Source organism: Bos javanicus, chromosome 9, assembly GCF_032452875.1.
Source record: "Bos javanicus breed banteng chromosome 9, ARS-OSU_banteng_1.0, whole genome shotgun sequence".
NCBI classification, from domain to species: Eukaryota; Metazoa; Chordata; class Mammalia; order Artiodactyla; family Bovidae; genus Bos; species Bos javanicus.
In genome coordinates, this window is record NC_083876.1 from 59,475,754 (window position 1) to 59,764,111 (window position 288,358).

General features: G+C 39.5%; 1 protein-coding gene and 1 long non-coding RNA gene across 6 annotated transcripts; one reads left to right on the top strand and one right to left on the bottom strand.

Annotated features, from left to right (window-relative positions):
• Positions 1–6,702: 6,702 nt before the first annotated feature.
• On the bottom strand, positions 6,703–165,357 carry LOC133253949 (uncharacterized). Of its 3 annotated transcripts, none has more exons than XR_009738511.1 (4): positions 165,169–165,357; positions 129,781–129,894; positions 103,372–106,665; positions 6,703–7,304 (listed from the first exon to the last, which is right to left on the bottom strand). It is a non-coding gene; the product is annotated as an uncharacterized LOC133253949 (long non-coding RNA). The 3 variants fall into 3 exon arrangements; XR_009738510.1 differs by lacking the exon at positions 6,703–7,304 and adding an exon at positions 72,071–72,644 and having other exon boundaries at positions 106,312–106,665; XR_009738509.1 differs by lacking the exon at positions 6,703–7,304 and having other exon boundaries at positions 100,908–106,665.
• Positions 165,358–165,708: 351 nt separating this feature from the next.
• On the top strand, positions 165,709–230,268 carry MAP3K7 (mitogen-activated protein kinase kinase kinase 7). Of its 3 annotated transcripts, XR_009738508.1 has the most exons (18): positions 165,709–165,828; positions 179,829–179,939; positions 183,497–183,562; positions 184,201–184,246; positions 185,344–185,482; positions 189,254–189,378; positions 193,419–193,547; positions 195,542–195,672; positions 197,247–197,328; positions 200,075–200,205; positions 200,870–200,999; positions 203,538–203,618; positions 212,144–212,208; positions 220,293–220,398; positions 225,050–225,111; positions 225,789–225,904; positions 228,375–229,142; positions 229,935–230,268. XR_009738508.1 is itself a non-coding variant. In XM_061427800.1 (17 exons), exons 1-17 carry the CDS (start codon positions 165,709–165,711, stop codon positions 228,553–228,555), a joined length of 1,821 nt encoding a protein of 606 aa, XP_061283784.1. In that variant the 3' UTR covers positions 228,556–230,268. The 3 variants fall into 3 exon arrangements, 2 of the variants coding, with proteins under 2 accessions (XP_061283784.1, XP_061283785.1); XM_061427800.1 differs by having other exon boundaries at positions 228,375–230,268; XM_061427801.1 differs by lacking the exon at positions 203,538–203,618 and having other exon boundaries at positions 228,375–230,268.
• The last annotated feature ends 58,090 nt before the right edge of the window (positions 230,269–288,358 follow it).

The window sequence follows — 288,358 nt, forward strand, 5'->3', positions numbered from 1 at the left end:
ATTATATACTTTGGATCAGAAATAAATTTTATTATTCTAGAAACATGTTTTATTATTGTAGATTTGTAGAATTATAAAGGGGATTAGTTACAGCAATAGTCATTTAGAGGTAAATAACTTCAAAGGCCACCAGATATCAACAAAAATAAGTTGAAAGTATAATTTACAATATGCATGCATGATTAAGTACCAGCATGATAGCAAAATGTGACAAAGAAAAAAGTGGTAGAAGAACAAAGTCTAAACTAAAAAAAGAAAAGAAAAAGAGTCAAATAGCATACAGTTTTGTTGTTCAGTGGCTAAGTTGTGTCTGACTCTTTGCGACCCCATAGACTGCAGCATGCCAGGCTTCCCTGTCCTTCATCATCTCCCAAAGTGTGCTCAAACTTATGTCCATTGAGTCAGTGATGTGATCTAACCATCTCATCCTCTGTCATCCCCTTCTCCTTCTGCCATCAATCTTTCCCAGCATCGGGGTCTTTTCTAAGGAGTCAGCTCTTCACATCAGGTGGCCAAAGTATTGGAGCTCCGGCAAGTCCTTCCAATGAATATTCAAGGTTGATTTCCTTTAGGATTGACAGGTTGGATCTCTTTGCAGTCCAAAGGACTCTTGAGCGTCTTCTCCAGTACCACAGTTCAAAAGTATCAATTCTTCAGCACTCAGCCTTCTTTATGGTCCAACTCTCACATCCATGGCTATTGGAAAAATCATAGCTTTGACTGTATGGGCGTTTGTTGCCAAAGGGATGTCTCTGCTTCTAAATACCCTGGTTGGTTCTTAGTTGTAGCAAATGGAATCTTTAGTTTCGGTATGTGGCATCAGGTTGCATCCTGAGAACTCTTAGTTGCAGCATGTAGGATCTAGTTCCCTAACCAGGAATTGAATCCAGACCCCTGCACTGGGAGCACAGAGTCTTAGACACTGGACCACCAGGCAAGTCTCTAGCATACAGTAAAATAAATGATAATTTTTCAATAGGCATCTCTAATAATAGAGGAATCCTCCTAATAGAGTGGGCAACAATTACTGAGGACTCACTATGTGGCAAATACTGTTTTAAATGTTTTTCATATAGTAATATTCATGCAAGCCTATGATTTAGGATTACTATCCCCATTTATATAAACACCCAGGTGGTGCTAGTGGTAAAGAACTCACCTGCCAAAGCTGGAGACTTAAGGAACACGGGTTCGATCCCTGGGTTGGGAAGTTCCCTTGGAGGAGGGCATGGCAACCCACTTCAGTATTCTTGCCTGGAGAATCCCATGGACAGAGCCTGGTAGGCTACAGTCTATAGGGTCACAAAGAGTCAGACACCAATGAAGCAACTTAGCATGCATGCATCCCCATTTGTCAAAAGAGAAAACAGGGCAAAAAGAGAATAAGTAACTTACTATGACCAATCTAGACAGCATGGTAAAAAGCAGAGACATTACTTTGCCAACAAAGGTCTGTCTATTCAAAGCTATGGTTTTCCCAGTAGTCATGTATGGATGTGAGAGTTGGACTATAAAGAAAGCTGAGCTCCGAAGAATTGATGCTTTTGAACTGTGATGTTGGAGAAGACTCTTGAGAATCCCTTGGATTGCAAGGAGATCCAACCAGTCCATCCTAAAGGAAATCAGTTCTGAATATTCATTGGAAGGACTGATACTGAAGCTAAAACTCCAATACTTTGGCCACTTGATGCAGAGAACTGACTCATTAGAAAACACCCTGATGCTGGGAAAGATTGAAGGCAGGAGGAGAAGGGGACAAAAGAGGATGAGGTGGTCGGATAGTATCACCGACTCAATGGACATGAGTTTGAGAAGCTCTGGGAGTTGGTGATGGGAGGCCTGGTGTGCTACAGTCCATGGAGTCGCAAAGAGTCAGGCACAACTGAGCTACTGAACTGAACTGAACTGAGCTTACTAAGATGATAAGGTTCATTACAAGTCAAGCTGGGATTTAAACCCGCACATCCAGCCCTAGAGTCTGTGCTAGTAACTACTGAGTTTTGCAATGTTGATACATCAAAGAGTAGCCTTTCAGATAATTTTTTAAATTTTTTAATCATATATTTTCCTCAGGGAGAAATAACCATTGAAAGATCTGAAATTAAAACTAGAAAAGCTTCAAATACAGTCTGTTTATACATGCTAAAAACCTATTTTCTATAATGAAATTATTAATAATAACTGACTTGAAAATCACTATGGCTAAATAAATATGATAATGAATTCAGGAAGCAGTTGAATCTAGTTCTTACCTGGGAAAAGTAAGTTTGAATAAAAACATATCCAACAAGCATTCATACCACCAGAGATTTTCCATTATCTCTATTGCAACACAATTCTAAAACTGTTTCTTTAATAATTTACTTTGCAGCTGTATCAAAAGCAGTATTACTTTTCACTCTATGAAAACAGTATGTGAAAGCTGAGCTAAATTTTACTCAAGTACTTGTATTAAGTTTTCATAAAATATATTGGAGGCTCAAAATTAAATATAAAACATTTCAATTTACAGTGTTTTTCTTACAACTTTAATAAAGTTTAAAACTATTTTAATTCAATTTACAACTTGAAGTAGTCAGAATAGGCTAATGTTATGCCATGGTAACCAAAAAAAAAAAAAATTGGTGACTTTAAATAAGTAAAGTCTTATTTCTGCCTTATGCTACCTGTCTAACTATATCTACATCAGAACCTGTGTAGTGGGAGGAGGAAGGGGGAACTCTGCTCATTTTCCATCATTTATGACTCCATTGAAATTGAGGTTTCAGCTTCTCTGAGTTGGGGAAGAGAACAAAAGGAATCACACATCAGCTCTTTAATATATCCGCTGAGGAGGGACTCTTCATTATCAAAGTAAGTCTCATGGCCATGCCCAACTTCAGTATAGTGTCTACCCAATTGGGAGGAAAACTGCATCTTGGTGAGCACAACTGACATCTTCTAGACATTTTAATTCTCATCAAACTTTTTAAAGTATATACTATGTTACATTAATTTATAGGTTTAAAAAAAGTAAAAAGTCAGATACTTCTGTTTTTAAAGCTTATGTACAAACAAAAAAAAAGGAAAAGCTTAGTAATTTTGTAATCTTCTACATGGAAATGAATAGCTTTAGGGAGAAATTTTTATATTTTTATTTATTCATTTCACAAATGTTTATTGAATTTCTGTTTGTGTGAGATTTCCTTCTAATACTAAAAGCAATTTTAAAAAATTGAGAAATCAGTTGTCTATACCTCCTTGCAGCTTAAAAAACAGGTCAGGTAAGATGCTTTTTGAGAGTCCCTTGGACTGCAAGGAGATCCAACCAGTCCATCCTAAAGGAAATCAGTCCAGAATATTCATTGGAAGGACTGATGCTGAAGCTGAAACTCCAATACTTTGGCCACCTGATGTGAAGAACTGACTCATTTGAAAAGACCCTGATGCTGGGAAAGACTGAAGGCAGGAGGAGAAGGGGATGACAGAGGATGAGATAGTTGGATGGCATCACCGACTCAATGGACATGAGTTTGAGTAAACTCCAGGAGTGGGTGATGGACAGGGAGGCCTGGCATGCTGCAGTCCATGGGGTTGCAAAGAGTCGGACGTGACTGAGTGACTGAACTGAACTGAACTGAAAGATGCCTACATAAAGAAATCAAACAAGATGCTTAATAAATAAATGCTCCCAAAAGGGGTTAAGAAAAATGTCATGTGTGTTCAAAGGTGAGAGATCTTTGAACAACATTTTTAAATGTTATTTATTTGTTTATTGTTGGCTGTGCTGGGCCTTCATGCTGCGTGTGGGCTTTCTCTAGCTGCAGTGAATGAGAGCTAATCTCTAGCTGCAATGTGTGGCTTCTCATTGTGGTGACTGCTCTTGTTGCACAGCATGGACTCTAGGGCACGTGAACCTCAATAGTTGCATCACACAGCCTCAATGTTTGTGGCTCGGGACTCTAGAGCACAGGCTCAGTAGTTGTGGCACACGGGCTTAGTCGTCCCCTGGCATGTGACCAGTGATTGAACCAGTGTCCCCTGCATTGGCCGGCAGATTCTCATCCAGACTGTATCACCAGAGAAGTCCTGAGTGACAATTTTAAAGCTGGAAAGGGCCTTAGATCTTTCACAGATGAAGAAAACGAGACCCAAAAAAGGTTCAATATGATCTGTCCAAAATCACTCAGTTTAGTCAAAATCACTGGGTTAGGTAGTTGCTCAAAAGGTAAAACTTATTTGCTATAAATGAATATTACATGGAAAACAAATGTGAAAAGCAATGCATTCAGAAGTTTAAGTACGAAGATAAGGAATATTTGGGAATCAACTAATTAAAATCGTGATTTCATTTATAATTTAAAAATATTATAGTCATAATCAACTAACACATTTGCACTTTAAAATAAGGACAAGTAAATTCTATTTTTATTAAAAACCACGTACCTTTAAAAAATGATTAAACTGCATTCATACCATTTATTATCCCAGAAAGTACTAGCCAAAATCTTCAAAAATTGGAACAGTAATTTAAATGCTTAGTCTAGTACCTCTTCAAAAAGTCAGAGATGAAGAGAAAATCCAAGATTAAAATTATAGCAACTTTATTAATTGCTGCTCAAAATGTCAAATTTACATATGTTTAAATAAATCTAAATGGCAGAACCAACCACTAAGCATTTTTAGACAAGTTTGGAAAAATTAATTATGTTCTTTGTCTTAATAAAAACTTAATATTCCAAGCATTTGCCTTTTTGTCAAAGATAATAAATTTTATTAAGCTTATATAAATTATAAAGTACACTGTACTGAATAATATAACTAAAAACACATGGAGAATGGGGTTAGCCTTCCTCATTGCATCCCTTCCAAATTTAAACATAATACTAAGCATATATGCTTGACTTAGAGACTTTTCCTCGTCTTCTTTTTAAAGCTGCTATTCATAAAAAGGTCAGTAGGTTGTCTTTTAAAATAAATCTGTAATCACTACAAACTGTCACTGTATCTGACCAAAATCATGATGAAAGACCAGAGGCTAAGGCTTGAGTGCAGTAGCTCAGAGAGTTAGAATGAAACAGTAGATGGAAAAATTCAAAGACAGGGGCCAAGACCTGTCCCAGTCCCTCAACTGAAACAACCTATTTGACTTTTGGTAGTCATAACCTTGGCCATCTGAACATTTCTTAATCCACAGTGACTCTCAACCATGAGCTCACACTTTCCAAAATAGGAGAAAATCACCATGAAGCCATGGGTCTTAGGTTACCTTATGAATCTTGCTGGTAAAGTTTACAGGACGTCACTATTTATTCTCCACAGCAGTGGGTTTGAACTTCCCCCTCCCCCAGCCCATCAAAGCAATGCAATGCTCCAACTGAAAGAATGAAACCGTTTTAGAAACAGTTTTCATATAGGGGAAATAGGAAGATGCAGACCTACAGAATGTATCAAATTCTCAGGTTGCCCCCACATTCAGCATTTGTTTCTATTCCCCAACCATGACCATCAATCCATGAGCACTGCTATAAAGCTTTGCAGCAAACTGTCCTGACTACTCAAGTTTGTATTGTAAGCATGCAATGCTCAATAAAATGGAACAGCTGCTGATAGAAAGCAGAGTCCCTTGGACTGCAAGGAGATCCCACCAGTCCATACTAAAGGCCGATCGGTCCTGAGTGTTCATTGGAAGGACCGAACTTGAAGCTGAAACTCTAATACTTTGGCTACCTGATGTGAAGAGCTGACTCATTTGAAAAGACCCTGATGCTGGGAAAGATTGAAGGCGGGAGAAGGGGAAGACAGAAGATGAGTTGGTTGGCTGGCATCACTGACTCAATGGATGTGAGTTTGAGTAAACTCCGGGAGTTGGTGATGGACAGGGATGCCTGACGTGCTGCAGTCCATGGGTCGCAAAGAGTCGGACACAACTGAGCGACTGAACTGAACTGAGAAAGCTTCAGACACTCTGTTGACTTCTTACGGAGCAGAGTGTGCCCCTATCTTGCCTCTAATCTTCCAGCAGTTCCCTCAGTCTGAGCATCCCCATCACAGCCATCTCTTCCATACCCACACATACGCTTGCACACACAACACGCAGAGGGGCATAGGCAAACTTCCGTGTTCACAAGGCTTTAAAATTCTGATACTTCATCCTCACAATGACACCAAAAGCAAGGTATTATTGGCTCCACTAAAGATCATAAAAGTAAGACACAGAGAAGTCCAAAGTCTGCCCAGGGTCTCAGAACTAGAAAGCAGCAAAATGAGGAATCCAAATCTCCAGTACCCACGTCATATCCCAGAGATGACTTCTACTTCTAAGGAAAGAGAGAATGCGCAGGAGTCCCAGAGTTAGGAGACAAGCACTTCTCATGTGGACCACTGATGCTATTTAAATGATACTCTACCCCCAAAAGTATATTTCATTACATGTGTGTAAGTCATACTGACCTACTTCCTTCCTTTACTGAGAAATATGGTAAAATAGTAAATCTGGATTTCAGCAAGGATTTGACTGCTTCCCTGGTCATAACCTTTTGGAGGAAGAAAATCTTAAGTAGGAGCTATCAGTGTTCCCAGATTTCTGAAGCTTTCTGGGAGATTCTGATCCAGTGAGAAGGGGATGGGAGCAGGGATTTGTACTTATAAAATGTATCCCCTGATAATGCTTGTCATCAGAGAAGTCTGGAGGATATTGGGCTAGGTTGGTTTTTCCCAACCTCAGCTGTATGTTAAAATCACCTGGAAATCTTTTAAAAATGCTAATACCTTAGTTCACCCTAAAGACTCTGACTTAATTGGTTGGGGATAGGGACTGGGTCGGAGAAAGCAATGGCAACCCACTCCAGTACTCTTGCCTGGAAAATCCCATGGGTGGAGGGGCCTGCTGGGCTTCAGTCCATGGGGTCACTAGGAGTCGGACACGACTGAGTGACTTCACTTTCACTTTTCACTTCCATGCATTGGAGAAGGAAATGGCAACCCACTCCAGTGTTCTTGCCTGGAGAATCCCGGGGACAGGGGAGCCTGGTGGGCTGCTGTCTATGGGGTCACACAGAGTCGGACACGACTGAAGTGACTTAGCAGCAGCAGCAGGGACTGGGTAACAGGATTTCTAAAAGTTCTTCAGCTGATGTGAATGCACTGCATAAGTTGAAAACCACTAGGCACAATAACAGCATCATAAGACAGATCTGTGACAGACTGAATAACCATACCAGGACTTCCCTGGAGGCCCAGTGGTTAAGACTCCGAGCTTCAGCTGCAGGGAGCACGGGTTCAATCACAGGTTGGGGAACTAAGATCCCGCATGCCATATGGTGCTGTCAAAAAAGAAAGAAAGGAAGATTGAATAACCATGCCAAAGAAGATACCAGTTAACAGATTATGCCAACCTGTGAGGAAGTTCCTTTTAAAGGTAATTATGGGCTTTGATAGTGGTCCTTTAATGATCAAGGTTTACCAGTGACTTGAATGGAGGCAGGCTTAACAGATTTTTCTATTGCATAAAACCATGAAGAATAGTAAAGAGTTTGGATGACAATTAAAATCTAAAACATTCAAAAGGCTGGAGTGAAAGGAATACAACTGTTTAGAAAACTAAGATCATGGTATCTGGTCCCATCATTTCATGGCAAATAGATGGGGAAACAGTGGAAACAGTGTCAGACTTTATTTTGGGGGGCTCCAAAATCACTGCAGATGGTGATTGCAGCCATGTAATTAAAAGACGCTTACTCCTTGGAAGGAAAGTTATGACCAACCTAGATAGAATATTCAAAAGCAGAGACATTACTTTGCCAACAAAAATTCGTCTAGTCAAGGCTATGGTTTTTCCTGTGGTCATGTATGGATGTGAGAGTTGGACTGTGAAGAAGGCTGAGCGCCGAAGAATTGATGCTTTTGAACTGTGGTGTTGGAGAAGACTCTTGAGAGTCCCTTGGACTGCAAGGAGATCCAACCAGTCCATTCTGAAGGAGATCATGCCTGGGTGTTCTTTGGAAGGAATGATGCTAAAGCTGAAACTCCAGTACTTTGGTCACCTCATGCGAAGAGTTGACTCATTAGAAAAGACTCTGATGCTGGGAGGGATTGGGGGCAGAAGGAGAAGGGGATGACAGAGGATGAGATGGATGGATGGCATCACCGACTTGATGGACGTGAGTTTGAGTGAACTCCGAGAGTTGGTGATGGACAGGGAGGCCTGGCTTGCTGCAATTCATGGGGTCACAGAGTCAGACATGACTGAGCAACTGAACTGAACTGAAACAAGTGACTGCATAAAGGTAGAATGGGGTGACATGACTCAACAACAGAATAATTTGGAAAATCCTTAAAGGTTTTATCTGGCATTGAACTCAATATGTGCCTACTGTGAGGTGTGACTACCAAGAATATTATTTTCCATTAATGGTAAAATCGCATTTAGTATAAAATAAGTGGTCACTCCAATATAAATTCGAATCAGGGGCATCACAGAAAAAGAAGAACATAGATATGACCATGCATTTGCAGAGGGGAGCAAAGAAGGTGGCCTACAGACAAGAACAGAGGGACATGGCTATGAATGTTTGGGGGCTCATGTAGAAGATGAAGAAGATGAATTTAGATTGGTTCTGAAGGTATGAAGAACTTAGTTAGAACTCCCCTGGTAGCTCAGATGGTAAAGAATCTGCCTGCAATTCAGGAGATGTGGGTTTGATCCCTGGGTAGGGAAGATCCCTGGAGAAAGGAATGCCCACCCATTCCAGAATTCTTTTTTTTTTTTTTTTTTTTATTTTTGTTATTTTATTTTATTTTATTTTATTTTTTTATTCTTCCAATTTTATTTTATTTTTAAACTTTACATAATTGTATTAGTTTCTGGAGAAATCCATGGACAGAGGAGCCTGGTAGGCTACAGTCCATGGGCTTGCAGAGTCAGACACAACTGAGCAACAAACTCTTTCACGTTCAAGAACAATAAACAGAAGCTATAAGAAAAGAGAGGTTCCACATGAACAAGTGTTTTCTAACAATAGTGTCTAGAGGTCATGCGAGCTGCTTGAAAAGCAGTGGAGTTTTCATCACTAAGAATATTTGAGAACTAGTGGGAAGAAGCTGCTGCTGCTGCTCCTACAGCTAAGTCACTTCAGTCGTGTCCGACTCTGTGCAACCCCATTAACGGCAGCCCACCAGGCTCCCCCGTCCCCGGGATTCTCCAGGCAAGAACACTGGAGTGGGTTGCCATTTCCTTCTCCGATGCATGAAAGTGGAAGGTGAAAGTGAAGTCGCTCAGTCGTGTCGGACTCTTAGCGACCCCATGGACTGCAGCCCACCAGGCCCCTCCATCCATGGGATTTTCCAGGCAAGAGTACTGGAGTGGTTCACCAATGCTGCAGGTGGTCGCATCTTCCTACCTGAGACTTCTTTCTGATCCACTTGTTGCAAAGATCAGAGTTGATCAGAAAACTTACTAAACATCCACTGGATCCTTGGACTTGCTTGTGTTATAGAAGAATCAAGCTGACCATTCTCCTAAGCAGTCAGTCTCCCTTGTTCTTTCCCTTTTGTTTCATCCTTTTGTTGTTGTTGTTAAACCCAATAATCCCCTATTTCTCTTTCCCTTCTAGTTAGCTGCAGTAGCCCCTAACAGGAAAAGACTCAGTCTTTGAATTCTAACAATACTCAGTAATTTGGTAAGTTATAAATTGACACTTTTTTTCATACTGCTTTTTCTAAAATAGTTTCCTCCTTTTCCCTGAGTTCTAACCAAAAATACTATCAAATTATGCATAAATCTATGCCCCGATGACATAGGAATTGTACATTTGTTCCTGTCTGTCTAAATTCTGCTTAAATTTCAGCCTACCCACCAAGCACTTTGCTCCCTTACCTCTTCTGACAGAGGGAGGTTATTCTGTCAGTTCAGAAATAGTTTCCATTTCAAAAGGGCTTCTCTCTTCTTTTACCTGTATTTCTACCATTGTTCCTCAGTGGGAATGATCCAGTTTTCAAAATCAAACAGGGCTCCGTACTATTCATCCAGATCAACATATTAAGATCTGGAAAGTTTTATTTCTATTCAATGAGACATTTATCATGTGCCCACTTTGTCAAGTGCACTCTGACCTTGAAACATTTCAGAAAAATATGCACAATTCTAGACTCGCTAAGCATTTTCAAACTGTTGGTCGTTCATTCACTTCTACAACAAGCAAGCTCATCGCTGGTGCCTGGATGGAGTGGAGAAAAAAGACTGACCTGATCTTTGTTCTCACAGAACACAGTCTCTGGGGGAGAGCATCAATCAAATGATCACCTCCCCCAAAAAATGTGAAATGCAAACATAATCAGCGCTGTAACGAACAGTGCATGGAGCTTTTAGAGCAAAAGAAGAACTTAACAAAGGGATGGCTTTGGGGAGAAAATGGTCTTGATGGTTAAAGGAAACATTTTCAGTATCTCAGTACGATTTTAACCTAAGTGAGATGCTAAAAATTCAGTCCTTAGAAAAGTCTTCTCCCCACTCTGCTGTCATTCTCAAGCACATAACCAGTTTTATTTTTCATATAGCATTGATCTTTTTTTAATTATCGTTTATCCTCATATCTTACATTTTTATTTTATGTCCCCCACTATAATTAGGTTTGCAAAGAGTCAGACACGACTGAGCAACACACACACACACACACACACACACACAAACACACTATAATTAAGCTCCAGAAGGGCCATTTTTCCATCATCTTCACCACTGTATCTTCAACCCCATACATAATATTTACTCAAAAAATATTTAATGAGAATTGTTGAATATTTTAAACTTGCTTTGGAGCCCACCAGGCTCCTCCACCCATGGGATTTTCCAGGCAAGAGTACTGGAGTGGATTGCCATTGCCTTCTTTATTTGTAAATAAGTTGTCATTACTAACTTATGAGAAAAGTGATGCTTAACAGCTACAGAAAGTCCATTTGTGACCATTTAGAACCAAAAAAAGTATTAATAATTTGAAAAGGAGATTTTCTTTAACATAAATATTAATTTTCTATAATAGATATTAACATTTCCTTAGACAACCCAACTTGAAGCTTGAGTTGGATAAAAGTGGATAAATGTCATCCCCTATGGGTGTCTCCAAAAACTGTGATTGTCATCAAGTTTTGGTTTTTGGTTTTTGTTTGGAATATAGTTGCTTTATAATGTTGCCTTAGTTTCAGGTGTACACTACACAGTGAATCAGTTAATCATATACATGTATCTACTTTTTCTTACACTCTTTTTCCATATAGGTCATTGGTGGTGGTTTAGTCACTAAGTGGTGTCTGACTCTTGAGACCCCATGGACTGTAGCCTGCCAAGCTCCTCTGTCCATGGGATTCTCCAGGCAAGAATACTGGAGTGGGTTGCCATTTCCTTTTCCAAGGGATCGTCCCAACCCAGAAATCGAACCTAGATCTCCTGCTTTACTGACTGAGCTACAAGGGAAGCTTACATAGGTCATTACATAGTATTGAATACAGTTCCCTGTCCTATACAGAAAGCCCTTATTAGTTACCCATTTTATATATAGTAAGAGTCAGACACAACTGAGCAACTTCACTTTCACTTTTCACTTTCATGCATTGGAGGAGGAAATGGCAACCCACTCCAGTGTTCTTGCCTGGAGAATCCCAGGGACGGCGGGGCCTAGTGGGCTGCCGTCTATGGGGTCGCACAGAGTCGGACACGACTGAAGCGACTTAGCAGCAGCAGCAGCAGTGTCATCAAGTTTGCAAAGGTCTCTTCGTTTCCCTGTTCCTAAGAGGTTATTAAAGTCTGTTGGAGGCAGTGTAGGCCGTGTGCTAAGTCATTTCAGTTGTGTTCAGGTCTGTGTGACCCCATGGATTGTAGCCCACCAGGCTCCTCCGTCCAGGGGATGCTCCAGGCAAGAATACTGGAGTGGGTTGCCATGCCCTCCTCCAGGGGATCTTCTCCACCCAAGGATCAAACCTACATCTCTTATGTCTCTTGCATTGGCAGGTGAATTCTTTACCACTAGTGCTACCTGGAAAGCCCCTGTTAGGGGCAGAGTGTCTGCTAAACCTTGCCCACAGAATCTACATGACTCAGGCTCAGCCTCCCAGCCTCAAAGCCATGTGCCTGCCAGGAGATATCACCTGCTGAGACAGGGCCTGTCATCTGTACTGTCCTCAATACCAGCAAAGGGAGCTGGCTCTCTCCTCTGACCAGGACCTGCTTCATAGAGCAAGGAGCCTCTAAGACCCAGGGTACATGGCTACCTGTAGCCTAACGTATCCCTTCCTAAAGCACAGTCTGAGCACCTGGGAACCTGAAGCTCCTTGTCCCAATAGGCCCATGCCTTCTTTAAGGCCCTGCACAAGCCCAAGGGAGCCCCCACACACCCTTGGGTGCTGCAAGGAGACTAGGACACAGTTGTGTGAGGTGTCCACAGTACTGTAGGAGAGAATCTTCATATATGGTAAGAGAGGTAACTACCCGGTGATACGTGGGAGGGTATGGGCCTCCTTCTGCCCATCTCTGACTCTGCCTTGCGATTGCCACCCTTCTCCATGATGCTGTGGTAGCCTTTCTTTGTCTTCTCTTCCCAAAGCAAATGTGACTTAAATTTGAGTTTTCTTAAGGTTAGTGATATGCTTTCAAATAGGTCTCAAGTCGGTCGCCTCTTTGTTCTCAGCACTACTTTTCCATCCCTTTACTCTGGTATGAATGCTTCTAAATGTCTCTACATTGTTTTTTCCATGACCCCTCATCCTTCATCCTACTCTGCAATTGTGAGAAATTTTCCAGATTTGCTAAAAGTCCTCCAGCCCTTTTGAATAGACTTTAAAATCTTTAGAGCATATATGTGGGTCTGACACAGGGAAGCTCCATGCTCTTCCTACCTCCACTCCTTCTCACATGCAGTCAGCTCAGTTTGTGGCACAGTCTCCAGTTACACTCATCTCCCTGGTCTAATGCAAGGGTCACCAACTTGGGATGCCTTCAGAACTTTCATCTGAGGCAGAGACTTCTCCTGAGAGCCTCCATAGGATCACTTCTCTGTCACAATCCTGTACTTTATCCTGAAAGATTAAAACTCTTTGAAAGCAAGGACCAATTATTTTGGCTTTCTACTCCCAAAGCCAGATGATTTTTTTTATATTTATTACAATTATCATAAGTGACTGTATGTAAGATGCTTAGACTTTGAAAATCTTCTGTAATCATTTTGAAAACAGATCACTTTCTACTTTTGGTTTGGAGAGCTGTATTTATTATTCTTAGCTTAACACAAAATAAAGACCCGGAGGATAAAAATACACAATTTACATAAGTGAAAATGCTATTAGTAAACAAATACTGTGAAAAATGCTCATCCATGCTAGTAATCAGGAAATGCAAATTAAAGCAATGTTGAGAAACATGTTGCACATTAAGCTAGCCAAAAATATTTAATGACAAGACTTAAGGTTGATGAGAGTGAAATTGTTACATCTTTTACTGTTGCTAGCATTGCAAATTGGTACAAAATTTTTGGAAAGTAATTAGCAATATTCATTTAGAATCCATGAAGATATTCATACCTTTTGACCCAATACCTGAACTCAAGATTTAGTCTATTCAATACTAGTCTTTAAAGTGGAACAAAATGCTACAAAATTTTCAGTGGTGTATTGTGATAGCAAAACACTGAAAACCATCTAATTGCCCAAATGTGTCCTAATATACATAAATATAAACTAGAATATATATTTACTATTCATATTAACAATAAGGAATTCACACCAAAAACAAGTTTCTAAAAATCCTACAAATTAAGAAGACAAAAAAGTCCGCAGAAAAATATCTGGACAAGCATGAAACAAGTTTTTTATTTTAAAAATGAAAAAATATGGTTATTAGATATTGAAAGATGCTCAATTTTATTAGTATTCAGGAGAATGCGATCAAAATCAAAGAAAACCATCATTTATGCTCATCTAATTGGCAAATACAAAAATATGACAACCAAATGTTGATTGCCCATAACTCATGATCCAGAAATTGAATCTACATAGCTTAAATAATTTATAATTACACAAGGAGATATGTACAAGGTTATAAGACAACCTTTGGTACTAGCAAATACCAGAATAACTCAAACATCTATCAATAGCAAAATAGATAAATTATAGCATATTCCATGATGGAATACTAAAGAGCACTGGAATGAATACATTTTACTGTGCAACAACATAAAAGAATCTAGGAATAAAATGTTAAGTGCATGAAGAAAAGTCACAGAAAAGTAAATAAAGTATGATTCTATCTATAGAATATCTTAATGCACAACTAAATTTATTGGCTAATTATTATTTAACTTGTTAGTTACAAATATACTCATGCAGAAAAACTGCAATTAAAAACAAGGGAAAACAAGCACCAAACTCAAAATGATTCCCTTTGAGGAGAGTAAGGAAAAGAAAAGTGGGACGAGGACTTAAGAGGATTCACAGGTAAATAAATTTGCATTTCTTTAACTAGGTGGTTTGCATATGAGGATTTCTTATGTTATACTTTACATATCACACATATTTTATAATACATTTTTATTATTCAATGTTTAAAAAGAAATTGCATCTGAAAACATAATCGGGTCACAAGATGGCAAATAGAGTATACACTATCTATATAAAATCAGGGCATATGGATGTAAATGGTAATTTGAGATGTAGAGAGAGTGAATCAGTAATCTAGGAAAAATATTCAGGATGAGTTATATTTGATTGGAAAGACTGAAACTTCTGTATGATTATATACAATTTCCATATGGCAGAAGAAAATCACAAACCTCCCATTTTGAAGAAAAAAAGAAGGTAGATCCGTTTGGTGGGATTGAATTTCTGGTATTTCTCCCTGCATTTTCTTTTTGTCCCTTCCCCTTGATAGCCTCGTCAATTCAATACTATTCATTGTCTCAGAGGCCATTTAAAGAAGAGAAAGAGAGAGAAAGCAAGGAAATATACTGGAATTTGAGTTTTAAAATAGGCAGTAGGAACTTCTAACAGAGGAAAAGGTTGAAAGTTAAGGCTATTGATTTGCCAGAACTGGATATTTTAGAAGTCATTGAAGCAAGCTGGGCTTAAAATTTATGCAATTAATAATAGATGGTAACAATAGTCAGTGAAGAGTCTGACTATACTTGAATGAGTATATCCCCAAAAGGGTAAAAAACAGGGCACTTGAAACCTTACAGTTAGCACCAGGAAAGTATAAACTGATCTGCGTGGGCATAACTCATGGCCAAGGCCAACTCCATCCTATCACCAGATGCAGAGCAGGATAGATGAACATCAAAGACACAGTGGATACGTTACCCCTCAGCGGATGCCTGAGGATGCTCTCTGGCCATACACCCTTTCCACCACTGCCTAAACACAGCATAACACCAGGTGAAACTGATATGTTACTGAAAGGTTGTTGCTGAACCATGAAAGACACCGCAATTCTTGGCCGCCGGAGGAGAAGAATTCAATTCCAGGGCCAGAGATGAGGCTTGATCGCTCAGAGCTTTTGTGTAATAAAGTTTTATTAAAGTATAAAAGAGATAGAGAAAGCTTCTGACAGAGACATCAGAAGGGGGCAGAAAGAGTGCCCCCCTGCTAGTCTTTAGCTGGATGTTATATAGCTACTAGCAGTCTGCTAATTAAAGAAAGGAAATGTCTTAAAACTCAGAGAATGGCACCAGGTGAGTCATCCCAGGCCATAAAATGATAGACATGAATCTTGAAGAAAGTCAGATTACCATACAAATATATAGTTTTGTTAACATAGATTAGGAGAACAATGTGTAACACACTGGTCTGTCAAGTCGGTTCTGAGCCTAAATCTGAGTCTTTAGGTGGAACAGACTTGAAGATAGAGTCTAGGGTAAATGCATAGCACATTAACATAGATCAAGACAAACATCTCCATAAGAAAAATGCTTTGGTTAGCTCAAACTTTTCATATGAGAAAAGTTAAGTTCAGGTGGAACCAGGTGTCATTACTGCAACACAGAATTTTAAGAGAAACCTCTTTTTAAATTTGTATTGAGAAGGGGAAAAAATATAACACTAGTTTGTTTCTTCCTGACACTTAAGAGAGAGAGAAAAAATGTCTGACACTTGCAGCCTATTTCCTCTGTTTGGAAACCCCTGGCCTTCCTGCCTGTTACCCTGTCATTACCCTGAGCAGAGAGGAGCGACATAATTCTGAGAGAACTTAAAGATTGGGAGAGGGGTGAATTGACTGAGAAATCACTTCAAAAATCTGCATCAACCTGGAAGTGACTCAGAGGTTTCAACATTAGCAACAGAACTTGGAATGGAAATAAAGCTAGTGATAAAAGATAATAATAAAGGTATGGTTGTTGCATAGCACTTGGGAAATGTCATAATCACTGTCTATGTTTTTTGAGCCCATTAAAGAAAAATGTGTGGTTTTGTATAAAAACATCTTGAAAGGAATGTGTATTTTTTATTCACACTTTATATGTTTCTATATATAGCCTAAAATATTTTGCAATGAACATATGTTTCTTTTGAGACTACAGAAAATTATGAAACTAATTTCATTTTGAGAAATGAAAAAATGTAAGTTCAGTACTGTCACCCATCACTCACTCCCAGCACTGTCTATTCAGAACCTGAATTAATTGTAGTGTATTTTTCATCTACATGGGGATAACATTTTTTTAATTCATTTATTTTTAATTGGGGGAGACGATCAAAAAATTTTAAATGAACTACGTAAGCCAACCATATATCCACCAGTTAGAGAAATATATGATTAATTCTAGTGTAAATCTCTCCCATAAACAGTAATTTTTGAGCATGCATTTCGGGAAACAACAATTTTTTATTTTAGCGTGAATTTCAAAATATTTCCTCATAAAAATTTCAATGTTTCTGAAAATTACATTAGGTTTAAATCTCCAGAAAATCCTTATTGTAAGAAAATAATTTTTTTTGACATGAGTAAGAAAATTATTGCTTGATGTTTTAATAAATGATCCAATTTTGTGGAAACTGATTCCCAAAAATAAAAATCATTGGGAAATTATTTACATGTATGGCTGTGAGAGTTGGACTGTAAAGAAAGCTGAGCACCGAAGAATTGATGCTTTTGAACTGTGGTGTTGGAGAAGACTCTTGAGAGTCCCTTGGACTGCAAGGAGATCCAACCAGTCCATTCTGAAGGAGATCAGCCCTGGGTGTTCTTTGGAAGGAATGATGCTAAAGCTGAAACTCCAATACTTTGGCCACCTGATGCAAAGAGTTGACTCATTAGAAAAGACTCTGATGCTGGGAGGGACTGGGGGCAGGAGGAGAAGGGGACGACAGAGGATGAGATGGCTGGGTGGCATCACCGACTCGATGGACGTGAGTTTGAGTGAACTCTGGGAGTTGGTAATGAACAGGGAGGCCTGGTGTGCTGAGATTCATGGGGTTGCAAAGAGTTGGACACGACTGAGTGACTGAACTGAACTGAACTGAAAGGAGAAGACTTGGTATTAGCATTTATGACCTAAAGTCATTTCTTGAATTATATTTTCTGACTTTTTCCCTAGGTTTTTATTTATTTTAACACTTTATTAAGGAATATTTCAAATACATATTAAAGTAAACAGAATGATATAAAAAAACCTCTGTAAGCCATCACTTAGCTTAAATAGTTACCAATTTGTTAGGTAGTTAGAATAGGAAAAAGGAGTCCAGAATCAGTTCAGTTCAGTTCATTTCAGTCACTCAGACGTGTCCAACTCTTTGGGACCCCATGAATGGAAGCACACCAGGCCTCCCTGTCCATCACCAACTCCCGGAGTTCACTCAAACCCACGTCCATTGAGTTGGTGATGCCACCCAGCCATCTCATCCTCTGTCGTCCCCTTCTCCTCCTGCCCCCAATCCCTCCCAGCATCAGAGTCTTTGCCAATGAGTCAACTCTTCGCATGAGGTGGCCAAAGTACTGGAGTTTCAGCTTTAGCATCATTCCTTCCAAAGAAATCCCAGGGCTGATCTCCTTTAGGATGGACTGGTTGGATCTCCTTGCAGTCCAAGGGACTCTCAAGAGTCTTCTCCAACACCACAGTTCAAAAGCATCAATTCTTCGGCGCTCAGCCTTCTTCACAGTCCAACTCTCACATCCATACATGACCACAGGAAAAACCATAGCCTTGACTAGATGGACCTTTGTGGGCAAAGTCCAGAATGGTGGTGCCTAAAAGACAAGGAAGGGAAAAGCCTGGCAAAATAGAACAAAGGAAGGTCGGAGGACTAGAGTGAGGACTTCTGGTAGAACAAACAGCACTCCTGGCTAGCCCAATTTACATAGGGCAGGCCCAGGGGGAGGAAAAACATATAAAAAGAGGAGCCAAAGGGCCAGGGTCTCTCTCTCTCCCCCATGTGCACACGCGCATGCACTTTCTCTCTCTCTCTCTCTTTCTCTCTCTCTCTCTTCTCTTCATGTCTTTTGGGTCAGCATGCCCTCACGCCTCAAGATGTATTTTCCTTTATTTTCTAAATAAAATTGATCTGTCCAAGAACTATAACACGGTCTGGCTGAGAGCTGTGACACACAGAGGGCTTTAACGTCCGTGGCTTCATATTTTTGTTGAGACGAGACAGAACCGAGGATATTACACTCCCCTGACAAATTCATAGTCAATCTTATCTCATCTATATCCCCAACCACTCCTCCTGCTTATGACTATTTTTAAACATCTCAGACATGATATCATTTCAGATATTCTAACTTTTTGCTAAATAGAACTCATCATTTTAGGTAAAATGTTTAATTTTACTTATTATACTCCTAACATTGAAATATCATATTAGATAAATTATTTTTAAGATTAAAATGTAGAAGATAAGCAAGAAGGCTACCAGTAACTTGAAGCAGGAACAAAAAACTCATAAAAGTGATTATGAGGTGACACTAGAAATTAATAAGAAAATGGTTGGCATTTTAAAGCATAGTGTACATGAGATAAAAGTATATGATTACTGCTGAGGAACAAATTAATGACCTGAAAGATGTATGAAAAACTCTGCCAGAAGGCAGCAGGAAAGCAAAAGTAGATTGAAATAGAAAGAAAGGAAAGATGAGTTTTTGAATATAGAAATACTTCAGAGGGTCTTCTCTGGGAATACAGAAAGCACAGAAGTAGAAGAAAAAATAGGTATTACTATGCCATTCTTATTCTTTACCAGCCATTCCTCTAAGCACTTCATACGCATAAATTTCACTTAACTTTTATTAAAATCCTAAGAAGGAAACATTATTATTCTCATTCTACAAATGAGGAAATTAACACACATGATAGAAGCTGAGTGATTCACAGTTTAATAAGTAATACTGCATTCAAACCTAGATCTCTCTAACTCTAAAACACGTGACCTTATCTACTACAATATACTCTCTTTCATGGAAGAAAGAAAATATTCCTAAAATAGTGACTATATATTTCCAAGAATTAAAGGAAGTTTAAAAACTTCAATTTGAGAAATGGTCATAGAATGCTTGACAGGATTAATCAAGTCTCCACCTGAGAAGATTATAATAAAATTTTAAAATATAAGAGAACAAGAGGAAAGACTAAAATCTTACAAAAAGAAAAAGCAGATCATTTATATAAGAAAGAACATATACAAGAGAATAATGGAATAGTACTTCTAAAAGAAATAAAGAAGAAAAAATTTTGATCTGTTTTATATCTAGCCAGAAAAGAATTTAAATGTGAGCATTTAATAGACATCCTCAGAAGTTTTGTGACATACTGACATACTTTGAAAACACTTTTGAAGGAATATTCACCTCTGATCATTTTCTGAATGTATTGAGATACTCCTGTCCTTAATCAGTAGCAAAATTAAACCCTCTCTGGAGGAAGATAATGCCATACAGAGGCTGAAATTATCCATAAAACTTTTCATACACAATACTTGGCCTGCAATAAAAAACAATTACTAGGCATTGGAGAAGGAAATGGCAACCTACTCCAGTGTTCTTGCCTGGAGAATCCCAAAGACGGGGGAGCCTGATGGGCTGCCATCTATTGGGTCGCACAGAGTCGAACACGACTGAAGTGACTTAGCAGCAGCAGCAGCAGCAGCAGGCATACAAGGAAACAATACCCCATGGCCAAAGAAAAACAAACAATAGAAACAAATCCAGAGAGGACTCAGAGATTGACATTATCATATTTGGACTTGAAAACAACTCTAATTAGTTTTAGGAATTTGAAAACAAGATGAAGTTTCACCAGAGAGTTACCAAATATAAATTTGATAGAATATATCAGTATTACCCATGGACATCCTAGGAGTGAAAAATACAATACCAGAAAATAAGAATTTAATAGTAGAACTTGAAGCAAATTAGTCACAGCTGAAGAAAAGATTAATACACTGGAAAATGTCAGAAGAAATATGCAGACTGGAAAGAAAGAAGTAAAACTATCTGTAGATAACATGATTTTATATATAGAAAATCCTAAAATGCATACACATATACACGCTATTACAAGCAATAAAGAAAAGTTCAGCAAGGTTGCAACATTCAATATAAATACACAAAAAATCTATTGTATTTCTATGCCTCATCAATAAACAATCCAAACTAAAATTAGGAAAGCAATTCCATTTGCAATAGCATCAAAAAGAATGAAATAGGTATAAATTTAGCAAAAGAAATGCAAGACTTGTACATTGAAAACTATCAAATATCAGTGTAAAAACCAAAGAAGAGCTAAATAAATAGGAAGACATTCTACATTCACAAATTAAAAGGCTTAATATGGTTAAGATGGCAATATTCTCCAAACTGATCTACAGATTTGGTGTAATCCCTGTCAAAATCCCAGATGCTATCTTTACACACTAATTCTAAAATTTAGATAGAAATTCAAGCAACCCAGAATGGCCAAAATATCTTGAAAAAGAGGAAAGTTGGAAGACACACCTTTTTTTCAAAATGTTTATTTATTTATTTGGCTGCATGGGATCATAGTTGTGGCATGCACGATCTTTGGTTACAGCACATGGGCTTCTGTCTGTGGTGTGTGGGCCTAGTTGCTCCGTGGCTCGTGGGACCCTAGTTCCCCAACCAGGGCTTGAACCCAAGTCCCCAGCATTGGAGGGTGGACTCTTAACCACTGGATCACCAGGGAAGTCCTGGAAGATTCACACTTGTAATTTCAAAACTTACTACAAAACTTCAAAAATCAAGACAGTGTGAAACTGAGCACATTGAGAATATAGAAATGACATCTTGCATTTACAATCAGTTGATTTCAGCAGTAGTGCCCAGCACAATTCATTTAGTAAAGAATATTCTATCAACAAATGGTGCTACAACTGAATATCCATGCCAGAGAAGGAGGTTGGACTCATAACTCATGCCATATATAAAAATTAACTCAAAATGAGTCATAAACCTAAATGTAAGAGCTAAAACTTAAACTGTAAAATTCTTAGAAGGAAATAAGGAATAAATCTTTGCAATCTTGGGATAAACAATAGGTATCTCAGATATAACACTAAAAGCAAAATCTACAAAAGAAAAATAGATAAATTGGGCTTCATCAATTTATCATCAAAATAGATAAATTGGGCTTCATCAATTTATCATCAAAAATTTACAAACTTTTGTGCTTCAAAGGACATTATGAAGAAAGTGAATAAGGCAGCCCACAAAACAGAAGAAATTTTCACATCTTATATTTGATAAGGAACTTTTTTCCAGACTGTATAAACAACTACTACAATTCATTAATAACCCAATTAAAAATGGGCAAAGGATTTGAATCAATATTTTTCCAAATAAGATAACAGGAACATGAAAAGATCCTCAACATCATTAGTCATTAGGGAAATGCCGGTCAAAACTTCAACATAACATCACCTCATACCCACTGGAATGGCTAAAATAAGACAGACAATAACAAGTGTCAATGAGGATGTGAAGAAATTAGAACACATTACTAATGGGATTGTAAAATGATGCAGCTGCTATAGAAAACAGACATTAAAAAAATTAAACATAGAGTTATCATACAATAAAGCAATTCCACTCCTAGGTCTATACGCAATAAAAATAAAAACATATGTCCACACAAAAACTTGTACATAAAGGTTTATAGCAGCATTATTCACAATAGACAGAAAGTGGAAACAAGCCAAATGTATTTTATACCAATAAACAAAATGTGGTATGACTATATGATGGAGTATTAATTGGCCATAAAAATGAATGAAGTATTGACACAAAGTGCAACATGGAGGAATCTTTAAAAAAGCTTGTTAAGTGAAGATGTTAGCTACAAAAGACCACACATTTATGTGATTCCATTTATATGAAAAGTTCACAATAGGTTAAATCAATGGAAACAGAAAGTACGTTAGAGTTGTTAGGGGCTGAGGGTAGGGAAGGAGAGGAATGGCAAGTCGTTGCATATAGGTACAGGATTTATTTTTGGAGTAATAGAAATATTCTAAAATTTGGAGGTGGTGATAGTTGCACAACTCTGGGAATACATCAAAAATCACTTAACTATACACTTCAAAAGGGAAAGTTTTATGGTATGAGATGATCATATGACTTTTTATTCTTCATCCTGTTAATGTGGCATATGTTGAGCCATTCGTGCATATGTTGAGCCATTCGTGCATCCCAGGGATAAATTCAACTTGACCGTGATTTATGAATCTTTGTGCTATTGAATTCAGCTTACTAGTATTCTATTGAGTATTTTTTGCATTCAAGTTTATCAAAGATGTTGGTCTGTAATTTTTTTCTTGTAGTGCCTTTATTTGGCTTTGATGTGAGGATGATGCTGACCTCATAAAGAGAGTTTAGTGTTTGCTTCTCTTCTGTTTTTTGAAACAATTTGAGAAGGTTTGGTAGTAATTCTTTCTTAAAATATTGAATACAATTCATCAGTAAAGCCACAGGTTCTAGACTTTTCTTTGTTATGAGATATTTGATTATTTATTTAATCTCCTTACCTGTACTGGTCTGTTCAGATTTTCTATTTCTTTATGACTCAGTCTTGGTAAATTATGTTTCTAGGAATTTAGCCATTTCTTCTACATATTCCAAATAGTTGTTGTATAATTCTTCCTAGTACAGTTGACCCTTGAACTGAGAGAGTTCGGATTGTACAGGTCCACTTATTGAGGTGATGAGGGTGGAAGAGGAGAGTGAAAAAACTGACTTAAAACTCAACATTCAAAAAACGAAGATCATGGCGTCTGATTCCATCACTTCATGGCAAATAGAAAGGGAAAAGGTAGAAACTGTAACAGATTTTATTTTCTTGGGCTCCAAAATCACTGTGGACGGTGACTGCAGCCATGAAATTAAAAGACACTCGTTCCTTGGAAGGAAAGCTATGACAAACCTAGACAGCATATTAAAAAGCAGAGACATCACTTTGCTAACAGAAGTCTGTATAGTCAAAGCTATGTTTTTTTCCAGTAGTCATGTATGGGTGTGAGAGTTGGACCATGTAAGAAGGCCGAGTGCCAAAGAACTGATGCTTTCAAATTGTGGTCCTGGAGAAGATTCTTGAGAGTCCCTTGGACAGCAAGGAGATCAAACCAGTCAATCCTAAAAGAAATCAACCCTGAATATTCATTGGAAGGACTGATGCTCAAGTTGAAGCTCCAATACTTTGGCCACTTGATACAAAGAGCTGACTCATTGGAAAAGAACCTGAAGTTGGGAAAGATTGGGAGCAAGTGGCAAAAGGGATGGCAGAGGATGACACGGCCAGATAGCACTGCTGACTCAATGGACACGAGTTTGAACAAACTCCGGGAGATAGTGAAGGACAGGGAAGCCTGGCATGCTGAAGTTCATGGGGTGGCAGAGAGTTGGATATGAATTAATGACTAAACAATGAATTAGTGAGGATTTTTTTTCAATGAACACATATTATAGTACTACATGATCTATGCTTGGTTAAAACTGTAGATACGGAACTTCAGATATAGGGCCATACTGAGTTACATACATGGGTTTTTGACTGCACAGGGTGTTAGCACCCCTCATCTCCACAATAAGGATCAACTATAGTCTCTAATAATCCTTTGTATTTCTCTGGTACCGGTTATAATGTCTCTTTTTTTCTTAGTCTAGCTAAAAGTTTGTCAGTTTTATCTTGTAAAAATCTCTGTTCTTACTTTCATTGATCTTTTTGTTGTTGTTTTTCTGGTCTCTATTTCATTTATTTATATTCTGATCTTGATTTCCTTCCTTCTGCTGACTTTGAGCTTAATTCTTTTTCTAGCTCCTTGAGGTGTAAAGTTAGGTTGTTTATCTGAGATCCTTTTTTTCTTAATGTAAGTATTTATCATTGTAAACCTTCCTCTTTCGAACTGCTTTTATTGAATCTGGTTATATTCGGTATGTTTTGTTTCCATTTGTGTTTATTTCAAGAAACTTTATTTCTCTTTGATTTTTCTTTAACCCATTGGTAGTTCAGGAGTACACTGTTTAATTTCCATACGTTTGTCAATTTTCCAATTTTCCTTTTGCTATTGATTTCTATTTCCATATCCACTGTGGTCAGAAAAGATGTTGGTATGATTTCTTCTTGAATTTGTTAAGATTCATTTTGTGACTTCATATGTTATCTCCTGGAGAATGTTCTCTGTGTGCTTGAGAAGACTGTGTATACTGATGCTGTTGGATAGAACGGTCTGTACAGTTGGCCCTGAACTGTGTAGGTCCATTTACACATGAATCTTTTTCAATACATACGCTAGTCTGTTTACAATCTGTGGTTGGTTGAATCTATCGATGCAGAATCTGTGGCTATGAAGGGCCAACCCTGGGTCTTGAGCTTATATGGATTTTGGTTATCCACAGTGGACCCTGGAACAAATGCCCCAAGATACCCAGGGATGCCTTTTAGATCCATTTGATCTAAAGTATAGTTCAAGTCCAGAGTTTCCTTATTTTCTGTCTGGATTATCTGTCCATTGTTGAAATGGAGTGTTATTGAAATTGCCTACTATTGTTACATGATGCCTATTTCTGTCTTCAGATCTGTTAGTATTTGCTTAACGTATTTAGGTGCTCCAATGTTGAATTCATACATATATTTAAAATTGTTACTTCTCTTGATGAATATTCCTTTATCCCTTTATCATATAATGACCTTTCTTGTCTCCTGTTGCAGCTTTTGACCTAAAGTCTATTTTTCTTTAATACAAAAAAAAGTCTATTTTTCTCTAATACAAAATGTAGATACTCCTGCTCCCTTGTGCTTTCCGTTTACATGGAATATCAAACCCTTCACTTTGAGCCTAAAGCTAAACTGAATCTCTTGTAGGCAGCATATAATCAGGTGTTACTTTTTTATCCATTCAGCCACTGTATGTCTTTGAGAAGTTTAATTCTTTAGATTAAAGTAATTATTGATTTATGAGTACTTACTAATGTCATCTTATTGTTTCCTAGCTATTTTGTAATTCCTTATTCTGCCATCTTAATGACATCACTAAAAACAGCATTATTATTAATAGACTGAAACTAGAGACAACCCAAATGTCCATCAAAGTAGAATAAATACATAGATATTATAATGTAATGAGAAAAAAGCAAACTCTTCCATATGCAACAATAGGTATTACTTTCATAAAAGATACAATGAGCAGAAGTCCATGAAAAAGAACATACTGTGGTGTTAAAAGTTTTAATAGTGACAAAGATGGGACAGAAAAATTCTAAGAAGCTGGTTATACGTTATTTCTTTATGTGGGTATTTATAATTTATGAAAGCTCTCCAAGATGTACACTTAAGATTCAAACATTTTCGTGTATGTATATTCTATTTCAGTGAAAATTTACCTCCAAAAAACAGCATTTCTTTTCTGTACTGATTTTCCAAAGTAACCAACCAGAAAATATAACAAAAAAGAATTATTTAATTATGATTAAATATGATTTAATTATGATTATTTAATCATGTGTGAACATTCCTTTATTCTCTAACTTGGTGGTTCTCAACTGGTGACAATCAAGAGGATCTTTGGCAATGTCTGGAGTCATTTATGATTTCCACAACTGGGGATGTGCTACTAGAAGCCAAGAAGCCTACAAAATATCCTACAATACACAAGACAGCCCCCCCAGCAAAGAATTATCTAGACCAAGACATTAATAGTGCCAAAGTGTCCTCAGACTCCTCCAATGCTGTAGATTCCATAAAGAGAGTAAATGTTTATATCTCTATACCTAAAACCCATCAAAGTGCCTGGCACAAAATAGGCTCTCAGTAAAAAGTTGGGGAATTAATAAACGGATCTCTGTTCCTCCCCCACCTCTCACTCATACATGCGTGTGCATGAGAATACATGCACATTTTACCCTGCATCTTCGAATAGTTTTGCTCTGTTGAGCCTAGGTGTTTTGGAAGACCTTGTCTTAGGAAAGCCAAGCAAATCCCAGGAGGCAGCCCAGAGAAATTTATGCATGGGTCCAACCTCCCACCCACATGTAATCATGGTAGGAGAAGACTTTCAGGACCACGCACTTCAGGACAGTCACTATGAAAAAGAAGTTAAACAAGAATTTGAGATTATAATCTGAGATGACATTTAAAAATATGATTTTTTTCCCAGAGAGTTCTCTGTCCTTTTAATCTTTTACATCTTTCAGGAATTTAGAAGAATTAGTTATCACTCTGATTTCAGGCGGCCTCGGCCTGCAATGACTTGGAGCGGGGCTTGGGTTCCCAGCTCGGGACTGAGGCTGGGTCTCGGGGGTGAAAGCACCAGATCCTAGCCACTAGACCCATGGTCAGTGACAAAGGATCTGGCCTTCAGCTTCGCAGAAGAGAATTTCCACAAAGAAAAAAAGTAGTGAAGCAAGTAAAGTATTTACTAAGAGGAGAAAAAAGTACAGTATGTATAGATAGACCCATGGGCGGACTCAGGGAGAGAGACAGTGAGTCACTGAGTCATGCCCTCACGGCAGTTTGAATTACTTCTATGGGGTATTTCTTCCAGGTTTCCTTTGGCCAGTTATTTTGATTTATATGATTCACAAATCAAACTGCACAAATCCATATTTGGTATATCTCAGGATCCTCGCATGTGTGCACACACACCTCTTAGCCAAGATGGATTCTACCGCAAAGGCATGTGGGTAGGGAACATCCCTTGACATATCTCCCTTTTGGCCTCCAAGGAGCCTTTTCTGCACTTGTTTGGTCAGGAGGGTCTCCAGACTTCGAGAAAAAAATATGTGGTCTAGGCATGGCCCAGCCTTCTCACTTAATTGTCCTGCTATTCTCTTCTTGGAGTTTCGGTCAATAGGGAATGAATCTCCAATTGCTTTATCCTGTGAGGGGATGGGGGGAGCATCTGCCTCCTGCTTCAGCTCCAGTAGGTGAGCAGTTGCCTAAAATATTTAGAATCGTAGTTATTTGTCTTTGACTAACAATCTGCTGCTGCTGCAGCTGCTGCTAAGTCACTTCAGTCATGTCCAACTCTGTGCTACCCCACAGATGGCAGCCAACCAGGCTCCCCCATCCCTGGGATTCTCCAGGCAAGAACACTGCAGTGGGTTGCCATTTCCTTCTCCAATGCATGAAAGTGAAAAGTGAAAGTGAAGTCGCTCAGTCATGTCCGACTACTCTCGACCCCATGGACTGCAGCCTACCAGGCTCCTCCATCCATGGGATTTTCCAGGCAAGAGTACTAGAGTGGGGTGCCATTCCCTTCTCCGAACTAACAGTCTACATCTCCTATTTTGAGAAAAACCTCTCATAAAATGAAACTTGTCTGGGATTAATGTTAAAACTTTTTCTGATATTCTGAATGGAGGTTCTGGCCTCTACCATCCTCTTTCAAACCTAAAATAGCATTTAGAAGACATGAGTAGTTAGCAAAGAAGCTTAATAAAATGCCTCTCAAATCATTTGTATGAATTTGGACAAGTCAGTTAACTACTCCAGACTTTGGTTTTCTCATCTGTAAATTATGTGAATTAGACTAAACAACCTCAAGATCCTTTCACCTAAAACTTGATGACTCAGTGATTTAAAAGGCAGAAATTACAAGCTTTAATGAGGTGATATTTTTGAGCTTTGCCAAATCTCAGGGTTTTTCTAAGTAGTTCCCCTATTACAGCAGAGTGCAACAGCTTCGTTTGATACCACCAACAGGTGTGTAATTAAGCCTGATCTTTCTCCAGCATAGTTCATTTTCCACAGATGGGTCTACAATTAAAACAACTCCCTCCCCAGAGAAGTATACATCCCTGTTATACTTTTCATCATTAATTACATTGGTTGAAGATGAATAAATGCGCCCGAGATCCCAACTGGGAGGGAGCGGATTCATTAGACGGTTATAATATGCCATCCAGTTGACATTTCAGGTTACTGTCTCTGCACAAGGAAGATGGCCTTGGACAATTCTACTCAGATATATCAATGATTAAGTTCACTCGCTACTGCCTACCTTTGCATTGGAAATTGACAGATATTAGAGATCCAGATCTTTCAAAGAGATAATTACAGCATCAAAGCCAAGGCTATTTTCCTACATCAGTGCTTTTTAGTAGAAGGGCCAAAATAGCCTGTTCACAATTTGTAGTAGCAAAGGGAGAGTTTCCAAATTTTCACCTTACCACCCCCTTTCTCAGTCAATCTACATCAGCACCTTCTTTTTTCTCATAATCCTAATATGATCTGACTTCATCTATTCATTTATTTGTTGACTTGATTATTGTCTGGCTCCCTTCATTGGAATTTCAGCTCTAGGTCTGGAGGAGAAGACCATCTGTTTCTTTTAAGAATTATATAACTACTTGGAGCAGAGTGCCTAACCCATGGCATGCATAAATATTTGTTGACTAAACAAATAAATATTGGTTCAGAATATTTCATTTAAACACACTCGCTTGTAGAGGTTTGGGATGGAGGAAACTGAAGTTGAGCCAGTGCATCAAACTTGACATTTCTCTGGCATTATATTTCTCTTAAATCTATGGTAGGTTTTGGTTTTTTGATTCCCAGCCAACTCAATGACTTGGTATTCAACTCTCAGGATTTGGTTAGATCATCGGTTTCAAAATCTAGAACCCACCCTGGGAGTTTTGTCTTTTAGCAAGAGTTTAAATGCTCAGCCCATCCTCTCTGGGCTCAACCTAATCACATCCATCTTAGTTTCTGCCCGGGTGGCAATTTGTCAACAGGGTGCTAATTGCCCTGTGCCCAAAACTGCTTCTCAGATATTATGAGAAAACTGGTCTCTTTTATAAAGTGAAAGAAAAGTGAAGTTGTTCAGTCATGTCCGACTCTTTTCGACTTCATGGACTGTAGCCTACCAGGCTCCTCTGTCCATGGGGTTTTCCAGGCAAGAGTTCTGGAGTGGTTTGCCATTTCCTTCCCAGAGGATCTTCCCATCCCAGGGATCGAACCCAGGTCTCCCATATTGTAGGCAGACGCTTTACTGTTTATAAGGTAGGAAGGCATAAAAGAAGCTGCTGAAAAGCCCTGGGGCATCAGACTTTCCCCAGGCCTCCGTCTTCCTACTGCTTCCCTGATTCCTGCCTGAACACACCATCCTGACTCTGCATATTTTTAATTTGGAGATTAGGTTTAGGATTTTTCAAACCTATAAAACCAGACTCTTAGACGGTCTTGGATTCTGGGCTGTGGGCAAAAAACGGCCTCTCTTAACAAGACATGCTTTTCTCCCTCTCTGACTTCAGACAAGACAGTTTCTATCCAAGGTTATCTTTTTTTTGGTAGGACATTCTTGAGGCTTCAAAATATAGTCCATAAAATTCAGTATCCTGACACTTTGCTATCAAACCTATTAATGACTCAGCCTCAGTAAGCACACGGCATGAGCACCAAGATACCAAAGGTAACGCTTTAATCATCTGCTTCATTATTGCATAACACACCCTTCCATTTCCGCCTCCTGAGATGATATTAAGAGCGACTTTTTATTAAAAGGGTGAAGTGCTATGTCATCACAATTCTTCCAAAGTCAACTGTTTATCAATGGCAATTTTGCCCCTGGAAAACTGCTCCATGATTGTCAGACTGAGCAGCACATCAGCACCTCTACCTGAGTCAGTTCCCCGATTCCTATCCTACTCTAGTGTGTGCTAAGTCGCTTCAGTCGTGTCCAACTCTTTGTGACCCTATGGACTGAGCCCTGCCAGGCTCCTCTGTCCATGGGATTCTCCAGGCAAGAATACTGGAGTGGGTTGCCATTTCCTCCTCCAGGGGATCTTCCTGACCCAGGGATCGAACCCATGTCTCTTATGTCTCTGCCAGTGTAAGAGATATGAGACATGGGTGGGTTTTTTTTACCACTAGTGCCACCCGGGAAGTTCCATTCTACTCTAGTAAAGAGACCTAATTCCAGGCATGGAACCTCTCCTGGACTAACCTGCCCAACTGTAGGTAACTGACTAGGAACTGCGTCAGTTATTCCCAAGACACTGTGCTCTCTAATGTCGCAAAAATAGCCCTTCCTTCAAGCCTAAAAACTAACCCCCACTCTCCTCTCCAATTACTCTCAAGGAAGAAATTGATAGTGCATCCCCAACCTGATCTAATTCCTTCTTTTTGATATTCCAATAATATATATGGCCTATATAATCTATTTGGGAATTAATCATATACTGCCTTTTAACATACTTTCCATTTCCAATAAATATTTGAATCTGAGTTCATATAACTTTTCATATCTTGATTCATCTATTTCCATAGTATAGAAGGCAGTCATTCACAGAGGTTAAGAGCATGGTTTCTGGAGTCAGTGTGATCTCTGGATTGCAGGATTTTTATTTAAAATATGTCATATAAAGCACTTTAAACATTACATTTGTGTTTATTGTAGGACTAGAAAGTCTGCGTTATTTTGTAAATATTGTGAAAGTGCTTTTGTTTCTTTTCACCTCGTCTAGTTTCTGGTACATCTTCAAGGCCTCGGTTCCAACACTGAAGGTGTATAAGCAAACAGCCTGCAATGCAAACAAGCAAGTCAGCAGGATTCTGTGAATAAGCACACAGATGGCATCACTGGGCCCCATATTTTGTGTAAAAGCACTTTGCTCTACTTGTCACTGTCAGCTGGTCATGGAAGGCCTTGGAAAAACCAGTTTTGACCTAGGACAAAGGTAAGGCTGTCCAGTCACAGAGCCATAGGTTTTCAAATCTTGCCCCCCATTTGACTCATGCCTGGAAATGAAAGGATTGCTTTATCGCGTTTAGGTTTTTTGTCTCTGAGCTGCCAAAAACAATTCATACAGGGGCAGTAGTAAAACATCAAAAGGTAAAGTAGCTTCCTTTTTTGATTAATTTTCATGCTTAAAAAAGTTTACTGCGTGCTCTTGTACTGTCCTTCAACATATTCATTTGTGATGGGACGCTGTAAGGCTAGATCAAAAGTGAATATGCACCATGTTTAGAATCATTAAAATTTCTACGAACTTTGTTAATGTTGGTTGCTTGTCACCAGATCGATGATGGTGACTCCAATGCCCCTTCCCCTCCCTCACTGTATTTCAAATAGTCAGGATTTGCTCAAAGTATAAGCTAAGGAAAAAAGCAGCGTGCATTTTCATTTGAGTTTTGAGTATGATGGATGTTATCATTGCAAGACCTCTCAACCTTGGGGGGTATGATACATGGTTTCCCAATTAGTGTGGCCATAAGACCCATCTAAATTGTTTCCCTTTTTAATTTCCCAGTATGTCTTTCAAGAGCAGTGTTCTCTAGGACACCAGCCCAGAAAGCACAAAGTTAAAAACCATTCCTAGGATATATTCAGGACTTACCAGGTGGCACAAGTGGTAAAGAATCCACCTGCCAATGCAGAAGGCTTTAGAGACTCAGGTTCGATCCCTGGGTCAGGAAGATCCCCTGGAGGAGGGCAAGGCAACCCACTCCAGCATTCTTGCCTGGAAAATCCCATGGACAGAGGTGCCTGGAGGGCTACAGTCCATAGGGTCACAAAGAGTCAGGCACAACTGAAGCAACTTAGCATACAGGATGTATTCATGCCTCCAAAACTTATCTTGGAAATATCAAGTAGCCTGATATAAAAAGACCTCAGACAGGTTTGACAGAAAACAACGAAATTCTGTAAAGCATTTATCCTTCAATTAAAAAATAAAGAAAAAATTTTTAAAAAGAACTCAGACAATTTGATCTCAAGCCCTTACTAAGTTTTCAAAGTAGAATTGTATTAAACTTTTTTATTAGATTGAGGAGTTTTATTTTTCAGGCAAGAGAGGCCTTGTCTATATGCTTTCCAAGCAAATATTCTGTGACTTTATACATTCCTTCAGGACCGGGGATTTTCAAAAACTTTCTACCCCAAAGCAAGGGAGAGATATGAACTGTTCACATCATTTTTAGAGTGTGATTGACACAGGGTAAAAAACCCCAAGGCCGTATCACCTGCCAGGAAGGAGGTTGGACCCATCAGGATACCTGAAGAGGGAAGCATGTTTGAAAAAGCTCAGATATTCCTCTACAGTTGCCAACTGTCAAACAGGCCCAGGCAGGGATGGTCCCTCTGCTCCAGTTAATAAGCCCCAATGTCTACTGATTCATGTTCCCTTCTTCAACAAGACCATGACTACTAGAGAGCTTCAGCTCTAACAGAATTTGTATACACAAGTAGAAAGCTGAGAAATAAGAAGTATATCTTCCCTAGTATTACATGAATTCATTTTCAAGCAAATAGGTAACAACCATTAGACAGTCAAGTTTATTTTTTGTTATTATTATAAAGTTGAAGCCTGATAAAAAATTTGTGGTGGCTGGAATTTCAAAAGCTGGGAAGACATAAAATAACTACATTACAAGACAGTAATAGAAATAACCACTCACCTTTTCATCCAAGGTGAGAATCAGTTTATTCAAAAAGGATAAAAATGGATGCTAATTTTGTTCATTTTTATCACCAGTGTAATATATATGTTAGGGGCAAGGCATTTGTTTCATAAGTGAGCTAATAAACTTTTTGTAGTTATTTATCAGGCTATTATAATGTAGTCCTTGCTATGAATTTCAAGTCCCATAACTTCCTTATTTCTTAACTTCAGAAGGTCAGCAGCATAATGGAGTTGAGAGCTTTCCTCTGCTACTAAATCCCCAGAGCTGAGGTCTCAGTCTAGAATACTTTTCTTTTTTCACCTCACTGCAATGTACAAATTACCAGTCAACAGAAAAGAAAATCCCAGCTGTATAATCTCTTCACATTAATTTCTCTGGCTATGTACTGGATTCGATAATCTAAATAACATTTCTCTTAATGCTACATTTTTCTTAGAAATTTACATCAGAAACAACTCCCCAGGCAATGTTTAGGGTAACAGATGAGAGTGTCTAGATGAAGGACTACCTAGAACTTTCCATGCTCCCCTCAATCAAAATGCAGTTAATAATGAACTCCATGTGTGACACAATATATGCAATCTGTCTCAGTGAATAAACACAGTGAAGGCAGGGGTTTCTCATAGAGGAGGTGGTTTGTGCAATAACAATATTCACTACAGCTAGCAACATAATAGCTTGTATTTATTAAAATTCGGTTGTTTGACATATGCTTCACGGTGTGCTCTGTTCATTAATCCAAAGCCCCAGAGCAGCATGTAAAATGATTATTAGAGTTTCTATTTTTATTAAAAGTATTTTAACTCTAAAAGTTATCTAAACAACCTGATGAAAACATGGGCAGAAGACCTAAATAGATATTTCTCCAAAGAAGACATGTGCTATCAGGCACATGAAAATATGATCAATATCGCTAATTATTAGAGAAATACATATCAAAACTGCAATGAGGTATCACTCCATACCAGTCAGAATGGCCATTATCAAAAAGTATACAATCCCACTTCTGGGCATCTATCCAATAAAGATGAAAATTTTAACTCAAAAAGATACATGCACCCCAATTTTCATAGGGGTGAACATGGAAGCAACTGCAGTGTGCATCAACAGATGAATAGATAAAGATTTTATATATATATATAGGCAGATAGATATATACATATATATATATATATATATAATAGAATACTACTCAGCCATGAAAAAGAAATATGGTCATTTGCAGTAGAGATTATCCTTCTAAGTGAAGTTAAGTCACACAAACACAAATATCATGTGCTATTATTTATACGTGGAACCTAAAAAATGATACTAATGAACTGAAATAAACACCAAACTGAAGTAAATGCATCTGAGTCAGTTCTGATGAGGTGGGTGAACCTAGAACCTATTATACAGAGTGAAGTCAGTCAGAAAGAGAAAGATAAATATTGTATTCTAACACATATATGCAGAATCTAGAAAAATGGTACTGAAGACCTTATTTACAGGGCAGCAATGGAGACACAGACATAGAGAATAGACTTATGGACATGGGGAGGCGGGAGGAGAGGGTGAGATGTGTGGAAAGAGTACCACGGAAACTTAATTACCATATGTAAAATAGACAGCAGTGGGAATTTGCTGTGTGGCTCAGGAAACTCAGACAGGGGCTCTGTACCAATCTAGAGGGGTGGGATGGGGGCCGGAGATGGGAGGGAGGTTCAAAAGGAAGGGGATATAGGTATACCTATGGCTGATTCATGTTGAAGTTTGACAGAAACCAACAAAATTCTGTAAAGCAATTATTCTTCAATAAAAAATAAATTTAAAAAACAGATGAATAAAGATTTATATATATATATATATATATATATATATATATCCGGGAGTTGGTGACGGACAGGGAGGCCTGGCGTGCTTCGATTCATGGGGTCGCAAAGAGTCAGACACAACTAAGCAACTGAACTGAACTGAACTGATATATATATATATATATATATATATATATAATGGAATACTTCTCAGCCATGAAAAAGAAATATGGACGTTTGCAGTAACATGGATAGACCTAGAGATTATCCTACTAAGTGAAGTTAAGTCACACAAAGACAAATATCATGTGCTATCACTTATATGCGGAACCTAAAAAATGATACTAATGAACTGATTTACAAAATTGAAATAAACTCGTAGACATAGAAAACAATCTTATGGTTAATGAAGGGGAAGGAAGAGGGATAAACTGGGAGCCTGGAATTCACAGATACATACCACTATGTAAAACAGATAAACAACAAAGACCTACTGTGCAGCACAGGAAAATATAATCAATATGTTATAATCATCTATAAAGGAAATGAATCTGAAAAAGAATGTATGTATACACACGCATATATGAATCACATTGCTATACACCTGAAACTAATACAACATTGTAAATCAATTATACTTCAGTTTAAAAAGGGACAGATCAGCCCCAATTCACATAGCTGGTAAATGCCAGAGCCAGTGTTCAAACCCACTACTTCCTGGAGACTTTTGTGAACATCCTATTTTCAATTTGTTCCTCAAACTAAGTGTTCATTGATTTAAGTAAGAGCTTACGCCTTGACTATAAATCCTCTAAAATAGTTAAATTGCTGTGAGGTTTTTTGTTTTGTTTTTGCTTTTCCCTCCTCTCCAATTTTTGCTTTCATGAGATTTCCACTTTGTAGTAAGAAGCAAAAGCCAAGAAATGTTTCTTTGTGGTTACACTTCTGATAAGGGCTCAAATCTTAATTAAAGAAAAATAAATAATTTTCTTCAAGAGTAATTGTGGACAGCAAGGCAAATTAATAATTTGCTTACTTTTCTGCCTCACAAAGATGTTGGTTGACTCTGAGTTTTTAACAATATTCAAACAACTGTGTAGAGGCTGGCACATCTGCTTTGATTTGTCGTGATTACTGTGTGACATTTTTACTTTTAAATTATAGCAGAGTGCTGCTAATAAGCAACTTTTATCATCTATATAGTCAAATAGATACCTACAAAACCTACCTTGACTAAGTAGTAATTATTTATAGGCAGCATTTTTTCCGTTTATTAATGAAGAACTGTAATAACAAGGAAGACAGGAAATAGGAAGTTTCAGTTTAAATTATGTTCACATTCATAGCATGAGACACTAAAGCCACCTAAGTCTCCTTTCAGTTTAAGTCATACATGCCATATAGTTATCTTCTAAAACCAAACTCATTAGAAATTTTCATTTCTCATAGCACTGAAACTTGAAACACCTTTAAAAATAATTGTATAGGACTTCTCAACAAAATGCTTTTTACTATTTCACTTGCTTATAAAGAAGTGTATAAATATTGACATAAAATAAATTTAAAAGAAATTCTTTGTCAGACCAGGTTTCATCTATGTTTTGCAGTACCCCCAGCAGGAAGATCACACAATAGCAATGGTGTGTGTCTCTGTAAGTTGCTCAGTCGTGTCTGACTCTTTGCGACTCCATGGAGTATAGCCCACCAGGCTCCTCTGTCCATGGAATTCTCCAGGCAAGAATACTGGAGTAGGTTGCCATTCCCTTTTCCAGGGAATCTTCCCTATTGAGGGATTGAACACTGGTCTCCTGCATTGCAGGCAGATTCTTTACTATGTGAACCACCAGGGAAGCCAGCAATGGTAATCATAGCTAGTACTAATAGTAATTGCCCAGTTATTATACAGCCCTAGTCTAGTATCAATAATCTCACAGGTAAGTACTATTATTATATACATTTTACAGACAAGGAAAAATAAGGCTTTGAGACAGTAATTATCTTGCCCATGGTCACATTGCAAGTAAGTGACAGAGCCAGGATTTGACCTGAATTTGTTTAATTCTAACTCATACTACATGAACTCCAAAGCAACATAGGTTTCTTCTTTGCCCTGTAGAAGATCACATTCTTACATACAAAGTTCTGGCCCCTCCACACAAAAGCCTTAAGCTCATTTACCAAGGCAAAACTTATTTGCAAACAAAGAGATGAATTAGATTCAATTTAACCTGTTTGATCCCTGGGTCAGGAAGATCCCCTGGGGTAGGAAATAGCAACCCACTCCTGGAGAAGGCAATGGCAACCCACTCCAGTACTCTTGCCTGGAAAATCCCATGGACGGAGGAGCCTGGTAGGCTGCAGTCCATGGGGTCGCTAAGGGTCGGGCACGACAGAGCGCCTTCACTTTGACTTTTCACTTTCATGCATTGGAGAAGGAAATGGCAACCCACTGCAGTGTTCTTGCCTGGAGAATCCCAGGGATGGGGGAGCCTGGTGGGCTGCCATCTATGGGGTCGCACAGAGTCAAACACGACTGAAGCGACTTAGCAGCAGCAGCACCAGTATCCTTGCCTGAAAAAAATCCCATGGACTGGGGAACCTGGAGGGCTACAGTCCTTGGGGTCATGAAGAGTCGGACACAGCTGAGCATGCACACAAAGCATTTGATTCCTAATTTAATAAATGCTTATTCGAATCCCTACAGCTCATCTAGGCCACATGCTAGGTGCCTGGAGTGACACAACCGAAAAGGACATGAGCTTGTCCTCGGGGCTTTAGAATCCAGTCACAGTGTGTGTTATCTCCACTACTGGAACTGCAAGGCAGCAGCATTTCTGCTCCTGAAGCTCTCCTCTCCTTTCCTCTCTCCCGGGCATCCTGCATCAGCCTGCCTCCCTTGAAAATACTCTTCAGGCCTATTCCCTTACATTTAACACTCCCACCTTCTCTATTTATGGTTATTTGCATACTGCTTGGGACTATATCTGTGGTTTTGTTCTTTTCTCACCATTTCTATCTGTGGCTGTCAGCATGAAGAATCACCACCTGAGGTCAGCAACAGCCACCCCGCCTCCAGATTCACTGAGCCACATGTGACCTCCCCTTACCCCTCCACTCACTGTCAGTGCAGGGAGAGCCTAGGTGTCCCATCTCAGACTACCAGTGCAGAAGTAGGTTGAGATGCACTACTCAGCCAGACGCAGGGGAGTTCATGCCCTCTGAATAGAGTTGAACCAGGGACAGCCGGAGACAGGAAGGCTCAGCACATAAACCCCACATGCTTTCTCCCACTAAGACTGCCCTGAGCTGTACTAGTAACAGAATACCTCCTCAGAGATACAGCGCTACAAAGCTGTGTTTCTCATGAAGCTCAGTAACACCCCACCTCCTTCCCTGCCTCATTTTCCTTGTCCCCACACTCTTGCTGACTTGGTACTGCACCACCCACCCCAGTAAAGCTTCAGCAGCTTCCCCTCAGACGTTCTGTTTTCTGCGAATCATGGATAAGAGTTTCCGACTTCCCAGAAGTTCTATGAAGTTAGTCATCTTTGGACCAGTAACTCTTCTCAAACAATATTTTCCCAGAACATGAGTGCATGTGAGACATAACTGTTTTTTAATATTCCTTCCTTCAGCATCCCTGTGGGCACCTCCAATTCAACGATGAATTTTGGAGTGAAAATTTTATTCACAAATCATTAAAGTAAAAACACTTTTATGTCATCATGTTTAGACTCATTTCTTTGTTTAAGCATTTATTGTTTCAGGCATTTTCTTTACATTTTTAAATTCCCCTGGGCTTTCCGGAGACAGTAAAAGAATCCACCTGCAATGTGGGAGACCTGGGTTTGATCCCTGGGTTGGGAGGATCCCCTGGAGGAGAGCATGGCAACCTACTCCGGTATTCTTGGCTGGAGAATCTCACTGGACAGAGGAGCCTGGCGGGCTATAGTCCATGGGGGTCACAAAGAATGGGACACAACTGAGCAATTAAGCACAGCACAAGAAAAGTGAAGTCGCTCAGTCATGTCCGACACTATGCGACCCCATGGACTGTAGCCTATCAGGCTCCTCCGTCCATGGGATTTTCCAGGCAAGAGTGCTGGAGTGGATTGCCATTTCCTTCTCCAGGGATCTTCCCAACCCAGGAATCGAACCCGGGTCTCCCGCATTGCAGGCAGACGCTTTACCATCTGAGCCACCAGGGAATCCCCAAGAGGATAAACATAAAATTGTTCATCATAATTTGTGTAAATTAAATGATCTGATTGATTAATTGGGATTGATCTAACTATAACATTGTGGTCAACAAAGACAGTATACATGTCTGAATAAAGTTCCCCTACATCCAATATAGGATCTGAAAAACTGAGGTGTCAGAAAACAGGAAAACAGTGTAAAAAGATGAGATGGGTGAACAAGGCAATGAAGCACACTTCAGACTTCACCTAGGGAAGAGACCTACATTTACAAAATAATAAGTAGGTTTCATTGCTTCATTCTCAATCATTAGTTTATCTGAGAGGTTTCTATAAACTATTTTTAAAAGAAATTCTTTACACATAAATAGAGATTTATAAAAGTGAATTCCTTTGCTGTGTTCTCACTGCCATTTGGAATACTTCATTGGCCAAGACCTTCTTGGTCTCTACCGGCTGAAATGGAGGGCAGAATAGAAGACTAGGGAGCATCTCTACAGCAAGAAGGAGAACCTTCTGGAAGACACTGCTGCTGTGAGTGGTCATTAAATACTTTTGCTACTGCACAGTCTATAAATCATCATGTGACTAGAACCAAATTTCAAGTCCCATAAATAATAGCAGGCTTATGTCTAAGGGCCAGGGTAGAAATCTGAGAACATGTAGATGGTGATTCACTTGGCATGACTCAAAAAGCAACTGTGTGAACATAAAATTTTAAAAAGATAAATCAAAAATTGCATTCAATCTGAGATTTCATAGCCACTCACCATAAGCAGTTAGTTAATCTTCACTGATTTATAACTCCCATATTACTCCCAAACTCGTTGTGGTGTCAGGTACACAAATGAAGAAAAAGCTTTGGTGTTAGCAATCAATTTTTCTTTAAAAACTATATGTTGCTTCTTTCTGAAACAGAATTCTCGACCTTTTTTCTCTCTTTTGTGTCTCTTTTTAATTTCCTCATTCACCTCATTTTAGCCAGTTTGTATGTTAGCGTGCTCAGGCATACTCATTTTTCTTGACAAAATGAGTATGCCTATTTAACTTCTTGGTCATGGAATGGTTTTCAAGTGATATAATACTTATTCAAAATTTCTTCATGATCTTTACCTGGAAACTGACCTTCATTAGGTTTAAGGTATACTTACATATATAAGCTGGTTTGACACTTTTGACTAACTTGGCAGCTCACACACTTGATTCATAGCTGCCTTCTGGCATTTCCAGAAAGAATTTTGCTGAGTGTCTTGATTGGATAGAGAAAAGTAACTTCTTTGAGCAGATGTAGAAAGCTTTCTCAGACATAATCATAATATTCTGTTTGATTTGCATCTAATATTTCAAAATATTTTCACATCTATTCTCTCATATAGCGCCTGGTTTGATGTGGGGAAATTAAGGGAGGCCAGAGTAAAAAGAATACAAGAAGAGAAACTTAAGGGACCCAGGAGAAATTTGCTTTACTAGAATATACAGGAAGGAGAAATTAGAGACCACAAGGGAACATAAGTAGAACTGTCATGCTGGGAAACTCACCAGAAATATCAATACTTTAACCTGTTGATGGAGAACAGTGAGGAACTGTTAATACCTCATTATATTGGAAGGTGTAATCATTCTTATTTGATATGGTATGTTTCAACTTAAAAGCTCAAAATTTGTTCTATGGTACACAGACTAGCACAGGGATTTGGAGCATGGTCTGGTCCCAGACAAATCAGGGTTTTTGAGCTTTAACTCTGCCACTTACAAGCTGTTTGACCTCAAAAGAGTTACATGTCTTTTAGACCCAGTTTTCTCATCTGTCAAACTCATCAGTTTTCTCATCTCATACTGTAATGGGATCAATGCCATAAAGTTATTGTGGGATTACATGAATATAAAGTGTTTATACAATGTCTGTTGCATATCAAGTGCTCAATAAATGGCAGCAACTGCTACACAGTATATATATATATACACATATATATATATATATATATTTTTTTTTTGGTATTATCATCTTTTTCAAAAGAGTCTTGGGAAAGAGTGACCAGGTGATAGTCATAGTCAAACAAGAATCTCATCATGGTCAATAAAAAGATTCTCTTTATTGAGTTTCATCAGTTCTCCCTACCTTTGGGCAACTCTTCTTCTTTATGGAAATGAAAATTAAGTGAAGTAATTAAATTAATTAATGAGTATAAGATGTCTATGGCCAATTCCAGATGCACGGATATACCAACTCTACCCCTAACTCCACCACTGTGGAGCTAGAAGCAATGGCCTATGGATGCAGCGGACTCTTCTCTAATCAAAAGTTGGTGGTGAATCCAGAAAGGATCATTTAAGTTCAGCTTAAGGACTTCATTCTAATAGGACCTTTCTGTTCCTTCTCCACTCCACATCATCTCCTCCAAAATATACCTATCCTTTTTATTGGAGGAGGTGATGCTTAACTAGCACTTGCATTTGCTAAGAATTGTTTCCATACATGCTTAAATAACTTGCAAAGGCGTCGCTGATCTCCAGCAGCAGTTACAAGGCTCTGTAGGCTCTCACTTAGTCCATCACGTGGAAATTCATTTTAACATGTAAAATGGAGTACTAAGGAAACCCTTCTTGGATTTAAACTATTATATGGCTAATTATGGTCACTCTTACAAAACCTGAATCCTTGAGCCCTTCTTCCTCTAAAAATATTGCTACTTGGGGTCTGAGTGTGCAACAGAAGACAATTTCTGTGCTTTCTAGCCTGGGGCTCACCTGCTGAGTTCAAAGACTCTTTCTTTCCTTAAACAACTTAGTTACAAATAGAAACACAGCCCTGCATTTATCTCATTAAAAGAATCCAGTCTCCAAAAAAACGTTATGTGTTTCCTCATCCTACAAAGACAGGCATGGTGCCTCTGTCTGGTTTATAATTAACATTGCCCAAGGACTAAATTAGTTTTTTATTTCCAGATAAAGAAATTACAATATAGTGTGTAAAATGAGATCAGGCTCAGTGCATACATTCCTCTCCCTAAAACTGAGTAAAATCATATTAAGTGAAGTGCCAGATGTAGGGTTCGGATTATATTTTCAGTTACTAATTTGAAGTATAACTAAATCTCTTCTGGGTTGGCAGTGAAGAGGAAAGAGTTAAGCAAGCTCAGGAAAAAAAATTTTAATGGCTCCTAAAACAAAATCTTCCTTATAAATTAGCATTTGTTGTTTTAGTAGCCACAATGTCAGAAGCTAGACTATAATTTGGTCTATAATACTATAGATTTTCAAACTTCCTATTTATTCATGTATTTCCCAATGGTCATTTAAAATGCTCTCTGCAGAGCCAGTAGTAAGATGCCTAAGAAAATTACTACTAACTTCATTTTGAGTTAAATAGAATGGAAACAAAGAAATTGATGTGACTGAAAAATGCCAATGTTAGAGGCCAAATCAAGGATCCATATGCCTTAAAGAAAATTCCCTTTAAAAACAGATGGGACCACCCTGGAGAAAGGGTGGCACTGCCTGCATTGTCTGTCTAGGGCCTTATCAACAAAACTTTCCTCCCTGATCATGTGCTTGGTCGCTCAGTCGTGTCCAACTCTTTGTGACCCCATGGACTGTAGCCCAGTCTCCTCTGTCCATGGGGATTCTCCAGGCAAGAATATTGGAGTGGGTTGCCTTGCCCTCCTCCAGGGCGATGGATCCTAAATGGGCAAACACCCTCTCAACCTCCTCAGCTTTTCTAGTTTTCAAGCATGATTTTCTTCCAGACAACACAACCATCAATTCTCTCTGCTGTCTTCCGGGAGCTGCAGAAGACTGCCCCTCTCTTCACTCGTCTGTGTCCCTACACCCGCTACTTGCTGGCTAGCTCCATGAAGGGGCTCTCATCCTGTCCACTTCCATTTCCCTGTGCCTCTGCTGACTCTTCTGACCTTCCCTTTCCCTGTCTTGATTCTAAGAATACTCACAAGCACTCACCTTGATCATCCCTCTTAGCATGAGTTCTCTTCACCACACCATCCCAAATCTGCAATGGAGTCTCACCTATTCTGGCCTTGGTCTGACCCCCCTCCTTGGTGCAATTCGAATGGTGCTTCTGAAATATGCATGTGCACACAGATCCCCAGGATCTTGTTGAAAGGCATATTCTGACTCACTACTTCTGAGATGGAGCACAAGGCTCTGCATTTTAATCAAGCACCCAAACGATGCTTTTGCTGCTGACCCCGGAACCACACCTTGAGTAGCAAGGATATAGCTTCACAGAAGATGTGGGCATGGAAACCCAGCTGCCTCTAGCTTTGTCTGCTTCTTGATCCACATACCTCTGGATTTTTAGGAATCCTTTCCCTTTTATGGCAAGTACAACATTGAGCCTTTACAAATTTTGCTCCAGTTATTTCAGTGTTCAAAAAGCACACTCAAAATAGCTCACTGCATCCACAAACACCCTTCTGTCCCTTCGCTTGTTCCAAGACTTGAGGAATCCATCAGTGCTCTGGGGGAAAGAAGCTTTGAAATGTAATTGAACAGGGGGCGCTGCCTAGCATATCAATGAATCCTGTAAGGGTTTTTTCCCTCTTTTGTTATTCACTGAATTTTTGAAAGATAAAAACAGACTGGAAATAAAATTAAATTTCCAGGTGCTCTTGCCTCAGTCATTTACTTCTTGTGAGTACCTTCAAGTGCCAACTGCCTCTGAGCCTCAGTTTCCCCAAACATAAAGGAGAGGATTTTCTACTCAGCCATATTAGAGTAGAATTTACAGTCTCTAGTGAAACCTGCTATGGAAAGATGCTATAAAAAATGCAGAGTATTACAGATCACATCTGCACCAAGACCAGAAACTTTTTTTTTTTTTTCAATAGAAAAAGGACTTAGTGTTCTCCATTCTCCACATTTTTTTTCCTCTAATGAGGTATGGAACTATGCAGGCCATAATGACTACAGCTTAAAGGGTAGGTTCAGTTACTATGTAATCTCATAAATCTCTCCTAGCTGTAAGTAACAGCTAACCTCTACTTCCTCTGATATTTTATTTACCCTGTAAATCAGCTCTATTCTTTCACTTCACACAAAGGGAGTTGGGAACCCCAACTCTCATAGGAATGCAGAGGCAGACAAGCCGCTTTGTGTGTGCCTCTGATCCAGGAACCCCCACTGCAAAGCAGACCACCCCCGCCCCAGATGCAGGGCGTGGAATCCCATCAATCACTTAAGGAGGGTTATGCCAGCGAAGTCCTGGGAGGTAAGGAAAAGACAGGGCTGAAAACGGCAGCTGCCTGAATTTCTGCAACACAGCCAGACAGAACTGAAAATGGAATCACAGAAGTGAAAACATTAGTGAAAAACAATTGATTGGCATCCAAGTGCGTATCTTACTTTCTTTGACTTTGCTTTCAATTAACTTCAGTCACGCCTGTGCATGTGTGGACACAATGTGAGCAAACCTGTAGTTTCCCTTTAGTGCAGCTTCGCTCTCTCCCTGGAGATCTGTTCCGGCTGGGGTGAGGTGCTGTGGCTTCCTCCATCTCTGGAGGTGCAGGATGCCCAGTGGCTAGGATCACTGCCCCGTTCCATGGAACTGACGAGGAGCTTTGACACCCACCCCCATTTGTCTTTCTCCAACCACCACTATGATCCAAGCAAAAGACAGGGAAAGATATATGGCATAAGTAGAATTCTAATAAAAAAGACTTGATTTTTTTTTAGCTTATTTATTTGTTTTAACTGGAGGATAATCACTTTACAAAAATGTGATGGTTTCTGCCATACATCAGTATGAATCAGCCTTAAGTATACAGTGTGTGCCCTCCATCCTGAACCCTCCTCCCACCTCCTTCCCCACCCTAAGACTTAATGTTAATCTGTTCGTTAGACAACTTTGATTCCAGTCTATTAGTGAAAAGCAAAATTGTCCCTAAAATGCTTACAGGAACATCTTTCCATCACCAGTATAATGAAATCCAGTACCCTTTAATTTTTTTACAGGTCATTTAGTGTCCAATTTCACAGACTTCAAAGGGAGTTTAATCACACTATGAAAAGAAAGGCATATAATAAAGTTCTTTACATGACTCCTTGTTGCAACTATGGGGAGATGAAGAGAGAAGATAAGAAAGCAGGGAAACAAACTAAAGGAGAAAGCCAAGGTGAGAATGAATAGTACTAGAGGTCAAAAGTAACTATGAGGCAAAGACAAGATAGAATAAGTCTGAAGATATATGGAATCTGGTGTTTGGTTTTGAATTAGACCCAGGATAAATTTAGAAGTTAGACAAAGGAGCTCAAAATTGAAGGCCAACAGAAAAAGTAGAAAAGTGATCAATTTTCTTAAATCACTTTTTGATGCTCTAAGTTTTAAATAAACTTTACCTATAGCATTAATGTCTACTGGATGTTTAATGTGTGCAGTGTGTGTGTGTGTGTGTGTGTGTGTGTGTGTGTGTCCATGATGGTTTCAGAGACATAAAACTCTGATTTTCCCATAAGTTTCGATCACTGACTCATGCTATTACTACATGGACAATTTCCAAACTGAGCATTTTCTAAAGACCAAAACAAAACTACAACTGCATTCTGCAAAAAACATCCCAGATCCCTTTCAGCATGGTTGTCTCCTACAAAGATAAGAAAATTCTACGCTGCGTGTCCAACCCACACTGAATCTTGATGCTCTGCCAGCTCACACCCAGCTGCCAGCTCTCTCTGCTTTTAGCTTCTACATCGAATAGTACACTGGAGAACACTGACTATACTCTCATATCTACCAGAATGTATCCTTCAACTACCAAAATATTGAAGAAAACTCATAGTTTTGTATTACTGATCTGAGATTTGAACCATTGTGCCAGTCCCTTCTTTTAAAGGTCATAATTCTGTGTTCACTTTATAAACCCAGTTTCCTTTGCGTACAGTTCAGTTCAGACACTCAGTTCTGTCCAACTCTTTGAGACACCATGGACTGCAGCATACCAGGCCTCCCTCTCCGTCACCAACTCCCGGAGTTCACCCAAACTCAAGTCCATTGAGTCGGTGATGCCATCCAACCATCTCATCCTCTGTCTTCTCCTTCTCCTCCTGCCTTCAATCTTTCCCAGCATCAGGGTCTTTTCCAATGAGTCAGCTGTTCACATCAGGTGGCCAAAGTGTTGGAGTTTCAGCTTCAGCATCAGTCCTTCCAATGAACCCCAAGGACTGATCTCCTTTAGGATGGACTGGTTGGATCTCCTTGCAGTCCAAGGGACTCTCAAGAGTCTTCTCCAACAACACAGTTCAAAAGCATCAATTCTTCAGCACTCAGCTCTCTTTATAGTTCAACTCTCACATCCATACACGACTATTGGAAAAACCATAGCCTTGACTAGACAGACCTCTGTTGGCAAAGTAATGTCTCTGCTTTTTAATATGCTGTCTAGGTTGGAAGGACGGAAAAGGCAATGGTACCCCACTCCAGTACTCTTGCCTGGAAAATCCCATGGATGGAGGAGTCTGGTAGGCTTCAGTCCATAGGGTCGCTAAGAGTCGGACACAACTGAGCAACTTCACTTCCACTTTTCACTTTCATGCATTGGAGAAGGAAATGGCAACCCACTCTAGTGTTCTTGCCTGGAGAATCCCAGGGGCGGGGGAGCCTGGTGGGCTGACATCTATGGGGTCGCACAGAGTCTGACATGACTGAAGTGACTTAGCAGTAGCAGGTTGGAAGGAAAGTTATGACCAACCTAGATAGCATATTCAAAAGCAGAGACATTACTTTGCCAATAAAGGTCCGTCTAGTCAAGGCTATGGTTTTTCTAGTGGTCATGTATGGATGTGACAGTTGGACTATAAAGAAAGCTGAGCACAGAAGAATTGATGCTTTTGAACTGTGATGTTGGAGAAGACTCTTGAGAGTCCCTTGGACTGCAAGAAGATCCAACCAGTCCATCCTAAAAGAGATCAGTCTTGTGTGTTCATTGGAAGGACTGATGCTGAAGCTGAAACTCCAACACTTTGGCCACCTGATGTGAAGAGCTGACTCATTGGAAAAGACCCTGATGCTGGGAAAGATTGACGGAAGGAGGAGAAGGGGACAACAGAGGATGAGATGGTTGGATGGCATCACCGACTCAATGGACATGGGTTTGGGTGGACTCCAGGAGTAGGGGATGGACAGGGGGGCCTGGCGTGCTGTGGTTCATGGAATTGCAAAGAGTTGGACACGACTGAGCAACTAGACTGAACTGAACTGAGGTTGGTCATAACTTTCCTTCCAAGGAGTAAGTGTCTTTTAGTTTCATGGCTGCAGTCACCATCTGCAGTGATTTTGGAGCCCCAAAAAATAAAGTCAGCCACTGTTTCCACTGTTTCCCCATCTATTTGCCATGAAGTGATGGGACCGGATGTCATGATCTTAGTTTTCTGAATGTTGAGCTTTAAGCCAACTTTTTCACTCTCCTCTTTCACTTTCATCAAGAGGCTCTTTAGTTCTTCTTCACTTTCTGCCATAAGCGTGGTGTACATCTGCATATCTGAGGTTATTGATATTTCTCCTGGCAATCTTGATTCCAGCTTGTGCTTCATCCAGCCCAGCATTTCTCATGATGTACTCTGCATAGAAGTTAAATAATCAGGGTGACAATATACAGCCTTGACGGTCTCCTTTTCCTATTTGGAACCAGTCTGTCATTCCATGTCCAGTTCTAACTGTTTCTTCCTGACCTGCATACAGATTTCTCAAGAGGTAGGTCAGGTGGTCTTGTATTCCCATCTCTTGAAGACTTTTCCACAGTTTATTGTGATCCACACAGTCAAAGGCTTTGGCATAGTCAATAAAGCAGAAATAGATGTTTTCTGGAACTCTCTGGCTTTTTCAATGATCCAATGGATGTTGGCAATTTGATCACTGGTTCCTCTGCCTTTTCTAAAACCAGCTTGGACATCTGGAAGTTCACGGTTCACATATTGCTGAAACCTGGCTTGAAGAATTTTGAGCATTATTTTATTAGTGTGTGAGATGAGTGCAATTGTGCAGTAGTTTGAGCATTCTTTGGCATTGCCTTTCTTTGGGATTGGAATGAAAACTGATCTTTTCCAGTCCTGTGGCCACTGTTGAGTTTTCCAAATTTGCCAGCATATTTAGTACAGCAATTTCACAGCATCATCTTTTAGGATTTGAAATATCTCCACTGGAATTCCATCACCTCCACTAGCTTTGTTCATAGTGATGCTTCCTAAGGCCCACTTGACTTTACATTCCAAGATGTCTGGCTCTAGGTATACAGTCCAGTTTAAAGAGGATTTTATGCTTTTTTCACTTTTCCTGTGTATAAGTGCTTTTTATGCATAATTTTTAAACTTTGAGAACATTTGATGTTGTTTCTTTATTGAAAGGAGGTAAAAATGCTCATAAAAATAGATGGAGAACATCTCACCTGACATCAGTATTTATTCACCCATGTATTCATTCACTCAACACACCTTTGCTGGGTTATGTAGGCACTTGACCCTGATGGGGAGACAAAAGTAGAATATGTACTCCGGTAAGGCTATATGAAAAGTCACCACTGGAAAAAGCTGGGGGAAGACTACATAGGACTCTGTACTATTTTTTGAAGCCTCCTGTGAGTTTATAATTATTACAAAATAAATAGTTTTGTTTTGTTTTTTAAATAGAGTGACCAACTGTCCAGGACTCTATCCATTTTGGCACTAAAATTCCCTCATCCTCGAAAACCCCTTAAATTCTGGAAAACCAGGACAACTGATCACTTTATAAAATGAAGTAAGTATTGTCTCTGTCTTCATTGCCTTATATCTATTAAGAACATAATAAATTAGTAGAAGGAAAAATATTAGTAATGCATGGCACTTGTGTGACTGGACCTAAATCTTTCACTGGTGATAGATATCACTAATAGATCACAGATTTGTATCCTGAGTTCAGACAAGCCTCAGAATCCTTCCAGATACCAACTGTTTTTTATTTTAATTTTAAAATCCATAAGTTCTTAAAATAAGAATATAAATTTTTAAATCCGTAAATTCTTTAAAACCCATAAGTTTTTAATTTTAAAATCCATAAAAATAAAAAATCCATTTTATTTTTCTTTCTTTCCTTTGGGCCACATGCCATGTGGGATCTTAGTCCTCTGACCAGAGATTTAACCCATGTCCCTTGGAGTGAAAGTGCAGAGTCCTAACCACTAGCTGCTGCGGCTAAGTCGCTTCAGTTGTGTCCGGCTCTGCGCACCCCATAGACGGCAGCCCACCAGGCTCCTCCATCCCTGGGATTCTCCAAGCAAGAATACTGGAGTGGATCGCCATTTCATTTTCCACCTAACCACTAGACCACCAGGCAATTCTCCCCAGATACCAACTGTCAATGAACTGGAGTTGGCAACAGAATTGAAACCTATATGCTATTCTTGCATTCTTCTACAGTGTCAAAGAATTTTTTAGGCATTTTTACTTTCATAGACAAGCTTAAGAAGAAAGCTCCAACTTCCAGGCCATGCTCTGCTCTTGACTGGAAAAATAAACAATTATTAAGAGTTGCTGGGGATCCCTGATGACTCAGTGGTAAAGAAACCTCCTTCAAAAGCAGGGGACACTGGTTTGATTCCTGGTTTGGGAAGATCCCACGTGCCTCAGGACAACCAAGGCCATGTGCCACAACTACTGAGCCAGTGCTCGAGAGCCCGTGAGCCGCAACAACTGGGCCCACACACCGCAGCTTCTGAAGCTTGCATGCCTAAAGGCCGTGCTCCGAAACACAAGAAGCCACTTCAGTGAGACGCCTGCGCACCTCTACTAGAGAGTAGCCCCCTCTTGCCACAACTGAAGAAGGCCCGCAGGAAACACCGAAGACCAGCTCAGTCAAAAATAAAATAAAAAATAAATCTTTTTTTAAAAAGCAAGTTACTATGCATAGTTTTGTATTTCTTCTTCAATGTCCTCTCAATATTGTACAGGTGATCCAAAAATTAGTCATTTGTTGTCAATATATGGAATTTAGAAAGATGGTAACAACAACCCTGTATGCGAGACAGCAAGAGACACAGATGTATAGAACAGTCTTTTGGACTCTGTGGGAGAGGGAGAGGGTGGGATGATTTGGGAGAATGGCTTTGAAACATGTATAATATCATATAAGAAATGAATCGCCAGTCCAGGTTTGATGCATGATACAGGATGCTTGGGGCTGGTGCACTGGGATGACCCAGAGGGATGGTATGGGGAGGCAGGTGGGAGGGGGGTTCAGGATGGGGAACACGTGTACACCCGTGGCGGATTCATGTTGATGTATGGCAAAACCAATACAATATTGTAAAGTAATTAGCCTCTAATTAAAATAAATAAATTTAAATTTTAAAAAAAATCACAACACTTTTCAGAGATGCTCTTTAAACTCCAACATATTTCTGTGAGAAATATACATATAGGAATAAATCTTTTCTTCAGTGAAAGTGGTGATAGACTTTCACAGCATATGGTTTTTTTTTAATGTACAAAATAAGCACCTCCTTCAGACCCTCCGTATCTGTGTACGAGAATAAAACTACCTACAGATTCACACTCTTACATTGGTTCTGTACTTCCTCTTTCTTTGATCCACCTTTCAGACAAATAAGTAGGCAAACAACACTACTTCAGTCTTATTAAGTACAAGTATACCTGACAACAGTGAAGCCTTTCATTCAGATATACATACCGTGCTCCAGACTGGATCTAATCCTTTAACATCTTTCAACATTTAATGCAGGAGAGCATAAAGAGGCTTTAGAGTCACAGTGAGTTAAGTTCAAAGCCTGGCCCTGCCGTGTCTAACTATGTCATATTACTCTCCTTGAGCTCAGTTTCCTCATCTATAAAATCATAGTCTGGACTGACTGAGTTACTGAAATAGTCAATGAAACAACATGCATAAAGTACATGTAAAATATAATAGTGTTCATTTATTTTGTTATTATTGCTACAGTTAAATTTTTGTTGTTTTCCCAGTAACAGCTGAATCAAAACCTATTTACATCACTAGACCATCAAAACCTTTTAGAATTTTAATTTCTTCTATTTATTTACAATTAGCTTAGTTTTATGGGGAAGGCAATGGCAACCCACTCCAGTACTCTTGCCTGGCAAATCCCATGGACAGAGGAGCCTGGTGGGCTGCAGTCCATGGGGTTGCTAGGAGTCGGACACAACTGAGCAACTTCACTTTCACTTTTCACTTTCATGCACTGGAGAAGGAAATGGCAACCCACTCCAGTGTTCTTGCCTGGAGAATCCCAGGGATGGGGGAGCCTGGTGGGCTGCTGCCTATGGGGTTGCACAGAGTCGGACACGACTGAAGCGACTTAGCAGCAGCAGCAGCTTAGTTTTACAGCATCTCTATAACTAGTACTCATATGCCATACAATATATATCATTGTATTTCAATAAATATTTTTAAATGTCTGCTCAATATTCGGACTGTGTATATGCCACTGAAACACTGCTGAGAGGATGCCCACCAGTTGCCATAATTGGACAAAATTGGAAACAAATTCAAATTTCAAATAAAAGATAACCTATTTTCCTCTTCTAAATGATCAAAGATTGAACTGTCTAGTATCTTAGCAGCACTTAAGTGAATGGGTGATAAGCATTTACTTTCAACTTTTAAATCTTTGTATTAAACTACAAGAATGAGATTTTTAAAGAAATGAAACACTAAAGGATTGAAATGTTCTCTCTTTCTTTTTTACATTTGTCCAGGATATAGGAGATTTTTCCAAAAATGCTGCTGCCAACTGGCTGAAAAGCAAATACCATTGCAATTAAATTCATATATTTTGTAAATGATATAATTTCTAATCAATTCACTCAATTCAGTAGATCTCTAAATATTCAGTAATGTGATGGGAGTGCATATTACAAATAATGTATTGTTTGAACCTGGTTTCCTTTGAACTTATTGAGCATTTGAATTTCATGTCTAACAACATATATTTTTAAACTGAGTTTATATTCCCAGTATGATGTTTGGCCTAATTAAGAAGCTTAAAATGTGAACTATAGAGAGGTTCTAAAAATAAAATTCAGTCATAAGTCTCTATTATTAATTTAGATATTATCTGAAGGAGCACAGATGCAAAGGCTACAAAAATAGTGTACAAATGAACAGACGAGCTAAATCAATCTGATCATGTAGGTGTTAAAGTTTCCTTCCGACTTGCCCTCCGGTTGAAAAGATCAAAGTGAGGCCTGGAATTATCATTGCATTGGTCTCAGTCATCCCAGTTTCACAGCGTTCAGTCATTCTGTGTGTTCTATATTCAGTGCAGCTGTTGTTGTGGCTCTTGAGATGTTAGACTCACTAATAAGTTATTTTCCAGTCTTTTGGCAAGAACGGGGCTATAAGAGAAATGGCTTGTCTTGATGTGTTCCAGCTGGAAGTAAATATGTTCTCCCATTGAAAAACAGGTCATTGCCTGGAGGCTTCCAAATTTTGCCTAACTGAGCACTGGATTAGGAGTTGCCAAGGAATCCAATGGTTATATGTGATTAAGGAAACAGAGGGACATACTGATCCAAGCCCCAGGAAGAGGTTAAGAACTCTTAATTTTAATCCCAGATTTCCTTGCTAACATGTTTTACAACCTTGAAAATGCCACTTAGCCTTTGGCTGTGCTTCCATAGCCATAACCCTAATTATTTAATATTTATTGAACACTCATAAAGCACTGGTTCCTGAAGAGAACATAAAGCAAAAGCAACTAGCTTTGTCACTCCAGTGTTTATTTTATAAGGATCCCATTAGCAGTATTTCACAGCCTACCACTTTGAAAATGCACTCTGTACTACTAAAGATCATTCAAAATTTAGAGAATATTCATTAGTGATTTTTTCATCAGGACGAAAGACAGCATATGGAATTGGCTTACATTTTTGACCCACTGCACAATTCCAAGAAATCCTTGATTCAGAACAAAATAAATGATATTCTGATAACTAGCAACTGCACTATGAAGATGGACCATGAAAACATCCAAAACAGGCGGCACTTGTGAGGTTGTAATTCTTTGTCTTTGATTTAGTTGGGATTTAATGTATTTTCACTTATTTTGTCAAAGACACATTTGTGTTGAAGTCAAGGAAAAACAGTGCTCACCGTCTGCAGTGAGGAGGCTCTCTTATGTTGAAATCACACCCTATTTACCTTGACCCATGTCACCAATTCCCTCTGTCCTAATCTAGCAAACACTATTTGCATAGATAGCACCAAAGTTCCTAAGAACTATTTGGATCTGCCACTGTGAACAGTCACAGGCATTTGCAATATTCAACATGATGCCATGGTGTGGCAGCTTCCTCATGGATGTGTATGACTGATTGGTTTTCCCTGAAGTGAGGAACTGTTTTCAACTGCAAATCATATAGGCCAGGATCTTTAAAATAGTTATGCTGGAGGTTTTTTTCTTTCTGTTTCACTTGAAATCCTTGTTTCAAAATGTTCTGTGATTATTTATCCTAGCTTTGGAAGCCATGGAAAAATGTTACATTGGAGGAAGACGATTAAAGAAGATGACACAAGCTAGAAATCATTTAACCAGCTAGGAGAATCATTTTCATCTATTTTGGATTCAATGTGTAAGTACAATATACAGAAAGTATTTTTTCTTTCATTCCCTTTTCATTTTCTTAAATTTTTATAACAAATGTGCTTATAAATTTTTATAAGAAATGTGCTTTTATAAGAAATGTGCTTATACATTTCTTATAAAAATTTTCTCAAGTTTTTATAAGAAATGTGCTATGTAAAGATGGATGTGAATAAAGGTAAAAAACAGTTAAAATATCTAGTCATCTAACTCCTCTTGCTTTCAAAATTACATCCTTGAAAACCTATCAGTTTAGTCCCTGCTACCTCATACTGTATGATTATTTGCGAAGAGCTATCCTAAAGTTTACTTTAGTGCTATCTGTGAAAAAATAATATTAATAATAGATTGCAAAGTCAGTAAATTTATCTAGTGTCATTAAAGAATAAGAAGTTCCCCATAGAAACATTTACTTCTTTAAGAACCCAAACTTTTATTGGACATCATTTCAAGTTTTCATAATGACAGTTAGCATTATAAAAATAATTATTGCAAATGCTTTAATATAATAGTAGCCTCATGACTATTAAACATGCAAGCTGTTTGCCCCTACACCAAATGGTCCCAGGTTGCTTTCTAATGGGGGACTCAATGGCCTCAGACTTTACCTTTCACTGTGAGCTGTGTCATTTTTCAGTATTTGGACTCTCACAGCCCTGCCTCAAAACTACCTTTGCTTCAAAGGTGAAGTTGGGGAAATAAGTAAAGTCCTTATAAGTTTGGACTCCCTGTTCAGTCTATCCCCACTGCAAGAAGATTTCAGATAGAATACTGAATTACAAAATGAAGGAACAACTGAACAGAAAACAATTAGAAGTGCGCAAATTTTTTCTGCTAGCAATGTATACTAGCCCTTATTTCCCATCTGATCTTTGTACAAAGTGCTTTCTCTGCAGATTTAACACTACGATCTTGTCTTTACCAGACCTCTTCTGCTTTATCTATTTCTCTAGTTTCCCAATAAGATTTCAAATCTTAATCCTATACTCTCAAAGTTCTGCCCACTTTTGTATGGACATCTGATGGCCCCATGGGTTAGATTTTCTGATCCAGTCATACAGGTCTTGGACGAAATTCTAACAGTTTTACTGGATTGAAGCCAAGTTTGTTTTGAACACTAGTTATAACCAGTAGCTATAGCTTCTAATGTTAAAAATGAGCCTTTGAAAACCTCATTAGAGAAAATCTCATGACTTATCTATAAGACCCTGCCAAGGCTGAGAATTTGATTCTTAGCTTCTCATTTAGTTCAATGAGCCAAGACAGGCTGTCCCTGACAAACATTACCATCACCTCAGCACACAGTATAACAAAGCCAAGGAAATTCCAAACTGCCATCTATCACCTATGTGAGAGAAATACTTTATGACCTTTCAAGTGGGCCTTTGTCCATTAATACAGCTCTCTGACAATGCTCAACACATTTATTCATGGTGGATTTGACTCTTGGCTCAATGAGATCTAAGGGAAGTTAAAAACACAGAAAGACCATTTTTATCCCCTATTTCTGTGGGAGCCTAGAGAATTTGTTTAGGAATCTAAGTCCTATGGCCTCAACTACTCAAACTGTCACTAACACACAGCAAGTTCATAGACCGGTGAAGACCGCACAGACCTCTCAGTTTCCCCCTAGGGGAATCAAATCTGTCCTACAGCTGTGCAGAGATATATTTTAATAGCAGCACTATTCTTTAAAATTACTGTCTGTTTCAAGACTAATTTTACAAAGGATTCTGTGTGACCATCAAGTCAATATATTCCTTTGCAGCATACAGGACTCACTTCACTTTCAAAGTTAGGGTTCTTTAAAGCCACATTATTTTTCTCTTGCAGAACAGCCGGTTGGTTAGAACTGTTAGAATCACCCTCAAACAATTATGTTTTATAATGTGTTTTCACATTGAGCAAAGGTAGAAGTGGGGATGTGAGCCAAAACTCTCCATCCATAGGAAATGTAAAGAAGGCTAATTGAAGAGGTCACGTGTCCAGAAGCCAGTGACTTCAGAGGGCTGAGATCAGAGCTCATCCTTTGGTCGACTACAGAGAGGGTTCTGTCTTCACCTGGGGTCAGTGTGAGCCAGGGGTCACACGTGACACTGGAAAGGAGAATAATTATCACGCAGTACCCAACTTTCACATCATGAAAGTCCCACTGAATTATGCCTGGGTGATCAGAAACCATACCTAGGTGCCCCCATCACTCCTCCTGCTGCAGCCCCCTGGCCACCCGCCTCTTCGAAGCCCCGGCCAGGCCATAGAAGGGACGGCATGGCTCCAGCTCTCTGCTTTCTCGTTGGTTGCTTTGTCTCTAAAGAATGGAAAATCTTTCTTTCAACTCTAACACCCACTCCCCATTTCCCCATTTCCCTGCCCCTTTTCTCCCAAGCAATATAACTCGAGCTGAAATACAGAGTCACTCACTATTTTTTTTCCATCCTGTTGCATAAAACCTGAAAGGGGGAGACAAAAGCACCCATGAACTTTGGAGATTAATACTTCTTCTGGTCCCAGCTGTCAGATTTATTTCTTCTTTGTAGCTAAATCAGGTCATTACGCTACAAATCTTTATTTTAGATGAAAGATTTAAATCTCTACAGAACTGGGGGAGCTCGGGGGCGGGGGAGCATAATAAGCCATCCATAGTAATTGGCTGTAGTTTTATCTGGATGTATGTATGCAGGCTGCTATCAAATTCCGATAAACTTTTCCTGACCCTCTTCACTTTCTGGAATCCCTGGGAATCCCAGTAACCAATGCATTTTCTGGGCACTCAGACTGCATGCTCAATTATAAACTGTCTCCACATCTAAGACGTCATGTTTCTACAGAGTACTTTAAACAATCAAAGAAATTAAAAGATCTTTGTGTTGCTTTGGAATAATAATAGTATTTTTTTTAAAGTTTCTGTAACAAGCATTTGTCCTTGACGTGTTCTGAATTATTTCCTCAGAATTTTTTTAAAAAAAGAGAAATAAGAGGCAGACATAATAGAAGGCTTAGAGATTCCATTCAGCCACTTTAAAAGCAAAACCAAAGAACAGCGGTGGCAGCAGAAGTCTGAAAAGGCATTAAGTCATCAGAATCACCATTCAGTGGAACAGCTTTGGAACAGATGTGTCTCCTATCGTCTTTATCCAGAGAACCAGAGAGGGGACATTGAATATATTAATAAAGATAATAAAGCAACTAGCCCTGAGTCAGCGTCACTTTTAGTCAGGTATTCTTCAGGCAGACTTGTTAAATGGCTCCGAAGCACCCACTGTAGTTTTTGCTTCGTGTGGCAATCTCTTATTTGCCCTGTATTTAGGGAGGGGGGTGGTAAACGGATGGAGCCCCAGATCAGGAGACTTGTGTTGTATGTGCAGAGTGGGAAAGTAAAAACTCATCTGTAGCTCTGATTAGGTTGCCAGAGCCCCGTCTGGTTCAGGAGCTCCGAGCACAAATCCAGATTTCTGCAGTTTTTTGTATTCAGATCTCTAGGAGGCAGTAATTACTACGATTCTATGTGGTCAGCACCCCGGAGCCTAGGCAATGCTGAGGCCCTGGACTTAGGGACTTTGGAAAATCTCCACTTGCCACATTTTTACTCATGTTTCCTATTTTCAATTGTTTCAAGAGCAGGATACTCTGAAGGAGGAAAGGTGGAACCTATCAAGGAGCAGGCAAAAATGCTCTAGGGTCAATGTACTTATGTCAAAAGTCCTGTGAGAGCTGTTGGGATCCTGCCATAAATGTTTGAAATCCTGACTGAGAGAATGGCTAGAAACTAGGGCTGCCCCTGCTCGCAACCTCAAGGCCCCATCTGACAAAATTATCTTTGACCTGGTCCTGTCATAATGTCTGAAATTGCTCCCTCTGAAGACCTCGTCCCTGTTAAGTGCATCCCCTCCAGAAGGTCCCAATTTAAATGCTAATGTTTTGCTCACCCAATATCAGTCATTAGTTTATCACATTAGCCTTAGTCACCCTGGGAAAATGGAACTTGGTCGGGTAAGCACTAATGAAAGGCAAGGTGAAAGGGATGTTCCAGAACTTGTGTGGGGAGCAAAGATGTGAAAGCAGGTAGTTAAACAGAGCACACTGGGGTCGGAAGCTAGAGTGACAGGCAATAAACCAGTTCATCCCCCATCCCCTTAGAAGTGGGGTACACAGCACGCCTCCCAGGGGAAGTTGCTAGAGGGAAGATTAGGGGAGACTTGAAGCAAGCTTTATCTTCATCATATTTTTGTCTAGAGCTGGTCCTAGCTGGAGCTAAGTAAATCCACTAAACAAGACATAAAATACTAACCCTAATCCTAACAAAAAGAGGTGATCAAACAGTCCATATGCCTTCAGAAGAAAGAACTCAATTGGGAATTTGAAGCACACACTTGGCCCTTGCCATTCAAGATGATCCACTGCAAACTAGGCCAACTCTATTTGACAGGATGACAGCTATTCCCACAGTGGCTTTGGGATGTTATTTGAAAATCAGATTATTTATTTATTTTTTAAGGCAACATCCATTGTTCAGCTTGTTTTTCTTTCAGTTAATCTAAATGGGAACATCCTTATCTGCAAGGGCACAGATACCTTTTTGCAGAGCTCTCTGCAATATACAAATGTGTTGCCTGGTAATGATCTTTCTAGCTAAATTAAGATGTTCTGTACTACAAATGCCTATGTATACAAACAACACGGGTTAGACAGAGGAAAGAACTATTCATTAGGTGCCTAAAAACGCAAGATGAACAGCACAAGATGGCATATTTGTGCAAACCTATTTTTTGAAATATTTAAAATCCAACTTGTTCTATTAATTTTTTAAAATGATGCTTATTCTTAACATGCTCAAATATCTCCCAGAGGGAAAAGCAATCTGCAGAAAAGCTTTTGATCTTCATTCATTTTCAAGCATCTGCAAATTAAAAGACCTGTTGGGGAGATGTTCCGCTCATTTGTTGGCTGAGAGGCACTTTTGTTTTCAATGGGAAGAGAGATGTTCATTTAAATTTGGAGGAATCTCCTTAAATTTAGGAAATAGCAGCGCCTTCGTGTAAATAGGAATATGCGATTTCACAGATATTTCCCAGCGGCTTTCCACGAGAAGGGAAATTTCAGAATATTCAGCAAATAGGGCAGGAACACATGTCCTTTAAAGCAGCAGTCCCCCACCTTTTTGGCACCAGGGATCCATTTCATGGAAGACAGTTTTTCTACAGACTAGGCAGGCGAGATGGAGAAGGAAATGGCAACCCACTCCAGTATTCTTGCCTGGAGAATCCCAGGGACGGGGGAGCCTCGTGGGCTGCTGTCTATGGGGTCACACAGGGTCAGACACGACTGAAGCAACTTAGCCAGTAGCAGCAGTAGGCAGGGGAGAGGGGAGGATGGCTTCGAGATGATTCAAGTGCATTACATTTATTGTGTAGTTTATTTCTATTATTATTACATCAGCTCCACTTCAGACCATCAACCGATAGATCCCAGACCCCTGCCTTAAAGTATCTCTGTGTTAAAGTTTCTTTGCACTTATGGTGTCACCTGCTGGCAGTGGGGAGTTTGTTCTTGGGCAGAAGGAAGATGACGTGGAGAGACAGAACTGTGTAGTGTTGGTAAAGACAAAGCTTTCTGGTCAAACTGACATGGAGTTGAGTCCTAGTTCTAACATTTTCTAGGTAGGTTGAGGCTGGAGAAGTCACTTAATCCTTCTGAACTTTGGTTACACTATCTGCAAAATGGGCACAAGAATAATCCCTCCTTTAAGAGATTGTTGTTCAACATTAAAATGAGATAATGCCTATAAGTGTTCATGAATATGAATGTACAGTGCCCTGTGTACAAAAAGTATACACTAAATGACAGCAACCTGCCGCATCACGATTCATCACTGAAATTTTAATCGAGGACTATATCAAGTTCATAATATGAACGTTGTTGGTCAAAACATTTTTGTGGAGTGAGGGAGGTTTAAAGTAGGGAATCATTTACATAGAAACAATACAAGCATCCTCAGAGGCTAGTGTGTACTTTTATGGGTGAGTTCTTGAGGCCACACATAAAATGCTCCAGTTCATCATTGCTCTCCACTCTGCTGACACACGCCCTTGGCACCAGATCTAGAAAGGAGCCATCAATGCTCTCTACAATAGTTGCTCCAGCGGCCGCTGAGATACCTGTGAATTAACTGTGCACTTCTATCTTTGTCATCAAGAGGGACAGAGACAATTTGAAAAGGTTACTGTCTCGTGTGGCTAAACCCTGATTTTTAGTTGGCCTGCTGCAAATATCTTAACAAAACAAAAAAATCACTGATTCGGCCATGCCTGATTCCACCAAAATCATTTTCCATCTGTCAAAGAGACATAATCTCAACACCATTTGTTGAGTGTCAGCAAAGACATGAATAATCTTTGGTGTCCCTGTTATTTATTCTCTAAGGAAGCTAAAGATCAAGGCCAAATACCCAGAATTCCACTTGTGTTTCTCGTCAGATCTTAGGGATTTTTAGGCATGCCTAAATCATAAAGAAAGATCATAAAGTTCATCCCTTATACTTGTACATATGAAAAAACAGGCCACAGAGAGGTTAAATAATTCACTTCAGGACAGAAGGCTCATTATAGATGAGGCTGTATTAGAAGGCATGGCTCCAGAGAGTCCATCCAGGCCTCTTGCACTTTCCACACATGACTTAGAAGGAAGACCGTTTCTTTTTAGATTCCACAGAAAGAGACTCACAGACTTGAGGGGAAGGCTGAAGGGAAGGGATAGTTAGGGACTTTGGGATGGATATGTACACACTGTTATATTCAAAATGGGTAACCAACAAAGATCTACTATATAGCACTACTCTGCTCAGTCTTGTGGCAGCCTGGATGGGAGGTAAGTTTGGGGGAGAATGGGTACGTGTATACGTATGGCTGAATCCCTTCATTGTTCATCTGAAACTATCACAACATTGTTAATCGACTATATCCTAATACAAAATAAAAAGAATTTTTTAAAATGTTTTAAATTTAAGAAAAGGGCAGGAAAAAAGAAGAAAGCCCAGAGGTTTGCATCTCTTCTAATTTCAAAGTACATGAGTCATAAGGAAGATTTCCATGGGGAGTTTCAAATCAGATGACTCTAGTAAACCAGCAACATTATCTAATGTTTATTAAACAGATCAAACCATGCTACCCTTTTAACTTTGCCTAGAATCCTCGATATGCTATGGTTGAATAATAAAATAAAAGAGTAGGAAACTACTTAAGCAATGAGACAAGGCAGGCCATGCTGTATCAGTGATTAATGCACAACTTGAGTATTGGGAGAACTGAGTTGAATTCCACTGATGCACTCAATGAAGGCATTAACTGGTACACTACGATGTTAATAACCCTGTTGAAGATGTAAAAGTTTTACTTTCACAAACTGATAGGCCAAAAATGAATCTGATTTTTAACTATAAAGCTCTTCTAGTAACATGTTTTTGTAAAAAAAGAAAATTACTTCTTTGCAGTTTTCTCTAGGTAGCCCAGTTCCTTCCTCAGTCACTTTTGTGAAGTCAACACCACACATGCGCGCGCGCACGCACACACACACACACAACCCTCCCACATCCCTCTCTCACTTCTGCCAAGAATTGAACACTGCAGGAATCTCAATAACACTTCTGCAGAAAGGACAGTTGTGGGTTTCTATTTTTTAAACAATTCTGATTTGTGGTAAAGAAGGGAGAAGTCAGAAGTCTCTTTAGGTAGAATGAAGAACTCCTTGGCTACTTCTCAGAGCCGGGAAGTGTGTCTGTTGGAGGCCAAAGAGAATTGAAACATCAAGTAAGAATTTCCCTGTTGTCTTTCAGTCTGAAAACGAATATAGAATTGGAAACGTTGCTTCACGCTTCCTTACCTCAGTACCTGCAAAGCTCACATAGCACCCTATAATTCACACAGGGAATGAGATGGCCGAGGGCACTGTGTGAATGAGTCAGGAGCCAGGCAAGGCAGACTGAATTCAAGCTTCCCTGGTACAGATATGACAGTGTTAGCTTCCACTATTTCTGACTTTTCCATGCTGGCTATCTAATTATGTTGCATCTTGAAAATGCAGCAAGGGAAAATTCTATTTCAGCTCTAATAATAGAAATGGATAATATTTACCACTTTAACAGATTGTGCTGTGTGGTGAATGAAGGCTGCCTCTTCAGTCACATTATATAGATGAAGTTGATTCGGCAATAGTGGAACATGCGGGAATTAGAGAACTAAGTAGACTATGGGAGCAATGTGATTTTAAGAAAGTAATTTAATCTAAATCGTGGTGTTAAATGAAAATCTCATCCATAAAGAACTGTATGCAGGAGAATCAACTAAATGTCTAAGTAAGGAGTAAAAAGGCAATTTAAAAAATTTTTATTTTAAAGTATATTAGACTAAATCCTACTCTATTGAAAAATCAGATCATTTCCCCAAACAAAAGCAGAGTCTATAAATTTAGTAACAGCAATATGCTGAACTAGCCAAAAATAGAAGGAAATGCCAAGATGTCCTTGAACTGCAAATGGAAACAAAATGACTGAATTGTATTCTGTATAAACCACAACCAATATAGGAGAGCAAGAAGAAAGAACTTGAATGAAGATTAGAATAAGGCTGTGTGAGGAGAAGTATGCATTTTCTCTGCATCAGATCTCTCCTTTTTTAAGTCTACAATAGGCTGCAAGTTTCAGATTTCCACCATGGTCAGTAATGTATTTCTCCATCAGAATTCAACTAGGAATTGGCACATGGACACTCACTTGCAGGAAATTAGAAATGCTCTGAGCATGTTAGAAACAATCCACTATTCCCCAGGTCACAGTTAAGGACAAGCAATGTCAGCTAGTGCAAAGTGCACCAGTCTGCTTGGGAGGAGTAGGGGGAGTGGGCCTACATTGGATACGACGCAGGCAACCTGCAGAAAATAAACTTCTTGAGATACAAATGAAGTTCAAGAATTGAGAGAGAACATTATCTAAGAGGAACAGCAGTGATTAAGTTCTGTGTTAACACTCAACAATGCTTTATTATGCCATGTTGTACCCTAAGAGCTGAGTGGGGCCTAGCCAGGTAGCACCTGCCTTGCCAGGATCCCAGAGTCAATCACATTAAGCTTTAGGTCCCCTCGACATTATTGTTCTCAGCAGGTCCCCTTCAACACATGTGGGGTAAGTGAGATAACAGAAGATGATGGCTCTCCATTAAAAAGTGGCCCCAACTCATCTCAACCTTCATCCATTCACTGAAGCCCTGCTACCTGGATCCCCCTAGCCATTGCAGCTGCTCTGAATCTCTGGTATAATATAGTAAACAAGAGAAGAGAGCCTGATTATGGAATCCTAGGAAAGAATGCCACTGCTGTGATACACAGAAGCATTATAGGAGAAAATTTGTAGATGTCTACATCAAAATCCGTGAATGTGTACATCATTTTTTTTTAATTATGCTACCTTGTATAATTAAGTGCACCACAGTTGAAATTGCAATGGCACCCCACTCCAGTACTCTTGCCTGGAAAATCCCATGGATGGAGGAGCCTGGTAGGCTGCAGTCCATGGGATCGCTAAGAGTCAGACATGACTGAGCGACTGCACTTTCACTTTTCACTTTAATGCATTGGAGAAGAAAATGGCAACCCACTCCAGTGTTCTTGCCTGGAGAATCCCAGGAACGGGGGAGCCTGGTGGGCTGCCGTCTATGGGGTCACACAGAGTCAGACACGACTGAAGTGACTTAGCAGCAGCAATTGAAATTGAGATTCCCAGGTGGCACAGTGGTAAAGAATCCACCTGCCCAAAGCAGGAGACTGGGGTTCAATCCCTGGGTCGGGAAAATCCCCTAGAAGAGAAAATGGCAACCTACTCCAATAGTCTTGCCTGGGAAATCCCATGGACAGAGGAGCCTGGCAGGCTACAGTCTGTGGGGTCACAAAGAGTCAAATATGACTGAGCACATGCATGCACACATGCGGGCACACACACACAAACACAGTTGAAATTGAAATGCAAATGGTCTAGAAATCACATAGAGCCAAATATGCCTTATACAGACAAGGACTGTGCTATATATAACCTGCAGAACACCATGAAAAACCTCATTGTCTAAGTGTAAATTGTGGAAGCTAGGATAAAAGAAAGTGTTTCACTTGATTTATAAGCTTTAAAATATTAAAAATAAGGCACTCCAAGAATTTGTGGATACATAAATTCTTTTTGAAATTTTTTTAGGGGAGTACAAAAGCAAAATATTTGAAGAACATGGAATTTTGCCCTACTGTAAGTACCCTACTGTAAGATCTTTTCCAGAATCAAACCATTCTCTGGGAGTCGGAGATACTGCAAAGGCTCTGACTAAAGTTTTATGAAGAGTAGAGAAGAAGCAACACCTTATAAAGGAAAAGAGATGTGGTAGAGAAAAGAAGGCAAAAAAACATAGATGAGACTGCCTGTTTCATAATTTTGCCCGTGGTTCCTCGTAGCAGCCATGAGAACACATGTTGCAGCCATCCCATTACAGGGAGTGAAATTGATCCAAGGCCTTAGTCGTTTTGCTGTGAAATTCTTCTGTGCCTTTGCCCCAAGGCTGTATCCCTCACAGACAGCTGTCTGCCACTGAGCAGGTGCAGCATACTCAGGTGGATAGGTTCCTGCTTCCGAGGAGACATGAGACTCCTTTATTGTCCAGGCTGGGCTCAAGGCCCAGACAAACCTTCCTGAGACTGCACAGCAGTCTAGGGCGCTTCCTTCCAATCTTCTCTCTCTCTCTCAGCATCAGGCTTGCCTCATGGACTGAATCTCCCAGGCTTATCCGACTCCCTTTCTATTTCCTTTCACAGACATCTCCCCTAATAAAAGTCTTGCACATTAAATTCCATTGCTGTCTGCCAGAAGACAGCTCACAAGTGACCTAGAAGCCAAAAAGGATTTCTTTGTTTCCTACAAACCCTACTTTGCCTCATATACATAGCCTCCAGAGATTTCTCTCCATTTTCTCCAGAAAAACTGCATGGACTTTAAAAATTCATCTGGGTCAATTTCCCCACCTTGTGAACTGTTCACATCTACTTGGAAGACAATTTTCAAGAACACTTTGAAAAAGCATTCTAATCATAATGAGGCAGTTTATTCAGACAGCCAATTCATACAGTCAAGTATTCATTAAATGTTGGAAGCCAGGTCTTGGTTTGCAGTGCTTTATTTTTAATATTTTAAAGTTTATAAATCAAGTGAAACACTCTCTTTCATCCTAGCTTCCACACTTTACACTTAGGAAAATGAAGTTTTTCATGGTGTTCTGTAGGTTATAAATAGCATAGTCCTTGTCTATTTAAGGCATATTTGGCCATATGTGATATCTAGACAATTTGGCATTTAAATTTCAACTATGGTGCATTTAAAATATGCAAGATGACATAAGCCATAAGCTGAGATTCTAAACTTTGGGGGTTTTTATGAATGATATTTAAAATGTAGCAAGAGGTTAATACCCCACTTGAAATTGTCTCTGTGTCTTTCTACACACAATTGGTTTAACTGTTATGACTGTCAAGATAAATTAGAAAAGAGTTGAGCCAATTGTGCCTTTAGACACAGCTTTAAGTATCCCTACAACAGAAAAAAAAAAATGGTTAAACTAGAAAACTTCTAAGGTTTCTCTCAGCTTTAATGACATAGGATTCTGTAATTCTAAGGTTTAATGCAGTCAGATACATTGAGTTTTCCCTCCCCACGAGTTCCCTTTTCATGAAATCTGAGTACTACGGAATTTCCTTCTCTAAACATTTTCAGCAACCATAATGATTTCAGTTCTAATACATGAGAATAGAATGGGCCACTCCTGTAACTAGCCTCAGTCAGATGATCAAGAACCAGCGTTGGCTCTGAAAAGGTCAAGACCCTCTAGCCTCTGTCTTCCTTTTTCCCTGTTGCTGGTTTGGGGAAGAAGAATTCAAAGGGCTTGCAACACAATCTTCCCTAAAGATCATAATTTCTTCAGTCAAAAGTTACTTGCAGAAAGTACCTTCTGAAGAGCCCAAAACACTGAACAGTGGCATTTAACCATGATTAGCCACTAAAGTCCCCTAATGGCAAAATGGACAACTAAACTCAAACTTTCACTTAAGTGATAAGAAATAAAGAACCCTAGGTTTAAGTGTGGGACCCTTGGGACTCAGCTCCCTCCCTTTCCCAACCAACCCCTCCTTCAAAGACCACTCACACACTGCACCTTCAGAAATCACTGGAAATTAAAGATAAATGAGAATAAATTAAATACTTGTTATTATCACTCAAAAGAGTAAGATCACTGATAGTCTTACTAACTAGTGTGATTACTATTTTATGTTTTAATATCTATTTTAATTACACATATACACATTTTATGCATGAATATATACACACTTGCATATTTATATATATAAGATATATATAAGCTTTGACATGTTAACTTTTTAAATCTTGCTCTTCCTATTCTCTTTATCCCAGGCCCTTTGCCGCATAGCCAAAAAATAAGTAAATAAAACTTTAAGAAATTCTCCCACTATGAAGATTTTAGAAACATTTGCAGGTGAAATTGAATTTATAATTTCTAAATACCTGTAAATGTAGGAAAGATTTCTTTAAAGTCCTCAAATTCTGTTCAAGGCTACCACTTTTTCAACTCTATACACATAGTTGTTTTATAAAAATAAAATTCAAACAAATCATTGCTTACTACTTTTCTCTCCACACAAAAATTCCATCTTAGAAATTAGTTGAACTTGATACCAAAATGTTAATAGCGCTCAAATATTTTATAATATGCAGTATTTTTATGTCAAATTGGTTAGCAATGTTAATAGCATCCTGTTACTCTAGGCTCCATAAGCAATTTAAATATTCCTTATCTTAACTGGAGAAGGAAATGGCACCCCACTCCAGTATCCTTGGCTGGAAAATCCCATGGACGGAGGAGCCTGGTAGGCTACAGTCTACAGGGGTCGCAAAGAGTCAGACACGACTGAACTACTTCACTTTCACTATCTTAATTGTGTGACAATGTCCAAACTCACCAAGCAACCAATGCTTTTCATTTGTTTATAAATGTTGTCACGTGTGGACAGTTAGTTGATTAGAGAACAGTACTAATGAAACCAAGGTTAAAAATTCCTTCTTTTATTGTTACTAGCAAGATAACCGCTCTTAATTCTAAGATTAAAGACTCCATCCAGGGACTTTCCTGGTGATCCAGTAGCTAAGACTCCCTGCTCCCAAGGCAGGGGGCCTGGGTTCGATCTCTGGTCAAGGAACTAGATCCCACTTGCCACAGCTAAAGATCCTGCATGCCACAACGGAGACCCAGCGCAGCCAAATAAATAAACATCTAAGACTCCCTCCAAAGTCACAGCTACTATCTCAAACTTATGTTGTGGGTCACAATAGGATTAGATAAAAGACCTTAACATTTTTTACTATTGCCTCCATTTAAAAGGGCTTCCCCCATGAATATTTAAACTTTGACTATGAACTATTTCAAACAGATTTAAAAGTACAGATAAAAATATAACAAAACACAAAGCATCCTCCCCCTTAATTTAACAACTGTTGATTTTTTACAATGTTTGCCTCCTATATTTGTAAAATAAATGTAGCAGATACAAATAAACTCTCAGAGATACCACTCCTTCCTTCCCAGACACTGATATGTACACTTCTAATTCATATTTTTGCTTTTTAGTATTCTACTAAATTCTGTTTAATTTATCCATCTCCTTAAACAATTATGTTGTTTCCAATGTTTGCTAATACAACAATGAGGCACTGGAATTTTTCAGAGTGCCTCCTCATTTGAGCATTCAACCAAGATATATAACTTAAAAGTAAAATTGCTGTCTTGTAGGGTACACATGTTTTCAACTCCAAAGGTATTGTTAAATTATTCTCCAAGGTAGATGTCAGAGAAGGCAATGGCAAGCCACTCCAGTACTCTTGCCTAGAAAATCCCATGGACGGAGGAGCCTGGTAGGCTGCAGTCTATGGGGTCGCAAAGAGTCAGACACGACTGAGCGACTTCACTTTCACTTTTCACACATTGGAGAAGGAAATGGCAACCCACTCCAGTGTTCTTGCCTGGAGAATCCCAGGGACGGGGAGCCTGGTGGGCTGCCGTCTATGGGGTCACACAGAGTCGGACACAACTGAAGCAACTTAGCAGCAGCAGCAGCAAGATAGATGTGTCAATGTATCCTAAGACCAGTAGCTTCTGAAAGTTTCTATGTTCCCATATTATTGCCAACACATCATACAACCAGTTTCTATGTTTTGCCAATCTACTAATTATGAAATATTGTCTCAATTTAACTTTCATCATTCCTAATAAATAATCAGTGAGGTTTTGCAACATTTTATCTATGTATTGACATTAAAGATTTCTTCTTATATTAATTGGCGCTCCATATCCTATGGAGAAGGCAATGGCAACCCACTCCAATATTCTTTCCTGGAGAATCCCAGGGATGGGGGAGCCTGGTAGGCTGCCATCTATGGGGTCACATAGAGTCAGACATGACTGAAGCAACTTAGCAGCAGGAGCCATATCCTATATCCATTCTCTATTGAAATATTTCCTTTTTATTGCTTTTAGGGTTTTATTTAATGTATATTTTCTTTCCTAATCCTTTACTGGTTGCTTGAATTATAAATATTTTCTACCAATATGGGGCTTATCTTTCCATTTTGTGGTCTAAAAGTTATCAATTTGATATTGATAACTAAAGTTATCAATAATTGATAGCTAAAGTTATCAATTTTTTTAAGCCTTGTGCTTCTTTTTCTTCAACTGAAAGTTTGTACCTTTTAATCTCCCTCCCCTATTTCTTTCTTCTCCCACCCCCTCCCTTCTGGCAACCACCTGTCTGTTCTCTGAATCTATAACTCTTTTCCTGTTTTGTTATGCTTGCTTCTTTGTTTTGGTTTGTGATTCGACTTATAAGTGAAGTCACACAGTATTTACCCTTTTCTGCCAGACGTAACTCACTTAGCATAATACCCTCTAGATCCATCCATACTGTCACAAATGGCAAGCTTTCATTCTCTTTTATGAATAATATCCCACTGTGTGTGTGTATAGTCTCATATCTTCTTTATTCATTCATCTATTTGATGGACATTTAGGCTGCTTCCATATCTTGGCTATTGTAAATAATACGCATTGAACATAGAGGGGCATTTATCTTTTCAAGTTAGTGTCTTAATTTTCTTCTGATAAATACCTAGGAGGGGAATTTCTGGATATGGTAGTCTTACTTTTAATTCTGGGGGGATTCACCATACTGTTTTCCATAGTTGATACACCAATTTACCATCCCATCAACAGTGCACCAGGGTTTCCTTTTTTCTACATGAGGATTGTGCTTCTTAAATCTGTGTAAGAGCTTTTTAAACAGCTTCTAACATCATAAACGTTCTTACTTTTCTTAATTTTTACATGTAAATTTCTTAATGTAAATATTTTCTTAATGTAATTTATCTTTACATTTTTAATCCATGTAGGATTTATTTTTATGTATGGTATCAGGTAGGCTCACAAATTTATTTTTCCAATGTAACTAGTCAATTTTAGGATCATCACCTACTATTTGATCTTTCACCACTGACTTGAACCTAGTGCTCTCATATGTTCATTTCTCATATACACACAGCTGTTTGTAGGTCCCCTGTTCTGTTACACTGATATATTTGTGCATTCTTCTGGCAATACAATACAGTTTAATGACTATCCCTTTACAACAACTCTTGATAAATGATAAAGTTCATTCTCTTTAATCTTCATCAAACGTTTTCTTCGGAGAAGGCAATGGCACCCCACTCCAGTACTCTTGCCTGGAAAATCCCATGGACGGAGGACCCTGGTAGGCTGAAGTCCATGGGGTTGTGAAGAGTCGGACACGACTGAGCGACTTCACTTTCAATTTTCACTTTTCACTTTCATGCATTGGAGAAGGAAATGGCAACCCACTCCAGTGTTCTTTGCCTCGAGAATCCCAGGGACGGGGCAGCCTGGTGGGGTCGCACAGAGTTGGACACGACTGAAGCGACTTAGCAGCAGCAGCAGCAGCAAACGTTTTCTTTTAGTTATCCTTGCCCCTTTATTCATCACCCATTTAATGTTTGAAACAATTTGTCAAGTCCTGAGAAAATTTAAGAATTAGATTGAACTAACTTTGGTTTTATGGATTTTTGAGAATCAAAATTTTTAAATACCAAGACTCCCTATCAAAAAAACTTGGCATAATTCTCCATTTAGATCTCTTTATATATTTTCCTCTGGAGAAGGGCATGGCACACTCCAGTATTCTTGCCTGGAGAATCCCATGGACAGAAGAGTGGATTGCAAGGACTTGGACATGACTGAAGTGACTTAGTATAGCACACAACACAGCATAAATTCTTCAATAATATTTTAGGTTTCTATAAAAGTTCCATACATAGTATGTTAAATTTAATCTCACATATTTTATAGTTTTGTGGCTAGAAAACTAGGCTTTTTTAAAAATTCTATTTTTAAAACAATTGTATTTGATGTAAACAAGTACTATTAACTTTGTATATAGTTTTTGTAGACAATAACCTTCAACTGTCTGATTATTTCTACTAATTTGTAAGTAGAGTCTCTTGAATTTTATATGTGCAAAATTGTACTATCTATGACAGTGGTTTCTTTCTTCCTCTTCATTTTTTTTTTTTTTGACTGCTTCACCCAACTTGTGGGATCTTAGTTATCCAACCAGGGCTTGAACCCAAACCCTCAGCAGCAAAAGCACAGAGTCCTAAATATTGGACCACCAGGGATCCCTGTGACAGTGGTTTCTTATTTTTCCATTCCCTATGCCATGTTGAACTGGCTACAGCATCTAGTACAATGCTAAATAGAAGTGGTGATTGCAGGCATCCTAAATTATTCCTGACTTTAAAAGAATGTTTCATGTTTCATCATTAAATGTGAGATTCACATTGTTTTAGGTAGAAATCTTTTCTTTAAGTAAACTTTCCTTTTACTCATGGTTTTCGAAGATTTGTTAACCTGAGATGAGCAAAATTTTTCTCTGTTGATACGTTAACATGGTAAATTCCACTAGACTTTATAAAGTTAAATTATCTCTGTAATCCTCGAATATGGGCTTCCCAGGTGGCACACGGGTAAAGAATCCACCTGCCAGTGCAGGTGGTGCGTAAGACAAGGGTTCAATCCCCGGGTCAGGAAAGTCCCCTGGAGAAGGAAATGGCAACCCATTCCAGTATTCATGCCTGGAAAATTCCATGGACAGAGGAATATAGTGGGTTACCATCCATAGCATCACAAAGAGCTGGATACAACTGAGCGTGCACGCACACACACACACATGCACACACACATACACAATCCTAGAATAAACCCAACTGTATTTATTCAGTTCTGAAAAGTTCTTAATCTCTATCAAAATATTGTCTCTTTCCTCATTCTATTTTATCTTTCTGAAAAGATATAAAATTTATATATCTATAGATATATAGGTGTAGATACGGAGAAGGCAATGGCACCCTACTCCAATACTCTTGCCTGGAAAATCCCATGGATGGAGGACCCTGGTGGGCCGCAGTCCATGGGGTCGCTAAGAGTCAGACATGACTGAGCGACTTCAATTTCACTTTTCACCTTCATGCATTAGAGAAGGAAATGGCAACCCACTCCAGTGTTCTTGCCTGGAGAATCCCAGGGACGGGGGAGCCTGGTGGGCTGCCGTCTATGGGGTTGCACAGAGTCAGACACGACTGAAGCGACTTAGCAGCAACAGCAGGTGTAGATATAGCTGATACAGAGAGAGGAAAAAAGAAGATTCCTATTAGATACATGTTGGATCATCTTATTCAGTTGTACCCATTTGATTTTATTCTATTGTATTTTATTTTATTGTACTTTATTTATTTTATTTTATTTTATTGTACTTCTTTTCTTCTTAATATTTTATTTCTAATTTCTTTGCTACATCCTGGACAATTTCCTCAAGTCTATCCTAAAGTCATCAATTCTTTGTTATTCAGAATCTAACCAAATATTAGTTCTCCCACTTAAATCTTAATTAATGACTACTTTTTTGTAATTTGTAAACATTTTATTTAGTTCTTTTTCAAGTGAAAGTGAAATCTTGTCCAACTCTTGTTGATCAGTCTTGTCCAACTCTTTGCAACCCCATGGACTGCAACCTGCTAGTCTCCTCTGTCCATGGGATTCTCCAGCCAAGAACACTATAGTGGGTAACTGTTCCCTTCTCCAGGGGATCTTCCCAACCCAGGGGTTTAACCCAGGTCTCCCAAGTTGCAGGCAGATTCTTTACCATCTGAGCCATCAGCAAAGCCCAAGAAATTGGAGAGGGTAGCCTATCCCTTCTCCAGGAGATCTTCCTGACCCAGGGATCGAACTGGGGTCTCCTACATCGCAGGTGGATTCTTTACCAGCTGAGTTACCAGGGAAGCCCTCTTTTCAATCTGTATATTATATTCTTTTTTCATAGGGCCCTAATATTTATGGCTTATATTACTTCTTTTAGTACTTCATTCATTTCACATATAATTATTTTGTAATCACTTTCAGATTATTTATGTGTCTCATGTATCTCAAAAGTTTATTTTTCTGCTTACTGTTTTTGCTAATATCTCAGTCAGGGTTCACTCAGAAGACAAAACCATATCAGTATTTTGAATAAGGACAATTTAATATAAACAATTATTAATTAAGGTGGTTAATAATGAAATGAGAAAAAAAGAAGACCAAAGAACACAATAATAGTGAATATAGAGAACAACTAATACTTCTAAGTTGAGGATAACTAAAAAAGAAACAAATTTGGAAAAGGACCTCCACCACCCCAGCTCCCCTTAAGGCTGAGATTCAGACCTCAGTCCTAGAGAGGGTATGATTAGAGCTTACTGGGTGGCAAGGTTTCTGGGATGTTGTAGGCCAGAGCTATTTCACAGGAAGCTGTCCAGTGACGTGCCAGCAACATTTGCTTGGGTACTGTAGGTCAGGGATAGTCTTCTGGAAGTTGCTTACTGGGGTATGGGCAACTCAGAGTGGCATGTAGAAAACTGCCCATTGGAGTGCCAAAGAAACTCACTGGAGGGTGAACTCCACTGGGTCTCCCCGCTACCACTGATAGCCGAGCCTTAGGAGAAAAAAAAAAAAAAAGACACAAGAATTGGTAAGAAAAGTCCTATTATCTGTTTGCCTTGCAGGTTCCCTCCAGAGCCATCTCTTGACAAAGCCTAATATTGCCCCAGCTAGCAAAAGGTCCAGCTCCATTACCAAAAATCAAGGCAACAGAGGTAGATTTGGATCTGATAATCAATAATTTGATGACTAGCTGTCTTAGACAAGTCTGTGTACTCCTTAATTTAGTATAAACCTCATGACAGCTCTGTGAGATCAGTACCATCCCCATTGTACAGGAAAGAAATAGGTTTACAGAGGTGAGGTAATTGTCTACAGCCATCCACCTAGTCAATGGCACCCCACTCCAGTACTCTTGCCTGGAAAATCCCATGGATGGAGGAGCCTGGTAGGCTGCAGTCCATGGGGTCACTGAGGGTCGACACAACTGAGCAACTTCACTTTCACTTTTCACTTTCATGCATTGGAGAAGGAAATGGCAACCCACTCCAGTGTTCTTGTCTGGAGAATCCCAGGGACGGGGGAGCCTGGTGGGCTGCCGTCTATGGGGTCGCACAGAGTCGGACACAACTGAAGTGACTCAGCAGCATCCACCTAGTAAATAGTCAGAAGGCTGGACTCAGATTATTTGATTCCAGAACCTTCTTTCTTAAACACTGCACTCTCTGCATCCAGATTCACCTGAGTAAGGCAAATTAGAGAGCTGGTATGGTGGTCTTGGACTTTCCAGGTGGCACTAGTGGTTAAGAACCTGCCTGCCAATGCAGGAGACATAAGAGATGCAGGTTCAACCCCTGGGTTGGGAAGATCCCCTGGAGGAGGACATGGCAACCCACTCCAGTATTCTTGCCTGGAGAATCCCATGGACAGAGGAGCCTGGCAGGCTACAGTCCATAGCAACACAAAGAGTCGGACATGACTGAAGCAACTTAGCGCACATGCATGGTGGTCCTGGCCTGGCCTGAAAAGGCAGTCATGACAACACTGGTGAAAATAGCTGGGGGAGACATTTCAGAATAAGATCTGATGGGTTTTGGACCAATTATATAAAATAGTAACCCCAGGATAATCTCAACTTCATATGTTTTATCCCATGACCCATATGGATATTTGCATTTTACAAACTCTGGGTTCAGAAAATATGGTCCTCATAAATCTAATTTATATGTAAAAGTCAAAAAATAAACCCTGGGAGCAGCATAGAACAAACTCCGGCATTCATTTTATATGATTTCGTATAAGATTTATAACCAATAAAAATGTTTATATGGAATAATTACACAAACACACAGACACACACACTCACACACATAAGCCCTCCGGCACAATATTCTTAGGGCTGAGTTTGTTTTTACATATACCATAAATATTCTTAAGGTTAATTGAAAGCAGAACATGTGCATGACTTGGTGTAAATGTTGACTCCTGTTCAAGTTCCTCTTTTGCTTAGCTTTTCTTAGCCTTTTTTTTACTTTCAGTGTCAAAAGATCAATATACAATAATAAAACGATAGAGAGGACGTCTAATTAGGCTTTGCTTATACTCTAGACATCCTCTCAATCATTTTTATTGCTGTATATTGACCTTTCAGCACTAAAGGAATGGACAAACTCAAGACATCACCTCCTCCAGTGTATCCACCTCCTAAGTCCCAGAATTTGTGAATATGTTCTAGCACATGGCAGGGGGGAATTAAGGTTCCAGATGGAATTAAGGGTGCTTCAACCAGTTACCCCGAGATGGAGAGGTGAGCCTGGATTATCCAATGTAATTACAAGGGTTATTATAAGTGAGAGAGGGAGGTAGGAGAATCAGAGTCAGAGTGACAACGAGAAAGACAAATTCTTCCCGGGAGCCTCTCTGAAGGAGCACAGCCCTGCCTACACCTGAGACTCATTTCAGACTTCTGACCTCCAGAACTGGAAGATAATAAATTCATGTTGTTGTAAGCCACTAACTTTGTAGTAATTTTTATAGCAGCCATGGGAAACTAACACATCCTGCCCCAACATCTGAACAGGAGAAAATTTTGGATTTAAAGCCTTAAAGTCCCTGTTCAAATCATAATCCTAAGGATGAATGAATAAATCTTACCGGTGGCACTGAACATTCCTTCCTTGCCTGCTCAGGTGCTAAGGCCTCCCTTTTGATTTTTCTCTTGTCCATAGGCAAATTATTCCCTAAGTCCTACAGCTTCACATTCAGAACTACTGTTTTAAGGTAATGTCTCATTCACTCACTCAATTAGTCGGTGAGTCAACAAGCATGTAGACCGCTAGTCAGACCTCTGCCCTGGACCTAAGATACAAAAATCTAACTCATGCCCAAACAATGTTTCAACTTATGTCCAAAACCAAATTCCTGATGTTCCTACCCAATTCAGAACTTTCAGAGGCATCTTCACTTCAGTGGATCCAAATTCCATTCTTCTACTTGTTTAGGCCAGAATACCTGGAGGCTCCCTTCCTCCCCTCTTTCCCCCACATTTCCTGTGTAATCTGTCACTCTATCCTGCCTGCTTCGCATTCAGAATATATACACTTCTTACAGCCCTCGTTGTCCATCCATCAAGCCACTGTTTCCTCTTGCCCAAGAGCCTCTAATGGGTCACCAGCTTTGTGCCCTTCAGTCTGTTCTCAAAGCAGCAACCAGACTGGCCACATGTGAAACCTAAGTCCAACCCCTTCACTTGTCCTGTCAATGACTCCCATCTCTTCTCATCTCACTGGGAGTAAAACCCAAAGGCCCTGCTCCCTCCTCTGCTGTCCACTGCCCTCATTTCTGTGACTCTCTGCAGCACCCATTCAGCTCCAGGAACACCAGCCTTCTTGCTGTTCCTGGAACAAGACAAACACACCTGCTCCAGGGGCACTGGGCTTGCTGTTCCCTCTGCAGGGCTCACCCCCTCAGGGAGGTCGTTCCTGCCCACCTTATATAAAAAAGCAAGCCGCTCACTCCGCACCCCTTCTCCTGCTACTTCCTGAATAACAACCTGTTTTATTTTTCTCCACATCGCCATCTCTTATATTACATATTTACTTGTTGATTTGTTGTTTCTTCAATTCCCCTCAACCATACTAAAATGCCAGTTCCACGAAAGAATTGCACCTGGCACATAATAGGCATATATACAAATATTTTTTTGAGTAAGTAAATGAGTGAATCGATCAATATTGAGCTCCTGCTACATAAATACCTATTCAGGGTGGGGATACAGAGATGAATTGAATACAATATTTGACACTGAGGAATTTATTATTTGGAGCGACACTGTTTGACAGAACTTTCCATGGTGATGGAAATACTCTGTCTGTGCTGTCCAGTACAGTAGCCAGTAGCAGCAAGTGGCTACTGAGCACTTAAAACGTGGCTAGTGTGACTGAGGAATTGAGATTTTATTTTAATAATCTTAAATTTAAACATAAAGGTTGCATGTGGCTAGTGGCTACCATGCTGGAGAACACAGGTTTAGAACAGGAGGTAGATCTATTAACCTGTAATACTGGTAAGAATGCAATATAACCAGTGCACAGGCAATAAAGTGCTGTGGAAACACAGAGGAGAGGGCCACTAATTCTGCCTGAGTGTAATTTCCTCCAAGAGACTTCCCAGGAGCACTCAGTGCTTCTCCCTCTTATCATTTGGCATTCCTGTAATTATTATTTATTTGTAATCATTTACTTGATTCTAGTCTTTGCTACTGACTGGAGAAGGAAATGGCAATGCACTCCAGTATTCTTGCCTGGAGAATCCCTTGGACAGAGGAGCCTGGCAGGCTACAGTCTATGGGGTCACAAGAATCGGACACGACTGAGTGACTAAGCACAGCACAGAACAGTCTTTGTTACTAAGCTATGAGAACTGGAACTGTGACCACCGTGACATACTGGCAGAATGCTTTGCAAGTAATGAAAGTGAAATGAAAGTCACTCACTCATGTCCAGCTCTTTGCGACCCCATGGACTATACAGTCCATGCAATTCTCCAGGCCAGAATACTGGAGTGGGTAGCCTTTCCCTTCTCCAGGGGATATTCCCAACCCAGGGATCGAACCCAGGTCTCCCGCATTGCAGGCAGATTCTTTACCAGCTGAGCCATTAGGGAAGCCCACAAATACTGGAGTGGTAGCCTATCCTTTCTCCAGTGGATCTTCCTGACCCAGGAATCAAACTGGGGTCTCCTACATTGCAGGTGGATTCTTTACCAACTGAGTGTAGGTGAGCAATAAATATTGGTTTGACTGACACCTGGGATGGTTATAGGAAGCTTCCTGAGGATATTACATTTGAGATGGATTTTAGAAGGTGAGTAGGAAATCGGTAGGCCGAGGCCAAGGTGAAGTAAAGAGATAGTAGGCAGGGAAAATGACACATGCAAAGAAAGTCAGACAAGCATGGGTGTTTCAGCTCTTCATTAGTGGACTTGAGAGTACATTGCGGTTGTAATGCATGTATTAGTGTAAACGTACTCACTTTATACACTTGACCATTCAAGCTAGACAACTTTGTAAGAAAACCCAAAAGACAGCATGAAATTAAAAGTTGGGCAGTTGTTTAGTGAATTGTGGTGAAGCAGATGTAGACTTTTGCACATCTTTAGCCCATAAACGCCTTATAATAAGTATAGACTGAAGTTTCACTAGATTTTTCCTGATCTAGAATATTCTTGTATTTCAGCTTGTGGGGACCTTAGAGATTATTTAACTGAAGCTTTCTCTGGTCAGATGACAGAAGACAGAGTTAATTAGTGCAGAGGTGGGACCATAATCCAGATGTTTTAGCTTGCTGTCTGGAGACATTACCAACATACGGCAATTACACGACCACATTTCATCCTCCCACTCTGACACAAAGCAAGTTACAGGTCCCACCATATGTCCATTAATAACCCCTCGTCACCTTACAAAATACACAGGAAGAAGACTCAGTCATAAATTCTCTATGTATGAGACGAAACATCAAGGCTGCTTGATACAAAACAACCATTCTAAGTCTCAGTAAGCAGTAAATGTTGAAAGAATTATTTTAGTAATGCATTCTGAACTGAACTGCTATTTTTGCAAGCAACACAGGGTGCCTGTTCTGTGCAGTATATTAAATGACAATTGGACCACAGATCTGGTTTCCCATCCTGAATAGACCACTCTCTAGCTGGGTTACCTAGCACAACTCAGACACCCTCTCTGAGCCTCCCCATTTCTTAATTTCTAAAAAGCAGAAACTGGATATCCAAGGTCCTCCCCAGTTCTATAGTTTTCATGTGATTTTTCTAAGTAGGAATGAAAGAAAAAGCAGCAGAAAACATTTCCACTTGGACAGAGGATCATTTATGCTACTTCTCTGCAGTCAAACCAGCGGCCCTAATGATATTTCTCTATCAATTTATAAATTTGTCAAACTATACATGTCACACGGTACAATATTGGAACGAACATTACATCCTTTACAGTACTCTGCACTTGATGTGTGCTCCAGAAATGCTATCAACTAACTGTTGTCCCGTGTCTTACCTATCCTATATCAGCTCTCCAAGGTTCAAGACTCATTCTCTGAGATTTCAAACAGTCTTTCTTTGCAAACTGTTTCGTCTTTATCAACAAGTTACAACCAATTTTCTTACACTAAAAATATATTGACTTCCCTCGGTACAGATGTGATACAGACTATGCTTTATCCATCTTCATATTATCGTCTTCTAAAATCTCTTGGGGCCCCGGAGAACAACAAAGCTTACTTCATAACAAACAAGAACAAATAAAAGTAGCTTATTGCTATGGAAGCAATTGTGTCTTACTACATGATATGCATATATATGGATCCCTAAACAGAATCACCATGGTTTACCTTTGACTCGTTCCACCACAGAAATAGAAAATTTATCTCCTTCTTTTCAATGTAGTTCCATCGTTCATGCACAAACAAAGGTAAGATTTTTCCTTTGACTAATTTCTTTTAACATATATGATGTTGATTCCTACTTTCTTGGGATCTCTAGACACATACCTAAGCATTCACAGTACAATCTCTTAGAATATGAGGATAATCTCATGCAAGCGCAATTAAGAACAGATGGTTAAAAACTGCAAGGTAGTATTTGCATAAAAAGATCATCATACTTTGACACTGTAGTTTTATATTACTTTTAATTGTTTTCCTTGAAAGGAGTACTCCCACCTCCCTTAACCAAAAGATAACAAGAAAACGTGCCATATTTTTTTTTTTATCGGAAAGGAAACATTTCATAGCAAATACACTGAGGAGTAAAAAGTATACAAGTTCACAAAGGACTATGATATACTGTGAATAAAACTGACACATCTGGTCAAATGTACAAGAAACATGGAGTCTAATAGACTTTAACCACCTAAGCTGCCCATACACCAGAAGTAATCCACAAAGCCTGTGCACCAACATAATGGACTTATTAAAAAAAAAAAAAAAAGATTGCTTTCAAAGCAGAGTTCATTGACTTATTCTCTTCTGTAAGTCACTGTAAATTAAGTTTACCAACTTGGTTACCTTATGTTCCCACGGCACCTCTGTCTTATTCTGGTTTGTAGATGGAAGGCTGAATAACCATTTAGCAGCTTGTGAACAACGTGATAGAAACAGGGATAAACTATTAAAAGCAGACCTAAAGAACTGAAGGAGGAGTCCGTCAATCTTCAGCTAGAATAAAACCACAATCTGGGCATTACAAAAGTGATTAGTAAAATTTAGAAAATATGAATGGCCCCTTCCACAGGTGGCCCTGGATGCTCCTGTTTGGTTCCACACAGAAATCTGCCACCCAGATCACAGCTGATTGAACTAGGGCTGGTCACGTGATGTAAATACAGCCAAAAGTCAGCTGAACAGTAAGTTCCAGGATGACCTAGTATGAAAAGACATTAGAAAGAAAAAAGATCCAGTAAGATTCTTGACAAAAGCAAGGAAGATTCCAAGCAGATTCCAGTTCTACTTGGAGTTGGATTAATGGAGAAAAACCAGGCTGTTGGCAATGAGAACTGAAGCTAAAAAGATGATGTGCGTAAGATCCCTGAGGGGTCAAGAACAAATCAAAGTTATAAAGAAATCAAAGACATAAGAAGCACAAACCAAAAGTAAGCAGTGATGTTGATAAAATAAAAGAGTGAGGCAGTGATTTATTAGATGAGAAGGAATGAGACACACATTAAAGAGGAGATAAAGGGAGGCTGTACTGTCAAAATCCCTAGAACCACCTTTCACTTCTAATATGTGCTAATTTCCTGTGCTTGGATTTTTCTGAGACTCCATATCTTTTATTTATTTTTCTAAAAGTCCATAATTACTTAAAATAGCCTGGAAATATCTTCATTTCTTAAAATCAGAAATGCCTAAAGTCTTTTGTCTATAAACTGAAGATTTATCACTTTCTCACTGGTTTATTAGAGTTCTTTGCTCATCAGGTCTATAAATCTGTAGTATATGTTCATAATTTGACTTTTAACATAATAGTAGACAGCAGTTATCGGCATTTATTATCTTCCATGCACTATAAAAACCACTTTACAGGAATTATCTCACTGAGTCCTCAAAACAACCATCCATGAAAAAAGTATGGCACCAAGAGTTTAACAAATTTGTCTAAATTCATAGAGATAATAAGAGGAAAGAAAGGCAGGGAAAACCCTGTGTGTCTGACACTGCAGCTGCTCTTAACCACTCAGCATCACCATTTCTCTTATTGCTACTTTTTAAATTGTGTTAAAATATGCATCAAGCTTCCCTGGTGGCTCATATGGTAAAGAATCTGCCCCCAATGCAGGGGACCTGGGTTTGATCCCTGGGTCGAGAAGATCCCCTGGAGAAGGAAATGGCTATCCACTTCAGTATTCTTGCCTGGAGAATTCCATGGACAGAGGCGCCTGGTAGGCTACAGTCCATGGAGTTGCAAAGAGTTGGACATGATGAAAGCGACTGAACACGCACACAAAATACACATAACATAAAATTTGCCATCTTAACTATTTTTAAGTGTACTGTTCAGCGATGTTAAATACATTCACACTGATGTCCAACTGTCATCACCAGTCATCCCCAGAATTCTCTTCATCTTTCAAAACTGAAACTCTGTGCCCTTTAAACAATAATATTCCATCTCTCCCCATGCCAACCCCGCCTCTAGTAACCACCATTCTACATTCTGTCTCTAGGAATTCGACTACTCTGGGTATCTCATAGAGTGAAATCATACAGCATTTGTACTTTTGTGACTGGCTTATTTTACTTAACAGATATAATGCCTTCAATGTTCATCTATATTGCAGCATGTATAAGAATTTCCTTCCTTTTTAAGAGTAATATTCCATTGTATGGATATACCAGATTTTGTTTATCCATTCATCAATCTATGGACACTTGAATTGCTTCCACCCCTTGGCTATTACAAATAATGCTACTATGAGCTTGGATGTACAAAAATCTTCTTCAACATGTTCTTGCTTTGAATTCTTTGAGTATGTACCAGAAGTGGGATTGTTAAATCTTATGGGAGTTTTATTTTTAATTTTTTAAAAAACTGCTATACTGCTTGTCATAGCAGCCTACACTATTTTACGTTTGTTACCAACAGTGTACAAAAGTTCCAGTTTTTCTGCATCCTTAGCAACACTGCTTTTAAAAAAAAAAATGGTAGCCATCTTAATGGATGTGACATCATTCTTCTCTTAATTTACGTATTTGGGAAATTTTAAAGTTTTTATGTAGATAAATTAGCAATTTATATCTTTAAGGTTTTAATATATTATTTCAAAAACTCTTCCTCATTCAAGATTAAAGATTCATTTCTATTACATTTTCTTGTTGTTTAGTGGCTGTATCTGAGTCTTTTGCAACCCCACGGGCTATAGTCTCCCAGGCTCCTCTGTCCATAGGCTTTCCCAGGCAAGATTGCTAGAGTGGGTTGCCATTTTGTTTTCCAGGGGATCTTCCCTACCCAGGGATAGAAACTGTGTCTCTTGCATTGGCAAGCAGAGTCTTTACAACTGAGTCAGCAGGGAATGGGATTAATCATGTGAAGTAAAGACTAACCATTAATTCTTCAGTCATAATAATTGAACTATTGTCCCACTGTCAGTTTTTAATACTCTGTCTTTCTCAAGTAGTCTGAAATTCCATATTCAGCATATGCTAAATATGTATGTGTGTGTGTGTATATATATATACATATATATGAATAAATTTCTGGACTATGTATTCTGTTTCTGTACCACAAACACAGTGTTGATTACAGTACCTTTATAAGGCATTAAAGTATGTGGTAGGACCAGTATCCCTTCATCACTCTTGTTTATCTGAAGTGCTCTAGGCTATTCTCACATATTCAGTTCAGTTCAGTTCAGTTGCTCAGTCGTGTTTGACTCTTTGCGACCCCAGAGGTAAAACATTTCCACATAGTTAATTGCCTCCCAAAGATATTGCCACATTATAAAATAATGCAATATAATTAATGTTCACCAAAATCACTGCAGATGATGACTGCAGCTATGAAATTAAAAGATGCCTGCTCCTTGGAAGAAAAGCTATGACCAACCTAGGCAGCATATCAAAAAGCAGACACATTACTTTGCCAACAAAGGTCTGTCTAGTCAAAGCTATGGTTTTTCCAGTAGTCATGTATGGGTGTGAGAGTTGGGACTATAAAGAAAGCTTAGCTCCAAGGAATTGATGCTTTTGAACTGTAGTGGTATTGGAGAAGACTCTTCAGGGTCCCTTGGACTGCAAGGAGATCCAAACAGTCCATCCTAAAGGAAATCAGTCCTGCATATTCATTGGAATGACTGATGCTAAACCTGAAACTCCAATACTTTGGCCACCTGATGCGAAGAACTGACTCACTGGAAAAGACCCTGATGCTGGGAAAGATTAAAGGCGGGAGGAGAAGGGGACAACAGAGGATGAGATGGTTGGATGGCATAATGCCTCGATGGACATGAGTTTGAGCAGGCTTCAGGAGTTGGTGATGGACAGGGAAGCATGACGTGCTGCAGTCCATGGGATTGCAAAGAGTTGTACAGGACTGAGCGACTGAACTGAATGAATTAATGTTCACAGTGATCACTTTAAAAATCATCACAAAAACTTTAAATCTGCTTAACAGCACTGACAGAAACAAGCAGAAAAGAATACAATGCATTTAATGATATTTATGTAAAATAACTATAAAAAAATAAAATTTTAGCTTCTTCAAAAACTAAGGGACAGAGATCACTAATATTATGCACTCACACTTTTTAAAAAAAATAATCATTTAGGCACAAGGATACACTGGTGGAAACTGGGCCAAAATTCAATTAGCACTTGCTGCTGCTGCTGCTGCTGCTACTGCTGCTAAGTCGTTTCAGTCATGTCCGACTCTGTGTGACCCCAGAGACGGCAGCCCACCAGGCTCCCCCGTCCCTGGGATTCTCCAGGCAAGAACACTGGAGTGGGTTGCCATTTCCTTCTCCAATGCATAAAAGTGAAAGTCAAGTCGCTCAGTCGTGTCTGACTCTTAGCGACCCATGGACTGCAGCCTACCAGGCTCCTCCGTCCATGGGATTTTCCAGGCAAGAGCACTGGAGTGGGGTGCCATAGCCTTCTCCAATTAGCACTTAGGGTGCATTAAAATATCCTTTCCTGAGAGAGGAGGTCCCAGAATTCCCCAGTGACCCAAGGATCATTGCACTTCCTTTCTCATTAAATCATCTGAAATCTTTATATCCTAACTATAGTTTCTCTCTACTCTCTACCAAACAATTATTGGTTAGTCCTCCAAGCTTGCAATGAAAACTATGATGCTTAAATTTCAAAGAATGTCCAGTCATCCTGTTATAGTCTCTTTTTCTTGAATCAACTCCTGAAGATGACTGAACTACCACTATCATTTGCATGATAACACCCAATATGACATTCTTTCTTTTGTCTCTTTGCCACATGTCTAGCCTATCATTGGCACATCATTTGTCAACCATCATGAGTCAAAAATTCCCTCCAGAACACAAAGGGCATAAACACAGCCCTCATAGGAAAGCACATAAGTTGCAGACACATTTATCTCAGGAGACCACGGTAGAAAGCTCATTAACCAAGAATATTTTTAATACAAGGTGCTAACATCTCTTTGTGGTGTATTCCACACAGTGTCCAATATGGTAGAGAAGAAGCAAAGCAACTTGAGCACACAGATATATGTTTTAAGAGCACATTTTGGCCTAAAGAAGGAAAGATCAGCAGCAAGGAAATGGCAACATTTCAGAAAGTAATCCCAAAGTCTGTGGCTGCAGGAATGCAGAGGAAGTCATGATGTATGATTGAATATAGTTGAAGAATAAGACAGAAGATCTCTGAGATGACTCCCAAGATTATTCTTAGCTTATCTCCACATATTCATTTATTAATAGTAAATGTTTATTAAAAGAATGAATAAATGAGTGAATGGTTTGTCTAGAACCACATTTATTTCTGTTCAAAGTGGGGTCTACAAAGTGTTGTTTATTATTAATCCAAAACAAGATAAGGAGCTTGCTCCAGTAGGTAAACTAATTGGATTATGAAGTATACCATTTAGTTCGACAGTTTTATTGTTACTATGAAGCAAATAGTACACTGATTCACTTTGCTGCATAACCTCTTAATTACATCAGGAACCAGCATTTTGATAATACATATGATTTTGGTTGGATCCTGAACAACGGGCCACTAAATCTGATTTATCTGGGGATCCAGAGGTGGTAGACTTCTGACAATGTCTGTGGAGCCAGTGCTAAACAAAGAAGCTCTTAGTGTCAGGAGGAGGTCCAGGACACTTTTGGAACTGGTAATCTGAAGGTTCCAAGGAAAAATGTATTTATTTGATAAATAGGTATACTTAAAGAACAGTTCTTGCCTTGAGCTCAGCGAAATGGCTATGCTGATATTTCTGTGAGTTATGGTTGGATTAATATCTACAAAATTGCACAAAAGCCAAATCGGACCCCATAATCTAATAGCTATTTAAAAGATCTTACTCCTTGAACTGAGAGTATTAAAAATTATATCTAAGGGATAGGTTTGGGCCATCTGCAGAAATTTCCTTGGTGGATTGTGAATTCGAAGTAAATTTGTGAAAGTCATTGTTCAATTAATATACTTCTAACTGCATGCATCTGAAAACCTAAATCAAACTGGTTCTCACAAAGAAGGAATGTATTTGCTCACATAAGTGAATGTCCAGAAGTAAGCTGGAGTTTGGGCTTGAGTGAATACAATGACTCCAGCCCCATTCCCCTGCATTGCTCTATGTTCATTCCCCATGCATGGGTACTTCACACTTAGACTGGCAGAAAAGTAGTTTCAACCATTCTATCCTCACACCCTTACTCTTTCTATGGATCTCTATTAAAAGCAGGTGATTTTTTCCCCCAGAAATGCCCCTCCCCTCAATTCACATCCCTTTGCCCATACTGGAATATATACAAATTCTTTGACCTAACCCTCTAGCTAAGGAAATGGCAGACCAACTTAAGTCTGGCATACTAAAACTGGTGCTGGCTTGGGAGTAAAGCTTTACTGTGATTCCCTTAGCCTAATTAGGGTTCATCCTTCCAGCCAAGGTCAATGCCCCAAACTTCCTGCCTGCTGTGAAATGGATGACTCAACCCCAACATCAAACACAAGGTCCAATCCCAGCTTCATTAAGGAGTAGACAACCTACAGTGTAAACGAGTAAAGGCAACAATAACTTAGCATGTTGTAACGTGAAGGATGCCACAAGCGATGCCTTTGATAATAGATATTTCCAGAAGAGAAATATTGCCTAAACAGAATTGGGAGGTTAGACTGTCAGTGTGTCTGAGCCTAACAGTGACCAAAGAAAATTATGTTGTGAGTCTAGAAGATGGATTCCAGTAATTTAGGAAGAAATAACCATAGGGCAAAGAAGGATTAACTCAAAATTATATTAGCCTGAGGAGACTTCCCTTGGGCAAAACCTAATCTCTTTGCTGTAAATCCTAATGTTCACCAAGCAAACTTCTGAATTATTATTTGTCTTTCTGAGTGGCTGACCCCCCACAGAAATACTCCTTGTTAAAGAAATACACCTGATTTTAAAAATTGATTCTATTCCCCATGGCAAGTGGGCACTGTGGCTTATAAATCATTGGCTTTTGTATTTTGTTAGAAATTTCTGAGTCTATCCTGTGAAGCCTAATCACCCTGACAAAATAGTAAAAGTAAGATCTTGAAAGGGAAAAGCTGAGGCCCAGACACAGGGCCATAACGTCTTGGTCAAGGTGGAATCTGCATGAGGCCTGGCCTAAATCTGCTATTAACATCGCCCTTACAAGGGAACTCTAATATCTGAGAAATCCAGAAGACCCACCATGCAGTACCCTGACCTTTAATTGAGCCCCCTTAGAGAGGGGTTTAAGATTGGGGGTTATGGGTCAAGTCTCTAGAATCAGTGAGATCTGGGAATAAACTCTGGCTCCTCTGACCAGCTGTGTGACCTTAAGCAAGTCATTTAACATCTAAAACTCAAATTATAAAATGGTGAATATTACATAGAGTTGTTACAATGATTAAAGAGATATAGTTCACAAAGTCCTTGGTACGTGATTAATAGATTTCATTCATACTTTTATAATACTGTTAACTAATGTTATATTATGATTTCTGTATTGGACTAAGAAATATATGCTAACCTTTCCAAGTACAACACTCCACAAGAAATGAAGCTCAATAAATGTGGCTAAAAGACACAACTGGAGAACATGGGAGAGAAACACACTGAGACGCCAAGATAATTTGTAACATCCCATCTTGATCTAGATTAAATCAGTGTGAGACCCCAGCATGGGTAAAGTCTGATTATCGTCTGCTTCCTAATCAAAGGAAGTATCTGGCATTAAAGTATCTCCATATAGCTCTTATTTATTTCTGAGTTTTTTAGAAAGCAACTAGAAAATATCATATAATATTAATTTTGAAAAATTAAAAGTCTGTAAGCTGTGTTCTGAGTGATATTTAAAGAAATTAAGACTAAAAAAATAAAAATAAACAAAGCAGTTAGACTATTTGTAATACAGAAACAAAACATCAAGAAAGAAAAAGTGCAAAATATTAGCCTTCCTGAAATATTTGGAGGATTATCACGTAGAAGGATGCATTGAGAAAATCCATGTACGTTTTACTTGTCTGTTTCTCCCATTAGACTATCAGGTGCCCTGAGGGAAGTGAATGCATTCCATCCATCACTGTATTCCCAGACATTGGCTTGGTGCTGGGAACATAGTAAGTACTCAATAAATGTTTGTTGATTGAATGAGAAGATCGATGGGTAGAGATGATGAGATGAATGAATGTTAGGATGAAAAGAGGGACAGATTGATAGATATCATTTAGATCATTATAAGATGTTAATGTTGAAATGAACTTGAGAGAAGAGGAAGCTGACGTTCTAAAATAATGAAGGATTTTCTCAATATCATTCAGCTGGTTTATATAAATGCTGACTAGACCGCAGCAGCCAGGATATTCAATATTCTTCTGATTTCCTTCCTTTTTTTAAATCTGATAGAACCGAGAGTATCATGAGAATATAATCCTGATGTGGGTCACTATCGTTGGTTGAGTTCTGTCCTCCTAAAGTTCATATGTGTAGATATTAACTCCCAGGACCTCAGAGCTTGACTCTTTTGAAGGTAAGGCCTTTAAACAGGTAATTATGTTATATGAAGTTCCCTAGGCCTGACTCTAATTCAGTGTCTGGTATCCTTTTAAGAAGAGGAATTAGGACCCATCCAGACACAAGACCACATGAAGACAACTACAAGCCAATAAGAGAAGGGGTGGGCCAAACGGGTGAAGGTGATCAAAAGATATAAAGTGGCTTCATAACTTCCTTAAGTAAGTTCTGGGGATGTAATGTACAGCATGGTGACTGTAGTTGACAATACTGTATTGTATATCTCAAAGTCACTAAGAAAGTAAATCTTAAAAGTTCTTATCACAAGAAAAAAATTGTAACTGTATGAGGCGATATATGTTGACTACAGCTTTTTGGTAATCATTTCTTAGTATATGCATGCATGTATTCTAAGTTGCTTCAGTCACGTCCGTCTCTTTGTGACCCTATGGACCATAGCTCCTCAGTCCAAGGGATTCTCCAGGTAAGGATCTTGGAGTGGGTTGCCATGTCCTTCTCCAGGGGATCTTCCCAATCCAGGAATCAAACTCACATCTCTTATATCTCCTTTATTGGCAGGCAGGTTATTCACCACTAGCACCACCTGGGAAGCCCTTACACTTTTGTGATCATCTTTTCCTGCATCGCACTGCCTCTCTGAATGAGAACACACACATACGCACACTAAGAAATGGTCAGGCACTTATGATAAATCTTCTGAAAATAAATCAAAAGATGATTAATGATTCTACTTAATCCTCGAGCCATCAGACTCTAGGGAATGTTACTTTTTTAATGTGCACAAGTTTGCTTAGGCTCTCAGTAAGGCTACTACAATGTTTTGCCCCCTAAGAAAAACGAAATTTGAATTATAAGACAGAAGTCAGACCTCTATAATTTATCATCAGCATCTACACCAATGTGGTTCATAAATAAAAAATAATAATAGAGAAAGAGAGAGTCCTCAGAAGAAACAGTCCTCCTGACCCCTTCATCTTGGATTTCTAGACTCCAAAACTGTGAAGAGTCTGTTTTGAAGCTGCCTAGCCTGTGGAACTTAGTTGTGGCAGCCCTAGTAAACTTGAACAGCCTCAGAGCCCTTCCCCATGCAATGCATGTTTAATCTGTGTATTCAGTAGCTCTGTACAAGAGCACTGAAGAAGGCACTTTGCCTGATTTGCATTTAGAGGTCTATAGCCTGCTGCCATGTATATTACAGACACTTTGCTCTGTCCTCATGACAACACTGCATTCCTGTCACTTGAGTCTCAAAATAACCAGGTAATATCAGTAAGATTTTTAGAACATTAAGGCTTAGACCATTTTAGTGACCTAGTCGAAGACAAAAAACTGGTTAGTGGTGGAGCCACACAATTCAAAGTCAAGTCTTCTGAATCCCTCGCTCTCTAAGAATAGCTGCAGATGTTTAACTGAGCACATATTATGTGCCAGACTACTTTCATTACCTTACCCAGTCCCCACAACAAACACATGGACTAGATGCCATCTCAGTCTCCATCTTATAGATAAAGAAGCTGAGAATTCGAAGCCTAAGGAACTTTCTTATGATTATGGAGTAAGTGGTACTTGACCTCCTCAAGTTTTGAATCTAAGCCATCTCCTGCCAAAGTCTGCATGTCTAACCCCTGCACCTCACCATCTCTAATTCATCTCAGTCTTCTCTTCACAAGCCTCCTCCTCCACATGTCAGCCTACAGAATGTTCATTCACTATTTTCATGTAATGTTCCAGCTGTTGCTAAAATACCCATCCTCCATACCTCCTGCTTTGCAGAGCAGGTGCACAGGACCCAGCTCTGGAGTCAGGAACTTCCTGCCCTCTAACTGCAGTGGGTGACCTGGGGCTCGACATTTGTTTGTCGATGACTGACAATCTCTGATGAAACCACTTCGGGGGCAGCAGGGGTTTGATGCGACTGTATTTTTTCACTCAGCCTTCAGTGGCTTTCCTCCTTGATTCAGGATCACAGCCAATTGAAACTGAAACTGAAATCCTCTCTGAAACGTTTGCTGGATTGCCACAGTGTATTAGTCCAGATCCCCATGGACTGTCTTTTTCTTTGTGCCAGCTTGTCACAGTAGCAGCAGCAAGGAAGGTGACCTAGTGCTTTTAGTCTAGACATGTAGTCGTGAGAGGTCCTCGGGTCTCTGGGCAAATTTACAAGCTTTTGAGGCAAGGGCTTGTCTGATAACAAAACCAACACCTGATAATTGACACCCTCAAGATAGAGAGCTCTGCAAAGAAATGTAGGACTGACGGTCTTCTCAGCACGTCACTTTTCCCAGTCTACATCTGCTCAGTTTGATGGTGTCAGCTTCATATTCCAAGCCCTCTTTCTAAAAGGCTAGGTTCTTCTCTTTGGCTCCAGGGGTGCTCTCCCTCCCTCCACTGCCTTTTGGAGTCCAGCGTGGCCCCTGATCTCATCAGCAACCCCCACGGGGCTGGTGGGAAAATCCTGTCGCTCTTACCACCAAAGCCCACCATACTCAGAACAGGCATGTCTAAGGAAAGGCCTGCAAAAGAAACCAGCTATCAGATACAGGTCTTTATCTCTGAAATCTTTATGTCCAGATTTCCATTCAGGGACAGAAGGGGCTGCTACAAAGGGGGAAGTGACTGAATAGGACATGAAGATGCATAAGAACCCTGTTTTAGACCAGGCAGAGTGAAGAGTGTCTCTTCTTGAACTTAAAAAATATTCTCTACCTCCCAAAATAAGCAAATAAAGCTAAATGAAAGTCAAGAATCTCTCTCTCTCTAGCCCTATCTCTCTCTCTCTCTCTCACAAACACACACAGTGTCTCTGAAACCTCCCATTTTATTTATCGGAATGCCGGGCGATGCGGTAAGGTGTGAATTCCTTATAAAACGCAGGCAGCATGTGCGGGAAAGAGCCGCAGACCATTCTACCCAGTCACTCTGGCTGCACTGCAAGCCTGGGCTGGAGAACTAAAAATCTATCTCAGATAATTGACATTTATTTGATTGAAACAGCAGGGTGCCCTCCATCACCGTGGGAGGAGACCATATGGAAGAACAGTGCGAGTGGAGATAATGTTTGTCTACTGAGTGTGCCAATGTGTTTAGAGATTATTCACAGGGCTCTGGGGACTCCAGTATGATAATGTTTCAGCCAAATTAGAATCAGATTAATTGCTCTAATCTAATGAAAAGACAATGTTTATCAAATTATTGCTCTTTTCGCCACATGATATTGCAGTGTCATTATTCTTTGGGTTTAAGAAAGGAAATGAAAAGACTCTTGTAGCACATCTGTTCAAGAGTTCTACGATAGTGCTTTTCCCACTGCACCCAGGACTGTAATACAGTCGGCAATTCTGTGAAGTAACCAATAAATTAAAGTAAAAGATCTGTAGTGGATAAATCTGCTGGAGTCCTATGATATCAGTTTATATTTTGATAAGACAATCTAAAGTCAATTAGCTTGTTCCAGACTTGAGAGAGTTTCTTCTCCATATTATGTAGGGAGTGTTTTCCTCTATAAACAGGGAAGTACTTTTGTAAAAAACCTTAAGTGGCACTTACAACAAAATTCTAAAACTCTTTTTCAAAATATCAAAATCAGCCCACTTTTTTCAACACCCAGAGAGGAAATGGGGCTCTTATCAACTCGCAGCTCATAAGCCTCTGTGGATTCAGGAGAGAGGGTTCAATCATCTTTTCCCCCCAGGGCACGGAGGACTGGGTCAACTCCCAAGCACCAAAGGAACTGCCCTCTGGCTGCTGCCCTCTGGGCCACCGTTTACATTTTTGAAAATTCTCAGAGGCTTCATACAGTGACCAGGGCTCACTTTGGAGAGGTTGGGAGGGTCACATCCAAGCCGGTGGCCTCACAGAAAGGTGCTGGCAATCAGTCTCAGCACCTACTAGGCTGCTCGCCTGTCTCCAACAGGGAATTTTGGAGAGAGTTAGAGGAAGATTTTTCTGCCATCCACCTCTCCATAGGGGGCCTTGTTGGCCCCGCAGAGCAGGGAGGAAGGATCAAGCAGCACAATTTGTATGTTCACTCTTGTGTGCACACCGATTATTTCAAAACAACAGCAGCGCAAAGCCCTCGGATGCTCATGAAGGCTGTGGGCAGGTAACGATCAGGTTTCTTTTGGGCCACGTGGTAAGTCCAATCCATTGCCTTTTCTTCTGGAGCTAGTGCCCTTATACAGGAGGATCTTAGCAAAGGGGGCCCATCAGAGAAAAAGATGAAAGTGATCATCGTCATTATTAATTCTGCTGCTGCTGCTGCTGAGTCACTTCAGTCATGTCCGACTCTGTGTGACCCCATAGACCGAAGCCCACCAGGCTCCCCTGTCCCTGGGATTCTCCAGGCAAGAACACTGGAGTGGGTTGCCATTTCCTTCTCCAATGCATGAAAGTGAAAAGTGAAAGTGAAGTCATGTCCAACTCTCTTAGCGACCCCATGGACTGCAGCCTACCAGGCTCCTCCGTCCATGGGATTTTCCAGGCAAGAGTACTGGACTGGGGTGCCATTGCCTTCTCCGTTATTAATTCTCCATTTATGTAATAATTCTATAGGAGGCAGAAATCTTACCATCTTCTGTCTTTTGTAATTAGCTCTTCAATATTTCAGTTCAGTTCAGTCGCTCAGTCGTGTCCAACTCTTTGCGACCCCTTGAATCGCAGTACACCAGGTCTCCCTGTCCATCACCAACTTCCGGAGTTCACTCAGACTCACGTCCATCAAGTCAGTGATGCCATCCAGCCATCTCATCCTCTGTCGTCCCCTTCTCCTCCTGCCCCTAATCTCTCCCAGCATCAGAGTCTTTGCCAATGAGTCAACTCTTCGCATAAGGTGGCCAAAGTACTGGAGTTTCAGCTTTAGCATCATTCCTTCCAAGAAATCCCAGGGCTGCTCTCCTTCAGAATGGACTGGTTGGATCTCCTTGCAGTCCAAGGGACTTTCAAGAGTCTTCTCCAACACCACAGTTCAAAAGCATCAATTCTTTGGCGCTCAGCCTTCTTCACAGTCCAACTCTCACATCCATACATGACCACTGGAAAAACCATAACCTTGACTAGACGAACCTTTGTTGGCAAAGTAATATCTCTGCTTTTGAATATGCTATCTAGGTTGGTCATAACTTTCCTTCCAAGGAGTGTCTTTTAATTTCATGGCTGCAGTCACCATCTGCTTATAAAATACTGGTATCATTGAAGTTCCATGGACTGTATAGTTCATGGGGTCGCAAAGAGTTGGACGTAACTGAGTGATTTTCACTACCACTTTCACTTTGATCATTAAAGTTGGAGATACTTTTACTTACCTACCTTCTGTCTCTTTCCCCAAAAGTTTGCTATAGCCTTCTATTCAAGATACAAGCACAATAATCATAATCATGGCAAATACATAATCACAAAGGTCAAACTAAGATTCAGGTCCAGAGTGTATAATTTAATTTATGCTGTTGCTAACTTTTCCTCACTTGTATCCTAAAGTCATTCGTAGGGCTTGAAAATTTTTTTTAAAGGCATGATTATACTATCATTACTGAGTTGGTCTAAACAATGCCTCAGATGTCATTATAGCCCACATTTGTGGGGTATCAAGACAAGGTTAGGCCTATGTGAATAGAGTCAATTGCTCTCTGATCCGTCCAAGCTCAAATCTCGCTGTGATTTTCATGTTGCTGCCTCAACAATGGACTCCCCTGTGTGAAAAAAGAGTCATTCTTGAGAAATAAATGAGGAATATCATAGCTATACCAATGCCTATGAAAACAGTGTATGTTTTCCAAGACAAAGCACAGAGCTGTAGATCTTCATTAATTACAATGCACTGGAACAAAAGCAAGTGAAACCACTATAATTAACGATGCAATGCCTCTAACCCCCGTCTAAATGCTTTCACTTCACTATAATTTAACAGTAAGAGCCTGAGAAATTATTTTAATCCTTATTTTTGCAATTCATTTTGGAAGGCTGTGTGACTCAGTCTGAGGCATATTCATACATTCATTTACATTTTTATTTTAAATGCCTTCATTATCAAACTTCTTTAAACCCTACCCTATCATTTAGAACTGAATTCCAAAACTTTCATTGTAAACCAAGTATTTGCAGTAACATCTGTGGAAATCACACTAATATTGTGAATATGACGAGCATGTATTTTACCCCTTCACGTGGGAAAAATAAATCCACTCTTAACTAATTCAAAGGAATAAGTTCAGCAATATATTCAAGTAGTTATCAATTTGGGTCAACTTCTAATAAACATCAAAGAACAAGCTGCCAATCCACACATACTTATCTAATGCTTATAATGTATAAATGAAATGTTTAAAGGAGGGTGAGATGTCACCCTCCTTTGCCCACAAGTTAGGCAAAATGAAAAGTAATGAACAACTTAGAGAGCAGTTAAATGTTGATTTAAGTGATTCTGACTGTCATTACCAGAGCAATTCAAGAGAGAGAGAAATTGGTGTTGGTACAGGGAAAGATTACCTTTCTAGTGAAAGTAAGGTTTAACAGCTAAATATGATTTCAATAAATGAAGAGATGGGTCAGAAAAATAGCAAAATCAGAGCTTAAAAGAAGGGCAAGAATAAAAGGCCCACTTGCTAACTGGGAGAATATGGAGAGATTGAAAACAGTGGAGGAAATGCAGTGAGAGGGTATGGGCCACAGGAAATGCCCAAAACCAGCAGATGTACCAAACTTGGTACAGGAGGCAACGTTGGAAGCAATGAGGGAGATAAGAGCTGTGGGAAGTTGGTAGTTAGATGGACTCGAAAAAGGAGACCCTGGCATCAAAGAGGTAAGACAAAAAGTGGTAAGATTAGGACTTCACCAAAGACAGGGGCACTGGACTTTCATTCAAGTGAAGTAGATACCCACGGTGCTACTCGTGCTAGGTCGCTTCAGTCATGTCTGAAGTGACCCTATGGACTGTAGCCCGCCAGGCTCCTCTGTCCATGGGATTCTCTAGGCAAGAATACTGCAGTGGTTGCCATCTCCTCCCCCAGGGGATCTTCCTGATCCAGCGATAGAACCCATGTCTCTTATGTCTCCTACATTAGCAGGCAGCTGAGGAGCAGGGGTGTGCAGTCTTTACCACTAGTACCACCTGGGAAGCCCAGGTACTCATACAAGCCACTTATTTTCAGAGTTCCCTATTAGTGGTAGATGATATCTAAGATTGAGAGCCTTCATTACTTCAATACAAAGTTTAGTTTAATTTTTAGAAACTTGAGTCGCAGTAATAAGAGTAATCATACTGGGTAATGTGATAAACTGTTGTCAGCTATTCCTACCTCAAGGTAGGCATTTCTCATTTTTGAGAAAGAGAATTTTGATTAGAGGAAGGCAACTGACGTACTCTAAATTTGAGGGAACAGGAAACAGACATCACTAGGGGTGCTCAGGATCTAGAACTGTTTGGTGAGGGTCAAACTTCACAGGCTTCTGGGTTTTTTTCTTTGTTTTTTCTGTCTTAAATTATGAAAGTGTGATATTTATAACACATTTACAGAAGACTTGGAAAATACAGAACAAAGTTACATATAGTTCCACTATTTGTTGTTGTTCAGTCACTAAGTCATGTCTGACTCTTTGCAACCTCATGGACTGCTGCACGGCTGGCCTCCCTGTCCCTCACTCTCTCCTGGAGTTTGCCCAAGTTCATGTCCATTGAGTCAGTGATGCCATCTAACCATATCATCTTCAGCCACCTCCTTCTCCTTTTGCCTTCAATCTTGCCCAGCATCAGGGTCTTTTCCAGTGAGTCAGTTCTTTGCAGCAGGTGGCCAAAGTATTAGAGCTTCAGCTTCAGCATCACTCCTTGCAATGAGTATTCAGGGTTGATTTCCTTTAGGAGGGACTGGTTTGATCTCCTTGCTGTCCAAGGAACCCTCAAGAGTCCTCTCCAGCACCACAATTCGAAAGCATCAATTCTTTGGTGCTCAGCCTCCTTTATGCTCCAACTCTCACACATGTACATGACTACTGGAAAGACCATAGCTTTGACTATATGAGCAATTATTTTTTAAGTAAATAAGATATTTAGTTGGAGTTTCAATATCAAACTCAAAAATTAATAGAATGAATATACAGAAAAGTAGAAAGATATGGTAGACCTGAAAAGCACCATGAAACAATTCAACATAATTAACATTTATACAATTTTCACACTACAGTGGGATACAAATTTTATACAAGTTCCCATAGACTATAAGCTAGGAGACACTGGAACATATCCAGCGACATAAAACAAGGTGTAAAAATTTCATGGTCTAAAGGTATGGAAATCATACAGAGTCCATTCTCCTATCACTGTGAAATTATGTTAGAAATCAGTATGAAATATGTTTGAAAATAACCCACATATTTTCAAGTGCAATGTCATATTTACCAAGGGAGATCTTTGACTTAGCCATTGAAAGTCTCAATAAAGTTAGAGGACTGAAAAACACAGAGGCTGCTTGCAGAGAAGAAAACATTTAAATGAGAAATTAATACCAAAATGAGAAATTAATATCAAAGATACCTTAAAAAACCCATGTATTTGGAAATTAGGCTTCTGTTTTAATCAGGAGAGTCTGTGCAGAAAATGGACATGCATAAAATACAAAAAAAAACATTTTTAAAATAAAAGACAAAGCTAGTGTAGATTGCATGAATGAGAGAGAACGTATAAAATGTAACTTCAAAGTTACATGAAGACTGTAACATTGGTGAGGTCACTAAGAGAAATAAAGTGGTTATAAGAAGGCAATGGCACCCCACTCTAGTACTCTTGCTTGGAAAATCCCATGGATGGAGGAGCCTGGTAGGCTGCAGTCCATGGGTCGCTAAGAGTCAGATACGACTGAGCGACTTGACTTTCACTTTTCACTTTCATGCATTGGAGAAGGAAATGGCAACCCACTCCAGTGTTCTTGCCTGGAGAATCCCAGGGACGGGGGAGCCTGGTGGGCTGCCGTCTATGGGGTCGCACAGAGCTGGACACGACAGAAGTGACTTAGCATAGCATAGCATAGTGTAGATTGCATGAATGAGAGAGAATATATAAAATGTAACTTCAAAGTTACATGAAGACTGTAACATTGGTGAGGTCACTAACAGAAATAAAGTGGTTATAAGAAGGAACCCATTTTAGAGATAAGTGAAAGATTTCAATTTTCCTCCTTCACTTATGCCGGCGACAGTTGGAAATGCATTATTGGACCAAGGGCAGAAGCTATATTAGTAATGCATATTTGGAAGTTATTCAACATAGAAGTGATATCTGAAGTCTAGAGAGGTACCTGTGGGAAGCAGAATAGAGAATATGCCTTTGGCTTTGGAAAACAGGAATAGAGATGAACTGAAAGTAGCATGCTGCTGCTGCTGCTAAGTCGCTTCAGTCGTGTCCAACTCTGTGTGACCCCACAGATGGCAGCCCACCAGGCTCCCCCGTCCCTGGGATTCTCCAGGCAAGAGCACTGGAGTGGGTTGCCATTTCCTTCTCCAATGCATGAAAGTGAAAAGTGAAAGGGAAGTTGCTCAGTCATGTCTGACTCTTCGCGACCCCATGGACTGCAGCCTATCAGGCTCCATGGGATTTTCCAGGCAAGAGTACTGGAGTGGGTTGCCATTGCCTTCTCCAGTGGTTTCTGAGTTCTCTCCAAAACCTTGCTGGAATAGGGTCAGGTTGAAGGAAAGAAAAAAAGAAACTAAGAAAGAAAGAAACTGTCATCTTGCTGTCCAAGATTTTTAGAAGAGGATGCTGTTCAAACTAGTTCAATGTGACAATCATATGAATCCCATGAAAGAATGGGTTCCAAGGTTAGATAACTTTGAGAACTACTGAATTCAGTGAAGTTAAATAGGTTTCTTTCCTGCAGGGTTCCTCAGAGCCTTTAGCACGTTATGATGTATTCAAAATCTCCACAATGAATTCTTTATTTCTAGACCTCTGTGACCATAAAACACTTGTTTTCATTGGGCATCTAGAGGGACAGTGGGGAAGTGTGACACTGAGCCCATGGATAATTCAGTGCCTATAGTCCCCGACCCAGGGCCCTCATCTACCACTGAGGGGTGAAAATCACAGGGCAAAAGTCAAATATAGCCAGTAGGGTATTTTCCTCTCTTTCTGGGATAGATATACAGGGTAATATATAAGGACATGCCAAGATATGTCAGACCCACTGACCACCATACACTCCTATGGAACTGCGAAGGGATGAAGGACTGTGACAGAAAAGACTCAGGCATCATCCTTGGAGCAGGCGGCAACTAGCTACACTCATGGATGAAGTCAGCGTGACCAGAGGCTCACAGGAACCTAACCCTTTATTTCCCCTAGGAACAATGATTCAGCATGTGCTAATTCAGGGTTTGTGGTGACTTTATAGAGCATACTACCTTGAAGGGTGCGAATCTATTCACTGTTCACCTGAAACTATCACAACACTGTTTGCTAATCGACTATACCCCAATACAAAATAAAAACAGTTTCAAAAAAAGAGAAAGAAAACAATAATCTTAGCTGAAAATTACTGCACACTTATCAGGTACCAGGAACAAGCACATGTACTCTATGGGGATAATCTTCTTCAGTTTCTATAGTAATCCCATGAGACCCATACTTTACCCCTTTCACACATGAGAACACAGAGGCTTAGATTTATCTGAGGTTCTAGGATTGAAACTTCAACTGCCTGACTCCAAAATCTGCTCTCTTAATCCCTCTGTTATACAGAGTCTCACTAGTTTTCTCACCCTGAACTGTTCCCTGATCACAAACAACCCACACCTGGGTGCTTGTTACTGTTTCCTCACCTCCTTATGCAAAAAAAAAAAAACAAACACATATTCAATAACACTGTGAGAGTATTATTAACTTTGCACTAAGCTAAGCTAAGTCACTTCAGTCGTGTCCGACTCTGCGCGACCCCATAGATGGCAGCCCACCAGGCTCCCCGTCCCTGGGAATCTCCAGGCAAGAACATTGGAGTGGGTTGCCATTTCCTTCTCCAATGCGTGAAAGTGAAAAGAGAAAGTGAAGTTGCTCAGTCATGTCCGACTCTTAGCGACCCCATGGACTGCAGCCCACCAGGCTCCTCCATCCATGGGATTTTCCAGGCAAGAGTACTGGAGTGGGGTGCCATTGGCTGGGAGAATATTGTGTTGCTTTCCAAATCTCACATGCGCAATGCCCATCAACCTTTTAATAGTTCATTAATGAGACCAACTGATGCTGCAAGCAGTCCTCCTTGCAGACCAAAGAAACAGCACTCACTGCTCATTCTACAACAGTGTCTTCCTCTGCCCCAGTCATTGCAGCCAGTGAGAAAAGGAAAAGAGCTGAAATATTACAAGACAGCCTTTCCTCCAGGTCCCCAGATCACTGAGAACAGAGCTCTCCCTGCGTCCTGTTGCCTCTTTGTTCTCAGGGCTCTGAGTTAATGGATGGCTCTGTGACCAAGATGTTGATGAGGCAGGACTGATGAGATATAATCAGCAAGTATCTTAACTTTTGCCTTCCACTATACTATTATAGGGCTTCCCTGGTGGCTCAGACAGTAAAGAATTTGCCTGTAATGCAGGAAACCCAGGTTCAATCCCCAGGTCTGAAAGATCCTCTAGAGAAGAAAATGGCTACCCACTCTAGTATTGTTGCCTAAAGAATTCCATGGACAGGGGAGCCTGTCAGGCTATAGTATATGGGGTCACAAAGAGTCAGACACAGCTGAACAACTAACACTTTCACTTTCATGCTACTAAAATGTACTCACTGAAGGAAAGTCCTTTCTCTCCCTGAGAAGCAACCCTGGGCAATACTATACTTTTCAGTTCACTGTCAGAGTACAAAACGCTTCCAAGCACATTAGATCACAAACACAGGCTCGATCTGGTAACTACATCATCTTGGCTTAGCTTTATTCTCCTCTCCCTGTCTCATATTTCCAAAACCTCATCTCCATCTTCTTGTCCTGCCTGGATATACTGGAGGAAGGTAAAAGAGGAAAGAAAGGAAGAAAGGCTTTCTCTGATTGGTAACACTGCAAGATAACATCATGCTCTCTGGATCTGTCAAGTATTTAAAGCTCTTATTTTTGAGACACATTTGAGAGCTCCTTGGGTTCTCAAGCATCATCACCTCTGTTGCTACTTCTTTGATTCAAGCAATGCATCTCCAGTCAGGCTGGTGACTTGATTTCTCCTGCAGTTGCTAGGACTCCATCAGTGACCTAAAGCTCACTCTGTCTGCCGGGGTGCCTCCACCCTTCCAATCAGCACTATCAAACAGGACCAAAGACACCACATCCAACTTTCTCTCATGAATAACCCACATTTCCCATGGGAAATACTCACAAATTCTTTACCCAAACAAATTCAGAGGATATAGGCTAATCCTAATATTAATATATCAGAAACAATTCATTCCTCCAGGGCCAAGGCAGTTAGGAAGCCCATCCCTCATGCTCTAGATTCCCCATATATGCTGCTAAGTCGCTTCAGTCGTATCCGACTCTGTGCGACCCCATAGACAGCAGCCCACCAAGCTCCCCCGTCCCTGGGATTCTCCAGGCAAGAACACTGGAGTGGGTTGCCATTTCCTTCTCCAATGCATGAAAGTGAAAAGTGAAAGTAAAGTTGCTCAGTCATATCCGACTCCTAGCGACCCTATGGACTGCAGCCTACCAGGCCCCTCCATCCATGGGATTTTCCAGGCAAGAGTACTGGAGTGGGTTGCCATTGGTGTCTGGCTAAATACAAGCAAACTTTTAAGATCTCCAAGTATAGAAGTCCCCTACATACAAACCTTCAAGTTGTGAACTTTCAAAGATGTAAACAGTCTTTCCATCAAACTTCAGGTGTAAGTAAAACTGCAGTTTGCCCTCCATCTCCTACTGCTGACAATCCTTCAGATCTACCATCTTCCACCTCCTCTCCCCAATCTAGTCAGTAACTCTTCTTGCCTGTGTGTGCAATGCCAGCCTCTGTATGCCAGCTGTTGTACTGTATTCCTGTACTTTTCAAGGTCCTGTACTGTAAGATTAAAAATGCTTTGTGTTTTTGCTTGTTTTTTTTTAATGTACAATTTGTGTGAAAAGTATAATAAACCTATTATATACAGTATCACCTAGCTGACTGTGTTAACTGGGTACCTAGGCTAACTTTGTTGGACTTACAAACAAACTGGACTTACAGACGTACTCTTGTAATGGAACTCATCTGTATGTAGGTAACTTACTGTAGATTTGTTGAAGGCCAGAGGCAGTTGCCTCCTAAACCTTGCCCTTGATGGTAGAGGGGGCAAAACGCATAACTCAACCAGCACCTTCGTCCAAAGAAGCCCTTTACAAAAATTCCCTGTCCATGGATAGGAACCTTCTCAACTCTTCTACACGCAAAGTGAGTAAAAGATTGACGAGTCATAAAACCAGGTTTTAATCGCCTACTTCGAAATTCCAAACAGATGCTCTGTCTCACAACTCATTCTGGTGTCTGATATCGATCATATCTTGGTACCTTGGGTAAGCTTCCAATTTAACATTTTGTCTATCTATATATTCCTTTTCCCAAGACATAAAAAGCATTTTCCAATCACTCAAGAATTTGGAAAGCACAGTCGTATGTGGATGCCATGTTGTAAGCCATTTGCAGTTACACAGAGTAGTCTTCAAGTTTTAAAATTTATTTTGTGTTCTAAACTCACACAATTACAGTAATTGAAAAAATTATAAAATGAAGCAATAGACTTTTCACACAAATTCTTCCTTCAAAAGTAAACCTGTAGGCTTAACAGAAGATGAAGTCCCTCATGTACTGGGTACATGGTTTGCAAAATAAACTAGCACAGCACTTTTATCCAAAATGGTTATTAAATTTTGCCTAGGTAGGTATTGTTTTGACAACTTCTATTTCTCAGGAACCAACTCCATTTTTTTCTCTCCTTGTTTCAAGGTCAGTGGTTGGCTCTTTATCTTCACATGCTTATATTAAAGAAAAACACGAGAATTTTTCATTAAAGCTTAAAAGGGTATAACTCTTCAAGCAACTCTTAACCTAGAGTCATTTCTCATTTCTTTAATTCTTCTCCCTCTTTTTAATATGGAGTCAGAGCTAATAATTCTTCCTCTTAAATCTTTAGTGTTAATAGGGTCACAAAAAGCATTTCCCCTGACTCTTGCAGAACCCAACTATTCTTCTTTCCACACTGAGGTGTTTAAGTCACCCCAGTGGTCTCCTTGTTCCCAAAGCAAGTTATTCTCTAACCTAAAGGGCAAAGCCTATGGACTTATCAGGGAACTTCCAGGGGCCCTGAGCTACTAACAAGGCTAGACCAGCTTTCACAAGGCTCAGAGTGGCTGCCTATTCAAGATATTTAGATAACATTATTTAAAGCCAGCTAGCTTATTTATTTGAATATGTACACAATAAAAACTTTAGGAGAATATTTGAAATGTCTACACACAAAGTCACAAAATATAGTCCCCAAAATAAATTGGACCTGATCATGTCACCCACTTCTAACAACTTGTGGTGTGCTTTCCACTACTCAGGGCAGCAGTCTCCAAAATAAGGTGTGTGCACCAGGGGGTGAACAAGATGAGCCACTGGGAGCAGAAGTAAAACGTCAGCACTCCTAGTCTTAGATACCCAAACTATAAAAAAGGCAGCTAAGGATTTCTAATATTTAAGATGTGCATTGACCTCAAGGATTTGACAGTGGAGCCCTCAGCTGTTCAGTTACTTGAACACGATACAACACAGTTCAGCTCCCATATTCCAGGCCAAGTGGACTTACAAGGTATATGGAATACCTTTAACTAGATCAGCCATCACAAAAGGGATAAATGGCTTAAAGAGATATTTCAAAAAGGCTGTGGATTAAAGAAAATGCAAACGAAGCCAATGAATAACAAGAAAATGCCAAGACAAAGGTTTCCCCCATTTACAGTCTGAACTCTCCAGTCAACCATAAGAGGAAGTGAATTCAGCAATGAAATAATCAGACTTGTCACTGAGTATGGTTATTTTTTAAAAAATAAGCACAAAATATGTTCCTTCTACATAAACATGATGGTGTAAGGAGAGAGGAAATAGTTCATTTCCTGGAGAAACCTCTAAGACAGCATTTCAAAATAGATGTTTAGAATTATTTTCTTTGTTATACAATTTTTGTCACTGATCATGATATGTATCATCTTCAAGAACTGCCAAAATTAGAGACTTAAAGTTCCAATTTCCTAACCTGTTTAAAAATTTCCAGGTGAACCGTTCCAGTGGCTTGAACACATTGTAAACACATCATATAAAATATGAAAACAGAGCACTTTCAAATTCATTTGCATATTGACAAGCAATTGACAGCAGGGAAGGTGTAAACATAGCAGACAAATTAAAACAAAAACTTTGCATAATTGGTGGATAGTTTTGAAAAATACCTATTATAATTTGCAAGTGAAACCAACAATTCATTTCTTTCACTTGCATCCATGTATCTCTGTGAGTTATCATTTTGGCTGTGATGCTATTTAAACCACACATTAAAGAAAATTAATCTTGAAATAATAACTTTAAACAGCTGTACCAGTGTTAAGCCAAGATTTTCAAGTATAATTAAGCATATTCACTAACATCACTCTCATTAAGCATCATCATTATTATAAGGAAGCCAAAAGGTTTTGTAAGCCATTAATACTTAAAAATTTTAAGATATATTTTAGATATTCATTCTACCTTCAGTTTATCTTTTATAGTTTCCCATATTTGTATATTTTATAATGTATACAGTATAGTACTAATATAGTGTTACATGTAGATAATTTATGGAAAATATAGTTAGAACAAATGGTCAAATTATTTAACTGAGAGAGAAGATGGACAAGCAGAAAGCACAATTTGTAAACTTAAGTTCAGGCTCCCCAGTCTGGCACAGTCTCTTTGCATTCTAGAAGCCTCTTTATCTGTCATTTTCTGCCCATTGTTCCCACAACCACTGGCATCATGTTTTAGTCAGTCTGACTAGCTATCTCCTAACGCACCAAGCTCCCTCATACCTCTGTGTCTCAGCCTAGAGTGTTTTGTCCTTTCTTGTCCATGGCAGAATTCCAACTTTTCCTTTAAGATTTAGACCAAAGGAAATTTTCACCTCCTCTGTGGAAATTTGTTGCTCTCTCCTAGACATATGTCAGCAGGGAGATTTGGTTTATGGGGAAAGATGATAAAGGAAGTGTGGTGACTTTAAGTCTCAGCTCTGCCGCTTGAAATCTGGATATGAGATCATTGATCTTCAGTTTCCTCACTTGTGAAATGGAGATTCTGTTACCCCATATATAGTAGGGGTCAGCAGATCTTTTCTTTAAAAGGCTAGAGAGTAATTATTTTTGGCTTTGCAAGCAAATCTCTTTTGTAACTACTCAATTCTGCCTTCCGTAGCCCAAAAGTTGCTGTAGACAATACATTAACAAATTGCTGTTGCTGTGTTCTACTGACTCCTTACCAACAAAAACTGTTGACATGCTGGATTTAGTTCATGGACCACAGATTGCTAATTTCTGCTTACAGAATCGTAATGAAGATTGAAGTAACCCACACTACCTATAAGGACCCTGGCATACAGTGGCTAGTCAGCCTCTTACGTGCTAGGCCTGGGGAAGCATCAGCGCACCCGATTCCTGCAGTCACTCGGTGGGGAGATGGATACGAGCAATCACAAATTAAGTAAACACACCCTCCCGCCCACCTCCACATGCTCAGTGTTAAACTGATCACTATCATGAAAGGCCTGTGAAATCCTCTTATTGTCTTCTTTTGTTTGCCATAGTTCTATGAAGATAATACAGATGGTGTTATGAGTGTGCATAGCAGCTCTGTGGAGATGACACTGCAACCCGAGCCACATAAGGGAAGGGAAGAGACAGGAAGTATGCTTCAGACAGAGACCAACACGTGCAAAGGCCCTGAGGAGGAAAGCAGTTCAGCCACTTGCAAAACAAAATGAAGCAGAGTTTAGGGATCTGGAGAGTCTAAACATCAGGCTATGTAGGTATAGAGGAGTCAGAGGCCTCATAGGATGTGTAAAGACTTTGGAATTTGTTTGCAAGCCTCAAAGGGAAGTCTTGAATAGTCTTTAATGACCTCATTCATATACCCAACATACAGAAGTTAGTGTGATTATTATTATTATAGAAGTTAGTGATTATTATTAATAAGGCAACAAAAAAGTTTGTGAAGCATTAATAACTAACAACACCTGTGAAAAGAATTCCTCCTTCAAACTCTCCCCAAAAGCCCTTTCCATTGGACCCTCTGTTGCCTTCTGGGACTGTCTGATGCAGGCCAGTAAGAAAGTTGCTTCAGTCCTGGAGCGAAAGGTGGCACTGGGACGTTCTCCCCATTTCAGAGGAGGACGAAGTGGGGCATCAGCCACTGGGAATGCGGACAAGAGGGCTCATGGACTTCAGGGCACGAGGAGTCTGATCCCGCACAGGGGTCAGTGTGGCCACCAGGGGCACAGGCAGCTGTGGTGAGTCGTTCTACCCCATGTACAAGCCAAGAGCGAACTCAAAGGGGGCCCAATACTGGTAATCTGGTGATCTAGTGGGTAAAATGTTTCTGATTTATGGGGGTGGCTGGAACCTCTGATCTCTGTGTGGGTCAGAGGCACAAGTGACAGCCTGAGCTTTTGACTGACATCTGAAGCAGAGGGTAGTCTTGCAAGATTGAGCCCTTAACCTGTGGAATCTGATGCTGCCTCTGGGTAGATGGTGTCAGGATGGAGTGGTCGTGGCAGAACAGTCAGCTGGCATCCGATACTGGGGTAGTATGGGAAAACCCCCAGACAGCAGAAATGAATGCAAAAACCCTTCAAAGGGGACCAGATAGCAACATGGAATACCTAGAAACAAGACCCAAAGAGGGGGCAGAAGCAGAAACCGAGAGGGGCCAATGAAGATGGACAGACAGAGCCCGAGGGAGACAGTGTAAGCTCAGTAGATTTCTGAAGTACATTTATCAAGGTAAATTGTTTTTGTCATATCCTGCTGTTTGTGAACATGAGTAAGTTGTTGCCTGTTATCACTGACCTTTACAATGCTGATTAGCTACTCAGCAATTAACTGGTATTCCCCTGACGGTCTTAACTCTGCACTAGAAGAGAGAGCCATAACAGGTCCCTGGGGTGGAGGAAGAGGAGAGAAAGCCAGCCGAGGAGGAAGTTACTGCACCAGCTGCAGAACGGTGAGCCCTAAAGGCTTCTGTCTGTGGTTCTAAAAAGGAATAATCATACCATGCATTTATTAAATTTAAAAACACTTCCTATCTTTGGCAACATAGCAGAGCTCTCCTCCACTTGCTATACCTAAAACCTGAGGCTGAGATGGGTTAGTTACACATCAAACATGGCATACACCACAGGGACCCAGAGCTGGGAGGCACGCGCCCGCCCTGGCCCTGAGCCGCAGGTGCGTTCTCATCTGCCTCACCTCCTCAGTAACCAGGTAGAAGGCTGGATGCTTTGCTGGAAATCAATGTGGAAACGTTTGTTCTTCTTCTGAACCTTCATTTCAGAGCACCTTCTTTGACTCTGGTTTCAGGCAATAAGATTAGTGGACGGTTTCTCCAACACAAAGCTAAGATCTTGGCAACCCTTTCAAGCACTATTTTTAGGTTCTCCCCACACACACAAGAGAAAGAGGAATCTGAGGCAGAGAGTGTAGACTTACACAAAGAGCTTCCACACAGGGCCTAACGTAGAGATCTTCAGTCACTCAGCACACCTCCTCTGGCTCTGCCATACTTAAAATATCCAACACCGAGCCCACAGGCCATTGCACACTCCTCAGCCTTCAGAGCAGAAAGTTCTAATATGATGAGGAAGATGTAGTCCCAGGATAACAATGTATAAATGTACTAAGGATAGAGTCATCACACAATCACCCTAATTGAAAAGTGAGACAAAGTACACATTTATCCTATCGTCACCAAGGGAAACTCACATTTTGGTCTCTATCCACATAGATGCAGCGTAGCGCCGTGGTTTAGAAGTTTCTTTAAGGAAGAAGAGAAGTTAAGGCTATTGTCAATATGTGTTCGTGTCCAACAGTGATGCCACTACGATAGCTCTGAGATCACGACAGCTCCAGGACGAATCTCATGAAACCGCTACAGAAAGTGAATGGACTTAGGGCTCAAGTAAAAGGCATGTGGATGTAAGCCGATAACCAGAGCATCCACCTGGGCCACCGCCTCTCTTCACAGATAACACTCTGAAGCAGCCAGGCCAGTGTGGTTTTATCACTAAGTCCTCATGGCATGCAGCTCTGATCAGCATTAGTCTGGAAGAGAAGAATCTAGAAGAAAAAAAAAAAAACAAAAAACCCATTATTGGTTACTCTCTAACATTCCTGAGAAGTGGTTGAAATCTTCTTCCCACCTTCATTTCCCTAGGAGTGGGGATGCGAATGAGTTCGTGTGGATGAGAACGGGAGTCAGCAAAGACCAACTGAAACAAGAGGCTGAATCGCTGACCCCCAATGGCAGATGCCACCACCCAGCAAACACAAGGCAGCAGGAATACCACCCAGCATTTTCCTAGCCCCCTTAACCAGCTCTCCTGGCAGGGATAGGACAGGTGTCGAAAGGTGGAATTGGAAATGACAACGGAAGGCACAAGATTTTTAAGACAGGACAAGGGAAGAGTGCGGGGAGAGGCAAACTTAGTTCTTATGTGTCTATTAACTTAAACACAGTATGGGGAGACTTTGCCCCAGCTTCTAGAGCAAAACTTGGTCAGTGAGCTCATTCTCTGCTCGGCCTGGTCATAAGCACAAGGGAGATAACAGAAGGAATGATGGCAGGTCTCCTCCCCTCGGCGTTGGAGCCCAGGTACTCCTCACAACAACCACAGGAGGTTAAGCACTACTAATGGCCCCATGGTACAGAACAGAAACCAGCACAGCCAGAGGCTAAGCCCTTACCCAAGTCCTATAGCCAGTAAGCAGCAGGTAGCAGACCAAAATGGGCTTCCCAGGTGGCGCTAATGGTAAAGAACCCACCTGCCAATGCAGGAGACTTGAGACATGGGTTTGATCCCTGGGTCAGGAAGATCCATTGGAGAAGGAAATGGCAACCCACTCCAGCATTCTTTCCTGGGAAATCCCATGGAGAGAGGAGCCTGGAGGGCTACCCTTCATAGGGTCGCAAAGAGCTGGACACAACTAAAGTGACTTAGTGCACACACACACACACACACACAGCACACCAAAATGAAAATGTGTCTGATTCCAGAACCATGTTTCCACTGCCACAAAGCAGCTCTTCTTCAGGGAGGGAGCAGAAATGAGGGTATGGGGATTACTATGTTAATAATCTAACGTAACTATTATTGTTATTCGTAAAATAACAACAATTTGGTGTAGTTAAATGACTTTTCCAGGGTCACATAAAGTATTAAATTTTTCAAATTTCTCCAAACCTGATTTCATCCAGGAATTATGCTAAGGCCAGCAAGGCCAAAATTGGGTTGAATTTAAGCTTATGTCATAATAGTGACAATTGCTTTAAAGAAATAAAGCAATTTCTTTGGATTTGCTTTGAAATCCAAAAAAAAAAAAAAAAATGAGGGTACATTTTGGTCACTGAGAATTGGTGAGTATGAGACCCAGTGTGCCTCCTGATTATAATAAGGCTAGATTTCCTTGCAACAGTGGATTAGTTTTTGTTTCTGAAAGGGAAAACCCTCCTGTTTTCTTCTACTCACCTCACCACTCCCGACATCAATGTGTGGGTTTTCCACACCAAGCAGTTCTGACACTAACTACCTGGAGTTGGCACAGACCCCATAAAGAAAGGGCTGAGTCCCACAAGACTGACCTCCCCAGATTATCACCTGTGCTTCTGACAAACCCACTATAAAGTACTCAGGACCTCTTCCTCAGATTTGATAACTTTCTAAAACTCAGGAAAGAGGGGACGTCCCTGATGGTCCAGTGGTTAAGACTCCGTGCTTCCAATGCAGGGGATGTGGGTTTGATCCCTGGTCCTACATGCCATGTGGTGCCACCAAAAAATAAAAATAAATAAATAAATAAACTCAGGAAAGCACTTTACTTACTATTACATGTTTATTATCAAAGATATAACTCAGAGGGACTTCCCTGATGGTCCAGTGGTTAAGAATCTGACTTCCTATGAAAGACCCAATCCAGCTAAATAAATAAAATCCCAACTCTCCTCTAATCAAACAGTAAATATGTCATTATCTTCTTCCTCCCACCCACACACAAAGAATTAAAGCAAAAATAAATATACAACTGAGAAACAGCCAACCGGAAGCAAAGCATTGAGCATGGTATTGGTGGTGGGGGGTGCACAGGGCTCCACGCTCTCTCACAGCGTTTGCCAACCTCCCAGCACTTCTGTGTGTTCACCAATCCAGAAGGGATCCCTTCTGTTAGGATTTTTATGGAGGTTTCATTACAGAAGCAACGTTGATTAAATCACCGGCCATTTGAGATTAAGTTAACCTCCAGTCCCTCTCCCCTCCCCCAGAGGTCAGGGGGTGGGGCCGGAAGTCCCAACTTTTAATCCCTTGTTTGGTTCTTTTGACAACCAGCCTCCTTTAGAGGTTATCCAGGAATCCCCTAGCCACAAGCATCTTCTTAGCATACAAAACAATACTTGTCACTTCAAAAACTCAGAAGGTTTTAGAAGCTGTAAGCCAGGCAATGGGAGCAGAAATCAAATATATATCTCATTACACGATATTTTCTTTGTTCTTTTTTTTTAATCACAAGAAAATGTTTTAATCTTTTCTTTCCCCCCCCCCCAAAACGTTAAACTTTTTATTTTGTACTGGGGTACAGCTGATAAAAATGTTACGGTAGTTTCAGGTGAACAGCGAAGGGACTCAGCCATGTATAATCACGTGTCCATTCTCCCCACAACTCCCCTCCCATCCAGGCTGGCACATAACATTAGAAAAAAATGTTGAGTAACAGCAACATTTTCCACCCCCATCCATGGTGCTGTGCTAAGTGCTAAGTTAATTCATATTAAATTGTTTTTAAAAACCAAGTCCTTGGTCTGAAAAGGCCTCATGTTTATACACAATGGGTTTAGGCTGGAAGCTCTGTTTAGGATTGAGATTCCCTTTGCAAGAAACTAAGCCAGAAGTTTTTCCTTGCAAAGGGAATCTTTGCAAGAAAAAAAGATTCCTCTTACTCAAAGTCACATTGCCAGCAGTTTTACAAGGCCTCTGAAAATGATCAAGTTAACTGAGAAGATAAAAATTTGCCAGATAGATGTCCTTGGCAATGTACTGCTCCTTGTCTGAAATGAGACACAACAGGAAACCTGAAAATGCAAAGTTTTTGAGAATATAATCTATCTAATGGACAAAACCAACTTACTCTGTATGACAAAATTAAAAGAATGTGTTTTCAGGCAGCAGCTTCTTGTTACATATTTATTCTATTACAGAGCAAATTGCTATAGTGACCAGACAATCTAGAAAAGAAGGAAGAGTCAGTATGTTTGTCCAGAATCATTGACATAACCTTAGCTTTAACGGTCCAAGTATATGGTTTCTATTCGTAATTACAGACTCTCAGAGACACCCATGTACTCCACATCTGTCTCTGGAAGAAAAAAAAAATCCTTTCTTAAATTGATTTGCCCTTTGTCACTGTCACAGATATGTTTTCCCTGTTTTGACAGGTAGTTGTAATTCTATTAGCAGCCCATCGACTTCCCTGTGAAATCGATCTGTGTTGGGCTGGCTGGGTCTTCTTAAACTGGCTGATTTATTGCTTCTGCATGTTTTTAGAAAGAGAGAGCTTGTGCATGCTCACAAGTGATCTAAAGCGTCCAGGGGTGGGAGAGGAAGAGGGAAAGGCAAAGAGACACTCTTCTGTTGCCACAAAGTATAAAGTATCTAAACAATTGTTGAAAACAAATCATCTCCAGACTCACTGTTGGTTGTCTCGATGGCAGGTGAGTTGCGACCTTTTGTCGACAGCCTAGTTGAGATGCCTGCTGAAGCCAGTCAGAATAAATGACTGTCACTCTCCCTTATTAATTTATCTTACTGCCTCATGTATAAACTAGAAGGACTTGCTCACCTCAGATGTCCTCGATGTCAATCTATCATGTTTGCCTAATTCTCCTCCCAGCTCACAGTAACCAGAACACGAGTAGCTGCCTCCAGTGCCCCTGTCTCTGCCTGTAATGTTGCCCATTGAAAGGAAAGCACTCAGCCCAATCACAGGAGATCACAGTTAGCCAGAGGTCAGAAACAGAAATCACCACTGCATTTTGTTTAAAGCCACATCAACAAAGAAAAGACGGGACGGTAAACTTAATAAACACCCTTGTCTTATTAAGGTTCTATCCAAAGATTTATAATGGAATCAAGCAGTGCTAGATGAAAATAATATGTGTGAATATCAGGCAACCTAAAAATAAGTTGATTTTTCTGATATTAAAGAACAAATCATTGCAATTATATACCTTTACAAACTGAACACGATTCTAAATATCCTCATGTTAACTTCATGAACATAAATATGAATAGTAACGTCTCACGAGTACCATTTGTAATTTCACCCTTGAGCAATATAGTGGAGAGCCTAATTCTAAGCAGAATTATTACCAGGAAATACAATTAGGTAGGCAAATTTCAATTTTGCACTCTTTCTTCTCCTTTTATATACGTATAGGTGCTTCTACCAAGATACTCTCATCCTTAACTTCCAGGATAACACTGGAGCTTTCTCTGTCTTCCTTACCCAAACCTTCTCAGATGTCAGGCCAGCAAAGTGATAAGGGCATGTTTATATAAATGATAAACTAACAAGGTTTAATGTATTAACTCTCTCAGTAAGATTCTGCATTTTAACTGGGAATTTTTATAGACTCTTGAGAGTCCCTTGGACTGCAAGGAGATCCAATCAGTCCATTCTGAAGGAGATCAGCTCTGGGATTTCTTTGGAAGGAATAATGCTAAAGCTGAAACTCCAGTACTCTGGCCACCTCATGCGAAGAGTTGACTCATTGGAAAAGACTCTGATGCTGGGAGGGATTGGGGGCAGGAGAAGGGGACAACAGAGGATGAGATGGCTGGATGGCATCACTGACTCGATGGACGTGAGTCTGAGTGAACTCCTGGAGTTGGTGATGGACAGGGAGGCCTGGTGTGCTGCGATTCATGGGGTCACAGAGAGTCAGACACGACTGAGCAACTGAACTGAACTGAACTGAACTGAATACTTAAACCCAAAATGGAGATGACTGGTAAGAACCTTGGGCACCACTGAAGACAGATTGGTGGATGGAGGGATAGTGGTCGACAGGTTTACCTTTCAATAGCCCTCAAATGACACTACTAGGATAGTGCCGGTTCTCAATTACAAACAGTGACTCTTCTTTCCTACATAGCCCCGGAGAAACTGACAAGCCTACACTATGCTATGCTTTGTCCACTCAGGTTAGCTGAGAACCCTGAGGTTTCCAGATTAAAGTTGGCCAACAGCTTTTACTCTTGGCAGGTGATCACAGTCTGACATAGTAGCAAACACATGCAGAGGAGCCTGGTAGGTGCCAGCTTGTTCTCACTCTGCTCTCTTCCACATCCAGCTCTTCTTGACAACTGATGGCCCTACTGGCCAACAGTGGCTTCAGGCACATCATCAGCTGCTGCAATGTAGACCCTCAGCGGGAGTAACCACATAGACTCCAGTTTCCCATGGACTTTTCCATGGTTCCACTTGCCAGCTGGATGAGCTTAGCTTCCCAGATCAGTCAACACCGACTTCCCTGTAAGCTCTGACTTGTTTATCCGGCCAGCATTTCAGGCAAATTGGTTAGGAACTCCTTGGACCCTACTTTCCAGTTTCTCCCATGTTTGTTTCAAGTCTAATTACTATAAGAAATCTCCTATTTCCACAATACTCAGAGTGGCCCTGCTGTGAACTAACCCCTGACTGCTACAGTTCCTTGCAGAGGGTCTTTACAGAGACCTATCATACACACGCAAGGCCATGAACATATGCATGGTTCCCAGCTGAAAACTATTGCTTGTTACCAAGAACCATAATCAAATCAAGGCTATATTATCTGTCTGAGCCTGTGATTTGTGGTTTGTGAGACATAATTTACAATTTATTTTTTGAATTGTTTATCACTTTTTAAGTCTTTTTACTTTTATTTATTTGGGAGGGAACATACCACACAGCATGCAGGATCTTAGTTCCCCGACCAGGGATCAAACCAGCACCCCTTGCAGGGGTAGCATGAATTCTTAACCAATGGATTGCCAGGGAAGTCCCATTTTATCATTTTTAAAGCTGAGCCTGGGGCTTCCCTGGTGGCTCAGTGGTAAAGAATCCACCTGCCAACGCAGGAGACACGAGTTTGATCCTTGGTCCAGAAGATTCTGCATGATGTGGTGCAACTAAGCCCATGTGCCACAACTGCTGGAGCCTGTGCTCTAGAGTCCCACGTGTGCAACTCCTGAAGCCCCAGTGCTCTAGAGCCCGTACTTCACGACAAGAGAAGGCACTGCAATGAGAAGCTCACACACTGCAACTAGAGAGTAGGCCCCTCACCGCTACTAGAGAGAAGCTTGAGCAGCAACGAAGACCTAGCACAGCCAAAAATAAAATAAAGAAAATTTTTTTAAAAAGTTGAGCCTGATATTCAGTATATGCTCTCTATGCATCATCCTAAATTAAGAGGTTACAGACTCAAGCTGCAAAAAATGAATTACAATGGCAAGATCATCAAGAACCATCTTGAAACCCCAAGCTAAATAGATCATTTTCTCACACACATGTCTGAATGTTGAGTGTAAGGCATTACTCCCAGAGAGCAACTGGGAGGTAAATTTGGAAGGGACATAACGGTCAGTTTATAAATGCTGCCATTTGGTCTGATGTTCACAGCTGGGCCAATCAGACTTGGTCAGGGTCAGGTTCATCTGCTGCAATGGAAAGCGGACCACTCACAAAAAAAGCTACAAAGGTAACAAGTGTTATTGGACCTCTGACATCTGTTTTTGGCACTGAATGTGCATGATACCAAACTGGGCCTTCAGAAAGAAGTCTTTTCAGAACGGAAAAACACAAACTCCTTCCATGAATTGTACACCACTTACTGCACAGGCTGAAGAAAAAAATTCAAAGAAATGCATCAATATACACTGTAGTCAGAGAACTCCAGTTATAGTTTATTCTTCAGAGTAGACTAATTTTTAAAATCTTTGCAGCTAGAAAAATAACTATAACATACAGAGGTTTCTTGTTTGCCATTAATATCAAGTGCAGATCAAGTGCTCAAAATTGCACAAGCCAAACTGCGAAGCACAATATCGCCTCTGAAAATGCAAATGCATTTTTCAGAACAGAACTAAAGAGCACAAATAAAAGAAGCCAACTTCTCTGAAGTTGCTCAGGTGTCTTATTACATCTGCAAAATCAAAATTATATCACAATATTCTTGTCTGATTTTTAATTTGCTTTAAGTCAAATAAACATGAATAATGAGAAAGAAATCTCAGGCCAGGAGCTTATAACATCATAAACCATATACAGGACACTTGGTTAGTTTCTGTCATAAAATGCCATCATAAAATCACACCTGCTTGAAAAAAAAGTTTTTGCTAGTTTCTGTCTTTTCCCCTCAAAATACCATCCCTGTCAAAGGACATTCAGTTCAATGTCTGGAACTATCAGTTATTAGGGCTTGTCAGCAGTCAGAAATCATTCAGATGTATTTCCTGTTCGCTTCCAAAGTTATAAATAAAAATTGTACACTAGCATCTACTGACCAAAAGGACATATGCCTACATGACAGCAGTCAGGATTTAGATTAGATGGTAAATATTTCGTGATGACGGAAGTTAAGATATTGGAAAGAATCATATTGAGAGGGACCAGAGCTGCCCTACCCCAAGACTGTTTGAAAATAAGATGCATTATTCTCCAGGATCCCATAAATCAAGAACTTAGATAACAGTAGGGCTTTGTATGTAATAACAAAAAATGGTTTTATCAATTCATTGCTCTATTGATTATCAAATCCTACAATTCTATGATCGAATCAGAAAGGCAACATAGGGAGTCTCAGTCCTCATCCTCATTTTCAATGAAATGTGAATCCTTTCATATTTTTATCATCATTTTCCCCTTTGAATGTGATCATTAACAAGCTTGATAATACAAATCCAAGAATAATAGAAAGATCTCTGGATTTTAGGTCAAGAGACCTGGGTTCCAGTTCTAATGGCATTTTATTAGATATGTGATCTTGAGGGAAAAAATCAGTTAACTGCTCTGAATCTCAAATTATTCATGACTAGAATAGCTTCTGGCCATACCTACCTCACAGGCTTGTCATAGGATTATATGCAATAACGTCTGCAACAGTGCTTTGTAGAATATAAATTATGTGATGGTGTAATTATCATTAGAGGACAAGTGGCTGTACAATCACATCCAAATTATGAAAAAGCGGATTTTTCTCAGTTAATAAGAACATATCATGCAGATGCAGTGAATAGTAAGTAAACACCAGCAGGATGGGGGGCAGGGAATGAAAACCAACTGAAATGTTTACCCAAGTGGTTTTTGAACAGATGGAAACCATGAGGTCTCTGCCATACTTCATATTCTCTGGGTCTCTTGTGTTTTGAGAGACAGCTTTGTCCCCTTCAGCTTTTTAATCCTTGATGTGGTTTTCCACAACTTCTGCTACACTGAGAACCACCGTGGTAAAGACTGCCGACACCTGCTCTCAGGAGTCTAGACACTTTTTCAACCTTAGAGAACATAAACTATGAATCATGGTTCTCTTTAGAATCCGATCTTCAGCCCATGAGGGTTTACATTTAAATTCTGCATGTAGGTTGGCCTGTCTTTGCTCTGTGGTTCATTGTTAACCTGAGAGACTTTAAACTTTTTGAAGGTAGTGTCACGGCTAAATAAACTTCCTTATAAATAGACGACAGCCAAAAACTCAGAGATACCAGAAAAAGTCTTATAGAATCAAACAGTATTTCTGCAAGTTTGTCATGATAATTAATATTAGTTCAGGGTGCCTTGAAAAAATATAAAAGTACTAAATAATAATTACAAAACTAGCTAAGAGTTTGATGACAGATGTGGAGAAAAGATGAGCAGTGGCTGATAAGTTCTCTTCTCTTCTGAAATCTAATGTAATAGAAATAAATTTTTAAGTCCAAAGAGGCATTTAAATTTCAAAACTCAGCTAAAATATTACTTGGGGCATAATCAAGTAATTTATGGCCTATTTTGTGGCTGCTTTCTTCAAGTAATTAATGGAATCTATTTGAAACCTTGACCTGTTAAAACAATATATATAAGTTGAAATTGCACTAGATACTTTCAGTAGTTAAAAGTGACATCCTTAAAACTAAAGTGCTTTTATCAGAGCATAGACAATTCAGTTCCTAAATGCACAACTTCTAATGACAATACTTGACCCATAATGCCCAAACCAGCAACTGTATATAAATACAATAAAAAATAATTTGAGTTAACTTTCTATTTAATAGACTATTTAGGCTCTTCAATTACCCATGTCCACTGTAGCATATGATTTTTAAATCATCTTACAGGTTACCTCTCCAACAGAGCTCTGGCTTTGTTATTTTGTTTTGCTATCTCAAACGTGGAGGTTATAGCCTATTTCTTATTTTAAGAAATGAGTATGCTCCTGGAAGCTAATAAACCAGCATGTATTTATGGTGCATTAGGTTTCATGTTCTGGAGAAGGTACTGGCGACCCACTCCAGTACTCTTGCCTGGAAACTCCCAAGGACGGAGGAGCCTGGTAGGCTGCAGTCCACGGGTCACTAAGAGTCGGACACGACTGAGCAACTTCACTTTCACTTTTCACTTTCATGCATTGGAGAAGGAAATGGCAACCCACTCCAGCGTTCTTGCCTGGAGAATCCCAGGGACGGAGGAGCCTGGTGGGCTGCTGTCTATGGGGTCGCACAGAGTCGGACATGACTGAAGGGACTTTGCAGCAGCAGCAGCAGGTTTCATATTCTGTGAAGTGGTGGCAGATAGAGAAGATGGTCCCCACACAGAAATCAGTCAAAAGTTAAACCTATGGATTAAGTACTAAATTGCATCACAGAACACAACTGTTCTTGGAAATCAGAGAAAAGGTGAATGCTAAGTAATGGAATGGGTGAGTATAATCTCCCTGGAGGAGAGAACTTGAGTTGATATTTGAGTTGAGTTGATATTTGAAAAATAATTTAGGATTCAGGGGAAGTGTACTAGGTTTTCAAATGGAGAAAAGATCATGATCAAATTATTTGAAGGAATCAGTCAGAAGTCTAGACTGACTGGAGATAAGAGATGATGTTAGAAGGTAATGAAAGATAAGCTTAGCTAGGTAGAAATCATTTTATAGAACCTTGATAACTAGACAAAGAAGTCAGACTTGATGCAACAGATAAAAGGGAGCCACAAGACTAGTTTTCGAACAAGGACATAACATAAAAAATTAGTGGTTAAAGGAAGTTTCTGGTGACTAATATATGCATGGGATTGGATAGGTATAACACTAAAAACTGGAACAGAAGTTTGGAAGCAGTTACATAAACCTAGATGGTAGTATCAGAATCAGCAAGAAAAAATATAGATTCAAACACTTAGAAGAGAATTCACTATGTAAGCCAAACTTTTTTTTTTTTCCAGATTTGAATATGAGCACTTAGTAAGGTGCTATGGCTTGTACAAGTTGATTATCTTCCCGTTAGCAGCAGAGTCAGGATTGAAACTTAGGTTTCTGGGCACCTAGGTAATTCTACTAAGAAATTTTGAAGAAAGAAACTGTGGGACTTGTTAAAGACTAGTTCGGCAATAACGATAAAGATGAAAAGCATAAAGTTTACATCTGTGGCTTAGAGTCTAGAGGTGAGTGGTTTAATAGTACCACGGTTAGCCATGAGGGAGCTGACAAAATTAGCTTGGGGGAAAAGTTGATGAGTTAAAATTGGATTATGTTGAAGTTCAGATGATAGTAGAATATCTAGGTAGACATGCCCTACAATAATTGAACATAAGGAACTGCTCAGGACTGACAGCCCAGTCTACAGCTCAACCCAGACCTCTCTCCAGACTCCCAGTATCATTATATATCCAACCCCTCATCTGACACCAGCACCTACAATTTAGATTGACCTAAACTGAAACCATTATCTTAACTCTCAAGTTTGGTTAATACTGCTATCCATACTGTTCATTCATTAGACAAATACTTATTATCCTTGAAGTCAGAAAGCTGGGACACATCTTCATCTCCTCCTTTAATCTCACTGACTGCAGCCAATTAGTGACCAAATCTTGTTTGATTTCTCTTCCTATTTCTCCATCCTTATTACTGCCATTGTGGCTTAGACCCTTGTCATCTCATGCCTGATTTATAACTAGTCTCCTAAATAGTTCCACTTTGTCTACCCTGGATTCCATTTTAGCCTTTCTCCACATAATTATTATGTGCTTAGTCACTCAATCGTATTCGACTCTTTGAGGCCAAATGGACTGCAGCCCAGGCTCCTCTGTCCATGAAGATTCTCCAGGCAAGAATACTGGAGTGGGCTGCCATGCCCTCCTCCAGGGGATCTTCCCAACCCAGGGATCGAACCTAGGTCTTCCACATTGCAGGCAGATTCTTTACCATCTGAGCCACCAGGGAAGCCCATATACTTATTATAATGATTTTCTAAAATGCAAATCAGATCATCATGTATTCTTTAGTTACTATTTTCATGGTCTATCTAGAATTTAAGGTCCTCAAAATCTTATCCTTTTTTCCTTAAGAGTTCCAAACAATGAAAATATATAGCATTGTCTGAATAGTCTATTGGGTTTGCATCTCAGTATCTTTGATAGGGTAACTCACTGCTTGGAATGCCCTTCTCTCCATATCTCCCCTACTCATACTTTCCACCTCTTCCATCTACTGAACTCTTATTTCAAAATTCCCAGATGAGTTGCTTCAGAGATCTAGATGACAGTTAAGGTCCAAGAATAGTGCAGCCAAAATAAGGCACACTCCCACATACTGACTTGATAGAATATATGATGCCAATAAAGGGTTAAACATTATAATTAGAGAGATACACACACACACACACACACACACACACACATACATACACACACACAAATTCTTTGACATAATGCTAAATTAAAAAGAAGAAAATGTGGTATAACTCATTGATTACAACCATATAAAGATTATAAGCTTACATAAAAAGCTAGAGATGAATAAACATAGTTACTATACTAAAACAAAGGGATTAAATAGACTTCTTCTGGAATATATGTATGTTTCACTTAAATGTTTAATTTTTAAAATAATGCATGTTATCATTATTAAATTCAATTAAAAAACTCAAACAGTTATTTATAAATAAAATTATACCTTATCTGAGCTTGATAGTTACTACTCAAAAGTATATATCACTGATTTTTTTACAAAGTAACTATACAATGCATCAGAGAAGGCAATGGCACCCCACTCCAGTACTCTTGCCTGGAAAACTCCATGGGCGGAGGAGCCTGGTAGGCTGCAGTCCACGGGGTCACTAAGAGTCGGACATGACTGAGTAACTTGACTTTCACTTTTCACGTTCATGCATTGGAGAAGGAAATGGCAACCCACTCCAGTGTTCTTGCCTGGAGAATCCCAAAGACGGGGGAGCCTGGTGGGCTGCCGTCTGTGGGGTCACACAGAGTCGGACATGACTGAAGCGACTTAGCAGCAGCAGCAGCATACAATGCATAACAAAATTATTGTCTTTAATAAGTTCATATTTTATTTTTGGGGTATTTTAAAACAAGGCATACCTGCACTGACAAAGATAAGTGTTATTTTATGCTTCTGATGTTTCTCTATTTAAAACACAGATAATTAAGATTTGATCTTACCAGTTTTGTTTCCTGGATTAAAATTTCCAAAAGTTCTTTGTAAGTCAGTTATAAGAATGCCAAAAATGGGAACAATAAGAAAGTAGGGTTGTAATCCTAATATAAAGTAGAAGCTAGGCCAAAAGGCAACATTCAAGAAAACTAAATGCACTATGCAATGCTAAAAGCCAGAGTTCACAAAGAAGATAGGATAGTTATAAATACCTATACCCCAAATAACACATAAAGTTCTAATACAGATCAGGAGTACTGATGACATAAGGAAAAAAGATGGAAACGCACTTTCAGTACAAAATAAAAGGAAAAATATAAATAAGAACATAGAAGATTGAAACAATATAATAATTGGATATGTCTTTAAATATATACAATACTATCCTTGAAATAAAAAATAAATTATCTTAGAGTGCACATGAAAAATTCACCAAAATTGTTAATATGTTATTTGACAAAGAAAACATCATACAGTTACATAAAGTAAAAACGTTACAAACAACACACACTGAACACAATGCAATAAAATTAGAAGTGAAAAATACAATTAAAAATGTAAAAAGCCTTCCAACCTGGAAAATGTTTATTTTGTTAAACAACTCATAGAAAAAAATTGAAGAAAATAGAAATTACCAAACTTCTGAATATTAAAAATGAAAATGCTACATGTCAGAGAGTCTGGTGGATATATCCAAGGCAGTGATCAAAAGAAAATTCATAGCCTTGAATATCTATATTAATTAAAATAAAATAATAAATGAAAATAAATGATAAATTAAATTAAATGATAAATTAAAATAAATGAAATTTACAATTCAGAACTAGAAGCAAGCACTAAAAAGGAATATAAAAATAAAAGTAGAAATTAAAGATGCAGAGAATTAGGGGAAAAGGGATTAAAATTTAAAATCAAAGTTCTGGTTCTTTAGTTGTTCAGTTGCTAAGTCATGTCCAACTCTTTGTGACCCCATGGACTGCATCATGCCAGGCTCCCCTGTCCTCCACTCTCCCCTGGAGTTTGCTCGGATTCATGTCCATTGCGTCAGTGATGCTCTCTAACTATCATCCTCTGTTGCCTTCTTCTCCTTTTGCCTTCAATCTTTCCCAGCATCAGGGTCTTTTCCAATGACAGGCTTTACGCATCAGGTGGTCAAAGTACTAGAGCCACAGCTTCAGCATCAGTCCTTTCAATTCAGGGTTCATTTCCTTAAAGATGGACTGGTTTGATCTTCTTACAGTCCAAGGGACTCTCAAGAGTCTCCTCCAGCACCGCAGTTTGAAAGCATTAAATCTTCTGTCCTCAACCTTCTTTATGGTCCAACGCTCACATTTGTACATGACTACAAACACCCTCTTCCAACAAAACAAGAGAAGACTCTATACATGGACATCACCAGATGGTCAACACCGAAATCAGACTGATTATATTCTTTGCAGCCAAAGATGAAGAAGTTCTACACAGTCAGCAAAAACAAGACCAGGAGCTGACTGTGGCTCAGATCATGAACTCCTTATTGCCAAATTCAGACTGAAATTGAAGAAAGTAGGGAAAACCACTAGACCATTCAGGTATGACCTAAATCAAATCCCTTATGATTATACAGTGGAAGTGAGAAATAGATTTAAGGGCCTAGATCTGATAGATAGAGTACCTGATGAACTATGGAATGAGGTTTGTGACATTGTACAGGAGACAGGGATCAAGACCATCCCCATGGAAAAGAAATGCAAAAAAGCAAAATGGCTGTCTGGGGAGGCGTTACAAATAGTTGTGAAAAGAAGAGAAGCGAAAAGCAAAGGAGAAAAGGAAAGATATAAACATCTGAATACAGAGTTCCAAAGAATAGCAAGAAGAGATAAGAAAGCCTTCCTCAGAGATCAATGCAAAGAAATAGAGGAAAACAACAGAATGGGAAAGACTAGGGATCTCTTCAAGAAAATCAGAGATACCAAAGGAACATTTCATGCAAAGATGGGCTCGATAAAGGACAGAAATGGTATGGACCTAACAGAAGCAGAAGATATTAAGAAGAGATGGCAAGAATACACAGAAGAACTGTACAAAAAAGATCTTCATGACCCAGATGATCACGATGGTGTGATCACTGACCTAGAGCCAGACATCCTGGAATGTGAAGTCAAGTGGGCCTTAGAAAGCATCACTACGAACAAAGCTAGTGGAGGTGATAGAATTCCAGTTGAGCTATTCCAAATCCTGAGATGATGCTGTGAAAGTGCTGCACTCAATATGCCAGCAAATTTGGAAAACTCAGCAGTGGCCACAGGACTGGAAAAGGTCAGTTTTCATTCTAATCCCAAAGAAAGGCAATGCCAAAGAATGCTCAAACTACCACACAATTGCACTCATCTCACACACTAGTAAAGTAATGCTCAAAATTCTCCAAGCCAGGCTTCAGCAATATGTGAACCGTGAACTTCCTGATGTTCAAGCTGGTTTTCAAAAAGGCAGAGGAACCAGAGATCAAATTGCCAGCATCCGCTGGATCATGGAAAAAGCAAGAGAGTTCCAGAAAAACATCTATTTCTGCTTTATTGACTATGCCTAAGCCTTTGACTGTGTGGATCACAATAAACTGTGGAAAATTCTGAAAGAGATGGGAATACCAGACCACCTGATCTGCCTCTTGAGAAATCTGTATGCAGGTCAGGAAGCAACAGTTAGAACTGGACATGGAACAACAGACTGGTTCCAAATAGGAAAAGGAGTTCGTCAAGGCTGTATATTGTCACCCTGTTTATTTAACCTATATGCAGAGTACATCATGAGAAACGCTGGACTGGAAGAAACACAAGCTGGAATCAAGATTGCCGGGAGAAATATCAATAACCTCAGATACGCAGATGACACCACCCTTATGGCAGAAAGTGAAGAAGAACTAAAAAGCCTCTTGATGAAAGTGAAAGTGGAGAGTGAAAAAGTTGGCTTAAAGCTCAACATTCAGAAAACGAAGATCATGGCATCCAGTCCCATCACTTCACGGGAAATAGATGGGGAAACAGTGGAAACAGTGTCAGGCTTCATTTTTGGGGGCTCCCAAATCACTGCAGATGGTGACTGCAGCCATGAAATTAAAAGACGCTTACTCCTTGGAAGGAAAGTTATGACCAACCTAGATAGCATATTCAAAAGCAGAGACATTACTTTGCCAACAAAGATTCGTCTAGTCAAGGCTATGGTTTTTCCTGTGGTCATGTATGGATGTGAGAGTTGGACTGTGAAGAAGGCTGAGTGCCAAAGAATTGATGCTTTTGAACTGTGGTGTTGGAGAAGACTCTTGAGAGTCCCTTGGACTGCAAGGAGATCCAACCAGTCCATTGTGAAGGAGATCAGCTCTGGGATTTCTTTGGAAGGAATGATGCTAAAGCTGAAACTCCAGTACTTTGGTCACCTCATGCGAAGAGTTGACTCATTGGAAAAGACTCTGATGCTGGGAGGGATTGGGGACAGGAGAAGGGGATGACAGAGGATGAGATGGCTGGATGGCATCACTGACTCGATGGATGTGAGTCTGAGTGAACTCCAGGAGTTGGTGATGGACAGGGAGGCCTGGCGTGCTGCAATTCATGGGGTTGCAAACAGTCAGACACGACTGAGCGACTGATCTGATCTGATCTGACTGGATGGCATAACCGACTCAATGGACATGAGTCTGGGTAAACTCCAGGAGTTGGTGATGAACAGGGAGGCCCAGCGTTCTGCAGTCCATGGGGTGTTGCACTCCACGGGACACAACTGAGCGACTGAATTCAACTGACTGGAAAAAACCATAGCTTTGACTATACGGACCTTTGTCGCCAAAGTAATGTCTCTGCTTTTTAATACGCTATTTAGGTTTGTCACAGCTTTTCCTCCATGGAGCAAGTGTCTTTTAATTTCATGGCTGCAGTCACCATCTGCAGTGATTTGGGAGCCCAAGAAAATAAATTCTGTCACTGCTTCCACTTTTTCCCCTTTTATTTGCCATGAAGTAATGGGACCAGATACCATGATCTTAGTTTTTTGAGTGTTGATTTTCAAGTCAACTTTTTCACTCTCCTCTTTCACCCTCAGCAAGAGGCTCTCTGCTGCTGCTGCTGCTAAGTCGCTTCAGTCATGTCTGACTCTGTGCGACCCCATAGATGGCAGCCCACCAAGCTCCATTGTCCCTGCGATTCTCCAAGCAAGAACACTGGAGTGGGTTGCCATTTCCTTCTCCAATGCATGAAAGTGAAAAGTGAAAAGTGAAAGTGAAGTTGTTCAGTTGTGTCCTACTCTTCGTGACCCCATGGACTGCAGCCTACCAGGCTCCTCCATCCATGGTATTTTCCAGGCAAGAATACTGGAGTGGGTTGCCATTGCCTTCTCTGAAAGAGGCTCTCTAGCTCCTTTCAGATACAGCAATCTTGATTTCAGCTTGTCACTCATCCAGCCCAGCATTTCACCTGATTGATAAATCAATGAAAATCAAAGAATTGTATGAGTTATTTGTATTGTACGAAAATAGATTTTCAATGAAAATCTATTGAATTGTATGAGTTCTTTATATATTTTGGATATTAATCTCTTATCAGATATATGATTTGAAAATATTTTCTCCCATTCCAGAGATTGCCTTTTCATTCTATCAATGGTTTTCTTTGCTCTGCAGAAACTTTTCAGTTTGATGTAATCCCACTTATTTATTTTTGCTTTTGGTGTTTTTGCTTCCAGTGGTAAGTCCATAAAAATCACTGCCAAAAAAGATGTCAACAAGCTTACCCTCTATATTTTATTCTAGGAATTTTATGTCTTTAGATCTTTGATCCATTTTGAGTTGATTTTTGTATATGGTGTAAGATAGGGATCCAGTTTTTATTCTTTTGCATGTGGCTGTCCAGTTTTCCAAGCACTATTACTTGAAGAGACTATCTTTTCTCTATTGTGTATACTTGCTACTGTTGTCAAAAATTAGTTTATCATATATGTGTGGGTTTATGTCTGAGGTCTCTGTTCTGTTCCATTGATCTATGATTGCTATAAGTTTATAATATAGTTTGAACCCCTTTATTAAAATTTTCAGTTTAATTATTATATTCAGCTCTGTAATATCCATTTGGTATTTTCTTACACTTTCCATCCCTGTTGAAATTCTCAGTTTATTTATGCATTCTTCCGCTCTCAGTGAACATTTTTAAGACCACTATTTTTAATTCTTTATCAAGGAAATTAATTATCTTCGTATCATGAAAGTCTGTCTCTGGAGTTTTACCTTATTCTTTAGTTTGGAACATATTCCTCTATTTCTTCATTTTCCTTGACGGTCTGTTGGTTTCTGTTCATTAGGTAAAATAGCCACCTCTCCATCTTGATGCAGTGGTCTTATCTAGGAGATGAAAATTATAGCCCGGTCCTAGCTCATTTGTCTGTCAAATCTTTTGTTACTGTCCAAGTTGCCTTCTTTGTTCTTAGGATTTCCAGAAACTGAAGCTGTGCCAGGACCTGTCAGTGTCCCAAAGAAAGGATCTCCATCAGCATCTAGATGCAGGCTTATGAGAAGCCAAACATTTAGGCAGTAGCTTTGAAAGAAAGACTGGGAGCTGGGCGTTTTTGTCTGCCCGCTCTGCAGTGAGCCTTGGGGGTATAGCCAGTTAGGAACTCTCTGTTTCCTATAGTCCCGTGGGATCCATGACCACAAGTCCTACTGGCTACCAGATGCGGACTATCAGGACTTCATCCTCTGAACTGCAACCACAAAAGCCAGGGTACAAGACGTGTGCACAAGCTCCTTCCATGGAGACACCAGTGCCCTGGGGCAGAGCAGAGGGAGAACATGGAGACAGTGCCCACCAGCCTCCCAGGTCTCAGGGGACAATCACAAGCATTTATAAGACACGACTGAGCGACTAATACAAACACACACACACACACACACACACACACACGGAGTAAAATTTACAAACAAATCTGGACTTCATCTTAGTAGGTTTGTTTTTGTGGTGGTAAAGTGTATGAATCCTTATACTATTTTATATGCATTGAAGGGATAAGCAAATGAGCAAATGTGTTGATGTTGAGAGAAGCCAGAGTTCTCACTGCACAAGAAGAGACAGGCAAGTGTGGAATGAAGAAAGGCAAGTAAAGAACTTTGTGAATTTGGATTAAAATCAGAGATATCAGCAAGAGCTCATGGTTTCTAATACACAAATACATACAAGTTCAGCAAGAGCTCCTTGCAGAAATACTAATGTACGTCTGGGGCAGGAAAAGTCTAAGATCAGCCTTAAACAACTTTTTTATATCAGAAATTCAGAAAGCACTCCAAAAAATGATGGAAACATGTCAAAAAAAAAAACAAAAAAAACCCCACAAGAGCCAGCTCGAAGGGCCTCCCACTGACCAAATCTGGGTCAATTTGAGCATGAAAATAATTACAATAAGAATCACAATCTATTGAATAAAGTAGGAATTCATGAATACTCGATGACAATGGTAATGATAGATGACACATACATACCTATATAAGTACATAAACTTTTGTAATGTATCTTATTTCAATATTAATGTCTTTGGTTATCAATAGCAATGGGTTTCAGCTCCCTCTATTTCTCCTTTGAAATATCAGCCCATTTCTTTCCCCCTTATTTTGATCATCATAGTACACCTATGATGGCAAAACTTTATATTTTGCAACTAAATTTGCAACTTGTCATTTTCCTAATTTTTCATTTTCCTTTTAACAAAACTTTATCATATTAATTGTAACTATTTTTTCTAATTTGTCATTTTTCTTTTAATAAACAGGAATATTTTGTCTTTAAAAACTCCTTCTGACAGTATATGCACATTACAGAAAATTAATTCTCCTTCATAAAAATAAAATAAAACGTCCCATTAAATCCCTAGAAGGCACTGCTAATGCTGAAATGGAAGAGGAAAGGAAAGAGACAGAAAAGAGGGAGCCAAACTGTGAGGGTTAATGAGAGAGGAGTCGTATTCCCTCTGTTGTGCCTTAAACCATTCAATTGCAATAAGGAAGGACATCAGAAGAGAAAAATGTGATCCCCTTCCACAGAGAAATTAATTACTTTCTTAGATTTGAAACCTTTCCAATGAAAAATTTCCTGTTGCCCAGAAGCACCTTTCTAATTAATGATCTTTAGTTTCTCAGGTAAGCTCATGCTGCACAAATCCCTTCTCAGTTTATAAGGAAAGAGGCATTTAAGGCCTGAACTGCAGGAAGAAAGGACAGGAAAGTTACATAGAGGAAATGAACTGAGCCAGGCACCCCACTCTTAATGCTTGGAGCTAACGATGGGCTACAAAGATCTTTGCCCCCTGGCTCAGTGGAGAGGAGTGTGTGCTGACTCAAGGCTCCCTCGAATTCTTGAAAAATCACTGCACAGTTAACTTCTAAATTACTGAGAACAATTGTAGAGATCAATAGAAAACACCAACCTCTAAAGACATTTCCTACAGCATAATTTGAAGAAGTAGAATACACGAAGCAGTGAGCCAAAGAAAATCAGGTCTTAGCACTAATTAGAAAATTTTCTAAGCTTTCTCTCCCAAGAAAATCAGTTCGTCAGTCAAAGGACCAATTTGAAACATGGTTTACAAATTTTCATTTGGGCTGAAAAAAATTACAGCCAGATATTTGAACCAATGTTCTAAACAAAATTGTGAGACTAATTAGTTACTGTTAATAAAATTGTAACAGAAAATTGATTATTCACTAGTAGTTAAAATCTGTTTTCCACAAGTCAGAACGAAGACAGCCTATGAAGCAAAAAAAATAAAACCCCACTAGAGTATCTCGTTTAATCAGAGAGGGGAAAAAGGAGATTAATACTGGGTCCCCAGAAATATAACTTCCTCCTTTAAACTATGATTTTATAACATTTACTTCCAACAATTAATAAATGCTCACCTTGTGACTAGCTATTAATCCCAACTAGCAAAGCAGTCTTCTTTCTTTTACTGTGTAGCTTGATCTTGTTTGCCCTAGAGTACAGATGCCACAGAGCACTACAACACATATGTAAATCTGTGTGGGTGTTTTGGGGGGGCACATTGCTTCTCGAGTAAATAGTTTAGAGGCTTATTCTGCTCTTCCCATGGATGAAAATTCCTACTTAACCTCCACTCAAACCTGCCCATCTCATTTGATTTTTGTATGAGTGCTCCAACTGTTCACACTGATGTGAGCAGTGCCCTGAAAATACACCTGCCGAAAGCTACTCTTCTTTTAAGTAAAAATTAGAAAATAAATTCTCCTTGAGCAGAACAATTGGTCCACTCTTTCTCTTCACTCAAAGGGTTACTGGCTTATAGAAACAAGCAGCCAGGGTGTTAGGTGGCCTGTTACCTTTCTTTAAAGGCAAATCACGCTTTCTGTCCCAGGTGATTGGTTTGACCAGTCCCCACCATCACCACCCATAGGTCTACCATCCTCCTCGCGTGCAGACCCAAAAGGTGGTACAATTTGGATCTATTTCCTTTCATTTCATCCTTGCTGCATGTTAAGGTTTTAATACTTGTTAAAATATGTAAATACAAAAATAGAGTTTAAGTGAATAAATAAGAATTGTAAATATATACTGGGACCAACTAGATATCTGCAAGAGGACACAGTTGTATTCTAAAGTCATGTAAAGATTTTCCTGATAAACATTAGGCAGATTGGAACATTAACATATCCTAATTAAATATATTTGCTGTAGAAAGTTAGGAAAATACAGATATGCCTAACAAAATGAAAATCTCTCATAACTCCACTCCCTGAGATGACCACTGGTAGCATTTGGCATATGTCCTTTCTGATTTTTTCCATTCTTATATATGTTGCTTTTTCTTACAGTAGTAGGTCTCATACTATATAGCCTGCTTTTCAATGTGTTTTCTATTATCAATAAACATACCTCTACAACACCATTCTTTACGGGTGGATTTTATGAATGCCCTAATTTAGTTATCCAAACCTTAAAGCTTTTCAGATGCTATACCTGGATCTATATTTTGTATATAATTTTGACTTCATGACTGCTTTGTGATAGTTAATACAAACTGACCAGGCTCCACTGAAAGCCTAGTATTTTATCAAAACATTAGCAATAATGTTCAGCCTTTAGAGGAAACTACGCAACATAATGTGAAATCCAGCTAAATTATTATTATTTTTTATTGAACTACAACATTTAGCTCCTCGGGCTCATCTGCTATCAATTAGAGTGATAAGCAGGCACTCAAAAGCTAGCTTTTCAATTATGTTTTCTACCTTTCAACCGAAATGTTCCTGTCATTGCAAATCATGTAGTAATTTTGTAAAGGCTTTATCGTAGCAACCAAGTGATAACTTTAAAATCAAGAATCTAAACCAATTAATTCCTAACATTAATTACTTCTTCTAAAACAAAAGGCACTTTAAAGTAAGTGACTGCAAATATACTTTTTATCCCACTAACAATCCTTATCTCTTTTTTCCCCAGCTCACAATTCTGTTGACAACTCATGCTCAGACTCAAATCATCATTCAAATCATAATTAAAGCATAATTCTGAGCTCTCTTTGTACATGCTAATTCCACAGGCACCAGATGTAAAAGCCACACAGAAATTCCTATAGAGTATTATTAGCTTGCAAGGAGCAGAATTAAGATGCATAAAAGTATCTTGTATAGCAAGTAAATATTTTGGTTTTAATTACATTATTACCTTGTTTTATGCCACTAATTACTACAATTTATTGTATAATTGACTCTCAGAAAAAAATGTTACCAAAGAAGTTCTGCATAAACTGAAGATAGTATATACTAATGATTTGGCCTAACCCTCTGTTCCCTTAAAAATAAAACGTAAAATACTTTTATAGTAGATTTGACAAATTACTTTCCTATTTTCCCACTAATACATAAAGTTTATCATATGCTACAGTTATTTGTTGATTTATTTCTCATAAATCACAGGGTAATAAAAAATTGTATTCTCAAGCTAGGGACAATACATTAAGCTGCCTTTATTCCCTACAACCCATGCTAGAACTTGAAACTTAGTAGGTGCTCAATTAATTTTATTAATTAAATTAATGAACTAATCATGTAATGCATTCATTTCACTCAACATAATAAAAGCATTATTGTTAAATACTAGCTAGTATCTATTTCAGCCTTTACAGATTAAAAGCCTGCAGCCTTAGAGCAAAAGACTGAACATTAGCAATAATAACAGTTTGCTGTAGATTGAAAACAAATGAACTCATTCTGGGACTGGGCAGTCATTCATAAGCCACTTGAGAGGCCTACCCTCTTGCAGTTTATGACCCCAGTCAAGTCTTTCTAGTGAAATAAAGCCTTGTGTTCACTCTGGGGCCATCCATTGTTCTCTCTATAATTTGTACCAAATTGTAAAGGTTATAAATACTTGTGGTGAAGCTGCCTTCACTCACGGTTAGGTGCCATTTTTTTTTTAAATAACTACAAGACCAGGGACTAGCATTTACCTACTTCATAATAACCTAATCATACATACCTTTGAACTCAGGATGTTCTTCAAATGCCATGATTTATTATGTTCTTCTTGGTCACATAATAGTCAACCCCATCAAATTCAACTAGGCCAACTTCATTCTCTTAGGAGTAGTAGCTAGCAATAAAAAGTGAAGAGTCATTTCTTAAACGAAACTATATACACTTGAATTCTTTCCAGATTTAAAAAACTAATAGATTATGTTGCAAGTGACAATAAAATGAGTGAAAATAAGCACAGTTAAACACAGAAATTTTCTCTGCCTACCACTTCTAAGCCTATTTTCTTCTTGTTGCTGTGATTTTAATTTTTCTTGAACTAATGTGCCCTCTAATGGTTAAAATAAAGATATAATCAAAACCATAAAAGAAATGCCAATTTATCAACTGCCAGGAATATTTCTATTCAAAAAATACTTCTTTAACTTGAACCTATGCCTTCAAGATATGTCTTTAATAAATAGCTAGAACATGCATTTTATGTATTCTGTACAACAGATAATGCAAACGAGGAACAGCAAACAGATCTTGTCAAATAGATTTAAATGTACTTCCTATTTTTAAAAAGCATCAATTTTTTTTAATGATATCTATAATTAAGTCTTGCATGTGCTGAAGTTGAAATACAGATTGGGGTTATACCTATTCTAATATCATAACTTAAGCATTTAATTAAAAACAGCTATTAATCCAAAATAGATTATTTTGGTTCTTCCTTCATTTTTATTTTTCTAACATGAACTCAAAGTCTGCCTCTAACCTTTAAAAAATGTAAACATATGCACACACGAAAAAATTAAATACAGTTCTGTTTGTTCACAGTTTACCTTCACTGTTCATGCTCTCCTACTTTTGGTTCAGCTGTAATATTAGAAAGTAATAGAAATTTAGTAATTACCCAGTTAACGTGACCAGTGGCAATAGTCTGCTGAGCTAAGGAGAGTCAAGGAGAAATTGCTTGAATTATTTACCTTCGTTTACTAAATTCAGGAAACTTATTGCAGCTTTATAATACAATTTATTTTGAACAAGAATGTGGTCAAGACAGAAAAACATATATACAGAAAATTTATTTAATTCTGTCTATCCAGAAGAATAGAATTGAAATCAAAGGCAAAAACAGAGACTACCATGTTGAAAGATTTTCTGCCTTGTTTAACCATTACTGTTAGTACTTTAGATAATTTGCTTCTTATCAAAACATGGTAGTATGCTCACAACATGGAATTTTCAAGTCCCTTCCAACTTGAAATGTATTTTAAAATTATTAATGTATGTTTTTTCAAAGGCAGCCTTTTTCTTGCCTCAGAGAGTAAAGACATTATTTTTCCTATTATAAACATAAGGTAACTGTCATTGAGGTGAACTGACCTACCAAATACTGCACAAAAACAGTGACAGAAGCTAGACTAAAATTTAGAATGATTTGTGCAGTTTGCTGATTTTGGCTGGTTCTTTGTGTGCATAACAGGAATGTGTTTTTTTTCTGCTTTTACCTTTCAGCATAATTTTATAGAGAACATTCTGTATTCAATACCTGGTATATTAGTTTTTCTTATTTTAAGTGAATGCTAAACTACTGAAAGGGCTGCAGGTTGAGGGGCAGGAAACTTGAGTTCCAGTTGAGTTTGTGCCCCTAAGTGAACTTCCATAGATACGAAAGATGCTGAGCCTTGACCGCTCACCAAATAAAGAAGATTGAATTAGATAACCTCTGATCTCCCTCCTAATTTAAAACTGGGGGTTCTTTTTTTTAATAGGAAAATAGAAAAATAGTATTTTTGCAAAATGGTCAAGTACAGTGAAAATTGAAAAGAAAAAAAAATTTGATTATCTTAGAAAAGCTAAATAGCATCTTGAATTTTATAGTTCAATTCAGTGCAGTGCAGTCACTCAGTCGTGTCCGACTCTTTGCAATCACATGAATTGCAGCACGCCAGGCCTCCCTGTCCATCACCAACTCCTGGAGTTCACCCAGACTCATGTCCATCGAGTCGGTGATGCCATCCAGCCATCTCATCCTCCGTTGTCCCCTTCTCCTCCTGCCCTCAATCCCTCCCAGCATCAGAGTCTTTGCCAATGAGTCAACTCTTTGCATGAGGTGGCCAAAGTACTGAAGTTTCAGCTTTAGCATCATTACTTCCAAAGAACACCCAGGGCTGATCTCTTTTAGAATGGACTGGTTGGATCTCCTTGCAGTCCAAGGGACTCGCAAGAGTCTTCTCCAACACCACAGTTCAAAAGCATCAATTACCAAATGCCTATTAAAGACCCACCTCCACAACCATGGATTTTAGACACATGAGAGGCAGAATAAGGTGATGATTAAGACATGGACTCAGGAGGTAATGGAACTGGGTTTGAATCCCAGCTCTCTTGGCTACTAGTTTTATGACTTTGGACAAGTAATTTAACCTTTCCAGATCTTAGTTTCCTCATTTGTCAAGTCAGGAAAAGAGTGGAAACTTCATGGAGTTATTATGAGGATTCATCTTATTTTTATGAATCAAATGCTCAGAATACCACCAGGTACAAAATGAATCATCAAAAAAAAAAAAAAATGTTAGCACTTTTAGAATGGCCAATTTAACTTTTTCCCTCAGTCATAATGGCAGAACACTAAAAAGGCAATTAAGTTAATTTTAATGACTCAGCCACCTGGCAATCTTAATTTCTATTTTTTATTATCAAGGTGCTCATAAATCCTAGTTTCCCAGTTTATACGTGTTCTCCTAGGGTATTATGAATAACAACCTCTTTTATCCTCAGTGTCTAGATTTGGACAATAAAGTATATAATCATCCTGATTATAAAATGGATTATTCAATTGTTCTCCTGCACAATGAGGAAAATAAATTAGATGGCCTCTGAGGTCACATAAAGCATAGGTTACAATATATTGGATACGAATGGAAAGAAATGTTTGGATGTTTTGTAAATAAAGTCTAAAATATAAAGAGCTATTAGCTGTTGTCAAGATGGCATATTTGATAGCTTTGTTATATTTAAATAAAAAGTTTGAATTGTGTATGGAGGACTACTTTTATTTCGCTTGTTCCAAACGCATGAAAAGCTCTCTGAACTGGACCTCACTCTCATTCAGGTCTTCCTTTCTTCTTTCCCACCTGCTTTCACTATTTTTTCCACTAGATGTGAAATGGGTTGAGGAGTGGGCAAAAAGAAAGAGCTTCTCCCCTCTCCTTAAACTCAACCATTAAATTAAGCTTCCCCCTAAAACTGACCAGTCTCCAATCCTAGCCTGGTAGGCAATCACTCCTAAACAAATATTAACTGAACTTCTTAAATATAGGGAAGAAAGAATAGATTTGTAAGAGTCCTATGTCACTGCATGATATCTACAGAAAGATAATATCAAACCTGAGAAGTAATAACATCTTCATTTAGCACATTGTTAACATTTTAAAGTATTTATCCAACAGCATGCCCATGCTGCACCTCCGCTTTATCATGCCGTTGTTTTGTCACTAAGTCATGTCCAACTCTTTGTGACCCCTTGGACTGTAGCCCACCAGGCTCCTCTGTCCATGGGATTTTCCAGGCAAGCATACTGGAGTGGGTTTCTATCTCCTTCTCCAGAGGATATTCCCAACCCAGGGACTGAAACTATGTCTCCTGCTTAGCAGGAGGATTCTTTTTAACTTATTTATTTTTAATTGGAGGATAATTGCTTTAACATTGTGTTTGTTTCTGCCATACATCAACATGATCAGCCATAGGTATACATATGTCCCTTCCCTCTTGAACCTCCCTCTCACCTCCCATTCCATCCCAATCCTCTAGGTTGTCACAAAGCACCAGATTTGAGGTCCCTGAGTCATACAGCAAATTCCCACTGGCTATCTGTTTTACACATGGTAATATAGATACTTTCATGCTGCTCTCAATTTGTCCCACCGTCTACTTTCCTCACTGTGTCCACAAGTCTGTTCTTTGTCTATGTCTGTAGTGCTTTGGCAGGCAGATTCTTCACCACTGAGCCACCACGTAAGCCCCCACCTTATATTACATTTAATGTTAAAAGGAACACCATCTTAAACCACAAGTAGAATTTGAGTCCTCAGATAAAGCTAGACTCTAGTGCTAGCACATTTACCAGATATAGTATAAAGAAAGATGCCTTCTCTGTTTAAAGATTTGTCTAAAAGAAGTCTTGTGTTAAACAGATTCTGGTCCTGATGAAGGCTGATGTTCTCGAAGGTATCTGCCCTAACAGAAAAGCCAGTTAATGAGGATGGCAGCTTGAGAAATGATAGTTTCATGGCCCTGACTGTACCAACCAAAAAAGGGGATGATTAATAATACAATACTGTAAAGAGGGAAAAGAGGGTGAAAATGTACCTCTCACAATTCAAAAGGTAGATCAAGAATTATATGACCTAAAAATCTTGGAAGGTCAAATTTGGTAGAGGGAAACATTCGTCTCAAGCTAATTTCAATGATCTGTTCCATTTGATTTTCCTATAAAGAAGTTTCAGCTAAAATATGGAAGCATCCTCTTTAATTCATGCCATAGAAAAGGAGGTTTATTTGAGTGTTTATTCTGTCATTTGATCAGTAACACCAACGCAGAAAGTGTAAGAGAATGTATTATTAGACAACAATATCTAAAGAGCAATATACTAATTCACAGAGTGAACTTCCCTATCATATTACCTCAAGTAACTTATTGTTTTGATTGATTTCACTAAGAGTATTTCTGTTTTTCCTGGATGATCTGTGTTTATATAAAACCATTAGGAAGGAAGCAAATGCAGTTCTGGGCAGTGAGGTCCCAGTCCTGGTGCCCACTTCATCAGACCCTTCTGGAAAGGAGTCTTTCTGTCCCTCAGACAGGTCTTTCTGCTTGCAGTCCTACACCCTGCTGGCCCTGAACAAAGGTATGTTAAATCTTAGAGGCATTGAAAGGCTCCCAAAATAGTGCCCATCAAATCTAGTACTGATAAGTTCCCAGGTTTACAGTGTTTCCTGTGCCTTGAAGGATTGATTCCAGAAGGTCCTTATTAAAATACAAATATTTACTGGAAGAACTAACATTTTATCATCCACTCTGATAGCAACACCAGCTTTGTAATTTCATAAGCTCCTTGTTAGAAAAGGCATTGAAAAAATGAGATTAGTTTCCATTCATTCAAACATATATTGTCAGCCTACCACAGCGAGACTAATTGCTGGAAATCTCAAAATAAATAAAGCAGTGTCACTACCCTCGGGGAGTTTACTGTCGGTGGGGAAGATGAACATATACACAATCATTTTTATAAAGTATCGCATGATGAGTCTTAATAAGGAATCATTTGATAATAATGAACAGAAACTCAACTGGTCAAGTTAAATAAGAAGATATTAGCATAGACTTGAGTGTCTAAAAAGCAGCTGGAGCATCAAAAGGGACTCCAGTAGGAATTAACAAGCCACCAAGAACCAAGACAAGTCCCCACTCATTCTCTATTTGTTTGCTCATCACTTACACATGCTTTTTCTTGCAATTTGCCCATTTTCCTACCTTTCCTTACAGATCATCTCTCTTGGCTTGCACATACGACCACATCAACCCTTGAGACCATAAGACCTTACTCATCCAACACCCACAGCCAACTAATTAACTCTCTCCTTCCATCCCTATTATCAATTCCTTAGAAAGAGAAACTGACCTAATCCTACACTAATCCAAGAATAGAGTCTTGGCTTTTAAAAAATGTGGGAAATAATCTCCATCTCCAATACAATAAGGTAATTTCAAGGTGAGCCTTGGAGGAAAGGTAGGCATCTTCCAGAGAAACAAAGGGAAAAATGCAATTCAAGCAAACAGATTGTCATATTCAAAGGTATATGGATGAAGCAAAGTAGCCCGTATATGGAGAAGGCAATGGCACCCCACTCCAGTACTCTTGCCTGGAAAATCCCATGGACGGAGGAGCCTGGTAGGCTACGGTCCATGGGGTCACTAAGAGTCGGACACGACTGAGAGACTTCACTTTCACTTTTCACTTTCATGCACTGGAGGAGGAAATGGCAACCCACTCCATTGTTCTTGCCTGGAGAATCCCATGGACGGAGGAGCCTGGTGGGCTACAGTCCATGGGGTCGCACAGAGTCGGACACGACTGAAGCAACTTAGCAGCAGCAGCAGTAGCAGTGGTATAAAGATCCACAGCAAGGAAGCTATTGATAATGCTGGGAAGATAGCCAGGGATAACAAAGTATCTTTGTATGCTCTGCCAAGGTATATGATTTTTATCCAATAGCTGAGGGAGGTGGGGCGTGAAAATTTTTACTGAAGGGGAGACTAAAGCAGACCTGTGCTTTAGGATGAAGACAAAAAACAAAAAAAAATCCTCTAATAGCAGGGTGAAGGGTGGACTATTAATACAAGAAGACCAGACTGAATGTACCACTCTGGAAGCTACTTTAGTAATTCAGACAAGAGATGGTATAGTTTCAAAATTGGACCATGGCAAAGAGGATATAGAGGAGAGGAAGGATTCAAGAGCATTATGAAAGCAGAATATAAAATTCAGCAGCAGCAGAGTCAATTCAGAAAAGCAAAGAATCACAAACTTTAATACAGGGAGAAGGAAAGTCTAACCTTAACCCACAGCTGGTGCTAAGGGATGCATCAGACATAGGGAAATAACACACTGAAGGAAGGGAGGGTGGGCCAAGGAGAGTCACTTTGCATCCTTTCCGATCTATCCTTAGAGTTGCCTTTCCTATGATCTCTAAACATCTTAATCCACATAAATAAAGACAGACTCCAAATCTTCAGGGTGTGAGCACAAGGGGCATCAAAATAATTAGTAAGCAAACATTAATCAGAGCCATATTCGAGTTACCCTGTAATTTTATTAAAATATCTGTCGATTGAGTCTATTGCATAAAGGGGCAAGAATTCATTCCTGGTGAAGACTTAACTCGTCAGTGCCGGGCCTTGTTTCATTATGTATTCAATTAGAAGTTTTCATGGTGTTGTTTTCCTTTCAGTTCCAAGAATAAAAAGTGAAAAATGAGAAATGTGAACTTCTCAGAAGATCCTGTGACTTTGAAGCCACATATCTGAGTAAATGATCTCTTGCTTTTGCATTTAGAAGCCCTAGGGAGCAACATTATCACACTGATTATGAATGCGTATATTTTCATAAGAATATGCAATCTTAGCCAGCTCAGCACAGGACACCGAAGTGACTAAGTATCAAATTAAAGATTATTCTTTTTTGTGCAGAATTCACTCCAGCAAGAAATTGAACAAGGGGATTTAAAATCCAAAAACAGTGGGACCACCTCCTGAGACATTATTAATTATTAGTGGGCCCCAGTTTTCCAGTTTCTTATCTCCCTATACACCCAACGCTCCCATTGCTTTAAATTATTATCATTATTTGTTAAATGCTTTCAATGTGCTCGGTACCCTGGCAGGCACAGAAAAAAGTTACCGTACCTGCCCAGGGGCTTTCTACCTAAATTGCACAGATATAAATTAAGTTTGAAAATGGGTTGTAGTTGTCAGTTACAGTCTTTTCTAAGGCTTAGAAGCAACAGAACAAAACTAAAAGTATATAAGTTTGAACACCTCCTTTCTCGGCCGACTTGGTCTTCTTTATATTCCATAGCCTGGTCTACTAACCCAGAAAACAGTATCACAGAAACATGCCAAAGGTCAGTAATGAGAGGCCATCAAGCACTCAGAGAAGATTATCAACACTTAGAAACAATCCCGTGTGTCTGACTTCTCACCTTGCTCCCTGTTGTCCTGGGAGGGAACCTGTGGTTCAGAAGCAATAGCAAGTGACAAAAGTTGAGTTGAGGGAAAAGCCTCAAAGCTGACTTCTTGCCTTCGACTTCCCACCTAGTCAAAGCTGTAATATCGCCAGCAGTGCCCACACCCTTATTCTAATCCTTACCCTTCTCTCAAAAGCCCATTCTTCCCAGACATCTACCCCAACTCCTGTGACAAATATCTAGAAAAGTGGAGTCGGAAATTTAGTCTGACTCAGGCCCTTGTGTGTATATATATATTTTTGTGTGTGTTTTAATAAAAATGTAACTGTATAAATGAAAAGAAAATGGGAGTACCCTTTCACCTCTATGTGTGCCCTCCACTCCCATTACTAACAAAAACAATCCTTTTAAAAATATCAAAAAATGCTTTGTTTGCCTCCAGGTCTGATGGGAGACGGCAAAAGCAACGAATAAGGGCTCTATTTCACCAACAGATGAAGAAAACCCAGACAAAAACCACTTGAGACAGCTATGGAAGTGAAAACAACGAGACCCCCACCTTGAGTCAGAGAAGACAACTGCAGGGGAGAAGAGGAAAGGGGAGGGTATAGGAAATGGCCTGAGACTCCAGAAAATGACGGGGATTTACTCTACCAGAACCCCAGGAGGTTCCCCACATTGTAACTCCACTGCCATTGCAGCCACCACCAAACCAACAACAACCCCCAGATCCCAGCCCAGCTTCCAGCAGTGGCCTTGGGACCCACCACCAATGGTTCCTCATCAGGGCATCCCCTGCTTCATCCATCCAGCAGAGAGGAAGGGAGGAGCTCTTCTGGACCTCGCAGAGGGGAACCACTAGGTACACCCAGATGCTCAATCACTGAAAGTCATTTTCTGACACAATATTGTTACACATAATGAATTATCTAACTTTGGACATATATTTTCCCTTTGAAATACACATTCCTTGAAGACAAAGCTCCTATCTGAGCATGAATACAATGAAAAGTGCATAAGAATACATTTCCAAGGGATAAGTACTCATATATCACTTCATTACTGTCTACTGGCTTGAACCTCTGCCTTGAGCCCCACAAAGCCAGCTCCTCAGTCCCTTGTGGGCATGCCTGCTAAGTTGTTTCAGTCGTGTGTCTTTGCAACTCTAAGGACTGTAGACCACCAGGCTCTTCTGTCCGTGGGATTCTCCAGGCAGGAATACTGGAATGGGTTGCCATGCCCTCCTCCAGGGGATTTTCCTGACCCAGGGATCGAATCTGTCTCCAGCATCTGCCTGCATTGGCAGGAGGGTTCTTTACTACCAGCACCACCTCACTGCAACCCAGCAAAGCACCAACTATGACCACTTCTACAACTAACAATGTCCGATTCTGTCATCTCTGGCCTTCTCTTTTGTTTTCCATCTGTATTCATCCAGTCCTGCATTTCCTCCCCCAAGCAGGTTTACCCGCACATTCATTACTGATGTAAAGATTATGTGCTGAGTGCCTACTGTATACAAAACACTGTACTGACTACAAAGCATTGTTAAGCTTGGAGTCTGGGGAGTTTTAGCATTCTATTCACGTCTGCTCTAACCTACCAATTTCTAAAATGTCAACTAGGTCTTAGTCCACTGATGCAATAAGAACCTAAGTTCTTACTCCTTACACTCCTGGCATTTGTCTGGAGATTCTTAAATGCATGCATAGTTCTTTTTTCTTACTGATCCTTTGCCATCTTATTGTTTGGACCACCAAAAAATCCTGACCTATTTTCTCCAAATGAATCTCAGTTGTTCATTCAAATAAATGAAATTGTCTTCAATAAGCAGCTCAGTGAAACTGTGTATTACAGGGATAATATGAAAGTAACTTTAAAATGTTTATATCCAGAGATAACTCTGAAGAGATGAAGGAAGCAAAGGGAAATAAAAATTGTAATAAAAGAAAATAAAAATAACTAAAATCCTGAGAGTAAGAGGTACAAGTGTGCCACATTTACTTGAAAACATAGATATAAAAAAAAAAAACAATTTGAGGCAGAGGTAATTTTTCACCTGACAAAAAGATTTACAGTATCACTTTGCAATATGAAAAAAGTATGGTTCAATTAGTAAAAACAGGATAAACATAATTCTTTTCTGGTATATAAGGATCTGTAGTATTTGTACACTAATCGCTCAATATAAATTTGTTAAATAATGGATGGGATGCCCATTTCTCAATTTTTAGCTCCCACTGCATCTTAAAAACCTTACCAAATCTCTAAGAACATAAGAATAACCAGGTGGGAAGCGTATTTTAAGAACAGGTTAAATGATTTAAGATTGGATCAATCCACTGCTTTCTCTTAGCCACCCAGACAAAGGCTAATATATGATTGTCAGACCTGGAATCCATAAATGTCATAAGCACAGAGCTGGAAAATCCGTATCAATGTGCGGGCAGGAGGTTGGTGGATACGGAAGACGAGGGAGAGAGAGGCAGAGAGATTACATTTAAAGAAAACACTTTATAGTCATAGTTTCTAAATGTTGGTTAATGGACTGCTTTAATCTTAATGTAATGTATTTTTTCCTAGTTTTCATACTGCCTAAATTCATTTTATCCAAATTACTATTAGATGTTATTCTTTCTTGCCAGTAAAGTCCCTTTTTTCCATCCATCTCTTCTATACATCTTTATAAGGTTTTCTCATCCTTGCCTCTTCTCCCTTTATTAGTCTATGTAATTTACTCTTCTTTCAACCATTGTCTTTTGTTTTTATCTTAAATCTGACTGGAAAACAAACAAACAAAAAATCTGGTTTGTATACAGTCAGGTCTATAAACAACCGTAGAAGCTAATATAGGATGCTAAAATCAAGTAATGAATAATCATCACCCTACTTTTAATGTATATATTTTTAAAAATCAGCTTTTTGTTTTACTCAGAGAGGATTCTGTCTTGCATTCTTTTTATTGTTATAACCATCTTTACTGAGTTTAAGGTAAAAATGTGAGTTAGTACTTCCAACAAGAGCCCAAATCCTAAGCTAGGAGCCGGGAGAATTCAGGGTCTGTGAAAACTTGGGAGGTGCCTCCCCTTTTGATGAGAATAGATTTGGGTCTGGATGAAGTCACCGATGTGCCTCTGAAGAAACAAATGTCAGCACGACCTATTAAAGTCAACCCCGAGCTAGGTAGCAACAATGAGCTGGGGATTAGCATTGACAGCTCGCTTAATGTGATTCTTTTGGACAGGGATTAATTTAATGTGTTGCTGTCAAATGAAACAAAAAACGAGATGGATTTACTAATGACTCTATTCTATACCACACACTTTTCCACCCCTGATCTATGTCAGAATGAATCTGACAGCAAAAGAAAATAATTTTTAAAATGAAAAGGAAGAAGACATTGCCTTCTAGAGAAGAAACTCAAAAAGGGAGTTTTTAAACTGGGCTTCCAGCAAGGAGGATGGGCACAAGGAGCAGGGCCAAATTAAGTGAGAGACAACTGAGCGGTCAGGCCACCACCCCAACCAAAACGGGGAACACCAGGGCAGGACCTGGTGTCCAGTCGCAAGCTATGGCACAAATTTACAAGATGCCCCTAATTTCTCCAAGGCCTCACTTACCTTCCATGTGAAAGTAAAAGGTTGTATTACGAGGCTTTTAAATAGCCTCTCGACTTTAAATTGCTAATCTCTAAAAAGGGTGGCGTGGGGAGAGAGGAGCCAAACCTGCCTGCCAGAGCATTAGCCGTGTTGCAAAGACAACTTACAGTGAGACTGTGACAGAGAGGGGGCGAGTCAAAGAGCGAAGGTTGATCTTTATTTTAGCGAAACGGTTTGCCAAGTCAAATACTAAAGCCTCCTTAAAATAATTTGGATTCTTCTTTGTTCTCTCTAACAAAGAAACTTTAATTCGCAGTTCTCTGCGAGGAAAGACAATGCAGACAAGCCATTTTTAGGTGAAAGGTGTCTCGTCAATTAATAATCATTGAATAATCACTAAGGATTGGCAGGAGCTTTTCATCGAAAACGGTACTCAGAACACGAAAATGCACCGATTTACAATGCAGACTTTTTGCGTGTTATTCTTTGTGGTTGTTTTGCTTTTACCTCCTATTAAGTACATACGTCCCTAGTCTTGTTTCTGTGTATATTCCTGTTAAGTTACCGTTAGGTTGGTAAATACCCGCGATTTCCAAAGGTCTGAGTCAGGTCTCATTGACAGGGACGCTCCACCGGGGAGCTTGCGCCCGGGCTCTGGGAACCGTCGTCCCCGCCAGGTTCGTGAGTCCTGAAGTGAGCGGTTAACTCAGCAGGAACCCCGGGCATCCTTAGCCCGCAGACCTTTGTGTTGCGTGCCCCGCCAGGGGGCACCCCGCCACGGCGTGGCCAGGGGACCTTGCATGCGACGCGATTAGAGTCTTTGCGCAACGAGGCTAGGGATGGGGCGCTTCTCCCCTCCCCGGAGCCCAGGGCTGCTCGCTTCTCCTTTCTATGCCCAGACTCGGGCTGGGAAAGACTTCGGGGCGCGCCCCCTAAGAAGCGCTCTTGTTTAGGGAGGTAATGATTGCGTCCGCCCCGCCGCCTCCACGGCGTGCTCCAGCCCCGGGCCGCGCCTCCACCCGCCCTGCTCGTCCTTGTTCCCAAGCGGCTGGCGCGATCCCGCCAAAGCCCAGATCCCGGTTGAGGAGCGATGAGAATCCTGACTCTGGCATTTGGCTCGCTGACCTTGAGCAGTTTCCCAACCTTTTAAGGTCGATGTTTTCCCACCTATTAAGCGGAACCGAAGACACTGTTTCCGCGGGCTCCCCGTGGGATGAAATGAAAGGATGGATGGAGCTCCTAGCGCCCTGCCCCGTCTTCGTTCCGCTTCTTTTCTGCGTTGTCTTTTTTTTTTTTCTTTGCCTTTTGCTATCATTTTTGACTCGTGTGTTTTTCCTTGGTTTTGTCTCCCCAATTTCCCGAAGAATTCGTTTTCTTCTCCTTTCTTCCTTTCCTCCCAAACTCATTATTGTAGCCAACAAATTCATTAAAGATTCGTTTCCACTTCCTATTGGACCCTAGACTCCCCAAGATAATAAATGCCCATAATCTCCATTCGCCCCCTCCCTGGGTCACCCAAATAATCGGGCAGTCAAGGAGGAACTCTGCTTATTGTGTAAATACGGTCTCAAGACACAAGTCCCTTCGCCCTACTTCCAACCATTAAATTTCTGATCTCTGGGACCCCTAAAACCACCAACGTGCCTTGTCATTATGTCCTCGACGCCGCCAGGCCCAGAAATCTATGCCAGGGCTCATCAAACGTCCCCAAGCGCCTGCGAACGGTACTGGGAAGCTGAAACTGGAATCCAGTCTTGAATTACTAGTCTTGGTTTCTTACTAAGAGAAAAAGCAAATTCATATATGATGGTCCATACTTACACAGAAACATATTTTTTAATCTTCAAATAAGCTCATAGGTACAGCTTTAAAAAAGCACAAGGTACACTCGTGCTTTTTAAGCATGTTCTGTGATTTTTACCTGTAAAACCGAGATTTAGATCAAGTTCTTATTTACTGGGAGTGGTTAGAGAGAGAAAACCGGACTGCCTAAAACTTGAATTGCCTACAAATGAGCTGCCTTTATATTCATTTATTGAAACATTTTAAAGATACCTGAAAATACATTATTTCTTTGTAACAAAACTCCACTCTTTAGTGTATAAGCATCATAAACTATAACCAAAGTTTGTATTTACAAAGAAGCAAAAAGCTAAGGCTAAATAGAGAATTTTTAATTACTTGTCAGTTACTTCAAACCTAAAAGTATCAAGTTTCCTTTGAAATTATTTCTCATTTTTATTAGAATCTAATTGAAGATCACCTGTAAAATGTTGGGGGGAGAAAGACAAGTGGAGAAATATCAATTCTATGCTTAGATTTTTGAAAGAGTAAAAGAACCACAGTACCACCTTGTGGGGAAGAGCGATTTTTTTTTTCCATCTTCTCCATTATGGTTGTTTTATTTCCTTCCACTATATAGTCACACATTTTTAAAATAAAAATAAAGCCATTAACAAAAACTTGGGTCTATGTGAATAAAATGTGATAATATACTTTCACTATTATTTTAAACACACCAGCATGTTTTATATCAAAATAACATTTACATTAAATGTAACAATATATGTATAATATTAAGAAATTGTGCTTCTAGTAGTACAAATAATTTCAGAAATCAAATGTTAGGTATGCAATGGTAAATATAAAATTATGTATACATTCTAAAAGAAGAATAATTGTTTTAAAAATTGGTTTACATTTCACTATAAAATACTATTCATGGGTTTTTAACATGTAGTTAGTTCTTTGTTCAGTTGTTTGGACCTGGAAAAGCCACATTCCTAGATAAATAAAAAGTAATGTTTTTTTTTTTTTTCAGTTTTTTGTCTCATTACATTTAAGATTGGCAGAACAGTCAGATATTTTTAGAACCTATATCAGAGTTGGTTTAACAAAGCTGTTGTAGTCACTTTGAGAATATAAAAAGGGCATAAGATCATAAACCTGGGATTTAAGAAGATTATAAGACTCCAAAGCCGAGAAATGCAAAATAAAAACTGTTTCTCCTCTATTGTACATCTGGAAATATCTTACATGACACAAATGTTCCCTGCTCTAAACGTGTTTTCTGTAAAGCAAGAGAGAATTCCGGGGTTACCTGTAGGCATTCTTTATTCTCTATGCTTTAGAATCACAGAGCTGGTATATCCCTCTGACCTTCAGGAAGGACTAAATCAAAAGCATCCCGGGAAGAGACCAGTGTATTTCAAACTGTGTTCAGCAGAGCTCTAGGGGCTGTCAAAGGATTATAAGGGGAGGGGAACACTGAGAGAAGCCCCTCACTCTCAGCTTCTACCAACTGACTCTGCTTTCATCGCTTTCACATACAGGAATTCTGCCTAGGATTGAGGTTAAACAACAGGCTCCACATCTCTAGAAATGTTAGAAAACCACTAATCTATTTTGTCTAAGTGTAGTAAAGAATTGCTGTGAGAAATGTTCTGATGTTTCTTGCACATTTGTTAAAAAAATGCACCTTAAAAGCAGCCCACTGTGATTACACATACCGTATTTTCTTTCTTTAGAAAAATAGTTCATTACAAAATACATACAAAATTGACTGTCAAAACAAAACTGAAATACATTAAAAATCTTTATATCTCAATCCTAAACCACTCACTTCCCAGGAATAACACAGCTATCATTTTGGTTTGCACACATCCAATTTTTCCCTGTGGGCACAGGTACAAGCACGAGTGGGCTAACACACACCCATACTGGGGGTTTCAAGAACACAAGATCATATCACCTGCATTTTGTCCCTAATAATATATCTCTCTGTGTCAGTAGCCACAGAACCACCTCATTCATTAGTCAAAGAATGGATGTATACAAGTTATCTATATTGTCAAATATCTGGATTTTTGTTCTTACATTGTGTATTTGCACTTGCTTTTCCTTCTATCTAAAATACATTTCCTACTCTCCACCTGGCCACCATCTAGACCCCAGAGTAACAACACTACCAACCTGGAAGAAGCCACGATTTCAAAATTTTAAAACATAATTTCTCAATACAATGTAATTCTTTACTCCAACATTTTAAACACAATAAAATGGGGCTTTTTTTAAAAAAGCCTATTAATTTCTTCACAAGAAAAAAAATCTATATCCTTTTTAGATTTTCCCAATTCCTCAAGAATGGAATTTATACTTTTTGGAGAGCAATTTGGTTATATCTATCAATATTAAAAATGTGCATATGCTTCAATCCAGCACCAGAGTAGCTTTCTAAAGGCATATTCACACAAATTCACTAATTCAGTCAATCAATTACTGAACCTATCTAAGTGTTAGTCATTTTACTAGGTTCTTCTGGAAGTATGGTTAAAAGAAGAAAAACTCAGAGAGATTACAGTGTACTGGGATAAATCCCCATTGGATAAATAATCACATAGTATGTTTATCATTTATAAACTGTGATAAATAGTAGCAGGAATATTACATTATAGTAAACTACTTTAACATTGAGTTTTCTTCTTAAAGAGCTACAAAAATGTTATAAAATCTCTATTACACTTACCTTTTTTGACCCAATCTTTGATGGTATATTTCTAAGCATCCCAATATGTTCTCTTTGAAAAAATACACCTCAACCTACAGACAAGGAACTGAAGTCAAATGAGCCTCTGATATTGACAAATCACTGCTTTCAACTCATTTAATAATTTTCATCTTTATCCCAAATTTATTATTAAGATACATAGGCCTTTGTTTCTTACCAGCTCTTTTTCTATTGTGAATTCATTTTTCAAATAAGGATAAAATAGAATATTCAAATATTAAATAAATTCTGCTGCTTGGATAAGGTCAAGAAAATAGGTGAAATTAGATTTTTGGCTGACAGTCAGTGCCAACCCCATACTATTTCAAAACCATTGCTGATAAGGTGGCTTAGAAGAGTCCAAATTCAGTGCACAGAAGGTAGGTGTGGGTTTGTCAATGTTTAAGGTATGAAAGCCTGCACTTCGTGAAAAGGAATGTATGAGAACTAAACGCCAACATAAAAAAAATAAAGTGTTTCCCATTGTACTGGAGGAGTAAAGGCTAGAAAAAAGGTATGGCCCTTAGCTATGGTTTAGTTTTGAAAGATGTCATTTGTAATAATAGCAACAGCTACCAAGATGAAGCTGAGCCCATGAATCCACAGGAAATTTAGACATGTGTGAGTATATCTAGAGGACAAATGAGATTTGGCCATCAAGGTTCTCTTTCTCAAAGAGACCAAGAATGCTTCTGGAAAATAATTCACCTTTAGGTTAGCAGAGACTTTAGGAGTATCAGTTTGAACCAAGTAAATGTAAGTTAGTGTCAACAAAAAAAGGGATGATTTCAGTCATGTTAGGAAACTTATGTGACACATGTGGGGACTGCTTGAAAGCATTGATAAGAATTTAAGAGGCCAGAATGACTTGGGAATTGACCGGGGAGAATGGAGGGGAGGTGATAAACAGAGAAATACTGTACTGTTTCTGCAAGTGTGACCTTTGACCCTATTTTTATTCTGCATCTCCTCACCCCAAGGAAAGATGAGTTAGACCACATAACACTAAGGCCTAACTGGAAAAAGTCATTACAAAGCTGAAGCTGTTCCAGCTTCTCTCTTTTTTCTCTCCAGTTTTGGTTGATTTCAAATTTTGGAAGCAGAGTTCTTTTCTATTTGAATCATGAGAACAGGAAACTGAAGATAGATTATTTGAGAGCTTATTAATGATATTAACTGGTACAAATCAACATTTTGAAACTATTACTCTAAAAAACAAAACACAACAGCCCTGGCCTCTACCAGTTGGGCAGAAATCAACTGGGAAAGGGCATGAGGGAACTTACTGGGATGTGGTAATGTTTCATATCTTGATAGGGTTTAGATTATATAGATGTATTCATTTGTCAAAACTCAACAAATGTACACTAGAGACATATGCATTTATTATATGGAACATTCACCTCAAGAGAAAGAAATGTAAAAAATACTGAGCTCATTGGATATGAATGCTGAAGTATTTATGAGAAAATGTACCAATGTCTGCAATTTACTTTCATAAATGAATACATCAAAATTAAGATATACTAATGAGTGGAAAAGGCAATGGCACTCCACTCCAGTACTCTTGCTTGGAAAATCCCATGGACAGAGGAGTCCATGGGGTCGCTAAGAGTCGGACATGACTGAGCGACTTCACTTTCACGCACTGGAGAAGGAAATGGCAACCCACTCCAGTGTTCTTGCCTGGAGAATCCCAGCTGCCGTCTATGGGGTCGCACAGAGTTGGACACGACTGAAACGACTTAGCAGTAGCAGCAGCAATGGGTAGATAAAGTACTAAATGCATGGACAGAGATGTGATAAAACAATAAAAGTAATATGTTGATAAAACCTAGGTGATAAATTACAGGTATTCACAATAAAACTATTTCAAGTTTGCTGTACGTTTGAAACTCTTCACAACAAGATGTTGGAGGGAAAAGTTACTTCCTTGCATCCAAGAAGGTGTAAAGTCTAAAAGGGGCCAGAGTAGAGTAAGATACCATCTATCTACACTGCATTTAAAAACCAACCAAGAACCAGAATGGGATAGAACAGGCAAGCTCAGTTTGTCAGCTCATATTTTCCCTGCCTCTGACTCCCAAAGCACCCCACCGCCAGGACCTCAGGTTATATTGATTCGCCAATCTTTTCCTGGTAATCCAGACATTCTATGCGTTAGGCAGTCAGTATGAAAACAGATACAGCTGTCCATTATATAACACTCCCCACCCCAAACCATACATACACCTTACTCCAAAAAACGAGCTTAGAAGCTGACACACTTGCCCATATTCCCAGGCTCAACACTGGCTTCCATGTTGCTGCCTGAGCCTCTTCTGCCCACAGTCAGGCTTATGATTCAGTGCCCCCGTGATGACCCATGGGCTTCTGGGATTACCCTACCCCTTTCGATTTCAACTCTGGGAAGCTCTAGTAATAAGGGCGGGGTTTCTGTTTTGGTTTCTGTTGTCTCATCAGCTTTCTGTGATCACTCTCCCAGTTTGGCTCCTGAGGCCCAGCCTATCACATAAATAGATGATGACTGCTGTACCACCGTGACCCCGAGAATAGACAGCTAAAGGAAAGGGCTACAAAGGGTCCTTCTCTGGGAAGGCATGAGGCTCAGAAAAGCGTTGAGACAGTAGAAGCTACATCTCAAGAGCCTCGGTCCAGCCAGTTATGCAACAAATTTATTTAAGTCCCTACAATGTGCTAGGCAATATGCCAGGCAATGAGTAATTCGGTGGTGAACAAAATATAGTCTCTGACCTCACAAAGCTTACATTAGTGGGAGAAACAGTAAATAAGCACTAAAAATTAAATACCTATACATATATCCTTTAGAATTTATTACACATACTATGAAAAGTAGGGTTCTCTGATGGATTATTAAGGACATCTACTTTAAACTAAGTGGGGAGAAAACACTGAGGAAATGTCATTTACATTGTGACCATATGAAATATCAGAAAGCACAGACAGTCAAGATAGAAAGGAGAAGATGTGAAAGTCTATGAAACAGCAAAATTAGAGGAAAGGGAAGAAGGCCTGTTTAAACTAGAGCAGCAGGAGTAAGGGGGTATAAGCTCTTGGATAAGGTTTCAGACTAGTGAGCATGGACCAGATTCGAGCAGTTCTGATAAATGTGCCAAGGCTTTGGATTTTACTGAAGTACAATGGGAGACCCTGGGTTCAAGCCAGAGATTCGAATGAAGTCTTCCTGAGTACCACCTACCCCAGAAATCGCTCCAGTTCTGTGGACCAATCTTCCGGGATAATACAAGAATGTCAGCTCCAAGAGGTCAGGGATTTTTATCTGTGTTGCTCACTGCTCTATTCCATGCCTAAAATAGCAGGAACTTGGGAAACATTTGTTGAATCAACAGGGTGTCTCTAAGAACAACAGGTCTTCCTTATGACTGTAGATTTTGTTTCAATGGCTCTGCTCTCCTTTAAGCAACTATCATTTCAACATCATAGCCATTTTTTACTGCTTCACAGCAAAGAAAAGCTTAACTCTCTAGCACATACTCCAAGAGTCAAAATGTTTTTAAAATAGAAGTCTATTTATTTGGTGTTTTGATCACAAAAGACTTGTTGAGGGAGGGAGAAAAATGGTTTCATATGGTCCATATAGCAAATATTAGGAAACTTACCGTGGAAAGTGAGGGGGGAAAAAAAAGCAAACCATGAAGGAGTTGCAGGAAAGCATTGGTGGAACAGCTGGAACATAACGGTTCATGTAAGTAACAGTTCAGGGTAGATCCCCAGGTACCACTGAACCCCAATGCTCTGGCATTGTCCTCAGGAGTCTCTTTCCACCCACACTCCAATTTCCGTTCACAGGCTTTGTTCTCAAGCAAACTTGTTCCACAAAGATACCTACTAGGAGCTTCAGGTATACTGACTAAGAGTCTAGCAAAACAAGCAGAAAGAGAATGCCTCTTTCCCATGGTTTTAGCCAAAGTTTATTGGCTCTTATTGGTCTGACTTGGTTTACACATCCTTTCTTAAACCAATCACCATGGCTAGAGGGGTATACAACTCTTCATGGCCATACCAAGATGGTGTTCTTACCACTGAAAGGGGGAGTGAGTAGTCAACCTCACCTTAAATCCAAGTACAGAAAATGGTCATTCTCCAAAAAAAACAAAAGATGCTAATACCACAAGAATTTTAGGGAAGTGACTGTTTGGGGGACAAATAAAAGGCAACTACAGAGTGTTAAGAATTATTTCTATGTACAAAGAAAATTAAAGGCAGAGAATGGCTAGAAATTGCTTTTTTTTTTTTTTTAAGGAATGCACAGATTATATTACAAACATTCAAATAACAGACTATACACATAAACTTTCTGTAATGTTTCCTCAAGTTTTGGCTGAGTGCAAGTTTCAGATGAACAATCCAATCAATGCATGCACATTAAAAAAAAAAAAAAAAGCATAGCTTTTAATTTATATATGTTTACCCTGACATGTGACAGGAAGGCAGTAACCATTTACAAGAATTTTATGCACGTCAAAGATTTAACTTGATATATTTTTAAGTTAAGCTGAAAACTGCCACAATGTGGAAAGCTAAATGTGGCAATTATTTCAAACTGATAATACACTATTCATTATAGTATTACTTGTGTTTTGGACCACTTATTTACTTAATCAAAAATGAAAACAATTTTGAGCATTTTTTTTTTAATTTTGAGCATTTTTATACTTAATCAAAAACTTCAAAAATCTTAACTACAAAACATGGCTGAACTGGGAGTTCCCAGGTGGTCAAGTGGTTGGGATTCTGGACTTTCATTGCCACGGCCCAGGTTCAATCCCTGGTCCAGGAACTGAGATCCCATAAGCCATGCAGTGCAGGGGAAAAAAAAAAGGCTAAACCAAATACAAGAATACTGAAAAAGGAAAACCTCATTGAGATTAATGAAATATTAATATATTCCTTAAAACAAACAAAATTCTACAATAATGAAAAGTCACTGAAGGAGAGTTCTTGAAAGGCAATGACAACTGAAAAGGGAAAAAGAAAAGAAATAGATGGATGAGATATGCAAAGTTAGTAAGTTGTGATCGATACAGAAAAGTATTACAGAGGATTCCTCTGAGTCTTGCAATGTAAGTACTAGGAGAAAACTTAAACACACTGAGCAAAACCAATAATCTTCTATTAAAAACTATCAAAATTTGCAAGAACCGCACACATTTGCAACAATAGCATATAAATATACCTGGAAACAACAACATAAGCTCAACTTTAAGCTTTTGTGAGGGCAGAGAGGTAAGACTAAGTAATCATTCATCTTATTCACTGCTATATCTTTAAATGGGCTTCCCTTGTGGCTCAGCTGGTAAAGAATGTGATTCAGCTGGTAAAGAATGTGGCTCAGCTGGTACAATGCAGGAGACCTGGGTTCGATTCTTGGGTTGGGAAGATCCCCTGGAGAAGGGAAAGGCTACTCACTCCAGTATTCTGGCCTGGAAAATTCCATGGACTGTATAATCCATGGGGTTGCAAAAGAGTCAGACACGACTGAGTGACTTTCACTTTCATCTGGCACATAGTGAATGTTCAATAAATTTTGTTCAGTTGAAGAATGACACATATAATCACTCTATCCAGTTATTTTAAGTGAATAGTTCGGTGGGCCATTTTGTGATCTCAAAATGAAAACAGTTAATCCAATACAGCATTTATGTGTCTGTGAATCTATAATCAAATAAACCCAGAAAGACTCTACCAGTCATATGTTGGGGTATGTAAGTTTCGGATTGGAAAAAGATACAAAAATTCTACCTATTATTTGTGTCTTGTAGACTTCCAGTGCCACAAGCAAGATTCTACCTGGATTGGTTGCAGAACAAGTTCTTAGCTTGGCTTCTCCTAGAAGCAAATCCTGAGACAAGAACTGAATGTACATAGTTTTTAGAACAGTTGACTCTGACGAGGAAATACGAAAATGATAGAGAAAAGGAAAGGCAGCCAACAGAGGGTGTATTAAGCCAACTAACCCATTGGACATCACAGGGAAGCTTTAGAATTATTCCAGCAAAGGGGTGGAGAGCCTGGAAATTTATACCTCTACATCACAGCTCCCCTGGGTTAAGGGCCATCACCTGAGAGACATTAGTTCTCATTCACTTTCAGCCTACCCAAGCATGTACACAAAGGGCGTTTTGGCAACCCAAGGCTAGTCCAACAAAGATGTAGTTGCTGGCCCCTGAAAGTCAGGCTGGCACGCATGGGAGAGTAACAGAATCTGAGGGGATATGGGTGGAGCACTCACAGCATCTGCTACACCAGGCAAGTAATGGCAATAGATATATAAATGGGAAGAGGTCCTAGAATAAAGAGAGGATATGAAAGTAAAATATAATTGTAATTCCCTAGTATTAGGTTAAATAGCCTTTAAAGGCACTAGAGAACAGTGGCTACCACTATCTGTATTCAATAAACCACTGTTGTTGATGAGGGACTGAACCAATGATTTAGGACTGAACTATTCAGAAACAGATATACCAGAATTCCACAGTTGTAGCAGCTCACTTACACTGAGCTTTGAATATTTATTTTTTAAATTTCACTTTTGACAACCTAGCTAAGAGGGGATAGCTTTTATGTAGAACTTTTTATTCTATACAAGTTACATACTCTGTTTTAGTCATAAAGTATCAAAAATAAAAACAGATTAAACCCTAACCATTTCCCCTATATGAACATGATTATACAATCAAAAATCTAAAGTCAAAAAGCATCTTGAAAGAAACAGTCATTTAACTTCTTGTTCTCTATATATCCTGCTGCTGCTGCTAAGTCCCTTCAGTTGTGTCCAACTCTGTGCGACCCCATAGACGGCAGCCCACCAGGCTCCCCCGTCTTTGGGATTCTCCAGGCAAGAACACTGGAGTGGGTTGCCATTTCCTTCTCCAATGCATGAAAGTGAAAAGTGAAAGTGAAGTCGCTCAGTCGTGCCCGACTCTTAGCGACCCCATGGACTGCAGCCTACCAGGCTCCTCCATCCATGGGATTTTCCAGGAAAGAGTACTGGAGTGGGGTGCCATTGCCTTCTCCTAAACCTTGTAAATCTTAAGCTTACATTCTCAAGCTCTAATGACTTTTAAACACTAATTTTTTAATCCAGATTTCACATCTTAGTTCTACAGATAAAATTTGTTGCTTTCAGAAATCATTTGTATGTATGCCAGTTCAATATGCTTCAATTGGAGGTGAATTATCAATTCTGATTATACCTTTTTTTAATAAATTAAGCTAGAGACACAGGAAATAATGTATTCTTTGTTTCCCAAAGGGGATCAATCTGAGATTTATTAAAGTTGATAATGAGTCCCTTAGAAAAAGGTAGAAATCAATTCTAAGCAGGAAAGTTAAGGTAAGCAATATTACATGAAACGGAAACCAAAGATGACTCCACTTCTGTTAGTTTAATAACCACCATATGTCAATTCAAATATGCTATTGTTTTTCTTCTAATGAAGATGGCTTATATTGATTAATAAACTCTTGAATTGCCTGCATATATGAGGAGGTGTAAAACTTGCTCTCATTTAGATTGATCGAGAATTGCTTAATTTGATCTCAGAATAAAATTCCCCTTCAGGCAGTGAATTGCATCCAGTTTGGATTAGGATAATGAAATACTTAAGCAATTGCCATTTATCAAGGAAACTGGAAGTAATTACTAGAAAACTTACAGAAATTTAGAGATTTAAAACCTTAACATAAACTGAATGACAATATTTGCTATTTTTCATCCTCCCCAAAATTATCAATTTCTATTTAAAGGCATATAGTATAACAATAATACATTTGATACATTCATTGTAATATGACCACATTCCTAAACATCCTTGAAGATTCATTCCTAAGGACTAAGTGACCTTTCACTCTTTAAAATATTTCACTCTACTTAAATTTCAACTTCAATTTCCTCTCCCTGAAACCACAGAATCTCACCACACCAGGCCCAAGTTTAAGCATGTGCATACATGCTAAGTCACTTCAGTCATGTCCAACTTTTTGCAGCCCTATGGACTGTAGCCCACCAAGCTCTTCTGTCCATGGGATTCTCCAGGCAAGAATACGGGTGTGGGTTGCCATGTCCTCCTCCAGGGGATCTTCCCAATCCAGGTATCGAACCCACATCTCCTACACTGCAGGCAGATTCTGAGCCACCAGGGAAGCCCAAGTTTAAGCAGGCCTTAAATGAGTAGTAAATGATCAGATAAGAAAAGAGAATACTATTAGGAAAATCATAGTGATGCAACCCTAAGGTATAATTATCAATCAAATAAATGAGTATGAAAGGCCCCATATTATTTTTCAGGGAAGGTCCATATTCTTCAAACAAATAAGATTATAATTAATCATCTGTCTTAAGGAAACCCAATATACTCCAAAGTAATTTAATCATCTGATAGCTCAACAGAAGCCTAGAACTAGTAATCTAACTCCACACTTTCAGACAAAAAGGCTTTGGTGACTTTACAAGGAACCTCTGAAGTGAGGTGAAGTCACTCAGTTGTGTTCAACTCTTTGCAAACCCATGGACTGTAGCCTACTAGGTTCCTCTGTCCATGGGATTTTCCAGGCAAGAATACAGGAGTGGGTTGCCATTTCCTTCTCCAGGAGATATTCCCAACCCAGGGACTGAACCCTGGTCTCCAGCATTGTAGGCAGATGCTTTACCATCTGAGCCACCGGGGAAGTCAACCTCTAGAACCCATTAAAAAAGATGTCTTCTTAGGGTTACAAGCTAGTTGTTGTCTTTTTAAGCAATGCTCTGGTTGATAAAAAATTATAAGATACTAGTAAGTTCATTACAACTGTAGTAATCTCTTTAAATATACCACTCCTCAAGCCTCCTTTTGTTAATCTATAGTGTATAATTGCCCCTGCTTAACTATACTCCCTTTCTCCAGCCCTATCCTCAAAAGGACTAGTATACAGTATTGGCTTTTTAGTTCACATGGCCAATAGTGGTTTTGGAAAGGAAGAATCAAAAACCTAACTGTTCTTAAAGTGAACCACTAAAACTGATTTACTGAATTTACAAAACCAGAGATTACATCCAAAGTCAAGATCTCCTCTCACCAAGGTGAATTGCTGTTTCAAGCACCCTACTGGAAAGTCTTGAACTTTAGTTAAAAGCAATGTATTACAAAATAAGAATAGAATCACTAACATCAACTTTAAAATGGGCCCAAGATTAAAATGTTATCAATAATTTTCAGTTCTTCAAAAATGAATTATTAAATTTATTTCTTAAAATATATGCTGCTGCCTATATGTGACCTTAATGGTTCTCAACTCCACGACTGGGCTGTGAAATAGAAACTCAGGTTGCCTCAGTCACAGATGAGACCTGCTGGATCAGAATCTCCAGAAGTAAAACTCATTGACTAATCCGTAGGCTGCAGGTAACTTTTATGGACACATCATGTCAAGTGTCTCTATGCCTTTATACAGCATTTCACTCATATTAACCACATAAGTTCTAGGCACTGTACTATATACTTTCACATACCATTTGGAATACATTAAGATTTAGAGATGGTATGCTATTTTAATATGTAACATTGATATGATTCATATTGCTATTAACAGAAACAAAATATTTTAATATTGATAGGACTACAGCATATTCATTTAGCTCAATATTGACAGCATGGCTAAGTCAAGCTTCAAATATTAAAGACTTACCAGATTACTTCTTTATTTAACAATTCAAGCTAACACTTCTAACATGGGTTTAATAATCCATGCAAAAATTTCTGTACTTCAGGTAGAGATTCCAGTAAGGAATAGTTGTCAAAAACCACTTCTTGAATATCTTCTAATACTTCTAATATTTCTTCAAATATCCGAGCACTAAATACTGATTTCCCAAGCCTATCAAATGTGATATAACAAGTAAATATTGAAGATCAAACTATTTGATTTAATACAATCACATTTAGGGGGCGATTTTCTGTCTACACTATTTCCCTTAACTTTCTGGATGCCTCTGGGCATAGCTGAAATACCCTGTTACTTTTCCTGTACCATGTGTTAAAGTTTAAGTGTGTTACATAACTGATTAACAATTTTTAGAAGATTAATTAGCATCCCAACAGAAATTTAACAGAGCTTTTCATTAATACCTTAATCTTGATAGTACCAATTTCCCCCTCAAAACACTCTGAATTCCCAGAGATGGCTTCCAAATACGGAGCCTCTATTTACTTAATGGAGCTTTGAGCCCCTGAGAAGAGCTCTGCAGGGTGCTGGGGAACTCAGAGGAAAATGTTAAAGGGGCAGCTTAAAAATAAGAATGCAAAGTAGACCCTCTCAGCTTAGCAGGTTTCAAGTATTATCTATCCGTTACCCTGATTGCAACTTCAGCAGAGAAGAGTGGTTTGTTTGCTGAAATAATGAATAGTAGATGGCATCCATTTTAGTGGAAAGTTTTAATTTGTGATTCCCTGAGGCTGTGTGAAATGAAACACCCTTATTCATTCCCGTAAATGAAGCCAAATTGTTTCTGGAATTTCTTCTGAAAAAGGCCATCTAGGAACACTGACCTGACATATTGGTCTGTGAAAGAAAACATTTAATGAATGCCCTTTTGTAGTGAAAAGCACTATTTCTATGAAGACCAATTTTATTTCTGAAGTATGTTGTTATCTGATTAAATTTCTGCTTTTAAAAACTGATGCTGAGGTACAACAGAATGTTTAAGCTTGCCTCAGACATTCAGAGAATAAAAATGTCTATCCTGTCTGATTTTGCATCTGTTTTAGTTAAAATACAAGTTACGTCTGAAAGCAATCATCAGTGCCACAATAACACCTTATTACTAAACTTCAATAAACAAATAATAATTCAAATGGATTAAATAGTAGTGAGTATTGGGGAAGAAGAACTAAAGTTTACCCTTGCAAAACACACAAGGTGAATTATCTAAACATTAGTCATTTTAACATTGAAGAGAGGTATAAACTGACTGATAGAACAAAGCACCTTCAAAATTCTCAAATACTTAAGAAATCTCTGTGATAATTAGGTATGCTACTTGTATGTCAATTTAGCTATCTATTAAATCTTTCCTCAGTGGTATTATAGGAAATATTTGGTTCATCTATTCCTTATACCTGAAATAAACAGCATTTACTTAGAAATGTGGATACTCATTTATGTTTTAGAAGATTATTAAGGGTCTACATTTCGGGTGCTGTTCTAAATCCTGAGACAATAGTGGTGAACACAATGCTTATGATCAATTCCTGTCCCAGTGGAACTGACATCCCATGGAGTGGGGAGAGGGTGGCAGGACAGAAAATAAACAAGGCAATAAAAGTAAATAAGATAATGTCAAATAGGTAAAGGGAGAGAAATAAAACTGAGTAATGGATAAAAAGTGAAGCGGTAGGAAGCAGAAGTGGAGGTAACTGAGCCAAGATCTAAATGATAAGATAGACATCAGTGGGAAATTAGAGAAATTGAAAATCTACCTACCTGTAGACCTGCATCCATGAAATTAAAAGATGCCTGCCCCTTGGAAGAAAAATTATGACAAACCTAGATAGCATATTAAAAAGCAGAGATGTCACTTTGCCTACAAAGGTCCCTATAGTCAAAGCTATGGTTTTTCCAGTAGTTGGATGTGAGAGTTGATCATAAAGAAGGCTGAGCATTGAAGAATTGATGCTTTTGGACTGTGGTGTTGGAGAAGACTGAACAGTGAAGTTGAACAGAAGGATATTAAGAAATAATACTTCAAACAATGTCCCATAAAACACAAAAAGAAACTGAAGGAAGCAGTCAGAATTCTGGGGGATCTGGCTGAATATTCATTGGAAGGACTGATGCTGAAGCTGAAGTTCCAATACTCTGGCCATCTTACACAAAGAGCCAACTCCTTGGAAAAGACCCTGCTGCTGGGAAAGATTGATGGCAGAAGGGGACGACAGACGATGAGACAGTTGGATGGCATCACTAACTCAATGGAGGTGAGTTTGAGCAGACTTCAGCAGATGATGAAGTACAGGGAAGCCTGGTATGCTGTAGTCCATAGGGTTGCAAAGAGTCGGACACGACTTAGCAACTGAAGAACAAAAACAACAACCTGTAGACCGCTAGTACATGAGAAAAGAAATCTACCTCATATAAAAGCAGGCCTTATCCTAACATTTGTAGGGCCCAGAGCAAGAATACAAACAGAGGCTCACATACGTAAGTCAAAATATTTATAACTTCTAACTCAAAATAACTGGTAAAGGGAACAAATTCCATCCTGCACCAGAATGCAAGTGGTATGAGCTCCTGACCTGTCCCCACTCCTCCTATGCTAGACCTAATTTTACACTGCAAGGAACCTTACACCACCCGCATGTGCACACTCCAACCTACCCACTGGAGCCCATTCCCACACCCTCCCTACATAGAGATTTGCCTTGGCTAACCTTCAGGCGGCAAGACCCAAATCCAATGGACACTCCAAGTTTTTCTCATGTTTAGCTTCTTGAAAAGTATTCAACACTGAAATATCCTTTTATATTGATTTCCACAACATCATAGTTTTTAGTTTTCCACAAATTTCTTTGGCAGTTCCTCTGCCTCTACCCCTACCTTAAAGATTTTATCCCATAAGGTTCTAATTCCTCTTCTTTCTCATTTTATACATCTTCCTTAAGTAATCTTGTGCATTTCCATGACTGAAATTACCATCAATAGGCCAGTATCTGTTTCTTCAGCACTGCCTTTTTCCCTAAGATTAGTTGCCTACTTGATAATTACACTTGGAACTCTTTCAGGCATCTCGAGCTCAGTGTCTTGAACAGCTCTTTATTCTCCTTTCCCCCAATCTTGTTCCAGTCTTCCCTGCTTCTGAAAATAGCACCCTTCCCAACTGAGTTGTACAAGTGAGAAATCTGGGAATCATCCTGTATACCTTTTGCCCTTTCCTTTGTCTCCTTCCCCAACATCCCACCAATTCTGTTTCCTCAGTATCTCTCAAATCCATTTATCCGAAACCCCTGTGGCCACCATCTATATTGTTCAAATCACTAACACTTCTATTACTACTGGAACACCCTCCTAGCATCTCAAAATTTTCATGTCATAGTACAGGTTAAAGATGATAATACTGCAAAATATTCTGGGATAAACTGGAAAAGATTTTAAAGAATCTATTTGGACTTAATTTAAAAAACAAAACAAAACAAAAAAAAACCCTGCTTTTCCCACATTGGGTTATTTTTAAAAATAAAGCATTACAACATCAAAAGAATCCTTGTAAACATCAAACACATTTTTTCAAAATTTTAAGAGGAATTTTTATAAGCTTTCCTTTCTAACTTTTTAATATAAGACTTTATATTGTACTTGAAATACCTACTAACAATCCTAATCAAGACTTTTTAAAAATGAACTCTTCAAATTCTTGATAGTCATTATCAAAGAGAACATATATTCATACAAGAAAATGAAACTTTTTAAATATTTTCACAACCATTTAAAAATTTACAACAGCTGAAATAGTAATTTAAAACTCTCTAAACAATTCTTCCTCTTACTTAAATGGCAAATACAATGTTCAAACTCCTTGGGATAATATGAATAGATTTTGAAACCAGCTACATTGTTTCATATCAAGAATTTCAAAAACAATGATGCAAATTTCATCCGCAGGACACATGGGCACCATCAAAGCAGTTGCCTCGCCACAAACACAATTGATGGGGACAAAAAAGAACATCAGCTGCAAACAGAAATGCTAGCTTTGTATCATGTCAGAGAACACCTTGGAGCTGCACCTTTACTCCATTTTTGCAGGCCCACTCTGACCAGCCACATTGTGGACACTTGGAACACAAACCCTCCCAGAAGCCCATGGACCGTGAAAGACCTAGAATGAAGATATCGGGAGTATATGGAATAAAGAAACCCAAATATCAAAGAAATGCATGAATTTGGGGAGCCACTCTCCAGCACTTTGACAAAACTGCTAAGGGCTTGGCTCTCTTCTGTGAGAAAACTGCAGTTTTGAATACAGTGGAAAACTACTTCTGAACTTTCTATAAAAAATATTTGACTGGTAGGCTAGTTTGGTTCTGGGACACAGTAAAGACACACTTTCTAAGTATAGAGTACAACCTGAATAGACATATAAATAATGAACATTTGTTGGCTGCATTCCCAGCAACCATTCCCTGCTTTGCTCTCTTAAAAGTCTCTAGATCTTTCTTCTGGTTAGCAGCTTCTTCTTCTCAAACCTCACAACTCGGTGAGTCCTAGATCTAAGATAAAGACATTCATAACTTCAAACCCCATCTCCATTCTTCAGTCAAGGGTATAGTTGCCAAAGTTTAAAGTTCCTTGTTCTTCTGAAGCAGCTATCAAAAGAGATGCTGTCATTGTACTAGACAATGTGGTATGTCACATGAAAAATGAAATGGCTAGAGCATGCATTCTTAATGGGGATGATATCATCTCCCAGTGGGTGAAATTGGAGAGGAAAAAAAATTTACTGTCTTTATGTATAAACCAAAAATATGCATACAGTTCATAAACAAATTACACAGTATATATGTACTAGTAAAAACTCTGGGAGCTATTAAGAAAAAGTCTTAAAAGGTTCCTTAAGGGATTAACAATGGGAAAAAAGATTGAGAAACTCTGTTCTAGAATAATGGCAAATATCACGAAAAGCAGATGACAAACAATGGAAACTCAATTACTGATGCTACCAGTAACTTAATGATTCAAATGACGCTCTTAAGTCTGTTCTAGCTCTTAGCTTTCAACTTAACTAAGCTAATAAATCCCCTTTATTGTTTAAGCAACGTTGTCTTGAGTTTTCTGTTACTCATAACAAAGTCACACGAACAGGTAAAATACAGAACTTGTTCTGTTATGTACTGACACTGAGGATGGGTGGTACAGAGTGCTCAAACAGGAAGGGACTTCAAGTCCAGTTCAATAGCTTGATATTCAGTTCACTTCAGTCGCTCAGTCGTGTCCAACTCTTCGTGATAACATGGACAGCAGCAAGCCAGGCCTCCCGGTCCATCACCAACTCCTGGAGTTTACTTAAACTCATGTCGAGTTGGTGATGCCATCCAACCATCTCATCCTCTGTCATCTCCTTCTCCTCTTGCCTTCCATCTTTCCCAGCATCAGGGTCTTTTGAAATGAGTCAGTTCTTCGCATCAGGTGGCTGAAGTATTGGAGTTTCAGCTTCAACATCAGTCCTTCCAATGAACATTCAGGACTGATTTCCTTTAGGATGGACTGGTTGGATCTCCTTGCAGTCCAAGGGACTCTCAACAGTCTTCTCCAACACCACAGTTCAAAAGCATCAATTCTTCGGTGCTCAGCTTTCTTTATAGTCCAACTCTCACATCCATACATGACTACTGGAAAAATCATAGCCTTGGCTACACAGACCTTTGTTGGCAAAGTAATGTCTCTGCTTTTTAATATGCTGTCTAGGTTGGTCATAGCTTTTCTCCCAAGGAGTAAGCGTCTTTTAACTTCATGGCTGCATCCACCATCTGCAGTGATTTTGGACCCCCAAAAATAAAGTCTGACACTGTTTCCATTGTTTCTCCGTCTATTTGCTATGAAGTGATGGGAACAGATGCCATGACCTTTGTTTTCTGAATGATGAGCTTTAAGCCAACTTTTTCACTCTCCTCTTTCACTTTCATCAAGAGGCTCTTCAGTTCATCTTCACCTTCTCCCATAAGGGTGGTGTCATCTGCATATCTGAGGTTATTGATATTTCTCCTGACAATCTTGATTCCAGCTTGTGCTTCATCCAGCCCAGCATTTCTCATGATGTACTCTGCATAGAAGTTAAATAAGCAGGGTGACAATATACAGCCTTGACATACTCCTTTCCCAATGTGGAACCAGCCTGTTGTTCCATGTCCAGTTCTAACTGTTGCTTCCTGACCTGCATACAGATTTCTCAAGAGGCAGGTCAGGTGGTCTGGTATTCTCATCTCTTGAAGAATTTTCCAGTTTATTGTGGGGATCCACACAGTCAAAGGCTTTGGCATAGTCAATAAAGCAGAAATAGATGTTTTTCTGGAACTCTCTTGCTTTTTTGATGATCCAGCAGATATTGGCAATTTGATCTCTGGTTCCTCTCTCTTTTCTAAAACCAGTTTGAACATCTGGAAGTTCACAGTTCATGTTCTGTTGAAGCCTGGATTGGAGAATTTTGAGCATTACTTTACTAGCGTTGAGCGCAATTATGCAGTAGTTTGAGTATTTTTTGGCATTGCCTTTCTTAGGGATTGGAATGAAAACTGACCTTTTCCAATCCTGTGGCCAATGCTGAGTTTTTCCCAAATTTACTGGCATGTTGAGTGCAGCACTTTCACAGCATCATCTTTCAGAATTTGAAATAGCTCAACTGGAATTCCATCACCTCCACTAGCTTTGTTCGTAGTGATGACTCCTAAGGCCCTCTTGACTTCACATTTCAGGATGTCTGGCTCTAGGTGAGTGATCATACCATCGTGATTATCTGGATATCTGGAAATTTGTGGAGACACTATAGACAAGTGACTGAAGTTCACATGAAATTGTGAGGTCTAAGCTTCCATCCTTAACTCATGAAAGTTAAAAAAGTTAAAAGGAATACGAAGTCAAAATTCAGGTGAACTGAGTCAAATTCCCCTCCCTCAATTCTCTAGATTCAAAGTATATTATTTATGATTCTTTGATTGCAAATAACAAAAATACAACCTGAATCAGCTTAAATGAAAAATGTGAATGTACCAGCTCATGAAATTAAAAGGCGCTTACTCCTTGGAAGGAAAGTTATGACCAACCTAGATAGCATACTAAAAAGCAGAGACATTATTTTGCCAACAAAGGTCCACCTAGTCAAGGCTATGGTTTTCCCAGTGGTCATGTATGGATGTAAGAGTTGGACTGTGAAGAAAGCTGAGTGCCAAAGAATTGATGCTTTTGAACTGTGGTGTTGGAGAAGACTGTTGAGAGTCCCTTGGACTGCAAGGAGATCCAACCAGTCCATCCTAAAGGAGGTCAGTCCTGGGTGTTCTTTGGAAGGACTGATGCTGAAGCTGAAACTCCAGTACTTTGGCCACCTCATGCGAAGAGTTGACTCATTGGAAAAGATCCTGATGCTGGGACGGATTGAGGGCAGGAAGAGAAGGGGATGCCAGAGGATGAGACGGCTGGATGGCATCACTGACTCAATGGACGTGAGTTTGAGTGAACTCCGGGAGATGGTGATGGACAGGGAGGCCTGGCGTGCTGTGATTCATGGGGTCGCAAAGAGTCGGACATGACTGAGCGACTGAACTGAACCAGCTCATAAAATCAAATCACAGAATGAGAGCGGTACACTGGGCCTTAAGGACGATAAGATCTGGGACTGTAAAAAAAAAAAAAGAAAAACTGCAAGCAAATAGCAAAAGGATTGATTTTAGATTACTATCAACATCAGAAGTCCAAATGTATGCATAAAATACAGAAGCAGAAGTATTAAGGTAGATGTCCAAGATCATGAAGGAGATTCACTTTGAAATGCATCCAACAAAATAAGAAAGATGTACACATGAGAGGATGCATAGACAGATATATGATAAAAACAAGTACAGTAAAATGCTAATGATAGCATCCTACCAGTAAGTATATAGTTGTTTACTGTGAAATTCTTTCAACTTTTCTGTATTTCAATATTTTTTATAACAAAATTTTGGGGGGGAAAAAAAAAAAACAAGCAGAACACCATCATGACTATGGTGACTAATCCCTTGTCTGCAGTATTTTAGTTCTAAACTGAAGGTACAGAAAATAGATCATGCACTCCATGAAAGTTAGGACTGGCAGAAGTATTCATTCAGCCAAAACATAAAAGAATTATCTCTTGAATTCCCACTTGGTAGCATCCACTGTTTTAAGATCAAAGTGTTAAATAAAAAGTAAATATGACCTGTGAGTGAAAGGACAAAGTTAAAAGGTGACCATCCTAGTTTGGGAATTTGAGTAAAGAAATGACAGGTAAAAATGGTTATCCCATTAATTTAATATGCTTCCACTTGGTGGTTGTTTTTTGTTTAGTTGTTCAGTCATGTCTGACTGGAGAAGGAATGGAGAAGGAAATGGCAACCCACTCCAGTATTCTTGCCTGGGAAATCCCATAGGTTGTAGCCTTCCAGACTCCTCTGCCCATGGGATTTCCCAGGCAAGAATACTGGAGTGGGTTGCCATTTCCTTCTCCATTCTATTTGGTTATTAGTGCACTAATTAAGCATCATTTCATTGTAATACACATAGAAATAAAGCTCTGATTTTTCACTTGGACAACTGAGTAGATAATGGGATCCTTCATGGAGACAGAAAATGCACACAAAGAATATATATGTAGTAGGCGATAACTTCTGAATTTGTTTTTGGAATCTTAAAGTTCATGCGCTAAGTTACGTCTAAACAGAGATGTTCAATAGGTCCAGAATTCAGGAAAAATTTGAAAACTCGGAGAGATTGTGAGTTATCATCATAAAAGTGGTCAATACCCTGGGTAAGATCACCCAGAGATTGCTCTGTGAAAGAAATTATTCTTTCTTCCATTCTCTTACCCATTCACCAAATTATCATTGTTATTAACACTACAAACAAAAAAAAAAGACACACACTGTCTTCCAGGAGTTCATAACTCCTTATTTGCCCAATTCAATGACCTATTCGGAATCCCAACGTTGGTTAGCTATTCCTTACTTGAAAAACTCTCCTCCGCTGATATTCCCATCACCATTCCCCTCATTTTCTCCTTTCTGTTTCCTTTTTGGTCTCCTACTGAGATAGAATTTGAACTTCACAACGTTTCATTCTTCATCTCTAACTCCAATTTTCCCAAGTAGGCTTTAGGTCAAACTGACTGATGTTTAACAGATAGTTTAAAATTAAAAATTGTGTTGATAGTACAACACAGGAAATACTTTTCACCTTGGAAATATACTGAGCTAGGTGCTTGTGAGAATCATAATTGATTTACTCCCAAGCCTGTTTACTCCTGTCCTGAAAATGGCAACAAAAATATTTAATTTGCAAGGCTACTGTTAATGATAAAATATGGATACCTAAATGTAAAGCATTCAGCACAAAGCACTGCACTCCGACATGTACCAATACATCCTATAAGTTCAAATGAACGACAAATTATGCCAAATCATAAGTATCTACCTTACCTAAAATTAACTTCTGTTCGTGAGCCTATATAGTATTATTCAGGTTACATACGCTGGCTCGCTGTGTATTATTTTCTTTAGAATCTCTGATAGCATCAGGGACTGGCTCAAAGTAACAGTAGCAAATCGCTTCCCTCCAAACACAAAATACATTTTCCTAGGCTTTTTAAGAAATAGTGCATTTTAGCTTAGGAGTGAAACTGAATAGTAAGCTTCATCACAAAAACTCAATCCAATACTACCCCGTCCATCTGCAGGTCTCTGAGAGAAAAGGGAGCAGGGTCAAAACATACTTCACCAAACAAGGTTGAAACTGTAGCTTTTATCTTTCCCGCTGGTTCCTAAAGGACCAACCGTACTGTGATTCCATCGTGCCCTGCGCCACTTCCGTTCGCGCGTTTTAATTACGTCACACGTCAGCTCTCGCGGTATCATCACTTTGCTGTAAGCCCTTAATAAAGGTCTCGCGAAATTTGTCCCTCAGGTCCAAACTAGCCTCTCACCCTCCCCCACCCCACCTCTCCCCCACCCCACCCCCAACCTGTCCTTCCTTTCTCTGTCTGTCTCCGAATTCTCCCCTCCCCTCTCTTGATCTCAAGGCCCTCCTCTTGTTTCCGATTTCTGGCAGGAACCGGAAGTTTGGTGGGCGGGGCCGGGCGGCGGAAAACGCAGCTGAGCCGGAGCCGGGACTCGGCTGTGGCCGCTGTCCCTGTCCCCGCCACCGATCGCCGTGGCTCCAGGTTGAAGGTCGGTCCGGAGGCGGGTGGGCGCGGGTCTCCCCCGGACTGTCCGGGCGGCAGCCTTCCCGGGCCCCCCGGGCTCCGCGAGGGATCATGTCTACAGCCTCCGCCGCTTCTTCTTCTTCCTCGTCTTCCGCCGGTGAGATGATCGAAGCCCCCTCCCAAGTCCTCAACTTTGAAGAGATAGACTACAAGGAGATCGAGGTGGAAGAGGTGAGCGAGGCCCGGCACAGAGGCTCGGGCCCTGGCCTGTCCCGGACTCTACCTCGTCCTGACTCTAAAGGCGCCTTCCCAACCCCTCTATTTCTCGGGACCCACCCGGGAGTCCCCACACCCCACAGAGACCGGGTGTAAAGGAGCTCTCCGCGTTCAACTGCTCCGGGGTAGCTCTCTTTTTTTTCTCACTTTAGCACTCTTGAGTTTGGATTTAATACTCCGGTGCTTAGAGTTTGGGTCATCTCAAACGGAAAAGGATAAACTGGTGCGACCGTCTGGTCCACCAGTTCTAGAATCTGTAAGTAGTAAAATATATCAAAGACCATGGCCGTTTTGGAGTTTTAGTTCTCCAAAACATGGTGTTCTTAAGGGTCAAGGAATATATTATGCTCGACTTCTGGCTCAGCATCTGGCACGCAGTGGGTGCTCAATGGATGCTTCGTAAATTAATACATCCACAAGTCTAATAGTTTTTCCAGGTACCGAATAGCTGTTTCGCCGATTCCATAGAGCAATAGTTATATTAAATGTTATTTAATAGCCTTCAATTAGACTAATTTAGGCTAATTTCACCATTAGTAATGGAGACTGGTTTAGGATGAAAAAATGTTTCAGGTAGCATATTCTGAAGAAATAACGAGTGATTTCAGTGACAACTAGAATGTGAGATCAGACCAGAAATCGCTGTTATAAAACCTGAATACATCCTTTATTCTGCAGTATTTAAAATTATTTTGGAGCAAGGTAACAATGTGCCTTTAGCACGTTGCTTCTTTTCAATGAACAGAGGTTGGTTGTATAGACCATAAAATTTAGAAAACTGAAAGCTATGTATATTTTAAAGACTTTAAAATACTTTAGAAAGTATTAAAACTTCGGTTGGAAATAGTATTTATTATTTACCATTTGTTTATCATTTAAGAAATTTACTAAGCACCCTGCATTACATACACCCACGAGAATCCTGCGTGTTCTCAAAGAATTATCACTACTTTAAAAATTTTAAGTTACTTTTAGACAGTGGTAAGCTAAAAGTAGTGAGATAATTATCCTTCAACGAATGATTTTTTTTTTCCTATGCATCTTTTGGAAGAATAATAGGTTACTTTATTTTTACGCTTAAAATAATCTTAAAGATCGCTGAAAACAGCCTCATTTTACAAGATAGTGTAAGTGGGAAGAGCAAAACCTTTGGAGTTAGATGAAGGTTCAGTGTATCAGCTATGCCATTTATTAGCTGTGTGATCTGGAGCAAGTTTCCTGACTAACCTTTTTGAGCTTTAGTTTCCTTAACTATAAAATGATTGTAATTTCTACTTCATTTTATTTGTATGAGACTCCATTAGGCAATACATGCAAGACACCCAACTCAGTGCCTGACACACATTACTAGGCAACTGAGTTCCAGAGAGGAACTGTGACCTCCTTTAAGGTCATATGGCTAAAAGAAGGACCCATATTTTGGAAGAGGGGGAGGTTTTGTGTGTGTGTGTGTGTGTTTCTATTGAGACTATGATAAATTCTTTTTTCAGAATTGGATAGTTGATCCCGCTTTCATGGCTAACATTCTTTCTTTTTTAAGAATAAAACTTCAGTGAGTCAGTATAAAAGAATTGCAGTTTTTAAATAAGCATTTACGTCTACTCTGTGGCGAACTGCTATGCTTGTAGACTACAAATTGTTATATAATAATAACTTGTACTTCGTGGTCTACCAAATGTTTTCAGAGACTTACATCATCTGGTTTTTACAACCTTAGTTTTCCCACACTGCTTTCTGAAGCATTTTACATTCTTGGCTGTTAGTAAGGTCTCATCTATCCTTTACTCTTCCCCCAAAGCTATTTAACTTCCTACTTGGGTTCTGTTTCCAAAGACCCTTCCTTTAGTTTAGATGATGTTTCAACTATTCTTTAGTAGATTTAGGACATTCCTGAAGAGTAAATTTTTGTTTCTAGATGAAATTTTCTTATGTTAGGCAGTCTTTTAATTTTGTTCTTTTCAGTTTTTATTACTCAGTTTATTTTCATGTTAAAGATTTGAACTTAGACCTTTCTAATGTTAAAACCATTACATAATTTTCATCATATTCTTTATTTTCACATTAAAGCAGTATTACTATATAATCTAGGAAGCACCATGGGCACTCATTATTTCTCAACTTAGGTTCTGCTCTCAGCATAAAATCATAAATCAGAGAAACAGAGAAAGATGACTAGAAACAAAAAGTATTTTATATTGATTTCATTATTTTATATGGTACCAGTATATTGCCTACAAATGAAGAAAATCATATTCTGTTTCTCAAATAACAGTGTAATTGAATCAGCATTATACTGATTCAGTTAGAAACTGTGTGTAAAGAAAAATACTCTGACCATAGGCCAAATATGCACTCATTTCACAGATGCATGTTTTTAAGGCATCAGCTGATTTTAATCCTTACATTTCTTATACCATGACTCAGTAATAATCAGTGTGAAACTTTCTAAATTCAGTTTTGATATCAAATTATGTCAGGTCTCAGCATTAGAAACCTATGTAGGTATTTTTTTTAATTTTTAAGTCATTTAGCTTTTATCATTCTGGATCTGACTGAATTGTAAGTTATCTATCAGTACACTGGGGACTAGGTTGCAAGAATTGATAGAGGCAGTGTGGTGTGGTTAAAATAAAAGTGTACTGGGCTGGGCATTTAGAAAATGTAGATGCCATACTGATTCTGCCATCATGTATTTCAGTAACTTTGAGCAAATCACGTCATTTTTCTGAGCTTCTTGATTTGTCACGTAAAAAGAGAGATTGAACAAGATAATTTAAGGTTTCTTCTGGTTCTAAAATGAAATCACAGTTACTGTTTCACATTTTTTCTAGCATTTATGCTCTGTTTCCACAGTCAGCTTTAAGGACAGTGATCATGATGAAATGTAGTTTATGACTGCTGCTGCTAAGTCACTTCATTCGTGTCCAACTCTGTGGGACCCCATAGATGGCAGCCCACCAGGCTCCCTTGTCCCTGGGATTCTCCAGGCGGAACACTGGAGTGGGTTGCCATTTCCTTCTCCAATGCATCAAAGTGAAAAGGGAAAGTGAAGTTGCTAATCCTAATTAAATAGAGCAAATGATACTCCCGTTTTATAGATATTGACAACTAGTCATAGAGTTTGATTTGCCAGAAGCCTTATATCTAAGTACATGGTAGAGGAGGGAATTGAGTTTGAGATTTCACACTCCTGAGTCATTTGCTCTTTCCTCTTGGATTTATAAGGTACCTTCGGTTCTTTCGAAGTTACTTTGTTGCCAAACCTTATTGTAAGAATGGGAAACAAAATACCAATTTCATTTATAATAGCTGGTCTCCAGCACCTAATGAACATTCTTTTCTGTGCTAAGATTATGAAAGATGAGTGAAGGATCCTAAGGTTCTCTTCTTAAAAACTTTGACTTATCCTGAGACTAGATTTTCAGAACCATAAATTAAAACTATGAATGTAATGTGAATTGCACACGTAAGCAATGATTTGAAGGTAGAGTTTATCACAGAAGGCTCCATTTAGCGGGAAAGATTTTGAAACTAGATTTTGAATAAAGTAAACATTAAATTGGGAAAGATACTAAAATGAATTCTTTATAGTTGTTCCTCTGCCTCTAATGCTCTTTTCCCTAGAATTTCATTGACCTGTTCTCACCATTCAAGTCGCATTCAAATGGTGGTGGTGGTGGTGGTGGTGGTGGTTGTGGTGGTGGTGTATTCATTAAGTCGTGTCCACCTTTTGCGACCCCAGGGACTGTAGCCTGCCAGGCTCCTCTGTCCATGGGACTCTCCAGGCAAGAATACTACAGTAGGTTGCCATTTCCTTCTCCAATGTTACTTCCTTGGAAAAGCTTTCCCTGAGCAACCTAGATCTTTGTCACTTCTAATATCCTTCATGACACTTAGCTGTCACTGAAAGTAGGTATCCCTCAGCAAAGTTTAACTTTATTCACACTTTTAACTCCAATGCCTAGCATCCAAAGGTTTTCTATAAACAGTTGCTGAGTGAGTAAATGAAGTTACTGCAGCATAATCATGAGAATTCTAGTGTCCATCTGGTTCTCTTTATGTGAGCTGGTTCTTTTATGTGATTAAACCAGAGGTTAAGATAAGTTAGTGATTTGGCTAACACAGCATTTACACTAAAAATAAAATCTGATTCTCTTTGCAAATGTTGATTTCATTGCAATTAATTATACCTAGCAAATAGTTTGGTTTAACCAGGGGTAAAAGATTCTGCAGAGGTCAGGTGCTATAACAATACAAGCCATGTATTAGTGGGCCTTTACTAAAATGCTAAAAAGACCCTTTTTGGCATGGTCATTTTTTAAAGGGGAGATCCAGAGTGTTGACGTTAAGAATAGCATATGTGCTGCTGCTGCTGCTGCTAAGTCGCTTCAGTCGTGTCCGACTCTGTGCGACCCCATAGACGGCAGCCCACCAGGCTGCCCCATCCCTGGGATTCTCCAGGCAAGAACACTGGAGTGGGTTGCCATTTCCTTCTCCAATGCAGGAAAGTGAAAAGTGAAAATGAAGTCACTCAGTCGTGTCTGACTCTAGCGACCCCATGGACTGCAGCCTACCAGGCTCCTCCGTCCATGGGATTTTCTAGGCAAAAGTACTGGAGTGGGGTGCCATTGCCTTCTCCGAGCATATGTGCAATGCACATATAATAATTGGATACTTCATATGTTCTTAGAGACATGCAGAGGTTTTGTTTTAAATTGAAATACAGAAAGAGCTTTGACAGTGTTGTACATTTTGTGATTTTTTTATGTTAAATGTGTGGGCAACTGATAATAGAGAGAGCCTAAGTTATAGTGGCCTGAATAAACTGTCTATAGATTTGTTATTAGTATTAATATTAAGAATATTCAGAATTATTAATAAGCGCTTCCATGTGAAACTTGATTGTTGGTTTCAGGAGAAACCTGTAATTGTTATCACAGTGAAGAGGTAGCCACAGTGATAACATTTATAGTGTGCCTGTGTAACTTAAAAGATGACATGCGCGTATTATTTGAAAGAAAGGCCTGTTTAAAGGGTCAGATGTCTTATGGCTGATTTTAAAAAGTCTGAATAATCAACTTTACTTTTGTGTTATAAAGTCTGTCTTGTCAGCAGGTGGCAGTTCTACTCTGCCACAGTTAATTAATAGATACTGAAGTTCTCCAAGTTCTAATAAATGTTCAGGTCTATGCTTGTTCTGTCATGTCCCAAATTTCTAGCCAGAGCAATGGCAGCACGGCCAGGGTCCATTCACGTAGATCACAGGTCAGGGCCAAAGCAAACTGACAGCTACAGTCACTGAACTAAAAATAACATGAATTGGATTCAATTAAGAATTATTTCATAGTAAATTAAGAGTGCAAGGGTGCACACCCTTTTCCATTTAGTTTTCGTTTAGATGGTTTTTTTGTTTTTAAAAACCTGACTTGACAAAGGAATGGAGTGTTTGTCCATCTTAAAGAAATTAGTTTTTAAAGGAGTTGCTTTCTTTGAACACATACACCAAATTTTGATTTTGGTATTTTTGCCTTTAATTGCATGGAAATATTTTTCTTCCGTCATTTCATATTCTTCTGCTGCACTTTTTTATATTCAGAAATTAAATTTAAATCTGCTTTACTACATGAGACTAAAATTGTGGATCCCAAACCATGAGGGCTAAACCACAGGGGGAGAGGTACATATAATAAGAGAATTAATCTGAAAACATTTTAATTTAGAAAACAGTCATATGTTCAGAAGGAAATATTTCTCATTTGACTTCCCTTTTAAAACCAAAGTTCTCGCTGCATTCCTTTGTTTTTCTATTTTTATAGATGAGGGATTGTGAAAAATATCTGAAATATTTATTTCTGGGTTCACCACTTTGGATGGATGTGTACATTGGGGGAGATACTTGTAATTTGGACATATGCCATTTTTTACAATCTTGGTGAAAACTGATCTTTGGGGAGAGCTGTCCATTCACAATAATTGTTAATAATAATATGTCAGAGAAGCTTACTCAGATATGAGTACAATCAAAAAAGCATATATGATTGTGAACTTGAATTAGAAATTTGGCAGTAAGTAAAGAGTGACTTCCTTTCATTGTTTTGTAGTTTGAATATTAGTTTCTTTTGTTATTTACCTCAGTTGCCGTTGTGTCTCAGTTTGCCATCTATGCCACTCTTTTCTTCTGATATACCATGTGTCAAGAACAACAATGCATTGCTCTCAAGAATTCTCCTTTTCCTTTCTTCCTGCTGAAGATATCATGTCAGTGGTCTGGAAAACTTCCATAGACCGTATCAGCAGTAAGCGAAGGCTCTCTGGTCTGTGTGATGGTTTCCAATGAGATATCTTGTCTCGCTGTTAGTTATGATTTTAGTACAACCTGATACAGTCATTCTCAAATATCAAAATCACCTGAAGGGCTTGTTAAAACACAGATTGCTGGACCTGACCCTCAGACTCAGTAATTCTAGGTGGGAACCTGAGAATTACATTTTCACAAATTTCCAGGTGATGCAAATACTTCTGACCCAGAGATTACACTTAGAGAGCCATTGACTTAATGCTTTTGCTGTTTTTATATTTGCTTTCTTTTTGCTGGTTTCTTCTTCCCCTGTGTTCTAAATGTTAAAGTGCTTCAAAGCTCAGTTCCGGGACCCCAGTGTTCACATGTTATTTTTTGGTCACCACACCCAAGAGATTGATTCGAAGTACCAACTAAATGCTAGTGACTCTCCCAAGTCTTTAATATTCTGCCTGACTTCTTGACTCATGTTTCCACTTTCTTTCTTGATATCTCTACTCAGATATCTAAATAGGCATCTTAGGCTTTATGTGAGTAAATCAGAACTCTGTGCTGTTAAAAAAAAAAAAAAAGAAAATCTGCTTGCTTCATCCTTTCTTATCCTTTATTAAACTGTTTCTGAATCTAGACATTATAATTGACTCATGTCTTTTCCTGTCCACCTGCCCTGCCTGCATGCAGATCATCAGCAAGCTCTTTTAACTTTACCTCTAAAACATATGCTTTATGAGATGGTTGGATGGCATCACTGACTCAGTGGACATAAGTTTGAACAAGTTCCAGGAGATAGTGAAGGACAGGAAAGCCTGGCGTGCTGCAGTCCATGGGGTTGCAAAGAGTTGGACACGGCTTAGCTGCTGAACAACAACTAAAACATACTCCCCGGCTTCCCTGATGACTCAGCAGGTAAAGAATCTGCCTGCAATTCAGGAGTGGCAGGAGACTCAGGTTAGATCCCTGGGTAGGGAAGATCCCCTGGAGTAGTAAATGGTAACCCACTCCAGTATTCTTGCCTGGGAAATCCCTTGGACAGAGGATCCTGGTGAACTAGAGTCCATGGAGTCACAGAGTCGGACATGACTGAGCACATGAGCACAATAACAAGCTAAAACATATCCCAGTTCCGCTCATTTTTCTGTACTACCATCAGCCTTGTTCTCAAAGCACTTCTCTCTTGCCTGGGCTGCTTTTACAGCCTTCTGCCTGATCTCTCTCTATACATAAGCTAGCTTCCTTACAATTCATTCTTCACATAGAGCCAGAATGATTTTTTTTAATGTAAAATCATATCACATTCCTCCTTAAATTCCTCTAATTGCTTCCCATCACACTTAGACTGAGATTCAGACTCCTTTTCATTGTGCCAAGAACCCTCCAGAATCCAGACTTTGTCTGTCTCTCTGGCTTCATCCTGCATCACTCTTCCCTTTTCCCACTATGTCCTGCTTACACCAAACCCTCCAAGTATTTCTCTAGGTCATCATTAAAATGTCACCTTTCTCAGTAAGGCCTAATTTAAAATTGGAGTGGGAGGAGTGCATGCATGTGTACACACACACACACACACACACACACACACACGCAATTTTGTTTCTTTTCTTCTTAGTGCATTTATCATTTTCTTAAAACATTGTCTTATATATATATATAAAAACCTATGTATATTCACATCTTGCTTCCTCTTTGTCTCCCTGCACAAAGAGAATATAAGTAGTTAGAACAAAGATTTTAGTTTAACTTGTTTAATTCTATATCTGGAATGTGTAGGATAATGCCTAAACTGTAGATGGGGTTCAAATGTTGAATAGGAATTGTAGGGTTTTTTTCCCCTCTTTAGAGTCCTTACATCAGTAGTTTCTTTGGTTCATTCCTTGTGTCATTCAAATATGAAATTTGTAACCTCCTCAGATGCCTTTTGGAGAAGGCAATGGCAACCCACTCCAGTACTCTTGCCTGGAAAATCCCGTGGATGGAGGAGCCTGGAGGGCTGCAGTCCATGGGGTCGCTAAGGGTCAAACACGACTGAGCGACTTCCCTTTCACTTTTCACTTTCATGCATTGGAGAAGGAAATGGCAACCCACTCCAGTGTTCTTGCCTGGAGAATCCCAGGGACGGGGGAGCCTGGTGGGCTGCCATCTATGGGGTTGCACAGAGTCGGACACGACTGAAGTGACTTAGCTTAGCAGTCAGATGCCTTTTATACTATCCAGCCATAAATTTCCACGTAAGTTTGTCCCATTATTCAACTTTTTCTTTTTCTCCATGGCAGTTTTTTATAAGCTGTTATTTATCTTATTCATCTTTTTGTTTCACATGCATGCGTGCTCAGTCATGTCTGACTCTTTGCAACCCAAAGAGTAGGCTATAGCCCACCAGGCTCCTCTGTCCATGGGATTCTGCAGGCAAGAATACCAGAGTGGGTTGCCATTTCCTCCTCTAGGGGATCTTCCTGACCCAGGGATCAAACCTGCATCTCCTGCAGCTCCTTCATTTTCAGGCAGATTCTTTGCCACTTGAGCCACATGGGAAGCTCCATTTTTTTGTCTTTTGACTGTCTTTTCTTTCCTCTCCCTATCTCCCACTTAAATTGAAAGTACATTTCATGTGGATCTAGGCCTTTGTCTTATTTACGGCTATATCTCTTGTATCCCATATGGTAGCTGAATACAGTAGACATTCAAGAAATATTGGTTTAAGGAATAAATGCAGTTCATCATTCTCTTGGCATTAGCCTCACTTCACCCCTTGAAAGCAGGAGACCTTACCCATGTCTCCCCGCCTGCTAACTGGGCCCTCCCCTTTGGCTTTCATTGATTCTCTGAGATTCAGCTGAGCTCTGCATTTAGCTCCCTGTATTTTGAGCTGTCTGCCATCCAACAGCCTCCTTCCTGCAGTCAGAAGACACTTTAGTGTTCAGTTATCCTGTTTTTCTCTTGGCAGGAGTTTTTCTGTATCATTTCCATGTTCTGTCAAGGCTGAAAGAATGTGGGGCCTCCCTCTGACTGTCTCCTTTACCACACTTAACTCATTTGCAGCTTCTCATGTTGGCAGAGCCTGTCCTGTGAGGCTGCTTTCTCCTGGAGATGTCTGTGAGAAGTTGAGGAGGAGGGGGCATGGAAATAAGTCTTGTCTACTCTTGAATCCCTAAGTCTGTCCTGAAAGCTACCATCATAGACTCTTATCTCTGGCCCTTTTCAGCTGGGAAGTGTCTGTGTGTGTGTGTGTGTATGTGTGTGTGTTATTGTTTTGTCTTGAATTTCTTCTCTACCTCACTTTGAACCCTTGAAGGCAGGGATCAGTTCTTTATGTTTTTTCTTTTACCCCTAATATTTATGCCATTTGAAAAGATGGGAAGTCACATTTTGATTCTGTCATGTGGTGATTTACAAGAAATATGAAAAGAATCCACCTGCAATGCAGGAAACCTTGGTTTGATTCCTGGGTCAGGAAGTTACCCTGGAGAAGGGATAGGCTACCCACTCCAGTATTCTTGGGCTTTCCTGGTGGCTCAGATGGTAAAGAACCCATCTGCAATGCGGCAGCCCTGGGTTGGGAAGATCCCCTGGAGGAGGGCATGGGAACCCACTCCAGTATTCCTGCCTAGAGAATCCCCATGGACAGAGGAGCCTGGCAGGCTACAGCCCATGGGGTCACAAAGAGTTGGACATGACTGAGCAGCTAAGCACACATGTACTTGGTCATTCAGATGACCAAAATATTTCTTCAATATATTTGGTCTTTGCAGTTTCTGGCTCACAGCTCCCAAAACCCTCTGAATTTTGTAAGTGGTGAGAGATAAAGATGTCCTGAGGTTAATTTCGGACCACACCTAAGAACAGGGCTGCTTGCCAGGAGAACCGACAATGTGATTAGAGGGTTGGAACTTTCAACCCCACCCCTCTGACCTCTGGGGAGGGAGAAGGGCTGGAGGTTTAATCAATCAGCAGTGGCCAGCAGCTTAATCATTCACGCCCATTTAATGAAGCTTCACGTAAACCCAGAAGAATGGGTTTCAGAGAACTTCCAGGTTGGTGAACACATGGGCACAGAGAGGGCATAGAAGCCTTTGGTGGGGGAGAGGTAGGGTACAACACAGTCTCACAGAACTTAACCTGTGGGATCTGATGCTCTCTCCAGGTGGGTGATGTCAGAATTGAACTCAGTGGTAGGCTATCCAGCTGGTATCTGAGGATTGCTTGAAAGTGTGGGGAGATCCCCCTCCACACACTGGAATTTAGTAATGAGAATCATTACATACACAGAAATGTAATTCATTAAGCACTGATTCTGTGCCTCTGACCTTTGAATTCACAACAGTTATTTTTTTCTATTATGTATTTCAGTTTACCTGTACAACCTCAGGCATCTTGGACTTTAATCATTTCAGATCTGTTGTTTCACCATACACGAGAAATACCACGTGGCCCTGATGCACGCAGAGGCTTCTTAATAAGTTCATGGACCTTACATGAGATGCCTGTTTTATATTTCAGAGTGTTTCCAAAAAATTGCTTTTGTAAATGAGAGGGAGAACGTTTATCATGTCCTTAGTTGCGCACATTTTGTTCTCATGGTTTTAAGTTGCAGGCTCAGGTTGGCCATCATCTCAGCACTAGGTGGCACTTGAGCATCACAATTAGTCATGCACACCTTACACAGTTTTTGCAACAGATGCATGATACACAAATGTAATGTTTGAAATCCCTATGTGGGCATTCTTGAGAATAGCAAAATGAAACAAGAGACCTGCTGAGCACCAGTTGCTTTGATGTATCTGTAAATACATGAAAAGGGAAAGAAAAGTGAAATTACTATCCACTAGGTCCTGTCTGACTCTTTTGTGACCCCATGGACTGTTGCCTGCCAGGCTCCTCTGTCCCTGGAATTCTCCAGGCAAGAATACTTGATTGGTTAGCTATTCCCTTCTGAAGCCATTCCTTCAGGAATTTTCCTGACCCAGGGATTGAACCCATGTCTCCTGCATTGGAGGCAGATTCTTTACTGTCTGAGCCACCAGTGTCAGTATCAGTTCAGTTGTTCAGTCGTGTCCAACTCTTTGCCAGTCAGACCTGAGCCACCCTTTATAAATACATAGTTGGAGAATATATTAAATTACTTCCCAATCGTTATTCATAGTACTGTTAACAGATAGACTGGTCTCTCCATCCTTTCTTTCTTCACGTGATATTGTCATAGTGTTGAAATTCATTTTAGGTGTGCTGTTCATTGTGGTTAATTTGAAAGAAATAAGGAGTATAACTCCTCAAACTTATTCATACCCAACTCCAAGCACTTATTATTCTTTTGTGGTATGTAAGAAAATGTCTGATTTTGACTTATGAACCCTATAGATAATATGCTGAAGAAAATGTAAACATCTCCCTTTTACTGTTAAGAAAACAGAATTTCAAAGACATTAACTTGCCCAGTATTGGTAGCTAGCAGGCAGACAGAATCTGTATTTAAACCCAAGTCTGTCGGGTTTCAGATCCTAGGTGTGCTCTTTCCATTATTCCAGAGGTACCAGGTTTAGCCAATCACTGTTCATGTTAAAGTAATTGGATGCAAAGTTCAAATAAGTGACATTGACTCCTGAGGAGGGCGAGAGCCTAATTAGCAGGAGGTCCCTGAGCACCAAGGACCAGGAATGGAAAAAGAAAAGTCACCAGAATCAAGACAACTCAGTTTCCTTTAGGCTGACGGCATACAGGCTTCCCAGGTGGCTTGGTGGTAAAGAATCCACCTGCCAAGCAGGAACGCAGGTTTGATCCCTGGGTCGAGAAGATCCCTTGGAGGAGGGCATGGCAACCCACTCCAGGCTTGCCTGGAAAATCCCATGAACAGAGGAGCCTGGTGGGCACCAGTCCACAGGGTCACAGACGAGTCAGACACGACTTACGGCTTAAACAACAATGACGTCAAAGGCTGAATATAAAGTGAATTGTTTATTATACACTCTGTGTTTCAAATCCTGGCTTCTCTGACCCTGTGATCTTGGACAACTTGGCAACTGTGTGACTCAGTTTACTTACCTTTAAAATGGAGGAGGATTAAATATATTAATGCACTTAAGCACATAGACTAGTACCTGGCACATGGTAAACATTCACTGAATGTTAACTATTTGGGTAGTTTTATACATTAAGCAACATGAGAAATGTCCATACTGCTTTGTGTAATGTTTGAAGTGGAATTTGAGTTATGGCTAGAGTGGCCATCCATCTCAGCTTACAACTAACTATCCTGGTATCTATTAGCACCTGTTTCTTACTCTGGAAAAAGTTTGCCTAAAGTGAAGACTTCCTCCAAGAGAAGATGTAACTGCTCCTTTCTGATGCACGATACAGATTTGCGTGCATGCATGTGAAGTTGCTTCAGTTGTAGCTTACTGTTTGTGACCTCATGACCTGCCTGGCTTCTCTGTCCATGGGATTCTCCAGGCTAGAATACTGGAGTGGGTTGCCATTTCCTTCTCAACTCAGTGCTTACTACATAGAAAGTACATCATTGGTGAGAACTGTAGATTTTTCGCTTAAGGAGGTACTTAGATCCTTTGGAATTTGAAAGATTGAAGTAAATGGCACATAACTAAGGTCATTTTCAGTGATAAAATAGACTGATTTTGTTCTAACAAGTATCAAAAGTTATTCTTTTGTTGTTGTTTTAATATAATGGCGAATTTCAAACATCAGTAAACGTAGAGTAGCATGAGAGAGGAATGAACTCGAGAGCTACCTAACAGCTTCAACAATAATACAACATGCGGTCAGGTTTTATTTTGTAACTTAAAAAAGTAACTTTAATGAGATATATTTTACATATCATAAAATTTAGCCACTTAAAGTGTACAGTAATTTGTACAATTTCCTAAGTTGTGCACACATCACCAGAAGTCTGTTTTCAAACATTTTCATCACCTGGGATTCTTCATCGAAATGGGATTCTTCCTGTTTACAGTTACTCCCAGTTTCCACTCTCAGCCCCAAACAACGACTAATCTACTTTTTATCACTAAAGATTTGCCTTTTACAGACATTTCATATAACTGGAGTCGTACAGTGTGTGGTCTCGTGTGTGTGTCATTTGAGCTTAGTGTTTTTAAGGTTCATCCACGTTGTAGCATGTATCAGTAGTTTGTTCCTTTTTCTTGACAAATACATTCCAGTATATAATATGCCGTGTTTTGTCTGTCCTTCACAATGGCCAGTCTTATCATCTATATTTTTATCCTTTCCCCTCTACTCCCTACCCCACTGAACTATTTAAAAGCTATTTTTAATTTCATAAATATAAGAGCTTAAAACATTGATTATGTTTCTGCTTTCTATTTTTGTTTTTCCAAACCATCTTCTCTGTATCTTCTCATTCATCTTGCCTGTCTTAATTTGTTTTCTGTCTTTAAGAGTCCTATTATTTTTTGGTTTTGGTTTTGAGAATGAAGAGGTGTCTAGACTATAAACTTTCAAAGACAGAGACAGTGCCTTTCATTGTCTCCTTGTATTAATGAAAATTCATACTGGCTCTGTGGCAAATCCAGATCGTGATGATTTCTAAAATCTTCTTTAACCTTTCAGGTTTGCTTCAGCATTATATGCTGGGCTGGATCTATTTGTTTCTGATTCTCATGGGTTTTTTTTTTGTTTGCTTTTAACTCAGGTTGTTGGAAGAGGAGCTTTTGGAGTAGTATGCAAAGCCAAGTGGAGAGCAAAAGATGTTGCCATTAAACAAATAGAAAGTGAATCTGAGAGGAAAGCTTTTATTGTAGAGGTAAGTTGGAAAGTCATTTCTGTTGTATAGTTCTTTACCTAAGATACTCTGTGAATTTGATATTTGTGAAAAACAAAGTGTTTCTCAATTGTTATTTCTCTGTGTTCTTAAACATCAGCAATTTAGTTGAACTAAAGGGAATGCCATAGGAACATTTTTTCATTCATACTCTTAGTTCTGATTAAAAATTAGAAGAGAGATTTAGCTGCATAAATGAATTCATCCCTGAATTAAAATACAGTCTCTTCCATGTAATTCTGATCTATTTCAAGGCATAGAATTTAAATTTTAAAATAGAAAAGAAATGGTAATCTCTCCCATTATCTAAAGTTAAGAAGGGAAATTTTATGCATTCATTTTTGACTGAACATTTTAAGAAATTCGAATGAGATTATTTTAAGTAAAAATTATGTCAAATTGGCTTTTCTCATTTAGCATGAAAATTTATAGCTGTTCTCTTACAGATTTGATGATGGAGAATTCGATAATCATGATATTATTTATTATCAGGTTTATTCTTTTATGCTGTTTTGTATATTAGATTAGAGTATTTGAATAAATCAGTGATTTTATAAGTTTTTAACTTCATTGGTCAACAGAAGTGGTCTTTACCTTATAAACTTTCTGAATTTTTATCTGTGATTTTATTTAATTATAATGTCAAAATATACTTCCTGATATTTTTAAATGCATAACATGAGGAAATGAGAAATTACTTGTGATATGATGAAGTAGATTTTTGTAAATTAGTTGAATGAATTGAGAGATACTGATGAATGGTTTGATGTCATCATGAGGAAAAATGATCTGTAGTCCAACAGTCTGGCTTTATCTTGCCTTATTCACAGTTTTTATTTATGGTTTAAATGAGGATATTGAGCAGATACTGTTGTATTGGCAGTTTCCTAAAACTAGATAAAAATCATATGTATTAAAGTCTAGGAATCCAGTCAAAAAGATGATAATAGCTTGGAGGAAAAAATTTTTCATCAAAGTTATAAATACACGTAATTTAAATTGTTGAATGGTTCTCCATGTATTTTTATTAAAAATCCCGTGTATCTCCTCCCATCAAGTTTTCTGCTTCTCAGAGGCAACTACTTTGAGCTCATCCTTAGTTTTGTTTGATGTCCCCCAATCCAGACTCACACCTTCTCTAAAGAAGGTAATTTTATATTTCTATCTCTGTGTTTATCTCTGCATTAAATATATATCTATACTTAGAGAAGATACTATTATACCTTCTCTAAAGAATCAACCTCTAATCTTTTTTTTTTTTTTTACTTTACAATATTGTATTGGTTTTGCCATACATCAACATGAATCCACCACGGGTGTACACGTGTTCCCCATCCTGAACCCTCCTCCCACCTCCCTCCCCATACCATCCCTCTGGGTCATCCCAGTGCACCAGCCCCAAGCATCCTGTATCATACATCGAACTTGGACTGGCAATTCATTTCATATATGATATTATACCTGTTTCAATGCCATTCTCCCAAATCATCCCACCCTCGCCCTCTCCCACAGAGTCCATAAGACTGTTCTATACATCTGTGTCTCTTTTGCTGTCTCACATACAGGGTTATCGTTACCATCTTTCTAAATTCCATATATATGCATTAGTATACTGTATTGGTGTTTTTCTTTCTTCTTTCTGGCTTACTTCACTCTGTATAATAGACTCCAGTTTCATCCACCTCATTAGAACTGATCCAAATGTATTCTTTTTAATGGCTGAGTAATACTCCATTGTGTATATGTACCACAGCTTTCTTATCCATTCGTCTGCCGATGACATCTAGGTTGCTTCCATGTCCTGGCTATTATAAACAGCGCTGCGATGAACATCGGGGTACACATGTCTCTTTCAATTCTGGTTTCCTCAGTGTGTATGCCCAGCAGTGGGATTGCTGGGTCGTATGGCAGTTCTATTTCCAGATTTTTAAGGAGTCTCCACACTTCTCCGTAGAGACTGTACTAGTTTGCATTCCCACCAACAGTGTAAGAGGGTTCCCTTTTCTCCACACCCTCTCCAGCATTTATTGCTTAATCTCTAATCTTTGGGACAATAAAGAGGCTTTCACTAGCTGTTTGAAGACAGGGAAGGAGGGAATCTTTGGCCTAATTTTAAGTGATCTCTCTGCCCTTTTATTAGTAATCGCTTATGTGAATAGCTGCCTGGTACTGTCCCCACTCCCCAACCTTTTGGAGGTTTTAGAGTTAAATCTGGTTGCTTCTCACTTTTTCTCATTTCCTTTTAGGTCTGCAGTGTCAGTTATTGCTACTCATTTGCTTTCCAACTTCAAAAAATGTGTGCTGTTTCCTCATATCACGTTTTCTTCATCTTTCTGAGTTTGTCTTGAAAAAAAGTACCTTTCCTCTTTTGGTAGTATTTGATGGGGGAGCAATAGTAAATGCTTGAACAATCTGCTATCTAAAGCTCAGTACTTCAGAATCTTAACATGGTGAAATCTAATAAATAGTGATATTAAGTCTCTTAGGACTAAAAATCTAGAAATGTTGGCTGTAGAAAAGTACAGCTTTCTAGTAGCATATGGCAAAAAGGTTTACCTTTGGGCTTCATATGAGCCAGCAGTATTATGTAGATAATAGAGGAGAGGAAGAAGAAAGGGGAAGAAGCAGAAAAGGGGGAGAAGAAAGAGTAGGGAGCAGTTTGGGGAGATATGTTAATATTAATTTGAGATATAGAGCACGAGAAATGAGTACAGCCAAACCGCTCATGGATCTCACTATGAATCATTGGATTGGATTTGATTGGATAAAACTGGGACCAATTAGAAGGAGGCTGTAGTAATTAATTACTACATTGGTTCAGATTGGAATTGCTAAGGCAAAAGGCAGTTGTAATGGGAACTGAGAAGAGGGAATTAACTCAGGAGATAGGAGGTGGAGGGAAGAGAATGCAAGAGTGCAGATTTTAAGTCAGACAGACCAAAATTCAAACTCTGGTTCTACTACTTCCTAGCTCTAGGGTATTTAACAACTCATTTAACCTACTCTGAGCCTTATCTTCAGGGTACCTCATCTTTAAAATGAAAATGATAATACCTGCCTTGCAAAGTTGTGAGGATTATACAGTATCTGTAAAGTGCCTCCCAGTGCCCAGCATAGAGTAGGTAGAGTATTCCTTCAACCATAGCTGTGAAGATGAAGGTGATGTGATGATACGGCTTCCTCTGGTTTGGATAGCTCAGCTCAGTGCCATCTCAGGGATGGCCTTCTGACATTTCTTGGCAAACTTAATTGCTTCTTATTGTACTCACGCCTTGTTCGTAACTCCTGTTATAGCACTTTGCATGTTGCTTTAATTATTAGTGTTTGTATCTCTCCCACGACTAATCTGTGAGAACTCCAGGGCAGGGATTCTGTACCATTGTGGGCAGGTACTTATGATCACGGTGCCTGCTACATAGAAAACAGTGGTTGTTGAAGGATTAAACTAATGTTTTGTACAACCTTAAGATCTGAATGATACTGTGAGATCACTTCCTCAAAAGTTAGCACTTTTCAAAAGAAACCTTTTTTTGTTACAGCTTCGACAGTTATCGCGTGTGAACCATCCTAACATCGTAAAGCTATATGGAGCCTGCTTGAATCCAGTAAGTTTGCCATTTTTTCACTTTACTCTGTCTGTGAGAAAAAACATGGCAGATTACATGCAGCTGTGTAGTTTATGAAGCTGTTTTGATCTGTCGTATTATTTCTAAAAAAAAAAAAATAATCATGCTGTGTGTGCTTCTAATCTGTTAGCAACACAGTATAAGGGAAGAGTTATCTTGGGTGGTCTTATCCAGTAACCTCATCTTCTTTGGAGGTTCAGAATAACCTGTGATAGCCTCTGTTCATTTGCGCTGGAAAGTGAAAGTGAAGTCGCTCAGTCGTGTCCGACTCTTTGCGACCCCATGGACTGCAGCCTAACAGGCTCCTCTGTCCATGGGATTTTCCAGGCAATAGTACTGGAGTGGATTGCCATTTCCTTCTCCAGGGGAAAAATCCCCAAAGATCTTGTGATTATGTTTTTATATACATCTTCACACTTAGACAGTGGGCCCCTAGAAGACAAGGTCTTAGATCATGATACCTTTTTTTTTTTTCCTCTAGTGCTATTCAGATACTGGGACCAAAAGAATGATTTTTAAGTGCATTTATAAAATCAAAGCTTGATCTAAGTTGTCTTTCAAGTTCCCTAGGATGCTGTAGCTCTGTGGTTAATTATTCTGACACATGTTTCCTTCAGGTGTGTCTTGTAATGGAATATGCTGAAGGGGGCTCCTTGTATAATGGTGAGTGTCATTAGACCTGTCTTTATTAGAGTAAAATAATTGAAAAGCTTTTAATACAAACTGTAAGTTACTTAATGTTCTTCACAATTTATCCTCAGAGTCCCAAAAGGAGATAGTTAAGAAAAGAAATCTGCCAAAGATTAAAAATCTGCTAAAGACAAGAGGCTACAACATTAGTATGTGAAATTTAGACGTCTAAGTATAGTAATCTTTTAAATTGATGGTACTTTTCATAATGTTAAAAGCATTACTTGCTTTTTAAATAGATTTTAAAGTATCTTCCTACTTACAACCTTTTCTTTTTGCCCTGTCTTAGCTTTCAATCTCCTCATTTTAGAACTTTTTAACTACACATCCTTATTCTTCATTTTGCTTTTTTTTCCCCAAAAAAATAAATTTGTGAAAATGTTCACTTTATGGAACATTTTAGTAACAATGAAAGGAAACTGTATTATTTAGTTCCCTTTATAGAACAGAGCTAATCCATTTAGTTACCTGTGTAGAACAGAGCTGTTTCACTCTAAGAAACACCAACCATATATATAGTCTCTTGTCACACCATTTGTATAACATGTAGCATTTTATTTAGCTATGTCTCCTGCTCATGTGTTTGTCATTGTTGTCTAATGACTGGCTGTCTAATACTTCTGTGTTTTATTTTGAATTACTTCTAGTTTTTAGCTATTATAGAAAGCATAATTGTAAACATTTCAATGCACATTATTTTGTTTTCTTCTATACTATTTGTATCTCTCTGAAAGTACAGTATGCTATCAGATGCTTATAATTTATATTATTGTGTGCAAGACTGCATCTATTGAGATTAAAAAATGTGGTAATATATATTAATTGTATTTGAATGTCCTATTAAATGTCCTATTTGGATGTCCTATTAAATGTTAGGTACTTATGTGGTAGTTATCCATTTGAAATCATTAGCTGTTTCTATCTTTTTATTGAGAAAAGAAGGAGAAGCAGGGCCGACGGGAGCACGTGTAGGAAAATGCCCAGTCGTGTGTTCTGACAGTGCTGTATTCACCTTGTGTCTTTTGTTATATGCAATAAAGTTCTTTTTAGTTTGTGCCTTCCTTTTGCAGTACTGCATGGTGCTGAACCATTGCCATATTACACCGCTGCCCACGCAATGAGTTGGTGTTTACAGTGTTCCCAAGGAGTGGCTTATCTTCACAGCATGCAGCCCAAAGCTCTAATCCACAGGGACCTGAAACCACCAAAGTAAGTTCTAATAATGTGGTCTCTCTCTCGGCACCCCCCACCCACTCCTGAATTTAAGCTGGTCATTGCACATCAGTTTTTCTTTTCTCTTCCCTTTTAGCTTGCTGAAGAATGTGTATTTTTATTCTTTTAACATTGTTTATTTTAACACACCTCCATCATTTAGCCATCTAAACTTGCATTTTAGAACGTTGTCTTCAGTGGCATTTTTATTTCAGTGGCATCTTTATTTTTAATAACTTCTGCCTTAGACTAGCGTACTTCTAGAGTCTGGTAGTCTGTGTGTCCTGTTTTGTGCCCACGGTATATATTGGTTTCCCTGAACAGTTTCGTGAGAGCAGAGACAAGCCTGTCTTGATCCCCATTGTATCCCTAATAAGCACAGTGTCCACACATAGTCAGCATTCCACCACACTACACAGGGTGGTTATTTTGTTTGCATTTTTTTTATAATGGTTTTATAATGGTGGTTATATTATTTGCATTTTCAGAGAAAGGCAAAGGGCATTGCTGGCACATCTGAGTAGAAACTGAAAATACTCTGAATTTCTTTATATTGTGGATTCTGGGACTTTGAAAGAACTTCAAAATTCCCTAAATAAATATTTTTAAAGGCTAAAACTTCAGAGATTTTTTTCCCCCCCCAGGGGTACTTAAGTTAAAGAAAACATACATATTTTTGTCCCCATTTCTCTCTAATTTTTCTCTTTTCTATCCACCTGTGACAAAAAATCCCCCTGTGCCCTTTCTCCTGCTGCTGGCCATCACATGGGTTCTCAGATAAGAGGTTTCCCCTAGGAAATCAGTCAGAAGTATTCCATTCTCTTGACAGTGATTGAAAGCATCAAAGCATCCCTTCCAGGTAGACCTTCCCACTCTCCTTTCTAAGCTGATGCACTCTACATAGGTTTCAACTCTTGGAGTCTCCATTCTCACTAGTGTACCTTACTTCCACCTCCAAGCTTAAACTGATTTCTCTTTCCCTGGGTCCTTGGTCAAATAATGTTTAAGTCCCAGGTTTATGATACTTCTTTTTAACTTGACTCCCGAGATTGTTGTTGTAGCTACCTATCTTGGCTAGTAAAGAAGAAAGCAGATTTTTTGGTCCCTGTTTTGGGAGATTGTGTTCTCCTTTCCTGTCTCCCCACATTAACAGAGTTGAATTATCAAAGCAAATTTGTGAAAATCATAGCTCTTATCCAGGAACAAACTGGCTGATTCAAAGGATGAGGCATGAAGATGTCATGCCTTCATGATGCAAAGATGAGGCATGAAGCATCGTTGTCCTGGAGGAGCCAGAACCCATTAGATGGAACACCCGTCTGCACCGGGGCATGTTTGGCTTTGAAATGACTAATGAGTTATTAAACAATATGCTTTAAAATAATCTCATGAGATGTTTTTTAACATCTTTTAGATTCCATAATTACACAGCTTAAACATCTACTTCCATTCTCCATTCAACCATACCTGTAGATCCATAAATTTTAGGCTTATTTAACCAACCTATTTAGACAGACCAGCTATATCTTACCAAAGTCATCTGCAGCTAGGGACTCTGGTTTCGCTAATAAATACCATTAACATATTTATAAGAGATATGGTCTAGGTCGTTCATTCCTCTCGGGCATTCTTACAGTTGGACTCATGGTGCAGTGTTGAAAATTGCCTGTGGGGCACCCTGTATACAAATTGGGCTTTATCATTAGAATTTATTTTTTAGAAGGTGCTGGGGAAAAGGAAACTCTTGGAATGGCTGTATTTTCATGTATAATTGCATATACTATCTTATTGTCCCTGGAAAACCTGTGGAGTCTCCAGTCAGGAGGAGTTTTTTAGAATGGCACAGAAAGAAGGCACCTGATGATACAATTAGGTGTTTCATACAGCATCAGCTTGTGCCCCTACTTTAGTTAGCTTTTTGCTAGTTCATTCAGAATCTTATGATTAAAGGGGTATTCATTGTAAATAGTAATAATATAAAAGTCATTCAGAAAAATTACTGTAATATTTTGAATATACCAAGATGAAACCAAGAAGTCAGTTACAGAATCTCTTGGATAGAGTAGTAAGAACTTAGCAATGGTGAAACAAGGAAAAATTTTTTGTTTGTTTAAGTGTATGTAAAGGTAATTTGCACTTAGCATTCTTTCCACTTAAATTATCACAGTATTTGTGGCATTATGGAGATATGAATAGTAGTTTATCTGGCTTATTTTAGTCATGATGGACTAAAAAAAAAAACTAATATTCTAAATAATCTGTCCAGTTAGAATTTTGGAACAGAATTATATGCAAAGAATTTATAACTTTATGTAAATATCTGTATATAATGATATGAAAAAAATATCCTGGTAAGGGAATAAAGCAACATTATGTATAGTGTAACCTATACATGCTTAAATCCCCGTATACTGCTCTTGACGGTGCTCACAGGGATCGTGAGTAACGTGGCTTTGACTCTTAAACTCACGTGAGAAGAATTTGGTCCTCCAGCAATATGGCAAACTGGGTAAACTGCAGAAACACCCAGCACCAAACCCAGAGGCGCCACATACCACAGCAAACACGCTTGACGTGCATGGTGACCTTACAAGAAGACAAGGCTTCAAACCCAGGGGTGCCACATACCACAGCAAACACGCTTGACGTGCACGGTGATCTTACAAGAAGACAAGGGCAGCATTAAGCCAAAGAGAGAGAGCTGAACCCTAAATGGGTTCGGTGGTTTGTGGGTTTTGCTTCTAAAGTTCAAAGTGAATGTTCCTGATTCATGTCCCAGACTCCGCCTGTCTTGTATGTCAGAATCCTCTGCATTCAGTGACATATAGGGAAAGGAGTTTATATATATATACACACACACATATATATATGTAGGAGATTTTTATGGACCAGGCTTGAAGGTGAAGTACATCACATTCTACTGGCTAGAATGGTCATGATAACCACACCTAATTGCTCAGAAGGCTGAGAAATGTACCTAAAAAGGAAAGGAAATAGGGTCAGTGAACAGCTAAGCAGTCTTGCTACATTGGGCTGACTAAAGACTCATTTCTGTTTACAGTAAGGTTAATAAGAGCAAAGAAGGTTTGGAAACTTTTGGCACCATGATCCATAGTAAGAAGTACTTCACAGTCTGTTGTGTGTGCATTATAATGTAGACCTGAAACTGAACTTTTCTGAAACAATATTTAGTCTTAGTAGTTGTGATACACTTTGATATTTCCAGTTTTTTTTTTTTAATGCTGTCATAATCTTCTGGGTTGTTTTGCAATCTAGGTCCCCAGATATGTGATCTAGAATTGTTATGATTTAGATTTTATGACTAGGTTTCTACTTGCACCTTAAAAAACACTGGGGTAGGCAGGTAAAGTATAGGAGCCAACAGTTTATGAAGGTATTGATATCTAGCCACTCCTATTTCAGAACACCTTAATGTTCACTTACTACATGTTTTTTAAAACCCCATATTTTGGCCCAGAGAGAAGCATAATCAAGAAAAATTATGGAGATAGAGATGGAGACATCAGAATTTGAGTCTAGCAGTCACCCTAAGAACTGGCTTAAAGTCAACTTTTGCCAATATTCCTCTATATTATTAAGCTATTACAAGTGACTGGTTCACATTTTACAGAAGTTGAATGGTGACATTTTACTTATTAACCTTTTCTATTTCCTCAAATATCTCTTTTATTATAGAATCAGATACTGGTCTTATAACCTTTAATTCATTTTTTGGTTTATTTTTTGTCTTGTTTGTTTTTTAAACAGCTTGCTGCTGGTTGCAGGGGGGACAGTTTTAAAAATCTGTGATTTTGGTACAGCCTGTGACATTCAGACTCACATGACCAACAATAAGGGGAGTGCTGCTTGGATGGCACCTGAAGTTTTTGAAGGTAAAATAGCAAAAGCGTGATGTGACTGATAATCTGCCTTATTACCCCATGTAAATCCAACGTGTTTATGGCTTTCCCCTATTTACATGATTTTATTTCTACATGGCGTTTACGCAAGATACTTCCTAAAGTCTAAGGAGGTACTGCATAAATACAGCCTTAGATCTTGAATCTCATAGCAGGATTTCGGTTGTCTGTGAAGTTCAGGCATATGTGCAGTTGATCCTCATGCTCAGATTCCATAACAGCAAAATTGCCTACCAAAATTGCCTAAAATCAGTACTCATAATTCTTTTCATAGGTTATTCACAGGTATGCACAGAGCAGGAAAAAATTTTGAGTTGCCCAGCACTCACATTCCCGGCTGAGGTCACACAAGGCACTGCTCTGCCCTCTTGTGTCAGTTCTCACACTGTATCACCTCTGTGATCTATTGAGTGCCTCATTTTTTCCCCTTTTTTGTACTTTGTGTTGATGATTTCACAGTTTAAAATGGCCTCTACGAGTAATATTGAAGTGCTTTCTAGTGTTCCTAAGTGTCAGAAGGCTGTGATGTGTCTTACAGAGAAAATGCGCTTGCTAGCTAATCTGCATTCAGGCATGAGTTACAGTGCTTTTGGCCATGAGTTTAATATTAATGAATCAACGATTTATATTAAAAAAGATGTTTTAAACAGAAACACATAAAACAAGGTTAATATATTGATAAGTTGACAAAAACATTGTGAAGAGGCTCACAGGAACCCAGTCCTGTATTTCCTCCTGGAGGAAATGATTCAGTGTTTACAAATTAACAATTCAGTTCAGTTCAGTCGCTCAGTCATGTCCAACTCTTTGCGACCCCATGGACAGCAGCACACCAGGCCTTCCTGTCCATTGCCAACTCTTGAAGCTTACTCAGACTCATGTCCATTAAGTCGGTGATGCCATCCAACCATCTCATCCTCTGTCATCCCCTTCTCCTCCTGCCTTCAATCTTTCCCAGCATCAGGGTCTTTTCAGATGAGTCAGTTCTTCGCATCAGGTGGCCAAAGTATTGGAATTTCAGCTTTAGCATCAGTCCTTCCAATGAATATTCAGGACGGATTTCCTTTAGGATGGACTGGTTGGATCTCCTTGCAGTCCAAGGGACTTTCAAGAGTCTTCTCCATCACCACAGTTCAAAAGCATCAGTTCTTCGGTGCTCAGCTTTTTTATAGTCCAACTCTCACATCCATACATGACCACTGGAAAAACTATAGCCTTGACTAGATGGACCTTTGTTGGCAAAGTAATATCTCTGCTTTTTAATAAGCTGTCTAGGTTGGTCATAACTTTTCTTCCTAGGAGCAAACGTCTTTTAATTTCATGGCTGCAGTCACCATCTGCAGTGATTTGGGAGCCCCAAAAAATAGTCTCTCAGTGTTTCCGTTGTTTCTCCATCTATTTGCCATGAAGTGATGGGACCAGATGCGATGACCTTAGTTTTCTGAATGTTGAGTTTTAAGCCAACTCTTTCACATTCCTCTTTCACTTTCATCAAGAGGTTCTTTAGTTCTTCTTTGCTTCCTGCCTTAAGGGCAGTGTCATCTACATATCTGAGCTTTTTGATATTTCTCCCAGCAGTCTTGATTCCAGCTTGTGCTTCATCCAGCCCAGCTTTTCTCATGATGTACTCTGCATATAAGTTAAATAAGTGAGGTGACAGTATTCAGCCTTGACATACTCCTTTCCCTATTTGGAACCAGTGTGTTGTTCCATGTCCAGTGTCCATTTCTAGCTGTTGCTTCCTGACCTGCATACAGATTTCTCAGGAGGTAGGTCAGGTGGTCTGGAATTCCCATCTCTTTAAGAATTTCCAGAGTTTATCGTGGTCCACACAGTCAAAGGTTTGGCATAGTCAATAAAGCAGAAGTAGATGTTTTTCTGGAACTCTCTTACTTTTTTGATGATCCTTTGGATGTTGGCAATTTGATCTCTGGTTCCTCTGCCTTTTCTAAATCCAGCTTGAACATCTGGAAGTTCACGGTTCATGTACTATTGAAGCCTGGCTTGGAGAATTTTGAGCATTACTTTACTAGCGTGTGAGATGAGTACAATTGTGTGGTAGTTTCAGCATTCTTTGGCATTGCCTTTCTTGCTGCTGCTGCTGCTGCTAAGTTGCTTCAGTTGTGTCCGACTCTTAGTGACCCCATGGACTGCAGCCCACCAGACTCCTCCATCCATGGAATTTTCCAGGCAGTGGGGTGCCATTGCCTTGTCTGTGCCTTTCTTAGGGATTGGAATGAAAACTGACCTTTTCCAGTCCTGTTCACTGCAAACTTTATAAGACAATACAGGGCATAACGAGAACCAAGTGTGCTTTGTGTTGGTTTCCTAGTGATTAAAAATCGGCCCTTCAAAGCTTAAATGAGTGTGCCTTAGAAAGAATGCAAGTAACTGGACAGAAGTGTGATGCTAAGGACAACAAATAAGGGATACCTTATGCTTACTTTTACATCTGTGTATCTTAACTCAAGTTTTAAAAGAGTGATCCATAAATTGCATATGAGGTTTCTGTATAAAAACATCAATTGTCTTTTAAACAATTGAGAAAATTTGAACTGAAGACATGTGATTCATACATTAGAAGGTATGAAAGCCCATGAAACTCAGAAACATTCAATAATCGAATTCTGATTTTGACTTTTATTTTTGATGAATTTAAAGTTTTTTGTTCTTTGTTTTTAGCCACCAAGAGAAAGAAATTTGCTCTATAGCTGGTCCCTTGAGTGGAGCTATTTTGCCACAAAGTTCAGTTAAAAAGTTTGTGAACAAGCCAGCGTTAAATTATATAAGGTTAAATAATGCCACTTGTTTTAAGTTCGTGTGTAGAATACACATAATTGGCATTGTTTTGAAATTATTTATTTAATGTGACTTGCTTTGAGTTAAAATAGCACAGTTATTACTGTAGTGTGGAGAGCAGAAAGATTTGTTTTTACAGAAGAACCCAGAAATAAAAGTTACTCTTAATTGTTTAGAGAAACAAAACTCAGACTATTAGGCTATGTAGATTTCTTCATTTCTGAAAGATGTCAGCACCTGTGGTTCAGATCAGATTGTAATGTCATTGTCTGGTTTATAGTGCCCAGTGCCTGCAAAGTACATCCGTAGCTACTGTTGTAATAACTGATCATTCTTACAGTGGGTTGTTCATGGGTTTTAGGGTTTTGTTTGTTTGTTTATCAGCTGATTGACCAACCAACTTATAATTATGTGCATTTTGCTGCATAAATCAACTACTGTAAATTTGGTATTTGTAGTTTTCCTGCTTACAACTTACTTTTAAGTTTGCAAGTTAATAATTTATCTCACCAGATATTTTGGAAAAAAAGAATCTTCACACTAGATTAGAAATTTCTTCTGCTTTGATAGTGTTTTCCATCAAGAGAATGGGAGAAGAAAATTTTAAGGTTAAGAAATTCCAGAAAGGAGTAAGAAATTACATAAAGGAATGTACAAGTTGTTTTAATTCTCTGCCCCAGAGAAAATATGTTTAAATAAAAGATAAGGTCGACATTTCTTGACAAGAAGGTAGAAAATAACTAACTTTCTAAAGTGGGGTTTGTTTGTTTTTTTTCTCTTTATTGGATGATAATTGCTTTACAGTGCGGTGGTCTCTGCTGTACATCAATGCAAATCAGTCATAACTATACATATATACATGTGTGTGTGTGTATGTATTCCCCCTTCCTTCTGAGCCTCCCTCCCCGACCCCCGACTCCAAGTCCAGGTCATCACAGAGGGCCATGCTGGGATCCCTGTGTTACATGGCAGCTTCCTGCTAGTTATCTATTTTATACATGATAGAGTAAGTTTTTGAGTATAATTTTAATACTTAACTCATTTAAAAAATATATTTATTGCAAAGACTTGAGGTCTTCAGAAAGTTTCTCAGCCCTACCTGTGGCATTCTCTTGTTTTTGTACATGATGCTTATTCTTAAAATTTATGAAAGCCATTACTTCTGTAAGTCATGTGGGGAAAAGTCTTGAAATTTTACTACCTTTTTTTTCTAGGTAGCAATTACAGTGAAAAATGTGATGTCTTCAGCTGGGGTATTATCCTTTGGGAAGTGATAACACGTCGGAAACCCTTTGATGAAATTGGTGGCCCGGCTTTCCGTATCATGTGGGCTGTTCATAACGGTTTGTGAAGTTTTTCGTCAGTATATTTTGTATATTTCTTATTTGGAAATTGTTTCTCCCCCAAAGAAGACCATTTATACCCAGTATTAAAGTATACGATTTCTTGTAACCAGCCTCAAGCCCTACCTGCCCTGACACCAAGATCGAGCAGAGCTGGGGCAGTCCTGGCTCTGGACAAAGCTGAGGTCTGCTGGCTGTGCCCGTGCGGAAGAGGCCATCAGTAGACAGCCAGAGCCAGCTGCCTCGTTGCCTCTCTCCAGCAGACAGGGACGCGCTGGACTGGACGCTGTGGGGAAAAAAAATTTCTCATATGGTTAAGATAATTAGGGAGCTATTGCTTTTTTCTCTTGAAGAAGCAGTGTCTCACTGAGGAGAGAAAGCAAAGCATATTCAGTAAGAGTTGTTACTTAAGCTATTCATAAAGGCAAAATACGAAGTGCATCACATAGTCTTGCTTTTTAGCTTCTCATTCATCTTTATGACGTGAGTGCTGTTATGTCCCATTTTACAGCTTTCCTTATTAGGAAGCTGAGACCTAGAGAAGCTAAGTAATTTGCCTAGGGTCACAGGTTTAGTGGAGAAGGCAATGGTAACCCACTCCAGTACTATTGCCTGGAAAATCCCATGGACAAAGGAGCCTGGAAGGCTGCAGTCCATGGGGTTGCTAAGAGTCGGGGCATGACTGAGCGACTTCACTTTCACTTTTCACTTTCATGCATTGGAGAAGGAAATGGCAACCCACTCCAGTATTCTTGCCTGGAGAATCCCAGGGATGGGGGAGCCTAGTGGGCTGCCGTGTACGGGGTCGTACAGAGTCAGACACGACTGAAGCGACTTAGCAGCAGCAGCAGCACAGGGTTAGTAAGTGGTGTTGCTGAGATTAGATCTGATATTTCTGACTCAAATGTCCATATTTTTAAGTTATATTCATTTATGGACACAATGTCCTTGCATCCCTCCTAATCCCTTTATACCTCTAATTACAATGTTTCTAACCACTCATGATACTAGAATACATCTCCTTCATTAATCAATTTACTTTGCAGTTCCTTTGGGAAAATATACTTCTTGAAAGGAAATTGCTGAATCTTTTAACTTTTGCTGTCCTTCTCTGTTGTTTAATTTCTATCTCTTGATTATAATTACTCTGATTAATGGCATTTTTGACACACTATTCCACATGTGATAGAACAAATATCTGCCCCACTGTTTTGGTCATTCATCGACATGTCAAGGAGTCATTGGAGTAATCGTGTGTGTTTGCCAATTTCCGGTTCATTGTGCTACCTTTTCTGTGGTTATGGAGAATGCTAGAGCATTGACCAGGATGGTGTTTTCTTTTTCTGTCATGTGTCAGTAAAATTGAATGTCAGTGAAGTAAGAAATAAAAGAACTAACTTATTAATTGGTAAATTTACAAAGATTTCATTATAATCTAGCCCTTCTTTTAAGTTAGGGACCTTGCTAGTGATATTAGTCTTATTAAATTACACAAAAGTTGGCAGTTTTCAGCTTGTGAAATGACTGACTCACAGCTACTGTAAGGCCTGCCTCCCACAAAAGAACCGTTTAGAAGTCAGTGAGTGTAATACTATGTAATATATCAACTATGGTTGATGACTTTTGATATATGGAAGATGATTTTTCAAACAGATTTGAAATTTTTATGATAAATCTGAAAATACAGGTCAGATATGATTACCTTGAGTTACCATTCACACATTAAGCTGTTAACTATTTGTTAAAAGAGTGTTTATAGTAAATGAACTATTATTAACTCTCAGTCATAATGCATGTGAAAATTTTAATTTGGTTTCTCAAAAGGTGTAGATTCCCCTTTATGAAAATGCAATGTTTACCTAAAGGACAAAATAAATGTACTTTTATTCCTCCTAAAAAAATCTTGATTTAGAAAATAAATACCATGTTAGAAACTTATACTATTCTTTGAGTAAATACATTCTTTTCTCCCCTCCTGTAATTTTTAATTGTAGGTACTCGACCACCACTGATCAAAAATTTACCTAAGCCCATTGAGAGCCTGATGACTCGTTGTTGGTCTAAAGATCCTTCTCAGCGCCCTTCAATGGAGGAAATTGTGAAAATAATGACTCACTTGATGCGGGTATAATCCTTCTTTTGAGGGGCTTTGGGATTAAGGGCCTTTTATATATACTGAGTTTTAATGAGATTTTAAAGTAAAGGGATATCATTATTTTTTTTTTTGTTTTATACTTTTTTGTATTTTCCACTTTAGAATGGGTATTCATTACTCACATAATCAGAGGAGAAAACATTATTTTGGGAAAAAAAATCTAGTTCTTTATAATGGAAAGATGGCTAGACTAGGTCTCTGAACATGCTTTTTTCCTTCTGCTTAACTTGGTAGATTTATTTGTTACTCGGCCTGTTGCCTTATCTGTAATGTGAGAGAAGTTGAATTAGATGATCTCTAAAGCCTTTACATGGCTTGGGTATTTTATGACTCTAATTGTTGCCGAGTTATAAATTTTCTTGAGTACAAATCTTTATCAAGCAGTCATTTATGTAGCACACTAGAGAGGCTACATTCCCAGACACTTTTATTTAAGTGATTTTTACCTTTTGGTTTTCATTGTATATTTTCAGCTTTCCACTTGCCATTAAAAAGTTAAACTTTTTTCTAGGATCTGTAGAATTTTAGAATTTAGAAGAATCATTTTAAATAATTATTAGAATTTCCCAGTCTATAAATCAAACACTTTTGTTAGAATTATTTAAATCAATCTAGGCCTCTGGTTTTTTATGCACTAACAAATCTATCAAGTAGTACCTTGACTTGGAAATGTGAAAAGTGCCTGAATTTCAGAAAATTTGCTAAGCAGAAGAATCTTTCAGTCTCTTTGAATATAGATTAAGTGATTTCCTAAATGGCCACATAATTAATTTGTTCATTCTTTTGAAAATAAGTTAGGCACAGCAGCTTAAACTCATCTTATTAAAGCTTAATTTCATATTAGAGAATAGCTGTATGTAGAATCCTGGGACCTAAAGATACACTCATAAGAAAACAACTCAGTAAAAATTAAAAAGTAGAGAAAACAGCTTGGTCTCCATAATCAAATACCTTAAAACTTTGGATTATATAAATTATTCAGATTTTGATTGTGCCTATCTGTGCTTTGTCTAATTTGAGAAGAAAACGTTTCTCTTTTTTCTCCCTAAATTCTAATTTTTATCCAGCAGATATAGCCAGTATTTTACCTCTGGTTCATAGAGTGACATTCATAATCTATCCTTGATATTTAAAATGTCTAACAAATTATTCCATGGCATACCATCTCTGTTGTCAGACTAGGTCATTTCAACACTTTAGAGATTTGCATCACTGCTATGAGAACATGAGTAATGTCTCATGTAATTATGAGGAATGATACTACTGTATTTCATATGTTCCTCTAGAGGAATATTGGCTGTTTTCTTCAAGATTATCTAGGCTCTGTGTAGGTAGATACATGGCATTGATAACAGTTGAAATTCAGAAGAGTTAGCACATCTTTGTATCTACAAATTTCCATATATGCCTTAGTGAAAATAAAGCAGCATTTTTGCTGCATTCAGATCTCAGCAAGGAAGTAATTCAAACATACTCTTTAATTTTCACATGATTTGATTTGTATTAAAGAAATTTTAAATTGTTATTTACTTTTTTATATATAGTACTTTCCAGGAGCAGATGAGCCGTTACAATATCCTTGTCAGTATTCAGATGAAGGACAGAGCAACTCTGCTACCAGTACAGGTAAATGGATAGATTGGAACGTAATAAGCTAAATGTTTGTGTCTCTGTTCCTGTGAAGTGATAATCAAGAAGCAATGACTGATGTCCCTTTTTGCATTTTAATTTATTCCTTTAATATGATTGCAATTTGAATTTTCAGGTGCATCATTCTTCATGCAGGTACCCAGGGTTAGTTAATTGAAAACCCACTTCCAAGTTTTGAAATTCTTACACAGTTGTGTCTAAAAAGACTGGATATTATATTTCTGTGGATGCCATTCTTTACTTGAAAAATAATTCTTACACAGATACAGCTAGATCAAATAGTATCAAAATTATTATAAATATATATATAAAACAGTATAGTTCCTGTATCATGAGCACCCTACTTCTTGATCTTTGTAGAAGAATTCATAGAGACATTCATTTAAGAATCTGTGTTTTAGTTCAGAGTTCCTCAGTTCCATAGTTTGTGGTCATCAAAAAAAATAGTAGAAGTAATACTCAGAAAAATTTTACTTCTCAAAATATATGGTATTATGAACATGTATTAGTTTGATTAAAACTAAAAGGCATAGGTGTGTATGTACACATATACTTAATGCATTCTTAAAATTTTATTTTTACTGGTCTATTTCCCCTGCCTCCAAAAAAATTATATTTAAACTGGTTCCAATTTTACTGAAAGTCTTTCTGAGATGCTCTGAATTCTAAAGTGAATTTCTCTAAAAACATTTGCTTGCCACTCCTTACTCTCAGCTGACCTTCTTTACCGTTTCTCTGTGATCAAAAGACAGCTGCCACAAACTCCCCCTCTCCATGCGCCCACCTGCCTGAGTCTGCCCCTCTGCTCTGCATGCTCTTCTGTTCCCATGCTGAACTGTCCATGCTCATAGCCAGAGGCAAGCCTGTCCCCTTGTGCATCAGATCCCATCTGCTCTCCAGCAATTCTTCCTGTCTCTTGCATCACCAGTTTTAGCCTTTGTGCTGGGATCATTCCCTGAGTATATATACAGTAGTCCCCCCTTGTCCACAGTTTTACTTTCTGCAGTTTCAGTTACCCGTGGTCAACCGTGATCCAGAAATACTAAATGAAAAATTCCAGAATGAAATAATTCATAGGTTTTAGATTGCAGCCATCTTGAGCAGCACGATGAAATCTCGCTCCATCCTATGGATCGTCCTTTTATTCAGTGTATCCTATCCATTTGTCACTTAGCAGCCCTGTTGGTTGTCACATCACCTGTCAAGGTATCACAGTGCTTGTGTTCATGGGACCCTAATTTTATTTAGTAATGGTCCCAAAGCACACAAGTAGTGATGCTGGCAATTCTGATATGCCAAAGAGAAGCTGGAAAGTGCTCCCTCTAACTGAAAAGGTGAAAATTCTCAACTTTAATTAGGGAAAAAAAAATCCTATGCTGGATGAGATTGCTAAGATCTGCATTAAGAACTTCTATCCATGAAATCATGAAGGAAAAAGAAATCTGTGCCTGTTTTGCTGTCATGCTTCAAACTGCAAAAGTTAACAGCCGTAGTGCAGGATAAGTGCTTAGTTAGAGAAAGGTATTAAATTTGTACAGTAATATATGTTGAGAGAGAGAGACATCATTCATGTAACTTTTATTACAGTATATTGTTAGTTCTGTTTTATTTTTAGTTACTCTTGTTAATCTCTTACTGTGCCTAATTTATAAATTAAAGTTTATCGTAGGAATATATGTATAAGAAGAAACACAGTATGCAAGGGCTGAGTCCTGCCTGAGGTTGCAGGCATCCACTGGAGCTCTTAGAATGCATCCCCTGTGGATAAGGCGGGGACTGTTAAAGTCTGTATTTGCATTTCTCTGGCTTCTCTCTTGCCATTCTCTCTTGTGCTCACTCCATTCAAGCTTTTATTGTACCACTACTCTAGAATTGCTCTTGTCAAGGTCACCAGTTATCTTCACATTACTAAATCTAAATGAAGGATTTTCAGTTCTCATCTTTTTTGATTCTCAGTAGCCTTTGACACAGTTTGTTACTGTCTACTGTTTTCAGCACTTTGAGTTGGTCTCCAGGATACCATACTAGCCTGGGCTTCATCTTACATTTCTGGTCACTTGTTTTCATGGTTTCCTGTGCTGGTTATTCTTCATCTTCCCAACCTATAAATGTCAGAGTGCCCAGGGCTTAGTCATTTGACCTCTTTGTTGGTCTAAACTCATTTCCTTAGTAATCTCATCCAGTATACATATATACGCCAATATTTTTGCTCCATCCCAAATTCAAACTCCATACTCACATATCCAGCTACTTGACTGACACCTGCTATGAGCTCAAAATTACCATTTTCCTAACTGAGCTCCCTTCCGACTCAGTCCTTCCACAGTCTTTTCCATCTTGATTAATAGCCATTTCTTTCTCTCAAGCTAAGAATCTTAGTCATTCTTGATTCTAAATCAAGTTGATTTATAATATACTTCTTAAGCTTCTAGCAGGAAGCATCTCAAATTCCAGATACACCAAGCATGATTTGTAAAATTATTAGCATTATAAAGTTTAATTGGACTTTGACTATTAGAAAACTGTTTAGGCACTTTGATTCCCTTTTGTGCTATCCTGAAATATCATTTAAAATGGGTTTGTTTGGGTATCTTCATTAGCTTGAAAAGTCTTATTTCTATTTATATCTTGCTAGTTTAGAAAAGAATTTAAGTTACATTTTACTGAATGAAGCATTTGTATTATTCCTAGCCTATTGTCATAAATATTTTTGCTTTCCTAGGCTCCTTCATGGACATCGCTTCTACAAACACCAGTAATAAAAGTGACACTAACATGGAACAAGTTCCTGCCACAAATGATACAATTAAACGCTTAGAATCAAAATTGTTGAAAAACCAGGCAAAACAACAGGTTTGTTTTGTTATTAAAAGTAAAATCTTTTGGTAACCTTACCAGTAGTCATGAAGTCCTAAACATTATACTAACAAGTATTGTTTGCCTTCTTCCACTATACAAGTTCTGAATCTTGTTCCTGAAGCAGACAGACAGGCTTAAGAGTAGAGATGTGTAATGAGATTCTCCTGAAATTCTTTATAATTAATTGTTCTCCCATCTGATGATTGCTGCCTTTGACATTTGTGCATATCTTCCTTACGATGATACCTAACTTGAACAGTTGATGGTTACAAGTATAAAATGGACATTTCTTGGCTGTACTACCTGGTTAAAGGCGTTCTTCTAGATCCATCATTTCATGTTTCCAGATTTATTATATTTTTGCTGTTACTGGTTTTTCAGTATTTTAAGGAGTGATTTTATTCGTCTTCCTTGAGGCATTTAGGATAACTAATAATTGGGACATTGAACTCCCAGCTCTAATGATCACCTTTTCCTAAAGGCCAGTGTCTGCAGCTTGTTCTTCCTCACTCCTACAGTTCTCTTTCCCTGAAGGTATTCCATTTCTTTCAGAACAGAACCCATAAAAATCCCAGTTGGTATCTCCCTTCTTCTGGCTGCCCAGGATTTTTAAATATAAAGAGCTTCAGTAATTCAAATTGACCTATGTTTTTAACAGAGTGAATCTGGGCGTTTGAGTTTGGGAGCTTCTCGTGGGAGCAGCGTGGAGAGCTTGCCCCCAACCTCTGAAGGCAAGAGGATGAGTGCCGATATGTCTGAAATAGAAGCCAGGATTGCTGCAACCACAGGTAAAAAGGAAGTAACAGTCTGAAGAGGAACGAAGATGTAGTTTCAGTTGTTTCAGTCATGGGAATGTCAGGGGCTTTTTTGTGTGTGTCCTAAATTTTTTTAAAGCAGGAGGTTGATTTACAATATACTTCCTATGCTTCTAGCAGAAAGCATCTCAAATTCCAGATAAACCAAGCATGATTTGTAAAATTATTAGCATTATAAAATTTAATTTCTTATTACAGATTTTTATCAAATGTAATTCAGCTCAATATGAGCTGAAAATCTAAATGAGAAATTGAAATTTAGCCAATACTAGGATGTTTTAGGAGGATTTTGAGTGATTCTACTAGAGTTTTGTGCTGAACTCAAATAATAGCAAATGTTTTGTTTTGAATTTAGCAGAAAAATGTGCTCCAGATCAAAATATGATTTGGCCTTACTGTCTGCTGCTACTCCTTTCAGTGGCAAAAGTAGCTAAGTTTGTGATTAATTCTTTTAATTGTAAAATAAAAGATCATAGTAATTTGATCTGGAAAAAGCTAGTATTTCTCTTCCATTTTGTCAGTACTTAAAATGATTAACTGTGGAAAGACTGGTCAGCACAAAAATAATTACATGTTTTGTTACCTTAGTGGACTTCTAACCTTCTTTTCTAAGCAGGTTCATTTAGTAATGGTGGGTTAAATTGTTTTCTTTCTGATTTCCCTAGAGGTGGAGAGGAACTGATTATAAATACATTTCTATTGTGGAAAATGTAGAAACATAAATTTAAAAAACCCAGTCTTCCATAATTGTCCCACTAAAAAAATAAACACAGAATTTTTGTGTATTTACCTCTAATCTTTTAAACTACATATGTATATACAAGTATATTCCCTAATGTATTAGCATATTTTTTTTAACTTAGCTAACCAGGTTTTGTGGGATTTTGTTTTGTTTTAAGATTGTTTTGGTTTCTTTCTAAAAAGAATATTTTCATTTTGTGTGAAGTTCTTTTAAGAAAGAAGTTGTCCAGAGGACCATCCTAACTCTTCTTGTCTTCAACTAATCTTGGTCACTTATTTATCAGTTAGCATTAGAGTCAGTTAGATATTATAGAATATCCAAAATAACAGTGTCTTTAACACAAAACTTCTTTTCACACACAAATCTGGAGGTAGGCACCTCAGTCTTTGGTGACTGGGTTTCTTCCGTCTCTCTGTGTTACAATCCCTATTGTGTGGCTTTCATCCAGAAGGTGACTTTGTGCTCCATAATGGCTGTTCCAGTCATCACATCCACAGTCCCAGCATCAGGAAGCAGGAGTTAGGGCAAGGGCTACTTTTTCAAAAAGCTTTCACAGAAGTCCCTCCTAACAACTTCCACGTTTATGTCATTGGCCGTAGCAATAGGGTCAGATGGCTCCCTTTGGACCCAAGGGAAGAGGGCATCTGCAGTCTTTTATCTGGGAACATTGCTGTCCTGAGTACAGTTGAGGTTCTGTTGGTAAGAAAAAAGGGGAAAAAAGAGATTGGCTGGTCTCTGCCACATAAATGGAATCTTCAGAAACAGTCGAGTGGAAGGAGGTCACTTGAGTCACAGGTGTTTCTGTGTGCAGTGGGGCTGTCACAGTACAGTGTCTGATGAACAGTGTATACAGAAATGCAGCCTAACACTTTGGGAGTCCTTTTCATTTCAGGAATATCATTCAAGTTAGAGCTGCCAAATAGTGATTGCTACCTTAAAACAGGAAGTGTTCTGTACTGTAATAGTAATAATTTTAACATCTGCTAGTGTCAATTTTTTAGTCAGGTACTGGTTTATAATTCATCTTCACAGAAGTCATATTTCACCAGATTAAAGGTAACCACATATATTTAAATAACCCTATCCTTTCTCTGCCTAAATGTGAATAAAACAGATGGGCTGAACATTTGTTGGTGAATTGTCTTACTTTGATATTTTCCAGCCTTTCAGAACTATTCTGGTTTAGCAGGAATAGACCCTAAACTTTGGAAACTACAATAAATACTCAGTTTATCAGAAGTATGTTTAAACATTTATAATTATAAAAGCATATATATTTCATATTTTGATTCAATAATTATCATATCATCACTGAATTGTACTTTGTAGCACACTTCAAGAAACACCTCATTGAACACATATTCCTGTGTTTGTTTAATTAAAACAAATATGGCAGCATATTTCTTTTTAACTCCTCTTTTCTTCCCACTTTCATCATAGACCCTCACTGCACATCAGTGGTTGCATTTAGATTATTTCTGTGAAGTGTTGGAAATCTAGCTTTCTCATTACCTGCAGCTTTGTTTGTCTCTGTCCTTTTTTTTCCCTGCTAATTAAAGCCAGTATGTGAAACATCATGTATTGATAGTTGTTTGCTCCTTAATCACGCCTTGTGTAAGCATGGACAAAGGGTTTGATAGTTCTGCATGCCATCCTGCATGAAGTGTTATTAACACAACTATATGAAAAGTATTCTGTTTTTGTTCACCGTTTTCTGTGTTTCTATTTGTGGTTGTTTGCATGTATACTGTATGTGTGTATTTTTGCAGCCTTTTCCAAGCCTAAACGGGGCCACCGTAAAACCGCTTCATTTGGCAACATTCTGGATGTCCCTGAGACCGTCATAGCAGGTATCATGGACCACCTGGGTTGGTCTAATAGCTGTAAAACCGGAATAATGATTCCTAGTACTTATAAAATGCTTCTTGCTCCAATTTAATAGAATGTGAAAATAGATACCTTGCATGCAGTCCTTAGGGAGACAGATTAAAAACTGTACACATTTATCTGCACTGAAGCCAGCTTGGCCAGAAACCTCACATCTCCAAAATTGAGGATGAACTAGAAGGTAAAGTAATAAGCCTTTTCATGAAAGGAGGCATACCAGCCCAGAATTCTGCCAACTTCCTCGCATCTTTTAAATGAGCGGAATAGCTGAACCCAGACCTTTTTTGCACCTAGCAGAAAGAGGAAACAATCCTTTAAAAATACTTGTCCTTGGCTCCTTTTCTTCCTTCATTGCAACTTGGCGGCTCCCTCTTGGCACTCTGTCCCAGCCTCTTTCTGTTGGTAACAAGTAAAATACAAAGTTGAGAAAAGAGTAGCTGAATACTATTTTGCCTTAACCTAGAAAACAGAAACAAAAGCTAAATGAGATTTGCTGTTTTACATGGTATCTTGCCAAATAATTATGGTCACTTCAGATTCCTATGTATTATTAGGAGGATCTTCTTGCAAATTATGTTCTTATACCTAACTCCCACAAGTCTCATAAGGTTAAATTGCTTTCATTTCTTATGGTGATTATCTCATAGATGAATCTAAATTACCATGCCTAGTAGTTCTTGTCTCCTCCAGTAAACTGAAACCTGAGGATAGAGACTATGTCTTTGTTATTTATTATTGATGGCGTCAGCCGCCGTGTCTGGCTCAAGACCTCACACATTGTGTTTAATAAATATGTGCCGATTATGGAAATGACCCATTATTGAGCTCCCAGTGGGTCAGAACCTAGTATACATGTAAAATCTGTAAATCACAGATGTGTATAACACATTTAGCAGTTCTTCGGGCCCATTCCATGGATACAAAACCACCTTATTTCTCGTGTAGTTCTTTGTTACTTTGGTGGTTCAAGTGGTTTATTTTACATTTTCATTGTTGCCCTTCAGAGAATACAGTTAATTTATTCCTCGCATACTTCTATTGAGTCATGGGCTGCTTTCAAAATTAGTAAAGTACTTAGGATCATTTTACTTCTGCCCTGAGAGATACCAAGTTTAAGGGAATAATACACTAACTGAAGAAGCAGCAATGTTTAAATATTCATACTGTTGAGCTCTGATTATCTTAAATGTTTGAGAGTATCAGAAAAATTTAGCCAAATGGCACACTAATCTTAATCTGGGTCTTATGGGTAAACATAAAGAACAGATACACCCACACATAGCGAAGTAGCCAATGATGTATGTGATAATGAGTAGGGAAAAAGAGGAGAAAAACGTTCTCAGAGGTTCTGAGCCAGGGTGAATGTGTGCACCACACCACACCCTGCCAGGGGACATTTGGCACTGTCTGGAAACGTTTATGATTGTCAAAACTAATAGGTGCTACTGACATGGTAGACAGAAGCTGCGTTGCTTGGTAAACAGTCTGGAGTGTCTCAGGCAGCCTCCCACAGCCAAGGATTACCCATCCTGAAGTGTCAGCAGTGCCAGGGCTGAAAAACCCTAGTTAGATGTGCTGTGTGGCCTGTAAGGTAGTTTAAAGTACATCAGCTTAACAGCCATTTTACAGATGAAAAAGATCCAGTGATGTTGAATGGTTTTCCCAGAGTTACACAGCCAGGATCCCATCGTAGATCTTCTGACACCAGATTACACCCATTTTTTTTGTTTTGTTTGAGTCACAGAAGTTAGAGTAATTCTGTGCTGCTCCTACTTAGGGTTCGTATTAAATTTAACTGAGCTCTTCATCCAGGAGATACTTTTTAATGACATTGGATCCTTATGGGGTCAGGAAAGCTTAATTCTGCTGCTAATTGCCAGAGTACCAATGCTTGTTAAGTGGAAATAGTATTCAGTAATACATTTTATTAAATATTCTTGTTGGGTTTTTTCCCCCAGATATTTAAACATTAACCTAGTAGTTTCGCTTTTTTTAATAAAGGCTGCAACCACTGGAAATGAAATAATTGGACATAAAAGTCAAACCATTAATTTATTCTTAGGTTATATTTTTAAATTAAACATAAAAGATATAACCTGTGCTTTGGGAGTATCTCAACTATCTTACATGGCCATTTTAATTGTAAAGAAGGATGACATTTAATTCCCTAAATTTCTTAATACCTTTTAGAACTTTTTTACTTGAGGTTGATTCCCTACAAATTCTGTGGTTATATGATCAGACACTTCTTGATATATCCAAACTGGCATTAATTAGCATTGGATCCCAGTTGTAAGCATTTTTAAAATATAAACTATATTTTTCATCAGTTATGGATAAGTATTTTCAATAATACTTTCCTTTGGCCAAGTGCAATGTACTGAGTTTAATGTACCTCTTGGAATAAACTGCCTCTTTTTATTAGGAGTACTCCTTTAAGCATCAAGTAAGTTTTTAATGTGTATTTATTAGCAGTGTACAGATGTATCATTTTTGAAGTGTTGCCTCTTGCATTTTTAAAAATTTTACCAAGTTTTAAAAGTTTTTAAATAGGCACTGTTACTCTAAAAAAAAATTTTTAATACAATCTTTATAATGACTAAAATGCCTAACCTGGTCATGGGTCAACAAATTTAAATCTTGTTTTTTGCTTGTTCTTCAACACTTAACTGTTAAATACCCTGCCGTCAACAAATGAGGAAGAACAAGCAGTCTGTGGCTAACACCAGCGTTCATCAGTTTAACAGTCTCTCAGGTCATGCAAAAGTGGACCTTTAATACCTCAGGACTTGTGTGGATCAAACTACACAATTTTTTGTACCCTTGCTACCTTGGGCCTGGCTCTGAAAGAGGTATTGGCAACTTTGTTCTGGTTAAGTCTTCCTTCTACTTTGCCCTGCCCACAGAATGGCTGTAAATCTATCTGGCTTCTTTTTAGCAAGCAAGACACATAATAAGAGCAATTGCCAATACAGTATGACATTTTGCTAACTCTTCATTTGTAGAGAATGTTCTGCCAAATAACTGTGCAACCTAAGCAAAGTTAATGTAAATGCAGACATCTCTTACCCATAATTGAAACTATCTGATCTATAGTTTTCTTATCCGTTTTATGTTACTTTTATTTAGAGAAAAAAGAGTGGGTGGCAGATTACTGGATTGCTTTAAATTTTTCTAAAGTTTTTTCCTTTAAGATTTTGATAAAAACATGGATTTTTGTTTATTTCGTTCTTTTACTTGGATTTTCTTGACTTTCCCACATTTTGCTTTGTTATTATCCAAGCTTCCAAGGGTCTGTTTTCCCTCCATCTTCATCTCAAATACTCAAATGAGATAGGGATTGTGAATTGGGAAACTGTAATACATTTGATAGTAACATTTGATCTGGTGTTAGAAGAATACCTATATTTTACTTTTCTTTTAAAATTTCACATGTCAAAGTTAAACAGGTAAAATGTTCAAAAGTTACACAACAAGAACAACAACCTTTTCCAGTTTCATAGAGTAAGAGACTGAGTCGGCTTCCCTGGTAGCTTAGTGGTAAAGAATCCACCTGCCAAAGTAGGAGATGTGGATTCAATTCCTGGATTGGGAAGATCCCCTGGAGAAGGAAATGGTAACTCACTCCAGTATTCTTGCCTGGAAAATCCATGGACAGAGGGGCCTGGGGGGCTACAGTCCATGGAGCTGCAGAAGAGTCCAACTTAACTTAGCAACTAAACAACAAGAGACTGAATAGTTGAAAAATATTTTGTTCATGGCTCTGGTGTCTATTATCAGGGGAGATCAGCAGTCCTGCTCTGGAGTCCTTGTGTGAAGAGTTATAGTACTTAAGAAAGTCAACTGTGATGATAATATATTTTGAAATCCATTGGATGAAAGTACTGTCAGATACATATATACATACCACCTGCAAAAGATTTAATTGAAACATAAGTCTTCTGTACTTTCTCCCTTTCTGTTGTTAAAAAATCCTCATGCATAGTTTATACCAGATCGATTGCTATTATGAAATGAAATAAATTTCCAACATATGATTTGCAAAAGTAAACTATTCCAAATACTGATATTGAATAACTGTTGTAATTATATTATAAAAGATAACTTTTTAAAATGAGCTAAACTGTAGGGTTTTCTAGAATATATTTAAATAGTTTTTAATACTACTGCTATAATATCATACTCAGTGGTTCTGAATTTCTTTTTTAAGTTCAGACTAAATTACAATACGTGGTTTCATTTTAAACACTTGAAATTTTTCTCCTCCATTCTACAGATAAGCATTGCCTTCATGTACTTCTGTTTGAGAAACTTCAACAGTGAGACTCTAGTGTACCTTTTGTTGTTTCTAAGCCTGGAATTCAAGATGGTTTAACATTTTAAACTGATAGAACGCTTTGACCAAAAAGCATTATGTACTGTCTTAAGGATTTGCTAGAGAAGGCTGAATATGCAAGTGTTTTGTTGAATCAGTCTTAATACACATAAAATATTTTTGTCCAGGTCTGTGAATTTAATTGACATTTGTTGTTAATAATATTCTTGAAACTGAAAAGAAACTTTAGGCGTCCTTATGGTTTCAGCTGCATTTAGATCTCTTAACTGAGAAAAATTTAATGACTATTCATTCACTTTAAATTTCAGTCAGGTACACTGAGCTCCATTGTATATTGGTTATTTACCAAAAGTGTGATAAGTAGTTAAGTAAAATATGGAAAGTGCCAAGCGATAAACAGCACAGCATCATTATGAGGAGACCGTGAGGTAAAAGAATTGAGCTTTTCCAGATCTCAAGTTCTTACCTTGCACAGATAGTGTCATTAACACCTGCCTTTGTTTAGGGACACAGAGGCCCGAGGAGAGCTCTTCTGAGATATACTACATCTGCTTCTGCCAACTGCAGACACTACTCCTTCAGTAAAATTCTGTATTTGTGACTAATTAAATCAGATCAGATCAGATCAGTCGCTCAGTCGTGTCCAACTCTTTGCGACCTCATGAATCGCAGCACGCCAGGCCTCCCTGTCCATCACCAACTCCCGGAGGTCACTCAGACTCATGTCCATCGAGTCAGTGATGCCATCTAGCCATCTCATCCTCTGTCGTCCCCTTCTCCTCCTGCCCCCAATCCCTCCCAGCATCAGAGTCTTTTCCAATGAGTCAACTTTTCGCATGAGGTGGCCAAAGTACTGGAGTTTCAGCTTTAGCATCATTCCCTCCAAAGAAATCCCAGGGCTGATCTCCTTCAGAATGGACTGGTTGGATCTCCTTGCAGTCCAAGGGACCCTCAAGAGTCTTCTCCAACACCACAGTTCAAAAGCATCAATTCTTCGGGGCTCAGCCTTCTTCACAGTCCAACTCTCACATCCATACATGACCACAGGAAAAACCATAGCCTTGACTAGACGAACCTTTGTTGGCAAAGTAATGTCTCTGCTTTTGAATATGCTATCTAGGTTGGGCATAACTTTCCTTCCAAGGAGTAAGCGTCTTTTAATTTCATGGCTGCAGTCACCATCTGCAGTGATTTTGGAGCCCAGAAAAATAAAGTCTGACACTGTTTCCACTGTTTCCCCATCTATTTCCCAGGAAGTGGTGGGACCGGATGCCGTGATCTTCGTTTTCTGAATATTGAGCTTTAAGCCAACTTTTTCACTCTCCACTTTCACTTTCATCAAGAGGCTTTTGAGTTCCTCTTCACTATCTGCCGTAAGGGTGGTGTCATCTGCATATCTGAGGTTATTGATACTTCTCCCGGCAATCTTGATTCCAGCTTGTGTTTCTTCCAGGCCAGCATTTCTCATGATGTACTCTGCATATAAGTTAAATAAACAGGGTGAAATAGGAAAGTGCATATAACTTTACAGGAAATATTTTGGTCGTCTTTTTCCACCTTATTGTAGTCTACCAAGATCACTTTTTAAAATATAAAAAGGATAAGTGTCCCATAATTTTTAATATTCAAAACTTAACAAATATCAAAATTTCCAACATTTTGATTAAAAGATGTCTCCAAGAAAATGTGTTGATTTTTACATGAATAATGTCTTTAGAAAATTGGAACCTAGAAAAATGTTAGTAGTTTAGGTAAGGAAACTGATAAGAAAAACCACAGGAATGACTCTCTGGGTCCTAAGCCAGCAGTCTCTGGAAGGACTCCGATGACTTTCAAATACCAGCTCAAGAAATCAGTTATACATAAAAAGAACAGCTTTTTGGAGAGATGGATTTTGTTTATGTTGTAAAAGCAATTGCCCTATAAGCTGCTGTTCCAACCACCCTTTTAGGGATGGGGAAGAAGGCAGGCTTAGGGATATAGTATATTCCTTTTGTTGCTCTTAGAAAAGTTATTTTTTAAAATATCCTTTGTTCCCTGTGAGAAGTCCTGAACGTTCCAAAATTCATTACAGATTAAAAAACTCAAGACATCATTTATAACTTCCATATTTTTTGATTAAGCATTGACAATATGATATCATATTGTCCCTTATTTCTACTTTTTTCCTTTATACTGCTGTGTTTAATACAGGTATGCACATATTAAAGAATCATGAAAAAATGTAAAGTAAATGAGTTTCTAAATTAGTGTTTAGTTACCAAAAATTCAGAGTCAGTCTAAATTTACTGAGCACACACTCAGTAATTTTCATTTATGATAATAGGAGCTTGATGTTTTTTACATTCATATTTCTAAATTATGGCTTGAAACTTAATATTGGAGCAACAAGTATTTGTTGATTGCAATCCTTTTTTGCTTCGTCTGAACTGTATGCCAGATGGTTTCTGCCATGGTTATGCTGATGAAAATGCATTGCCTAGTATTGCTTGCTTTTGACTCATGCTGTAGCTTATAGATTTCTTATTTTATGGCATCTGTTAACTGTCAGTTCTCCTTTCCCCTACTTAAAACTTTTTATTCCCCTTTCCTCCCCTTCTCCCCACCCCCCCTCCCTTAGAGCTTGTCTTTGTTGTTATTGCAATGGTGATGTAATGATTTTCAGACACATGTGCTGGGTGGTTCCCCAGATTCACAAATGTTGCTAATCTGAAAAGAGAATTCCAGACACTTTTACAAGCCTGTCTCATCTCAGCTAATTTTAGAATGATTGTGTTGAATGAAATGTGCCTGAAATTGCTCATTAGTCATGGTAGTGGGGATCCTTTTTGTCCTCAGGAAAATGGGGATAATTAAAAGTTTTCAGAGAAATATCTTAGTGTGCCTGATTCCATAAATGTGCAGTTTGTTGTTATGTCAATTTGTAATTGAAAGTTGGAGCTTGGAATAAAAAGAAATGTGAAGTAACTTTAAGATTATGCAAAGAATTCTAAAACATAGCTTTAAATACAAAAGAGTTATACTTTTGAGGATAGCTATAAATTTGAGTTTTTATATTCACTGCACGTACTATTGCATTAAACATTATTCTTCTGTTGTAAGGTCCTTTTAGTGTATGTACAAAATAGTAGGGTCACCTTGATTAAGATGCTAGGATATATTGGTTTAAAATAAGATAGTGAAGGTTATGGAGATACAAAATTTTAAGAATGAATTCTGTCGGCTGATCAGGCCACAACTATTAGAGTATGTGGTCTGAGCACTGCCCACTATTACATAATACGGTCTTCAGAGTCAAAAGAATTTTGACTATTGTGTCAGCTGTTACTCATAGTATTTTGGTGTTTCCTTTTAGACAGCTGATCTCTCATCTTAGAAAATAACTGTGTAAACAGCCCTATTCCCAAATAGAAGTGCTGAGTGAAGCTATTGTTCAGTTCACCCGATGTTGCTGAAGACTTGGATTTGTCTAGTTCTTTCATAAACTGGTTTTTAAGTCAGTTATGTTTAGCATGGAAGTTCCTGAAGCAGGGTTAACACACTAGCCCATTTCAACAACCTGTATATTTGAGAACGGAATGAGAGTCATTCATCTCCACTAGGAATTAAGAGTTGTTGTTCACAAATAATAAATTACTAGATTCTGACAAAGACTAATGGGATTAGGTAAGTGGGACTCAGTGCAATAAATTCAAGCCTAAGCATCCTTTTAAGCTCTGAAACGAACAAGGTACTGCTGTTGGTTAAAGCCAGTCATGGCTCACAACTTGCTAGCTGTCTTGCTGTAGAAACTGTAACGTAAGGCCCTTGAAATAGATGCCGTCATCAGCCCCAGCCCCCAAGCAGTCATCTATTTAAGTACATGACAGAAGATGGTGGAAGAGAATTCAGCAGCTCTTCGTGTGGTAGGGGTGGTTATTGTATTAGGACACACTTTATTGTAAGCCAGCAGCTTTTGAGTTAAAATACTATAGCGGTTTCTCTTTCTTTCCTTACATCTTTCTTTCTCTTTTAACAATGAACACACTTGTTTTTCTCACATTCTGTGTAGATCCAAGGAGCAACAAATTCCAACTTCCTACTGTAGCAGTTAAACCCTTCTTGTCTCTGAATAGATTTCAGTATTTTAATTTTTTATTATTTTTTTAAAAGGCAACGGGCAGCCAAGACGTAGATCCATCCAAGACTTGACTGTTACTGGAACAGATCCTGGTCAGGTAAGACTTAATATTCGAATTCTCTGTCTTTGAAGATGAGCGATGGGCACAAATCAAAAATTAACTGAAATATGTATCCTCTGCAAAATAAGTTTTATAAGTTGACCTAAAATAATAATGGAGAAATTCATTATCATCAACTTAAATATGTAAGGGGAAAAAAGTATAAATGCCATTATTAACTTGAATCTAAGCAGAGACGGGTTAATTCAGTAGTGCTATGTGTGTATTATGTGGTTTTCATACGTGCTTTAATAAGGAAGTATTCAGTTTTGTACTTGGGACAATTTGTCATTAACACTGTCCTCCAAAATATATCATTAGTGTTAGCCTCCTTTTTACTAAAGAGATTAAGTATTCCCCCAATAAAGATGTCACTTCTCTGGGGTCACAGGCACTGATATACCTGGTGGACTCTAACTAATCTTTTACTTTGTCATATCCGCTAGATTTACATTTTTAAACATCCTTAAGCCAGTATTTACTAAGCAAATGGATGAACTCTAGCAGGGCTTCTGTCCCAGTTGTTAAGGGTTTTATTCTTCATCTTTGTATTTCTGGATGTTCTTCTAAACTCCCTTTACCTCTTTGAAGATGTCCCAGACAGTGCTGCAGTTTAAGCCATTATTGAACAGGTGCAGAGTTTTAACCAACCAAGTATATAAAGTAGCAATCATTGCCTTTTTTATTATTTACATCAATACCTAACATGTATAATTTATATCATATTCTTAAAATGAAGTGAGAACTAATTATGAGGTTTTGTTGTTGATTTGCTTTCAGTTGTGCCGAAATAAATTTTAATACTGTAGCATGCATCTGAAGTGATAAAAATACCACATAAAAAATTACAGGATTATGTGTTACAACCAATGCGATTTAATTTCTGGTAAAACGTGTTAGTATTTTTCATCTTAAAAGGTGTTTATTATTACTTCTTTTTTATAACATGCTTGAAATTTTAGAGATTCTTTGTAGTTGTTAATAAAAATTTGAAAGCCTTTTCTAGCCATCAACTAACTTAACTAACAGAAACTTCTTGAGATATTTAAAAATAAATATCTTTGATCTTCACTTATATCTGGAAATATTTCTCATAATGCCCACACACACCTTCAAATTCATATATGTACAGCTATATGCATATGCACACATATATGCATAAAATAAATATGTATAATACTAATTTATTATGATATTAAGTGATCCTAAATCTTAATTTTATTAATTTAATAGCATCTTTTTCAGTATATCTGCTTTTGAGAGATCTCAGAACTTTTGAATGAAATTTCCCACTCTCTCCCCCTCAAATACTTCAAGCATTAATCAGGGCATTTAGTAATAGATAGCTTGACATCTGGTATTCGCTTTGATCCCTTAAAGGTTTGATGAACTCAGCCTTTTTAATGCTGTTTACTATTGCCATTGACATTCCAGTTATGAAAAACTCTAGCAAAGTATTCTCCCTTTGATTAAGAATGAGAGGCTTGCTCTAAGACAGCTCAGGAGCATCTGCCAGTGCTTTTTCTCTGTGTTCTAGGATAAAGGCATCACTGTATTTCAGGACTGACCTCACCATACCAAGCCTTACTTATTTGCTCACAAATCCTGTATGACCTGAGACTTTGATCACTACTATTTGCATGTATATTTATGTGTACATGAGATAGTAAAACACTGGAACTGAGGCAGACTTGCATGAACTGTCACTGAATACTCCAAAGGTTTAGAATAAGGGGGAATTTGATACAGTGGTAAAATTCATTGTGAAACAGGTTCTATAGAACCATTGCCTAGCCAGTGTTAAAATTGATCCACTCATTCAGGATTACTTACATATGACAACCTTAAAATGCCTAATATCCAGTTAGGGATGAGAGTGACAAATAGTAATCTTAATATGCTGTGAAAACGTTTTCCCCTGAAAATGTTATTTATGATAAATGACCATTAAATCTTTCTAATTACTCATGAAAATAACATTATTTGGAGAGGAAAAGTATGCAAATCTGGATTTTCAAAATTGAAGGTATAGTTGTTTTTAAAGTCTGGCTAAGCAGTGATTAAACAGATGCATAGGGGTTTTTTTGGTTTGTTTTGGCCATGGAAATTGATAAAGAACATAAAAGTATTTGCCCAGCCAGTACAATCATGAGAGGAAAAGAGAGTTTCCTGATGAAGTTCAATATTATATCTCATAGAGGAAAGTGATCGGATAGGTGTTTCTACTTTGCCTCTTGATTCAAGATTGATCTTAATAAAATCATTTAAAGTTTTCATCTGTCAACTAAAATTGGCAATTTTTATACTGCCATTTCTATGGAGAGGAGGAATGGTGAACATAGCAAGCTTCTTAATTAAAAGCGCTTGTGTAATGTTCATGTAAAAGATTGAATCCACACAGCATACATCTCACTTTTAAATTAACTGAGGTTTTTATTAATTCAGGAAGCTCATTAAGCATATGTAATGGATCTGGCCTCCATTTGAGAAAAAAGCCACCCCTGATGTCGAGGAACTGATCTCATACTAAAGCCTTGGTGTTGTAAGAAGCTGGAAATAAACAGTATCTCAGAACACCAGTACACAAAGTGACTCTGAGATCATGAAAAATGAGACAAAACAGGGCCATTTTACAGTGTTGTCTAAGCACAGATGGAAAACAAGATCACTGTGCCACCCACAGAAAACCAAACACTGCCCTCTCACGGCGGATATGAGTGCCTGCTGCTGTTCTACTAGTTAGCAGCTTTACCCTTACTCTGCTCTGCCCTCCTGGTAGAATTGCCACTGCTTTCTGACAGTAGCCAATCTAGAGTGAACCCCTCCTTCCTTGTGGCCTCCTTCAAATGACTCACCAAAAGCCTAAATCCTCTAGTAAGTGCAAGTGAAGTCGCTCAGTTGTGTCCAACTCTTTGCGACCCCATGGACACCAGGCTTCTCCGTCCATGGGGTTTTCTAGGCAAGAGTTACTGGAGTGGGTTGCCATTTCCTTCTCCAGAGAATCTTTCCGACCCAGGGATCGAACCCAGGTCTCCCGCATTGTAGACAGATGCTTTACTGTCTGAGCCACCCTAAAACCTTACTGAAACACCCCCAAAGTGCCTTGGGGGAGAATGCTTTGCTTTACTGCAACAGATACTAATGGAGAAGGCAATGGCACCCCACTCCAGTACTCTTGCCTGGAAAATCCCATGGGTGGAGGAGCCTGGGAGGCTGCAGTCCATGGGGTTGCGAAGAGTCAGACATGACTGAGCGACTTCACTTTCACTTTTCACTTTCATGCTTTGGAGAAGGAAATAGCAGCCCACTCCCGTATTCTTGCCTGGAGAATCCCAGGGACGGGGGAGCCTGGTGGGCTGCCGTCTATGGGGTCACACAGAGTCAGACACGACTGAAGCGACTTAGCAGCAGCAACAGATACTAAACCCAACTCACTCCACTACAGGTAGGTGCATTCGTGGTAGGCTTTGACCAGGGTACATTGACAGACCAAGAAGGCCCAGTCTCCCGGTCTCCCAGGAGCTTGTTTGGGCAGATCAGACTTACATCCAGATCAACTGGAGAACTTCAGTAATAACAACTGCATTTTATTTATTGTGCATCCATTTTGTGCCTTTACTGTCAGGCCTCTAATACATGTTATTGACATTTTAACCTGAAAGTTTGGTACTTTTTATTTTCCCCATTTTGCAGATAGATAGACTGAGGCTTAGAGAAACTTACCTAAGTCTTAACTTCCCTTGGCACTGGCTAGTATTTGCTATAATCAAGTTTTGAATCCAGATCTGATTCCAAAAGCACACGAACTCTACACTCTATCGTGCTGTCTTGCATATAAAACTGAATGCAACGCATGGTAAAGTAATTCCAGACCCCTTCAGTTTCAAGTGTTTGGCTTCATTTGGTCTGCATCATCACTAATTATTTAAATACTGTTTATCAGTTTTTACTGTACTGTATTTTTGAGCAAGGCTAATCCTCCTTGATAATAAATTTATAGATCTGTTTTCAAGATTTCTCCTGGAGGGTGCTGCAGTCAATGACAAATTACAGCTGCAGTATGATACAATTGTGATTATTCAGAGAACCAGACATACTAATTTTTATATGGACTCAAGAATCTACCTTTACTGACCTGATATGTGGCTTTGAGCAAGTCCTTCATTTCCCTGAGCTTCAACATTATGTACCAGTGGGGACCATAATGTCCAACCCCCAGGGTTCTTACAACATGTGAAAGTACCAGACACACCAGTAGATGCTTGGTACATGCTTGTATGCCTGCCCCCAGGTCTCTTACCACTTTTTCTCACTATATTACTATAGAAAAATAAAACTACCACTTGAAAAGATGTAAAATCCTTTGGCATTCATTTCTTTCTGTATCATAAGGGAAGCTTCTGTACAGAGACTATAGAAAGTATCTGCTTTAAAGGCCTTCTGTCACATATCAAAAGATGTATTATCATACATTGTCATTATTTAGTTAAGGAATACAATTTTTCATACTATTTCTTTTGTCTATAATAATAATTTTCTGTTCAAGCTCTAAATCAGAAGCCTACATAATTATATTTCCTAAATAATTCCTTATTCATAGTATACCTTCCTATTGGAGAATTTAAAGACCATATAAGAAAAATAAAATTCTAAAATTTGTCTTGTAATAAACTGTGGTAAAGCCAGAATTAGATTGAGCCCATAATTTTGGATTAAAAAGAATATTTTTAGTACATCCTTTCATGTATAGATTTAATTAATTTGTGATTATCGTCATGGGGTAAATACCCTTGTACATCCACATTACCTACTGATACCCATTTCTTTTGAATATTTATGCTCTTCAGATGTTACTTCACAAAAATATCATATAAATCAACATTTAATCTCTGTTTTGTGCTCCTATAATTTTAGCAACTAAGATGATTCCTAAGGGTTTTAAATAGCTTTCAGATGTCAGTCTAATAGTAACCCTGGCCGTAGATTCTTAACTTATGAAAATATTTTCCCAGTCTTTCAGGTGAAACATAAAAAGCAGAGCTTTATTTTTGTTTGTAAATAACTCCCAATTCCTTTTTATAAGTTTTGGTCCAAGTCCAGTTTGGGTTTGTGTCTACTGATGGTCATTCGCCCTGCAGTTTAAATTTGGCTTAGTATTCTTTTGCTGCCTTAAATTGCTGTGTGGCATTTCTGAACCACTTTCATAGCCAGTCCTTGTGGTAAGTCAAGTTTCTCTATATTTCTTATTAAACTTTTCCGTTTCTTTGAGAATAAAGTAATTATAAATGTCTTGAAGGAAATTGTAAATGTCTTGAAGGAAGGAGCAACCTAAATGAGTTTTAGTAGTTTTCAGAGCATTTATGGCCATCAGTGATTTTTTTTTTTTTTAAACAGCTACTATAAAAATAAGACTTCCTTCATACTCAGTTGCCAGCAGTTTGATACTTCTTTTAAATTATCAAAGTATTACCTGTCCTGATTTATGCCTTGGATTTTTTCAGGTATTCAAAAAATATGGTTTGCTTTTGAGTATTTCTTTAGTTTTTTTTTTTTTTAATACAAATGTTAGCATATTGTGTTACTTGTTGAGATGCTCATTCCTTGAAATACAAAGACTGGTTTACTTAATTTATGGATTTAAATTTAAGTTGTAGCTTTTCTTATAGCCTTGAAGAAAGACCAGTTATGAGATGACCTAAAAATATTAGCCTTATTTCTTAGTTTTAGAACTCCTGGGAAATCTGAAGTAGAACAAATGAGTGTGCACATGAGATGAGATGAGAGAAATAAAGTAGCAAAGAATTCTCTTGCAAAAGATTTAAGTTTAAGGATTATAATAATTCATACTAGGTTCAAGTGGGATTATTTAATACCACATATTCAGTGACCCTTTTTTTTAGTGTACAGAATTCATTCTTATACTTTGTAAACCTAATCTTGTATTTTATCTTGTTTAATTTCTCACAACTGATATTGGTTCTCATATGTGACAAATATTTATATGTAAAATATTGACAAAGAATTAGGCTGACTGAAATCCTCTTCTTCTAGCACTCTGAAGAAAAATTGCTCTGTATTTGCAATAGAAATTATAACTGTGGTCATATCACGGTACTTATTAATTCAAGACTTGGCTTTCAGACAAAGAAGGTTAAAGGACTGAGGAATAATGTCATATCTATTTGTTTACAGAGGTTAACAGCATTCTAAAAATAACAGTTGATTATTTCATCACCATTCTCTATGGTGTATATTCTCATTCTTATTATATATCAGTGGTAAATAAACCTAAACACCAGTCTTACATTTGAATACCAAAAGCTTGTTATTATTAATGAGTCTTTATTATATGGTTCTTTACCATGTATGTGGTTTTTATTCATTATATGATGTATTCAGCAATCTCCTTAATCCTGGAGTGACCAGTAGAAAAGTACACATGATCTATGCCCTTAGGAGATTTTCATGTTTTTGAGGAATCACAGACTTTAAGAGTAGTATAAAGCATTTCAGGCCCAAGTTGGAGTTCATGTCTGAACAGACTGTAATTACACTCAAAGAGAAAAGTACCTTTGTGACCAGGCTTGGTCACTGTCTATGTTTTGTAAAAGAACTGTAATTTTGAACTAGGAAAGGAATTGTTAGGTGCTACAAGTCTACTCATATATTCTCATCTTATAGTTACAACAACCTAATTATCTGCCATTTAATGTTTATATCATTTTGCAAAAGTGTTCCGTGGGTGCTTGAAAAGAATGCATAATCCCTTTTGTTAAGCATGTGTGTGTTTGTGTGCTAAATCGCTTTAGTTGTGTCCAACTCTTTGTGACCCTATGGACTATAGCCTGCCAGGCTCCTCTGTCCATGGGATTCTCCAGACAAGAATACTGGAGTGGGTTGCCTACCCTCCTCCAGGGGATCTTCCTGACCCAGAGATTGAACCTGCATCTCTTATGTCTCCTGCATTGATAGGCGGATTCCTTACCACCGTGCCACCTGGGAATCCCTTTTTAAGCATAGGGTTCACAAATATGTTTAGACCAAACTTGCTTTTTATGAAGGTCAGGTTTTACTGTGAGCATAGTTTGGTTTTTGGACCGTTTTATATATCACAGGAGTATCAAAATATCTCATCGTGATGGTAAATTCTTTTGGTAAGAGTCTGTGGGCTGTAACCTCAGTTTTTGCTCATCTGAGAATGTTATTTTGACCTAATTCTTCCCATTTTTGATGACTGAACAAATCTAGGGTGACAATTGTTTTCTTTCAGCAGTTTGAATATATTCTACTTCTGTCTTCCCTGTTGCTGCTGAGGATCTAACTGGTATTCATGGATGATCTTTTCACTCTGGCTGCATTTTACTGTCTTCTATTTTCTTTGTTTTCTAGAATTTGACTGTAATGTGGCCTGTGTTTAAGTCTGTAATGTAGGTTTTCTCCTTATGTTTTTCTGCTTGGGCTTTGTTATGGTTGGAATTTGTTACATCTTCCATCGAGTTTGGAAATTTTTTACTGATTGATGGCAGCTACATTTTCTACCCTGTACCCAGAGCTGCTACTTAAGGTAGACAGATTTACTTGTTACCACTTTTGTAGGGTAGGTTTTGTGGTTTTGTTTTTCTGGTTTACTGAGAATGAGGCCTGCTTGGGTTTTAGCTTTAAGCAGGAGGTTCTCCAGTCCTACTCCCATTGTGCAAAGACCCCAGACTTTGTGCCTGTTCCTCTGAGGACAGCAGGCAGGCAGAACAGAGAAGCTCCAGGCCATTGGGCTTCAGCTGAAATGCCCAGGGCTAGCAGCTTAAGCACTTGCTAGACTTTATTTCTGGTCTCAGAGCATTTCCCTTACTTTCTTGCAAGCTTATTGGTTTCTAAGAGGTATTAGGTGTGAATGCATATAAAATTTTAGCATACATATATTAATATAATATTCCTAGAGGATCTATTTGATTTCTTGCAAGTGTTTTAGAACCTCTTCTGATAAAAATGGAAGTCTTTCCTTTGCCTTAGAATAGAAATTTTCTCGTTATTTTTGTTTTTATATCAAAATCACACTTTGTTCCTCCTGTCATTTCTTCCTCCAGGTGAGCAGTAGGTCATCCAGTCCTAGCGTCAGAATGATCACTACCTCAGGACCAACCTCAGAAAAGCCAGCTCGCAGTCATCCATGGACCCCTGATGATTCCACAGGTGACCAGTTTATTTCCTCAATAAAGTTGAATTTATCATGTTTATGTTCATTTAATCATGTGATAACTCTAATGTTTATAAAGACTGGCGTTATACTGTAGTTTAGATTTCCCTATTAATAAAATCGAATATTTAGCAATAAATTTTAAAATATCTTTTTGACTACTAAGACGGAAACTACTTTTCCTCATGTGGTTCCCCTTCTACCGCCCACCCCCCCCCCCCCACCGCCCCCGCCATACTAAACCTGTATTTTGAAGATGGTTTGTTTGGGGATTTTTTAAGTAGAAAGATACTCTGTTGTTGATATTTCAATCTGATTTTTCTATTACAATATATCCTTCTGGTAGTAATGATAGTAGTTAATTCTCATTTTTTGAATAACTAAAAACAGGATAGTAAAGTAATCATCTTCATCTCAGTGTTTTGTTTTAAAAATACAAGATATTGTGTACCTTGGTAAGAAAAAAATTTTTTTTTCTGTCCTTTGACCTTTTGAATCATTTTTAACTGAGAGAGAGACCTCATTTCCGTCACATAAATAGCCTGTTAAATAGATTTTTAAAGGCCTGTAAGAGGAGAAGGGGACGACAGAGGATGAGATGGCTGGATGGCATCACTGATTCGATGGACGTGAGTCTGAGTGAACTCCGGGAGCTGGTGATGGACAGGGAGGCCTGGCGTACTGAGATTCATAGGGTCGCAAAGAGTCAGACACAACTGAGCAACTGAACTGAACTGAAGAGTTATTAAAACTCTCCAACATGAATAACTTAACTGATCAAAATCAGAATATAAGTAAAATCTGTCTATCTGAAGGTAGTAATGAAATAGTTTCATTATGGGTAACCAGGAAATTATGTGCCATAATAAAATTAACTTTTCTTTAGCATTCAGAGGATACCTTGATAAATATGCAGAATATTCTTCTATGAAAATTATTTATATGTTATTGTGTCAGAGAGGGAAGATGATCTCTTAGACCTCGAAAAACTAAACCATTTGGGATTTTATATCAGATCAACAATGGTATTAATAATGGCAATTAAATTGAAATTAAAAAGTCAGCTTTCTGTCTTTACAAACTGCAATTCTGCTTATAAGTATTTATAGATATTTGACATGGTATCGTCAAGTTCATAATGCAATTAAAAAAAATTAACTGGGTGGCTTTTCTCTGTGTCATGTAAGATAGAACTATATTTAGCCTTGGATGTACTCCCTAGTTTTAGAAAGTTTAAATTTAGTGGTGGCAGAAACTCCTGAATTTCACCCCCATCACAGCCCAGCCTCCAATTTTCCAGAACATTGCCCACTACTCAGCACATGTTTATCATGACAGGCTTCTCCTCAGAAAGGGACAGGGAAATGATCTTGACAGATTTGACTGTTGACATTCAGGTAGTTTTAGCTCTCTTTGATTCACACATCCTTCAATGAGGGTATACTTGCCCTGGCATTACAGCATTTGCTGGGTCTTCTCATTTCATCCTGGACTAACCTAGACATCCCAGTCAAAGTGGGGCAGATAGCGAATTCATGAGGGCAAAATCAGAGTTCTCCTACATCCCTCTCATTTAACTGCTGTGATTCCATTTTATGTGTTCTTCTTCTTCCAACTTCCATCTCTCTTTGTTCCTTTTCTGGAACCTAAAATACCACAAAACACCAATAGCTAGGCATCATACATAAGTCCAGGTTACAGTATCAACTAAATTTCATCTCTGCTGTGAAATATACTATAAATGTGTGGTTATTGTTTTTAAATAATTTTGAATATAATTTTAGGTATTGAGAATCTGGTTTAAGTTTGTAAATAATAAAGTTCAGCTTTGCACTGTTTCTAAGAAAAATATTGATACTGAAGCTAACAGAATAAATTGTAGGGAAGAGACAGGTAAAACCTTTTTCTTTCAAGGCCCACTGACCAAGAAAAAAATGTAGAAGTGCATATGTTAAAACAACCTAATTAATTGGGTTTTTTAATTTAAAAGGGCAGCAGTTTTTTGTGTTTTTCAGAGAAAAAGAACAAAATAATAATTGTAATGCATAGTGCTCTTGTAATATGGGTTTCTACTTGTGATATATTGGGGATAAAAAAAGACCGACATACCCAAGAGCAGCTAGTAAGAGAGATAACCTGGATCCAGTAGAGCGTGCCACAGTGGTGGGGGGACACTCACTCAAGAGATGGCCCTGTACCTAGTACTTTGCAAAGATTGAAACATGAGTCATGCCCCATTTGTTTGTATTCTGATTAGAGTCATGGTACTGACACATTAAAAGTAAACTCATCATGGTATATAACAAACTGCTACATTTACAGTATAAGCTGAGTGTTTTAGTAATTGTAGATAAGACCTGGCATAGTCTGTGACTTTAAAAAAAAAAAAAATGAGATTTATTATTTAGTCATAAAGCAGAAAGGAGAAGACAGCATTCTAGTTGAAGGGAGCATATACTTAGAGAATATGAGATAGTTATAAGTTTTGTGTTTAAGAGACTGGACGAGAGGTTTTACCTAACTTAACCAACTCAATATCAATTCTGATATTTAGGAAAAGAAGTTAGATTTGATCAGCAATTAAAACATTATAAGACAGACTTTCATGGAATAACCTTGCTGTCTTAAAACCAGAAAGTGAAAGTCGCTCAGTCACGTCCAACTCTTTGCAACCCCATGGACTGTACAGTCCATGAAATTCCGTAGGCCAGAGTACTGGAGTGGGTAGCCTTTCCCTTCTCCAGCGGATCTTCCCAACCCAAAGATTGAACCCAGGTCTCCTGCATTGCAGGCAGATTCTTTACCAACTGAGCTGTCAGGAAAGCCTTGTAACCAGAAACTGAAAGCTGAATTTCAGTTTAAGTGAGAAGGTAAAATCTCACTTCTTGGATTCAGAGAACAGATGAAATTTAGTAAAGGACCTTAATTCCCACCATCAGAGGGCTTTAAAATTGTTTGAAAATAGCACAATCCTTGGACTCTTTTTTTTTTTTTTTTAACCCCCAGAATACTGTGAAACATTGATATGTTTAATTCTGAAATACATATTGGGAAAGGGGACTGATTAAATATGATATATGAAGTATCAAAGATTTAAGAAAGAGTGATAAGAGTAGAAATATTAAAGAAATTTGAAGACACTTAATTTTTCCAGTAAGTTCAGAGGAAATCACCTTTAATAAGTTTAATTTTGTGAAAAGCAGTAATCAGTGGAGGAATTATTTGAAACTATTGCAGGGGGTGGGGAGAGGTTTCATCAGAAAAATAAATGTATTTCTTGTTTAGCTATTTCAAAGAAAGCCTTTGCATTAATATATGATTTTAGGGTTAAAGCTCTAAGGCAATACTCTGTTATTCCTTCTTTATTGCACTCCAGCACACAACTTAGCAACTAAACAACAGCAACAGTTTAACATGACTTTTTAAATCTGAAATGTAAACTTGAATATCTTAAATTGCTGTGCTTTCCCAATTCTTCACTTAGTATCAAAGACAATAATTAAAAAGGAAGAACCAGCACCATGTGTTGAGTCCTCCCCAGAGACGAGCTAGCACTGCATGGTATTCCTTAAATACATTATCTCATCTGCTCTGAATTAGCTTAGTTTTTGGAGTTATTTGAAAACACATTCTCAGTGGCTTTAAAAAAACAAATAACAAAACTGGAATATCAGTCAGCAGTAACTTAGGAGGTTATTGAACCATCTAACTGTCTTAGTTTTTTATTGTATTTGAGGAAGTGCCTGGCTGTCTTCCTGACCTTGCCTTCATCTACACCACTCTTTCCTGGAGTCTCTAACAGAAAAAGGGTGAATAGCTCACGTGCTTAACTCATTTATTCTCTGTTAATACTGGGGAAGCAGCTACTTCTGAAATAGGAAAGTCTCTATTACCTCCCAGTTATCCTTCCTGCTCCTAGAAACATATATACATGTTCATATTGGGAAGAGAGCGACCCATGCTTCTCTAGCGAGTTGTTGTGGCAGTTTTACCTCTTTTTGAAATACAAACAAAACTTGTGTGTTCAGATATTTTGATAAATTGGCTGGTTGGTTGTTCGAGTTAACCCATTTAATTGTTTTGACATTAAGTCACACTTTTCTTGCTGTCCATGTGTGTAATACACTCCTATCAGTAACACCTCTCGTTCTCTGCAGTGATTCTCATTGGGAGGAGTGGGATGGGCGGCTAGAATCTTTATTAATTGAGGCTGACCTACTGGAAAAGAATGTACCTCTTGCTTTCCCCCTTTCCCTGTGAAGGAACACTGATAATTGCTGAGTTGGCACAGCCTTATAGTAAACTTAATGTGATCGAGGAGAGAAGGAATGTGAGGCTTGATTAGGTAGAAGTCCATAAGACTGAATTTAAAATATAAAGGTCCCATATGACTGTTTTTGATTTTAATTAAACAAGGGCTTACATGCTTTAATATATGGTGTTCAGTTCATAGCCAGCTTAAATTTAGGCATGAGAGTATGGTTGTACTCCAATTATCTGTAATTGGATGTCCTCTGTTTACCTTTAGAAATAAAAAATTACCAGTAGCAATAACTTTTTTCTCTAGGAAAAACAATCATCTGCTTTCTTGCTATGTTTTTAATTATTTATGACAGAAAATAAATAAAACACATGCTGTAATTCCAGATACCAATGGATCAGATAATTCCATCCCAATGGCATATCTTACACTGGATCACCAACTACAGGTAAAGGAGTACTTTCTCAGCAGTTTCCTTTTTCCTTTTTAGAGAAGTTTGTCTTTAAAGCTGGTGGTTGTGTTCTTATTTGTCATTGTGTATGCATTTATTTATGCTTTCAGTTGGCCTCCTTAAACTTTTAAAAATCAAATTGAAATAATTGATTCTCAATTAAGTTGGTGAGATTGCCAGAATCATATGTTTCGAATCCAACAATCACCTTAAAATACTCTCATCTTTGTTCAGCTGCCAAGAATAGGTCTTGGCTCTTCATTGTTAGTGTATTAAAATTTAAAACTCATATAAGCTCATTTCTCCTTAATAGATTTTGTGATACATTGGCATGTTCATGGTGACTAAAATATAAGTAATACACTTCTCTGCCTGAGTATGAGAGCTGTAAACATCTTTCAGTATAATAGTTTGGCAACTGAAATGTAAAACCAGAGGTCAAGAGTACGGTAGTCATGGTTCAAAAGTTTGAAAACAGCAAGTATAAATTTAAGATCTGAGTTAACACTGGCAAAGGACACTGAGATTTTCTAGGCCTGGTTTATTTAACACTTATTTTTAAAAGATCATTGCTTTAGTGCTATAAAAGTCTTATTACAGTGTCTGTCTTAATGCTCAGCTAGATATTGAGATTTGATTTAATTATATTTTTAACATTTGTGATTTATTTCCAGCCTCTAGCACCATGCCCAAACTCCAAAGAATCTATGGCAGTGTTTGAACAGCATTGTAAGATGGCACAGGAATACATGAAAGTCCAAACAGAAATTGCATTGTTATTACAGAGAAAGTAAGTTATCTTTTATGAATAAAAATAAATAATTGGTATTTTGAGTTTAAAATGTGCTAAGGTGCAATATTGTTTAAAGACATGAAAACCATAATTCTTGGAATTAATCAGGAAGTATATGTCTCATGTGGAGCTTTTCTCTATGTTTATGTTTGTTCTTTTTTTTTTTTTTTTAATTTTTTTATTGACAGATAACTGCTTTAGAGAATTTTGTTGTTTTCTGTCAAACCTCACCATGAATCAGCCATCGGTATACATATATCACCTCCCTTTTGAACCTCCCTCCCATCTCTCACCCCATCCCACCCCTCAGATCCCCTGTTTGAGTTTCCTGCACACAGCAAATTCCCATTGGCTATTTTACATATGGTAATGTCAGTTTCTACATTACTCTTTGCATACATCTCACTGCCTCCTCCCCTCTCCCCATGTCCATAAGTCTATTCTACTATGTCTGTTTCTCCATTGCTGCCCTATAAATAAATTCTTCAGTACCATTTTTATAGATTCCATATATATATGCATTGGAATACCATATTATCTTTCTCCTTCTGACTCACTTCACTCTTTATAATAGGTTCTAGGTTCATCCACCTCATCAGAACTGACTCAAATGTGTTCTTTTTTATGGCTGAGTAATATTCCATTGTGTTTATGTGCCACAACTTCTTTATCTATTCATCTGTCAGTGGACGTCTAGGTCGCTTCCATGTTCTAGCTATTGTAAATAGTGCTGCAATGAATGGGATACATGTGTCTTTTTCACTTCCGGTTTCCTCAGGGTATATGCCTAGGAGTGGGATTGCTAGGTCATATGGTAGTTTTATTCCTAGTTTTTTAAAGAATCTTCTATATTTATGTTTTTTAAGCACCCCTGGCTAATTTTCCATGTATGACTGAACTCTTGACTGAATTTTATTATATTAGCAAGACATAAGGGAAATAAATAGGTGATCTTAACCATATATTTTATGTTCTCAGAATTTTAAAGTTAAAAGCTATTTAGGTTTATTGGTAAACGGATTTATTGTCCTTGGACACAGGTAAAATAATTTGATTTACTATTGTTTAGTTGTGCTTTATCTTAGAAACATTTTGGTAGAGTCTCTCCAGGTATATGTTTCAGAGAGTAGAATGACTTATTAGAGGGCTTTATTTCATCTCTGAGTGTTTTTCTGAGGAGTTCAATACTCACACGTTGCTCTGGGAAATAGACTACTTTTCTCCCCATTTAAAGAAATACAGTCCCATTTCCATTCTTCTCTACTTGAGATTCTTAAGAAACAGTGTTTCCGTTTTCTTGAACATGACCTTCATGAAATTTTACTCCTTTGACACTGATTTATGGTGGTACTTTCAAGAAAGGAGAAAAAAGGTTTTTTCACAATTTTCTAATACCATGATTTTGATAAATTCAGTTTAACATTTTAAAGGTAAAGCTAAATAGATTAAATATTAAACTGTATGAACTGTAGAACTATGGAATTTTGTCACACTTTATGTTAAGGAAAAAAGCTATTTCTTATGTCACATGTTTAATCTGTACTGTTTTCATACTTTAATCATTTGAAAGAGGAATTCTGTGCTGGAAAAAAAAACACAGGATGAATTGAGGGACACTGTAAAAAAATATGGCAGTTTTAATCTGTTTTAAGTACTTTAAGAAATGTTACTAGTAAATTTTTGTTTGAGAGCCTTTCATTAATTATTCAGTTGTTTCTAGTAGAGTCCCTTTAGGAACTAATACATAATATCCTCTAAATAAAAGGCACTTAAAAAAGTTTATCAGGCTGTAAAAGACTCTGGTTTTTCTCAAAAATAATTGCAAGGGTGGTACTTTGTATTCATTTCATTATTTTCAAAGTAGGAAATTAAGTTGGATTTAAGTAGGATTTAAGTTGGATAGCACCTATTTTAATTATCTTGGCAATGTTTTATTAGCTACCACTGCATTGTAGTTGAATACAATTGTGACTTCAACTTTGCATATGAAAACGGGAATGTGAAAGTCAAATGTGAATGATTAAAACTTCAAGGGTTACTTTTAATGGAGCCAGAGTAAGCTCTTCCCAGCCTTTTTTCTTCCTTCCTACATACAAGGGGTAACAAATGAAATTTTCTGGAACTTTATTATACCATTTTATCTGTTTTCACTACTTACCTAAGTACAGTTACGCTTATTAAAAGGAGTATGATATTTGTATGGGTATGCTAGAAGAGTAGATGATAGTTTCCATTCCAGCCCATAATTGTGTCCGACTAGTGTACCTAGCCTCCATTCATGGGGTTTTCCAGGCAAGAGTACTGGAGTGCGGTGCCATTGCCTTCTCCGTTAGTAGCAGCAGCAGCAGTGTACCTAAGATGTATAATGATAGACCCAGAATCAAAGTTCTAATTATTTAGAGCTTTTATCACCAGCTGGTAAGGTAGGAATAGTTCCATCCTGTGTAATGTGTGGTGTTTGTTTTAGGCAGGAACTAGTTGCAGAACTGGACCAGGATGAAAAGGACCAGCAAAATACATCTCGTCTGGTGCAGGAACATAAAAAGCTTTTAGATGAGAACAAAAGCCTTTCAACTTACTATCAGCAATGCAAAAAACAGCTCGAGGTCATCAGGAGTCAGCAGCAAAAACGACAAGGCACTTCATGATTCTCTGGGACCCGTAAATTTCAAAATATGCAAAGAAAGACTTTTTTTTTTTTTTTTTTAAAGGAAAGAAAGACCCTTATAATGACAATTCATGAGTGTTAGCTTTTTGGCGTGTTCTGAATGCCAGCTGCCTATATTTGCTGCATTTGTTTCATCGTTTATTTTCCTTTTCTCATGGTGGACATGCAATTCAACTGTCTCCTTACATCACATGGGGGCATCTGTACTTGAATAAGCAGCAGTTCTCAACTTCAGAACAGATGCAGTGAACCATGGCTGTATATGCATGCTCGTTGTGTGAAGGCTAGCCTAAGGAAAACAGGGGTGTCAAACTAGCTGCTATGAGCAAACATCGTCTTTTTTTCGAGGTGGAACCTCAAGAATGATTTTGTTCTTGTATCTCATCTCAAACAACCAATAATCTTTTTATCCAAAAGGTGGTATATACCAAGTTAAAGACAGGGTATTATAAATCTAGAATAATTGGTGGTACATTATAGAAATGCAGAAACTAGGGATAGTTGAGAGGGAGGGCTTTGATGCCAGCATCCTTGGATCAGTACTGAACTTTATCCATAAACTTTAAGGTAAGTGATGGCCGCTGTATTTAATAGAAGTGTATTTCTTTAGACTTAAATTTGACTATGATACATTGAACAAAGTGGAACCCTTTTCTTAAAAGGTATAAAGATTTTTAATTCTGTGATTGCGTGTATGTGTGCTGAAACTGTAAAGCTTTTATGACTAATATTAATATCCCTTAAATGAAATTAAAAGGTAAATGAACATGATCCAACTTAACTGATCATTCCTTCCTGCAGTGATTATTGTATTGTTTTATTGTATATTTGGAAAACTGAAGAGAAATCATGGAAAATGGAAATAATTGCTCCAGCTAAAAGGCTCAGGCCTAAACTACTTTTACGATACCAAATGAGTAAAAAACCTGACAAATCAGGACAAGTTAGTGAGGAAGTTAAAGGAATAAATCTCAATTCATCAAGTATCCTATTTATCAATATTGGAATGATTGATTTTCCTTGCAAGCCCATCCTAGAATGCCTTTCAACACTTTTAAAGGAATTTCGCTTATAAAGAAAAAATTTATATTGTTAACAGTAACTTTGCTACCAACTTTGAAAATAAAAGTAATAATAAAACTTCATTGAAATAATAGACTATATAAGCTCTATTTTTTCAGTTGGTATTAAAATAAACTACATTTTGATACCAGTATAATGTGTCTTTTAAATAAGGATGTCATCAACCTCATTTTTATAGCATTAATGTTTTATGAAGAGAAAATTAAAAATGAAAGCATAATTGCTGTGATTATTAGAATTATATTGTGATTGTATTGTAGTTTTGCTCTGTTTCAGATAAGCAAGTTGATCTAAGAAGTTATCAAAACTATTCTTAAAAATACTAAAGCAGGTAACTTTTTCTTCCATTATTTTTTCCTCTTCCCACTAGTTTTATAATGTATTTCTTGTGTATACAAGCAATAAAGGTAAAGGACAGTTTGTACTTAACTGTGTCATTTTTAGCTTCTTCAGAATCTATTATTTAAAAGTTTCTGATAAATATCAATAAATATTGACTTATTTCATTTAAATAAACAGAGTTTTCATTCCCAAATAATTTAATTACCTAGCCAAAGGTGATATTAGGCTCAATGTATTAGTAGTCGAATAAAATTGACATGGAGAGTAACTTTAAGGAAAAGCGTCACTCTTTCATAGTATTACGCTTGTTTGTACATCTGTCACTCCACCAAAAGGGACCTAGCCAGTGTTTAGAGACTTTTCTAATCATCTCAGAGCATGAGATAGCCAAGCGTGGATGCTAAGATGGAACTTCCATTAGGATTTAGCAGATTGTAGATTTTATTTCTGGTCATTAATGTGTTTTTGTTATACATTACATACTTAAAGGGAAAGTTTATTATTATTACTATATGCAGTCACTTCATAAAAATATCCCAAATAGGTAAATGGAAGAAAATAGTTTTAAGTCATGGTGCCAAATGCAGAATAGGCTGTTAAACCCTCATGTGTCTGTTTACATTATGTTCCTGGGGTTTCCAGTGCTGCAGTTGTCCTGCACACTGAGCACAATTCAGCCTTACTTCGTTTCTAAGTTCTTGCATTGCCAAGCTCATGTTTTTAAGTCCTTATTATTCTTGATGAAGGGGGAAAAAAGATAGCAGGGTTAATTAAAATCTGTAGCCGGTTTCACCAGTGTTCTTACCCGTCAGCCCTTCAGAGATGTTAACAAGGAACCAAATTTGTTATTAATTCTGGCTTTACCATTTCTTCTGACTCATGTATTTTGGGGGGATGGGAATAGCTAACAAACATGGAAGTATCTAAAAGGTCCTAGTCTGAAAAATTCACAGGCAGTCCTTGAATAAGCGCTAATTACATTTTATTTTTGCCTCCAGGGGAAGAAAACAAAGCTTTTATCTAACTTACAGGGAAATGCTCCTCAGCAGTTACAATAGACTTTTTGAGTCAAATAAAAATCAGTTAAGAATATTTACCTTATAGCCACATAGTATATTGAAGAGATCTGTTTAAAAGTTGTTTACAAATGTTTGACTATTTTTGCTGAAGTGTTTTAGAGCATTGAATGTCTTTTCCTTTTCTCCAAGTTTCTTTTGTGTTCCTAGTTTCAGCTCCTGCCTGTAGCCAGAGATCACAGGCCTTCCCTGTGAAACTCTTGTTTCTTTCTGTAAATGTGTGTGGTTTTCAGCGGTCAGCTCCTCTCTTCAAATGGTAGGAAGTTGGCTACTTCTGTCATTCAGAACATTTTATGTAAAATGATGTAATGCAGAAATCCTTGTGCATACTATGTAAAGGAAGCTTTTTAGATTTATTTTTTGTTTGTAATAAAATTCAGATTGTTACACTAAACTTGGTCATAAAACTGGTGAATGATTTATATCAGCAAAAGAGCTATGAGGTCTTCAGTTCCAGCCGCCTGTTTGGCTTATACAAAATAGAATAAAAACTGAAAAGTCAGACTCCTAATACTTAATGCCATCGTAAAATTTTTAAATGATTTTTGAGAAGCTTTGCTCATTCAGATTTTTGGTCAAATGGATTCTCTTCACAATTTCAATGAACCCTGATTTGTATGAATATATAACACAGTGTACATCACTACACTTATGCTCATTAGCAACCTGATTTCTTGTAGTCTGTCTAAATTACATTATTTCATTTCTTTATCAACCTGTTAGCCTTCTAACCTACACATCTGTGCATACACATCCTTATAAACTCTGCCTTCACTTTAGTAAATACATCCGCTTATTCACGCATTCCTCAACAAATATTTATTGGGCACCTGTGATAAGCCAAGCTGCTGTGGCTCCTGCCAAGTGACATGTCCATTTCAGTCACATGATAGTCAATGATATTCCCATTTCACAGATGTGTCAGTAGGCTCCTAAAGGTTAAGACTGGTGCCTGAGTCTGCTTTTCCATCATCATCTGTTTTCAGCAGAATCATATGCCTGGAGACTCTGTGGCCACTGCCAGCCCATGTGAAGGAAAATTGAATGGCAAAGGAAGGGAAATGAGGTAACCTTGAACTTGCAGTCCCAGGGACTTCATGACCACTCTACAGATAGCAGCAGTGCCAACATTGAGACCCAAGTGTATCTCTTTTAAGCCTAAGCCTGTGTTCTGAACCACTTTGCTGTGCTGTAGTTTAAAGTGCTCACTGAGTACTGAGGTGCTTCAGCTTTTTCATTCACTTACTTGATGGGTAGGGTGTCTTCAGTCTTCTGTGCCACTCTCAACCCCCACACCTGAAGAATGTGCTCAAAATGCAAAAACAGGTCATGGGCTTATAAGACCTGGTCTTTAGACTCCTCCATTCTTAAAAAAAAATGAGACTTTATCCAGGTTTTTTTCATTTTTGATTTGTTCTTTTTTTGTTTTTTGCCCTTTTTGGTGTGTGCTAAGTCACTTCAGTTGTGGCGGGGGCAGGGGGTCTCATTAAAGAATAATTGGGGTGTAATTTTTAATACAATAAACTGTATCCATTTAAAGTATGCAATTTATTGAGCTTTGACATATGTACATACTTGTAAAGGGACTATCACAGGTGGCTCAGTGGTAAAGAATCCGCCTGCAATGCAGGAGAAGTGGGTTCGATCCCTAGGTCGAGAAGATCCCCTGGAGACGGAAATGGCAACCCACTGCAATATTCTTGCCTAGGAAATCCCATGGACAGAGGAACCTGGCAGGCTATAGTCCCTGGGGCCATAAAAGCGTCCGACATGACTTAGCAGCTAAATCACACACTTTAAACTATCCCAGCAACCAAGATCCCGAACATTTCCATCCCTTGCAAAGCTTCTCTCATCTCTTAAAATCTGTCCCTCCCTTCTCTCCAAGCCACAGTGTTCTCCTCTCCAGCAATATAAAATAGTTAACATTTTCTAGAATTTTACATACATGAAATGATTCAATATGTACTCTTTTTATGCTTTTTCCTCCTCTTGAGTTGTGTTCATTCCTTTGAGAGGAGTTTTTGATTTTAATCATTTTTAATGATGCTTGAAAACCTTTCAGTATCAGTTTTTGAGGGAAAATGTAGGTTTTAAGAGGTTGTAGATATGTCCAGTATGGCCTATTGGATTGTACAGTGTTACCATCTTCTGAAACATTTAGGATCACTTTGTTTTTATAGAACTTTAATACTTCACTCACAAAATCCCTTGCATTTGTTTGTTTTAAGCTTATTTGTATCTGGATTACTTCAGGTGTTAGAAATGTGAATGGTCATGGTGAGTAACATTAGTAAATATTCAGTCCTTGGTGATTTTCAGCAAATATGGTTGATACATGTAATTTCTTTTCAGTTTTTTGTTTGTTTGTTTGTTTGTTTTTACGTTGTAGCTGCTTTTTTCTTGATCAAAAAAAGGAAAGATTAGGTTGGTTACTGCAAAATAATATGAAGAACAACATTTTAAATAACAAAAACAATCTTCTTTAAAAATTGTTAGGTATGATACCTCAGACAGGTGCTATCAGTGGTCCTATCTATTGCATTGGCAGAGTGTAAACTGCTTACCAGCAGGACCTATACTCTTTGTTCATTGATGATTAATCCTTGGTTCTCAGAGCATCTTATGCCCCTGCCATGAGGTCCCACTGAAACTTACACTTCTGTTTAAATGATCTGCCCTTCATGTCAGTTTTTTTTTTTATAGTTATTTTTGTTTAATTATTTATTTGACTGTGCCAGATGTCAGTTACAGCACAGGAGATCTGTAGTTGCAGCCTGTGGGATCTAGTTCCCTCACCAGGGATAGAACCCAGGCCCCCTGCGTTGGGAGCAGAGTCTTGGCCACCGGACACCAGGGAAGTCCCTTCGTGTCAGTTTTTTCAGTGAAACTTTTCTGAGAAACAGTTAACGTTATCTGAGTTCCATGGTGCTTTTACATTTCCAAGTAGTGAAAAGCATTCTTCATCCTGTAATTTCATGGTCAGCAGTATCTTACAGATGCCATAAGGCAGCAGGATAATTGCCTTGAAAGCACCAGAAATTACTGAGCAAATGCTGACTATTTATCTTCTGGAAGTCAAAAGCAGTTCACAGAATGAAGTTACATTTACTGCTTATTTTCTCTCTGTGGATACCTGCCTCTTCTTTAGTTGTAGAAATGGCTATATTAATCATTGATTGATATATTGACCAAATTAGAGACTAAAGAAACCTGAAAATGGACGTAACTTTATGGTTGAAGAGAAAATGGTGATATTTCTTCATTACACACACACTAGACCCCTTCTGACTTTCAATGTTTCCTACAAAATTACTTTAAAATATGATGAGCATGAGAGATCCCTTAGTTTTAATGATCCTTCAGGATAGTCTCCCCATTTCCAAGGCTTCAGATGAGTCTGCATTTTCCAATATTGGCCATGCCAGCTATCACAGTTAAAACTACGCGAAACGAACTTCCGTGACTATATTAAAATCCAAGAGATCACGTGCAGGGGATGTTCCACGTTTCCCAGTAGATGCCTGCAACTGCAGATAGTACTGGACCCTTTCACAGGGTTTACTTTGTCTATTATACACAGAATATTGGCACTAATAATAAAATAGTACAGTTATTACAATATACTGTAGAAGTTCATTGAATGTGGTTTCTCTCAAAATACCTTATTTTATAAATTTATTGCTCTTCCATCTTAACTATGCACTTTACCATGCTAGTTCAGATTTTTTTCCTTCTTTATAGTGTCACAGGTAAAAGATTTATTTCTTCCATAGATCTTAGCCATCTCAGCATATGATATTTTTTTCCTTATTAAGTCAAGAGCTTTCACCCTTTCACTTAAAGGAAGCAGTTTACAGTTTCTCTTTGGCATAGCCAAATTGCCAGCATCACTGTTGCATTTGGGGGCTATTATTAAGTAAAATAAAGGTCCTTGAACACAAGTACTATGATACCACAACTGTCAACCCAACAAAGGCGATGACTGTTAAGTGACCAGTGTCACCATGGGAACACCAGAAGGATAGATGCTCAAGTCCCTGGCAGGACATCACAAAATTTTTTCACGGTACTCAGAATAGCTCGAAGTGTAAAACTAATGAATTGTTTATTTCTGAAATTTCCTATTTAATTATTTGGGGCTGTGGTTGACTTTGGATAACTAGAAAGCAAAACTGTGGCTAAGGGGGAAATGCTGCCGTCTTTGGCCAGGTCTGTAAATCAAAAGTACAAGAAATCAGCATTTATTTTCCATTCTTGCTAGACAAACCATTAATAGTACCTGAACCAGTTTTGCTACATGAAGTGTTTAAACATTCCTGTAACTGTCCCCTGGAACTTCATTTTAGGATCCAAAAAACCTGCCTTTCCCTTAAATACCATCCTGTGACAGATGTGGAGGTGGTGGGTCTGCAGTGTGAGCAGGCTGCATCTCAGCACACTGTTCGTTATGAGAGCAAGAGGCATGGTCACTAACACAGAACAGCCAATGTGCCCCCCTGCCCCCCACACACAGTGCTTCGGCTCTTGAAGGAAGAAAAGGTCTTGTTTTACACTTAAAAATAGGCAGACTGCTGCTTGTTACTTAAAAGATTTCCTTAACCACTCTTGTCCCAAATTCTCTTACTCTTCTGGCTGTTAGGGAAGAGACATTTTTTTATCCTCTAAAACATAACATTTCATCCCGTAGGACTGCCCTCTACAAACTGACTTTGAAAACATGTGGATATGCTTCTTTTTACTTTTCCTTGGTGAATAGCCACTGTTTGGGGTTTTTTGTTTTGTTTTTAATGTTTTGGCTGTGCTGCATGACATGGGGGATCTTAGTTACCCAATCAGGGATTGAACTAGTGTTCCCTGCATTGGAAGCAGAGAGTCTAAACCACTGGACCTCCAGGGAAGTCCCAAGCCATCTACTTTTTAAGTGATTTTTTTTTTTTAGTGTAATGAAAAGGAGGAAAAAGAAAAGAGCAAAAGTAACAGGGACAAGGTCAGACTATTGACATAACAGTCTCCAGTTTGCGTTATTCATAATTCCAAGATAGGCGTGCCAGCTATAGATGGTGTGATATGATAAGTGCATTTCTGCTTTCTCTTATATCAGCATTCATCTGAAAGCCCCTGGATTCAGGGAAAGGCGCTATAGTCATCAAATGAGCTTTGCCTTGGAGCCTGAAAATGGGAGGGGTGTAGCTGACTGTGGGAGGGGATGACAGAGACCTGGGAGGCAGACTGCCTCTGGTCCTGGCCAGATGCCACCCTGCTGTTGGGAGACTCTCTTGGGAGAGAAGAGAATAAGTTTCTTCATTAATAAACACAGGAATGGCCTGGATCCAATTCTAAATGCCTGTCATCTCCATATTTGGTATTACCTTTTCCATTCTCTGCTAGGGCTAAATTCATAGCGTCCATCACATTATATACCTCAGGTGCTGATAAGAGAATGATCTCAAATGTTGGGGGGGGAAATAGAATGTGTATTTGTGGATTCCTTCTTTCAGAAAAATATTCTAAATCCTCTCATTTACAGTTGCACCGGTGTTTCCATAAATTCTCCACAGTCCTTTAAAAAAATGTTACCTTGATTAGGAATCAGTGAATATCCTGGGAGGGCTTCCCTGGTGGCTCAGTGGAAGAGAACCCGCCTGCAACGCAGGAGATGTGGGGTAGATCCCTGGGTCGGGAAGATCCCTTGGAGAAGGAAATGGCAACCCACTCCAGTATTCTTGCCTGGAAAATTCTGTGGACAGAGGAGCCTGGCAGGATACAGTCCATGGAGTCACAGAGTCAGACACGACTAAGCTATGACTGACTTAATGACTAAACAGCAATAACACATTCTGGGAACGAAAGTAAAAGTCAGGTTCCATGTGGAAGATCTCTAGGACTGTAGGGAGAACCTGGATTGAGGGCAGATTACTGCTGCTCTGCTCTCATGATGTGTTTGTAAGCTCAGCACAATGGGAAGAGTCTCAGATCAAATGGCAAGGCAGAGTTGCCACATAACAACATGCAGCCAACTGTAAGTCTCGCTGTATTAAACCCGGGGGATGCTGAGGGGAAAAAAACTGCCTCCAAACATAAGTGGAAATTGAACTTAATACTCTAATCACCATAAATTGTGATTATTTGTGTAAAACCATAAATGTACACTATGACTAAATGAGTCATTTATGGAATATCCTTTCAGTTATTAACTTGGCATAAATACTAATCCCTAAGGATGAAATTGAACACTAATCACTGGGAGCATTCGAGGACCTCTTGTAATCCGAGGATCATATTTACATAGGGTAATTTCCCCCATGGTAGCAGAGTAGGGCGGCTCACTGCTTTGTAAGTAGTAACATATGACAAGGATGCTATAACAAGGAATGGATTTTCGTCTCTTCTCCCAACCCCTCCCCTGCTTTCCCAATTTGAGCTTAATTAAAATTCCTCAGAACTTGGCTCTGCTTAACAAGCGGGCAAAGCCAGTCCTTTAAACGCTGACACCTCCTCTACTACCCATTAAGGGTTATTACTGGGGAGCACATCCATGGTGTCAGGGCCACAGGTCAGAGGGCAGGAATCCTCAGAGCGAAGAAGCAGAACACACTGCAGCAAGTAAATCTACCATTTGCCTGAGTTTTAAAATGCATTTTTAAAGATGAATTTTTAATTTTTTGAGGTAGTCCTTGAAAGTCCACATAGCTTTACATCACATTTATCTTCTACAAAATGAGCAGCTGCTGCCCCACCCCCGCTCTCCACCCCTTTTCTCTGCCCCACATTTGTAAGTAATATACTACTATTTCTTGATTTATCAAATTTGCATTCCACAATTCTGGCTTCATCTCACAGTAGCCAGGATTTAGCTAACACAGCCACATCTCTCAATCTCCTCTACTTCTTCCAAAAATAGTCGATCTCAATTTTAAATCTGCCAATATTACATTATTGTGACCATGTAACTAGAATTCAGTGTTGAGCCAAGTAAAGTATGACTAGAACTATATTGCCTTTCTCTGAAAACCATGTTTCTCCTAGTACTATTTTCCTTTTGCCTTAGATGTTTATCACCTTTACATACTTCGAACAGGTGTGTCACCCACAGCCATCAATAATCTTTCATATTCTCAAGCACAGTGGCCAGGTCTGTGTCCCCTGTAGAGCCATCAATCTCCCTCTGAGTTCAGCACCAGCTCCTGACCAGCTTGGTGCTCTCCAAGCTGCTGCTCAGCTGTCATCCTGGGACCCCTGCATTGATGCTTTCCTGGGCTAGATCTCTGTTTCCTGGACTTCATGTCTGTCTGATGGTTTACACCCTCATTTTGCTAATGTATGTTATCCAATAGCTTCTTCAGAAAGGGCACAAACAAACTTTTTGATTCATTATGTGGCTGAAAGATGGGCTTCCCTGGTGGCTCAGATGGTTAAAAAAAAAAAAAAAAAACCTCCCTGCAGTGTAGGAGACTGGGTTTGATCCCTGGATCTGAAAGATCCCCTGGAGAAGAGAATGGCAACCCACTCCAGTATTCTTGACTTGAGAATTCCATGGATAGAGGAGACTGGCTGGCTATAGTCCATGGGGTCACAAAGAGTCAGACACAGCTGAGCGACTGACACAGAACACATGTGGCTGAAAATGCCCAACGGCCCTTATATTTTTCCCCAAGGTGCACCCTGGTCTATATTTCTGCATCCCCTGAAAACAGGACCTCCAGGTCAGAGGACTCTACAATGTCCCTTTTGCTCAGCTGTTTTCTGAACCATTTTAGACTATGTTTTTGTGTTAGTCGCTCAGTCGTGTCTGACTCTTTGCTACCCCATTGAACTGTAGCCCCCAGGCTTCTCTGTCCATAGTATTCTCCAGGTCAGAATACTGGAGTGGGTTGCCATTCCCTTCTCCAGGGGGTCTTCCCAACACAGGGGTCGAACCCCGGTCGCCTGCTTTGCAGGTGGATTCTTTACTGTCTGAGCCACCAGGAAGCACTCTTTTAGAGTAGGAGGGAGAACTTATCCTTTTAGCGTTCCAGGCTCCTCCTCCTTAGCATATATGAAAATTCTTCCTGCCGTACAGTTACATACTTCTTTTTTTATTGTATCCTTGGACTTTTTCTGTCCGAGAACATGGATTGGGGAGAGGAGGGAAAAGGCATAAGTAAAGAACTCAACTGCCTGAAATTGACCCTCCTTGGCCTCTGAGGACTTGACAGTTTTCCAAGACAAGGGGAGTGGCATGTAGGTTAGTCTTATCTCAGGCTGCCACTTGTCCGTCCATGGATGGGTCACGAGTTGTGATGCAGCTCATGGGCAAAACACCTGACCTTTAAAGAGTCAAGATTAGCCAGTCTCAAAGGAGTGAGCCGTAGACCTATGAGAACATCAATACCATTTTTTTTCCTAAAAGAGCCAAAGCAATTTAAGTTACACCTGAGAAGGAAGAGGGAAAGGGCTTCTAGGATGTTGCTCAAATAAAGGGAAAAAAGGTTTATATAAAAAAGATGTGCAGCAACCACTGTCTCCACCATGCTTCTCCCTTGCCTGTCTCCTTGCATAAAAGCTGGAAACACGAGACCTGCATTTCAAGCTCCATTTACCACTTGGAGTGGCTGAGTGGCCTACATAAGACCAAGGGGCAGTGGCAGGGAGACTGCTGAGGAGCTCCTGAAAAGGCATCTCTTTTCCAGACAGAGGCTTGGAAGGAAGAAGCCTTTGTTCCTTCCGTCCTTCCTGCATGGGACCCTGTGTGAGGACCTAACATATGGAAGCATCATGTGAAAATGGTGATGGAGGGCCCACACATCGGGATGATGGAGATGAGGATGGGAATGACCTGGATGATTTACCCCACCAACCCTGAGATCACAGTCTCCAGACAGAAGCAGTGAATGTCCCATACTTGCTTGGCGAATCCTTCATCTCAGTCTAAAATAGACTCCTTTGCTGTGCTTTTTTTTTTTGAAGTGAGATTCACGTAATGAAAATTAACCATCTTGGCTTTACAATTCAGTGACATTCACAGTCTTGTGCAATCCCCATCTCCATCACCTTAAAAGAGCCGCACACCCATGAGGCAGCCACTTCCTTTTCTTCCCTGCTCTCAGCCCCTGGCAACCACAATCTGTTTTCTATCTCTCTGGATTTACACATCTGTATATTTCATATAAAAGGAATCACAATATGTAACCTTTTGTGTCTCACTTCTTTCACTTGGCATGTTTTCGAGTTTCACCCATGATGCAGCGTCTATCAGCACTTCACCCTTTTACATGACTAAATATAATAATGTGATGTCATAGATACACTGTATTTTGTTTCTCCATTCATCTATTAAGGACTTCCCTGTAGCTCAGATGGTAAAGAATCTACCTGCAATGCAGGAGACCCAATTTCAATACCTGTGTCGGGAAGACCCCCTGGAGAAGGGAATGGCAAACCACTCCAGTATTCTTACCTGGAGAATCCCATGGACAGAGGAACCTGGCGGGCTACAATCTGTGGGGTCTCAAAGAGTCAGACTCGACTGAGCGACTAACACTACTGTTCATCGATTGATGGGCACTGGAGTTGTTTCTACCTCTTGACTATTGCAAATAATGCTGCTATGAACTTTCGTGTATAAGTGTTTGCCTATTTTCAGCTTTTGGGGGTGTATACCTTGGAGTGGGATTGCTGGCTCATCTGAGAATTCTCTGCTTTTTGAGGAAATACCAAAGTATTTTTCCATGGCAGTCACATTTTAAAAAAATTATCCTATGCATCTCCTTGTATCTGTTTCATACCTATCATGCAAGCTCTGTAAATGTCCTGATCATATCACTACACACTGTCCCCAAATACTAATGAAGTAGGCCCTCAAACATACTTGTTGACTTAACAAATGAGTGAGTGTGACAAAACCGATTCACAATTTAAACAGACCACTGTGGATGCAGGCGGTGGATGGATCAGAGGGGCCAAGGATATGGCAGAGACCAACAGGAGCTCTGTTCATCTGGAGCCGTGGACCAGGTGAGATACTTTGCTGCATGCTGACATTACCCTGGGAGCCCACGCAGCTGTCTCACACAGCCCAGCAGCTGCATTGTAGCTGTCTGTTTATCTTCCCCCACTGGGCTGAGTTGTGTAAGGACAGCCTCCAGGTTTTTTTCATATTGCCAGTTGCACAGTAGATTCTTAACCAGTGTTTGATGAATGAATGAATATGAATGAGTGGATCTGAATGGAGAAACAGATAATAGCTGCATGATCTTAGGCAAGATACTTAACCTTTTAAGTCTTAGTTCCTTCAGTGGTAAAGTGGTTCCTGCCTCAAAGGATTCCTTTGATGGGTAAAAGAAACAAAGCTGCCAGGGATCTTAGCACCAGACTGCCCATGGCAGTCACCCAGTAAATGGTGCCAGAACACTCCTTGTGACTCTGCAGACGCAACTAGAACAAATGGGCCCAAGGTGAGGGGACAGGATTCAGCCTAAAAGAACATTCTAACGTAAGCTAGAGCAGGACCATGTCCATGTTGTTCCCTTTGGTATACCCAGTGCCCAGCACAAAGTGAGAGCACACTGTTGACTGAACGTAAGTGAGACTGACGTGGAATGGGCAGCCTGGGGTTGAAAGCCACCCATCACTGGGAGTGATCAGGCCAACACTGAACGTTCACTTGCCTGAGATGGAGGGATAGGGAAGCCTGCTCTGGTAGGACAGATGTGTTGACTGCAGAGATCCCTTATAATTCCGGGTGGTTCGTGTTTTTTGATGACCCTGGCGAGACAGCAAATTCTTCCAGGACAAGAATTGGCAACAAAGAAATTTAAAAATATCTTTAGAGATAAGGGCTACCAAACATAGTACTTTTAGTATCTTTCATGAAAAAGGGAAAGCATTCAAAATGCCTCAAAACTGAAGATGATAAACTGAAATTTGGGATTTTCTCAGTAGTCTAAAGATGAAGGAAATCTTCATAGAAAATGAGGACCTGAATCTCAAGAAGACACTTAGACTCACAAGTTCATGGCAGCATTATTCACAGTATCCAAAACACAGAAGCAAGCTAAGTGTGCGCCTGTCGACAAATGGATAAGAGTGTGTGTGTGTGTGTCTGTGTGTGTCTGTGTGTGTGTAATGGAATATTATTCAGCCCTGGAAAAAAGTTCTGCCACTTGCAACAGCATCAGTTCAGTTCAGTTGCTCAGTCGTGTCCAACTCTGCGATCCCACGAATCGTAGCACGCCAGGCCTCCTTGTCCATCACCAACTCCCAGAGTCTACTCAAACTCATGTCCATCGAGTCCGTGATGCCATCCAGCCATCTCATCCTCTGTTGTCCCCTTCTCCTCCTACCCCCAATCCCTCCCAGCATCAGGGTCTTTTCCAATGAGTCAACTCTTTGCATGAGGTGACCAAAATATTGGAGTTTCAGCTTTAGCATCAGTCCTTCCAGTGAACACCCAGGACTGATCTCCTTTAGGATGGACAGGTTGGACCTTAGGTGAACCCAAAGGACATTATACTAAGCAACTGTCCATGGAATTCTCCAGGCAAGAATACTGGAGTGGGTAGGGAATCTTTCCAACCCAGGAATCAAACTTGTGTCTCCTGCATTGCAGGTGGATTCTTTATATCTGAGCCACCAGAGAAGCCCATAAATAAGCCAGACACAGGAAAATACCACAAATACTCTCTTATATGTGGAATATAAAATAGTCAAACTCATAGAAACAAGGGTAGGATGGTGGTTGCCAGGGCCTTGGGGTAAGCTGGGAGGGGAATCAGGAGATGTTGGTCAAAGGATACAAACTTTCAGGTTAAGATGAGTAAGATACGGAGATGGAATGTATAGAATGGTGACTATAAATAATATTGTTGTTTACTTGAAGTTCACTAAGAGGATAGATCTTAAGAGTTCTCACCACAAAAAAAGAAAAAAAATGGTAGCTATGTGAGGTGACGAATATGTTAGCTTTATTATAATCATCATTTCACAGTATATACTTACAGTAAGAAATCAAGTTTAGTTCAGTCACTCAGTCGTGTCCCACTCTTTGCGACCCCATGGACTACAGCAAGCCAGGCCTCCCTGTCCATCACCAACTCCCGGAGTTTACTCAAACTCATGTCCATTGAGTCACTGATGCCATCTAATCATCTCATCCTCTGTCATTCCCTTCTCCTCTCGCCTTCTCTGTTGTCCCCTCCTCCTCTCGCCTTCAATCTTTCCCAGCATCAGGGTCTTTTCCAATGAGTCAGCTCTTTGCATCAAGTGGCCAAAGTATTGGAGTTTCAGCTTCAACATGAGTCCTTCCAATGAACATTCAGGACTGATTTACTGATGGACTGGTTGGATCTCCTTGCAGTCCAAGGGACTCTCAACAGTCTTTTCCAACACCACAGTTCAAAAGCATCAATTCTTTGGCGCTCAGCTTTCTTTATAGTCCACTTCTCACATCTATACATGACCACTGGAAAAACCATGGCCTTGACTAGACAAACATTTGTTGGCAAAGTAATGTCTCTGCTTTTTAATATGCTGTCTAGGTTGGACATAATTTTTCTTCCAAGGAGTAAGCGTCTTTTTATTTCATGGCTGCAGTCACCATCTGCAGTGATTTTGGAGCCCCTCAAAATAAGTCTCTCACTGTTTCCACTGTTTCTCCATCTATTTGCTATAGATTGGGATGATGAACGGAGAAGGCAATGGCACCCCACTCCAGTACTCTTGCCTGGAAAATCCCATGGATGGAGGAGCCTGGAAGGCTGCAGTCCATGGGGTCGCTGAGGGGCGGACACGACTGAGCGACTTCACTTTCACACATTGGAGAAGGAAATGGCAACCCACTCCAGTGTTCTTGCCTGGAGAGTCCCAGGGACAGGGGAGCCTGTTGGGCTGCCGTCTATGGGGTAGCACAGAGTCGGACACGACTGAAGCGACTTAGCAGCAGCAGCAGCAGGGATGATGAAAAATCTTTGGAGATGGGTAGTGGTGAGGTTGTATAATAATGTGAACAGACTGAATGCTACTGAACTGTACACTTAGAAAAGTTTAAAAATGGTAAACTTTGTAATGTATATTTTACCACAATGAAAATAATATTGAAAATTTCCAATTTTCAAAATTGTAAAATTTCCCGATTGGAAATATCTCTGCAATTGCTAAAGAAGTACACATTAAGCAAAACAATCATACCTCAGGATCCTAGCTTTCCCCCCCACCCCAACTTACTTTAATCAAAAAAAAAAAAAAAAAAAAAACAACTAAAGTTTGTATACATTTAAGGTATACCACTTGATGTCTTTTCCTGTTTTCCCATTTCCTTTTCCTATTTTCCCATTTCCTTTCCCTGTTTTCCTATAGGAAAAAACATCAAGTGGTATACCTTAAATGTATACAAAGTTTAGTGGTTTTTTTTTTAAGTAAGTTGGGGGGGAAAAAAGCTAGGATCCTGAGGTATGATTGTTTTGCTTAATGTGCACTTCTTTAGCAATTGCAGAGATATTTCCAATTGGAAAATTTTCCAATTTTGAAAATTGGAATTTTTCAATATTATTTTCATTGTGGTAAAACATACATTACAAAGTTTACTATTTTTAACCATTTCTAAGTGTACAGTTCAGTAGCATTCAGTCTATTCACATTATTATAGAACCTCACCATTCAGTTCAGTTCAGTCGCTCAGTTGTGTCCAACTCTTTGCAACCCCATGAATTGCAGCACTCCAGGCCTCCCTGTCCATCACCAACTCCCGGAATTCACTCAAACTCACGTCCATCGGGTCAGTGATGCCATCCAGCCATCTCATCTTCTGTCGTCCCCTTCTCCTCCTGCCCCCAATCCCTCCCAGCATCAGAGTCTTTTCCAATGAGTCAACTCTTTGCATCAGGTGGCCAAAGTACTGGAGTTTCAGCTTTAGCATCATTCCCTCCAAAGAAATCCCAGGGCTCATCTCCCATCTCCAAAGATTTTTCATCATCCCAATCTAAATATTATTTTTAAATATTAATATTTTATCTAACAAATGTGTTCAAAAGCTGAAACTAAACTATTAATCATCAATTAGCTTTTTTAACAAAGGAAAACCAATAGAATGTTATTTTTCCTATAATCAAATGAAATTGCTTTCAAAAGGAGTAAAATAGCTGGATTTCCTGAGAAGGGAAAGAGATATTGAAGTATTTTCTATACTTGTAAACTGTTTTAAATGTCATTTATTTGAGTAGCTAAAGAGATTAAAAACCATATAGATTTCATGTATATCAATCACACTGGTCAACAAAACCCAAACACCTTCTATTCCCAGAGTCAATAAATGAAGCTTTATAAGCATAGATGCTACTGGAAAAATTTAAATCATCAGCCTCAGGTAATTTGGTTACTTGCTTTATTGCACCTATTTGAACTTCAGCTGCTTTCACGGAAGGGGTATAATCAACTCCACGTGCCTGTATCAGAATCTCAGAGATAAGACTTGAAATTAACAATCTAAGTCATTTTTGATAACAGGGCTGCTTTCCATTTCTTCAGCTGACCTCATGGGGCCTCTTCCAGCACCTCTTCTCGTGTGCTGGGCTCCAATGCCAGACACCGGTGCAGAGGTGTGCCTGGGCCACACAGACCCCAGACACCCAGGCAGCCCACAGCCCATGACAGGTCCTGACGAGTGTGCACAGCGGGGCCAGTCACACCAATTATAATCAATTTCATATTGTTTCATTTTGCTTCCTCCATTTGATAGAATCACCAAATTCAAAAGATTACTGGGCAGCAAAGGTGAATGAAGCAAACAGCTAATATCAGACACCATTTCAAAAGCAACTGCCTGGATAAGCCTTTAATAGAATTTCCCAGTTTACAACTCTGAAATTGAAGAAGGCAAGTTACCATGGAAACAAATAGTCTCTTTAAAGAGAGACAGCCTCCTCTCCTGATCTAAGCATGTTCCAGAAGGGAGGAGGTGGGAGGGGAGGGAAGAGGTGGGAGGGGAGGGAAACGGCGGGCCAAGCATTTGTGACTGGAACAATGAAGGGAAGTTTTCTTCTCATTAAAATCTTCCCAATGAAATAAGCTTGGAGGGTCAGCTCAGGACTTGTTTTCTTGGCTGTACTATTAAACCTTAAGTCAGAGATTTTGAGACATTTGGGCAAAATGACATTTTATTAGTAGTTTCTTTTTTTTTCTTTATTCAAATAGTGACACGGGCTATGACAGGTGAAACCCTCAGTACATGACATAAAAGGCAAAGAGGACTACTGTTCCTGGTCTTCTATCAGCAACAAATACCCATTGACTGATTGATTGCTTTTCTCTGCCTTTAGCCTCTTAATATGTTTATATATATACATATATATATATATGTATACAAGCAATATATACAAACAAAAACTAATTTAAAAATTGGGCAGAGGACTTAAATAGCTATTTCTCCAAAAAATGTATACAAATGACCAATAAGCACATGAAACGATGCTCACCGTCACTAATCATTAGGGAAATTCGGGTCAAGGAGAGCTATTATTTAAAAAAAAAAAATTAGTATTACTGAAGATGTGACGAAATTGGGAACTTTAAACACTGATGGTGTAGCCACCATGAAAATGATAGTATGATTCTTCCTCAAACACATGATCCAACAATTCCACTTCTGAGTATATCCCCAAAACAGTTGGAAACAGATCTGAAAAGATGTTTGCATACCTGTGTTCATAGCAACAGTATTTATAATAGCTAAAAGATGGAAGCAACAGTAATGTCCATCGATGGATGAATGGATAAACCAGTATGGTATATATGTACAATGGAATATTATTGAAATTGTGACACAATTAAGACATTATGCCAAGTGATCGAAGCCAGCCATAATAATGTATAATTCCACTTCTATGAGGTACCTAGAGTACCTCATGGAAAGAGAAGGTATTAATAGCAGGGTGGTTGAGAGAAGGTAGGCGTGGGAAGCTGTTAGTGTTAACTGGGTACAAAATTTCAGTTTGGGAAGAGAAAAACGGTCCAGAGATATATGGTGGTGATAAATATCCAACAATGTGAACACAACGCCATGAAAATGTACATGTTAAAGTGGGTTTTTTTGCATGTTTATGCAAATATGCATATTTGAGCACAATAAAAATTTTAGTTCAATATATATTTATGTACAGGAGTATTTGTATATATGGATGTTTTGTATGTATAGATATATAGAGATTTTGTTTTTGCTCTTGACTGCTTTTACTAAAAGAATTATACTACACACTCCTTATGAAACAAACCCCAAACCTTACTGGTATAAAGTAACCATGTAATTATGCTTAGATGGGACTTCCCTAGCAGTCCAGTGCATGCAGATTTGATCCCTGGTCGGGGAACTGAGATCCCCCTTACCATGTGCAGTGTGGCCCCAAAAACAATTCTTAAAAAAAAAACTATGCTTAGAATTAGGGAATCTATGAGTCAGGAACTTTACCTAGGCAGAGAACGGACAGTTGACTCATCTCCATGGTGTCTGAGGCCTTGTCTGGGAAGACTCGAAGCCTGGAGCAGGAATCATCTGGAAGGAAGCTTCTTCACTTAACTGTCTGGCAGTTGATGTTGAATCCTTACTTGGGCTGTTGACCAGAACATCTACATGTGGGCTCTCCACATGGGCTGCGCCTCGAGCTTCCTCACAGCATGGCAGCTGAACTCTATGGGCAACATTCCAAGAGAGGAGAGCAGAGCACGTGGCATATTTACAATGGAACATCAAAGTGTCCTTGGCTATATGCAACTGGTTTTCAGAGGGGCAATGCCAATATAACCTTTGGAAAATACAACCTGTTATAGCACACTGATTAGCTAGCTACTTGCTTTTAGGATATTTCCTTTAAGTCAGTAAAGACGTAATTCTTCAGTTTTTCTCATTTCTTTATAATTACAAAATTACTTTAAATTCTAAAAGTGATATAAATACAATAACAAAACTTGGAAAACATTAAAGAAAAAAATCTATCTGCAATTCCCCTTCTTCAACCAACCACAGTAATCATTTTTAGACTTTTTATTCCATAATTTTCTCATAATGTACATAGAGTTTATGTTTGTTTTTAAATTTTTCCCCTTAGCACGTAATCCCCCCAATTCACATCTTAACATTAAGTTATCATCTTTATTTTCCTTGTGTGGACAAAGCAAAATAAGACGAGGGTACACCATGGGATAAAGTCCTCAGGTAGGTTCTTACTTATCTAATCCTACTGACAACTATCAGGGAAAATCACTTCAGGGCTTTCCAGGTTTCCATCTTCGTTCCCAGGAGCATAAGGCAGACACGCTGACTCCAGAAAAGTAATGTCCTGAGTGAGCTGTGCCTTCTGTCACACCATCTAGGGAGACGACTGACCTGGTGTGGAATGCCAGCTGGTGGCCTTTACTCGGTTTTCTGCCACCCTGACTTGGCACTGGGGTTTCAAGAAAATGCATGGATCTAGCAAATAAAGTTTGGCAAAGCCCATGTCTCCCAAACATGACTCCAAACTGTTACTGTTTTCATTGGTCTGCTGTGGAATCAGAAAAATGACCATGGGGTGGGTGTTTCATGAAGCTAAATGGATTCAATTTTTTAAAAGCTAAGCTTTATTCAGAGGTCATTAAAGATGTCAATATCGGGTGTTCCTTGGTGGTCGGTTGGTTAGGACTCCACGCTTTCACTGCCATGACCCAAGTTCAGTCCCTGGTTGGGGAACTATGATCCCACAAGCCAAAAAATAAATAAAAATAATAAAACTAAAAATGTCAAAATGTATAATATTATTCAGATCATAGATTTTCTTAGCATTCCCAAGTAGCAAAGTAAAAAGCTGACAAGTCTAAACTTAGTTTCAGTCATTTGCCTGATCGGTGTTGCAAGAGTTATGTCCAACTCTTGCGACCCCACGGACTGAAGCCCGCCAAGCTCCTCTGTCCATGTGATTTTCCAGGCAAGAATACTGGAGTGGGTTGTCATTTCCTCCTCCAGGGGATCTTCCCTACTCAGGATTGAACCTGCGTTCCCTGCATTGGTAGGCGGATTCTTTACTGCTGACCCACCAAGACAAATGGAAACACTGATCCAGTCACCTTATGAAGAGTCTTTGAGTTTCAGGTACGATATTTGTCAAAAGGGATTACACTCTGAGGTTGTTGGGGGAAAAAACTGCTTGACATGGGAGAAGGATGCAAAACTCAGCTCTGCTCGTGATGGTCAAGTTGTGTGGCCTTGGCCATGTCATTTATACTGAGTCTCCTCAACTGTCAAGTGAGTGGGGGGCGAAAGGCTTAACTGTGGGAAGTGCAGAGAACTGGGTAAGTGCCAAGGGTCTTGGGGCTGCACCCTCAAAGCTTTCCCTCACCAAGGCAGCTGAGCAGGTCCTATAATAGCTTGTGAAAAACTCAAGAAGGGACTTTCTACCATCCCAAGTATTTCCCTGGGAGTTTCCTAATTTCAATGAGAAAGAATATTCTTTAATTAAAATGCCGCCACAGAAATTTTTTAAAGAACAAATTGCCATCTAATTTCCCTTTGATCTGTTTTTTTCCACTTGGGTTGCAAGGTTTCACAGAATTTTCCCCGAACGCTTGGAGTCTGCAGTAATTTTATTTCATTCTGATTAAACTTCAAAGGAGAAAACACCAAGCCACCAGAACAAGCTAAGCTTTTTTTCCACTTCATTTATTGGGTAGGCATTTTGGGAGCATCTACAACGTGCCTGACATTGTGCTGAGAGCTGGAGATACAAAAATGAATAAATACAATTTGGCCCTTGCCCACACTGCGTTCAGTGTTTCCAGGACCTGAGCAAGCCACAAACAAAACTTTGTAATGCAATGTGGAGACAGTAGAAACAGCATCACATAGAAACAGTAGAAACAGCATCATCTTCTGCAGGGCCTTGTGGAGCCAAATGATGGCCCTGGCTGAGAGGACACTTTCAATGAAACTTAAAGGATGAATAAAATGAAATCAAAGAGGGCATGAAGGATAACTGAGGCAGAAGACATAGCAGAAGCCCAGATCCAGGGGTGGAAAATCACATGGGCTCTGGTGTGTGTGCACGTATGTACATGACAACATGATATATGTCCATGTGTGTGTAGATGTATGCACCTATGTATGTGTGCATGCCTCTCTGAGTGTGTGTGTGATTGTGTCTCCATAATAGGAAAGACCTAGAGTGTCATCTAGAGACTGCACTGATGGCATGGGGACAGGCAATTAACTTGAAGCAAGTTGCCAGGATCTTATATTATCTGTGGAGCTTCCCTGGTGACTCAGACAATAAAGAATCTGCCTGCAATGCAGGTGACCTGGGTTTAATCCCTAGGTTAGGAAAATTCCCTGGAGAAGGGAATGGAGACCCAATCAAGTATTCTTGCCTGGAGAATTCCATGGATAGAGGAGCCTGGCAGGCCATGGGTCCCAAAAGAGTCAGACACGACTGAGTGAATAACACACACTATATTATCTGTGGGTGTCAGGGAAAGAGAATCAAAAATTTGCTTTAGAGAACCTGGAAAGAAGAATGAAAATACTCCAGCATGGGTAAATTTGACTTTAATTTTGACTGACTAAATCAATCAGACACCAGCATTGACCCTGGAAAGAAGAACCCAAGTTCACCTGGAGAGGTGACGTGAGGATCCAGTCCAGGCCTTCTCAAGCCTGGATGTCCATTTGAACCCCTGGAGATCTTGTCAAGATGCAGATTCTGATTCAGTGGCCCAGGATTCTGCATTTCTAACCAGCTCCCAGGTGATGTCAGTGTTGCAGGTCCACGGAGCACACTTTGAGTAGCGAGATCAAATGCACTTGTTGCCCAGTCTTGATGCCAACCTAGACTGGCCACTGGGGAGCCACTGACCTCAGCTCAGGGCAGAGATCTCCAGAGGACCGTGTTCAGTCCCTGACTGCAACCAGGCACAGGGCCCCGTCTGGCAGGAGTCCAGGCTCTCTGGTCTAAAAGGGCTGCTGGCTCCACAGACCTAGAATCAAAAAGTGAAAGTTGGGAGGAAGGAGGCAGAAATGGAGGGCTGGAACTGACACTTGCTCAGAAAATAGGCCCAGAGAGCTCCTAACAGGAGCTAAGTAAGACACTAAGGGCACAAGAAAAGGAAGCAGGAGCTTAGGCAAGGGCCCAGGCAGAGCCTCAGACACTGCACACAGACCGTCTGCTCGGTGACTCCCTTTGCTTTACGCAGATATCACAATCATCTTCACCCAAAGCCACTGCAAAACCGACCATAAATCCCTGCCAACAGATGAGGCTGGGAAAGTGCAGAGCAGTTCAGGGGATCACTCGACCTCTCAGCAGATATACAGGGAAGCCGCAATTCACATCCCAGTGTGCAGGATCTGAAAGCCCAAGTCTTTTGGGGACCACACACTGTCCGCTGTCCTTTTAATGATGGATGAGGTCCAGGCTCTGTGCCCTAGGGTATAGTCTTTCGATTATCTGAATCCAAAACCAGTGATGTCAGCCATGAGTGTCAGGCCAGGAGGAAGCCAGTCAAGAGAAGCCAGCATCTGAAAAAGAGCTGGTACCGGGAACAGGACTGCTCTTGGACAAAGTGGCCCAGGCCTCTTGGTCCTAAAGGAGATCTGCCTCCGTGTGGGCCCACCAGGTGTCCAACACGGCCCTTGCGATCTTGGTAGGCACAGATGTAGACAAACTGGTTAGATAACTTAAAGCCATCTTGAACAGAAATCACTAAATGGGAAGAACTGCCATCTGACAGTGTCTGAACATAGCGTGCAGTCAGGAATTGGGAGTTGCTGTTACTATTATTATTATTGTTTTGTAGGGTGTTGTTTCTGTGCATTGCTATGGAACCAGCGAGTGATGTACTAGGAATATTTGGGGGCATAATTAGATATTTCATTCTCAGGAAACCAAAGTCTACAGGAGTCCAGCCAGGTTGCTAAATGAACGAGCTGAAGTTTCATATAGTGTGATGGAGGAGCATTCACCTCCCTCCAACATTTTACAGTCACAAATATTTAGCTATCAGAATGCTGCTTGCCCGTGGTCACTGCTTACGGCCACTGGTTCCTCCTGGTTGGGCTATCATGGTTCAAAAACTTTATTTCTAAATGCCAGGAGCCTTCCTATAAAAAGAGCCCCAGACTAGAGTTGAAAGAACCACTCTGCTCCTCACTGACACTCTCTCCGTCTCCTCACCTTGGGAAGAGACAAGAGCACCTGTGCTGCTGCCTCGGGACCAAGCGAGGTGCAGCGAGTGGAAGGAGGCAAAGGCTGCTGTCCTCCATGCACAGCAGCCCTGATATTACCCTGCCCAAGTCTTGCCATTCTATTCTATTCTCTTTATTAATATCATTATTATTCTTATATCCTCTACGTTTTCTCTAAACTGCCTCCATCCTTTGAAGAACCAGATGGCATTTACTTACATTCACACATCCATAAAATAAAAGTCTACATGGAACCTAAAAGCAAACTTCCATGTATAGATCTAAATACACCTGACATATATAGAGACACATATGCATATATACAGGGATTTCCTGTTGGCTCAGTGGTAAAGAATCTGCCTGCAGTGCAGGAGACGCAGGTTTGATCCCTGGATTGGGAAGATTCCTGGGAGGAGGTAATGGCAATCAGCTCCAAAAATTCCATGGACAGAGGAAACTGGTAGGCTACAGTCAGTCCCTGGGGTCGCAAAAGAGGCAGACACAAATTAGTGACTAAACAACAATGTATGTATACAGACATATGTGTGTGTGTGTGTGTACACCAATATATACACACACAGAGGCTCATATATATATATATATATATGATTCTTCCTGTGTACTAAACTCAAAGGACTACTCGCTAAAGCAGGTGAGACATTTCCACAATTCATTTAAAAGATTATTATTTAAAAATGGAAATAGCTTGGAGCAGATGACTGGAAATCATTCCTCATTGCAACTCACATGGAGGAAGCTGTCTAATTCTTGGAAATTTAGACATTCTTCTCGTAATTTAGCACAAAAATGGGTCTGACTCAATCTGCTCTTCACATTTTGGTAATTTAAAAGGACATACGGAATTTTATTTTAATGGTAATTGCAAACTCATGCAGAAAATGTAAATGAACATTTCATGATTAGCTTACAGCATAAACTATGGCTTCTATTAATGTATTCCAATTTGTAATTCTTTTCACAGTATGAGATTTGAAAGCTGTGATTAAAATTAATTAGGTTAAGTAAAGTTTATCCCCCCTGAGCACTGCTGTTGGGAAAGAGCAAGAGGAAAACGCGCACTGCATCTGGCTCTGCAGGAAGCCGTGTCTTCGCGAGAAGTCGGCCGACTCCTCTTCTCCTCACGGAGGTCGCCTGCTGCTTATTTGGCATATCTCAAGCACCATGTATCTCCTCAAGGAGCTAATTGAACCATTCAACTCTTCTTTGCTGGATCACAAAACCACATAGCTGTGACTGTATCATCTTCCAATAAGGACATTAGTTAGATTCATCGATTGTTTATGCAGGAAAATATTGAAGAAAGGAGGAGAAAGGGACAACAGAGGACGAGATGGTTGGATGGCATCATCAACTCAACACACGTGAGTTTGAGCAAACTCCAGGAGACGGTGAAGAGCACAGAAGTCTGGCATGCTGCAGTCCATGGGGTCACAAAGAGTCAGATACAACTGAGTGACCGAACAATGGATTGTTTAAACACAGTACATCTTGGAGGGAAATCCATACATCCTATAAAACTAAGGTAATGTGGCCACCCAGAATTCAGTACCGTAACTGCTGTGAAAGAGGTGCCAAAAGAGGGAACAATAAGAAAGATAATAAATAATCCCCACCTGTACAATTCCGTTTTTGCCCAGAATTGTCTTGAATATTGATTACCTCCTTTGATCGCCTCAACAATCCTGACAAGAGATCTTTGCTGTTGTCCCATTTTACAGATGAGAGTACTGAGGTTAAGTGATCATTCCAGGATTAAGGAATGATGGAGATTAACCCAGGGCTTCTGAGTTATACTCCTTCTGTGGCTCAGCTCTGTAGCTACTAAAAATAAAACTGAAGTAAACTTTTAACCTATAGCTTGCCTGTGTTTACTCAGTGGGTTGAAATTCATTACTTAGGTTCCTAGGATATGAACTAAGGCAAAGTTTAACAATTTCAGAATGTTGTTGTACATCTCAGTAAGCAGAGCATCAGTCTGGAGGGCCAGGACGACACGGAGTGCAAAGCTGGCACAGGGACACCCTCTTCTTATTGGAGATCTTGATTCGAGTTATTTGGTCTTCCCTAATTGTCCTTCTGCTTCATACCCAGCTGCTCAGGCTACCCCTGGCTCCTCCTATTTCCTTGGCACAATGCAGTCTCTGGTCCTGGCATGGAGATACAGACATGGATGACACACGTCCCACCTTTGGGCTTGCCTGACCCATGCCCTGAGTCATGATAGAGCCTCATCTCCTGTGACTCATCCTTCCTGGCTCTGCACACTGCCTGACCTGGCTTCTTCCAAGGAGGACTAGCAGCTTTCAAGTTTGGAAAACTGGGTTTCATTCAGCCCTTGAGTGAAGGGTGTAATTTCTTCTTTGTTTTTAAAATCAGTGCTTTTGTCTATTAGCACTACCTGATAGAAATTCTGTGATAATGGAAACTTCTACTTCTGAGCTTTAAATATGGTAGCCATTAGCCACAAGTGACCATTGTGGCTAGTGGCTACCATATTTGGGTAGTCAAACCCACATCTCCTGTGTCTTCTGCATTGGCAGGCAATTTCTTTACTTCTAGCACCACTTGGGAAGGCTTCTCTGATGCCTCTGCTGGTAAAGAATCCTCTATGTAATGCAGAAGACACAGGAGATCTGGGTTTGATCCTGTCAAGAAGATCCCCTGGAGGAGGAAATGGCAACCCACTCCAGTATTCTTGCCTGAAAAATCCCATGGACAGAGAAGCCTGGCAACCTAAAGCCCAAGGGGCTTGCAAGAATCAGACATGACTGAGTGACTAAGCTCGAAAAGTGGCCATTAAGCCCTTGAAATATGGCTAGTGCCTGTGAGAAATGATCTTTTTAAATTTATTATTTAATTTTAATTAGTTTCAATTTAGATAGCCACATGTGGCTAGTGGCTGCTGTGTTGGGCAAAGAAAGTCAATGATCTCTTCATTTTCTTCCATCATTAAATCTCTATATAAAATAAAATCTAAAGCTGGCAACCTCTAGCTTGTATGGTAGTAGACTGGTGAGAAAGATGGGGGAATAGATGGGATCTAGTAATGACCCTTATATCCAGCCACATGGAAAACCACAAGCTCCCAGAGATTAAATACAGAATGTATCTTTGCTTTTAAGGTGGAGGACTGTGTAAGAAGAGACTTTCTCTATTGCCAGTGGAGTTTGGGCCAAGGAAGCCAGTTAAACGTTCATATGTAGATAGTTCCTACTACATAGAGCTGGTGTGGTGTGAGCATCTGCTAAAATACTAACAAGTAAGCAGGGATGAGTCTACAGAACCCTTTGCCTGCAGAGGCTCATGGTACACTTGCTCCTTCCTCCTGCTGCCTATCAGTAAAGATCTTCTGTCCAACTATGAGAAATGCATTACCTGGAAACATGTCTTAGTGCTGCTGGGGAATGACCTTCTATTCATATTAAAGCTGTTTGAACAGACTAAACCTCTTTATTAAATCCATTCAGCAGACAGGGATGGAACCTGGGCTGCAGAAACACAAAACATGAGACATGTGTGAAATCGAGCCTGTGACCTTCAGGCAAGGACTATCCAGGGAATGAGTGAGAAACTGCCCTGGACTACTGGTTAAAGACAACAAGCTGTTATGGAAAGTTTACAAACAAGCTTAGATTTTTAAAATATATTTGCATATTTCTAAGTATTCCCTTGGAGAAGGCAATGGCACCCCACTCCAGTACTCTTGCCTGGAGAGTCCCATGGACAGAGGAGCCTGGTGGGCTGCAGTCCTTGGGGTCGCTAAGAGTCGGACACAACTGAGCGACTTCACTTTCACTTTTCACTTTCATGCATTGGAGAAGGAAATGGCAACCCACTCCAGTGTTCTTGCCTGGAGAATCCCAGGGACCGGGGAGCCTGGTGGGCTGCCGTCTATGGGGTCGCACAGAGTCAGACATGACTGAAGCAACTTAGCAGTAGCAGCAGCAAGTATTCCCTATGAGCACTAAACACTTGAAGATGGTTGGATGGCATCATTGATTCAACTGAAGTGAGTTTGAGCTAACTCCAGGAGATGGTGAAGGACAGGGAAGTCTGGCATTCTGCAGTCCATGGAGTCGCAAAGAGTCATATATGACTGAACGAATGAACAACAAGCGTGGGCTTTGAGGGCTAGAAGCAGAACCCCAGGGAAGAGGGAACAAGATGTTATTAATAGGGAAGAAAAGCATACAGTTTATAAAGGAGCTTCACACTCAAACCTCAGTCACCTAAACCCTGCATATTGTTAGCTTCCATTTTTCTAAGAGAAAATGGGAGATTTTAGGCATTTCCCCAAAGTGGAACAGTGAGCTGGTGACTCAAGCGAGCCTTTAGACTCCTAGGCTGGGGTTTTTGTCCTTACCATGAATCTCACAGCATTTCATTGCTTTGGGGGAGTGATCAAATCAAATTAAACTGAATTATGTAATTAGGTTGTAAATCTTTGAATAAAATGTTCATATTATAAAATTTCTGTGAGGAGGATGTTGGGTCTCGGGAATCATGGCACAGGTGGGTCTGTCTGACTGTGAGGTCCCGAATCCTTCCCAGACTGTCTTGCTTTTGATAACCACGAGGTGGCAGTGCAAGCACAGGCTTCCAGGGCCTCCTCACCATGGACGACCCAGGGTGGTGACAAGCGGAGTTTCCTACGCCAGTCTAGGGTGAGTCATTCCGCAACTCCAGGGTCGTGGTATCAGTTTCAGTGTGTCTGATTATCTGGAGTTTTCTCTGTGCTCTCCAATCTCACCAGAGGCTGCTCTATTTGCGTAGAGATACCTGCTGTGGGATCTTCTACTGAATTATGTAGAATTAGTGAATGAGGGAGACGCTTAACGGGGCTGTCCGCCCTTTGAATGCCAAGTAATTGTCATCCTTCTGAGAAAGCAGGGCTGCCTAGGATCCTAGAAGGGAAATTTCAGATCTCCTGCTCTATGTCCCAAAACCAATTCTCAGGCTATGTAGCATCTTGGTCGCTTTCAATTGTGACTAGTTACAGAGTCAGTGCCGTTAATAATAGGAAATTGGAGACTCAGAGGTGCTGAGCTTATTTCTCCCAAAATACAGTTAACATTCTCATTGCAAAGAAAGGCATCTTTGGGGGGGTGACCCAGCCTGCCTGCTTCTAGAAAGGAGCATCCCGCACAAAAATTAATTATCCTATTAATGTTAGTTAATAGGGACTTCCCTGGTGCTCCAGTGGTTAAGACTTAGCCTTCCAAGGAAAGGACTTCGGGTTCAATTCCTGGTTGGGGAGCTAAGATCCCACATGCCTGGTGTCCAAGAAACCAAAACATAAAACAAAAGCAGCATTGTAACAAATTCAGTAAAGACTTTAAAAATGGTCCACATCAAATAAAAAAAAAAATTAGTTACTGCATATCGGAGAAGGCAATGGTACCCCACTCCAGTACTCTTGCCTGGAAAATCCCATGGATGGAGGAGCCTGGAAGGCTGCAGTCCATGGGGTCTTTGAGGGTCGGACGCGACTGAATGACTTCACTTTCACTTTTCACTTTCATGCATTGGAAAAGGAAATGGCAACCCACTCCAGTGTTCTTGCCTGGAGAATCCCAGGGACGGGGAGCCTGGTGGGCTGCCGTCTATGGGGTCGCACAGAGTCGGACACGACTGAAGATACTTAGCAGCAGTATTGAACTCACAGAAAGTACCGTGTACACACTTACTATAGGTTACCTCCTTTACTCTGACAATGGCTAACAGAAGCAAATGTTAACATGATCCTGATCTTCCAATGAAGAGACTGAGAAATTAGTTACCCAAGCCATGGAATTTGAGTGAAGGTCTCTGATTGAAAAAACCTAACATTTGTGTCCATCTATAAGTAGTTAGCAGGTTTTCCTGGTAGCTCAGAGGTAAAGAATCTGCTAGCAATGCAGGAGATATGGGTTTGATCCCTGGGTCAGGAAGATCCCCTGGAGAAGGAAATGACAACCTACTCTAGTATTCTTACCTGGAGATCCCATGGACAGAGAAGCCTGACGGGCTACAGTCCATGGAGTTGCAAAAGAGTTGGACACAACTTAGAGACCAAACAACCAACAATACAGAGATGTGAGTGCTTATCATGTTCTTGAACTACGTATAGGGTCTCACTCCACATCTAGTGCATATTCTTTGGAGGTAGAGCAAGATGCCAAGATGCCCACCAGCTGGGATGGGCAGGAAGTCCCCACAGGCCTGGCTTAGCTGATGTTCAGCTGGACAGGCCCACCCCTAAGGTGAGATTGGCCTGGTACAGGCAAAGACGGAGGTGGTCTAGACTATCAGGCAAATGGCTCAACAGCGATGCCTCCACACCGGTTCGGGTACACGAGCTTCCTAGTGTGTCTGGAGATAAGACAGTGCAAAGATCTTGATTTCACTCAGAAATGGCACTTTTTCCTCTAGGTTTATTTTCTGAAGTCTTGATCATGATGACTCTTCCACTGGTTTGCATGAAAATGAGCATTCAAGGGCAATATGGTGAGTTTTTTTTTTAAAAATCAACATTTATTACAGAGAAGATAATCCCTAATTTTGAGATTCTGCTCTTCCTGTTCATGGTGAAAATGTTTCTCTTAGGAAAACATGGAAGTTGATTTATATCTTAATAATGTTCCCTGGAAAAATAAAAACTTGACATACCTACAGAGTGCTCCTCTTTTCTTCTTCTTTATAAAAAAATTTACAGATTAAAATCTAGGAACTCCATCTCTGGGTGGTCCTCAAACTTCTCCTCCCCTGAGCAAGTTAGGAGTATTTCATATACTGCCATCTAGTGGTCACCCTCTGTCACACTCGCTGACTGAGAAAATAGTGTGTGGGAACACAAGGGGTGTGTGTGTGTGTGTGTGTGTGTGTGTGTGTGTGTAAACTCAGGTGCCAACAAGCAGAGATGTGTTAGCATGGAAAAATGCAGGTTTCGAAAACTGTGTAGAAAGAATCAGAGCGAACAGACCTCCTACTCCAAACCCATGTGGGCAGAATTGAAAGCAGGTGTGTGGGATTAGCACGCTGTATTTTTTCCAGCATCCACCATCCAAAGGGCAGCCGCACAGAATTGTTCATGCTCAGGAGCGCAATCAGCTAATGGGACATGAGCCGGTGTAGAGGAGAAGCTTTCAAGATCGAACTTGAGCCGAATGTGTTCACGGTGTAACTCATACCCTTTGAATAACAGAGGTATCCCTTCCAACTCTGGGAGGACCCCTCAACCTTTCCGATATGGGTGACTGTAGATTTCTGCAAGTGCCTGGTGCAGCTGGGAGCACGGCAGAGAATGTGGATTTGCAAATAGCAGGCAGCCTGACCTTTGAAGATGGCTCCCACTAGCAGCTGGTACATCCCACCTCTGTACACTGTTGCTGCAGCCTCTGGGCTTCTCCATCTGCAGCCTCCTGGCAATCCCCTCCTCCAAGCTGGCTGCTCATCTCCATTTCAGACTGCCAGAGAGTAAAAGGGGAACAGGGAGAAATGCAAAGAAACCATGTCTAGGGTAGAGAGGAGACAGAGGTGCTTCCTTAAAAGGCCCAAAAACCGCTTCTCAACCCCCGGAGACTTTGTGTAGAAGAGTCTTAAACTACATGCTGTTCTGTAACTCTCCCGAGTGGTCCTGAACTGAGTCAGGAAATTCAGGCTCTGGCCACTAGTGCAGAAGCCAATAGTCTATAGCTTGCTAGCAGACTGTATTCTGAAAGGTAATATGTATATTGGGCTTCCCTGGTGGCTCACTGGTATAGATTCCAACCTGCCAAGGCAGAGAACATGGGTTCTATCCCTGGGCTGGGAAGATCCTCTGGAGGAGGAAATGGCAACCCACTCCTATATTCTTGCTCGGAAAATCCCAAGGACAGGGGAGCCTGGGTGGGGTCAGAAAGACTCAGACATGACTTTGTGACTGAGCACAAAGGCACATACACGTATATTAGTCCCATTTGAAGTTTGAAACACATTTACACATAAAACCAATGAGCTGCAGTGCTTAGGTTCCCAGGCTGGCTTGGGAAATCCACTTAACCTCTTCTCTGCATCTGAGCTGTGCTGTGACTTTCTTTAGGTCACCTGTGCTTTCTCTGAGTGGGGCGCTCTGTGGGGAGGGGGAGAGGGAGGTTCTGCAGAGCCATAATCATTGATTCTTTTAATAATTCTCAGGAGAAACTCCTTAACACATCAGAAAAATACCCATGGGGGTAAAACTAGAAATAAAGAAATAAATCTGAATGCAATTAATCACACTTGCCAAGAGGATGTGTTCAAAGAATTCTTAGATAAGAATATCTATCTAAGCAGCCGCCAATAATTGCAGGAAGAAAGTGCAAGGGTACAAATGGGTGCCCTGCCTCCCTGGACTCTGGACGCCCAGGGCTCACTTGTGCTCCTTTGAGTCTTCTCCTCAGCTGTCTGTGTGCTCCAGGACAGCTCTGCACCCCTTAGTTCTGGCTCATAGTAGGTGCTCAATAAGTGTCAGATGAGTGGAGCTGCCAAAAGCAGGCATAATTTCTTGCATTCACTTTATACATAGTAATCAATTATCTGCTATGATGTGCATGTGTTCTAAGTACTGGATCAACAGTGGGCTGGGAAGTTGGGTCCCTGCTTTTATATCTTGTGGCAGGTTGAATAATGGCTCACCAAAGTGCCAGCATGCTAATCCCTGGAACCTTGAGTATGTTGTTATGGACATAACATGGAAAAAGGGATTTTCAGACATGACGAAGTCAAGGATCCTGAGATGGAGAGAGCATCTTGGATTATCCAGGTGGGCCCAATGGAAACACCGAAGTTCTTATGAGAGGTCACAGTGATGCAGGCCCACAAGCCAAGGAATACAAGCGGCCTTGAGAAGCTGGAAAAGGCGGGAAACAGATTTTCCCCCCTGGATCCTCAAGAAAGACCACAGCCCTGCTGACACTGTTGCAGAGAAGATGCCAATTCTGACTCCATATTGGAACTGTTTCTTTGACTTGCTTTTCGTTGATGTTGTTATTATAAGCGCACAGAATGGCCTGCCTCAGAGAATCCTGCCCCTCTGACTGTTAAACGTGCCTTTTTTCAGGACCCTGTCCACCTGTAGATAGCAGGAAGGGAGAAATTGACACATCCCCCGCCTGAGGCTTGCCATTTTAGGAGATGTTTTCTAGATTAATGGTCTTTTTACTTTGTTTCCTCATCTTCCCCCACCTCTGATCTATAAAAGAATCTGGCAACCAGAACCTGATAAGATGGTTATATAACCTACCATCTTCTTGATCAGCAGCCTCCCCAATTAAAGTCTCTTTGCCTCACCCCTCACCTCTCGGATTCATTGACCCATCGTACAGGGAGCAGACTGAGCTTGGACTTGGTAACAACACCTTGATTTTAGCTCTGGAAAACTACTTTCAGGCTTCTGATCATCAGATCTGGAAGGTAAGAAGTTTGTATTTGTGTTGAAAGCCACTCAGTTTATGGTAATGTGTCACAGCAGCAATAGGACATGAATATAAGCTGAATATAGTTATAACTTATTAGCTATTTTGTATACAGTATAACAGGCTTCCCTGGTGGTTCAGTGGTAAAGAATCTGCCTGCCAATGCAGGAGATGTGGGTTCTATCCCTGGGCCAGGAAGATCCTCTGGAGAAGAAAATGGCTATCCCATGGACAGAGGAGCATGGTGGGCTATAGTCCATGGGGTCGCAAAAGAGTCAGACCCAACTGAATGACTAAACGACAACAACATGAAGTATAACAGACATTAAAAAAGTATCCCCAACACACCATCATAATAGAGACAGTATAGAATGATGTTCTCTTCACAGGTGGGCTTAATAATTCGTTCTTCTATTTACAGTCAGAGTATCTTTTTGAGGCTGTACCTTTCTGGGATAGCAGAAACTCACTTTACAGCTTCCAACATCAGATTCTGAATCTCCAAATGCTTTTATATATATATATATATATATATATATATATATATGAAAGAGACATTTTGATGATTTTGATGATAAATCCTTCCCTAGATAACAACTTTTACTTGAGGACAAATATTGTTCCTTAACTGCCAATCAGGTTCAACTTGGATTTTTCATCACAGCACCCTAAGAAACAGGGAGGAGGTCTTTGCCTCTCATTTCTCCAAGCAGGAAACAAGCACAGATCTGACCAAGCTGCTTCACCGCCCACGAGCAAGAATATGAACTCAGCTTTTCTGACACCTCAACCAAGGGCGTTCCCCCAGTCTCAGCTCTAAAAGAGGCTTTAAACACGCGGGGGGCTGGGGTTGACAGCTTGCTACAGGGAGAGGAGAGGAACTCTGGAGAAACACCAGTCAGAACCTCTGGAATAAGAGAGCCTCCAGTTTTTACATTAAAACAAGGGGGAAAATGTGACAATTGGATGAGTTTCACTTTGAAACTCATTTAACCCGAAAAGTCAAAATGAAACTCCAGGGGTATAAACCCACAACAATCAAAATAAAAACAAGTTTTCACAAGCCCATTGCGAAGCTAAATATAGATTTTTTTTTTTTTCAGATGGACCCCACTCACCTTCAAATTCATGACTTTTGAGAACTATTTCAAACATTATTTTCAAAAAGAATGTCAGTCAAAAGAAAAATAGTTTTGCGGGGGGAGGGAGGGTGAGGCTGGGCTTGTACGTGTGATGGGGGAGCATTTCTCTGACTTAGCTCCCCCTGCAAAACCATCAAGCTGTTTTTAAATACCATTTGTGGTCACCTGCCCTGGTAATATTTTCTAATTGTGGTCAAAAGAAGCTGACTAAATGTTTGTGTGTTCGCTCCAGGGGGAAACTGTCAGAAGCCAGGCCCTTAGTGGATGGCCTTCCGCGGTGTTATTTCTCACCTGGTTCTTGGGTGCATCTGTGTGAGCCCCCTCTGCGTTCTGCCACTGTAAAGAGCGTAATTCAAACTGGAAACCAAAGCACTCTGGCTGCAGCAGGGGCCATGCACACGGCTTTTTCCTTTTCCTGTTCCTCTGGCCTCACCTCTGTGCCCAGGAGGAGGCAGATGGCGGGGGCTGGGATCACCTGGGGCCTGAGGGTTGCCCCAGAAAGATGGCCCCTTGGCTCCTCAATGTGCGGTGAGGGCTTTGAGCCAGGACGTTTGAACTGCTGAGCAATTTCTTATTAAGACGTGAGCACCCAAGTGTCAGCTGGAGCCCTAGGCTTTTATTTGTGGTGGGCTGTTTTCCTGTCACGGTTGTTGTGGTTCACCGTCTACCTGAGTGTTCCAAACTGCTTTGCAGAATCCAGTGGCTGAGCTCCAGATGGGTACTGCTCCTTCCCCACCCACCGGTGGCCCCCCAGGACAACAACCCCACGGTGCATCTCCTCCTAGGCCCCACTGCATTCCCATCCGGAGAAAAATCGTGAGAAAACAGGCATGAGAAAACACATTGTCAGATCTTCAGTGTGTATTTCCAGGAATGGTACTTTGGGGAAAACTGAGACAGGTCTCCAGACTGCTGTGCCAAAGAATTCAGACTGTGATTTCCCGAAACAGACGATGGAAATCAATTGTAACCCCATGAAGTCCAAGAATGGAACTGGGACTTCAAAAGCCTTAGAATTTGGGGAACCATGCCTCATTTATGCTAAGGAAATAATCATGAATGTGTAAAACATTTTCAAAACTAAAGATACAGGGATATTTATTAGGAGTTCACCTATGATAACAAAAAATGGAAAAAAATCTAAATGGCTAATATGTTATTGATCGATCACATTATGGTATAATCATATTTTTTTGTCATCATTAGTAACTAGCATTTGTTGAATGGTTACTGTGTCCTGGATGTTATGTATTAGCTTTATGGGTGTTATCACACTTAGTTCTTAAAAAAAAAAAAACCCAAGAACTTACACTCAGAGTGGTAAAATTCTTTGTCCATGAGCACAATACGAATATAGTGAGACAAATAGCAACCCCCTACCACCCCACCAAATTCACGGCCACCTGAAACCTGAGAACGTGACCTTATTTAGAAACAGGGTCTTTGCAGAGGTAATTGCTAGAAACAAAATCTACCCAGGCCCATCCATGACTGGCAGCCTTAACATGAGAAGAGAGAGTGATTTGAGCCCCACAGAGACACAGACAGAAGTCTACGTGAGGATGGAGGCAGAGACTGAAGTGATGTGTCTACAAGTCGAGGAACGCCAAGGGTTGCTGGCAGGCGCCTGGAGCTTGGAGAGAGAGACACATGGAGCAGATTCTCTCTGAGAGCTCCAGGAACAACCGGCCCTGCTGACACTTTGATTTCAGACTTGTCGCCTCCTGAACTATGAGAAAATACATGTCTGTTGTCTTAAGCCGCCCAGTTTGTGGTAAATTGTTATGGCAGCCACAGGAAATGAATACAGATGAAGTGAGTATTACACACAGGATTTGAACCTAGGCTGACTCCAGAACCAGAGCTCGCCCTCTGTGCTATGTAGCCTCCGATAGCAGGGCTTAACATGGTATATTTAACATCACATTTGGGTAAAAATTTGAATATATGCATAGAAAAGAACTGGAAGAATATATGGTGAAATGTTTATTTCTGGATAGCAAGAATCCAGATGGATTTTAATTTCCTTCTTTTTGCTTATCTGCTTTTTCCTTTTTCAGCATCAAATGTGATACTGTTCATAGTAGGATGCACATGGAATGATGTAGGAGTGAAGGGGCATCATGCTACAACTTGGACTCAAATGGTTCAGACAAAAAAAAAAACCTAATAAATATGTATCTACACAGAGAGAAAGTGATTAAGCAAATGTGGGAAAATGTTAATCATTGAGAATTTGGGTAAAGGGTAGATAGGAATTCTTTGTATTGTTCTTACAGCTTTTCAGAAATTCTGAAATTATTTCAAAATTTAAAAGTTGCCCCTACCCCCAAAAAAGAGTCCTAACATGGAAGACATTCAAACTTGAAACAGAAACAACTTTATAAACATAAATGCCAAGACACGGCCAACTAGTGTACTCTAAGAATCAGAAGTTTATTTGTGGATTAAAAGCAAGTATGTGCATTACAGCAAAGATCACTCTCCAAAGGAAAAAAAAAAAGGCAGAGATAGAGACAGAGTATCAGGTGATAGAAGAAAGTTGTAAAAAGAAGTTCCTGTTGAACTATTGCCCTGGGGCTAGCCCAGCCGTGCAGCCCACCCCAGCTCTCCAAGGTCGTTTTTGGCACATCACTGAGAAATAGTGATTTCAGGCCAGGCCTGGACAAGGAGTCAGAAGATGAGACTTTGCCCAACCTGCTGGGGAGGTATGTGCCTCAGTCTCTTCACTGTCCCTTCTGATGGCAGCTTTGAGTCACTGCTTACTAGTTCCCCAGAGGAGTAGTGTGTGTTGCGTGGCTTCAGTCATGTCCAATTCTTTGTGACTCCATGGACTGTAGCCCACTAGGCTCCTCTGTCCGTGGGATTCTCCAGGCAGGAATACTGGAATGGGTTGCCATTTCCTTCTCCCAGGGGATCTTCCCGACCCTGGGATCAAACCCTCATCTCTTATGTCTCCTGCATCAGCAGGTGGGGTATTTACCACTAGCGCCACCTGGGAAGCCCCCGTTCCCCAGTGGGTGGTCATCAATAATAACTATCCAGGTTACATGTTCTAAAGTATTTACTTTTATTTATACATTTGGCTGTGCCAGGTCTCAGTTGCGGCATGTGGGATCTAGTCCCTTGACCGGGGATCAAACCCTGCCCCCCTGCATTGGGAGCATGGAGTTTTAGCCACCAAACCACCAGGGAAATCTTCACATTATATTTTTAAAATAATATGGATAGACAAACTAGAAAAGGATTTCTAGTTTATTGAAATTAAACTATTATTGACAGGCCACTTGATATTTTTATTTTAGTAGAACAGAAATCCTAATGTGCCAATTTTAAAGCTCACTTCCAACCAACACATTTAATTTGCCATCTGGGCGAATACAGGGAAGGGTATGTCCATAATGTGGACTTATCTGGAAGGGAAAAGAGTCACATTACTAAATGGCATTATTTCAGATGGTCCCTTTCTCTAGCACTAATTCCTATAAAAATCTGTGCCCATTATGAAAAGTAACAGTGTTATTGGCATCATTTTTGTTCAATGTATTGTGTAACTGGGCTAGTTCTCATCCGTTTAACAGGAGCCATTATTTCCTGCCATTCCAAGGTGGGTGAGTGGCAGGGCTGATGTGAATGAGTCTCGCTTAGAAGTAGCCCCACCTTCAGCCTCAAACAGCACAGATAAGTATATAGTTTGGCAAATGCATATTGAATATATTACGTGCCCTTAATTGAGTCAAAGAATAATAGGTCCGTTTTTATTCCATTCTCAAGTTGTTTCACGTTCAACATTCCTTCCTCACAAAGGTGAGCTAATTGTTCCAATTTGCAGTGCCAAGTAATTTGTGCCTTGTAATTCCATAAATGTTTGTATTTCTGGTTTCTTACAAAACAATTCCACTTCACCATGCTTCCTAGGCTCATTTGCAGGGAAAGGATCCCACAAAGACCCATCCTGCTCTCACACTTGCATATTCTGAATGTCCCTAAAACCACGGAGAGTACTGACTGCCCAGGGTGCCTCCCACCATGCAGAGAGAATCACCAGCCAGTGGGAGGGTGTCCAAGTGGGAGCTTTGGTGTATGTATAGATATTTTTCCCTAATATATTTAAAACTAGTTTGAAGTTCAAGTGGGAAGAGTCCCTTTCAAGCCTTTCTTTTATGGAAAGAAAAAGCAGCTTCTTGGTAAGATTCCAGACCAGCAGCCCCACCTCCATGTTGACCTCTTTTCAACTGGTTTTATTAACATTTTCTACTTTATGACATCCTCATGGTGTACAAAGAATGTGTCCCTTTGAGTCTTACACTTTCCTTCTCAAGGGAAATATCTTCCCAAAGCCTGGCCATGGCCTTTTGGATTTTTGTTCTTATTTTTGAGGTAAAAGCAATGGTTTTTATAAATTATGCATTAGAGCATGACCTAGTGATGCTTAGATGATTAGAGCATGCCCTGAGTTCACGGGCAGTATTTAAGCCCTTTTGGTAAGTCAGCCTTAATAGGTGAGTATCATCAATCAAGACACTTGCATCCATCCTTGACCACTAGACTCAAAATCCTGAGAGGAAGGATGCAAGCCAACCATTGAGAAGTCTTCAGTTGACCTGATGACTAAGTTAAAGCCTTCTTTTGGGAACTGACATTAAAACAGAGTTATCCTTGTCAAAAACAACTAAGGTTTTTATGAATTTGGTGGTGACTGCTGTCATATTTGAACTCTATGCACTTAACCCATATGCATTCTTGTGGTCTTTCAATCTGCCTTGTAAAAGAGGAGGGAACCAGGTTCTTGCAATTCCTTGCTTAGTAATAGCACACAAGGATTATGTTGTGTGTAATGAATTCTAATTTTTCCATTTCCAGCAGAAGAAATCTAGGGTCAGAAAGTTGATTTTCCTGCAGGTTTGCACAGAGTTCATGACGCTTGTGGAGAAGGCAATGGCACCCCATTCCAGTACTCTTGCCTGGAAAATCCCATGGACGGAAGAGCCTGGTAGGCTACAGCCCATGGCGTCACAAAGAGTCGGACACAACTGAGCAACTCCACTTTCACTTTTCTTTTTTTTCTTTCTTTTTTTTTTTTTTAAGTTATTTATTTTTTTTTTTTTTTTCTGGCATCTTTTTTTTTTTTTTAAACCTTACATAATTGTATTAGTTTTGCCAAATATCAAAATGAATCCACCACAGGTATACATGTGTTCCCCATCCTGAACCCTCCTCCCTCCTCCCTCCCCATACCATCCCTCTGGGTCGTCCCAGTGCACCAGCCCCAAGCATCCAGCATCGTGCATTGAACCTGGACTGGCATCTCGTTTCATACATGACATTTCACATGTTTCAATGCCATTCTCCCAAATCTTCCCACCCTCTCCCTCTCCCACAGAGTCCATAAGACTGTTCTATACATCAGTGTCTCTTTTGCTGTCTCGTATACAGGGTTATCGTTACCATTTTTCTAAATTCCATATATATGCGTTAGTATACTGTATTGGTGTTTTTCCTTCTGGCTTACTTCACTCTGTATAATAGGCTCCAGTTTCATCCACCTCATTAGAACTGATTCAAATGTATACTTTTTAATGGCTGAGTAATAATACTCCATTGTGTATATGTACCACAGCTTTCTTATCCATTCATCTGCTGATGGACATCTAGGTTGCTTCCATGTCCTGGCTATTATAAACAGTGCTGCGATGAACATTGGGGTACACGTGTCTCTTTCCCTTCTGGTTTCCTCAGTGTGTATGCCAAGCAGTGGGATTGCTGGATCATAAGGCAGTTCTATTTCCAGTTTTTTAAGGAATCTCCACACTGTTCTCCATAGTGGCTGTACTAGTTTGCATTCCCACCAACAGTGTAAGAGGGTTCCCTTTTCTCCACACCCTCTCCAGCATTTATTATTTGTAGACTTTTGGATCGCAGCCATTCTGACTGGTGTGAAATAGTACCTCATAGTGGTTTTGATTTGCATTTCTCTGATAATGAGTGATGTTGAGCATCTTTTCATGTGTTTGTTAGCCATCTGTATGTCTTCTTTGGAGAAATGTCTATTTAGATCTTTGGCCCATTTTTTGATTGGGTCATTTATTTTTCTGGAGTTGAGCTGTAGGAGTTGCTTGTATATTTTTGAGATTAGTTGTTTGTCGGTTGCTTCATTTGCTATTATTTTCTCCCATTCTGAAGGCTGTCTTTTCACCTTGCTAATAGTTTCCTTTGTTGTGCAGAAGCTTTTAAGTTTAATTAGGTCCCATTTGTTTATTTTTGCTTTTATTTCCAATATTCTGGGTTCACTTTTCACTTTCATGCACTGGAGAAGGAAATGGCAACCCGATCCAGTATTCTTGCCTGGAGAATCCCAGGGACAGGAGCCTGGTGGGCTGCGGTCTATGGGGTCGCACAGAGTCGGACACGACTGACATGACTTAGCAGCAGCAGCATGACGCTTGGGGCCAAGGTCTCTTCCAGGGCTCCTTGTTCCTTGGGGACCTCAGGCAGTACTGACTCCTGGACCTGCAGTCCATGATAGTCACCAGGTGAGCAAAGGTGCCTTAGGTTCAGGGTAAAGGCTCTCAAACTCCAGTGTGCATAAGAATCACCCAGTGTTGGGAATGGGGAATTTTTAAAATGTGGGCTCTGGAACCCCTACCCAAGTATCAATTCTGCAGGCTAGGGGGCATGTGCATTTTTAACAAATATTCTGCATGCTTCTGATGCAAGTAGTTTGTAGTAAGAAGCACTGTCCTATAAACTGGGATGAAGCATATTCCAACACATTACTTTATTCATCATTTTTTTTTGTTTTCATATTTTCCGCTCAAAATTCTATCATTTCAATGTTTTTTCCTAATGGGCAAACACTTAGGACAAGAAAAGACACTCAGGGTCATTAGTCATTGGTGGTGGTGGTTTAGTTGCTAAGTCATGTCCGACTCTGTGTGATCTCATGGACTGTAGCCTGCCAAGCTCCTCTGTCCATGGGATTTCCCAGGCAAGAATGCTGGAGTGGGTTGCCATTCCTTCTCCACGGGACCTTTCCAACCCAGGGATCGAACTCAGGTCTCCTGTGTTGCAGGGCAAATGCCTTACCTCTGAGTCACCAGGGAAGCCCCATTAGTCATTGGGGAAATGCAATGGAAAATCCCAATGAGATACTGCAGCACACCCATTAGAATGGCTGTAATCAAAAAGACAGTACCAAATGGAGACAGAGGATGTGGAGAAACTGGAAACTCGACATACTGCTGATCAGAGCATAAAATGATAACGCTACTTGGGAAAGAATTTGGCAGTTTCTTAGGAGGTTAAACATGTTTTACCATATGATCTAATAATTCTTCTCCTAGGTATGTGCCCAAGAGAAATGAAAACATATGTTCACACAAAGACTTGTGCATGAATGTTCATGGTAGGTTTATTCATAATTGCCCTAAATTAGAAACAACCCAAATGTCCACCTACTGATGAACAGATAAACAAAATGTAATATAGTTATACAGTGGAACATTGTTCAGTATTTTAAAAAAAGAATGAGCTGCTTATACATGGCACAACACGGATGAATCTCAAAAACATCACATGAAATAAGCCAGACACAAAAGACCACAGATCACATAATTCCATTTAGATAAAATTTCTAGAAAAGACAAATCTATAGAGATATAAAACAGATCAGTAGTTGCCTGGGGCTGGGGCAGGATTGACTTTGAAGAGACAAAAGGGAACTTTATGTCAAGATGGAAATATTCTAAAACTGGATGGGAGGAATGACTACAGAACTCTGTAAAGTTACTAAAAAATCATTCAGCTACAAAGTCACAATGGTGGAATTTTAAGATATATAATTTATACCTCAAAAAAAAGGTGTTTAAACAAACAACAGACTCTCAGAAATGGCAATTGAAGGGTACAGGAATGAATGAATCAATCAAAAACATTTCAAAGTATTTAGGAGCTGGTGTTCAAAGACGTCTATCTACATATGATTAAGCTCCTTCCGTTGCACACTGTCATCGGCTACAGCCTAACGTGAGTCTCATTAGTTGGTGGCTTTTTTCTTTTCAGCTCGCTCTGAGTCACAGTTTCAGCTCTGCCTTCACCGACTTATCCCCAACTTTCCAGCTGCTCTCAGCTTTTCTCAGCCTGAACCGCCACTAGACTCTCTCCTTTAAGCTAATAGGCAATTTCAGCCTTTTAGCTTTCTTAACAAGCAGAAAGGACCGTCCACCATTCCCTCTGACTCATGTGCTTTCTTTTCCGTGTGGCAGGAGAAGAAAAAAAGAGTTTTCAGTCCCACCATGTGTCTCTGTGTCAGCAATTCAATTGTTCCCTTAGCAACCATCGCTTTTACTGCTGGCTTTCCGATACACACAGCTTTCTCGAAGAGCTTAAAGTCACAGAATATCTGGTTCATGCCAGAAGCAGTTTTCTAAAAAGACCAGTATCTCTTCTAGAGCCAACTATTTAAAAAATAATATTCAAACAAAACACACCGGTTTCAGACAAAGCCAATGATGCAGACAGCGCTGGGGAGATGATGTCTCCCAGGAACATTCTGCTGAGATAAGGGAGGCTGAGCAGCGCTGATCTGCCTGCTCTCCTCCCAGTCGGTGGATGTCGTGGGTCACAGGGGAAATCAGAAGTGGAGGAGGGAGGATCATGCCGGGCGGGAGCAATCTAGTGACTCTCCTTTGCTGATGCAACAATCGAGGCGTTATTTTTGCATTAGAAGCTTTCCAGATTTTCCATTTTTCAATCTAACTCCTTATGGGAGCATACTGTCTTCAATGTGTTTCTACATCCAGGTAAAAACTAAGACCCAAGGTTAGCTCAAAAGTGTGGTTTCCTTTATTATTCCATCCATTATTTATGTTCCAAGAGGATCTGTAAATTGTTTTTCCCTTTAAAACAACAACAAAAAAAGATATGTTTCCTATGTCATGTGAGAAGCAAGGGTGTCTCAGATGAAGGGAGTCATGTGCATACCCTCTCCAACACCATGAGAAGGATCTGGAGTTTGTGATATTCTATTTCATAGGCCCATCTATAGAGATAAAAATCACTCAGTAGCAGTGGTAGTTTCAACTTTAATTAACAAGAGTGAAGGAGGATTTTATCACTGTTTGAGAAGACTGGCTTTTCAGCATTTCAGAACACTCATACTTCAAACAGCTGATACCAGTATCATAGTGAAGCCCTGCTGAATATTAGGTGCACAGGGAGTTGAGTATATGACTTGCAAGATTTAGGCATCTGCCTTTTTAAAAAATGTATGGACATATATATGGTATTCTTTTTTGTTTGTTTGGTTGTACTTTGCTTTATTACACTTTGCAGATACCACGCTTACAAAGTCCTTTTATTTTTTATTGAGGTAATAACATTGGTTTATAACATGACATTGAATTTCTTGTGTACAACACTGTATTTCTACTTCTGCATACGCTACAGTGTGAACAAGCCAAACCAAAACAAAAGAGTAGCTACAGAGAACAGAGTAGTGGGGTTTTGTTTTGTTTTTTAAATTCTTCCTATTTCAACTTTTCCTTTCGATTAGTTCTGTTCCTAATTTAGGCCAATTTTCCTTGGTATTAGCCCAAATTAAGACGATTTCCATATACACATATGGGTTTCATATTTATACATATTTCAACACAGAAGCTATTGACCCAGTGGGCTTGTAAAATAGGAAGAAATCCTCTGGTGCATTTTATAACCTTTAAGGATAGATATTCAAAGTTGTGTATGTAATCCTGCAGGTCCCAGCTCTGTGGCCTGGACGTCCCCAGACTGGTCCTCCAAGCCATTTTGAGAGGTTGTACTTAAGGCTAATCCACTCCCTCAGTGTTTCCCAAAATAATGCAAAGTCACCAAAAATGAAACACTCAAGTTAAGGTTCTACGTCTGTCCCCAAGGCCTTAAGGATAAAATTCACAGGCAATTTATCGCAAATAGCCTATGGGCAAACAGTGCCAACCATTCCCACACAAAGCAAAAGAAGCAGCTTCGCTGGTGGCTCAGTGGCAAAGGATCCACCTGTCAATGCAGGAAATGAAAGAGACGCAGGTTTGATCCCTGGGGCAGGAAGATCTCCTGGAGGAGGAAATGGCAACCTATTCCAATATTCTTGCCTGGAAAATCCCATGGATAGAGGAACCTGGCGGGCTAAAGTCCACGGGGTTGCAAAGAGTCAGAGATGACTGAACACACACAAACCTTTTCAGTTCAGAAAGGGTAAAGAGAGTCCTCCCAATTGGAGTTTGCCTTGGAGGAATCAATAACTATCTGTTTTATTATGACAAAACAAGAATAAAATGCTGTCCTGTGCTTAGTCGCTCAGTCATGTCCAACTGAGCCTCTATATGCCTTGAAATCTGTCACTTGGAGACTTAGGCAGGTGAATGAACTTGGGTCTGATCTGCTGTCCCTGAACTGCTAGAAGAACAAGATTTTTCCTCTTTAATGTTTCTGGGCATTGGTTTCCTCACCTGCTGAGAGAGTAGGGTGGAATAAATAGCCTCCAGGCTCCACCGTGGCTATAATCTGTGTTTCTACTTCCTCCGGGTCTGGACTGTGGAATTCCATGATTTTCTGTGTGTCTGCTCCAGTTGCCCCGACCCTCTCTGGAACTCTTTCTTTCTCCAGGAACCAGGCATCTCTCACATGCATTGTTCATACATTCTGATTCACACAGCCTTTCTTCACACCACTATCCAAGTCAGAGGTGTGAAAATGAAGAAGGAAAAAATATACACGGACACATACATGTAAATATATGCATCTATAAAACCATGTGTTTCAGGGAAGCCCACGGTCACCCAGAGCTCAGTGCTCTGAGCCTCACCAGGTGACTCCTCTCGGCAGGAAGTGACCCGTCAACATCCTGCTCTGTCGCGGGGGCCCATCACACATCCTGTTCCTGGCTGGGCCGGCTCTTCTGCCACAGCCTTGCTTTCTAGGCTGGATGGCCAAGTGGGGTGCTTTTAACAGCAATTTCTGAATCAAGTTAGAGGACAGTTTCGCTCAGGACCCGCCATGCCTCTGGTCCAGTCCCATGCATGCGACCTCCCCACTCACTCCTGTTACAAGAACCACATGCTGGCAACTTGTCTCCCCAGTGGAAAGCTGCCCTGAGTTCAAATATAGTGGGAGAGTCTAGAGCAATTCTGCTGTCAAAGCAGTTCTACAAACAGTCCTATTAGTCCTAAGGACACTCGTTCAGGAAACAAGTCTCCTGGTCTCTTTTCTCTCAACCCTTTTTTTTGTTACCCACCCCTTTCTCTGGCTCATCAGAAACAGGTGAGAGTTTCAAGATGATGCCCATGGTGGGTGGGAGCGTCAAGGCTGTGCCTTGGAGTCTTGTTTTTTCCCCAAAGGAATGGATAGATGATTGACTGAGGTAATACTGGTGTTCACTGGAGAAATAAATGGCTTTCTGGGCTGTGGGGACATGTGCCAAGACAGTGACCACAGGGACAGGAAAGGTGGGGAGGAGGGGACCAATCAAAATAGGGAAAGAATAATGAAGACCACACTTCTGAAAGCATATACATTTATGTACATACATATATACTAAATTATATCAAAAGGTCTTGAAAGAATCAGAAAACATAGACTAGTTCCAGGGAAAAATAATCTATAAATTTGCCTCCTAGAGAGAATCGTTGCTGATGCTATAGTGTGCTTCATTCATCTTTGTTTCCTATGGAAATAAAATTTAGGAATTCAGTTTTGTGGCCTGTTTTCTTTCCAGTTGATAATACATCCCAGATCACTTTTACCACTCATCGCTGTGGGCCTGAGCCAGGGCTAAGCCCCTTACATTACTCCAGGAACCCCCCAAGGGGTGTATTTTTTTTGGCTTAAGATGAAGTCTTTGGTTTTGACCTGGGTTCAATGACAGAATCACTGCATCCTCAGACCTGCAAAATGATAGCCTGCGATCGTGCAAATCAAACGTGTTTCACAAATGAGAAAACTGAGGCCTGAGCCATAGCCAAACCCAGGACTGCGTCCACATTGACCACGCCAGATCTGTTTACCCCACACCACAGCCACAAGTGTGAAAAAGCTTTCCTTTCAGCAAACAGCCCTTAAGAAGCCTCAAGGTGGGAAAGGGGTGTGGCCTCTCCAGGATTAGTGGAGGCTGCTCAGCCTCACCCAGTAGAGGCCATGGCTGGACAGTGTGAATCAGGGGACTGGGCAGGGTACAGGGAATCAAGAGCCTAGCCACTCATGGAGCCTGGGGGAGACTCCTACCATTCCAGGGTCTTTGCCTGTCGGAGATGCAGCTCTGCCTTCTAGACACAGCACGGGGCCACTTCTCACCACCTCCTCCTCTGCTGCCCCTTCAGCCTCACCTTCCTCCCCTGGATTATAGCAGGAGCTCCCCTCTGGGGTTTCAGCTTCCTCTTGACCACCACAACCCCCACAATGATTGCCTACAACAGCTAGTGCATGCTGAGTCGCTTGTGTCACGTCCAACTCTTCTAGACCCTGTGAACCGTAGCCTGCCAGGCTCCTCTGTCTGTGGAATTCTCCAGGTAGGAATACTGGAATGGGCTGCCATTCCCTTCTCCAGGGGATCTTCCAGAGCTAGGGATTGAACCTGGGTCTCTTGGGTCTCCTGCACTGGCAGGTGGATTCTTTACCACTTAGTGCCACCTGGGAAGCCCCACAACAGCTGGTGGGCTCCTTTTAAAATGTTAAAGTGTTCCAAAGCTGCATTCTACCTTACTGTGGTTAAAGACCAAAGTTCTTACAATGTCCACGGGGCCCTTCCATCCCTGCCCATCTGCCCCTCTCTGTCCTCCTGCCTTCCTCCTCACCTTTCTGGGCTCTTCCACACCTGCCTCCTTGGGCTTTCTCACACTTGCCTCAGAGCCATTGCACTTGCTCGTCCCTCTGCCTGGAGTGCTCTTCCCCACATACCATCCTGGATTGCATTCTCACATGCTTTGGGTTTCTGCTCAAACATCACATTTTCAGTGGGGCTTTCCCTGAGCGTCTGAAGTTGGGGTCCCTAGTCAGGTTTTAGATGATTTCCTTCTAGAAATCTCTGCTCCCACCTTCCTGAATTGATTCTCCTAAGTCCTGATCACTTCCGGACACACCACATATTCCACTCACTTTTCCTTGTCTGTCTCCCTCCACTAGAATGCAAGATCTAGGCAGCCTGGGGTTTTGTCTGCTCACATAATTAGTGAACATCTTTTCTCACAAGTCATGGGGACCAGCTGCAGCTTAAGTGGGAAGGGAGGCCATTTATCCCAAGGACTCATGAAACCCATGGGCAAAAGGGAAGGCTGGACTCAAGGAGGGACTGGGACCGAGAGACAGCTCTTGCTCCCCTCTTTGGAGGTCTGCTTCTCTCTCCTCTATGCACATCCTGACTCTCCTGCTTCTCTAGACCATAGAACAAAATATGGCCCCCCAGTTTTCCTGCACCAAGTCAACTGGGTATAGGATATACCAGGCACTGGCCTAAGTGCTCAGGGTGCCTCAGTGAACAAAGTGGAGTCCTGCCTTCATGGAGTTTACATTCTAGTGCAATAGAGGGATGCAAACAAAATCAATGAGCAGAGACTATAGCACATTAGATGAGAAGATGGAGAAAGAAAAACGGAGCAGAGCCAGGAGGTGGGGGTCCTGGCGCGTGGGGTAAGGCACCCTGGGTACAGTTTTAAACATGGGTCAGAGAAGACCCCAGGAGGAAAGTAAGATTTGAAGAAAGATTTCCAATCACCATACAAAGTGGCTCAGAAACTCACTGCTAAATCCACAAAAGAGAAATCTCATGGATCCAGCTTAGACCAGGTGTCCACCTGTCCAATCACTAGGACAGTAAGGTAGGGTCACAAAAAGCAGGCCTGGTTTCTGGAAGCCTCTCTTGTGGATGAGACAGGAGGGGGAAAGGCATTCCCAGAGGAGGGGAATTATCTTGAGCCGGAAAGACATCGCCAAATGGATCTGCCCCCGGAGAGAGTTGGGAACATTCTGTTTATGCCACTGGAGCACCAGTGTTGACTTTAGAGGTTAAAAAAAAAAGGTCCCAATCCAGTTGAGTTGTTCTTGTGACCCCACCTGCTGGAGGTTTGTGGTAAACCAGTCTCCCGATCCTGCCACATTTATGGGAAGGCATTGTGCTGTCCACGTTGCCCAAGACAAGTGGACAGAGATGGTGAAATCACCAAGAACCTTGCTAAATGTGAACTGACTCAGAAAATAATGTACCACTTCTCCAACTGTTGGGCTTATTTCTGCCTCCTCGGGAAGGGTTGCCCATTTTTAGCACAAGCAGACCTGTTTCTCATCTCTACCCTCAGGATTGTTTTCTCAAAAGAGCAAAAAGTCACAAAGAATTAAGGGAACAGGAAGGAATAGGCATGGACATACTGGATGATAGAATGGCAGAAACCATGACACTCAGGTTATTTCCTACTGAGGGAGCCAAAAAGAGCAATGGAAAATTTGATAAACCCCAAGTCACCTGCTGCTTTGCAAGAAATGCCTGAGAGAATTTTGAGCCTGGAGGATTAGCTCAGAGGACCCTCCTCAGATGTTTACAGACTCATGTGAATTGTCAGCCTTTGAAAAGGAGACATGTAGTATTTATAAGTTTACGAATTTAGAGGCCTCAGGCCCCATTACAAAAACCAAGGAATGTAAGATGCTAATCAAGTTAAAACCCAAAATGTAGGTCATCTCAGGCTGTGAGGTCACAGCAGAGCTCCTGGCTGACCATTGAACATAGATTGTCCCCCATCACACCCTCTCTGCACCAGCGTTTGCAGGCAGTAGAGACTGAGATCCCCATATGTGGATGAAGATGCCAAAGGTAAGGTAGAGAGATGGCAGAATCAAAAAATTGTCCTGGTTTGCCATGACCAAGAGAAGGATAGGTGTTTATGTGGGCTGTCAGCCCCGGGGGCTTTATATGGGGCTGACTGCCGAAGCCATCCATGCTCGGCACGGAAAAAGCAGGTCCAGAGTCTGTCTTGCACCAATCCAACAGTCAGAGGCTCCTAGGAGCTCCTTGGGAGACAGAAGAGGCTTTGAGACTGGGTCAGCTTTGGTCACCTGCCTCCTCAGAGTAAGCGGTGAACGCACCACCACAAGCAAAACTAAGTATCTGCAAGAGTCAAAATCAAGAAGAGGTTTTCTGATTCGCTTCTGAGTCTCAAGAGAAATTTTAAGCGCTGACGAGCCAGCAAATACAAGTTGTTATTATACTTACCTGGGCTTCCATGGTTTGAAATAGATCCCTCAGGGACTCTCTCTCTAACCCCACCTCTGACTGTTCAAGAGACCACACAACGGGGACCTCAAAAACATCTTTTGGAGAATTTTACTGTGATCAGAAGCTGGTTTCTAAAACCTGAGAATCTTAGCTTTATTAACCCGGCAAGGAAGTGTTTCTGGGGGTTATCTAGAGCCAAAGGAAAGATTCACAAATCCAAAGATTCCTCTTTATACCCAAAGTTCAATCTAAGGAGCTGTCTGGAGGTCAGTTTCTTTGCTGCATCTTGTCACATTTCCTGTAAATCAGACTTAAATAAGAAAGGGCCTTCTACCTAAAGTGGGTCCACTCCCTGGGCCAGCCTCCTGGAAGCTGGGACCCAAGGGTTGCAGAATGGTCTTGTGGAGCGCCCTGCTCATCATCATCAAGCACCATCGCTGGGTCGAGTCTGCCCCAGGAATAACGACTTGACCTTGGCAGTGTAAAATCCGTTTCTATGCCAGAAAGTAATACAGCCATAGCACTTCCTCTTCAAATTGCTTGTCCCAGCATTTCCCAGAGACCTTGCTGAATTCCTGGAAAGACTGGCAACACAAAGCTTCCAAGAGGGGCTTCCTGCAGCAAGAACGCAAGAGCAGGGGGAAAGTGCATGTGGGGCCACGGGGAGGGGGAGTAGGACGAGTCCCAGGCAGAGCTGGCTGCCCTGACCAGTGACCACAGCACTTGGGAGATGTCTTCAACATCAGGATGACTTTGTTCCCTTGAATGACTTCAAGGAGTTGTAAGGGGTAGCATGTGAGTACTAGATGGAGCCTGCTGTAAAAAAATGTGTAGTGATTATGACAAATCTATATTTCTTTGTGTGTGTGTATTTGTGTGTGTGTGAATCACTAAAGACTAATTTTGAGCCAAGTATAGAGCCCTGCTTGCCCGGGGAAAGAGCATAAGCTTTGGAGCCATAGAGACTGAAGTTTAAATCCCAGCTCCTTCAGTTCCTAGAATGTATCCCTGGGCAAACAATTTACCTTCTCTGAGTCTCAGAGAGGCTGTTTACTTATCTGTGAAATAGTGGTTTTCACCTTGCAGGGCAGATTATTGTACTAATAACTGGATTAGCGGTGAGACAGAAGAATCTGCTAGCACAATGCCTGGCACATGTAAGTCGTCAAAAATGATAGTTGCAGCTGCTATTGCCATTTTCAATAAAATTGATGACATTAAAAAAAAAACCTGCAGGATTCGGAGAGGTATGTTAAGACACTTTCTCTGATGTCAGGGAAGCTAATGGACTAGGCATGCTGCTGCTGCTGCTGCTAAGTCGCTTCAGTCGTGTCCGACTCTGTGCAACTAGGCATATGGATATACAAAATATGACAGTCAGTGCTGCTGGCATTCTTAACCCTCTTTCCTCCTAGTCCTTTCACTCTGGAGGCAAGAAAAGCTAAATTGTCACTTTTCCAACCTCCCTGGCAGCGAAAGATTGCCATAAGACACAGTTCTGGTCAAAGAGATGTGAGCAAGATCTTCTTCCCTGATAGAGGCATAGCTAGTGCTACTCTTTCTTTCTTTCCTCCTGCCTTGAATGTGGACCTGATGCCTGGAGCAGAGGCAGCCATATTGTAGTCATAGTGCAATAAGCCACTTGGTAGGGATGTCAGGAGAGAACAAGAAACAGGTCCTAACTTCTTGTTGACATCACTGATTGCTGCATCAGCCCTGGGCTACCTACTTCTTAGTCTTGTGAGAAAAATACCCTTCATTTGTTTAAGTGACTCAGATGGGTTTTCTGTTGCTTACTGCTGAAAACACTCTTATCTGATAAAGAATTTTGTGATAAGCTTCTGAAATACCTTACTGACCTAAGCAGAAAAATCCACAGTCACTTTGACTCTCAAACTCTCAGAGCATAAGCTCTGTAGACATTAAATAATCTTAAATATTTGAATCCAAATGAGTATATGTCTAGGAATGTAGAATACACACATATATTTCTATAGCAGCTTATAAAACCTTGGAGGTTTTCATTTCTCAACCTTTGGAGTGTGTGATCACAGTGGAACATGCTCATTCCTGGGCTCTAGCCCTGGAGATTCTACCTTCACATTTCTGGGATGAGTTCAGGATATCACAAAATTTTGCACAGGTGGTTTAAGGAGGCACAGGACTTAAGGAGACCTATGCTATAGCCTTCCTTAGCAGGGATGTAAGCTCAGCAAATCCATGGTACTAAAGACCCCAAGAGTCAGACTGAAAAGGTAAAATAGCTTTACAGGAAGCATGGCACAGCTTTGCTGTTTTAACTCAACAGACTTACTCCTCAAATTACAAAAAGTTATCAGGTTTCATAAAGACATAGGATTTATATGCAATCCTCTACTGCCAGTTATACAGGCTTCCTCTTTAATTTTGCATAGCACTTGGTCTGGATAAACCAGCATTCAACCTGCGCAGGGATCAGAAATAGCAGTGCTGCTGCCTTATGACCTTATTTCAGTAGCTGGGATGACCGTGGGAGAAACTCCATAAGACAGTGTGGGCTCATCATCTAAGCCAGACATATTCACATATAGACAGACGAGGGCCCTTCTAGGGGGTGCTTCCCAGATGGTGATAGTGGTAAAGAACCTACCTGCCAACACAGGAGAGATGCGGGTTCAATCCCTGGGTGGGGAAGAACCCCTGGAGGAGGGCATGGCAACTCATTCCAGTATTGTTGCCTGAGAATCCCATGGACATGGGAGCCTGGCGGGCTGCAGTCCATGGGGTCACAAAGAGTTGGACACGACTGAAGCTACTTAGCATGCACACATAGGGCCTTTCTAATGAGAAGGCAGCCAGATAACTCCATGGCTTTGGATATGTTGCCATAATGTGATGTAAAGTACCTACATGGTAAGATCAGAATCACTGACATTGTGACCCAACATGTTTAGTCAGAATTTGTAGTTTTTCATATTATCTATAGTCTCTCTGTCAGAACTACATATGTGCTTATATTTCCTGAATAGATTTTTAAGTGAGATCTTTATACATATAAATAAATATGTATAAGCTCTTAGGTGGCGCTAGTGGTAAAGAACATGCCTGCCAATGCAGGAGATGTAAGAGACATGGGTTCAATTCCCAGGTAGGGAAGATCCCCTGGAGGAGGGCAGCAAAACCCACTCCAGTATTCTCGCCTGCAGAATCCCATGGACAAAGGAGCCTGATGGGCTACAGTCCATAGGGTCACAAAGAGTGGGACTCGACTAAAGCAACTTAGCAGGCATGCAAGGTCTTGAAGGTTGTTTTCTCCTTTGAGTGTTTTTTTTTTTTTTAACCCAGCAGAAAACTGTTTTAAGAGCCAAATATATTGTCTTGTAGATTAGGCTTCTTTCTAGTATCTTGGGTGGCAAATATTGCTAAATAGTCTTAGGTTCATATATAGAGTACTGTGTAAATTCCTTTATCGACTCACTTTTGAGAAATAATTGCTGAGCTTCACATTTTAGTATCTGTTGATACAATTTACAGCAGCCCATCCTCATATTGCATTTTTAATTTTTACTACTACTAATAATAGTATAACTTTAACGAGCCCTAGCTGTATACCAGACACTGTACCATACTCTTTACATGAAGTATTTTATTTGATCTCACTACAACCCAATGAGGGAGGGTACTGTTGTCATGGCCATTTTACAGGTGAGTAAACTGACTTTGGGGAAGTTAAATTACTTATCCTCTGACAAAGCCTGAAACTCATCAAGCCAAGTTTTGAATCTAGGAAATTCTTTTCCCAAAGTCCACCTGCTTAACCACCATGCTGTGTTAGTGCCATTTATCATCCACACTTATCAACTGTATTTTTCTTGCGGTCATGCTGTAAGAATCTTTGAACAGTTATTTTACGGTGAGTGATTGTCATCAAATCTGGCAGCCATATTCTGCTATAGCATCATCTATAAAATCTTTTCAAAACAGGTATGGTCATGGGTCTTTTACTTGTAAAACTGCTGTGTTTCTGTGTTTTTAAACCTGTTTTGAGTCACTTCCATAGATGCTGGTGAGATAGAAGAACACGAGTTTTGGAGTCAGATGCTTTGCTTATGTGGCCCAAGCTGGACATTAATCTCTAAGCTACAGTTTGCACATCTTTAAAGGGGAAGTGTTCATGCTACCTTCTCACTCCCCAGGATTATGTTCTGGCCAAACAAGCTAGTGGATGTGAATGCTTTGAGAATGATGGAGTGATATAGACATTATTATTATTTAATGAAGTGCAGTTGATTTACAATATTGGGTTAGTTTTAGGTACACAGCCGAGTGAGTCAGTTTTTTTTTCCCCAAATGATGTCCCATTTTGAGTTATTAAAAGGTATTTACATCATTATTTTATAACTTTCATTTCTATACAAATTTTCTGACTAGTTTCACTATAATTCACAATCACAAAATCTCCAAGTAGCCTTCAGCCCTGCCTGGTGAGCCCACCACACACTCCACGTCGGTGAGCTTTCCCGTTTGCCAAAATGACCGTTTTACATGGTCGCTCTTCACAGGATATGCACCCCAGTTTTATCTGGGGACCTTGCCTCCTTCACTTTCTCAAGAAAGCTGCAGCAACCCAAAGGGCCTCCCTCATCACATCGCCACCGTAAGACCACACTGTGTTCTCAGGGCTTCCTTCCGGTCACCAGGGATCAAGTCTTCCTCTCTCTAGGGACTATCCACCCTCTGGTGCCCATCTCTCCTCGTGCTTCTCAGGGACTTTGTTTCTCCAGTTTTTCCTCCTCTTCGGCTCCATTCATTTCACTTCCTCTACCAGAGTGTGATCCTGTGCCTCCCATATTAAAAAATAGAAAAAACAACTCCCTCAGGACACGTTTTCACATGGCCCCTTCCCTGCTTCTCTGCTATCCCTAGAAAACTGTTAACACACCCTCCTGGTTCTGCTGCCGTTTTCTGGCTGCCTCTTGTCCAAACTTGCTGCTCTTTCATCAGATTTGCTTCATTTTTCTGAACCTCCGAGGACTAGGGTTTGTGCAGTGACCCCTAGTCTTCCATGTCCTCATACATTTTCTAAGGAGTCTCATACAGTGTCATGACTCGGGAAAAACTCTGATGCTCTTGTGTGGTACCATTCTTTCTCATTTAACCTTGCTCACCCAGGTCAGGTCTTTGTGTTTTTGAAATATACCAAGCTCATTCTCAGAACCTGGAAGTTTTTTTCTCTCCCTGGAATGTTCTTTCCCTCAACTTTGTGTTTATTTCACTTGGTTTTCATCAATGGTCAGATATTGACTTCAAGGTCACCTGCTCAAAGACACCTTCCCTGAACACTTCCAGCCTCTCTCTCTCTCCATCCAGTATTTAACTCTTTGCAAGTCACTTACCACTCCATGTGTTTCTTATTTGCGTGTTATCTTTGTTATTGTTTAGTTGCTAAGTTGTATTCGACTATTTAGTGACCCCATGGACTGTAGCCCTGCCAGGCTCCTCTGTCCATGTGATTTCCCAGGCAAGAATACTACAGTGGATTGCCATTTCTCTGGGGGATTTTCCCTACAGAGGGATCAAACCCACATATCCTGCACTGGCAGGCAGCTTCTTTACTGCTGAGCCACATGGGAAGCCCATGTTATTTTATGCCCCCATTAAACTGTCAACTTACCAGAGCAGGTATTTCTTTACATTCACAGCTACATCCTTTGTGCCCAGAATCGTGCTGGCTCAATAAATAGATTCTGAGTGAAGCTAAGTGTTTGTTGTGTATTTGGATAATGCTAGATGTTACTCCCATATTGAAATAAATCTCCTAGTAATAGAATCTGCCTCTTATCAGTCATGAGTACCCTTTCCTATATAACTCTAGGGTTTTCTGTCTTGGGGATCATTCTGGTTACATTCAGAACAATGGATATTTTGTTCCATTTCCTATTTTCTGGGAAGCCAAAGCTCATTAAGCCCCTTCCCCATTAAGACCCTTGGGACCAAAGCAATTACTAGGAGGACAATGGGTATTATGTGCTCCTACACTTCTCAGAAATGATGCCTGCATCTCATAAATGGCAGGACCAGGATCTGCAGTGATTATTTTTATTCTCATTGTTTTGACACTACAAATGAAATAACTTCATATGCCAGTTCCTAAGAGCCATACAAGAGCCATAGTTGTCCTAAGTTGGCACCAGGAGAGAAGTTCAATCCTGCTGTCTTCTGCCAACTCCGAGTGGGGCCTCAGATTTGCCATTTGAATTCTCCCTGGCAGCTGCTTCGCTTTGAATTTAGAGAGTGGTGCTTTCAACTTTGTGAATGAAACGTGGGGCCAGCAGAGTCAGAAGCCCGGGCCTCCTTCCTGCTGGCACCCAGTCTTCATGGTTTCCTGTGTTAGTTGCCTTCGTGAGCAGCAGAAACTAGAAGGACAATGCCATGTAAAAGAGACACTTGATCTGTTCCATGAAACTCAGACCTATCCTCATCTTTCATGCACGCCAGGAGGCCCTGTCAATAGGACTGCCCTTCAAAACTGCCCCCAGATGCTCAGGAATATTGCATCTCCCTGTTAACCTACATAAAGGGAGGATGGGATAAATGTGTGCTGACGTTAAAAAAAAAAAAACAAGTGTCTCTTAGTGTTTGCAATCTCAGAGAGGTCGGTGTTGCTGCAGATTTGCCCGAACAGATGTGCACGGTGAGAGGGTGCTGCCTGGAGACTCCGCTGGGCAGATGGATTCATTACACCACCTAATGAAAAGCAGTGACTCAACTGTGGCCTGAGGAAAGGAAGGTTAGAGTCATACAGAAGATCCAGGCACTGGGACACATGTGCACACAGAGATAGGCAGATGGGGGAATGACAGGATGGGCCAGGTGAGAGATGCTTGTGATCCTCTGAAGTTGGCCAGAGAGCTCTGCCTGCATCCAGTTTATGTCCAGACCTGCTGTTGCATGGGAGCCAGCGTAGCAGGGTACCATGACCAGCAATAGTCACTACACATTATACAAACCCATGATGAAACGATAGATGGGAATAGGCTGAAATAGATGTAGACAGGTACAGCCTGGTGGCATCCTGCTTCCTAATAATTACCAGCTGGCCACCTTGGGCATTTTAATTAACTGCCTAAGCTTCAGCTTGCATGCTCCTGCTTAGTTGCTAAGTTGTGCCTGATTCTTTGCAAACCTATGGACTGTAGCCCGCCAGGCTCCTCTGTCCATGGGACTTTTCCAGGTAAGAATACTGGAGCGGGTTGCCATTTCCTCCTCCAGAGGATCTTCCTGACCCAGGATTCAAACCCACATCTCCTGCATATCCTACTTGACAGGCGAGTTCTTTACCACTGAGCCACCTGGGAAGCCCAAGGTGGAGCTTGGGAGGTAATGAAGGTAGTAACAGTATCCATCTCATAGGGTTAATGTGAGGGTTAAAGGTCAGGACATACAAAAACCTTAAGGCTTGAGAAACACTGAGCTTGCCCATTTCTGGACAAAGCTTCTACCAATTCCAAAGGTAATAAATGAATCCTGCTGTATCTGTCACCCTGACTTCCCAGCCTGTGCACCATCTGAACATCTGCTTCCAAAAACCCATAGCATTTTTAGCAGTTCCTCCACAAGTTGCTGTTTGCTCCATAAGCCCAGTCTTTCAACCCGAAGGCAGTCCACTGGATTTTATGAACAAGGGCAAAACAGAGATGAGAGATCATCCTTTCTAACACTGAGGAGTGTTATTCACATGTCAACTGACCCGAGTCTCAATCACAGCACTGTCATTGCTGAATAATGTTGTAGACAGATAGGAATTTAGTACACTGCCCTGGGGTAGGGAGCATGGTGATCTCCAGACAATGAAAGCAAGGAGTTAGATCATATGCTTCTCCTGCCTCGTTCTGAAGTTTTGTTGCTAATGATGCTTAAATTGTCCGGCCCGTAAGTTGAATGGCCAGTAAAATATTTTAAAATAAAGTTTTAAATGACTTGTATTTGTTGCATAAAGACATTTCCAGAAAGGTTAAATGTATTGTTTGGGACTGCAATAAGTTCACAAGTTTCTTAAATCCTGAACCTACACATGGTTTAGAAGTAGTATTAGTAATAATAATCATTGTAATTGTAATAGTGATTATCAGGGTTGAAGTCACCATTTCTTTGCAAATATTACTGCCAGATATTACGAGTCAGATAGTATTTCCATTTTTGCCTTCCAGAGAACTAAGATCTGGCTCCTGATATGGTGACCATGATTAAACCTCAGTAACAGCTCAACCTGTCAAACCACCCAACATACACACACATGCACTGATATTACATTTGGGTTCACTGCTAAATGGGCTAAAAATAAGAATAACTTCAGTCAAATGCAACCACATCAGAGAGTTCACACTAAAAAAGTCACTTTCAGAAAAGGAATGCACTGAAAGGTCAGATGGAAATTTCCCCTTCCCACCCCCAAGTGCTCAAAGAGTGAATAAATATATACCTCTCTATTAGGCCAAGGATCTTCAAGGAGGTGGCTGTGGGCAAAAATCATGACTCCTTTGATCTGTATAAACTGTTTTAAAAAGAAACATGAAAATAAGTGCAAGGATTCAGTGAGGTGGGAGCGAGGTGATTTTCCACCATCTGAGGTCAAGGGTAGAGGATGTCATTTATTTCCTATATAAACCTCAAAGTCAACTTTCCAAGATAGAAAAAAAGAATTAAAAGTGGAGTTGCATGCATTGACTCTCAGGCCCTATATGATTTTTCTGTTCTCTTTGTTGGTATTATCCATCCAAGTTAACTTACCACTCAGAAAAAGTGATGAGAAAAACTAGACAATGTCTTCAGTATGCCCACATTGTTCTAACGGTCATTCACTTTTCCTCGATAATTTTGACTTTGTTAATAAAGCTTAGGCGATAGTATTGTGCTAGAGAAGGAAATGGCAACCCACTCCAGTGTTCTTGCCTGGGAAATCCCATGGACAGAAGAGCCTGGAGGGCTACAGTCCATGGGATCACAAGAGTTGGACACCACTTGGCAACTAAACCACCACCAGCAATAAGCATTGTACTTTGAGGTAAATGTTAAACTAGACCAACCCACCTGTGGGCAGCCATTCTTTTCTAGGAAGTGAAGCGAATAATTAGAAAAACGGAGAAACATTTCCACAGCCCTTGCTTCCTGCTTTCCCTTCCTTCTTTCTGTGTAGTTTCCTCACACAGTACTTTCTTTGATGTGTGTACTTAATGAGGAGCCTTATCTCTTGCCCTGAAATAATCAACCAGGTGAAGGGAGTTCTCTGTTTTAATTTTGTCTCTCAGAGCACTGCTTTTGTCTTTTTCCTTTTTTCTAGTCTCCTTTCAAAAGAGTTGGTGGAACATTTCAAATGTGTTATGTTAATACAGAGCAGTAAAAACACGTGTTCCAATTGTTTCATTCTGCCATCTTGAGTGAAAATCCGATCTGATAAATGTTTTCAAATGGCCGTTTATCTATAACGCAACACTAAAAGCATTAAATATAAGATGAACCTAAATGAGTTCTATGGGGAAAAAAAGCACCAACTTATTCAGAGTTTTATCTATTTCTTATTTCAGCTAAACATTCATTGCCTTGCCCCCTTCCTCCTCACACTTTCCATCTCCACAGGATGGACATTAACTCTTAATGTTTGAGGAAACCAACTTAAGTAGAGCACAATTTCATCTTATCCAAAGTTTTTTTTTCAATTTTTGGCTGTCCCACGTGGCATATGGGATCCTAGTGAGCTTTCCCCTGCACTGGAACCTCAGAGTCTTAACCACTAGACCACCATGGAAGACCCTGTCTGCAGTTTTGCTTTCTGAGGTTTCAGTTATTCACAGTCAACCATGGTCCAAAATATTAAGTGGAAAATTCCAGAAATAAAGAACAAGTCTTTTTTTCTTCAGATTTCTGTTTTTTTTTTAACTTTTTATTTTATGTTGGAGTATTGTTGATTTACAATATTGTGTTAGTTTCGTGTGTGAATTGCATTCTGTTCAGACAGGCATGAAGGAATCTTGTACCCAGTCACAGTGAATCCTCTCTTTGTTTGGTGCATCCCCACGCTGTATTCTCTACCCACCCATTAGTCACTAAGTGGCCATCTGGGTTGTCAGATCAACTGTCATGGTATTGCAATGCTTGTGTTCAAGTGACCCTTATAACTTTTGTTACAACTAGTATAGTGCCATAATTGTTCTATTTTACTATTAGTTATTGTTAATCTCTACTGTCCCTAATTTAACATTTTTTTAATTTATTTTTGACTGTGCTGGGTGTTCACTGCTGCGCAGGATTTTCTCT

Coding starts and splice junctions, on each gene's coding strand:
- MAP3K7 (XM_061427800.1), top strand. CDS start 165,709: ATGTCTACAGCCTCCGCCGCTTCTTCTTCTTCCTCGTCTTCCGCCGGT. Junction 189,379..193,418: donor GGCACCTGAAGTTTTTGAAG/GTAAAATAGCAA, acceptor TTTTTTTTCTAG/GTAGCAATTACAGTGAAAAA. Junction 203,619..212,143: donor CCCTGAGACCGTCATAGCAG/GTATCATGGACC, acceptor TTTTTTTAAAAG/GCAACGGGCAGCCAAGACGT.